General features: G+C 47.3%; 1 protein-coding gene across 1 annotated transcript; it reads right to left on the bottom strand.

Moving 5' to 3' along the window:
* Nucleotides 1-62,911: 62,911 nt before the first annotated feature.
* Nucleotides 62,912-203,725, bottom strand: fstl1b (follistatin-like 1b). The gene is made up of 11 exons (XM_038801905.1): nucleotides 203,437-203,725; nucleotides 203,281-203,337; nucleotides 129,609-129,710; nucleotides 107,576-107,705; nucleotides 107,112-107,147; nucleotides 100,939-101,069; nucleotides 89,586-89,704; nucleotides 83,072-83,184; nucleotides 71,409-71,519; nucleotides 69,290-69,393; nucleotides 62,912-66,164 (listed from the first exon to the last, which is right to left on the bottom strand). Exons 1-11 carry the CDS (start codon nucleotides 203,437-203,439, stop codon nucleotides 66,120-66,122), a joined length of 951 nt encoding a protein of 316 aa, XP_038657833.1. The 5' UTR covers nucleotides 203,440-203,725; the 3' UTR covers nucleotides 62,912-66,119.
* Nucleotides 203,726-238,261: the final 34,536 nt, after the last annotated feature.

Genomic DNA, 238,261 nt, shown 5'->3' with positions numbered 1-238,261 from the left:
TTGAATTCTTCCCAGTCTTTATGCACGTCAAAAGAGGTGACACCCCACAGGCTGAAGCTGATTCAGGCACAACTGCAGAGGCGAGATCCCAGGTTGTGAGGCTAGTGTGCATAATCTGCTACTTAGAGTTATAAGTGAGAGTTACAGGACACACGTTTACTCACCCGTCCACCACTTTAATGTGGGCTGCAGCTTAAAGGCATCAAGGATACTTGCCCTCGTATATATATCCATTATTCATCACCGACCTTCCACTAATTACTTCAAATCAATGCGTCACAGTTATTTCTATCTACCCTAGTTCATATTTTTATATCCCTGAAATCGCCCCTCATCCTCCTATTTACCAAAGAAAACAACCCCATCAGATCCAATCTTACTGAAATTCTCCATTCCTGGCAACATCCTCATAAACCCCATAACCTGGAGCTGGATGAACTTCGGATCATTCGGGAGGCGGAGGGGGTTATTGAGAGGAGTTATAGGGAGGTAGTCACACCTCAGGTAAAAGAAGAAGGTAGATGGGTTACCGTCAGGGGAGGGAGAGGGAACCGGCAGGCAGTGCAGGGATCCCCTGTGGTCGTTCCCCTCTATAACAAGTATACCGTTTTGGATACTGTTGCGGGGGACGACTTACCAGGGGTAAGCAATGGGGCACAGGTCTCTGGCACAGAGTCTGTCCCTGTTGCTCAGAAGGGAAGGGAGAAAAGGAACAGAGCACTTGTCATTGGGGACTCCATAGTTAGAGGAACAGACAGGAGGTTCTGTGGGAACGAAAGAGACTCACGGTTGGTGTGTTGCCTCCCAGGTGCCAGGGTTCGTGATGTCTCTGATCGTGTTTTTGGGATCGTTAAGGGGGAGGGGGAGCAGCCCCAAGTCGTGGTCCACATAGGTACCAATTACATAGGTAGGAAGAGAGATGGGGATTTGAGACGGAAATTCAGGGAGCTAGGGTGGAAGCTGAGAGCTAGAACAAACAGAATTGTTATCTCTGGGTTGTTACCCGTGCCATGTGCTAGCGAAGTGAGAAATAAAAAAGAGAGAGGAGTTGAGCACAGGGATGGTGCAGGAGGGAGGGTTTTGGTTCCCTGGATAATTGGGGCTCACTCTGGGGTAGGTGGGACCTCTACAAACAGGATGGTCTTCACCTGAACCAGAGGGGTACCAATATCCTGGGGGGGAGATTTGCTAGTGCTCTTCGGGGGGGTTTAAACTAATTCAGCAGGGGGATGGGAACCTAAATTGTAGTCACAGTGTACAGGATGTTGAGAGTAGTGAGGTCAGGGATAGGGTTAAAAGTTCGAAAGAGGGCACCGGCAAGCAAGACGCTGGTTTGAAGTGTGTCTACTTCAACGCCAGGAGCATCCGGAATAAAGTGGGTGAGCTTGCAGCATGGGTTGGTACCTGGGATCTCGATGTTGTGGTGATTTCGGAGACATGGGTAGAGCAGGCACAGGAATGGTTGTTGCAGGTTCCAGGATTTAGATGTTTCTGTAAGAACAGAGAAGATGGTAAAAGAGGGGGGGTTGTGGCATTGTTAATCAAGGAAAGTATTACGGCGGTAGAAAGGACGTTTGAGGACTCGTCTACTGAGGTAGTATGGGCCGAGGTTAGGAACAGGAGAGGAGAGGTCACCCTGTTGGGAGTTGTCTATAGACCTCCGAATAGTTCCAGAGATGTAGAGGAAAGGATTGCAAGGATGATTCTCGACAGGAGCGAGAGTAACAGGGTAGTTATTATGGGGGACTTTAACTTTCCAAATATTGACTGGAAATACTATAGTTCGAGTACTATAGATGGGTCAGTTTTTGTGCAGTGTGTGCAGGAGGGTTTTCTGACACAGTATGTAGACAGGCCAACAAGGGGCGAGGCCACATTGGATTTGGTACTGGGTAATGAACCCGGCCAGGTGTTAGAGTTAGGTGTAGGTGAGCACTTTGGTGATAGTGATCACAATTTGGTTATGTTTACTTTAGCAATGGGCAGGGATAGGTATATACTGCAAGGCAAGAATTATAGCTGGGGGAAAGGCAATTATGATGCTATTCGGCAAGATTTAGGATGTATAGGATTGGGAAGGAAACTGCAGGGGATGGGTACAATCGAAATGTGGAGCTTTTTCAAGGAACAGCTACTGCGTGTCCTTGATAAGTATGTACCTGTCAGGCAGGGAGGAAGTTGTCGAGCAAGGGAACCGTGGTTTACTAAGGAAGTTGAAGCACTTGTCAAGAGGAAGAAGAAGGCTTATGTTAGGATGAGACATGAAGGCTCAGTTAGGGCACTTGAGAGTTACACGTTAGCCAGGAAGGACCTAAAGGGAGAGTTAAGAAGAGCGAGGAGAGGACATGAAAAGTCATTGGCGGATAGGATCAAGGAAAACCCTAAGGCTTTCTATAGGTATATCGGGAACAAAAGAATGACTAGAGTAAGATTAGGGCCAATCAAGGATAGTAATGGAAAGTTGTGTGTGGAATCAGAGGAGATAGGGGAAGCGTTAAATGGATATTTTTCATCAGTGTTTATACTGGAGAAAGACAATGTTGTCGAGGAGAATACTCGGGTTCAGTCGACCAGGCTAGATGGAATTGCGGTTCACAAGGAGGATGTGTTAGCAATTTTGGAAAATGTAAAAATAGATAAGTCCCCTGGGCCAGATGGGATTTACCCTAGGATTCTCTGGGAAGCCAGGGAGGAGATTGCAGAGCTTTTGTCCTTGATCTTTATGTCGTCTTTGTCGACAGGAATAGTGCCGGAAGACTGGAAGATAGCAAATGTCCCCTTGTTCAAGAAGGGGAGTAGAGACAACCCTGGTAATTATAGACCTGTGAGCCTTCGGTTGTGGGTAAAATGTTGGAAAAGGTTATAAGAGATAGGGTTTATAATAATCTTGAAAAGAACAAATTGATTAGCGATAGTCAACACGGTTTTGTGAAGGGTCGGTCATGCCTCACAAACCTTATTGAGTTTTTTGAGAAGGTGACCAAACAGGTGGATGAGGGTAAAGCGGTTGATATCGTGTATATGGATTTCAGTAAGGCGTTTGATAAGGTTCCCCACGGTAGGTGATTGCAGAAAATAAGGAAGTATGGGCTTGAAGGTGATTTAGCGGTTTGGATCAGTAATTGGCTAGCTGAAAGAAGACAGAGGGTGGTGGTTGATGGCAAATGTTCATCCTGGAGTTCAGTTACTAGCGGTGTACCGCAAGGATCTGTTTTGGGGCCACTGCTGTTTGTCATTTTTATAAATGACCTGGAAGAGGGTGTAGAAGGATGGGTTAGTAAATTTGCAGATGACACGAAGGTCGGTAGAGTTGTGGATAGTGCTGAAGGATGTTATAGGATACAGAGGGACATAGATAAGCTGCAGAGCTGGGCTCAGAGGTGGCAGATGGAGTTTAATGCAGAAAAGTGTGAGGTGATTCACTTTGGAAGGAGTAACAGGAATGCAGAGTAATGGGCTAATGGCAAGATTCTTGGTAGTGTAGATGAACAGAGAGATCTCGGCATCCAGGTACATAAATCCCTGAAAGTTGCCACCCAGGTTAATAGGGCTGTTAAGACGGCATATGGTGTGCTAGCCTTTATCAGTAGGGGGATTGAGTTTCGGAGCCACAAGGTCATGCTGCAGCTGTACATAACTCTGGTGCGGCCGCTCCTGGAGTACTGCGTGCAGTTCTGGTTACCACATTATAGGAAGGATGTGGAAGCTTTGGAAAGGGTTCAGAGGAGATTTACTAGGATATTGCCTGGTATGGAGGGACGGTCTTACGAGGAAAGGCTCAGGGACTTGAGGTTGTTTTCGTTAGAGAGGAGAAGGCTGAGAGGTGACTTAATAGAGACATATAAGATAGTCAGAGGGTTAGATAGGGTGGACAGTGAGAGTCTCTTTCCTCGGATGGTGATGACCAACACGAGGGGACATAGCTTTAAATTGAGGGGTGGTAGATATAGGACAGATGTCAGAGGCAGTTTCTTTACTCGGAGAGTAGTAGGGGTGTGGAACGCCCTGCCTGCAACAGTAGTAGACTCGCCAACTTTAAGGGCATTTAAATGGTCACTGGATAGACATATCGATGAAAATGGAATAGTGTAGGTCAGATAGGCTTCAGATGGTTTCACAGGTCGGCGCAACATCAGGGGCCGAAGGGCCCGTACTGTGCTGTAATGTTCTATGTTCTAAATCTCTCGACTGCAATTACATGATTCCTGTAATACAGTGACTCAGAGCTATATATGCAAAACTCCAGCTGTGGCCTAACTCGTGTTGAATAGCGTACGAGCATAACCTCTCTGATATGCCTCCAAAAAAGGAAATATTCTATCTGCCTGTCCTATCTTCACAGATCTGTGGACACTCACCCCAAAGTTTTCCCACACGTCTCAAAATCCTACCATTTATTATGCAGTCCCGTTGCTTATTTTCCTTTACACATGGGGCTTAGATGGCTAGAGTGTGGTGCAGAATGATGGCAAAGGCACATGTTTATGCTCATAACTGCTGTGGTAGTTCATGGAGAGCTGCCTCCTTGCCTTTTACCCAAGGCTTGATGCAGAGTCACTCGCTTCCTCCCGAATCTTTATGCCTCCTTTCTTAGAGAAAGATGCATATGGTCCCTTGTCGACTGACCATAACTAATTACCATTACCTCCACAACTGCAGCTCATAATGGTACAATTGATATCAGCACAATGGTCAAAATCAATTATTGCACTTCTTACTGGCTGGTATCCTATCTCTATAAACTCAATATCTTTTGAAAGACTTGAGTACCCAGTTTCTATGTGAACGGTTTTAACCTGACATGTAATCTTACAAATGGAGGAAATCAGTTCGCAGCCACTATGACATCACAACTTTATTGCAAATATATTTTAAAATAGCAGAGACCTGCATAAATATTGAAGTCAAATTAATATCTTTATTGCAATAATACAACAACCTAGACATTGAAAAACCTGCCTTATTGCTGAAAACGCATACATTAAAGTGACAGGAGAATCCATCATTGCAACAATACTCCTTTTCTTGAATTGTGTTTAATTCCCTTTTCTTCCATGTACTGAATGATCTGTTGAGCTGCTTGCAGAAAAATACTTTTCACTGTACCTCGGTACACGTGACAATAATCAAATCCAATCCAATCCAATTTCAGGTTATTCTTTCATTAACGCCTTTTGACAATTATTCCCTCATTCCTGAAAAAGCTATTGATTTGTTTTATTATTGTCACATGTATTAGTATACAGTGAAAAGTATTGTTTCTTGCATGCTGTACAAACAATGCATACCGTACATAGGGAAGGAAGGAGAGACTGCAGAATATAATGTTACAGTTATAGCAAGGTGCAGAGAAAAGATCAACTTAATACGAGGTAGGTCCATTCAAAAGGCTGATGGCAGTGGGGAAGAAGCTGTTCTGAGTCGGTTGGTACTTGACCTCAAACTTTGGTATCTTTTTCCTGATGGAAGAAGGTGGAAGAGAGTATGTCCGGGGTGGGTGGGGTCCTTAATTATGCTGACTGCTTTTCCGAGGCAGTGGGAATTGTAGACAGTCGATGGATGGGAGGCTGGTTTGTGTGATGGATTGGGCTACATTCATGACCTTTTGTAATTTCCTGCGGTCTTGGGCGGAGTAGGATCCATACCAAGCTGTGATACAACCAGAAAGAATGCTTTCTATGATGCATCTGTAAAAGTTGGTGAGAGCCGTAGGTGACATGCCAAATTTTCTTAGTCTTCTGAGAAAGTAGAGTTGTTGGTGGGCTTTCTTAACTATAGTGTCGGCATGGGGGGACCAGGACAGGTTGTTGGTGATCTGGACACCTAAGAACTTGAAGCTCTCGACCCTTTCTACTTCATTCCCATTGATGTAGACAGGGGCATGTTCTCCATTACGCTTTCTGAAGTCGATGACGACCTCCTTCATTTTGTTGACATTGAGGGAGTGATTATTGTCGTTGCAGCAGTTCACCAGATTCTCTATCTCATTCCTGTACTCTGTCTCGTCATTGTTTGAAATCCAACCCACTGCGGTGGTGTCATCAGCAAATTTGACAATCGAGTTGGAGGGGAATTTGGCCACACAGTCATAGGTGTATAAGGAGTATAGTAGGGGGCTGAGGACACAGCCTTGCGGGGCACTGGTGTTGAGGATGAGTGTGAAGGAGGTGTTGTTGCTTATCCTTACTGATTGTGGCCTGTGGGTTAGAAAGGAATTGATTTGTGCCATGACTAACCTTTCGAAGCACTTCATGATGATGGATGTCAGAGCCACTGGACGATAGTCATTAAGGCACGCAGCTTGGCTTTGTTTTGGTACAGGGATGATGGTCGTCTTCTTGAAGCAGATAGGGACCTCAGATTGTTGTAAAGAGAGGTTGAAGATGTCTGCGAATGCCCTCGCCAGCTGATCCATGCAAGACCTGAGTGCCAGTCCAGGTACCCTATCCGGACCAGTAGCTTTCCGAGGGTTGACCTTCGGGAAGGCTGCATATATAAACATACATATTAAAAGCAGGAGTAGGTCAGTCAGACCCTTGAGCCTGCTCCGCCATTCAATAAGATCATGGCTGATCTGATTGTAACTTCAACCCCACATTCCTGCCTACCCCAATAACCTTTTAGGATGTCCAATTCACCTAACAAGCACGTCTTTCGGGAGTTATGGGAGGAAACCAGAGCACCCGGAGGAAACCCACGCAGCCAGGGCGAGAACGTGCAGATTCCGCACAGACAGTGACCCAAGCCGGGAGTCGAACCCGGGTCCCTGGAGCTGTGAAGCAACAGTGCTCGCATGCCGCCACCAAGAAGAGTTTCAGAGTCTCACAACCCTCTAAGAGAAACTGCTTCTTCTCATCTCTGGCTTAAATGAGTGACCCCTTATTGTTAAAGTGACCCCTAGTTCTAAATTCTCCGACAAGAAGAAACATCCTTTCCACATCCACCCTGTAAATACCCCTCAGGATCTTAAAGGATTCGACCAAGTTGCCTTTCGCTCGTCTGGACTCCAGTGGATACAAACCTAATCTCTCCAACCTTTCCTCAGAAGACAACCCACTTATTCCTGGTATTAGTCCAGTGAACCTTTGAACTGCTTTCCTTAAATAAAGAAACCCAATACCGTACACAGTACGCTAGATAAAGTGGTGCGTGTCTAAAAACAGGCCAACAAATATAAATAAAATTTTTGTCAAGAGGCTGGTGTTGTGAAGTATTTATAGTCATAGAATCACTACAGTGCAGAAGGAAGCCATTCGGCCCATCGAGTCTGCACTGACCCTGTGAAAGGGTAACCTACCTAGGGTCAGGGCCCCACCCTATCCCCTTAACCCAGATAATCTAACATCTAACCTTTTTACACTAAGGGGCAATTGATCATGGCCAATCCACCTAACCAGCACATCTTTGGACTGTGGGAGGAAGGACCTGGAGGAAACCCATGCAGACACAGGGAGAAAATGCAAACTCCACAGACAGTTACCTGAGGCCGGAATTGGACCCGGGGCCCTGGCGCTGTCAGACAGCAGTGTTAACCACTGTGACATCATGCTGCTCAAATAGAATAGAATATGAATATCTAATTAAGGACTGTTTTCTCCTAAGTTGAAAAAGCAAGTTTACATCTGATGGACTCAATATTATTTGAGGAATAAAGATCAGGGCCTGGACTTTCTGGATAGTGGGGGATCTGGAACACATCCCCACTGATTCCAGCAGGCCCGATGCAATTTCACACTCTTAATAAGTCTTAATTGGCAGAAGACGGGATTTTCACCCATCATGGGGAGGAAGTCCCACCTTGGAGGGCAGCTCTCCAGTCATTTGAGGAACAGCGCTGTAGTGGCCAGAAGAAGCACTACACATAGCTGCCTGGAGCTAAGTGCTGGAAACTGAAGGAAAGGTAAGTGGCAAGGGGAATTAGGGCGAGGGAAGACCTGAGAGAGTTATAAAGGAAGATATTGGTGTCTCGGGAAATGTTGTGGGCGGAGGGAAGTGCAGAAGTCATCGGGCTCTAACTGGAGTGCATCGTCTGTCAGAAAGGGGCAGACACTTCACCCACCCCCCCCAACCCAAGATTGAACTTTGTTCTATTTACACTTCCTCCTTTTATCTGTCATCAACACACCAGCCTAAAAATTGAGGTTGGGTGGGAAAAGGGCCTTAATTGGAGCTAGGGTAGGCTTCCAGTCCAAGGCCCTACCTGCTCCAGCCTAAAATTGCAACCAGGCCAGGGTGGGCAGGATCCCGGAGGGAATCTCATCCATGCAATCTCTAGTTTGCCCTCCTAGCCTCAGAACCCGTCTTGGGAGGGTGGGGGTGTAATATTCTGGCCCGGATCTGCTGGATCCCAGTGATGGGAGGCGGATAGTTTGGTTCGGAGTGGGTTATTGGATCGGAGGGGATGATACCTGGGTCTGGGGAACGATAGGATTGTGATGTACTCAAGTGGGTGGTGGAAATATGTGTGGGAGGGTGGGCCCTGCTATTAATCACTGACGTACTCCAGAAATTAACAGCGGGACAATACTAGGGTAAGTCTTGTGCAACAGGTCAAAGTCTCCAAAACTGATGTCAGCGTCTGGGGCTGTCTTGTAGTGTCCCATGCACTGCAAATATGCCAATCCGAAGTTTAAACATTTCAGGCAATTACCACACCTGTGTGTGAGTCAGGATTTCCAAAAGGTCCTGATGTGTAACAGGGCCAAATGTCTTACAATTCACTGCTATTAACATTGGAAGATTCAGGCCTCATCTTTGAAATTGGATTGGATTTGTTTATTGTCACGTGTACCGAGGTACCGTGAAAAGTATTTTTCTGCAAGCAGCTCAACAGATCATTCAGTACATGGGAAGAAAAGGGAATTAAACAGAATTCAAGAAAATACATGAGAAATCTGCCAGTTGTGAAAAAATGCTTACAGACAACCTATTTTGTTCCATGATAAAGTCCTTGTTTAGGATTCAAGTTTGGTAGCAACATTATAATGGTGCATTCCTTGAGTCTAAGTGGTTTGGAGTTAGACTGTGTAGAACAGGAGGACAGTGACTGTTATCATCTTTGTCTGCAGAATCAATGTCAATATATTCTTTGCCTCCATGCGTGCCAAGCACTGCCCGCTGGAAAAATTCGCTAACAGACGCAACCCTTAATCTGACCAAAACAGTTGGGACAGACAAAAACTGAATATTATTACAGATAGCAACGGCTTTGAGATGCAAGGGAGCTGTCACCAGAATTGTGCATGAAGCACAGATGGCAGAGAACTGATGTAAGTAGGTCACTACACAACTATCCTTTGCTTTACATCTTGAAAGCAGGCACACAGGAGCACAAGGCAGAGGAAAATTAACCCCAAAGCGTCAGCAGAAATCAGTTTGTAATATTCTTGCTTCTGCATCAAGATATGGGTTCAATGTCCATGCTTGAGCATATTACCTAAGCTGACACTCATGGTGCTGTGGGACTGCTGCATTGTTGGGTCATTATTTGACACAATATTAAGTCATCACAGTATTCAGATGGACGTTGAAAGTTCTGTGGCACTATTTGAAGATGAGCAGGAGTTTTCCCTGATGTATTGCTCTCTTGACCAATACTAGCAATGGCAAATTAAGTGATCCCATTATTTCCAGGACTTGCATTTTTGTTAATACTGTAATATCAGTAACTGCATCTCAAATTAATTCATTGCATATGAATGTTTTTGGGTGTTTCAGAGAAATATATTACAGCGCTATATAAAAAAGGAAACAAAAGCGTAAAATCTTATAAATGCCAGCAAACAGTGATGTGGCGTGCAACTGACTTGGTGTTGGGACAAGGCCATTGAATCTCGCGAGAGGCCTCTTGCGACCATTCCCTTGGGTGTAATGGCAGCAGGTTTTGAACCTTTGCACAAGGTGAACACATGCCTGCCTTCTTGATTTTGCTATCGAGCCCTGGCCACCAAAAATAGCTTCTGGCTATCGCCTTCATCCTTACTATCCTACAATGACCTTCAAGAAGTTGGTTCAGGGCACACTCCCTTAACAATGATGGCATGACCCTCATTCCCCAGAGGAGAAAGTCCGCCTGTGCGGATAGTTCAAGTCTTTGGGTAACATGGCTTCAACTCCAGGTTTGCTCCTGCGGTCTTGCCATGAAGAACCATGTCCATAACTTCTGACAGTAGTGGATTATATCTGGTATACTTTTTAACTTGCCCTGCGGTTATAGAAGGGTCATCAAATTCTTCACAATTGCTCAGGCTACAAGTTAAATATGGGTAAGAGCGAGGTGTTCGCGATCCAGGCACGGGTGCAGGAGAGGAGACTTGAGACTGAGCGAGTTACCATTCAAAGTGGTGGGTAGGAGTTTTAGGTACCTGGGGATTCAGGTGGCTAGGGACTGGGGTCAGCTCCATGAGCTAAATCTGGGCAGGGCGGTTGAGCATATGAAAAGAGACTTCCACAGGTGGGACATGCTCCCGCTGTCATTGGCAGGGAAGGTGCAGACTGTGAAGATGACAGTCCTCCTGAGGTTGCTGTTTGTTTTTCAATGTCTTCCAATTTTTATCCCCAAGGTTTTTTTCAGGAAGGTAAATGCGGCGATTGCGGGTTTTGTATGGGGTGGTAAACCCGAGGGTGAAGAAGGTACTTTTGGAACAGGGGTGCGGGGAGGGGGGCTTAGCCCTTCTGAATTTTATGAACTATTACTGGGTGGCCAACATATCGATGGTTAGGAAGTGGGTAATGGGGATGGGGTCGGTGGGAACGGGTAGAGGTGCCATCGTGTAAGGGTACGAGTTTGGAGGCTTTGGTAACGCCCCCCCGCCGTTCTCGCCGGCTTGGTACTCCACAAGCCCAGTGGTAGTGGCAGCCCTGAGGGTGTGGGGACAATGGAGACAGCACATGGGATTGGAGGGAGCGTCAGTGTGGTCACCGATCTGTGATAATCCCTGGTTTGTTCCGTGGGGGGCTGGACGGGGGCTTTAGGAGGTGGCAGTGGGCAGGGATTGAGAGATTTGGGGATCTCTTCATTGAAGAGTGCTTCCCGAGCCTGGAGGCATTAGAGGAGGAGTTTGAGTTGCCGGGTGAGAACGGGTTTCGGTACCTACAGGTACGGGACTTTGTCCGGAGGCAGGTTCCAAGCTTTCCTCGCCTCCCCCTGAGGGGACTACAGGATAAGGTAATGTCAAAAACGGAGGTTGGGGAGGGGAGGGTCTTGGAGATATACAAGGAATTGATGGAGTGGGAAGAGATCCCAATCGGGGAGGTGAAGTGGAAGTGGGAGGAAGAATTGGGAGCGGAGCGGGCGGAAGTCGGACTATGGGAAAAGGCCTTGAAGAGAGTCAGATCATCCTCGTCGTGTGCCAGGCTTCGCCTGATCCAGTTCAAGGTGGTTCTCAGGGCCCACATGACAGTGGCCCGGATGAGTAGGTTTTTCGAGGAAGTAGAGGATAGGTGCTGATAGGGGGAAACCCGGCGAATCATGTGCATATGTTCTGGGCGTGTCCGAAGTTGAGATTCTGGCAGGGGTTTGCGGATGTCATATCAGAGGCCCTGGAAGGGAGGGTGCCTCAGAGTCCAGAACTGGTAATATTTGGGGTATCGGAAGAACGGGGGGGGGGGGGGTGGATGGGAAGGGAGGCCGATGTTCTGACCTTCTCCTCCCTGTGGCCCGGAGACGGATTTTTCTGGGATGGAGGGACTCAGAGCCTCCAAAGTCAGGAGTGTGGATTAGTGACATGGCAGGGTTTCTCAGCCTGGACAAGATTAAGTTTGCCTTGAGAGGTTCAACTCAGGGGTTTGCTCGGAGGTGACAGCCGTTCATCGACTTCTTGAAGGAAAATTGATTGTCAGCAGAAAGGGTGGGGGGGGGGAAAGGGCGGGGAGAAAATGAGAGGCATGGCAGTGTAAAATAAGGACATGGAATCTAATGTACGGGCAGTTAGGAGCTAGGGTGGGAGGGTAGTTAGGTATTTTGTGATGTGGTTGTGTGCGTTGGGCCGCTAGGTTGTTAAGAATGTTAGTTTGTTAAATTTGCTAAACTGAAAATTACAAATGCTTCAAAAAAATATTTTCTAAAAAAAAAATCTTCAAAATTGAAAATATTACCACTCAAACTATTCATTGATGTCTCATTAGTTAAAGGTAATCTAGAGAGTCGATCAGCATTCCCCTTCGAGTTTTGATTGACAATATTTTATCATGCATGTATGTGCTGACAACAGCAATGCCCATTTCTGCATCCGGCTCGCTGCTAGAGACAGAATACCCGTGTGCGACCCATGTATCATTGTCAGTGGTTCATGATCCATTAGTAAAGTAAATTCCTTTCCATATAGGTATCAGTCTAATGCTTGATTCTAAAAATGATGCCGAGATCTTCCTTCTCTATCTGTGCATAGTTCATTCCTGCTTTGTTCAAGGATTTGATGCAAATGCTTCACTTCACCATTGGGCATTATGTGAAAAACCCACTGCTCCCACCCCATAAGGTGATGCATCACAAGCTAGTTACAAGGGTAACTTCCGATCAAAGTGTGCCAGGTCTTCTGACTTTAGTAGTGTCTCTTTAGCTTTGGTGACGCATAAGCTGTGAGTAAATCAGGTCAGAGAGTGAAGTGAACTACGTGGTTGGTTCGTGCAATTGAAGCAAAATCAGAGTGAAACCAAAATGGAATGGAATGTGAAACAACTGGCAATTGCCAATGCGGGCTGTAAGCTTACTTGCGAGGAATGGCTGAACAATAACTTCACAAAACTGTCCCGCATGTGCAGGAACAGTCTGGATGAGAAACTGGAGAAGGAATTGCTCCACTAGAAGGCCATTCCGCCCATTGTGTCCGTGCCAGCCGAAAAAACCCTCATTCCACTCATTCTTAAGATTTAACCCAAGATAACGGCAGAGTGTGACGACTCTCTGTGAGTTTTCTCCCACATATCCTCTTCCTACATCTCGAACCATAATAACCTTTTAAAACTTAATTCTAACACTTTCTGTAATTCCTTTGTATCTATGACATGGTCCAGGTATTCAATGATGTGGAGATGCCGGCGTTGGACTGGGGTGAGCACAGTAAGAAGTCTTACAACACCAGGTTAAAGTCCAACATGTTTGTTTCAAACACTAGCTTTCGGAGCACTGCTCCTTCCTCAGGTGTGAATCACCTGAGGAAGGAGCAGTGCTCCGAAAGCTAGTGCTTGAAACAAACATGTTGGACTTTAACCTGGTGTTGTAAGACTTCTTACAGGTATTCAATAAAAGATTTAAATAATTCATATTTATCCTTCCATACTCCTAGTTCGTAATCTTCTAGTCTCTGGAGTGTAGCACCTACACAGGTGTGGGCGTGGTGCCAAATGGATGTCTTTTATATCTGAATAGCCCTTTGTGTTTCACGATTGTCAAATATTGTTGTGAATCTGGGTCCACATTTATCTGGATATATGCCCCTCGCCAACCCTGCAAATAAATCATCCATTAAAGGCAGAGGGTACTACTCTGCACACTATACCGGATTGATAGTGACTTTCAAATCACCATTTTTCTTCATTATGGGTACTATCGGCATGACCCAATCACATATATTAACGGGTTTGAGGACCCCTGTCTTGACCAGCCTATGAGAAGAGGATACCCCGCTCCAAGAGTGATTTCATGAAAATTAGGGATAAGATATGTTAAAACAAATTTTAATACTAACACCATATTAAGATATCCTTAACATCATACCAGAAAATAGCTTACAATTACCACTTAAACGATGTTAATTAATACAGTGATTACAGTAACTCTTAACTTTGATCTTTATTCCCACTCAAACAACAAATAAAACATCTCAGCACTCAATCAACAGTTAAATACAGTTAGCTCTCAAAGAACATCTCTGTAAAGTAGGTTATCCTTGAGAAAGAGATATTATGACACGGGAAAGGTCTCAGCGGCGACCCTGTGGGAGGCGCTAAAGGCAGTAGTGCGGGGGGAGCTGATTTCAATTGGGGCCCACAGAGCCAAGGCAGAACGGGCAGAGATGGATAGATTGGTCATGGAAATGGGTCGGATAGATGAAGAGCACGCGGAGTCCCCGGGGGAGGTTTTACTCAGGGAGAGGCAGAGACTACAGGCGGAACTGGGGGCATTATCCACGAGCAGGGCCGTGGAACAGCTTAGGAAGGTGAGGGGAGTGGTGTACGAGCATGGGGAAAAGGCTAGCAGACTGTTAGCGCAGCAACTCAGGAGGAGGGAGGCGGCCAGGGAAATAGGTGGAGTGAGGGACGAGGGGGGGCGCAAAGTGGAGGACCCGGCAGAATTGAATAGGGTATTCCGGGACTTCTATCGTAAGCTGTATACTTCGGAGCCGCCGGAAGAACCGGAGGGGATGAAAAGGTTTCTGGACGGATTAACATTCTCAACAGTTGGTGGGGGGCGAGTGGAAGAGCTGGGGGCCCCGATTAGAGTAGAGGGGTATTGGGGGCCCTTAAGGCTATGCAGTCGGGGAAGTCCCTGGGGCCGGATGGATACCCAGTAGAGTTTTATAGGAAGTTCTCTGAGCTGGTGGGCCCGGTCTTGGCGAGGGTTTTCAATGAGGCAAGGGACAGAGGGACCCTGCCGCCGACAATGTCACAAGCCACCATATGTCTGATATTGAAGCGGGGTAAAGACCCGGAGGCGTGCGGGTCCTACAGGCCAATCTCCCTGATTAATGTAGACGCCAAGCTCCTGGCAAAGGTACTGGTGGGTAGAATGGAGGACTGTGTACCGGAGGTGATTGGGGAGGATCAAACGGGGTTCGTGAACCGCTGGTCCTCGTTAACGTGTACGCTCCCAACTGGGATGACACGAATTTCATTAAAAAGACCATGGCGGAAATCTCCGACATAGCGAAGCACTGACTGATCATGGAGGGGCGCTTTAACTGTGTACAGATTCCACGGACAAACAGATCAAATTCCAAAACAAGGAAGACTTCGAACATGGCGAAGGAACTTGGTCAGTTTATGGAGCAGATCAAGGTGGTGGACATTTGGAGGTTCACCCACCCTCCTCCCCAGTGCACAATGTATACTTGAGGATCGACTTCTTTGTGGTGGGGAAATCGGTGCTTCCAGGGCTGGTCAAAGCGGAATACTCCGCAATTGTAATCTCCGACCACACTCCACATAATACGGTTGTGAGATTGGAGATGGGCAGTACCCAACACCCCACATGGAGGTTGGACACTGCCCCACTGGGCGACACGGCTTTCAGCGAGAGGGTATCACAGGCCATAGCGGAGCACACGGAGAACAACCAAAACGGGGAGGTCTCACCCTCCACATTCTGGGAGGCGCTAAAGGTCGTGATTAAAGGGGAAGTTACCATCTTCAAAGCGCAAAGAGACAGGGAGGAAAGGATGGCTAAGCAGCAGTTGGTCGACTCCATACTGGAGGTAGACCATAAATACTCCGAGGCCCTGACTGTAGAGCTCCTAGCGGAGAGGAAAAAGCTACAAACGGAATTTGACCTGCTCTCCACGAGGAAATCGATGCACCAACTCCGCCAGGCACGGGGGACCCGAGACGAACATGGAGCCAAAACCGGTTGCCTGCTGGCACACCAGCTGAGAAAGCAGGCAGCCACCAGAGAGATTGCGCAAATTAGAGACGACAGAGGCACATTGGAAACAGACCCAGAAAAGGTGAATAAAACCTTTGTGGCCTTTTACCGGGGGCTCTACACCTCAGAGCCTCCAGCAGGGGACTCTGGGGTGAAACAGTTCCTCGACGGACTGGACATGCCAGTTGTAGGGGAGGACAGAAAACAGGGCTTGGAAGCACTGCTAGAACGGGGCGAGATCATGGAGAGTATTAGCTCCAAGCAGGCGGGGAAGGCGCCGGGAGCAGATGGTTTCCCGGCGGACTTCTACAAAATATTTGCACAGCACTGGCCCCGCATCAGCGTGAGGTGTTCACTGACTTGCTGGCGAGGGGCACACTGCCACCCACACTAGCACAGACCTCAATCTCGCTAATACCCAAGAAAGACAAAGACCCAGTGGAATGCGGGTCGTACAGAACCATCTCACTACTAAATGTAGACGTTAAAATACTGGCCAAGATCCTAGCCGAAAGGCTGGAGAACTGCGTTCCAGAGATGGTCGCAGAGGATCCAAACGGGCTTTGTCAAAGGTAGACAGCTAACCTCAAACATCAGGCACCTGCTGAACGTGATCATGACCCCCCTCCGGGGAGAAAACACCTGAAGTGATCGTCATCCTGGACGCAGAAAAGGCCTTCGACAGAGTCGAGTGGAAATACCTCATAGAGGTACTGGAGCAGTTTGAGCTTGGAACAGTGCTTACCTCCTGGGTGAAGCTCCTAAGCTCCTATACAACGCTCCCATGGTGAGCGTATGGGCAAATAACACCAGGTCCCAGTACTTCCAGCTACACAGGGGCACCAGGCAGGGATGCCCGCTGTCCCCGCTGCTGTTCGCCCTAACGATCGAACCACTAGCGATCGCTCTCAGAACAGCAAAAAACTAGAGAGGGATCCAAAGGGGCGGCAGAGAGAGCAGAGCTTGCTCTTTGCGGATCATGACTGGAGGGGGTTCACAAGTGGAACTGACCAGTCTTGACAGAGGAAGTCAAAACGGACCTGCAGAGATGGAACACACTCCCATTCTCCCTCGCGGGAAGAGTACAGACGATCAAAATGACGTTCTGCCCAGGTACCTCTTCCTACTCGGATCCATCCCGATCTATATCCCCAAGGCCTTTTTCAACTCACTGGACACGTTAATCATGTCGTTTGTATGGGGGAGGGGAAGAATGCTAGGATCATAAGAAGGTCTTACAGAAAACAAAGTCCAGGGGAGGGATAGCCATTCCAAACCTACAGTACTATCATTGGGCTGCAACAGCAGAAAGAGTAATGGGATGGATTAAAGAGGCACTCCCATCCCCACTTCAGCGTCCCAATTGTGGTAGCTACCCTCCAGACCTGGAACCAGTTACAGCAGCAATTCAGCCTTACCGAAATGGCCAGCAAAGCCCCCATCTGCAACAACCGTAAGTTCGTGCCAGCACTCATTGACGCCACCTTTAAAAGGTCGAGACAGGATGGGGGACACTGACAGTCAGGGACCTATACACCGATGGCAGGATCACAACACTGGATGAACTGACGGAGAGATTCCAGCTATCAAAGGGCAATGAGCTCAGATACCTGCAGCTTAAAAACTTCCTATGGAAAGAGACCAGGATGTACCCGCGACCACCACGACAGACGCTACTAGAAGAACTACTGGACGCAAACATTCGAGGTAGAGGAAACTGGAGCGACATGTACGAACAACTGATACAGAGGGCTGACAGTGTACTGGACGTGATGCGGAGGAAATGGGAGGAAGACTTAGGGCTCGAAATAGGGTGGGCACTCTGGAGTGAAGCACTACATCAGGTAAACTCTGCCTCCTCGTGCGCAAGACTCAACCTAACGCAACTAAAGGTGGTACATAAAGCCCACTTAAGAACCTGAATGAGTAGGTTTGTCCTGGAGGTGCAAGACAGATGTGAACGGTGCCAAGGAGGCCCAGCCAACCACGCCCACATGTTCTGGTCTTGCCCAGGCTTGCAAGAGGGAGTAGCCAACACAGCTGAAAAGAAAGGGGAGCAGCAGAGAGGGAGGGAAGGGGGGCTACAGGGAAGGAGGGAGGACGAGGGGAGGGGAACAGCAGAGGGGAGTCAGAGGGGAGGAAAGAGGAGGGAACACAAACTGGAGGGAGAGCACAGGAAACGGCAACGACCTCAACAAGCACAGCTGGGCAAAAGAGAGTAAGAAAGTACAGGAAGATGGAACGACAGACAACCGAAGCTGAGGCAAATGGACAAAAACAAAAAAGAAAACCGACCAAGAGATGCAAATGACATCAGTCGCATCACCCAGGTGCCCCTCCCACCCGGTTTTGTTTTGCTTGTTTTGTATTGAATAAAAAAACAGAAAAGGGCTTTCTCTCCCCCCCCCCCCCCCCCCCCCCACCAATGGCAAGTGTAATGGAATTTTCTCTTCTTTGCTTCTCTGTATGTATGCTTCCCCTGTCTTTATTTTCCCACCCCTTGGTTTTTTAGTTTTGTAGTGTTTTTGTTATTTCCTTTTGGTTTCTCTGTGTGTACATCTGTAAATATACCATATATAAAACATGTGTTGTGTAGTGACATCAGAAGAGTGTTTGGGTTGGATTTGATTGGATTTGTTTATTGTCCTATGTACCGAGGTACAGTGAAAAGTATTTTTCTGCGAGCAGCTCAAACAGATCATTAAGTACATGAAAAGAAAACAAAATGAAAATACATAATAGGGCCACACAAGGTACACAATGTAAAAACATAGACACTGGCACGGGTGAAGCATACAGGAGTGTAGTATCAATCAGGTCAGTCCTTTAGAGGGTCGTTAGGAATTTGGTAACAGTGGGGAAGAAGCTGTTTTTGAATCTGTTTCTGCATGTGCTTCTGTATCTCCTGCCCATTGGAAGAAGTTGGAAGAGTGAGTAAGCCGGGTGGGAGGGGTCTTTGTATATGCTGCCTGCTTTCCCCAGGCAGCGGGAATTGTAGATGGAGTCAATGGATGGGATACAAGTTTGTGTGATGCACTGGGCAGTGTTCACGACTCTCTGAAGTTTCTTGCGGTCCTGGGCTGAGCAGTTGCCATACCAGGCTGTGATGCAGGCAGATAGGATGGTTTCTATGATGCATCTGTAAAAGTTGGTAAGAGTTAATGTGGACATGCCGAATTTCCTTAGTTTCCTGAGGAAGTATAAATGCTGTTGTGCTTTCTGGATTGGATTGGATTTGTTTATTGTCATGTGTACCGAGGTACAGTGAAAAGTATTTTTCTGCGAGCAGCTCAACAGATCATTAAGTACATGGCAAGAAAAAGGAATAAAAGAAAATACATAATAGGGCAACACAAGGTATACAAGGCATCGGATGAAGCATACAGGGGTGTAGTGATGATGAGGTCAGTCCATAAGAGTGTCATTTAGAAGTCTGGTAACAGCGGGGAAGAAGCTGGTTTTGAGTCTGTGCATGTTCTCAGACTTTTGTATCTCCTGCCCGATGGAAGAAGTTGGAAGAGTGAGTAAGCTGGGTGGGAGGGGTCTTTGATTATGCTGCCCGCTTTCTCCAGGCAGCGGGAGGTGTAGATGGAGTCAATGGATGAGAGGCAGGTTCGTGTGATGGACTGGGCTGTGTTCACGACTCTGAAGTTTCTTGCGGTCCTGGGCCGAGCAGTTGCCATACCAGGCTGTGATCCAGATAAGATGCTTTCTATGGTGCATCTGTAAAAGTTGGTAAGAGTTAATGTGGACATGCCGAATTTCCTTAGTTTCCTGAGGAAGTATAAGCGTTGTTGTGCTTTCTTGGTGGTAGTGTTGATGTGGGTGGACCAGGACAGATTTTTGGAGATGTGCACCCCTAGGAATTTGAAACTGCTAACCATCTCCACCTCGGCCCCATTGATGCTGACAGGGGTGTGTACAGTACTTTGCTTCCTGAAGTCAATGACCAGCTCTTTAGTTTTGCTGGCATTGAGGGAGAGATTGTTGTCGCTACACCACTCCACTAAGTTCTCTATCTCCCTCCTGTGTTCTGACTCATCGTTATTCGAGATCTGGCCCACAATGGTCATGTCGTCAGCTAACTTGTAGATGGAGTTGGAACCAAATTTTGCCACACAAGTCGTGTGTGTACAGGGTGTATAGTTGGGTACACAGTCTTGTGGGGCACTGGTATTGAGGACTGTTGTGGAGAAGGTGTTGTTTATTCTTACTGATTGTGGTCTGTGGGTTAGAAAGTCGAGGATCCAGTTGCAGTGTGAGGAGCCAAGTCCTAGGTTTTGGAGCTTTGCTGTGAGCTTGGCTGGGATTATGGTGTTAAAGACGGAGCTGTAGTCAATAAATAAGAGTCTAATCCAGGAGTCCTAATTGTCGAGATGCTCTAGGATGAGTGTAGGGCCAGAGAGATGGTGTCTGCTGTGGACCGGTTGTGGCGGTATGCCAATTGCAGTGCATCAAGGCGTTCTGGGAATATGGAGTTGATGCGTTGCATGACCAAACTCTCGAAGCACTTCATTACGCCTGATGTCAGGGCCACCGGACGGTAGCCATTGAGGCACGTTGCCTGGTACTTCTTTGGCACCGGTATGATGGTGGTCGCCTTGAAGCAGGTGGGGACCTCTGAGCGTAGCAGGGAGAGGTTAAAGATGTCCGCGAGCACATCTGCCAGCTGGTCTGCGCAGGCTCTGAGTGCACGACCAGGGACCCTGTCTGGACCCGTCACCTTCCGAGGGTTCACTTTCAGGTAGGCCAATCTGACTTTGGAAGCTGTGACGGTGGGTATGGGTGCGTCCGGGGCTGCTGGGGCACTCGACAGCAGATTAATGGTTTCCTGCTCGAACTGAGCATAGAATGCATGGAGTTCATCAGGGAGGGGTGTGCTGCTGCTGGAAATACAGCTCGGCTTCACTTTGTAGCCCGTTATGTTGTTTAGGCCTTGCCACAACCGCCGAGAGTCTGTAACGCTAGTCTTTGACTCTAGCTTGTTCTGATATTCTCTCTTGGCATCCCGGATAGCTTTGCGGAGGTCGTACCTGGATTTCTTGTATAGGTCAGGGTCGCCTGACTTGAACGCCTCAGACCTGTCCTTAAGTAGGGAGTCAATCTCGTGATTGAGCCATGGTTTCTGGTTGGGGAACATACATACTACTTTCTTTTGCACGCAGTTGTCCACACATTTGCTGTTGAAGTCTGTGACGGTGGTGGCATACTCATTTAAGTTGGTCACTGAGTTCTTAAATATGGACCTGGCTGCTGTTTCCAAGCAGTCACGTAGGAGTTCTTTGGACCAGCACTGCACGACCTTCTCAGCTGGATTCTCCCGCTTGAGTTTCTGCTTGTATGCTGGGAGAATGAGCACCGGCTTTGCGGAGTTCTCCATCTTAGATTGTATGGGTGTGGTGAATTATACTGTATGGTAATTCACACTGTATTGCACTGCATTATATTATGTCCTTGTGGGCTCTGTATGTGAGCCGTTGTGTGGCTCTGCCCATAGGGGGAGATGAGGAGCTTGTACAGGGCACCACCCTTGGCTCCACCCATGGCCCCTCCCACTACTGGAAGTATAAAGTGTTGCAGCTGTAAGCCTGCTCTCAGTTCCTCTGGTCGCAGGCTGGCACAGTCGTAAGACTATTAAAACCACAGTTTACTTCCAATCGTGTCTCTAGTGAATTGATGGCCACATCAATGGGCAACACCTTTTAATAAACCCCTCATCGTGTTTTGAAAGAATCCAGAGTGTAGGCACCACCAGACCTGTTCACTTTGTGGCAACAAAGAAATATGACACTCTACTTCTATAACTTCCTCCAGTCCAAAAACCTTGTTCCAGTCTATTCATTTCTCTGATGGTGGCCTCTTGCACATCTCCCTCCATCACTTTGCCCACAGCATCAGGCCTGTGATTTCAAAGCTACCAAGATCCAAGCCCCGGAACTCCCTCCCTCGATCCTTTGTTTCACTGTCTCCCTCTCTTCCTTTTGGGATGTTTGTTAAAACTCACTTCTTTTAGCTAGATTTTTATCACTGCTTTTGATAGCTTCTTTTATTTAGCATTCATCTTTTCTCACCCTTTGTGAATCACCTTGGGATATTTTCAATGTAAAGGCACATATAAGTACAAATTATTGTTGTTGATGAATGATGTTTATTATTAATAAAAATACTGCAGTTTATTATTCACTATCTCTTGCCAATGAAAGCTGGTTGCCAATACCCACCTGTGCATGCACATGTGCAAAAATCCAATTGCATCACTCCGCTGCACCCAGCCTGCAAGTACCCTCTCTGCATGTGTCAATGATGCCACTGCGCGCTTACACCATCTGCCTGTGTCTGCACTGCTTCTGGGAAAATGGGTTACCGCAATGAAATGGTGTACTTAATATTCTTGCACAAAAGATGTTTTGTTTGTCTCTCTTGTAATTACCTCCAGGTATTGTATAAATTGAAGTATTTTTAGTGAATTCACAGGTCACTAGTTTGCCGTTAGTACGACGTCAGAACCACTTTGCACCAAAACTAAATTTGGAAGTATTTGTCAAGTATGATGGTGAGCAAGACACCCACGTCCTCGTCATTCTGCTGTCAGGTTAGGTTTGGGTGCAAGATTCAAGCTTCATTTACATGAACTGCAGCAGTGAGAAATAGAACACACTCAACACTAATGCTGCAGCTATAGTGCTTAAGAGCAATACGTTACACAAAATCCCCAGCATATTCAGACTGCATTAAAATAAAAAAAACATCCAAGTATCAAGATTAGCACAGAAAGAGAAATATTAGCAAAATGTGCAGAGTATGCTGTTCTGTTCATTATAAGCAAGCATTAACTTGGATCAGAACTCATCCTTTGCTGTGATGATCAGTCACCAGATGCTGAATGATCTACTGTATATTTCCATTTTATGTCTGCAATGCAAAATCAGTGACCAATGTTTTCATGTGAGAAGGCTATGATGCATATAATCAGGCCCAAAACAAATGTGCACCAGTGCACACAGCTTTTAAAACTGTTAATTTTAATACTAGATGGGTCCATTACTGCTACATTTGTGTAGACGCCTAATTTGACAAATGAGTTCAACTAGGCAGTCCAGAAAACCAACTCCCTCTCTGTGAGTGACAGGTGATCCGACCAATCCACTTGAAATTGAAGGGCACCGCCTAAAACATATCCATTTTGATATGAGAAGCACCGTCTTTGCTCTTGGAAATTGCCTACTTTGTCGCTCACAATAAAGTAATGGAGTAAAACACTAGAACACATATGTAGAGCATTGGCAGCAAACACATTCTTTATTTTTATTGAGTTTCCATCTTTTATATTTTGGTAGTGGAAGTATCAATAGGCATCAGTAAATGGACAGACTTATACCTCTTGACTAGACGTAACATTGGGATTTATTTTCTTGGCTGACATAGGGACATAGATAATAAAGAAGAATGAAAGCAGAAATGGTTGTTCCTTAAATTTACAAATGCGATATATCCCAGGTTGATCCCATCAATGACCTGAGAAAAGTTTCTAGAGTGTCAGCCTCAGCTCAGTGGTGGTCTTGCCTTTGAGTCCAAAGCTTGTGAGCTCAGGTCCTACACCAGAGGTTCAGCACAAAGTCCAGCCTGACACGAGTGCAATCCTGAGGAGTTCTGCATTGTCAACAGTGCTGTTCTTTGGTTGAGATGATCAACCAGGTGGATTCATTGGCACTATTTGAAGAGCAGGAGAATTCCTAAATTAATCTGCTAGTCCTTAAAATTAAAAATTTCAATTTAAAAACAAAATGTCATCACTGATATTTCTATACCTTGTAAAAATGAAGTGGCACACTGTACAATTTAACAACCAGTTCCACAAATGTCCAGGTGGCACCCTAATGTAAAACTTGTGAGGGGTACATTTTCAGAGTAATGTATGAACCTTCTAATCTACACTGCGGTACTGTTTATTTTACTTTTGAATCATAACAACTTACGGAACAGAATTAGACCATTTGGGGATTTGAAAGAGCATACGTCTGCTTACTGTATGTTCTCTGAGTTTCTCCTCCTCGAGTAGCTGTCCAATACCCTTTTAAAGTTATTTATGGAATCTTCTTCCACCACCTTTTCAAGTCGAGCATTCCAGATCCTGACAATTTATGAGTGGGAAAAAAAAATCTCTTCATCTCCGCAAAAGATCTTTTTTCAATCATCTTAAATAACCTCTGCTTATTGGCCCACCTGTCAGGAGGTCCAGCTTTTCCTCTGTTCACTCTATTAATATCACTCATCATTGTGAAAACCTGTAGTAGGTCACCTCTTAACCTTCTCTGTTCCAAGGAGAACAGTTCTAACCTCTCCTCACAAGTGAGGCCCCTGGGTGGCACGGTGGCACAGTGGTTAGCACGGCTATCTCTCGGCGTCAAAGACTCGGGTTCGATCCCGGCCCCGGGTCACTGTCCGTGTGGAGTTTGCACATTCTCCCCGTTTCTGTGTGGAATGCTGATGGAGCATTGTTTCCATGAGACAAATGCACTACGAATAAAACCTGTCCATGCTGAGTAGAAAAACCAGAAACCAAGGAGAACAGCTTAATCATGAGATCCAGACAGATCAGCTCCAATTAACAAGAGAGATTGGAAAGGCAACAATTGGGAAATAAAGCTGAGTTGGAACAAATTTGGAAACTGGTTAAACACTGGTCGCTGCAGAGAACTCTTTAATACTGAGGGGCCACTTAAAGTTGTCAGTTCATCCAAGGGTACTTCAGAAGGTTATCAAGCGAAAGGAAAAGCGTTGTTAAGATAGGGAAACTGACTGCGGGAGATGGAGCTGGAACAGGCTCAGACCAAAGTGCAACTGGTGGCGCCAGAGTGAGAAAAACATTGGGGTGGAGGAGGAAGCATTGAAAGATTGTGATCAAGGTTTCTGCCATTTCTACCTTTCTTTTTTCGGCAACCTAGGATGTATCGGGTGACTCACCAACTTTCAGTAATATTAATATGTGTTATACCGTCAATTCACTGTGAAACCGTGAGAATGAGTAAACATTAGGCTTTATTATCCATGAACTAGCCTGCCAGAGTCGGCTGTACAAATGAGTGCCACCCACAGGTGGCCGGACTATATATGGCCCCGGTGAGGGCGGAGCCAGAGTCAGAGCCCATCGGGGTTCCAGTACAGTACCTGGAAATAGCCCGTATCATCACTTCTAGGTCATGGGTCACATCATTATACAGACAGCTCATGCATTAGGTGAAATACATTCACCACATTCACCCCCTGTTAAAAAAATCAAGTCCAGCGGGTGTGACGTGGGGTCATTGGAGATTCAGTCTGGAGGCCGGATCGTTCTTTTAGACCTCCTCAGCTCTGGCGATACGGCGGGCACGGTCGTTGCCGATGGTGACTCCGGGGGCGTCATGTCTGGAGCTTGAGCCTCAGTCTGGCGTGTCGGAGACAGTGGGGGTAGGCAAGGGAGTGGCAGGTGGCAGCAGTGCTTGCACGGGCCAAGACAGGAGACCCAGGGGTGCGTAAGGGGCGCAGGGGGTGGCTGTAGGCAGCGGGGAGGGGGGGGCGCGTTGGCAGGGGAACCAGCTGGCGCCAGATCTCGTAGGGAGACCGCATCGTGCCGTCAGTCCTGGTGCGCGATGTAGGCGTACTGGGGGTTGGCGTGCAGCAGCTGAACCCTCTCGACCAGGGGGTCGGTCTTATGGCTCATCATGTGCCTCCGAAGAAGGACAGGTCCCGGAGTTGTCAGCCAAGATGGAAGTGAGACCCCGGAGATGGACTTCCTAGGGAACAGAAACAAGCGGTCATGAGAGGTCTCGTTCGTGGCTGTGCAGAGGAGCGATCTAATGGAGTGGAGGGCGTCGAGGAGGACCTCCTGCCAGCGGGGGGGGGGGGTCGGGAGACTTCTAGACTGGAGGGCCAGAAGGTCGGCCTTCTATATCGTCGCGTTCTCCCTCTCCAGCTGCCTGTTTCCCTGCGGGTTATAGCTCGTAGTCCTGCTCGAGGCGATGCCTTTGCTGAGCAGGTACTGACGCAGCTCATCGCTCATGAACGATGTGCCCCGGTTGCTGTGGACGTAAGCAGGGAAACCGAACAGTGTGAAGATGCTGTGCAGTGCCTTTATTACGGTGGCCAAGGTCATGTCGAGACAGGGGACTGCGAAGGGGAAGCGGGAGTACACATCGACGACGGTGAGAAAGTATATATTCCAGTTGGTGGAGGGGAAGGACCCTTTGAAGTCCATACTTAGGCGCTCAAAGGCCTTGTCTGGCCAGTAGAAGTTCGGTTTGCACTCCGCACAGACCTGGCAGTCGCTGGTCATGGCCTTGACCTCCTCGGTGGAGAAGGGCAGATTGAGGACCTTAATAAAATGGGTAAGCCGGGTGACCCTGGATGACAGAGGTCATTGTGGATAGACCGAAGTCGGTCATCTTGCGTGGTGGCGCATGTGCCATGGGACAGAGCATCTGGGGGCTCGTTGAGTTTCCCAGAACGATACTTGATCTCGTAATTATAGGTGGAGAGTTTGATCCTCCACCTCAGAATTTTGTCATTTTTTATTTTGCCCCCTTGTGCGTTGTCAAACATGAAGGTGACCGACCGCTGGTCGGTGACGAGGGTGAACCTACCGGCTAGGTAGTGCCTCCAGTGCCGCACAGCTTCCACTATGGCTTGTGCTTCCTTCTCGACCGAGGAGTGTCGGATTCCGGAAGCGTGGAGGGTTCTAGAGAAGAATGCTACTGGCCTGCCCGCCTGGTTGAGTGTGGCGGCCAGTGCGACGGCTGACACATCGCTCTCTATCTGAAAGGGGACGGACTCGTCCACCACGTGCATAGCAGCCTTGGTGATGTCGGCTTTGATGCGGTTGAAGGCCGAGCGGGCCTCAGCCGTCAGGGGAAAAGTGGTGGTTTGAATAAGTGGGCGGGCTTTGTCCGCATAATTGGGGACCCACTGGGCGTAGTAGGAGAACAGCCCCAGGCATCGTTTGAGGGTCTTAAGGCCGTGGGGAGGGGGGAGTTCCGTGAGGGGGCGCATACAGTCGGGGTTGGGCCCTAGGACTCCGTTCTCCACGACGTAGCCCGAAGATGGCCAGTCTTGTAGTGCGGAAAACGCAATTCTCTGTTGTATGTGAGGTTGAGGGATTAGGCGACCTGGAGGAACCTCTGAAGGTTGGCGTCATGGTCCTGCTGATCATGGCCGCAGATGGTGACATTGTCCAAGTTCCGGTATGTAGCCCGCAAACCGTACTGGTACACCATTCGGTCCATCGTTCTCTGAAAGACTGAGACTCCGTTAGTGACGCCGAAGGGGACCCTGAGGAAGTGGAAGAGTTGGCCGGCTGCTTCAAAAGCAGTGTAGTGGTGCTCTTCCGGGAAGATTGGGAGCAGGTGGTAGGCCGACTTCAGATCGACCATTGAGAACACACAGTACTGTGCGATCTGATTGACCATCTCCGCTATGCGGGGGTGCCATATCTTGGGAACTGTACCACCTGCTCCTAGTGGCGATGGGCTTACAGTTGGGAATGAGGTTCGCAAAGAGCAAACGGGGGGAAGTCCTTGAGGGTCGCGAGGTTGCATACCGTGAGGGGGGGTAAGGGTCTGCTGAACTGTTGGGTCAGGCTTCGATGACTGCATTGGAAGTCTAATCCAAGCAGTAGGTGGCTCAGAGGTGAGGGAGGACGTACAACTTAAAATGGGCATACTTGGCGCCCTGCATCGCGAGGTTATAGATACAGTACCCCTGGACCTGGACCGATTGGGATCCGGAGGCAAGGGAGATGGTTTGGGATGCGGGGTATATGGAAAGGGAGCAGTGCCTTACCGTGTCAGGGTGAACAAAGCTCTCCGTGCTTCCGGCGTCGAAAAGCTAGGGGGTCTCGTGCCCGTTGACCCGGACGACCATCATTGAGTCTTTCAAGTGCTTCGGCTGCGACTGGTCGAGGGTGACTGCGCCTAGCTGCGGGTAGCCAGCGTGGTCGGCGGTGTCGTGGTCACAAAATGGCGGCCCCCATGAGTCTCGCGTGTTGGGCTGGGTCGAAGATGGTGACCAAGATGGCGGCCACCACGGGTCGCACGTGTCGGGCTGGGTCGAAGATGGCGACCAAGATGGCCGCCCCCATCAGTCACACGTGTTGGGTGTTGTTGGAGTCGGCGGGCAAGATGGTGGCCCCCACGAGTCGCACAAAGCTGATGACGTGTCTGAATGGGGCGTTTCGGGCAGGTACGCAGCCACGTTGCGGGGTCTGCGGGCCTGTGAGTCCACGGGTCGGGCCTGGTGAGTGTTCAGTTTCTGGGCTTTAGGTCGGCCCAGACAGACTCTGGCGAAATGTCCCTTTTTCCCACAGTCGCTGCACGTCGCTGTGCGGGCCGGGCATTGCTGCCGGGGGTGTTGACCCTGACCGCAGAAGTAGCACTGCGGTTCCCCGGGCTGGACTGGCCACCGCGCGGCATAGACCCGCACTGAGGTTCTGGTAGGGCATCTCTAATGAGGTTGCTAGCTTTAGCATGTCCCGCAGATCCGTTTTCCAGAAAGCGCTGCCTGATGTAGTTCGATCGGACCTCAGCCACATAGGTGTCCCGGATCTAAAGGTTCATGTGTTCCTCCGCGTCACATCCCGGTAGCTGCAGTTCCTCGCGAATAGGGTCAGTTTTTCCAGGTACTCATCTAGCGATTCCCCAGCGCGTTGACGGCGAGTCGTGAGGAGATGCCAGACGGACACCTCGTTTACAGGCCTCACGAAATGTGCCTTGAAGGTTGCCACCGCCGCCTCGTAGGTGGCCGCTTTCTCGATCATCATGGAGATTCGATGGCTCACCCGAGCGTGGAGGAGTCGCAGCTTGAGGGTTTCAGTGGGAGGTTTGTGGAGGAGTCGAAGTAGGCCTCGAAGCAGCGAAGCCAATGTTCGAAGATCTCCTTGGCTTCCGACGCACACGCGTCGAGTTCGAGCTTATCTGGCTTTAGAGCGGCTTCCATGGTGCTGTAGATGGATATTAAATTGTTATACCGTCACTTCACTGTGAGACCATGAGAACGAGTGAACATTAGGCTTTAATATCCATGAACTCGCCTGCCAGAGTCGGCTGTACAAATGAGTTCCACCCACAGGAGGCCGAACTATATATGGCCCCGGTGAGGGCGGAGCCAGAGGCAGAGCCCACCAGGGTTCCAGTACAGTACCTGGAAGTAGCCTGTATCATCACTTCCAGTTCATGGGTCACATCATTATACAGACAGTACAGACAGCTCATGTATTAGGTGAAATACATTCACCACAATATGTCTTCTCTTTCTATCCTGCCCATTTACTACTTCTCCATTTTTCTGTAACCTTCACATCATTCACTTTTATTGTGAAGAAGGATATAACAAACTCATTCAGTACTTTAGCCGTGTCTAGTGCCTCTACCTTCAGATTTCCCTTTGGGTCATTATCAGCCCAACTATTTTCTTAGTTAATTTTCCTGATTGAGATGCCCTCAATTATAATTCGGGAGAGATGATTGGTAATACAAAGGCTTTAATTAGCAGAGAGCCAGACAGCTACTGAGAAGTGTGCTCATGGCACACTGAACATTACCTTATATATGGCTCCCTGGGGGGGGGGGGGGAGGCGGAGTCCCCCAGGGTTCCAAACCCTGTCTTAAAGGGATCATTACATGAAAGGTGCAGTAATCATTCATCACATTGGTTATTAACTGAACATTGCTCCTGACATATGTCATAAGCCTCCCTTTTGTAATTCATTTTAATTTTTATTTCCTATGTCATTCAGGGCACATTAGATCTTTGCCCTTAAAGGTATCTGCTTTGTACCTGAACTATCTATTCTTTGAATCCTTCCATTACTTGTTTATCCTGAAATCACCTTTTCCAATCTACCTGTTCTAGCCCCTTCTTAAATCACTGAAATTAGTTCTTCCCCGGTTGACCATCTACACATTGATTTTTTCTGGTCTCTTACCATAATTACACTAAACCAAGTTATATGTGGTCACTATTAGGTAGATTATCCCCAAGTATTTAGCCCAACTTCACTTGCTTGAAACAGATCCAACACTACTTACTTCATTTTGGACTGGAGACAAATTATTTGGGAAATGTCTCCTGTACACATGTGAGAAATCCCTCTTTTTCCCTCCCTATGTGTAAACACCAATCTATATTAGGGTAACTTCCTTCTCCTCATATTACTACACCCCCTTTGTTACATGCTTATGAAACTTTCCAACAAACGTACAAACATATGCAGTGGAATTCTCTGTTGCTGGGTGTGGTGAATGTGATTCACACCGGATTGTAATCTATACATACATGTCTGTATTGTAAGTGCAGTTACACTACCTGTCCTCCAGGGGGAGTAGCTCTGGGAATGCTCGAGTTCTATGGGGGCTTATCCCTTGGCTCTGCCCAGGACTCCTCCCCCGCAAGCTGCTATAAAAGCAATGCCACATGGTCAGCCGGCCAGTTCACTGTAAGTTCAATGGCTAACCGGCTGCGTCTGTTGTGAGTATATTAAAACCGCTATTCTAATCCTACAAACACGTGTCCGTAGAATTGTTGGTTCCAACACTGGGATCCTCTGCTTCGCTGGCAGCCCCTCCCCCCCCCCCCCATGCCCGTGGGTTTCCCAGAGGCATAGGGTGGCCACAGTGGGGAACCCTATTGGCTGGCTGCGGGAACGGAGAATCCCGCTGCCGGGGGGGGGGCGGGGGGCGTGCTGGAAAACGTGACTGACGGACTTAAGAATCCCCTCCATAAATTATGAGGAGGTGGTAGGGCACTCGGCCCTTCGATTCTACTCCACTATTCAATAAGATCACAGATGACCTGATAGTCACCTCAACTCCATATTCCCACCTACTCCCGATAACCTTGCACCTTTTTGATCATCAATACAAGTATTCCAGATGTGGTCTCACCAATGCCTTGTAAAATATACTTTTGTATTCAATTCCCCTCACAATAAATGACAGCATTCTGTTTTAGCTTTCCTAATTACTTGCTGTTGCTGCATACCAATCTTCTGTGATTCATACATTAAGATTTCCAGAACGCTCGGCATCTGAGAGCTCTGCAATCTCTTACCATTTTAATAACATGGTGCTTTTTTACTTTTCCTGCCAATATTTCACATTTTTCCACATTATACTCCATTTGCCAGATTTTTGACCACTCACCTAACCAATAACTTACTTTCCTACCTATCTTGGCATGCTCCTAGCATGCCGTTCTGCACTCTTCCTTGAACCAGAGTTTATCCTCTGGCTTGGTAGTAATGGTAGAGTAGGGGACATGCGAGGCCATGAGATTACAGATTGCAGTTGAAGACAGTTCTGCTGTTGCTGATGGCCTAGAGTACCTCTTGGATGCCCAGTTTGGAGTTGCTTGATCTGTTTGGAATCTATCCCATTTAACACAATGGAGGATAACCTTGATGTGAAGATGGGACTTTTGTCTCCACAAGTATGCTTTTTCCTCTTGTTGGTTCCCTCACCAATTGCCACTGAACTAGTGGCTGTGTTCTTTAAGACTCGGCCAGCTCGACTTCCGGTGGCGGCAATGAGGAGCTAAGCCGCACATTCGGCAGCTCCCGCTGAGAACGGACTTTGGGGCTCTTTTCAGGGCCCCCAACGGAGCTGTGGCGGCAAACCACGACGTGGGAAGAGGTCAGGAGTCGACCCCAATGGTCCTATGGTCCGGACCAGGAGTGGGGCAAGGAGAAAACCGCAGAAAGGACCCCCGAAAAAGCTGGGGAAGGAAGACAAAATGGCGGCCGGCGGAGGCCTTGAGGAGCTGAGGCAGTGGGCTCAGGAGCAGCAGGCGACTCTGCTGCGCTGCTTCCAGGAGCTTAAGTTGGAGCTGCTGGAGTCACTGAAGGTAACCACCAGGGAGCTGATGGAGACCCAGACAGCCCAGGGGGCTGCGATCCGGGAGCTGCAGAAGCAGGCCTCCGAAAGGGAGGATGAGGTCGTGGCCATGGCGGGGAAGGTGGAGATGCACGAGGCGCTCCATAAAAGATGGCAAGAGCGGTTCGAGGAGCTGGACAACCGGTCGAGGAGGAAGAATTTGCAGATCCTGGGCCTCACGGAGGGGTCGGACCTAGCGGCCTATGTGGTGACTATGTTAAACTCGCTGATGGGGGCTGGGTCCTTCCAGGGGCCCCTGGAGTTAGAGGGGGCCCACAGAATTCTGGCTAGGAGGCCCAAGTCGAACGAGCCACCGCGGGCGGTGTTGGTGCGGTTTCATCGGTTTGTGGACCATGAGTACGTGCTCCGGTGGGCCAAGAAGGAGCGGAGCAGCAAATGGGAGAGCACGGATGCGGATCTTCCAGGACTGGAGTGCGGAGGTGGCGAGGCGGAGGGCCGGGTTTAACCGGACGGAGGCGGTGCTCCATAGACGGAGTGTGAAGTTCGGCATGTTGCAGCCGGCGCGTCTGTGGGTTACCTATAAGGGTCTGCACCATTATTTTGAGTCCCCGGAGGAGGCATGGGCCTTTGTGCAGGCCGAGAAATTGGACTCAAACTGAGGGTCTAAGATGGGGGATGCTGTATAATACTGTATTTGTATTTGCTTGGTTTAATGTAAGATGTGGGTTGGCCTTAGGGTGGGTGGGGTGATGTTGATTTGTCTTTTCTATATGGGTTTTTCTGCAGGGGTCGGGTGGACGGGTTCGAGCAGAGGGGTAAACGGGGAGTTCGGGGAGCTGGTGGGGGGGACTGACAATGGGAGTAGCCCTGGAGGAGGCGGGGCCGGGCAGGGCGAAAGCGCGGGCTTTCTACGCTGGGAGATGGTGGGGGCGGGGTCGGGGCTGAGAAGCGCGGGTCGTTGCTGGCTTTTTTCTTTTCCCACGCAAGAGCAGGGGGGGGGGGAGAGGACCCGGTGACGGGCACGACGGAGGAGGGGTAGTCCCACGTGGGGAGGAGTCGGAGGTAGGGCGGGAGTCGCCGGGTTCAGCCGTAGTTAGCTGGCTCACGGGAGTGCTATGGAGGGAGGGGCGTGGCTAGGAGGGGTCCTAGCCTTGGGGGGGGGGGGGGGGTACCGGGTTGCTGCTGAAACGGTCAGGAAGGAGCTGGAGGACGCAGGGGGTGCTGGAGGGGGGGGGGAGTTGCCGCCATGGGAAACTGGCAGAGCGGGGGTCGCTGGCCGGGGGTGGGCAAGGGATGGGGTATGGCTAATCGGCCGGGGAGGGGGGGCAGGGAGCCCTCTGATCCGGCTGATAACCTGGAATGTGAGGGGGCTGAATGGGCCGGTCAAATGGGCCAGGGTATTTGCGCACCTGAAGGGGCTGAAGGCGGATGTGGCCATGCTCCAGGAGACAGACCGGAGAGTGGTGGACCAGGTTCGGCTGAGGAAGGGATGGATGGGCCAAGTATTTCACTCAGGGCTGGATGAGAAGAGTAGGGGGGTGGCGATCCTGGTGGGGAAGAAGGTGTCGTTTGAGGAGTTAAATGTGGTGGCTGACAGTGGCGGGAGATATGTGATGGTGAGTGGCAAGCTGCAGGGGGAGCGGGGTGGTGTTGGTGAATGTTTACGCCCCAAATTGGGACGATGCGGGGTTTATGCGGCGTATGTTGGGCCGCATTCCGGACCTGGAGGTGGGGGGCCTGATCATGGGGGGGGACTTCAACATGGTACTGGATCCCCCATTGGATCGATCCAAGTCCCGGACGGGTAGGAGGCCGGCGGCGGCTAAGGTGCTGAGGGGATTTATGGACCAGATTGGGGGGGTGGACCCCTGGAGGTTTGCGAGGCCAAGGGTCAGGGAAAACTCATTTTTCTCCCATGTACATAAGGCCTACTCGAGGATTGATTTTTTTGTCCTGAGCAGGGGGTTGGTGGCGAGGGTGGAAGAAGTGGAATACTCCGCCATTGCCATTTCAGATCATGCCCCGTACTGGGTGGACCTCGGGCTGGGGGAAGAGAGGGACCAACGTCCGCTCTGGCGCTTGGAGGTGGGGCTGCTGGCAGATGAGGAGGTGGCCAAGAGGGTTCGGGGGTGTATCGAGAGGTACCTTGAGGCCAATGACAACGGGGAGGTCCAAGTGGGGACGGTCTGGGAGGCATTGAAGGCGGTGATGAGGGGGGAATTGATCTCCATCCGAACCCATAGGGAGAGGGGGGAGCAGAGGGAGAGACTGATAGGGGAGATGGTGCGGGTGGATAGGAGATATGCGGAGGCTCCAGAGGATGGATTGCTGGGGGAGAGGCGCAGCCTTCAGGCCAGATTCGACCTATTGACTACCAGAAAGGCGGAAGCTCAGTGGAGGAAAGCACAGGGGGCGGTGTATGAATACGGGGAGAAGGCGAGCAGGATGCTGGCACACCAGCTCCGAAAGTGGGATGCGCCCAGGGAGATTGGGGGAATGACGAATAAGGCTGGGAAGGTGGAGCGGAGGGGAGTAGATGTTAATGGGGTCTTCAGAGACTACTATGCGGAACTGTACCGGTCGGAGCCCCCAGTGGAGAGGGGTGGAATGGGGCTCTTCTTGGACAAGCTGCGATTCCCGAGGGTGGAGGAGGAGTAGGTGGAGGGACTGGGGGCGCCGATCGAGCTGGAGGAGGTGGTCAAAGGGATAGGGAGCATGCAGTCGGGGAAGGCGCCGGGGCCGGATGGGTTTCCGGCGGAATTTTATAAAAGGTATTTGGACCTGTTGGGCCCCCTGTTGGTCCGGACCTTTAACGAGGCAAGGGAAGGGGGAGCTTTGCCCCCAACTATGTCACAGGTGCTGATTTCCTTGATCCTGAAGCGGGACAAGGACCCTCTGCAGTGCAGGTCATATAGGCTGATTTTGCTGCTAAACGCTGACGCTAAGCTGCTGGCAAAGATCCTGGCCACTAGAATAGAGGATTGCGTGCTCGGGGTCATTCATGAAGGGAAGGCAGTTGAATGCGAACGTGCGAAGGCTCCTCAACGCCATTATGATGCCGGCCATGGAAGGGGAGGAGGAGATAGTGGTGGCATTGGATGCGGAGAAGGCCTTTGATAGGGTTGAGTGGGAGTATTTGTGGGATGTGTTGGAGAGGTTTGGGTTTGGGGAGGGGTTTATCCGGTGGGTGAGGCTGCTCTACGAGGCCCCGATGGCGAGTGTAGCCACAAATAGGAGGGGGTCGGAGTATGTACCGGGGGACGAGACAGCGGTGCCCCCTGTCCCCCTTGCTCTTCGCGTTGGCGATTGAGCCCCTGGCCATGGCATTGAGGGAGTCAGGGAACTGGAGGGGCCTGGTGCGGGGTGGGGAGGAGCATCGAGTGTCGCTGTATGCGGACGACCTGTTGCTGCATGTGGCGGACCCGGTGGGAGAGATGCTGGAGGTGATGAGGATTCTTTGTGAATTTGGGGGTTTCTCGGGGTATAAGTTGAACCTGGGCAAGAAATTAAAAAAATGAAAATCGCTTATTGTCACGAGTAGGCTTCAATGAAGTTACTGTGAAAAGCCCCTAGTCGCCACATTCCGGCGCCTGTCCGGGGAGGCTGGTACGGGAATCGAACCGTGCTGCTGGCCTGCTTGGTCTGCTTTATAAGCCAGCGATTTAGCCTTGTGAGCTAAACCAGCCCCTGGGCCGAGTGAGTTGTTTGTGGTGCATCCGGGGGATCAAGAGGAGGGGATTGGTAGGCTCCCATTGAAGCAGGCAGGGAAGAACTTTGGTCCAGGTGGCTGGGAGCTGGGGGGCCCTGCACAAGCTCAACCTCACAAGGTTGGTGGAGCAGATGGAGGAGGAGTTTAAGAGGTGGGATATGTTACCGCGGTCACTGGCGGGGAGGGTGCAGTCCGTTAAGATGACGGTGCTCCCGAGGTTTTTGTTCCTGTTCCAGTGCCTCCCCATCCTTATCCCGAAGGCCTTTTTTAGGAGGGTCAACAGGAGTATCACGGGATTTTTTGTGGGCACATGGGACTCCGAGGGTGAGAAGAATGTTCCTGGAACAGGGCAGGGATAGGGGGGGCTGGCGTTGCCCAACCTCTGTGGGTACTATTGGGCTGCCAATGCAGCGATGGTGCGTAAGTGGGTAATGGACGAGGAAGGGGCAGCATGGAAGAGGATGGAGGCGGCGTCATGTGTGGGCACGAGCCTGGAGGCACTGGTAACGGCGCCGTTGCCGCTCCCTCCAACGAGGTATACCACGAGCCCGGTGGTGGCGGCTACCCTCAAAATTTGGGGGCAATGGAGACGGCATAGGGGAGAGGTGGGGGGGCTCGATGGAGGCCCCAATACAGGGGAACCATCGGTTTGTCCCAGGGAGCATTGATGGTGGATTCCTGGGCTGGCACAGGGCAGGGGTTAGGAGGCTGAGGGACCTGTTTGTGGAGGGGAGGTTCGCGAGCTTGGGGGAGTTAGAGGGGAAGTTTGGGCTCCCCCCGGGGAACATGTTTAGGTACATGCAGGTGAGGGCGTTTGCCAGGCAGCAGGTGGAGGGGTTCCCCTTGCTGCCCCCACGAGGGGTGCGGGATCGGTTGCTCTCGGGGGTGTGGGTTGGAGGAGGAAGGATTTCGGACATATACCGGGTAATGCAGGAGGCAGACGAGGCCTCGGTGGAGGAACTGAAGGGTAAATGGGAAGAGGAGCTGGGTGAGGAGATTGAAGAGAGGCCTTTCCTGGACTTCCTGGCGGAACGGTAGGGAAATAGGCCGGCAGCAGCAGCAACCCGGGGGGGGGGGGGGGGGGGGGAGAGAGAGGGGGGGGGGAGAGAGAGGGGGGGGGAGAGAGAGGGGGAGAGAGAGAGGGAGGGAGGGGGTGTTTGGATCGGGGGGAGAGGGAGGGAGGGGGGGTTTTGGGTTTTGGATCGGGGGAGGGAGAACTGTGTACATGGGTCTGTGGGATGTGGCGGGTGTTATCTCTTTCCCTTTTGTCGTTGGGTGTTCTTTTGTTTTTTTTTCTTTTGTTTGTAGTTGCTTTTGAAGTTGGGTGGGAATTGTTCTTGGGGTGTTACCGCGGTTGTTTTGTTGATAGAGTTGAGCTGTTTATATTTTGTAAAAATTTCAATAAAAATTATTTTTAAAAAAGACTCGGCCAGCTCGGCCAGTGGTGGTGCTACTGAGCCCTTCCTGGTGATGGGCATTGAAATCCCCCACCCAAAGTACATTCTGTGCCCTTGCCACCCTCAGTGCTTCCTCCAATTGGTGTTAAAAATGGAGGAGGGCGGGTGCTGGTTGTTAATCTCAAACATTTTGCACACATTACAAAATAAACATTAAACCATGTAAATTCAAAATAAAAAGTTTATTTATCTCACAGGCTATAGGTAATGCCCACATGTCCATCATGCAACCCATTCTGCATTACTAAATTGAAGAGCTTCAAGGTTGTGTTTGTAGAATTTCCTGTTTGAACCCACTTTAAGATATCAAGGCGATAAAGATTTCATACTGTAACTTGCAGCTTGAATGAATGCCCTGCATTCATTGATTGTACACTCATTGATAGTAAACATTCACAGGGCTGTAATCTTGTCTGAATGCTTTATACTGACAGCAGTAAAGGGGGGAGGGCAGGAAAGACTTTTTGGAATAAGTATTTGATCTGGTTATTTGGTCCAGGAAACGGTTGGCTACATGAACAAGGGCCCATTCCTGAAGTTTTATTTCTTATTTATATGTCTTGTGTGTGTTGCACATGACAATCACCATGTCCAATATATGCTGTGAGGTATTTTGGACAACTTCTTTTTGAAAAGGAGTGTGCCTGAGAATGTTAAACAGACAATTTTCTTAGATGCACAGACACTTGTCTATTCCAGGGAAAACCAACCCATCCTATCCAGTCTCTCTAATTGTTCCCGGGTAACTATTCTGCTAAGATAGTCTTTTGATTTGTTTTATTATTATCACATGTATTAGTATACAGTGAAAAGTATTGTTTTTTGCATGCTGTACAAACAATGCATACCGTACATAGGGAAGGAAGAACATAAGAACTAGGAGCAGGGGTAGGCCATCTGGCCCCTCGAGCCTGCTCCGCCATTCAATTAGATCATGGCTGATCCTTTGTGGACTCAGCTCCACTTTCCGGCCCGAACACCATAACCCTTAATCCCTTTATTCTTCAAAAAACTATCTATCTTTACCTTAAAAACATGTAATGAAGGAGCCTCAACTGCTTCACTGGGCAAGGAATTCCATAGATTCACAACCCTTTGGGTGAAGAAGTTCCTCCTAAACTCAGTCCTAAATCTACTTCCCCTTATTTTGAGGCTATGCCCCCTAGTTCTGCTGTCACCCGCCAGTGGAAACAACCTGCCCGCATCTATCCTATCTATTCCCTTCATAATTTTAAATGTTTCTATAAGATCCCCCCTCATCCTTCTAAATTCCAACGAGTACAGTCCCAGTCTACTCAACCTCTCCTCATAATCCAACCCCTTCAGCTCTGGGATTAACCTAGTGAATCTCCTCTGCACACCCTCCAGTGCCAGTACGTCCTTTCTCAAGTAAGGAGACCAAAACTGAACACAATACTCCAGGTGTGGCCGTACTAACACCTTATACAATTGCAACATAACCTCCCTAGTCTTAAACTCCATCCCTCTAGCAATGAAGGACAAAATTCCATTTGCCTTCTTAATCACCTGTTGCACTTGTAAACCAACCTTCTGTGACTCATGCACTAGCACACCCAAGTCTCTCTGAACAGCGGCATGCTTTAATATTTTATCGTTTAAATAATAACCCCGCTTGCTGTTATTCCTACCAAAATGGATAACCTCACATTTGTCAACATTGTATTCCATTGGCCAGACCCGAGCCCATTCACTTAACCTATCCAAATCCCTCTGCAGACTTCCAGTATCCTCTGCACTTTTTGCTTTACCACTCATCTTAGTGTCATCTGCAAACTTGGACACATTGCCCTTGGTCCCCAACTCCAAATCATCAATATAAATTGTGAACAATTGTGGGCCCAACACGGATCCCTGAGGGACACCACTAGCTACTGATTGCCAACCAGAGAAACACCCATTTATCCCAACTCTTTGCTTTCTATTAATTAACCAATCCTCTATCCATGCTACTACTTTACCCTTAATGCCATGCATCTTTATCTTATGCAGCAACCTTTTGTGTGGCACCTTGTCAAAGGCTTTCTGGAAATCCAGATATACCACATCCATCGGCTCCCCGTTATCTACTGCACTGGTAATGTCCTCAAAAAATTCCACTAAATTAGTTAGGCATGACCTGCCTTTAACGAACCCATGCTGCGTCTGTCCAATGGGACAGTTTCTATCCAGATGCCTCGCAATTTCTTCCTTGATGATAGATTCCAGCATCTTCCCTATTACCGAAGTTAAACTCACTGGCCTATAATTTCCTGCTTTCTGCCTACCTCCTTTTTTAAACAGTGGCGTCACGTTTGCTAATTTCCAATCCACCGGGACCACCCCAGAGTCTAGTGAATTTCGGTAAATTATCACTAGTGCATCTGCAATTTCCCTAGCCATCTCTTTTAGCACTCTGGGATGCATTCCATCAGGGCCAGGAGACTTGTCTACCTTTAGCCCCATTAGCTTGCCCATCACTCCCTCCTTAGTGATAACAATCCTCTCAAGGTCCTCACCTGTCATAGCCTCATTTCTATCAGTCGCTGGCATGTTATTTGTGTCTTCCACTGTGAAGACCGACCCAAAAAACCTGTTCAGTTCCTCAGCCATTTCCTCATTTCCCATTATTAAAGGAAGGAGAGACTGCAGAATATAATGTTACAGTTATAGCAAGGTGTAGAAAAAAGATCAACTTAATACTAGGTAGGTCCATTCAAAAGTCTGATGGCAGTAGGGAAGAAGCTGTTCTTGAGTCGGTTGGTACGTGACCTCAAACTTTGGTATCTTTTTCCTGATGGAAGAAGGTGGAAGAGAGTATGTCCGGTGTGCATGGGGTCCTTAATTATGCTGGCTGCCTTTCCGAGGCAGCGGGAATTGTAGACAGAGTCGATGGATGGAAGGCTGGTTTGCGTGATGGATTGGGCTACATTCACGACCTTTTGTAATTTCCTGCGGTCTTGGGCAGAGCAGGATCCATACCAAGCTGTGATACAACCAGAAAGAATGCTTTCTATGATGCATCTGTAGAAGTTGGTGAGAGTCGTAGGTGAGATGCCAAATTTCCTTAGTCTTCTGAGAAAGTAGAGTCTTAACCAGTGTCAGCATGGGGGGACCAGGACAGGATGTTGGTGATCTGGACGCGTAAGAATTTGAAGCTCTCGACCCTTTCTACTTCATTCCCATTGATGTAGACAGGGTCATGTTCTCCACTACACTTCCTGAAGTTAATGACTATCTCTTTGGTTTTGCTGACATTGAAGGCGAGATTATTGGCGTCGCACTAGTTCACCAGATTCTCTATTTCATTCCTGTACTCTGTCTCGTCATTGTTTGAAATCCAACCACTACTGTGGTGTCATCAGCAAATTTAAAAATCGAGTTGGAGGGGAATTTGGCCACACGGTTATAGATGTATAAGGAGTGTAGTAGGGGCTGAGGACACAGCCTTGTGGGGCACCGGTGTTGAGGATAATCGTGGAGGAAGTGTTGTTGCCTATCCTTACTGATTGTGGCCTGTGGTTAGAAAGTTCAGGATCCAGTCGCAGAGGGAGGAGCCGAGGTCAAGGCCACGGAGTTTGGAGATGAGTTTCATAGGAATTGAAGTGTTGAAGGCTGAGCTGTAGTCGATAAATAGGAGTCTGCCATAGGTGTCTTTGTTACCTAGGTGTTCCAGGGTAGAGTGCAAGGCCATGTAGATGGTGTCTGCTGTCGACCTGTTGCAGCGGTAGGTGAACAGTAGTGGATCAAGGCAATCCGCGATCCTGGAGTTGATTCGTGCCATGACTAACCTTTCGAAGCACTTCATGACGATGGATGTCAGAGCTACTGGACGATAGTCAATAAGGCAGGCTGCTTGGCTTTTCTTTGGTACAGGGAAGATGGTCGATTTCGTGAAGCAGATAGGGACCTCAGATTGTTGTAAAGAGAGGTTGAAGATGTCTGCGATTATCCCCGCCAGCTGATCCGCGCAAGACCTGAGTGCCCGCCTGGGTACCCCATCCGGGCCAGTGGCTTTCCTCGGGTTGACCTTCGAGAAGGCAGCTCTGACGTCTGTAGTGGTGACCTCAGATACAAGTTCATCCAAGGCTTCTGGGGTGGAGGGTTTGCTCTCGCTGACCTCTTGTTCAAAGCGTGCATAGAATGCGTTGAGCTCATCAGGGAGGGAGGGATGCATTGGAGCCGGTGATTCTACATGCCTTCATCTTGTAGCCCGTTATGTCTTGCAGACCTTGCCACAGTTGGCAGGGGACCGTGGGATTCAAGCTTGGTCCGGTACTGTCTGAACCATTCAAAGTTTCTGATTTATGTTAGAGTTTCAGATGGTTCCAAGTGAAGGGTAATTAACCAATGGAAGATTGAACTTCCCAGGAAATGTACATGCAGTCCATGTGTGGGGCTATCTGGGGGCCAGCGCACCTTCTAGGCTATCTCCGGAGTATGATCTTTTAGGAACAAATGATCTGGGCCATCATAACCACTTAAAAGATGTCAATTAAGTGCATCCAATCCACTTCACTTGTTAGAACAGAGTGGCTGTTGAGCTAATGCTTTTATTGGTCTAGTCTCTCAGACAAGCATGCATCCAAAATGAGGGCAGGTGGAAAGCCAGATGGCCAGGCCCAATCCGAGAAGAATCAGTTGAATCATTGCAAGAGATCGGGGTATGATTCTCCCACCTCCCAGTCCCAGCATGTGCTTCTTGGCAAGTGGAGGCAGCGCGCTATTTGCTGGTGGCTGAATTCTCTGTTCCCGCCACTGTCAAAAGGAAATTCCCATTGAAGCCATCCCACATTGCCGGAAAACCTGCGGGGGTACACTGCCGGCGAGAGCAGAGAACCCCACCACCAGAAAGCGGCTGGAGAATTCCAGCGCAGGGAATTTGAAACAAAAGTAAGTTCCACCTGGTGTTTTCTGTGATCATTTACATTGGGTCAAGATTCAATTTGCCCCGTTTAGGACCTGCCTACCAAACTGACCATGCCCCCAGATCAAAATGTTGGGATTCTGCTGATTGTGCTGGGCCGAGAAGGCTCTTTACATTTTGACCATTTTCTTAGATGCACAGACACTAGGAAGCATGTTTTAAAAGCTATTTCGTATTCAAAAAAGTATTTATTTATTTAAAAATACTGACAAGCGTACCTCAATGAAACTGTTAAATAGCTCAATATAGTTTTTGTATGTAATTTCCAGTGATTTCAGATCAGGTGACTCACAGGTGGAGACGATGACTGGACACTCATTAAAGATGCTTATTTTGGAGATAAAGCAATTTTCAGCTGTTTCAGAAAATGGCACCAGGTTAATTACCAGTCTTAAGTAGATAGGGAATTTTTTTAATGGATAGAAAACAGACTAGTATGCTGGAGGCTGCAAGCTCAAGGGACCATCCGGCCTACTCCTGCAGGCTGAAGGAGCCATATGACCTACTCCTGCATCTCAAGGGACCATCCAGCCTACTCCTGTCGGCTCGAGGGGCCATATGACCTACTCCTGCATCTCAAGGGACCATCCGGCCTACTCCTGCAGGCTGAAGGAGCCATATGACCTACTCCTGCATCTCAAGGGACCATCCGGCCTACTCCTGTAGGCTCGAGGGGCCATATGGCCTACTCTTGCTCCTATTTCTTATGCTTTCATTTAACATTATTGCGCTGCCTGATTGCTCTAGTTCATGGAAGACATTACGTTAATTATTATGCAAATTAATTTCAGTGAAACATTACCTATAACAAAACTTGTGCAGTTTCAAACATATTGTGTTTGAGATCCGTCCCCCCTTTTATGCTTTTAGGCAGTTTTCTTCTGCAAGAAGACCTCTTAATATAGAATTAGTAGAATTTTAAACAAATGGTTTGTCACCAATGGCATCCAGAGATCCTATTCGATCAAAGTCCGAGGGTTATGAACATAGAACATAGGACATAGAACACTACAGCGCAGTACGGGCCCTTCGGCCCTCGATGTTGCGCCGACCTGTGAAACCATCTGAAGCCTATCTGACCTACACTATTCCATTTTCATCCATATGTCTATCCAGTGACCACTTAAATGCCCTTAAAGTTGGCGAGTCTACTACTGTTGCAGGCAGGGCGTTCCACACCCCTACTAATCTCCGAGTAAAGAAACTGCCTCTGATATCTGTCCTATATCTATCACCCCTCAATTTAAAGCTATGTCCCCTCGTGTTGGTCATCACCATCCAAGGAAAAAGACTCTCACTGTCCACCCTATCTAACCCTCTGACTATCTTATATGTCTCTATTAAGTCACCTCTCAGCCTTCTCCTCTCTAACGAAAACAACCTCAATTCCCTGAGCCTTTCCTCGTAAGACCTTCCCTCCATACCAGGCAACATCCTAGTAAATCTCCTCTGAACCCTTTCCAAAGCTTCCACATCCTTCCTATAATGTGGTGACCAGAACTGCACGCAGTACTCCAGGTGCGGCCGCACCAGAGTTATGTACAGCTGCAGCATGACCTTGTGGTTCCGAAACTCAATCCCCCTGCTTATAAAGGCTAGCACACCATATGCCTTCTTAACCTATTAACCTGGGTGGCAACTTTCAGGGATTTATGTAGCTGGATGCCGAGATCTCTCTGTTCATCTACACTACCAAGAATCTTGCCATTAGCCCAGTACTCTGCATTCCTGTTACTCCTTCCAAAGTGAACCACCTCACACTTTTCCGCATTAAACTCCATCTGCCACCTCTCAGCCCAGCTCTGCAGCTTATCTATGTCCCTCTGTATCCTACAACATCCTTCAGCACTATCCACAACTCCACCGACCTTCGTGTCATCTGCAAATTTACTAACCCATCCTTCTACACCCTCTTCCAGGTCATTTATAAAAATGACAAACAGCAGTGTACCGAAAACAGATCCTTGCGGTACACCGCTAGTAACTGAACTCCAGGATGAACATTTGCCATCAACCACCACCCTCTGTCTTCTTTCAGCTAGCCAATTACTGATCCAAACCGCTAAATCACCTTCAATTCCATACTTCCTTATTTTCTGCAATAGCCTACCGTGGGGAACCTTATCAAACGCCTTACTGAAATCCATATACACCACATCAACTCATTATGGCTCAGATTATGATGTAAACACAGCTATCAAAAAAAATAAAGTCACTCAAAGTAATTGAAGCATTCCTTCTCCCACTCCCACCCCACCGTGGAGATCAGTAAAGTGGTGTTTCACTGCTAATGTCTACTTGTTCACCATTTAAAAGATTCAGCTTGCCGAGACGTTTTCAGCAAGGTGGAATTACACAATTAAAGGGACACAAGCAAACGGGGATTGCTTATGATGACCTTTGCCCATAACTTGAGGCTCACTGCAGGTTATGGAATTTTATTTTTTACTGTTACATGCTGGATGCCTTCCTCTATACTTTTTTTTTAACTTTAGAGTGTCCAATTCATTTTTTCCAATTAAGGGGCAATTTAGCATGGCCAATCCACCTAGCCTGCACATCTTTGGGTTGTGGGGGCGAAACCCACGCAAACACGGGGAGAATGTGTAAACTCCACACGGACAGTGACCCAGAGCCGGGATCGAACCTTCCTCTATACTTGGCAATTACTGAGAGCTGCATAATGGGCTTTCAATCCTTTGAAATGTTGCTATAAATTGGATCTTTTTCTATCTCAAAGTATCAGGAGCAACTCTGGCTTCTTTAAGCAAACATTTCCATTTATTAGACTATTCATTAACCAGCCTGTACTGTGTCAAAGTTTATAACTCAATATAAACCACTAAAACTTGGGTGTAAATCTTATAATGTAGAAAATATGCTTATCTCCCAATGAACCCAAATAAACCAGGGAAAGAAGGAACTAATGTTTATCCCATGGTCGGTGTTTTCCAATTCCTCCGCGGCCCACTTTCTGGCAACAGAGACTGCTTTCCATTGGTTGGTGGCAGGATCCTCTGATCCAGCCAAAGTCTATGGCATGTTTTGTGGCTCGTTTGTCCCTCTACCAAGGAACCTGGGGCCGGGGGAGAGGGGGGGTGGTGGGAGCGCAGAGTCACCTTCAGCGGGATCCTGCCAGCAAGAAGGCCTTGAAAGGCCTGCCAACTTGCTTAATGTTCAATAATATCCCAAAGGCAAATGGATAATCCATGATATTGGGCTGTATTTGAGCCGCCCTCCCCCACTGGACATGTTTGTCGTGGGGGGGGGGGGCAAGGGGCATGTAAAAGATGACAGTTGGCTAGCCCACTGCCTTCCTGCTCACCCTCGACCCATTTCCCTATAAAATGGTAGTTGGGCAGGGGCTGAAATCGCAGCCCACCTGCCATTTGGAAAAAAATAATCAATGGGTAATTCAGCTTGTCAAAAACCCAATTGACGTGACTATTACCCAGCGCACACCAAAATATCGTTGGCGTGAGTAGGCAGGTGAAAGTGAGAAGGGTATTTTTTAAAACAATTTAGAGTACCCAATTCATTTTTTCAATTGAGGGGCAATTTAGTGTGGCCAATCCACCTACCCTGCACATCTTTGGGTTGTGGGGGTGCAACCCACGCAAACACGGGGAGAATGTGCAAACTCCACACGGACAGTGACCCAGATCCGGGATCGAACCTGGGACCTTGGCTCCATGAGGCTGCAGGGCTAACCCACTACGCCACCGTGCTGCCCTAGGAGGCTGTTTTTTTTTTACCGCTGCTGCTTAAAAGGAGAGTGTGAAGGGTGGTCTGTCCTTCAGGAGTGCATTAGAGGAACCCCCAACAAAATGTGACTATCCCTTTGTCACTTCTTGCTGACCATCAAAATCCGCCTCTTCCCCCGCCCATTTTCCACCTTCCCTAGGGTCCCCAATCCCTCCTCAGGAAGCTACGTCCTCTTCATCCCAGGGCTTATGTGCAGTCCCAGAATGCCCACTACTGAATTCTGATGTTGCTAGGATTGTGAGCGCTGCCAGCAGCTCTTGAGTGTGGGACTTAGCTCTACTGAGGAGCAGAAGTCTCACGCTCACACCCTTAAAGCCACCTGGATCTTGTGGCTGCCTTGGAGTGGTCTTGTTTAATGTTGCTCAGTTCAGGAGCAACGGGCTGGATTCTCCCAAAATGAGACTATGTCCCCACGCAGGTGTAAAAACGGTGGAGTTTTACTCCAGAAATTCATCCAGAAGGTTGAACAAATTCAATGCCCTGCAGGGGGCGAGCAGGGACCCGGATTGAATCTCGCAGATTTTGCTGCGAATATGGACCCCCACACTTCCGGTTCGGAGTCCGCTCATGGCGGCGGCCTCCAGCGGCCGCGCGAGCTCCATGGCGGACTCGGACCGCGGAGTCACACAAAGAAAAGTGATACCCCCGATCGGCCGCGCTCCCGAGCCTAAAACTGTGCAGATTTAATCCCCGGCCGCCTATAAGGCCCCCTCTGGCCTCCAGACCCCCCGCTCCCAACCAGGGCGGCCAGCATCCCGACTGGCAATAGGTGGTTAGTTCCATGCCGTTGGGAACTCGGCCGATTGGGAATGGAGGATTGCTGGGTGGGCCTCCGGCCATGGCCCCCCGGCGGCGCGGTGTACTTCGCGGCTTTTCGGTTGCCAGAGAATTGCTGGATCGCCACCGGGCCCGATTACAGCGTGAAAGTAGATTCTCTGCCCTTGCGCCAGCCACGATTTTGGCGCGGGGTGCGGAGAATCCAGCCCAACATATTTTTCCGGCAAAGGACAGGGTGAGCAGTAGCCTCCCCTGTAAAATTCTGCCCATTATCACTGATAAAAGGTAATTGCTGTTAGGCCACACCACATATTCTATGCCAGTCGGGATGCTGGCGTGGCGGCTGCGGACTCAGTCTGCAGCCACCCTGGTCGGGGGCGGAGGGTTGTCTGGAGGCCAGAGGGGGCCTTATAGTTGGCCGGGGATTAAATCTGTGCGGTTTAGGCTCGGGCGCGCGGCTGATCGGGGGTATCGCTTTTCTATGTGTGACTCCGCGGTCCGAGTCCGTCATGGAGCTCGGCGCGGCCACTGGAGGCCGCCACCATGCGCGGACTCCAAACCGGAAGTGCCATTTTGAGACTACGTGCGGTGGCGGGCAGCTCCAGTGTTGTCTGTCCCGCCAACCAGAATAGTTCCTGCCCCAGATTTTGCTCTTGGAAGCTTATTAATTAAGCACAAGCAAGTTCCTCTCGGACTCTCCTGGTGGGCTGATTTGTTCACCTGCCCTCAGCTGATGGATTACAAGGTCCCAGCGCCAGATTTAAATACCAGTCCAGCACACTCGTATCACTCTCTCCAGCTGTCTTCACCAGACCGTGCATGATGTCAGCAACTCAGAGGGAAAAGGGCAGCAGCCTCAATATGAAGTCTGTTCCTCGATTCATGCATCCCCCTCCCAAGCCGATCACTTGCAAGTCACCCATATCCCACTTGGACCTCTACCCATTGCATCTGGAGTCTTCATTCATCCCCATGTGATATCCCATTGACCGCTTGTTTGTGAGATTTTCATGCAGCTTTGTCAGGAGTTTCCATCCCTCAGTCTTACCTTTGTCTTCCATTGTTCATCTTCTTCATCCGCCTCCTTCCTCTGTGTGCCATCGCGAGCCATCGCCTTCCCCCGTCCCCTCTGCTCCTTGTGCAGCCGTCTTTCCACATTGCTCCCCTTGTCCTGGTTAGGCCACACCCACCTCATTCCTTGGCCACAACTCACCTCGCACTCCGCTCCCCACTCCCCCCACCCCCAGTCAAACTTCGGACCTTAGTTCCAGTGGCTGCATGCATCTCACACTGGTGTCCAGGTAGTCACTGGTGTGTGGCACCAGGGGGGATGGAGACGCCTGCACTCAGTTCTGATCTGACTGGGTGACATAGGAGGGTTCCTGGGTCAAGCAGAACGGTGCTGTCCATGAAGACCAGCTGAACATGGAAATGGGGGCAGGAACCTGTCTGTCTCGGCAGAGTAGTGAACAGTGCATCAGGAGTAGCATAGCACTCTGCCAGAAAGTTGTTTCACTCACCCTGAAGTCTCTGGCAAACTGAGGACCATCTTGTGCACACCACTCATTAACAATCGGGTTTGATGCTGGCATGATTTTCCGCTGGTGTGTCGCAAGATTGGAAAGCCTGCCAGTGGGCAGCTGTTTTAATGAGCATTCATGAGATGCAAATGAGTGGCAATAGTGTTTGCGCCACCTGCCAGCGGGAAGAGCGACCCACCATTGATCCACCGCTATTGGGAGAATTGCAACGGGATTTTATGCCGACAGGTAAAATTAAAAAATTTTGTTTTTAAAAAGCTCTATTCGGATGTCTATCCTTAATCACAGTGAAGACTGAACTAACGCCTCCAACCCCAACCAACCATCCTTCACCTCCACTCACCCTCCCTATAAACATGATGGGGGGTGATTAAAAACAAAACACTCCCCTACACAAGGATTATAAGACATAATAACAAAATAAGGAGTAAAATTGTGTACTGATCACTCATCGCATGATCATCAGGATTTTGCTGGTATAGGATGCTCTCTTTATTTTAGAACAGGTTAATCCACAACACCCACCCTTACACTGACATGTTTCATAGAGAAGAACATAGGGAAATACAGCACAGAACAGGCCCTTCGGCCCACGCTGTTTTGTCCTAGGTTAATCATAGATTATCATAGAATTTTGGATACTAAGGGCAATTTAGCGTGGCCATTCCACCCAACCTGCACATCTTTGGACTGTGGGAGGAAACCGGAGCACCCGGAGCAAACCCACGCACATACGGGGAGTTTCATTCCCTTGCAGGAGAAAGCATTAAATATTAAATAATGAACCACATAATCACAAGTGATTCATGTCCAGGATTGTAGATTGTGGGTTAAATGGAGCACCTAATGGAGCCACATCCCTGTTAGGAGTAATATATTCCTTGCTGAAAACTTGTTTCATATTATAAACCTAAAATGAGATTTGGCATGATGCATTATTACTGTCGAATGCTAGAGGGAAATCTTGCAGAAGTGAAGATGATATAATTAGAGATAATTTTGAGTATTTAACCCATTCACAGTTGTATTTCATTCACAGGCAGCAGGGTGGCACAGTGACTAGCACTGCTGTCTCACAGTGCCAGAGTCCTGCGTTCAATTCCGGCCTTGGCTGACTGTGTGGAGTTTGCACGCTCTCTCCGTGTCTGCATGGGTTAACTCCGGGTGCTCCGGTTTCTTCCCACAGTCCAAAGATGTGCAGGTTAGGTGGATTGGCCATGCTAAATTGCCCCTTTGTGTCCAAAGAGATGCAGGTTAGGTGGGATTAGGGGGGGTAGGGTGGGGGTGTGGGCCTAGGTAGGGTGATCTTTCAGAGGGTCAGTGCAGGTGTGATGGGCTAAATGGCTTCCATCTGCACTATAGGGATTCTATGTTTCTAAGAGGGGGCCTAAGGGGGCCTCACGGTAGCATGGTGGTTAGCATCAATGCTTCACAGCTCCAGGGTCCCAGGTTCGATTCCCGGCTGGGTCACTGTCTGTGTGGAGTCTGCACGTCCTCCCCGTGTGTGCGTGGGTTTCCTCCGGGTGCTCCGGTTTCCTCCCACAGTCCAAAGATGTGCGGGTTAGGTGGATTGGCCATGCTAAATTGCCCGTAGTGTAAGGTTAATGGGGGGATTGTTGGGTTACGGGTTACGTGGGTTTAAGTAGGGTGATCATTGCTCGGCACAACATCGAGGGCTGAAGGGCCTGTTCTGTGCTGTACTGTTCTAAAAAAAAAAGAATTGCCGGGTAAATGACAGGATAAGGACACCATCCACATTACACAAGAAGATAAATGATAAGACAGGATCAGGGATCACTTTTCAGGATCTCTCGAGGATTCCAACGATAGATATATCATCACTTCCACCATACCGTCTCTCCCACATGTGGCCAATCCACAGCCTTATCCCCAGTTTGGGGGGGGGGGGGGGGACAACTCGACGTGCTCATGCACCTCCAAACCCTCACGACTAGCATTGAGAATAGGACAACATAGGATCAGCGATCGCTGAGCCCAAACAACCGCTGGCCTTGAAGATTAGATTTGTTGTGCTCCATTGAATCTGATACACCCAGCCTCAAAAACAAGATTAGCAAACCATGGCAGCCAATTTTTGAACACAATTGAGAACTCGCCTCCCACCTCTCTACCTCCTGAACCCGTCAGGATAAATGACACGCTATGCAGCAGGATCTCAATGATACAAAGGCGGGCCCTCACCAGGGAATGTGCTCTTCTGAGTGCAAGAACTCTATCATGCACATCCACTGCTCTCCCAAAGGTTTCCTGCAATTCTTCAAAGTGAGCTCTTGACAACGTACACTGCAGAGCCAAGGTCTTTGACCAAGACAACATTATCAATGGCGGCCATCTTCTGGTGCACACAGCATCACCGAAGCGAGAGGTTGCTCAGCAGCAACAACACCACTGCAAGGTGGGCCCCAACCCAACCAACTCCGACCACCACGACCAAACGAGGATCTTTACAATTTATCTCGGCTCTTCACAATTCACCAATCATGAACCTCCAGGGACATGGCGCAAGTCATGCATCCCAACAGAAAGCAAATGTGAAATGTGCACCTGAATAAAATAAAGAATGAAAAAATGAGCAGTGCCAGAGCTCGTGGCAACGCAACTGCTCCCGCGCTCACAACGCATGACTCCCGTACACAACATCTTAACTGAGGTCTTAATAAACTGTTATGTAGCAGATCATTACCTCTCAGCTTTTGTCTTTTCTACCTCGAGATAAAAACTAGAATTCCATTAACGTTTTGTTTAAACAATCTTATCGTGCCGTGTTGCTTCTTTAATGTCTTGTGAATCCATAGAACAAAGAACAATACTGCACAGGAACAGACTCTTCGGCCCTCCAAGCCTGTACTGGTCATATTACCAACCTTGGCCAAAACCCTTAGCACTTCCTAGTGCCGTATCCCCACATACCCATCATATCCATGTATTTGTCGAGATGCCTTTTGAACGCTGTTAATGTATCTGCTTCCACAACCTCCCCTGGCAGCCCATGCCAGGCACTCACCACCCTCTGCGTAAAAAACCTGCCTCGTACATCTCCTCGAAACTTTGCCCCACTGACCGTAAACCTATGCCTCCTGGTGATTGATCCCTCCACCCGAGGAAAGAGTGCCTGCTCATCCACTCTATCCATGGCCCTCATAATCTTGTAGACCTCTCTCAGATCGTCCCTCAATCTCCGTCGTTCAAATGAAAATAGTCCGAGTCTATTCAGCCTCTCCGCATAGCTAACACCTCCTGACCAGGCAACATCCTGGTAAACCTCCTCTGCACCCTCCCCAAAGCCTCCATATCCTTCTGGTAGTGTGGCAACCAGAATTGTGTGCATTATTCCAAGTGCGGACTTACAACTATACAACTGTAGCATGACGTGCCAGTTTTTATACTCGATGCCCCATGCAACGAAGGCAAGCATTCCATATACTTTGTCGACTTGTGTGTTGGAACCAACAATTCTACGGACATGTGCTTGTAGGATTAGAATAGCGGTTTTAATATACTTACAACAGAGCCAGCCTGTTAGTTGTTGAACTTACGGTGAACTGGCTGGCTGACCCTGTGGCACTGATCTTTATACAGCAGCTCCCGGGTGAGGAGTCCTGGGCGGAGCCAAGGGAGAAGCCCAGTACAACTCTCGAGTATTCCCAGAGCTACTCCCCCTGATGGTCAGGTAGTGCAAATGTACTTACAATATAGACACATATATATACAGATTATAATCCCGTGTGAATCACATTCACCACATTCACCCCCTGTGAAAAAAATCGAGTCCAGCGGGGGTGGTGGCTCACAGAGTTGGTCTGTCCGGTGGACGAATTGTTCTTTTCGATCTGCGGAGCACCGGGGTTGCAGCCTCTTGCGGTGGCTGGGTGGGTGTTGAGAGCTGGGGTACGATGGCAGACTCCGGGGCGGGTCTCATCCGAACTTTATACACCTCTGGCTCCACCGGAGATTGGGGGCGCTGGGGGCGGGCTGGTTCTGGCGCATGGAACCGGTGGGGTGAGCTTACGGAATCGAGGGCGCGAGGGGCCGGCAGCATAGGGAACGGGGTAAGGGGTTCCTCAGTGGGGGTGGGGGGGGCTGGATCCAGCAGGTGCCAGGTCCCGAAGGGATACTGTGTCCTGGCGACCGTCCGGGAACTCCACAAATGCGTACTGGGGAATGGAATGGAGGAGGCGCATCTTTTCAACAAGGGGATCAGTTTTGTGCCCTCTGACGTGCTTCCTCAGGAGGACCGGGCCTGGTGTCCTCAGCCTCGCCGGTAGTGAGACTCCCGTGGTAGTGCCCCTAGAAAAAATGAAGAGTCGCTCGTGAGGGGTTTGATTTGTAGCTGTACAGAGGAGGGATCTGATTGCGTGGAGCGCGTCTGGGAGGACTTCTTGCCATTGGGAGACTTGGAGTTTTCTAGAACGGAGGGTCAGTAGGACGGTCTTCCAGACCGTCGCGTTCCCCCTCTCCACCTGCCCGTTCCCCCTGGGGTTTTAGCTGGTAGGCCTGCTCGAGGCGATGCCCTTGTCGAGCAGGTACTGACGCAGCTCGTCGCTCATAAAGGACGAACCCCGGTCGCTGTGCACGTAGCTGGGGAACCGAATAGGGTGAAGACACTATGCAGGGCCCTAATGACTGTGTGGGAGGTCATATCAGGGCATGGAATGGCAAAAGGGAATCGGGAGAACTCGTCGATGATGTTGAGGAAATAAATGTTCTTGTTAGTGGAGGGGGGTGGCCCTTTGAAATCGATTGCAAGGCGTTCAAATGGCCTAGAAGCCTTGACCAGGTGGGCCCTGTCTGGTCTACAGAAGTGCGTTTGCACTCTGCACAGATCGGGCAGTCCCTGGTGACCGCTTTTACCTCCTCGTTGGAGAAAGGCAGGTTTCAGGCTCTGATGTAGTGGGCAAGCCGGGTGACCCCTGGATGGCAGAGGTCCACGTGGATGGCTTTCAGACGGCTGATCTGCGCGCTGGCGCATGTCCCGCGGGATACGGCATCCGAGGGCTCGTTGAGCTTCCCCGGTCGATATTTAATATCGTAACTATAGGTGGAGAGTTCGATCCTCCACCAAAGGATTTTATCATTTTTTATTTTGCCCCTTTGCGAGTTGTCAAACATAAAGGCAACCGATCGTTGGTCGGTGATGAGGGTGAACCTCCTACCTGCGAGGTAGTGCCTCCAGTGACGAACAGCCTCCACGATGGGTTGTGCTTCCTTCTCGACTGAGGAGTGTCGGAGTTCTGAAGCGGATAGGATACGGGAGAAAAATGCAAAGGGCCTCCCTGCCTTATTTAAAGTGGCTGCTAGAGCTACCTCTGAGGCGTCGCTCTCAACCTGAAAGGGAGTGGATTCATCCACCGCCCACATGGCAGCTTTGGCGATGTCCTCCTTGATGCAGCTGAAGGCCTGGCGCGCCTCAGCAGACAGGGGAAATCGTGTGGCCTTAAATAGTGGGCGGGCTTTGTCCGCATATTGAGGGACCCACTGGGCGTATTATGAAAAGAACCCCAAGCACCGTTTGAGGGCCTTGGGGCAATGAGGGTCCGGGTCTGGGCCCAGGACTCTGTTCTCCACGACGTAGCCGAGGATGGCCAGTCTGTTTGTGCGGAAAACGCATTTCTCCTTGTTATAAGTGAGATTTAATTTCTGTGCCGTTTGGAGAAAACGGTGGAGGTTGGCATTGTGGTCCTGCTGGTCATAGCCGCAGATGGTAACATTGTCCAGATACGGAAACGTGGCCCGCAGCCCATACTGGTCTACCATTCGGTCCATTGCTCATTGGAACACCGAAACCCCATTAGTGACGCTAAAGGGAACCCGGAGGAAATGGAAGAGGCGGCCATCGGCCTCGAATGCCGTGTAGTGGCGGTCCTCCGGGCGGATTGGGAGCTGGTGGTATGCAGACTTCAGATCCACCGTGGAAAATAGCCGATATTGGGTGATCTGATTAACCATGTCTGCAATTCTGGGGAGGGGATACGTGTCTAGGAGCGTAAAGCGATTTACGGTCTGACTATAGTCGACGACCATGCAAAATGTTTCCCCGGTCTTGACGACCACCACTTGAGCTCTCCAGGGACTATTACTGGTCTCCATGATCCCCTCACTGAGCAGCCGTTGGACCTCCGATCGGATAAAGACCCTATCCTCTAGGCTGTACCGCCTGCTGCGAGTAGCTACTGGCTTGCAATCTGGAGTGAGATTGGCGAAGAGAGGAGGGGGGGAGATGCGCAGCGTGGCTAGGCTGCAGATAGTGAGTGGGGGCAGGGGCCCGCCGAAGCTGAGGGTGAGGCTCTTGAGGTTGCACTGGAAATCCAGGCCCAATAAGAGTGGCGCGCAGAGGTCAGGCAGGACATAAAGTTTAAATTTAGAATAACTAGCGCCTCGAATTGTGAGCGTAGCGACGGTGCGTCCTTGGATTTGGACTGAGTAGGAGCCCGAAGCGAGGGCGATAGTTTGGCTCACAGGAAAAATAGAAAGCGAACAGCGTCTTACCAGCTCTGGATGTATAAAGCTCTCGGTGCTTCCGGAGTCAAAGAGGCATGGCGTGCTGTACCCGTTGATCTGCACCTTCGCCATCGAACTTCGTAGGTGCTTGGGGCGGGATTGATCTAGGGTGACCGCATTGAGTTGCGGGCCGTGTGGTGAGTGCCCGGGGAAGTCGTATTCTTCAGATGAGCTTTCTGAGCATGGAGATGCAGATGGGGCCCGTGGATCGCACGTGGTGAGCGGCGAGGAAGATGGCGGCCCCCATGAGTCGTACGTGGCCGGCCGCATGGTGGGGGTTTGCCAAGTTGGCGGCCCCCATGGATCGCACGTGGCGGGAGGGGGCGGAGTCGGGGCATAGGCCGCAGCGTTTCGGGCCCCGCGGGCCCGCTAGTGTTGGGAGCGATTTGTTCTCTCTGCAGGGGAGTTAAAAACTGGGGCCCTTTTCGCGAGGCACACTCTGGCATAGTGGCCTTTTTTCCCGCAGCTGCTGCAGGTCGCGGATCGGGCTGGGCAGTGCTGCCGCGGGTGCTGGCTTTGGCCACAGAAATGGCAGGTTGGGGCAGCTGAGTAGCTGGCTGGAGCAGCTGAGTAGCTGGCTGGGGCAGCAAAGTAACTGGCTTTGGCAGCTCGGTAGCTGGGGGGCCGTGCGGCACAGGCCTGGGGGGATTGTTGGTCGGGGGCCCACGCACGTCCTCCCCGTGTGTGCGTGGGTTTCCTCCGGGTGCTCCGGTTTCCTCCCACGGTCCAAAGATGTGCGGGTTAGGTGGATTGGCTATGCTAAATTGCCCGTAGTGTCCTAAAAAGTAAGGTTAAGGGGGGGTTGTTGGGTTACGGGTATAGGGTGGATACGTGGGTTTGAGTAGGGTGATCCTTGCTCGGCACAACATCGAGGGCCGAAGGGCCTGTTCTGTGCTGTACTGTTCTATGTTCTATGTTCTATGAGGTTGCGGGGTCCGCGGGAAACGACGTGAGGCTGCGGAAGGAGACTTCCATAGTGGTAGCAGCCTCCACAGTAGTGTCTAAGTCCTGGGCCCCCTTTTCTTTTTTTTTTTTTTTTTTTCTTTTTTTTTTAAAATTTAGATTATCCAATTATTTTTTCCAATTAAGGGGCAATTTAGTGTGGCCAATCCACCTACTCTGCACATTTTTGGGTTGTGGGGGTGAAACCCACGCAAACACGGGGAGAATGTGCAAACTCCACACAGACAGTGACCCAGAGCCGGGATCGAACCTGGGACCTCAGCGCCGTGAGGCAGCTGTGCTAACCACTAGGCCACCGTGCTGCCCGGGCCCCCTTTTCTAGCAGTCTTTGGCGCACATAGTTAGATCTAAGGCCCGCTACGAAAACGTCCCGCACAGCAAGTTCCCTATGTTCAGCCGCGGTAACGGCTTGATAATTAAAGTCATTGTAAAGATTGTTCAGTTCCCGTACAACTCAGCAAGCGTTTCTGTAGGCCGCTGACGGCGAGTCGTAAACACGTGGCGTGCATAAACCTCGTTAATGGGCCTAACATACATTTTGTCCAATATCGCCAGCGCTGCGGTGTAAGAACCGGCCGGATTTAGCTGTGTGGAGATTCTGTGGCTCACTCTCATGTGCAATATGCTGAGCTTTTGTTCCTCCGTTGTTCCGGCGGTGCTGGCTTCTGCCAGGCAGGCTTTAAAACATCTCAGCCAGTGGTAAAAAATGTCCTTAGCCTCTGCATCCTGTGCGTCGAGTTCTAGGCGTCCGGGCTTGAGGGCTGCTTCCATGATTTTCTTCGACTGTTTCCTAAGTATATTAAATTGTTGGAACCAACAATTCTACGGACACGTGCTTGTAGGATTAGAATAGTGGTTTTAATATACTTACAACAGAGCCAGCCTGTTAGCCTTTGAACTTTCGGTGAACTGGCCGGCTGACCCTGTGGCACTGATCTTTATACAGCAGCTCCCGGGGGAGGAGTCCTGGGCGGAGCTAAGGGAGAAGCCCAGTACAACTCTCGAGTGTTCCCAGAGCTACTCCCCCTGGTGGTCAGGTAGTGCAACTGCACTTACAATATAGACACATATATATACAGATTATAATCCCGTGTGAATCACATTCACCACATTGTGTTACCATTTTCAAAGATGAAATGAAATGAAAATCGCTTATTGTCACAAGTAGGCTTCAAATGAAGTTACTGTGAAAAGCCCCTAGTCGCCACATTCTGGCACCTGTTGGGGGAGGCTGGTATGCGAATTAAACCATGCTGCTGGCCTGCCTTAAACTGCTTTAAAGTCAGCTCTTTTGCCCTGTGCTAAACCAGCCCCAGGCAGATCTGTGGACCTATACACCCAGATCTCTCCTACTTTCTGTATACCTAAGAGTTTTGCCACTTATGGTATATTTCCCCTCCATGTTAGGCCTACCAAAATGCATGACCTCATGGGCGCGATTCTCCAAGCCCCGTGCCGGGCCGGAGAATCGCCGTAACCGCGCCCCGCCGCCGGCACGCGATTCTCCGAGGTGCAGAGAATCGGCGCCATTTGCGCCGGCGCATTTGGCGCGCCGCTGGTAGCGGGCCGCTGATTCTCCAACCCGGATGTGCCGATCGGCTGCGAGAACACAGCAGAGTCCCGCCGGCGCCATTCGCCCATGCTCGCTGCCGGTGGGAACTCTGCGTGAAGGGTCGGGGCGGCCTGTGGGGTGGGGAAAAGTGCTCCTTCTCCGGGAGGGGGGGGGGGGTGTGCCTCCGATGGGGTCTGGTACGCGATGAGGGCTGGCCTCTCCCCCCCCGGGCCTACTTTGTTGCGCGGCCGGCCCCTGAACCCCCACGCCATGTTGGGTTGGGGCTGGCGCACTGAAGAAGTCCCCCGCGCATGCGCGGATTTAGTGGCCCAACTGCGCATGCGCAGGTTGGCGCGGCGCCCATTTGGCGCTGGGAAGGAAAACCGGAGAGGCGTGAACCGCTCCAGCACCGTGCTGGCCCCCATCGGTATTCCCCGCACCCATTTCGCGCCCTCGTGAAACGCGACGTCATTGACACTTAGTCCCGCGATCAGAGCATCGCGCCCCACATTTGCCCGGATTAAACTCCATTTGCCATTTCTCTGCCCAAGTCTCCAACCTAGTTATGTCCTGTTGTATCTTCTGATAATCCTCAACACTATCTGCCACTCCATCAGCCTTGGTGTCATCCGCAAACTTACTAGTTAGACTAGCTACATTTTCCTCCAAATTGTTTATGTACACTACAAACAGAGGCTCCAGCACAGATCCTTGTGGAACCCACAAGTCACAACCTTCCATTCAGAAAAACACCCTTCTACTGCTATTCTCTGCCTTCTGTGACCAAGCCATTTCTGTATCCATCTTGCCACCTCACCTCTGATCCCGTGTGACTTCACCTTTTGTTCCAGTTTGCCATGAGGTAACTGCACCTCTGCTGTTCCTGCGGCACGGTACTCCACCAGCCCCGTGGTGGTGGTGGCCCGGAGAGTCTGGGGGCAATGGAGGAGACGTGGGAGCAGAGGGAGCATCGGTCTGGTACCCAATCTGTAATAACCACCGGTTTGCCCCAGGAAGTATGGATGGGGGGTTCCGGATGTGGCGGAGAGCAGGGATTGAGAAGATGGGGGATATGTATATACAGGGGAACTTTCCTAGTACGAGGGCGCTGGAGAAGTTTGGGTTGGCGAGGGAAACAAATTCAGGTATCTGCAGGTGCGGGACTTCCTACATTAACAGGTGTCAACCTTCCCGCTCCTACTGCTAAGGGGGATTCAGGACAGGGTAGTTTCCAGATTGTCGGAGAAGGAAGTGTCATGTGAGAGTACCTTTAAGAAATGGGTGTTTATAAATGGGTATGTATACAGTATCTGTAGTGAGATTATCTTTAAGAAATGGGTGTTTATCGGTGACGTCAGAGAATGGGTGGAGCTGGGCTGTCTGTCAGCTTTTTACTTTAGTTTTAGGCTGTTTGCTGCAGACTGTGTTTTAGTTTCGTTTTCAGAGCTGGATACCTTCAGTCACAGCCAGAAGGTGTATTAAGAGTCTCTCTCTGTAATCTAAAGAATTTGGTGATTTAAAACTGAGACTGCTCTCAGTCGTGACTTTAACCTGATGTGCTTCTGTTGAAAGGTTTTGTGTTAAGTCTTATGGATGTTAAAAGGAGAGCAAGAATTACTTAGTGTTGTATACTGTGGGGTTGTTTTTGAATTGATGGTTGCTAAGATGTTCACTGTATGTTTTAAAAAGTTTAGCTTGAGTTCATAGAATAAACATTGTTTTGCTTTAAAAAATACTTTTCCATTTCTGCTGTACCACACCTGTACAGTGGGCCTGTGCTCCCCATACCACAATCTATTAAAAGTTGTGGGTCAGGTGAACTCCATGATACACTTTGGGGTTCACTAAACCCTGTCCCTTAACAGGAGTGTCTCGGACATTTACAAGGAACTGATGGGGTTGGAGGAGACGCAGACCGAGGAGCTGAAGCGCAAGTGGAAGGAGGAACTGGGAGGAGATATAGAGGATGGTCTATGGGCAGACGGGTTGAGTAGAGTCAACATGTCCGCAACATGTGGCAGGCTCATCCTGGTACAATTCAAGGTCGTTCACCGGGCTCACATGACAGTGGCCCAGATGAGCAGATTCTTTGGGGTGGAGACAGATGTGCAAAATGTGCAGGAGGACCAGCGAACCATGTCCACATGTTCTGGGCATGTCCGAAGCTGAAGAGATTTTGGCTGGGGTTTGCAGACGTCATGTCCATGGTGTTGAAAACAAAGGTGGCGCTGAGTCCAGAGGTGGCGGTTTTCGGGGTGTTGGAAGACCCGGGAATCCAGGAGGAGAAAGAGGCAGACATTCCAGCCTTTGCTTCCCTGGTAGCCCAGAGACAGATATTATTAGCTTGGAGGGACTCAAAGCCCCCGAAGTCCAGGAGCCACTGCAGTCAGTGAAGACAAGAATGACACCAGAAGACAGGCGAAGGGCAGCACGGTAGCACAGTGGTTAGCACAGCTCCAGGGTCCCAGGTTCGATTCCCGGCTTGGGTCACTGTCTGCACGGAGTCTGCATGTTCTCTCCCGGTCTGCGTGGGTTTCCTCCGGGTGCTCCGGTTTCCTCCCACAGTCCAAGTATGTGCAGGTTAAGTGGATTGGTCATGAGACATTGCCCTTAGTGTCCAAAAAAGGTGAAGTGGGGTTGCGGGGATAGGGGAGAGTTGTGGCCTTGAGTAGAGTGCTCTTTCCAAGGGCCGGTCAGACTCGATGGACCAAATGGCCTCATTCTGCACTGTAAATTCAGTAAAGACAGTGGTCAGTGAGTACAGGAGTGACACCAGGAGAGTGTAGTCAGTGAGTACTACAGTGACACCAGGAGACAGCGTAGTCAATGAGTACAGGAGTGACACCAGGAGACAGCGTAGTCAGTGAGTACAGGAGTGACACCAGGAGACAGTGCAGTCAGCGAGTACAGGAATGACACCAGGAGAGTGTAGTCAGAGAGTACTGCAGGGACACCAGGAGACAGCGTAGTCAATGAGTACAGGAGTGACACCAGGAGACAGCGTAGTCAGTGAGTACAGGAGTGACACCAGGAGACAGTGTAGTCAGTGAGCACAGGAGTAACACCAGGAGACAGTGTAGTCAGTGAGTACAGGAGTGACACCAGGAGACAGTGTAGTCAGTGAGCACAGGAGTGACACCAGGAGACAGTGTAGTCAATGAGTGCAGGAGTGACACCAGGAGACAGTGTAGTCAGTGAGTACAGGAGTGACACCAGGAGACAGTGTAGTCAGTGAGTACAGGAGTGACACCAGGAGACAGTGTAGTCAGTGAATGCAGGAGTGACACCAGGAGACAATTTAGTCACTGAGCACAGGAGTGACACCAGGAGACAATTTAGTCACTGAGTACAGGAGTGACACCAGGAGACAGCTTAGTCAGTGAGTACAGGAGTGATACCAGGGGACAGTGTAGTCAGTGAGTACAGGAGTGACACCAGGAGACAATTTAGTCACTGAGCACAGGAGTGACACCAGGAGACAATGTAGTCAGTGAGTACAGGAGTGACACTAGGAGACAGTGTAGTCAGTGAGTACAGGAGTGACACCAGGAGACAGTGTAGTCAGTGAGTACAGGAGTGACACCAGGAGACAGTGTAGTCAGTGAGTACAGGAGTGACACCAGGAGACAGTGTAGTCAGTGAGTGCAGGAGTGACACCAGGAGACAATGTAGTCAGTAAATAGAGCAATGAACCTGTGAAATTACCCTGGTTTTATCTGGTAGAAATTTTAAATCCTGTTAGGGCAGGGCTTTTCAAATTGTAGGTTGCGGCCGGTAGGGCTGCGGAGTTGGTGTGTCCTGTCTCAGCACCAGGTTTCCGAGATAGGATCACACTGCTCTCCTACTCGGGCCTCAAGGGAGAATTTAAGGTAAAGTTTTAGTTGCACTGATTTGTTTTGAGCACTGACTGATATTGACCCAGGAAAGGCAGTTTGGATAAGATATTTTAATTATTCTCAGCACTTACTGGGAGTGGAGTTGTATGTTGGACCTTTAGTTGGAGGACCAGAGATCATCAGTGAGAATAATCGTCACAACAAAAAAGGATGACACCTTTTTTCTGTTCCCTCAAGATCCAGGACGTGATTTAAGTGGAAAAAAAACTATGTCCGGTTTTGGGCATGTTTGCTGGGAATCACCCCACTATTCAACGGCACTTGCGGGCAGCACGGTGGCCTAGTGGTTAGCACAGCTGCCTCACGGCGCTGAGGTCCCAGGTTCGATCCCGGCTCTGGGTCACTGTCCGTGTGGAGTTTGCACATTCTCCCCGTGTCTGCGTGGGTTTCACCCCCACAACCCAAAGATGTGCAGAGTAGGTGGATTGGCCACGCTAAATTGCCCCTTAATTGGAAAAAATAATTGGGTAATCTAAATTTAAAAAAAAAAAAAAAAAATTCAACGGCACTTGCCAATTCTTTTTGGGCTTGGGGTAATTTCTCTCTGCCGAGGACGCACTTAAGTCACAGATTGGGGTGCCATTTGTTTTGGCTGCCCTAATCTCTCCCCCCCCACCAACCTCGGGGAACACCCCCTCAACCCCAGTCCGGTCTCCCCCCACCAACCTCGGGGAACACCCCCTCAACCCCAGTCCGGTCTCCCCCCACCAACCTCGGGGAACACCCCCTCAACCCCAGTCCGGTCTCCCCCCACCAACCTCGGGGAACACCCCTCAACCCCAGTCCGGTAAACACTCCCTGGGCCCGATCACTTGCAATGCCAACCAGGCAGTTCTCCTTACATCCTACAGTGCCACCCAGGAACTTGTTGGCATTCAGGGTGCCAGCCTGGCAGTCCCAAGGTGCCAGAGGGCATGCAAGGGTGACACCCTGCCCGACTACCCGGGGTCACTAATGGCCTGGCATACCCCCCCCCCAGGTACCATTACAACTGGCCCACATTTGTGGCCAGTACTAAATGGTGCCCTGGTGAAGTCTCCCAGGCACGGCTGTTAGGTCCCGGGCGCTGTGCGAGATCCAGATCACAACGTCTCGCGAGACGCAGTTAAATCCCACAAGGCGATTCGAGCATCACAAATCCCGCGAGGCTTCTCGCAAGATTCAACAGCCTTTCCCAACACGAGCGATGGGGTAATTACATTACACCCTTAATTTTTATTTATGAAGAGGGGGTGGAAGAATTAACTTCAACAGGCAAATGTACAGATTCTGAGAATTTGAAAACCTATTTAGTCCAGAATTAGGAAGATTGGCATGTAGGTATCAGAAATAAACTATTCTTCCTCATGTCTGCTTTGTTATTTAATGAGGTCATGACAGGTCTGTATTTTAACTCCACTCACCGTTGTTTTATAATCCTTAAAACACTTACTAAACAAAAGCTACCAGTTTCAGTTTGAAGATTTCCTGCTAACCCCCAACTTTAACAGTTGTTTATGGCAGGGAGTTCAATATTTCCACCATCCCACTAGAATGGCAGAGGATTGAGAACCTAAGCAGAGTGACAAGGGAAAGAGAAACAAGAACAATAATAAAAGAATAAAATGCAAAAATTGTAGATGGGGTAATCAAGGGCGAGAGGCCCATAGGGCCACAGTACAAAGAAAAGTTAGGAGGATTAGAAATGGCTAAGGGGCAAGCTCAAAGGCATTGTATCTTAATGTACAAAGCATTTGGAAGAAGGGGAGTCCCGAAGAATGGCCGGCGTGGTTCCCAAATGTCCGCCAGTTGGCAAAAGTGGGTCTCAGTGGGAGCGGAAAAAAAAAAGTTTGGAAAAACACTGCTTTAGGGCACTCCGTTCTCAAAATTGACTTTCGTTACTTCGAACCTTAGTTTTCTCTCCCTTTCGTTTCCTCAACAGACGATTATTTATGCATCAGTTGGGCAGCACGGTGGCCTAGTGGTTAGCACAACCGCCTCACGGCGCTGAGGTCCCAGGTTCGATCCCGGCTCTGGGTCACTGTCCGTGTGGAGTTTGCACATTCTCCCCGTGTCTGCGTGGGTTTCGCCCCCACAACCCAAAAATGTGCAGAGTAGGTGGATTGGCCACGCTAAATTGCCCCTTAATTGGAAAAAATAATTGGGTAATCTAAATTTATAAAAAAAAAAAAAAATTTATGCATCAGTTTATTGCTGTGCATGTTACTGATTAGTTTAGTATCCCTGTGTAGCCATTGATCAGATTTAATTATTTCCAAGACTTACGCGCTGCGTGGGATCTTTGGTGACGGACAGAGAAAGGAGTCTGGATTAACTGCCACAGGCAATAGTCGAAGATATAAAGCTAATAAAAAAGACAAACTTGTCCGGGACACAAAAACCAAGATTTTACTCTCTTCAATATATGATACAGAGCTTAGACGAGTAACAGACACAGAATGCACACATTCAAGTTTTACCAATGTAGCGATGCTGGTGCTGACTGTTTCATACTCAGAAGATGAAGCAGAGACGAAGGGGTAGAAATTTGTTCGGTGGTGATGCAAAATGGGCAGCATCAGTTTGGCCATCTTTATACTCAGCGTCTGCTATTTATTCCATTGACTGCAATGCAACTGAATATTACCTATTACCCATACTGATCACTGCCCAAGACAAATTTCTACCCTAAATATATTGTATATGAATAATAAATTCAAAGCACAAGAGGCATTTTGCTTTTCAATAACAGAAATCATGATTTTAAAAAAATTTTGTAAGAAAATTTATTGACATTAAGCCCCAAAATGCCAGTAAGTACAAAAGGAAACTACAATACATGAAATCCTCTTACCATAGTTTTGTCACAGAGTATACAAGATTCATCTTATAGTTTAATAAGGTCGTAGTTCAAAACAAGGTCACAGAAACAGTTTTAGAACCAGTAACCATCAATGACATTGAAATAAAGAGCTACTTGGTGCAAACAATGTGCAAGTTGACACTTTGTGAATTTCTGACACAGATGCTGGGATGCAGAAACTGATTAAATACCTATCTTTCAGGGTTGGTCTTTATCTGCTTGGGGGTTGGGGGTAGGTTTGTCTTGTTCATATTCATTCAGATTCATTAACCACATTGTCAGCAAACCAGTTTCAAGAGAATAAGGTGAAAAGCAAACTGCAGTACAATGAACACTGTTTTTCCCAAGCAATCAAATCAATTGTTATTAGGGTAATGCCTGGATACTATGGCTGATGTTACCTTCAGAAAAATAGCCTAAAAGGCATTTAAAATATTTATTTCCATCTTAATTTTGGCTTGTGACCCCATCACTGAAATTATGATATTCTCACTTTAAGCATCCTTCTGATTACAAGATCATAAGGCATAGGAGCAGAATTAGGCCATTCGGCCCATCGAGTCTGTTCCACCATTCAATCGTGGCTGATTATCACCTCTTTGGGGTCACCCCAACAGTTGCATGAAACTCCTTCTACCTGTAGTGGGTGATTCTGATCTCTATACGCCTCCCATTAGCTTGAGATGGAGCGCAAGCATTGCAAATTATATCAAGGTTTTCAACTGTTGCAATAAGCAGTTTGCAGTTTCATTCTACAGGGCTGAATGCTCTCTTCCAAACGCAAAGGAAACAACAGCACCTTCCGGCATACAGCTTACCTTTTACCCGTTAATCAGAAGTATTTCAAGTGGACCTCAGCAGTTCCAAAGAATACTTGTAAAAGGCAGCTTCTCCCTTTTGTCTACACCATAGCAATTTGGCATCCTGACATTCCCAATTATAGTCTGTCACCCCCAACTTCTACAGGATTTCCAATCTACACTTCGGCACTCAAGCTTTTATTTTCAACATTGTGGGTGCTTGTTATAACATACGAGGGTTATAACGTAAGAGTTTAAATAAAATTTTGGACACTCCACAGAGATTATTTTAAAAATGTAAATAACATAAAAATTATATATATATATAAAAATGAAGGAATGTAGTAGCACCTTTGTGAAATGTCAATAGAGTGCTTGTAAACCTTTTGGGAAGATAGCTATAGTTAAATTTTCCATAATCCTCTGCATGACAACAGACCGTTACGCGTGTCGGTGGGGAGGGGGTGGGCTCCGAGATTTGGCAGGAATGGAAAAGTCAGCAGGGAGTGTTTGGTCTCTGCCCATTTCTACCCTTGCAGTGATCCTCTGGTGTTACTCCTGCAGGATACGAAAGTCCAGAAACAATACGGGTGGTGAACCAGAAAAAATAAAGGTAGGAGTGAAAATGTGATATCACATGTTCCATTTTCTATCATTATTAACATGGCAATACGAACGGTTTAGTAATGGCTGGATGTTCCAGCTTTTCTCAGGAGTTCTTTAAAACTAAAAGATCCCCCCCCCCCCTCATGGATAAGGGTGATTGGTTGGCACTTGTATATGAACTAACAGAAGACAATTGTTTTTCTCAGGCATTAGGGAGCATGGCATCATTAAGCTGCTGTAGGTTCCAGGAACTTGTAGCGTACCAGGTTTTTCTTCACCACACTTTCTGTGCGTTCTGTGCCAGGCTGAAACCCTCCAAAAGTAAGTCAGGCCTGAAGTATTTATTTGGGATACCAGTGTAATGGTCAGGCAGGTGGAACTCCCATCTCACTATGTTTATAAGCATCAACAAACAAAACATGGGCTGGAATTTCCAGGCTCCCCACATCCACGGGGGAGAACCCCTGCCAGTGAGTCATTGAAATCTGCTTTCACTTGGGTGGGACTGGAAGATCCCATTGGCGTGAAGGGGCTGGAAAATTCCAGTCAAATTCTAGCATCTAAACTGAAGGGATCCAAAGTCAGCCAAACAGGCCTCGCAAGTTTTTTGAATTGCTTTATAAATATGTATCAAGGACATTATAATGGGGAGGCAAATTTTAGATATACAAAAAATTATTTGAATTACATCATTTTTCTCGTTAACTTGCTTCCATCAAAGGTCTTTTGGTGTCAGAATTCTGGGTTAATTGAAGGATTTGGTTATCAAAGAGCATCAGGAAATGACATCACAACTTGGCCCCATGTCGATGAACGCTGCCATCTGATAGTCTCTCTATATCCACAATTCTTTGTGATCGAATAACAAATCTATCCATCACTAAGTTGCACTGTAAATTTTAGGACTCACTGGAAACTTTAATCTAGAACCTAGAACTCTGGTCCAGGAGTTCAAGGAAGCTACACTTCTGGTTGTGTGTATAATGCAGAGGAATGTGGGTAATGAAAAAAGACAAGGGATATGTTTTTCACCATCTTCCATCACAGGACTATGTAGCTGTTGCAATTCAAACCAACAGTTTACCATTCATGGCTAGCTCTTACACTAAACTCTTCTTTAACATTACAGTACATCACAAGAAGTCTGTTCGAATAAAACCAAGGACTCCCTTCATCCCCAACACAAAGCCCAAAAATACTGTTTATAATGTGTATATATATTTAGTAGTGATTGTTGAAGTTCCAATTGTTTACTGATCGGCTGAATGGAGAGAAACAGGTTCAAAAAAATAATCAACTTTGTTTCTCTTCCAAACCCTATATTTTTAGATGTCCTTTACGTTCACTTTCTTAGCCTTCTCAGCAGTCTCCTAAATAAAATAGAAAAATAAGCCCATTAGTGCTTTCCTGAGCAGACAGTCTGGCAACATCAAGAGATAAATTTACAATATTCTAAAGCCTTAAATTATCCAATTTGCATGATATCTTTGATGTGATAGGCCATTTTCGATATGAAAAATATAAGTAGACAGTTACATCTAAAATGCTATAATCTGATGTAATTTTCAAACTAAACTTTCAACAATAGTTGCCATAGGCAATGACATCCCTTTTCAAGTTAGAACCACCATTTGCATTTTGAAATATCATCTACTTATCACAATGGAAATCACTTCAAAAGGATTTGGACTCACTGCTGCAACCATACAATCCATCAATCAATCTCCAATGGGATGATACAAAGAACATAAGAACTCAAATTCACAAGATATAGGATCAGTAGGCTATTTGGCACCTAGAGCCTGCTCCACTATTCAATAAGATCATTGCTGATTTGACTGTGACTTTAATTCCACATTCCTGCCTGCCCCAACCATGGCTAATCAGGAAACCCACTGGATGCTGGCATGAAACTGATCTTCATCCCATTAGTGGGATGCAGATGAAGGCCCAAGCAGAATCACCCGCTCCTAATTCATCATGACACCAACAGGAAAATACGCTGGTCCAGAATCTTGAACAACATGTCGTTCAGAAGCTAGGACTTTCCTGACCAATACCTGGGGCTGCCTCAAAAGCTCTGGTTGGAGGTTGCCATCGACCCTGAAACACCACAACAGTGGGTGGGTGGGGTGGAAGGGGGACATCTACAGGTGCATCTTCCAGCTTCAGTGTCATTGAGGAGGTCCATTCTCCAACCTCAAATGGTTCCTGCAGATCCATCTTTTTTCTTCAGGAGGTCCCCATTCTTCCTTCAACAGTGGGTCTAATGTTGGGTGCCTTTTAAATATGGCAACCGGATATGATGGTGGAACGCATTTCATGATGCCCGCCCCCTCCATTGCATATAGCACTAAACCCCCAGTGCTTAATTAATTGGGGCCAGAAGATATGTCATGTTCTCCCTCTGGCCTCTGCAGCAGGAAACAATCTCCATCAAGATGGGCAAATTCTGCCCATCCTCTCCAACATCGACCCTGTCTATCCCATGCAGAGTCTTGTATGTTTGAATAAAATCACCTTATTCTTCTAAAATCCAACGAGTATAGGCCCAACCTAGTGAATATTTGCTCATAAGACAACTACTTCATCCCAGGAATCAATCTATTTCAAATACAAGTATATCCTCTCTCCTGAAGGAGAACAATACTGTACATAGTACTCTAGGTGTGGTCATCCAGCTGTACTTACTTTATACTTCATCTCTTTTGCAATGGAGGCTAACATTGCATTTGCCTTCCAAATTACTTGATGTACCTTCATGTTGATTTTTGTGATTCATGCACAATGACACCCAGATCCCTCAATACAGCAACATTCTGCAATCTCTCTCCATTTAAATAATATCTGCTTTTCTCTTCTCCACCTCCTCAAAGTGGATAACTTCACATGTTCCCATATTGCATTCCATCTGCCAAATGTTTTTCCCTCTGGCTATATCCATTTGCAGACTCTGTGACCTCTTCACAACTTGCTTTCCTTCTGAACTTTGTATCGTCAGCAAATTTGATTAGATTACATTCAGTCCTTTTACCCATGACATCAATATAGATTGTATATAGTTGAGCCCCCCCCCCCCCCGCCGTTTTCAAGCTGAAAAGAACCATTGATTCCAACTCTGTTTCCTGTTAGTTAACCAATTCTCTATCCATGTATATGAACACAATGAGCTAATGGTGATAAGCATCTTTCACCAAGTGCTATTCACAGAAGGTTTCGATTGATGCTTACGTTACATCAAGATCATTTTGACCTGTTCAGGGAGTCCGTCGAACCATGTCCATATGTTCTGGGCATGCCCGGCTCTTAAAGAATTCTGGCAGGCCTTTACGAGGGCTATGTCCAGGATTTTGGACACGCGGGTGAAGCAGACTCCAGTAATAGCGATCTTTGGGGCGTCAGAGGATCCGGGAGTGCAGGAAGCGAAAGAGGCTGAGATTTTGGCCTTAGCCTCCCTGGTAGCCCAGAGGCGAATCCTGTTAATGTGGAGAGACTTGAAACCCCCGAGTGTGGAGACCTGGGTTAATGACATGGCTGGGTTCCTCAGCATGGAGCGAATAAAGTTTGCCTTGACAAGGTCCTTGCTGGGGTTCTCTCAGCAGTTGCAACCTTTCCTTGACTTTCTAGGGGAGCGATAAAATGTCAGCAGCAGCAGCAACTGGGGGGGGGGGGGGGGGGGGGGGGGGGGCTCAGGTGGGGGAAACTGTTTATTTAAATGTATAGATTTTTTTTGTATAATGATAACAGCCACCTAGATTTGTTAAATATTTTTCGTTTATTTTTCTGTTATTAGTTTTGTAAAAATTCTGTTTGAAAAAAGCTTTAATAAAAAAAAGATCATTTTCACCAATGGGTGCTCATAGAAAAGGACTTCCCTGCATTCTCCATTTGTACAGGTAATGAAAGTAACAGCTATCTTGTTTTATGAGCCACCGACTTGCATTGCCTTTCACTATTAGATATCATCAGTGTATACTTTGAAGGCGAAAGCTGTTACTACAGAATATTTGACATAATTGGCACACGGATAAAAACAAATTTTGATCTATACAAATTAGAATCTCCATATTTAATATTAATTTCTCACATTTATTAGAATGTTTATTAGTATTAATTGGAAGTTTATTAGTATTAATTGGAAGTTGTCACTCATTGGGACAGTTTATAGACATACCTGGAAAAGCCTGGCAGGGATATAACTCAGGCATGCATTTAGTGGGTATAGGATTTAAGGTACATAGAGAGGAGACCAATCTTTCCTGAATGGGTCAGAGGTGAAGATCCGCCCTTAAGCCTCCTTCACTGTCGTTGGGTCCAGCCTGGAACTCCTTCCCGAACAGCACTATAGGTGTACATACTTGCACTACGGGACTGCAGTGGTTCAATAAGGCAGCCCACCACCACCTTCGAGGACAATGAAGGTTGGACAATAAATGCTGGCCTAACCATCTCATAAATGAATTAAAAATAAGTCTCAGACAGCTGTTATACTAACCTGATGCTTGTTAAGTTCTTGAACGTATTTTGTCCAATCCTCCTCAGTCATCTCGTCATCTGCAGTAGTTTGTGGCTGCTGCTCAGGGAGGTCCTTATTTTTATCTTCATTGAAAAAGCCAAAGAAGAGAGCAGTGGTCAGCTGAGAAAGAGGCAATACAAGACAGAAAGAAACTGATATAGAAAAGAACAATGGGGTGAATCTTGTATAGGAAAGATAATTAAAGGAAAAAAATGCTAGTAATAAAGAAATGGTTTTGCAGAGATAAATTGTGCATAGGGACCCACAGGGGCCCCTCCCTAGTACTGGACTATCTGCATCTCTGCACCAGCGGCCATCCTTGCTTGGACTCGGCTAGCAAATGGTGCACCTGACTGAGGGGCCGAGGAATCAGGGAATGGGGAGATTTCCTCAGAATTCATGGACCCCTCACCCTCCTGTTCTTATTGTTTAGCACTTGCTGTGCTGTCTGAATGGCTGGATGAGGTTTAAAGTTGCAATATCCACTACCTCTTGGTTACGCAACAGCAAACCTGTGTCACAGCTACTTGGTAACAGCTGCCAAATTAGTCAGGTGTCAGTTTGGGTCATTTCATCATGTTAAGTAGGTGGGTAGCGAGAGAGGAAGGAGAGAAAGAAAGTTGTGGCCTTTTACAGTTAATGAAATCCTTTGAAGCGCAGTCTGTTGTACTGTGGGAAATACGGCAGCTTTTCCAGACAATGTAAGGCTTTTCCAATAACACGTGGAATGAACAACAGAGATCCCATTGTTAAAAGCATTCTAAAAGGCAGGTTATCTTTTTAAAATTCTTGAACATAAAACAAAGTTTTCCAAACTGGAGGTCGGGGAGTGGGCATGATGAGGCTCTCTCACTGACAGGCAAGGCCTGCGATATTTAATTTTCTCTATTGGTGGTGCTGTAAAGTTCCCCTCAACTCCCTCTGGTTGATTCTCTCCCTCTCCAAAATGCAGTTCCCGATGACAGATATTTTCAATGCTCCCCCTGTTTAAATGTGTTTCTTAAAATTCATTTTAAGGGATGGGCATCGCTGGGTGCCTTCTGGTGTGTCTCTGTGCAGCATGAATTTGTTCTTGGAAATGCTCAGGCACCCTGTGTTTCCCAATGCCAAGAGAAATAATTAAACCACAGCTCCTCCTATCCTATTTCACCCCCACCCACCTCCACTTCCAAAACTGTTCAAATGTTCTTTCTCCCGAACTGTCAGCTCTGTGGAATGTCATTTCTTTTTGTCTCTATACGAAATTCCCCATGAACCAGTGCATAGGTCCGTGTAATATTTAGAGGGAATAAATAAATAGCACTCTCGCTCAAAAGGTCATCTGAACCTTAAACATGACTGTGGGAAGTATATTTTGTCATTGGATCAACTTAAATTGACTAGAAGTTTATGGGAATACCCAATACCTGCCTGCAGTAGCGATTCCTCCTCATTCCCCCCCCCCCCCCCCCCAACTCTTCCAAGACACACACTGTTCAATTTGGAAACATTTGCTGTTCCTTCATAATTGATAGATCAAGATACTGGACCTCCCTATCTAAGAACATGGAGCATGATTTTGCAGCCCTCCCCCGTAGTGGGATCTTCTACTCCCTTCAAAGATGACCTCCCCCCCCCCCCCCCCCCCCCAGAGCGGGCAAGCCTTACAAAATCCTGTAGACCTTGGCGGGACCGAAGATTCCCCCTGTTGGCCAATGGCGAGCCGCCTTCGCTGCCGGAAAACATGGCGGGGTGGGGGGTCCTTGCCCATGGGTATACATATGGTTCACCACTACCTTCCAAAGGGTAGTTAGGGTTGGAAAATAATTGCTGGCCTCACCAATGACACCCACATTCCATAAGTGAATAAAAACATTTGTAACACACCCGCACTCACTAGTCCTCAATATTTGCACAGAACAACTTATTTTTTTAACCTCATCCAAAGCAATTCATTGTTCCCTACTCCACCTGAAGCTATCTAACCACAGACACATTTTGGTTCTGTATACAGATGTACACAGGAGGAAGGAGGAAAATTGACACCGCTTCTCCCTTACCTGAGAATTCTGGAAGAGAACAATATCAATATTATTTCTGGGTTAATATTTCAACTCACCATCACAGGTCATAGCAGTACACACCCAGTTGCCGCAGGCACAGACACATCGGTTACACTCCACTGTAGTCTCAGCTCCATCCTCATAGGTTTCATCTTCCAAGGCACATTCTATGACACAGTAAAGACAGGTCACTTTTATTTCAATATCCAGACAACTCGTGTAAAGCAAGAGATTGGTAATAAGGAATCATTGGCTGGTCTGATTTGCCCATGAATGGCTGTAGAAATCCATTGGGTAGGAGCTACTATTGGAGTGTAAAATTAAACTACTTACTCTGGGACAAGAAAGGAAATCTATGAACATACTTCAGCGTTCTGCACTGAGAAGTGTGGTCATCTCTCTGTGGTGGTCTTGCTGAAGATAGGAGACTAAGAATTTCTGGATTTTCCTCTCGGGCTCGCAAAATGGGAGTCGGGCATTTTGGTGGTTTCCAGAATGCGCACCCAACTCATGACTGACTTTGCCTGGGATTTTCATGTTTCCAAGCATGTGCAGTTTGCAACTTACCATTGGGTGTGGCATCACAACTGGGCAGGAAGAGCTTTTGTGGGGGGGGGGGGGGCATGTAGTTCCTGTCCTCTGTCCAATAAAAGAACGGTAAAATACATCAATAGCAAATATCTGTCCATAGCAGCCCTGCCTTGCCACTGGAGCAGTCTTCTGAGCCTATACTATAAGTACGGTGCTGTTTAATGTTGGCCTATTGATTGCACACCTTCAGTTGTGCATCCTCAGTGAAATCAACATATGCTCACTATTTTAAGCTAATGTTGCCACTCTAGCCTACCCTTTGAGAATCCCTCTGCACCCGTCTTTTGTTGCTCATCTGAAAGCCTCTGTCCTTTATCGAAAAGTCATGCAACAGCTGATATATCTCTGGAAGTTGCTACAACAGCAAAGCTCATCTGCTGTACATCTCACTTCAATTCTGACCCCCTCACACCTATAACACCCAACTTTATACATTCCTCTTAGAGGACACAACACACTGTCACGCACAATGCAGTGCGTCGGCCACCTAGGCTACACCTCCTCATTAAATCCCATGAAGTTCAGGTCAGGCAATCACCATGGAAATCACACCTCTTCCCTTATTCTGCGATGGATCATACCCAGAGTAGCCAAGAGCCCTGTAAGGGAGCTGCACCCAGGTTCTCTGAACACAACCTGGACAGACTGCTGCAAGCGGGACATCCTGTTCCCCCTAGGGCACCAGCTACCCCCAGTACCATCAAAGCACACTAGCTTAAGCTTGGTGAGGTGGTCAACACCTCAGGTCACCATTAACTACGCTGGATCCAATGCCAGAAACATCTCAGAGGCCTTCTGCACTATGATGACACAAGGTGTTTCTATTATATGTGCAGCCTGACCTCGCTGTATCCAGCTTGGCTGGTCTCAGGTGGGCAGCAAGACAGATGGTGCTCAGCAGTATAATAGCATGCGTCAATGGCCAAGGTGAAGCAAATAACATACATATGAATGGATGATATTGTGGAAAAGTCATTCAAGACATCCTGGTAGTATTCCAAGTCCATGCCTTGCCTTGATGAGCCTAAATGTCACTCTTCCCATTCCCTGAAGAGACACCACAATATCAAAGCTAGGCTGTGGGACCTCAAATCTCAGAGATCATTGCTGTGGATCAGAGGACAATGGCTGTGGCACAGATTCCAGCACCCCCACATCCCCACCGAGTGATCAAAGCACCTGAACCACATCATTACTGGCACAATGGTTAGCACTGCTACCTCAGCGCCAGGGACCCGGATTCAATTCTGGCCTTGGGTGACTGTCTGTATGGAGTTTGTACTTCCTCCCCATGTGGGTTTTCTTTGGGTGCTCCAGTTTCCTCCCTTAGTCCAAAGATATGCAAATGGGTTAGCCACGCTAAATTGTCATTTAGTGCCCAAAGATGTGCAGATTAGGTGGGCTATGTAGGGTGCTCTTTCAAAGAGTCGGTGCACACTCGATGTGCTGGATGGCCTCCTTCTGCACTGTAGGAATTCTGTGGTTCTATAGATTAGAAGGCCACAGGTTTGTTCATTAGCATCCTTGTGTGAAAGTGGCCCTCATTGGACCTTCTCTGTGGTTGGCGGAGGGACATGGGAAGACATGTTTTCAGAATATAATCCTTATCCCAGCGTATCCATCCACGCACATGACAGGATTTGTTTGAACATTCGGGTCAGCCTAGACACCTTGAAGATTAATAAATCTTGGCAATTGCCATTTAGAGGAGAACCCGTATCCAAAGTATCTATCCATGCACATGACAGGATTAGTTTGAACATGACAGGATTAGTTTGAACATGACAGGATTAGTTTGAACATTCAGGTCAACCTAGACTCCTTCAGGATTAATAAATCATGGCAATTGCCAAGTTAACGGGCGCCCACATGTAGAAACTTCTTGCTGTGGGAGTTGGGCATTTAAAAAGTGCTACCCCTTTCGGTTAATGTACCTTTCCCAAGTCTGCATGGGTGTCCTTATCTCAATGTGCATGCAGTTCACTACACTCAGCACCTGGGAGAAGCCTACAACTGAGCCAAATCCTGTCACTCTGTTTGCAATGCAGCATCTGTATCAAATGAGAGAAACTGCCCTACGCTGGCAAACGGGCATTGGTGACTCTGTAGATGCACCTATATGCTGCTGACTGAAAATCCACAGAGGTTGACTGCAGAGCCTTGGAACAACCTGCTCGCTAGAACATTGAGAGTCATGGTCGCTTTCAAGGCCGCAAGAAAGCATGCCTTTGGTGTTGGCTACAGGTCTTGTTGCAAAAGGATGCAAAACCCAGCCACCACCTCTCAGGACAGGTGCAGCCCCCTCCGACATTGAACAGGACCCTCCCAGTCCTGTTCAGTTACATTACCCAGTTTCTATATAACCTTTCAGCAACATTCAACACCACCTTCCTTCAGGCACAGGGGGCTGGATTCTCCACTGGCGAGATTCTCCATTGTGCCGGCAGCGCACCCACGCCCGGGGATTTCCTGACTGCGTGGGGCTGGCCACAATGGACAGCTCGCAGGATGGAGAATCCCACTGCCGGTGTGGGATGGAGCATCCTGCCAAGGATAACTTGGTTCTGCCTACTCTTGGACCCATGCATGTGGAGAAACAGACATTTCAGACTGTGCTTGGATGTACTGAATGCGGTCTGGATTTGCAGTCATGGTGAATTGCAGATTTGCAAAGGGGGTACCTGACGGCTGAGGAGGGTGCAATGGAGATCTGTTGATAGCAGATCTGCAGCTGTGCTTAGGTAGCTTGCAGAGACCCCTTGCACTCCCTCACTCCAATGCTGCACTCTCCCTGACCTGGCAGAAGTGGCCACGCCTCCAAGGAGACGTACCTTATAAAGAAACATAGGACGGGATTCTCCAGTGCCCCAGCCTCATGATTCTCGTCAGTGCACGGTTCACTGGTGGTGGAATGCTCTCCCCACTGCTCGTCAATATGATTTCTCATTGAAGCCACCCCATACTGCTGGGCAGGAGTGCACTGTCAGCGGGAAAAGAGAATCCCGACAGCCGGAGAATTGTGTGGTCGGGATCCAGGCGGGGGCTTTGGGGATTGACTATTCTCCCAATGTATGTTGCTCAAGACTATAGTTTTCTGAAAACCAATCTCCCTGATTTCAGTCCCATCTCTTTTTGAGGGCAAGGATATTCTGTACTCTCCCTTCCATTGGTTTGAGTGATCTTATCCTGGGTGGCGGTAGAACATCAGGATCCGAGTGTTTCTATTGTTTCTCTCCAAGGAAATCAAGGCACTATGGTCTCTTATAATACCTTGGGGTCTGTCTCAATCCTGTAGGATCTTGTTTGTGAGTTTTTTTCAATGATTGTGCCTTTCTGCCATTAATCTCGGACCCATACTCTCTCCTTGGGCTTCAGCATAGTAACTCACATGCTTTATGCCTGTAATTAAAGTTCTGAGCCTGGCTGGTTTTATAATCTGCCTTGCACTGATCTACCCTTTCCCGGTCGGTCGTGGTTATGGTGATGTGCATCACTGTAAATACACAAGGGGTTAATGTAAATACATGTAGACTAGCTAGACACTAGAGGGAGCACCAGAAACATGACACAGACACTCAACCAATAAATCAGTTAGATAGGATACGACCAATGGGCATTCACGATACACAGAGGTGACACGACCACAGGAGGGCATTACACCAACCCATATATAAAGCACACCACACACATGATCTGCCTCTTTCCAGTGGAGATAATCAGTGAGTACAGACACAGGATTGATTCAATATCACTCCCACCACGTGGATTGTAGCAGACTGGTTCGTCAGTCTGGGTAGCTATAGGAGGATTAACAGTAGTGTTGAACCCAAGTAATAGAAATGTAAATAGTTTAATAAACATGTTGAAGTTATCTCCACGTCTGAACCTTCCTTTGTCAAGTGCACCACAAGGAAGCCGCTTTTGCTACACCTAGAGCATAACAAGACAGTGGTGATGTTGGAACAAAGAACAAAGAAAGGTACAGCACACGAACAGGCCTTTCGGCCCTCCAAGCCTGTGCCGACCATGCTGCCCGCCTAAACCAAAATGCTCTACACTTCTGGGGTCCCTATCCCTTTATTCTCATCTTTTTCATGTATTTGTCAAGCCGCCCCTTAAACATCACTATCGTCCCTGCTTCCACCACCCCCTCCGGCAGCGCGTTCCAGCACCCACTACCCTCTGTGTAAAAAAAACTTGCCTTGTACATCTCCTCTAAACCTTGCCCCTCACACCTTAAACCTATGGCCCATAGTAATCGACTCCTCTACCCTGGGAAAAAGCCTGGCTATCCACTCTGTCTGTGCCCCTCATTTGTAGACCTCTATCAAATCGGCCCTCAACCTCCGACGTTCCAGTGAGAACAAATTGATTTTATTCAACCTCTCCTCATAGCTAATGCCATACCAGGCAAAAAGCTGGTAAATCTCTTCTGCACCCTCTCCAAAGCCTCCACATCCTTCTGGTAGTGTGGTGACCAAAATTGAACACTGTACTCCAACAGTGTGGTTCTATACAGCTGCAACATGACATCATGACATGCCAATTTGTATACTCAATGCCCCGGCCAATGAAGGCAAGCATGCCGTATGCCTTCTTGACCAACTTCTCTACCTGTGAACATGTACCCCTAGATCTCTCTGACTGTCATTACTCGAGGGTTCCACCATTCACTGGATATTCCCTACCTGTATTAGACCTTCCAAAATGCATTACCTAACATTTGTCCAGATTAAACTCCATCTCTCCGCCCAAGTCTCCAAACAATTTAAATCCTGCTGTATCCTCTGACATTCCTCATTGCTATCCGCAATTCCACCAACCTTTGTGTCGTGTACATTTTCCTCCAAATCATTTATATATACTACAAACAGCAAAGGTCCCAGCACTGATCCCTGCGGAACACCACTAATCACAGCCCTCCAATTAGAAAAGCACCCTCCATTGCTGCTACTCTGCCCTCTATGACCTAGCCAGTTCAGTATCCATCTTGCCAGCTCATCTCTGATTCTGTGTGACTTCACCTTTTGTATCAGTCTGCCATGAGGGACTTTGTCAAAGGCCTTACCGAAGTCCATATAGACAACATTCACTGCCCTACCTGCATCAACCATCTTTGTGACCTCCTCAAAAAACTCTATCAAGTTAGTGAGACACGGCCTCCCCTTCACAAAACCATGCTGCCTCTCGCTAATACGTCCACTTGCTTCCAAATGGGAGTAGATCCTGTCTTGAAGAATTCTCTCAGTAGTTGCCCTACCACTGACGCAAGGCTCACCAGCCTGTAGTTCTCTGGATTATCCTTGCTACCCTTATTGAACAAGGGAACAACACTGGCTATTCTCCAGTCCTCCGGGACATCACCTGAAGACAGTGAGGATCCAAAGATTTCTGTCAAGGCCTCAGCAATTTCCTCTCTTGCCTCCTTCAGTATTCTGGGATAGATCCCATCAGGCCCTGGGGACGTATACACCTTAATATTTTTCAAGACACCCAACACCTTGTCTTTTTGGATCTCAATGTGACCCAGGCTATCTGCACACCCTTCTACAGACTCAACATCCACTAATTCCTTCTCTTTGGTGAATACTGATGCAAGTGCTCATTTAGTACCTTGCCCATTTCCTCTGGCTCCACACAGATTCCCTCCCCCGTTCTTCAGTGGGCCAACCCTTTCCCTGGCTACCCTCTTGCTTTTTATATACACACGTGTAAAAAGCCTTGTGATTTTCCGTAACCCTATTTGCCAATTACTTTTCGTGACCCCTTTCAGCCCTCCTGACTCCTTGCTCAAGTTCCTTCCTACTTTCCTTATATTCCACACAGGCTTAGTCTGTTCCCAGCCTTCTAGCCCTGACAAATGCCTCCTTGTCCTTTTTGGTGAGGCCTACAATATCTCTCATTATCCAAGGTTCCCAAAATTTGCCATATTTATCCTTCTTCCTCACAGGAACATTCCGGGTCTGTATTCCTTTCAACTGACATTTGAAAACCTCCCACTTGTCAGATGTTGATTTACCCTCGAACATTCACCCCACAACAGTTCCCGCTTAATATTGTTTATAATTAGCCTTCCCCCAATTTAGCACATTCACCCCAGGACCACTCTTATCCTTGTCCACCAGCACTTTAAAACTTACTAAATTGTGGTCACTGATCCCTAAATGCTCACCTACTGAAACTTCTACCACCTGGCCGGGCTCATTCCCCAATTCCAGGTCCAGTACAGCCCTATCTACATTTTGTTTAAGAAGCAATCCTGGATGCTCCTTACAAACTCTGACCCACCCAAGCCCCTAGCACTCAAGTGAGTCCCAGTCAATATTGGGGAAGTTAAAGTCTCCCACCACAACAACCCGGTTGCTTTTACTCCTTTCCAAAATCTGTCTATCGATCTGCTCCTCAATCTCCCGTTGGCTGTTGGGAAGACTGTAGTAAACCCCCAACATTGTGACTGCACCCTTCTTATTCTGGATCTCTATCCATATAGCCTCGCTGCCCTCTGAGGTGTCCTCCCGCAGTACAGCTGTGATATTCGCCCTAACCAGTAGTGCAACTCCTCCATCCCTTTTACATCCTCTGCCGTCCCACCTGAAACATCTAAATCCTGGAACGTTTAGCTGCCAATCCGGTCCTTCCCCCAACCAGGTCTCGGTAATGGCTTTGAGTTTAGGTTTGAGTTTTTCTTTGCTAGAGATGGAAGCTGTGCTCTCAATTTCTTACCCATTCATAACTCTGATGGTGAGAAAGCATTCTGTAGTGGTGAGGTTCAGTAACTCAGAAGAGCTAGATTAAGGTTTTGTTTTTCCTGCCTGGACTGTTCATACCTCTCTCGGCTTCTTCATTCACTTCAGGCTAGCGAAATGAACTGGTTACATGAACAAAGCAATATTTTTTTGTGAAATTGTAGAGTAGCTCATTAGCAAATTGCATCCCATTGTTGAGACACTACAATGTATTGCATAAATTCTCATGAAGGATTGGATGACTGTTTCTGCCCATATTCTATACAATCTGTTTACTTCAATTCAAAACAATGGCCTGCGTGAGGTTTTTCCACCAAATTCAAATAAGCTAATTTAACACAAGAACAGGAATAGGGAGCAGGAGTAGGCCATCTAGCCCCTCGAGCCTGCTCCGCCATTCAAGAAGATCATGGCTGATCTTTTTGTGGACTCAGCTCCACTTACCCGCCCACCCACCATAACCATTAATTCCTTTACTGTTTAAAAATCGAAGTATCTTTGCCATAAAAACATTCAAAGAGGTAGCCTCAACTACTTCACTGGGTAGGGAATTCTACACATTCACAACCCTTTGGGTGAAGAAATTCCTCCTCAACTCAGTCCAAAATCTGCTCCCTCTTATTATGAGGCTACGCCTCTAGTTCTAGTTTCACCCTCCAGTGGAATCAACCCCCTGCTTCTACCCCATCTATTACCTTCATAATTGTATATGTTTCTATAAGATTCCCCCCTAATTCTTCAATATTCCAATGAGTATAGTACCAGTCTACTCAGTCTCTCCTCATAAGCCAATCCTCTCCGCTGCTTAATCAACCTAGTGAATCTCCTCTGCACCCCCTCCAGTGAAAGTACATCCTTTCTCAAGTAAGGAGACCAAAATAAATGTACACATACTCCAGGTGCGGCCTCATCACCTTATACAGCTGCAACATAACCTCCCTGATTTTAAATTAAACTCCATCCCTTCCATTTGCCGCCTTAATTACCTGCTGCACCTGCAAACCAACTTTTTGCGATTCATGGACAAGGACACCCAGGTCCCTCTGCACAGCAGCATGCCGCAATTTTTTACCATTTAATTAATAGTAATTAATTTGCAGGCACACCCATGGTCTTTATGGAAAAGTAGAAGGTAAAAGTGGTTCTCTTGTTTAGTTCCTTCTGATGGTATTATGACTGTGTCTGCCATTGTTTGATACTTTCCTTGCACATACTCTGTAACGGTGTCATATCTCATCTGAATTGATGGATTCTGGAAGGTATCTTTGCAATTTTGGTCATGTTCAGAAAGGTGACTAGTGGCTTATGGCCAGTATTTACTTTGAATCACAATCCCATAACATAGCCTGAAATGTCCTCGCATGCCCATATTGCTGTCAATGCTTCTTTTTTGATCATCGTGTATTGTGTTCTGTTGATGTTCGTGATGTAGAGGCATAGTAGACTAGTCTGCGCTTGGTTGGGGGGGGGGGGGGTGCAGGGAGAAACAGGTACACACAAGGCCTTTCTGAACTGTGAAAAGGGCGCACAAAAATATTGTGGGATGGGGAAAACACAGGAAAATTGATCAGCCTGCACAAAAAAAAAAAAAATCTTACGTTCTGTGCCTCCATGAGAAGATGAAAATCCGGCCCAGGGAATTGTGCAGAATGACAGCAGAAACTTTCTTTTGCTCATTCATTACTGAATAATATTAAAAATGGTAGCACCATGAATCCAGAAAAACCAACTGATGCCTGCAGCCTGGTCAATAATGTAGCAATACTAAACACGGCATTTTCCTATCAAACCTCTCCTTTCAGGCCAGCGCCAACATGTTTAAAGCTTTACCAATAAACTGAACACTAGAATTCATATATTCTTATGTAGCACCATCTAGAGGTCGTGATGTATGTAGCTTTGGAAAAACAGGAGCCAGCTGCTGCATGCACTTAAAATCTCTGCCAAAAAGAAATTCTACCGATGCGTTGTTTTCTTTTCCCGCCTTCCTCCAGTATCTCGATTCTCGCCCCCCCCCCCCCCCCCTCCCTATTTTTTTTTCTCCTCATTCTATCTATCTCTCAGCCAGGAAAGCTCTTCAGCCTGCAGTACTGTAGCCATGATGCCATATTACTGCATTGGGACAAAGTGGATTGTACAAAGACTGACTCGAAACATAAAACGTAACATTTTAGATCTATAATTATCCAGCTGCTTGATTGCTGTGAAAGATTTGAGACAAACCAATTCTAATGACAGGCCATGCCACGCTATAAACCATGGTGCGCAGGAAATGGCATTGAATTTTAAAGTATAATCAGCTAGCTTGAACGATGTTTTCCGCAAAAGCTTCCATTTAAAGCTTGTAATTTAGAAGTATAATGTTGCGAGTGTTAGATTATGTTGCAGAGTAGAGAGTCCCAATTTCAAGTGTTTACACCCTCCATTTTTGAAACTTTGTTCATGGGACGTGGGCATCGCTGGCTGGGCCAGCATTTATTGCTCATACCGCAAGGCATTTGAGTCAACCACATAGTTGTCGATCTGGAATCACCTGTAGGCCAAACCAGGTAAGGACAACAGATTTCCTTTTCTAAAGGGCATTAGTGAACCAGACGGGTTTTTATGACAATCAGCAATGGGGCTTCATGGTGATCATTTAGATTTTTAATCTCATATTTTTCTTGAATTCAAATTTCATCGAGTGATGGGATTAAAGTCTGGGTTGACAGAGGACTACCCTGGGTCTCTCTATTACTAGTCCAGTAACAATACCACTGAGCCACTGCCTCCCCAAGAATTAAACATTCATAATGTTAGATGCACTGTGCAGAGTTGATAGGGGCTTAATATCTCCTCACAGGAAAGGGGGAAAAGGGCTCTATTCAGTTTTTGGCAACAATCCATCCAATTTATTTTATGACATGTATGCACTGTGGAGTGAAGGATGTACGAGGTGGAAATGAGTAAATAGTATGCATGCCCCTCATGGCATGGTAAAACATTAAAGTATAAACTTTTGTAATGTTTCCAGAGACTTAATGTTTAATTCTTAGACTTTTGACACCTCAACGAAAGAAATGGGATATTGTTCCTTCCATTTTGCAACTGAACGTTTCTTTCCCAGAATAGGCCTAGAAATGATTGGTGTAGCTCTCCTGGGCCAGGTTTTATGGCCCACCGTTGGGCATGTTATGGCGGGGCAGGGGGCATGGATAATATGATGGGTGACTCATCCACCCCTTTCTCTCCCACCCCTAACCCACTCACCATAAAACACTAAGGTGGACTGTGGCCAATGTCAGAAGCCTGCTTGGCATTGAGGAAAAAAAAAATCATCAACAGACAATTGAGCTTGCTAACAAGCCAACTAACCCAAGTATTATGTTGTCTATGCCATAATACGGCTGGTGTGGACAAGCTGGCAAGATGGAGTTTGCTTTTTCACCTCAGATGGGGGTGTGCATTTTCAGAGATGCCTTGTGCGTATGAGGGACAACCCTTTGCCCATCCCCATGCTTTATGCACCCGCCTCCTGGCCTCTAAAATCTGTTGCCCCCGGGCTTCTCTCCCTAGGGTGCCTGATCCCACCCCGTCCGAAAAACGTGGGCTTTACCAAAGCCGACAATCCATTGCCCTTGTCCCAGGGCCTCCTTGCAGTCCCAGTAACACCCACTACTGAGTTCTGGTGCTGCTAAAGTTACCAGCCACATTCAGATTGACTGGCCGCTAAAAGATGCGAGTTTCTCCTCCCGAGGGCAGAAGTCCCACTCGCTGCTCATTTATGTTGGCAGCACGTTACCACTGTGGGTGGCCTCTTTTTAAGTCCATTGGTAGGGAAGCTTTGTGGTGCAGCGGAAGTGCCTCGTCCTCTGCAATAGAAGCTCCGAGTTAGAGTCCACCGGCAGGACTTGTTGGCCGCAGAAGGAATGTTCAACGGGCTGATAATCAGCTCCGGAATCCTTTCACCACAACCCCTCCATTATTCCTCAAATGGTGAAAGAACAGTCGGGTGTGAAGATAACGGTTGATTTGAAAACACCCTTCGTAATGGAATGTGTGTTTGTGGGTAGGGGGGTGGGGGGTTGCTAACCAATCCCCCTGCAACCCATAAAATTCAGTTTAATTCTTACTCCGTGTTCAATTTGGTAACAATGTGGGGGGTGGGAAACTGCATCCAACTGGACTCAAAGCTCAGATTAGCAATGGACAAAATTAGTCAGCGTTGCTGCTCCTCACACCTACACTGTGTCCCTAGTTAGATATCAGATGAGCACAAGATCAGGGTTGGTTATGAAAAGAACAAACTCAACTTACATGAGGCATTACGCAATACAGGGGGGAAAAAAAGAGTGGAAGACAAAAATTACCAAAAGATAATGTACATTAGAGTTTGTACTCACTTTTCTCAGGAGGGACAAAACCAGGATTCAGGCAGTTCAAGAACTCATTGAAGCTGAGTTTCCAGTCAGCATTCTCATCGGAGAGCTCAATCAGCGCATCCACACAGAGACCCCTACAAAAATGGCGCATTGGTCAATCAATCTCAGAATATGAGCAACAATGCTGATTTTGCATAATAATCAATTTAGAAACTCACCCACAATGTCAAATCTTAAATCTCCCAAATAAAGAATGTATGCAATGGAACCAAACATCCAGTGAATCTTTAATGCCAACAGAAGTTGCAGGATCCCGGGTTGCTGCTGAAAAGACCAGAAACGGGAAGTGGAGGACTGGAGAGGTGGGGGGAGGGGGACATCGCCATGGGGAGCGGGTCAGAAGGGGAGGGTCGACCCGGGGCGAGCAGGGAACAGGACATGGCTAATCGGCAGGGGAAGGGGGCGGGTCGTCCCGCGACCCGGCTGATCACTTGGAACGTGAGGGGGCTGAATGGGCCGGTCAAGAGATCAAGGGTATTCTCACACCTGAAGGGACTGAAGGCTGATGTAGCAATGTTACAGGAGACCCATTTGAAGGTAGTGGACCAGGTTCGCCTGAGAAGGGGGTGGGTGGGACAGGTGTTCCACTCTGGATTGGACGCAAAGAACCGGGGGGTGGCGATTCTGGTGGGAAAGAGGGTGTCGTTCGTGGCGGAGGAGGTGGTGGCGGATAAGGAGGATAGGTATGTGATGGTGAAGGGTAAGCTGCAGGGGGAGAAAGTGGTGATGGTCAACGTATATGCCCCGAACTGGGATGACGCGGGTTTTATGAGGCGCCTATTGGGCCTCATTCCGGGACTGGAGGCAGGGGGCTTGATCATGGGGGGGGACTTTAACACAGTGCTGGACCCCGGGCTAGACAGATCGAGCTCAAGGACCAATAGGAGGCCGGCAGCGGCAGAAGTGCTGAGGGGGTACATGGAGCAGATGGGAGGAGTCGACCCATGGAGGTTTGGTAGGCCGAGGGCGAGGGAGTATTCCTTTTTCTCCCACGTCCATAGAGTGTACTCCAGAATCGATTTCTTCGTGTTGAGCAGGGGGCTGATCCCGAGGGTACGGGAAGCTGAGTACTCGGCCATTGCTATCTCTGATCATGCACCACATTGGGTGGATGTGGAAATGGGGGAGGCGCGGGACCAGCGCCCGCTGTGGCGGCTGGATGTGGGGCTGTTAGCGGACGACGAGGTGTGTAAAAGGGTCCGGAAGAGCATTGAGAGCTATCTGGACTTGAATGACACGGGTGAGGTGCAGGTGGGGATGGTCTGGGAGGCCCTGAAGGCAGTGATCAGGGGAGAGCTGATCTCCATAAGGGCGCACAGAGAAAGAAAGGAGAGGCAGGAGAGGGAGAGGCTGGTGGGGGAGCTATTGGAAGTGGATAGGAGATATGCGGAGGCACCAGAGGAGGGGCTGCTGGGAGAACGGCGCAGCCTGCAGGTCAAGTTCGACCTGCTGACCACCAGGAAGGCAGAGACGCAGTGGAGAAGGGCACAGGGCGCGGTCTATGAGTATGGGGAAAAGGCGAGCAGGATGCTGGCACACCAGCTTCGCAAACGAGATGCGGCTAGGGAGATTGGGGGAGTGAAGGAGAGGGGCGGGAAGGTAGTGCAGAAGGGGCAAGAAGTGAATGGGGTCTTCAGGGATTTTTACAAGGAGTTGTATCGGTCTGAGCCGCCGACGAGGAGAGGGGGAATGGAGGACTTCCTAAACAAATTGAGGTTCCCAAGGGTCCAGGAGGGGCTGGTAGAAGGGTTGGGGGCGCCAATAGGGCTAGAGGAGCTAGTCAAGGGAATAGGTCAGATGCAAGCGGGGAAGGCGCCGGGGCCAGATGGGTTCCCGGTGGAATTCTACAAGACAAATGTGGACTTGGTGGGACCGGTACTGGTACGAGCCTTTAATGAGGCGCGAGAGGGGGGGGTTCTGCCCCCGACAATGTCGCAGGCTCTGATCTCCCTGATATTGAAGCGGGATAAAGACCCCGTGCAGTGCGGGTCCTACAGGCCTATCTCGCTTCTGAACGTGGATGCCAAGTTGCTGGCAAAGATCCTGGCAGCTAGAATAGAGGATTGTGTGCCAGGGGTAATCCATGAGGACCAGACAGGGTTCGTGAAGGGGCGGCAGCTCAACACGAACGTGCGGAGATTGCTGAATGTAATTATGATGCCGGCAGTGGAGGGGGAGGCTGAGATAGTGGTAGCGCTGGACGCGGAGAAGGCATTCGATAGGGTGGAGTGGGAGTACCTGTGGGAGACGTTGGAACGGTTTGGGTTTGGGGAAGGGTTTATTAAGTGGGTGAAGTTGCTCTACTCGGCCCCGACGGCGAGTGTAGTGACAAACGGGAGGAGGTCGGAGTATTTCGGGCTCCACCGAGGGACCAGGCAGGGATGTCCCCTATCCCCCCTACTTTTCGCACTGGCGATTGAACCGTTGGCGATGGCACTGAGGGGTTCAGGGGGGTGGAGAGGACTGACTAGGGGAGGGGAGGAACATCGAGTATCGCTGTATGCGGATGATCTACTGCTGTACGTGGCAGACCCAGAAGGGGGAATGCCGGAGATAATGGAACTATTAGCAGAGTTTGGGGACTTTTCGGGGTACAAACTAAATTTGGGCAAAAGCGAGGTTTTTGTGATACACCCGGGGGATCAGGGAGAGGGTATTGGGAGACTCCCCTTCAAGCGAGCAGGAAAGAGCTTTAGGTACTTAGGGGTGCAGGTGGCAAGGAACTGGGGGACCCTCCACAAGTTGAACTTTTCCAGGCTGGTGGAACAGATGGAGGAGGAATTTAAGAGGTGGGACATGGTACCGTTGTCGCTGGCGGGGAGGGTGCAGTCAATCAAAATGACGGTCCTCCCAAGATTCTTGTTTTTATTTCAGTGCTTGCCCATCTTCCTCCCTAGGGCCTTCTTCAAAAAGGTGACGAGTAGCATCATGAGCTCCGTGTGGGCGCATGGCACCCCAAGGGTGAGAAGGGTCTTTTTGGAGCGGAGTAGGGACAGTGGAGGGCTGGCACTACCCAATCTCTCGGGGTATTACTGGGCGGCAAATGTGTCAATGGTGCGCAAGTGGATGATGGAAGGGGAGGGGGCAGCTTGGAAACGAATGGAGAGGGCGTCCTGTGGCAACACAAGCCTGGGGGCCCTAGTAACGGCACCATGGCCGCTCCCCCCCACGAGGTACACCACGAGCCCGGTGGTGGCGGCCACCCTCAAGATATGGGGGCAGTGGAGGCGACACAGGGGGGAAATGGGAGGTCTGTTGGCGGCGCCAATAAGAGGGAACCATAGATTCATCCTGGGGAACATCGACGGGGGATTTCAGAGCTGGTACAGGGTGGGCATACGGCAGCTGAAGGACCTGTTTATAGAGGGGAGGTTTGCGAGCCTGGGAGGGCTGGAGGAGAAGTTTGAGCTCCCCCCGGGAAACATGTTCAGATATTTACAAGTGAAGGCATTTGCTAGGCGGCAGGTGGAGGGGTTCCCCCTGCTCCCCAGTAAGGGGGCGAGTGATAGGGTGCTCTCGGGGGTCTGGGTCGGAGGGGGGAAGATATCAGACATCTACAAGATAATGCAGGAGGCGGAAGAAGCATCAGGGGAGGAGCTGAAAGCCAAGTGGGAAGTGGAGCTGGGAGAGCAGATAGAAGACGGGACGTGGGCGGATGCACTGGAGAAGGTCAATTCTTCCTCCTCGTGTGCGAGGCTGAGCCTCATTCAATTTAAGGTGCTGCATAGAGCTCACATGACGGGGACAAGGATGAGCCGGTTCTTTGGGGGTGAGGACAGGTGTGTCAGATGTCTGGGAAGCCCAGCGAACCATGTGCATATGTTCTGGGCATGTCCGGTGCTGGAAGGGTTCTGGAAGGGGGTGGCAAGGACGGTGTCGAAGGTGGTGGGGTCCAGGGTCAAACCAGGATGGGGGCTTGCGATCTTTGGGGTCGGGGTAGAACCGGGGGTACAGGAGGCCAGGGAGGCCGGAATACTGGCCTTTGCGTCCCTAGTGGCTCGACGAAGGATATTAATTCAATGGAAGGACGCGAGGCCTCCAAGCGTTGAAACTTGGATTAACGATATGGCTAGCTATATTCAGCTAGAAAGGATCAAATTTGCCCTGAGAGGGTCGGTACAGGGCTTCTCCAGGCGGTGGCAACCTTTCCTTGACTTTTTAGATCAGAGATAGGCGTACGGGGTCGTGGCAGCAGCAACCCGGGGGGGGGGGGGGGGGGGGGGGGGGGGGGAGGGGAGGGGAAGGGGGGGGGGCAGCAATGGTCGTGGGGGGACATGCACGACTGTAACGCGGGCAAGTCTGCTCGCTGCTCATGTCTGAAACTGTAGGCTGCCTTGTGTGTTAAGTTGTTGCTTGGGGGGGGGGGGGGGGGGGAGGACTGGTGCGCGCGAGAGGGCGGGCGAGGGAGGGATATTTGCCTAGAGGGATTGTGTTGTAAATAATTTAAAAATTAGTAGGGGTAAATGTCTGTATGGAAAAACTCTTTCAATAAAAATTATTTAAAAAAAAAAAAGAAGTTGCAGGATCAGCTTACTGAGATTTGTTGCTCCCCACGACAGCCGGAATTCTCTAGTCATTCACTCCGGCAGGATTCTCTGGTCCCACCGGCAGTGCACCCCCTCCCGCGGGCATCCCGGCAGAATGAGGTGGCTTCAATGCGAATTCCCATTGACAGCGGCAGGAGCAGAGAATCCTGCCGCCAGTGATGGGAGCATTGCCTCCCACCGCCGAGAAACACGGCATGGAGGCCGGAGAATCCCAATCCATGTCAGTGTCTGGATTAAGGAGGTGGTTCCTCTTTCTTTTATAGCTGTGCCACATTAGTTATTTTTTCTTGACAGCTGCTGGCTGGATGGGGTGGTGGGAGCGGGAAGGGTGGGGAGAAAGAGAGGAGAGCTGGAACTAAGGAACGATATTGCAGCAAAGGCCTGCCATTAAAATAGACTTCAGTGGACAAACGCCTTAGAAGAGGGTTGAGGGCAGCACGATAGTGCAGTGGTTAGCATTGCTGCCTCACGGCACCGAGGTCCCAGGTTCAATCCCGGTCCTGGGTCACTGTTTGGAGTTTGCACATTCTCCCCGTGTCTGCGTGGGTCTCACCCTCACAACCCAAAAAACTGGGCAGGTTAGGTGGATTAGCCACGCCCAATTGCCCCTTAATTGGAAAAAATGAATTGGTACGCTAAATTTATAAAAAAAAGAAAGTGTTTCTTAACTAAGCCTGCCTTTTCTCTCTAGATCCAAGTGCATGTGGGCCCCAATTCCAATGGGTAGTACTCCTTGCCTAGGGGCCATCCATGGCTCAAAGGTTGAGGCTACTCTCCACCTGGTGGTTCTCTCCCCCAGCTATATCCTTTCAGACATCGGGGGCTATGGGCACGATCTATCAGCCGCGTTACGCCCGGCGCGGATCCGTGCAAGCCGGTTAGACCGCAGCAGAGGCTAAAATCAGAATCCTCACTGGGCACGGAGCAGTTTCCGATCCAACTGGTCCGCTCCCATTGGCAGGTTCCGGATCCCGCCCAGATGTGGCGAGAAACCAACTGGCACCAATCTCCATATCATTAATGGGACAGAAACCCTATCTAATGGTCTCCTGTGATCTAACCAGCTCCCCAGCAAGCGGTCACATAGATGTTGACTAGTACTGGTCCACACAAACGTGGACGAGGCGTCACAACATCTGGTGTTCTCCCAGGCCATTGGAGACCCCTGGGTGGTCAGCAACAGGGCAGGGTGGAACCCTGGCTCTCCCCTTGGCACTTCAGCACTTCCAGGGTGCCAGTGCCAGGGTGCCCAGGTGACATTGCCACGGGTCAAGGCAAAGAAGTGGAGGTATGAAGGGGCCCCCAGAAGGTTGGGGTGGGAGGGGGGTCCTGGAAGGGGGGTTGCAGGAAGGCCTGATAAGGCGGTGCCCTCACTAACCCCATAGCAGGGTGACCTCACTGGGGGTGGGGGGGCAAATGCCCGTGCCCGAGGAATGACATTGCTCATGGGTGGGGGACCTTGGGCCCACTTCAGGGCACCCTTTCAAAATGGTGACCCGATCGCAGAGGAGTCGGTCTGGCCCGCGAATTCATCTGCCAGTGATGAAATTCCCAGTAAATCCCACCACAAATGACAAACTTTTCTGTTAGATCGCGCCCTATGTCTTGGGAAGGTACGTGCTCGGTCTCAAATAAGTCCCAGTGCAGGTTTGGATCCTCTGCTTCCAGAAATAAAAAACAAAATAGATAGTGGCTGATGCATGCTCTGCACCCAGGGAATCAGTCTGTCTGCATAGCACCACTTCAAATGACACTACGTAAGCAAATTCACCCTGCATTATTTTCTTTCCTGGTGTCACCTCCTGCTACATGACTTAATGCCTTCAAATCTTTTCAGTTGTCAGACTCTCCAATAACACCAGTCAAATCATTTCCAACCGTAACCATGTCAGATGGTCCAGCAACGTTCTCCTTTTTTCATGCCTCACCGAAGAAGTTTGGTGTCATCCTGCTCAGTATACGAGGTAACGTTGACAACGGTCTCGTTGTGCTCTACGAATTTCAGGAACTCATTCGAATCCAGGTAGGAGTCACCATCATCATAATTCTGGAAGAAAGAAAATTCCTGACGTCATTTTTCAAGTGTCAAGATTATTAGGCACAAATCCTTGGAACTTCAATATGTGCCAAGGCAGAGTTCCCCCAACCATCGCCCGTAACTCTGGAAGAGATCATAGAATCATAGAATTTACAGTGCAGAAGGAGGCCATTCAGCCCATCGAGTCTGCACCAGCTCTTGGAAAGAGCACCCTACCCAAGGTCAACAACTCCACCCTATCCCCATAACCCAGTAACCCCACCCAACACTAAGGGCAATTTATCATGGCCAATCCACCTAACCTGCACATCTTTGGACTGTGGGAGGAAACTGGAGCACCCGGAGGAAACCCACGCACACACGGGGAGGATGTGCAGACTCCGCACAGTCAGTGACCCAAGCCGGGAATCAAACCTGGGACCCTGGAGCTGTGAAGCGATTGTGCTAGCCACAATGCTACCGTGCTGCCACCCGTGGGTCTGCTGAAGTTAAAGTGGAGAATCAAGGGAACCCTATGGAAATGAACGGACTTGGAATGTGGTTTCAAAACATTTAGAGGCATATCCACAAACGATGTACCATAATTTGCTCAGGCAGCACTTTGAGCCAGGAAGCATGTGGTTAAAATTGTCATGATTTTGTCGGCTCCATTGCACAGAACTTTGGCTGAACTTAGAGATAATGTTCAACACGATCAACATTTAAACTGCACAAATTGTATGTTAGGGCAGCTAGGGTTTTCCGGCACAATATTTCTGCCCAACTGAGTTAGCCTCCACCACCCACCCTGATCAAGTTTCCTTTGATACAAAAATGCCTGTGGCAGCTTAAACGAGCTTGACAATTTAACTAGTCTGCTGGCTTAGAGAAACTGCTAAAATCTACCAATGTGGATCAACGCCCTCTCCATTGACCCTACTCTGTGCATTTGAAGTACTTGACGTGTTGAGTCTGGCCCAGCAACACTGGTTTTCTGTGATGGTCTGATGCTCCAAGTGTCCAGCACTGTATGTGGAAAATGAGAGACAGGGATGTGGAGGACTGAGAGGTGAATGAGGTGGAGGGGCAGTGAAGGAAATAGTGGTTGGAAAATTCCCTACTTTGGTGCTGCAGCAGCAGAACATAAAATTTTCTTCTGCATAATTGAGGGGCTATGTCAGCAGTGGAGTAAACAGTAAAAGATCTGCAGAAACCCGGAGAAGTGCCAAATTTCAGAAGGTAATTAAGAGAGCCTCTGTGGAAATTCAACCTCAAACTCTCTTACCTCAGTAAAACCTCCAGTTCACCCCCCCCCCCACTATATTTGTATCATTTGCTTCAATAATTTACCCATCTTCAAAAATGTCCCTCTTGTGAAAAACTCCCCACTTTCCTTTCTTTTAAATTAATACTGCCCAATCTTTGAACCCTTCCAAATATGTGGGCTCAGAATGGCTGTGTTACTTCCTCACCCAGGTAAGCTTGCTGGTGCCTTTTTCCTCGGATGGTGATGGCTAGCACGAGGGGACATAGCTTTAAATTGAGGGGAGATAGATATAGGACAGATGTCAGAGGTAGGTTCTTTACTCAGAGAGTAGTAGGGGTGTAGAATGCCCTGCCCTGCAACAGTAGTGTGCTTGCCAACATTAAGGGCATTTAAATGGTCATTGGATAAACATATGGATGATAAGGGAATCGTGTAGATGGGCTTTAGAGTGGTTTCACAGGTCGGCGTAACATCGAGGGCCGAAGGGCCTGTACTGCGCTGTAATGTTCTATGACCGTCAGCACACAACTGAAAACATTTCCCTTCCACAATTCCCACTACGGCAACAAAACTGGAAAATGATTTAAATCTCAGGACCTGATCCTGCGAATCAATGATCATACATAAATTAAAGCTGTGTTTTTTTTAAACTATTCATTCATGGGTTGTGGGCCAGAATTTATTGCCCATCCCTAACTGCCCTTGAACTGACTCAACCACATTGCTGTGGGTCTCGAATCACATGGGAGGTCAGACCAAGTCAGGGTAACAGAGTTCCTTCCCTGAAGGACATTAGTGAATCAGGTTGGGTTTTGGGGACAATTGTTTTATGGTCATCGTTAAGACTTTTAATTCCAGTTTTTTAGCTGACGTGGTGGGATTTGAACCCGGTTCAGAATTACTATTCCAGTGACTATACCACTATACCACCACTTCCCCTATTCCTGCAGTATAATCCTGTTTCGTGCAGGATTAAAGAGGCCACGGCTTGTTCACATGCATCTACTGTTTTGTCACTTTCTTTAAGTATGTTTTTTTAAATATGTTGTTCCTCTGTTGAAACTTTAAAACAAAGCTTAGAAATAAACTGAACTCTCAACCTGCTTAACTAGCTATTTCCTGTCTGTCAGCCTGCTGAGTGACATGATTACCAACACCCTGATTCTTCAGGAACACAAGGAGGTTAAATGCAGCTCTGTGTATATGGGTTCAACAACAACCTGAATTACTGCCAACAATGTGAGGCCAACTAAAGAATAAGCTACTGTCAGAGCATATTGCACAACCTGCCCTAATATTCCCTGGCACCGACTTCCTAATGTTAATGATTTAATATGAAAGATTTCTTCACACCAAAGTTCATCTATCTCATTAACCATTTCAGAATGCCAAATCCTATTTACTGGATACCTGAAATTCTAAGACTGTTGACAAAGACATAAAAAGTAAGGACCAAGGACAAAGTCCAACGCAAAGCTGATGAAAACAAAGCAGCAAACAATACTCTATACATGATCTGCAGAATCTTAGACCAAATGGAGTAGAAGACAATGAAATGAAAATGAAAATCGCTTATTGTCACGAGTAGGCTTCAATGAAGTTACTGTGAAAAGCCCCTAGTCGCCACATTCCGGCGCCTGTCCGGGGAGGCTAGTACGGGAATCGAACGGTGCTGCTGGCCTGCTTGGTCTGCTTTAAAAGCCAGCGATTTAGCCCAGTAAACCAGTGCTCAAAAGACATCTGAAAGAAAACAGGGCCCAATAATCCTCTATCTTGTTGACCGCCCAATGTTACTGCCACATTGTTGACTATCCCCACCATACACCTCAGCCATTTTAGCTCCCATACGAATATGGAGGCTCATGCTTTGTATCTCATACATACTTGTGCTCCAGGATTTCTCCTTCAAGATGCAATATTAAAAAAAAGAGACTTTGGCACATTCATATCGTTCAATGTCCCAGTGACATAAAAAAAAATTGGAATGACCTATTTGCTTCCTTTTACCTCAGCCAAGGATGCCTCTTCTCCAGGGTTGGCACTGCCTTTGACTGACTCCATTGCATTTCCCACATTTCTGCTCTCACTCTTTGCCCACCCTTCCGGAAGGACAGTAGAATTCCCTTGTCCTCATCCTTCACCTAGTCAGCTTTCACATTCGGCAGAAAATCCTTTGCCAATTCCCTACAGCGTGTTGCCACCAAACAGTTAGCTCGCTCCTCCCCTTTCAGAATTTTGAAGGGACCATTCTCTCAATGACGCCCTGGTTTGCACCTCAAATCATCCCCAACACATCTACCTTCCCATGACACAGCTCCTGCATTTGCACCACAGGGTAATACCCATACTTTAACCTTCCCCCTCTCTTTCCATTCCCTAGGGCCGCAAACATTCATTTTATGTGAAACAGTGATTTAGGTAGATTGCTGTCAGTTTTGTATACTGTACTTGCTGCTCAAACCGTGCTCACCTGTACAATGGGGAGACCAAAGGCAGATTTGGCCGACTAATTTGTGGAACAGCTTTTTTGAGACTGCAAGTGTGACCTCAAGTTTCTGATTGCTTGTCATTTTAGTTGTTATCATTCTCACTCCTGCCCTGTCTTCAGCTTCTAATACTGTTCGAATTAAGTTTCAACTTCAATTCAAATTCTTTTGATTAAGCATTTTACAGCCTTCTGGTCTCACCGAGTTCAACAATTTCACATCCTGACAACTGCCACCCCCCCGCATCTTTTTGGACCAGCAGCTTTTGGTAACGGTTGTGCTATTGACACTTCCACTAAATCCATCGTTTGTCTTTACTGGCCCCATTACAGTTTCCTTTTGCTTTGCACAATCATCCCCTCAAGTCATTTCATTTCTCCTGTCTTCCATCTGATCACAGACGTTCCCTTTTATTCCTCATCTCCTCCCTGCTTCCCATGGGCGGGATTCTCCCCTACCCGGCGTGACGGGGGGTCCCGGCGTAGGGGAGTGGCGCCAACCACTCCGGGGTCGGGCCTCCCCCTTTGGGGGCTAGCCCCGCGCCGGAGCGGTTGGCACCAGAAGACTGTCGCAAAAAACCGGCGCCCCCGGCAGCGGGGATGGCCGAAAGGCTTTCGCCGGTCGGCGCATGCGCCGGCGGTGACGTCAGCGGCCAGCTACCAACTGAAAACACTGAGGGTAGAGCTTGGGTGGTGGAGATTTTTGGGCACTTTCTTGGCCCATGGGGTGGTGGGGAGAAAGCAAATGCTGAAAAAGGCCCCAAGCTGATCTAACACTCAGCCACCAGCTTAGATACTGGCACCCATGTACCTCAAATGTCAGTAAACAGTGTCCAAAATTCTCCGGCTGTTGCAATTCACTTTTCCTGTCGGCAGCACACCCCCGCCCGCTGGTTTCCCGGCAGCATGGGGTGGTTTCAATGGGAATCCCATTGACAAGCGGCGGGAAGATTGTGCTGCAGCCAGGTCAAAATTATGCACTCGTAGGAAGAATAAAGGAGCTGAATATTACTTAAATGGAGAAAGGCTGCAGAAAACTGCAACACACAGGGATTTGGGGATCCTTGTGCATAAATCACAAAAGGCTAGCATGCAAGTTCAGCAGGCAATTGGGAAGGCAAATGGAATGTTGGCCTTTATTTCAAAGGGAATGGAATATAAAAGTAAGAGAATCCTGCTTAAACTAAACAAGGCACTAGTTAGACCACACCTGGAATACTATGAACGCCTTTGGTCCCTTATCCAAGGAAAGATATACTGGAATTGTAGGTGGTCAGAGAAGGTTCACCAGGTTAATCCTGGGTATGGAGGGATTTTCTTATGAGGAGAGGTTGGGTCTGAACTCATTGGTGTTTAGAAAAATGAGAGGTGTCCGTATTGAGACAGATAGGATTGTCAGGGGGCTTGACAGGGTAGCTGCTGAGAGGTTGTTCCCCCTTGTGAGAGAGTCTAGGAGGCAAGGGCATAATCTCAGAGTAAGGGGTCGCCCTTTGAAGACAGATGAGGAGGAATTTCTTCTCTCAGAGAGTAGTGAATCTATGGAATTATTGCAGAGAGCTGTAGAGGGTGGATTGTTAAATATGTTTTAAGGTCGAGACAGACAGATTTTTAAATCAGAATCGAGGGTTAATGGGAACAAAACAGGAAAGGAAAATGGAGCTAAGGATTATAATCAGGGCCGGAATTCTCTTGCAGTGGGATTCGCTGGTCCTGCCAGCAGCACATCCACGCTGCGGGTTTCCCAGCGGTGTGGGGTGGCTGCAACAGGAATTCCCATTGACACTGGCAGGAACAGAGTATCCTGCTGCCAGCGAACGGCACACCTCCTCCTGCCACCGAGAAACAAGTGAGTGGGAGGCAGAAGAATCCCATCCCAGATCAGCCATATCTAACGGAATGGTGGAGCAGATGCGATGGGCCGAATGGCCTACTTCTGCTCCCATGGTCTTTTGGATGGCTGGTGTACCAGCTCACTGGAAGGCAAGGTGTATTCTGCTAGCAGGAACTCAAGACAAGGACCTTAAATGGGGCTGTATGCAGAGGAGTGCATACACACCAAGATTCTGAGCACATTGGCCGACCATGCCTGCTGTCACTGTGGAGGAACATGGAAGAGTCCAGCTCCACGTCGGCAGAGGGCATGTGCAGCACTTGCCCTCTTTGCAACCTCTGCCCTCTTTGCAGCCTCTGCCCCATCGCCCTGTCATGCTGCTGAACAGATGTCATTGCAGCCATCACACCTGTTGTTGTTTTTATGTGGACAGGTCACTAGATCCTCTCTCATCCCTGGAGGAACATGGCAACACTCACTGCCAAATCCAGGAACTCAGCACATGCTTATAAAAACACTCCATCTTACTTCCAGACACTTTACAACTGCAGGAGTTTTCAAAATTGTTTTACGTGCAAGTTTGATGTCTGTGATTTTTAAAATAATACGGACATTTTAAAAGCTGGGCCCCTCTTGCAGCTGAATGCTTGATCTTTATGAATGAATTGTTTGAATGGACCTGAATGGTCCAAAAATTGGAAAATGGCTATCAAATCAACTGGTTGGGCTGTGTTACCGACATATTTGTTCAGTTGCTTCTGGCATTCACAGGGCAGCCCGCAGGAGCACTCTTCTCAACATTAGTGCAGCCAGATGCTGGCAGCAAGCATGCCCAGGAGAGCATTGGGCTTCTGTTCTGTAGCACCATTTCAGCAATACCAAAGATCCAATTTTCCTGGGAATATATTGGAGTGCAATCTTCATCTGAAAGCAAAGCCGTAGCTCAGGGAAAAAAATCCAACCATTTTTTCTCTTTTGGACCTCGACTGATCTATTGGCCAGGATTTTGCATTGGTGTTCACTGCAGGCGCAAACAGCAATGTTGGCGCAAAATCCTGCAGGTCAGAAAACGAGAACCCCCCCCCCCCCCCCCCCACCCGGACATAACGAGGTTCCCGCCCAGAAAGACCTGGAACCTCATTAAATAAATTATGTCATTCAAGGGCTTCCCCATTGTATCTGCCCCCCCCCTCCAAAATGGGATCTCGCTGGAGGTCTACAACAGGTTTTAAAAAACAGCCCCCGGGGATAGAGGGACATGCCCAAGTAGTACCCTGGCATTCCAGGGGGAAAGTGCCAAGAGGGACCCTTGGGGGGTGGGATCTATGTGTGCATGAGGTGGGGGTTCCTGTTTTTAAATCAGAGATCAGGGCGCCAATTTCCCCAGACCCCCCCCCCCCACCAGTGTAACGGTGTGGCCATGCCTCCATTTTCTTTGTAAGAAGTCTTACAACACCAGGTTAAAGTCCAACAGGTTTGTTTCAAACACGAGCTTTCGGAGCACGGCTCCTTCTTCAGGTGAATGGAAAGGCTTGTTCCAGAAATGTTTATATAGACACAGTCAGAGATGCCCCGGAATGCGAGCACCTGCAGGCAATCAAATCATCAAAGATGCAGAGAGAGAGGTAACTCCAGGTTAAAGAGGTGTGAATTGTCCCAAGCCAGTTCAGTCGGTAGGCCTCTGCAAGTCCAGGCTTGTTGGTGGGGGCCGAATGTAATGCGACATGAATCCCAGATCCCGGTTGAGTCCGCATTCATGCGTGCGGAACTTAGCTATAAGTTTTGCTCAGCAATTTTGCGTTGTCGCGTCTCCTGAAGGCCTCCTTGTAGAATGCTGACCCGGAGATCAGAGGCTGAATGTCCTTGACTGCTGAAGTGTTCCCCAACTGGAAGGGAACAGTCCTGCCTGTTGATAGTCGCACGATGCCCGTTTATTCGTTGTCGCAGTGTCTGCATGGTCTCGCCAATGTACCACGCTTCGGGACATCCTTTCCTGCAGCGTATGAGGTAGACTACATTGGTCGAGTCGCACGAGTATGCGCCGCGTACCTGGTGGGTGGTGTTTCCACGTGTAATGGTGGTGTCCATGTCGATGATCTGGCATGTCTTGCAGAGATTACCCTGGCAGGTGTCTGCTTTTTTGCATCTTTGTAGAAACTGAATGTCAGTGTCTATATGCGCGATCTTCCTGGAGATCCTCTCCACTTTGAGCCGGCAGTTTGCGGTGTCAATGGTAGCCATGATGTGGAGATGCCGGCGTTGGACTGGGGTGAGCACAGTAAGAAGTCTTACAACACCTGGTGTTGTAAGACTTCTTACTGTGCTCACCCCAGTCCAACGCCGGCATCTCCACATCATGGCTACCATTGACACCGCAAACTGCCGGCTCAAAGTGGAGAGGATCTCCAGGAAGATCGCGCATATAGACACTGACATTCAGTTTCTACAAAGATGCAAAAAAGCAGACACCTGCCAGGGTAATCTCTGCAAGACATGCCAGATCATCGACATGGACACCACCATTACACGTGGAAACACCACCCACCAGGTACGCGGCGCATACTCGTGCGACTCGACCAATGTAGTCTACCTCATACGCTGCAGGAAAGGATGTCCCGAAGCGTGGTACATTGGCGAGACCATGCAGACACTGCGACAACGAATAAACGGGCATCGTGCGACTATCAACAGGCAGGACTGTTCCCTTCCAGTTGGGGAACACTTCAGCAGTCAAGGACATTCAGCCTCTGATCTCCGGGTCAGCATTCTACAAGGAGGCCTTCAGGAGACGCGACAACGCAAAATTGCTGAGCAAAAACTTATAGCTAAGTTCCGCACGCATGAATGCGGACTCAACCGGGATCTGGGATTCATGTCGCATTACATTCGGCCCCCACCAACAAGCCTGGACTTGCAGAGGCCTACCGACTGAACTGGCTTGGGACAATTCACACCTCTTTAACCTGGAGTTACCTCTCTCTCTGCATCTTTGATGATTTGATTGCCTGCAGGTGCTCGCATTCCGGGGCATCTCTGACTGTGTCTATATAAACATTTCTGGAACAAGCCTTTCCATTCACCTGAAGAAGGAGCCGTGCTCCGAAAGCTCGTGTTTGAAACAAACCTGTTGGACTTTAACCTGGTGTTGTAAGACTTCTTACTGTGCTCACCCCAGTCCAACGCCGGCATCTCCACATCATGGCTTCCATTTTCTTTTGCACAGAGTGTTGCACAATATGACAGGAAAGGCAGACTGTGCAGTTGATAACCTACACACCAGTTTCTTTGTCTTAGCCAACATGCTGTGTAAAAAAGGGAAAATTCTTCATATGTTCATAAGATATAGGAGCAGAATTAAAGCCATTCGGCCCATCAATTCTGCTCTGCCATTCAATGATGGCTATTCGGCCCATTTGTTTCCAAACTACCAACATTCACAGTATATATACACCTATGTAAACAAACTCCTGAACTCACACTGTTAAAAGTTACTATGACCCTACATTATTAGTGGGAGATCACATTTATCAGGTCTCAAGCACAAAACTAACTGATGTGATATCAGTTTCAAGCCTTTGCTTGCAGGGGGCCCTTCACTGCAAGTCACTGTATAATTAAGTGTAATAGCAGGTATCTGTGCACTGTGATAATGATCAATATTACTTTTTGGATGACAATATCACATCATAGGTTTTACGAAACCCAATTCCTGCATCATAGCTCAATCAAATAAAACAAATCTCTGACACTGCTATTCCATTGTGCATGTGTGCAAGCTTTAAAAAAAAAATACAAAGGATGGAAAAATGCCAAGCAGGGAGACTAGGATGAGAACAGGGCCAACCTGCACCATGCTGCACGGAAAAGGTTTGAGAAAGGTGTGTATTTTCAGGAAACCACAAATGGGAATGTGGGATTTAGTATTTCCAAAAGGACCCTCCACAACGTAAAAACATGTCTTGGCTGACCTACATGTCTTGGCTCCACAGAAGCAAAGCGTAGAGGTAGATTTGACAAATTAGCATTCCAAATGCAGAGCTTGGCATGAAGTGAATGCATTCTGGGGACTGGGACATTGAACATTAGTGTGCTTCATCCGATTTAATGGATGGAATTTATGGCTAGAAAAATCAAGCATGGCACACCAGATTTCAGGCTGCAATAATCAATACACACTCCCAGTACAATTTGTGCCTCGAACACTAATTCAAAGGAGGGAATTTTAACCTCCAAGGATGGTTGGTGGAAAGTAAAAATGTTTAAAATCTCAAACCGGATCAGTCTTTGGTTTCAACAAAAGTGGGTTGGAGGCCAATTTGCTCTCGGCAGGTGGGCTGATCATAAAAGCTTTTTAAAAGGAGGATTGTGTTTATCCAGTTTAAACAGGCTTTTCAAATTTTAGTCCATGGTTGTTATTCCACCTGGTTGCCTAGTGGAAAACTTGAAAAAGGTTGAAAAGCTGCCCGGTGTTTAATTTCAGCTGGATCGGTGGGTAAAGGTCTACTTCCAGACTTCCCACCGGAAAATCCTTCACCCTGTTCACTTCACAGCCCAGATAAAGATTAGGGCCACAGATTCTACTCTCTGTAATAACTGTTGCTTAGACACACGAGCTTCACACAGAGCTGTCAGAGAATGAATTGCTATATCGTAAGTGGCCATTAAGACACAAATTTAAATGGAGCCGAACAAATATTTGACGGGGAAAGAACATAAAAAGATGCAAGGGGAAAGCACCGCAGTTGTTTACTGCAGTTGAGGAGGCAGCACTGCCAAAGGCATGATGGTTCGATCAACCTCCTTGCGCAGTCTAATTTCTATGGTTCTCAAAATGCTGCATCACATGGCCTCACGGTAGCATGGTGGTTAGCATCAATGCTTCACAGCTCCAGGGTCCCAGGTTCGATTCCTGGCTGGGTCACTGTCTGTGTGGAGTCTGCACATCCTCCCTGTGTGTGCGTGGGTTTTCTCCGGGTGCTCCGGTTTCCTCCCACAGTCCAAAGATGTGCGGGTTAGGTGGATTGGCCATACTAAATTGCCCGTAGTGTAAGGTTAATAGGGGGATTGTTGGGTTACGGGTATACGGGTTACGTGGGTTTAAGTAGGGTGACCATTGCTCGGCACAACATCGAGGGCCGAAGGGTCTGTTCTGTGCTGTACTGTTCTATGTTCTATGATGCGAGATACTGGATAATGGAAATAAAGACATTACGAAAGTAATTACGAACTATAACATATGCAATACAAGCAATTTACTGCGGATGTTGGATGTAATCTGAAGCAAAAACAGAAAATGGTGGACAATCTTACAGCACCGGTGGAGAGCACACGGAGCCAACGAAGAGAGTCTGGATGACTCCACAGGTGCTGTCAGAGCTGCTGAGATTGTCCAGCATATTCTGTTTTTGTAACGTACACAATAGTTTGATACTTCAATCTTGCTGTAACCCTGTAACAGATTACTACTCATGAACCATTGTTATTTTGTAGTGTGCAGCTGATTTGTTTAAGGTGCGTGGGTCCTTAAAAAGTATTTTGTGCAGCCGTGCACACATGGTAACTTGAAGGGGCTGACTTCTGCGAAGGTGTCTTGGTAACTCTTGATAGGCTGCGTGGCCGCACTTGGAGGGAACATTGCTACCCACTTTTTCGTACTTTACTAAGGCCAAACCCTTGCCTACCTTGAAGTATTTGTTGAGAATGTTTGTATAATTGATGCCCTTGGAGAACCACCCATCAGGAATGATTTCAGTCTCCAGCCACTCCATGACACGGCGCCGAAGCTCATCACGATCTGACTGGTAGCAGACAACTAAATGGAGAAAAGGTTTGGTGTTAATCAACAGCTGTGTTCAGTCACGGGCAAGAAGAATGATGACCCCATTGGAATAATACTATACTAGGATAATAGTTTCAGATGTAGGTTCTTCATATACAGGGATTGAATTACAGCCCAATGTGTAACAGTAATAAAGCAAATTAAACGGGTCTTTACATTACATTTAGACTTAAAACTAAAAGACAAACGGGAAAACAATAATTTTACCGAAACGCATCCCAGACATCTTCATGCCAGTCTTCAGCTAACTTGATTCACTCCGTTTGTTATCAAGAAACAGCTGAAGGTACGGGATACTGCGACAGCTATTGGCCCAGTCAACATTCCAGCAATAGCACTGAAGATTTATGCTTCCGAACTTTTCACAACACCCCTAGCCAAGCCGTCCCATTACATCAACAACACCGATATCTAACCAGCTATGTAGATAATTATCCAGGTATGTCCTGTACCTAAAAAGCAGGGCAAATTACCACTCCATCAGCCTATTCTCAAACATCAGTAAAGTGATAGAAGAGGTCATCAACAGTGCTATTAATCAGCACTTGCTTAACAATAACCTGCTCACTGACACTCAGCTTGGGTTCCCACAGGATCACTCAGCTCCTGACTTCACTACAGCCTTGGTTCCAACATGGACAAAAAATCCAAACAAGAGAGTTGAAAGTGACCGCCCTTGACATCAAGGCAGCATTTGAGAGTATGGCATCAAAGAGCCCTTGGCAAAACTGGTGTCACTGGGAATCAGGGGGTAAACCCTCTGCTGGTTGGAGTCATACCTAGCACAAAGGAAGATGGTTTTAGTTGGTGAGAGGTCAATCATCTTAGGTCCAGGACACCATTGCAGGAGTTCCTCAGGGTTGTGTCCTAAGCCTAACTATCTTCAGCTGCTTCATTAATAACCTTCCTTCCAACACAAGGTCAGAAGTGGGGATGTTCGCTGATGATTGCACAATACTCAGTACATTCATGACTCTTCAAGTTACTGAAGTAAGGGCAGCACGGTGGCCTAGTGGTTAGCACAACCGCCTCACGGCGCTGAGGTCCCAGGTTCGATCCCGGCTCTGGGTCACTGTCCGTGTGGAGTTTGCACATTCTCCCCGTGTCTGCGTGGGTTTCGCCCCCACAACCCAAAAATGTGCAGAGTAGATGGATTGGCCACGCTAAATTGCCCCTTAATTGGAAAAAATAATTGGGTAATCTAAATTTTTTTTAAAAAGTTACTGAAGTAGTCCATGCCCAAATTTAGCAAGACCTGGGCGATATCCTGGCTCGAGCCAGCATGTGGCATGTGCCACAAAAGTGCCAGAAAGAGAGAATCTAACCATTGCCTTATGACATTAGAATCTAACCATTGCCCCATAACATTGAATTGCATTACCATCACCGAATCCCCCACTATCAACATCCCGGGGGGTTACCGTTGACCAAAAATTGAAACTAGACTAGCCATTGAAATATTGCAGTACAAGAACATGTCACTCGGTATCCTGCGATGAGTAACTCACTTCCTAACTCCCCAGAGCCTGTCCACCATCTACAGGGCACAAGTCAGGTATGTTATGGAATACTCTCCACTTTTCTGGATGCATGCAGCTCCGACAACACCAGTTCCAACAACACTTAAGAAACTCAACACCATCAAGGGCAAAGCAGCCTGTTTGCTGGCTTAGCCACCAATGCCCACATCCCATGATTGAATTCAAAAAATTGATCTTATAAACCTACTACCAGCAGAGTGCTTTACTCATTCTTGCATCACTGACGTCTGGAGTAGGGGCGCAGTGAGGGCAATATTGATAATCTTTGGAAAATAATAAGCAATGTAGGGCTAAAAGCATGAACAAAAATTGAACTTCTCCTATTGTTCTCAAATGACATTTTTCACTAAATATCACTTGTTCCAAACTAGTCAGCTTTTTAATTCAGCATCCGTTCAATTAGATGCAACCAAATAATAACTGTAGTAATAGCAATAACCATTATAAATACATGCTATAGTCCTTTAAATCTATTCTTGCAATAAAAACAATGTTGAAGATCAGAACAAAGAAACTCTCATGTTTTCTTTATCTTTCTTGCAAAACAAAGCAACATGCTGAAGTCCATCGCTACTTGAGTGACAGTGATAATTTTAACTTTATAAACTTTGTATCCACAACAAACTTTTTCAAGCTCCTTTGAGGCCAAAAGGTTGTCATGTGCCCATGGGTAAGTTTGCAAGTATAAGCTGTAATTATTATTATAATAACAAGCTTTCCATACAGGTCATCTTAGGAAGGCATTTCATCAATACCTAAAGATTTAGCTATCATTTCCATAGAAACAGCTGACAGTCACACAACTCTCATTAATTAAGATTATTGGTAATCTGAGCTGCTCTTACCCACGACAACTGGTGCAGTTCACTGCAGGTTCAATCAAGCATTAGAAATCCCATTCTAAGTGACACTACTATAATCCGTAACTACTCCCAATATTGAATCAACGCCAAGGACAAAAGCAGCAGCATCTTTTTTGTGTGGTACTTCTCTGCTATGTAACTGCTGCAGTGCAGTGTGGCACCTAGAACAAAGTTACTACTCAAAATGAGAGTGCTCTGGAACCGGGTAACATATTGTGGATGCATTAACAAAACCATGACACTATCTGCAAGAAATTGACAGTGTACTGTCGGTGTAAATTTGAATGTCAGAATAGATCACCTTTCGCTATATAATAAAAATAATAATAATAATAATAATAAAGTATCAGAAGTAGGCTTACATTAACACTGCAATGAAGTTACTGTGAAAAGCACCTAGCTGCCACACTCCGGCACCTGTTCGCGTACACAGAGGGAGAATTTAGAATATACAATTCACCTAACAGCACGTCTTTCGGGACTTGTGGGAGGAAACCGGAGCGCCCAGAGGAAACCCACACAGACACGGGAAGAACGTGCAGACTCCACACCGCACAGTGACCCAAACTGGGAATCGAACTCGGGTCCCTGGCGTGGTGAAGCAACAGTGCTAACCACTGTGCTGCCATATCTGAGATACCGCGCTGAGAAGAACTGTTAAGGTACTTAGAGCAGAACGGTCAAGCTAATTGGCACTACTCTGAAAGTTCAATTTCACTGATGCAGAACTGCAATTAACATAGCATTCAAATGTGTTACTTTTGTCCAGACTGCATGTGCATATTGGTTGTGTGTGCATGTTGGGTGGGGGTCGCAGTGGCGGGACGACAGCTGATGGTGAACAATCAGCTGAACAAATGTACCCCAGATGTAGGTCTGAAGAAAATGTTGTCCAACATTCTGAATTACAGAGGTGCACTCTACACTTTGAGTACTGGTATGTAAACAGCATTGCCAGTCTTGTATACACTACTGGATCTCGCTAGGTAGAGGATTAGAGGAGATGTAATGGTGCCATCATAACTTCTGAAGTCTACTGCAGTGTACAGATAAAGAACTGGTTACAAACACACCATTGTTTCACCACCAAAATTCTCTTATTTATTTGTTAATTTGAATCCAAGAAACGGAAGTGTGAGCAAACCAGTTGGCATCGTACTAGCTGGAACGTCTATATAAAAAAGGGAAGATTTACAAAAGCAACAATGCATTCCTAATACTTAAATGGGGCCTATTAGATAGCAAATGTAATTCAATTGCTCTTTTATTGACACAGTAAAGACATTATCTCTAACAGATGACAAGAGTGGAAAGATGTAACTAATGAAATTCCGCAGGGAGGAGTTCTTGGCCCGCAATTGTTTACTATTTACATCAATGACCTGGAAGGAAGAACAGAATGTACGGTTTCCAAATTTGCCGATGATACCAAAAATAGGTGGAAGGGCATGTTGTGACAAGGATATTGGGATTGGGATTCTGAAATGGGACATAGGTAGATTGGTTAACTGACTGGCCGAAAACCTAGCAAATGGAGTTTATGTGGGGAAGTGTGAGGTCATGTGCTTCAGTAGGAGGAATCAAAAGACCAATTATCTAAATGGAGAGAGATTCCAGGTGAGTGAGATACAGAGGGATCTAGGTTTTCCAGTGTATGAATCACAAAAAGCTTGCAGGCAGGTCCAAAAAGTAGTTAAGAAGGCAAATGGCATTTTGGCCTTTATTACAAAGTGTCATGTGAGAGTACCTTTAAGAAATTGATGATTAAGCAATGTACCTTTAAGAAATTAAGCAGCTCATATTACTGAAGTGATGTCGGGGGGGGGGGGGGGGGGCGCTGAGCTGAGCTCACTTCTGTTTTTGGTTTCAGTTTTGAGGAAGAGCTTGGGTGTGTCTGTGTTTGCAGTAAGCTGGATCTGCGGTGATCTCTGCAATGAAAGACTATTTCTGAATCATTTGGGTGATTTAAACTCATAATAGTAATGTCTTTAACCCGATGTTTTTCTGTTTAACGGTGTTAAGTCTCTTGGATGTTTAAAGGAACAACTGAAGGATTAAAAGCAAATTACTGCAGATGCTGGAATTTGAAACGAAAGGGAAAATGCTGGAAAATCTCAGCAAGTCTGGCAGCATCCGTAGGGAGAGAAAGGAGCTAACGTTTCAAGTCTGATGACTCTTTGTCATTATTTAGTGTTGTATTATTTTCAGGGTTACCTTTGAAGTAAGGGGTGTTAAGTGATCCAATGTTTATTTAAAAGGTTAAGTTGGGTTCATGGAATAAACATTGTTTTGTGTTTAAAAGCCCACGTGTCCATAATTGTAATACCACACCTGGAGAACACACCGTGTGCTTCAAAAGCAACAATACATTAAAGGGGGAGGTTGGTTGAACTCCATGATACATTTTGGAGTTCTGAAAACGCCTCTCCCATAACAAAAGAGATTGAGTTTTAAAAATAGGGAGGTTTTGTTGCAATTGTACAGGGTGTTGGTGAGGCCTTACCTAGAATACAGTGTACAGTTTTTGTCCCCTTGCCTGGATACAGGAACATTGGAGGCAGTCCAAAGGGGATTCACCAGGCCAATTCCTGGAATGAGGGTTGTCCCATCAAGTGAGACTAAATAGTCTGGGTCTGTACTGCTTGGCACTTAGAAGAGCGAGGGGTGACCTTATTCAAACATACAAGATCCTGAGGGGGCTTGACAGGGTAGATGGGGAGATGTTTTCACCATCCACTAGATGGTGGAATCTCGAACAAGGAGACATAGCTGCAACATAAAGGACCGTCATTTAAAACAGATGCGTAGAAATTTCTTCTTGCAAGAGGGTGGTGAACCTCTGGAATTGTCTGCCCTGGAGGATGGTGGAAGCTGTATCATTCAAAGTATTTCAGTGGAGGTGAATAAATATTTGGTACCCAAGGAGTTAGAGCTGGCATAGATCAGCCATAATCATATTGAATGGCAGTAGTGGCCTATTCCTGCTTCTATTTCTTGTATTCTTGTGACACTGGAAATCTAAATCTCATTCCAGATAGTTTGTAAATGCTGTTGACACTTTTAAATCTTTGGAGAGCTTAAGTATAACTGGCGTGAAGATGAAGATAGATTTTGCATAATTATCAGTTGCTGCTAGCATTAGACTAATTCTGAGCTTAATGGCTCTCTTAATAGCTATCTGCTGTTCCTGATGGATTTTTGATTTTATTTCTTGAGCAGTTACAGGACACATGACTCTCAAATGTACTCTGCTTCTAAATGAGCACTTACTTAACCTTTTTCCCTTGACGCCGTTTCAACTGGAGCACACATACAACCAACAGCCAAATAAACTAGTGCAACCAAATATTCCCAGTCTCACTGAACCAACTTTCCCATCAAACAACATAAATTGCAGAGCATGTTGTTGCTGTACTGTAATAGCAGTGGATAGGAATATGGAGCTGTCATTGTTGGCATAATAGCCCCATGGTAGGTCTTTGATAGCACATATCCTCAACCTCAGGACGATGCCATAATGTGGCTGAAATCAAAGTTAAACCCACAGACATGGATAGTCATACAGACATTAAAAGCCCCACAGTAATAGAACATATTCAGCTATCCTGTACCTGGGCTACTGGCTGCTATTTTTTCATTCTTCTTTTCTGTAAAAGAAACAAAGCAATTTATGAATAAGTTGTATATCTTGGGGTGTGACAGGATATATCATTGAATGAAGATGCTGAGAGGCTCTTTCTCCTTGTGGGAAAGTCTCGGACCAGAGGACATAATCTCAGAGTAAGGGGTCACCAATTTAAAACAGAAACGAGGAGGAATTTCTTCTCCTGAAGGTAGTGAATCTGGAGAAATCTACTGCAGAGGGCTGTTGTTAAGTATGTTCAAGGCTGAAATACACAGATTTTTAATCAGTAAGGGAATCAACGGGAGGGGTAGGGGTGGCGGCTAAACCTATGTTAAGGAAAGACTGGCTGCAGATTTCTCCTTTACTCAGTGAATGGGCAATGAATTACAACACATGCTGCTGTCCCATGTGCAATGCCGAACTCAAAAAATTATTTATTTCCTTGTTTACCTTCACAATGCCCATCATGAGACACCTGAACCTTCATGCCAGTTAGACATGCGTCACGGTGAAGCTCGCAGTGGTTGCGGTATGTCTTCCCGTTGCTTCCACAGACCACCCTCTTGTGATGTTTGCATTCCTAAAAAGAGAAAACACACATAGCTGCATTAGAAAACAGCAAGAGCGCTTTCTGCTGTAAAATCGGGGTCCGTGCACTCTGGCTCACCAAGCTCAGTCTCAGTCATTACAATGGAGATACTGGAGATTAACAACGAGAACTGTTTCCCATTAATTAAACCAGGGATGGGCAATAATCGCAGGCCTCGCCAGTGACAGCGAACGAATAAAAATTACAATGCACCATGAATTTTGCACATTCCATAACGGGCTGATCTTGTCTTTTACATTATTTTTCCATTGGCCAGAATTTCATCCCCATGCCCTATTAGTGGGTTAGGAGGTGGTACTGGGTGCATAAAATCAGGTGGGATGCTGTGGTGGGGTCATCATGTTGTCACCTACCTGCCTCCATTAGCATTTGACCAGCGGTGTGGGAATCAGTGGGCGGCCCCCGACTTAGGCCAATTGTGCCCTGTAGTGAACAATGGCCAATTAAGGGGCTCTTCCTACTGCTGTTGGGATTTTGCCAGTGGTGGATGGGCACTTCATTACCAGTGGGACTGCCCAGTAAAATTTGGTTGTCTCCCAGAAAGCCTGGGGAGGGAGGGGGCACTTCTGACTGGGCACCCTGTGGCCCACAGAGCCCACCCCTCCCCATTAGAGTGGCACAGGTAGCCTCCGAGAAGAAATCCTGTTCCCACCCACTCATCACCGCGGCCGGCCAAATTGGCTCCGGTTATCCCCAACTCCACTTACCTGAACCCTGGGTCTGTTCCAGGGTCACTGGTATAGGGAGTGTGGCTGCAATCCCAGCAGAGGCCACCACTTCACGTGACTGCTGAGACTGGAAGAACTGCCAGTTCTACAATTGGCCAGCAGGTCTTGAAAGTTGGACATCCTGCCTGAGCCATGTACAGTACCGTTGCAGATTCCAAGTCAAGTGGAGATGGCCTCACCTCAAACTTTGCAGCTGGGTGGCAGGGCCATTGCCTCCACATGAAATCCAGATCCTAGTAAGTAGCTGAGGCATGTAGAAGAAGAAGGTGGTTCTAGCTGTGATCCTTAGTTAGTGCTGTGTTAGCTAAATTTAGCCAGGCTAATGATAGGACTGGTACAATTTACCCTGTGTCACTGCAGTCATCAGGACAGATGCAAGAATGCTAAAAACTTTACAGAGAACAACCAATTTTTAATGCATGAGAAAAGGATGCTTATTAATTGGCAAGTTGACTCTGCTTGGTCAAGACATTCCCATGGGAAAGAACCAGGGAGCTTGTCCCCCATGCTTTAGTTTATTCAAAAAGATGCAATGTCTGGACATGTCCATTTTGCCTGCAGAGGACAAGTTCTTGCGTACATAAAGCTTGTGAGCTAGATGGTGAACCCAAATAATATAAAATTGCTCGTTAGTGCAATTCTCAGCACACTTGCAGATTGCTCAGCAAGTGCGGCCAAATAACAAAATCACATCTAACGTGCAACGTTATGTTCGGAGTTTTGAAAGCATGGGTTGGTCAAATATGGTCTAACTTTAGATGTGATTCCATGATTGTGCTGCACTGCTCTCCGAAGCCATGTAGTTCAAGGGCAATTAGGGATGGACAACAAAAGCTGGCCTTGCCAGTAACACCTACATCCCATGAAATAAATTTTAAAGTTGTTTTGTGAAGGAGATTACCTAAAATAGGTTTGTTAGCTGACATCTTGGAACCTATGTCAGTACACTCAAGAGAGCTGACATTTCTGACCAACTGTGGAGTTGGTCTGAAGCCAAAGGCATATACAGTAACATCACATCACTAGTCGCCCACGATACGACAGTGGTTCTACAGTACCCATGATCCAACAAAACAAATACATATTTCAAAAGCGCCTTGCAGAAAATTTAAGTTTAAAGTTACTGTTGATGAGGACTTCCGGTAGCGGCAATGACCAGATAGGTCGCACACTCGGCAGCTCTCGCCGGGACCGGGATTTTGGGCCGTTTAATGGAGTGGCGGCGGCACTTGTAGGGTGGGTACCGGCGTGGGAACGGACGCTGGAGAGGTTCCCCCTGGTGCTGTATGGAGGGAACAAGGAGCGGGGCCGTAAAACGTGCAATTGCGGGGAGGAAGACAGGGCGGGCCCAGGAGCACAAAATGGGGGCCGGCGCAAAATGGGAAGCATGGGCCCAGTGGGCCAGAGAGCTGCACAACTACTTGAGGAGCTGTTTTGCGGAGCTAAAATTGGAGATGCTGGTCCCTATGAAGGTCCAGAAGGCACAGGAGAAGGCGATCAAGGAGGTGGAGAGGAAGGTGTTTGAGAACGAGGATGAGATCCTGTGTCTGGCAGTCGGGGTGGAGGCGCACGAGGCCCTACACAAGAGATGGCAGGAGATGCTGGATGGCCTTGAATACAGGTCTCGGAGTCACAATCTGTGGATCCTTGGCCTCCCTGAAGGTGCAGAGGGGGCGGACGCGAGCACGTATGTGACCACGATGCTGGGGACGCTGATGGGTGCCGGGGCCTTCCCTTGGAGCTGGATGGGGAGCATAGGGTCCTCGCCGGGAAGCCGAGGGCGAACGAACCACCGAGGGCGATGGTGATAAGGTTCCACCGCTTCACAGACAGGGAACGGGTCCTGCGGTGGGCAAAGGAACGGAGCAGCAAGTGGGAGAACGGCGAGATTCACATTTACCAGGACTTGGGAGCTGAGCTGGCGAGGAGGCGTGCGGGTTTCAACCGGGCCAAGGCGGTACTCCACAGCAAAGGGGTGAAGTTTGGGCTCCTGCACCCGGCGAGACTTTGGGTAACGTACCAGGACAGGCACCATTATTTTGATACGCCGGAGAAGGTGTGGACATTCATCAGGTAGGAAAAGCTGGACTTGAACTAGGGGGCAGCTGCACGTGGGTGAAACGCGTTGGCAGGGATGTGTAATTGGGGGTTGGCCTGGTGGAAGACTATTCGTAGAATTTAAGTTTGTTTGCTTCTCTGTTACTGTTTTTTGTTTCAGGGGGTGGGGTGACGCCCGGGCTGTGTTGTCCGGCGCTCGGGAAGGATCCAGATGGCACTTTCCCTCTTACCCTTCGGGGGAGGGGGGAGCCTGGAAGAGGAGACAATACAGTAGTCCCCCGTTATACCGCGCTCCGCAATACCGTGGTTCGCGATATACCGCGGGGGGGGGGGGGGGGCTGATGGACCCCAACTGTCAGTTGTGTCAATTTCAGCGGCCGGCTCCGGAGAAGGAAGCTGCTCTCACTGAAATAATCAGCCCGCCGCTGAAATTGACACTGCCCGCTGCTCTCTCCCTCCAATCCAACTTTTAAGTTTTAATGTTTCTGATTGGAGGGAGAGAGCAGCCGGCAGTGTCAATTTCAGCGGCCAGCTGATTGTTTCAGTGAGAGAGCAGTTTCCCTCTCCGGATCAAAGTGAGCCGTCCGCTGAAATTGACACTGCCCGCTGCTCTCCCCTCCAATCAGAAACATTAAAACTTAAAAGTTGGATTGGAGGGAGAGAGCAGCGGGCAGTGTCAATTTCAGCGGCCGGCTCACTTTGATCCAGAGAGGGAAGCTGCTCTCACTGAAACAATCAGCTGGCCGCTGAAATTGACACTGCCGAGGGGGGGGCGGGTGTTGGGGGGGGGAGAAGGGAGGGGGCGGGTGTTGGGGGGGGGGGACAAGAGGGGGGGGCGGGTGTTGGGGGGGGGAAGAGGGGGGGGAGAAGAGGGGGGGGGGAGAAAGAGAGAGGGGGGGGAGAAGAGGGGGGGGAGAAGAGAGGGGGGAGAAGAGAGGGGGGAGAGAAGAGGGGGGGGGGAGAAGAGGGGGGGGGGAGAAGAGGGGGGGGGAGAAGAGGGGGGGGGGAGAAGAGGGGGGGGGAGAGAAGAGGGGGGGGGAGAAGAGGGGGGGGAGAAGAGGGGGGGGAGAGAAGAGGGGGGGAGAAGAGGGGGGGAGAAGAGGGGGGGGAGAAGAGGGGGGGAGAAGAGGGGGGGGTGTTGAGAGGGGGGTGTTGAGAGGGGGTGTTGAGGGGGAGAAGAGGGGTGGCGGGTGTTGGGGGGGAGAGGAGGGGGGGCGGGTGTTGGGGGGGAGAGGAGGGGGGGCGGGTGTTGGGGGGGGAGAGGAGGGGAGGCGGGTGTTGGGGGGAGAGGAGGGCGGCGGGTGTTGGGGGTAGAGGAGGGGGGGCGGGTGTTGGGGGGGGGAGAGGAGGGGGGCGGGGGTTGGGGGGGAGAGGAGGGGGGCCCCCCCTGCGGGTGTGGGGGGACCCCCCTGCGGGTGTGGGGGAGACCCCCTGCGGGTGTGGGGGAAACCCCCCTGCGGGGGCGAGCCGGAGGGTGTGGGGGGAGAGGGGTCTAGTTGGAGGATGTGGGGGGAAAGGGGGCAAGCGGAGGAAAAAAAAGAAATTGACACTGCCGGCTGCTCTCTCCCTCCAATCAGAAACATTAAAACTTAAAAGTTGGATTGGAGGGAGAGAGCAGCGGGCAGTGTCAATTTCAGCGGCCGGCTGATTATTTCACTGAGAGCAGCTTCCCTCTCCGGATCAAAGTGAGCCGGCCGCTGAAATTTTAATTGGATCCACGATGGGGGTTTTAAATTTATTTAAAAATCTATGTTAGCGCTTCCCATTGTGAGTCTACGGGGGTCTGACCTCTTCCCCCCCCCCCCCCCCCCCCCCTAGACTCACAATGGGAAGCGCTAGCATAGATTTTTAAATAAATTTAAAACCCCCATCATGGATATCCGCGGCTCGGTTACAACGCGGGTGGGGGTCTTGGACCCCAACACCCGCGTTATAAAGGGGGACTACTGTAGTAAGTTTGGAGATAGAGGCGGGAGCAGCCGGGGTCAGCTGACTTACGGAAACGCAATGGGGAGGAAATCAGTGCTGAGCGGATGCTGGGTGTGGGGGAGGGGTTTGCTGGGGTGTGTGCTGCTTTGCTGACTGAAGGGGAGCCAGTTGTTGGGGATGGATGGAGAGTTGGGCTGGAGTGAGCGGGTGGGGGGGGGGGGGGCACGTGGCTGGCCGAAAAAGGGAGATGACTAGTCAGCGGGGGGGGGGGGGGGGGGGGGGGGGGGTTCAATCCCCCATCCAGGCTCATCACCTGGAATGTGAGGGGCTGAACGAGCCGGTCAAGAGGTCCCGCGTGTTCTCGCATCTAAAAAGGGATTGAAGGTGGACGTGGCCATGTTGCAGGAGATGCACTTAAAACTCGCTGACCAGACAAGGTTAAGGAGAGGATGGGTGAGCCAGGTGTTTCACTCGGGGTTAGACTCAAGGACCAGAGGGGTGGCAATTTTGGTGAGTAAACGGGTGGTGTTTGAAGCAGGGGCATCGTGGCGGACGGGGGGGGGTCGGTACATAATGGTGAGTGGCAGGTTATAGGGGGCCCGGGTAGTGTTGGTGAACGTGTATGCCCTGAACTGGGATGATGCGGAGTTCATTAGGCGCATGCTGGGTAAGATCCCGGACCTGGAGTCAAGTAACTTGATTATGGGGGGGGGGGGGGGGAGAACTTTAATACTGTCTTGGACCCGGTGTTAGACTGATCTAAGTCCAGGTCGAGAAAGAGGCCGGCGGCAGCCAGGGCCCTGTGGGAGTTCATGGACCAGATGGGGGGAGTGGACCAGTGGAGATTTGGGCGGCTTAGGGCGAAGGAGTTCTCCTTTTTCTCCCACGTCCATAAAGTCTACTCGCAGATTGACTTATTTGTGCTGAGCAGGGCATTAATCCAGAAGGTGGAGGGGGCTGAGTATTTGGCCATTGCAGTCTCGGACCATGCCCCACATTGGGTGGACCTGCGACTGGGGGCGGAGCGGGGGGCAGCGCCCTCTTTGGAGACCGGATGTGGGGCTTCTGGCGGATGAAGAGGTGTGTGGGTGGATAAGGAGGAGCATTCAGGACTATGTGATAACGAATGTCACGGGGGAGGTAACAGTGGCAGCGGTTTGGGAGGCTATGAAGGCAGTCATCAGGGGGGAGTTAATCTCGATTAGGTCCCACAGAGAGAAGAGGGAGAGGGCAGAGAGGGAGAGGCTGGTGGGAGAAATACTTAGGGTGGACAGGAGGTATGCAGAGGCCCCCCGAGGGGGGGGGGGCTACTAAAGGAGCGCCGGAAATTACAGGCAGAGTTCGATTTGCTGACCACGGGGAAGGCGGAGGCACAGTTGAGGAAAGTGAAAGGGGCAGTCTATGAGTATGGGGAGAAGGCAGGTCGGATGCTGGCGCACCAACTGCGCAGGAGGGAGGCGGCCAGGGAGATCGGGGGAGTGCGGGATAAGGAAGGTAACACGGTGTTGAGCCCAGAGGATCAATGAAGTCTTCAAGGAGTTCTACAGGAAGCTATCTGAGTCGGAACCCCCGAGGGGAGGGGAAGGGATGAAGCAATTTATGGATCAGCTGAGGTTCCCAAGGGTGGATGAGGAGCGGGTGGAGGGACTGGGGGCCCTGATTGAGTTGGAGGTGGTAGTTAAGGGCCTAGTAAGTATGCAATCGGGCAAGGCCCCGGATCCGGATGGCTTCTCTGTAGAATTTTATAAGAAGTTCTCAGAGCTACTGAGCCCACTCCTGCTCAGAACCTTTAACGAGGCAAAGGAGAGAGGAACCCTTCCCCCGACGATGTCGCAGGCATTGATCTCGCTCATTTTGAAGTAGAAGAGACGTAGTGGCTACAATGGATGCGGAGAAGGCCTTTGACAGGGTGGAGTGGAAGTACCTGTGGGAGGTGTTAGGTAGGTTTGGATTCGGGGAGGGATTCATAGGGTGGGTCAAGCTACTGTATCAGCCCCCCGTAGCGAGCGTATCCACGAACTGGCTGAGGTCGGAATATTTCAGGTTGCACCGAGGGATGAGGCAGGGGTGCCCCCTGTCCCCGTTGCTATCTGCCCTGGCAATTGAGCCGTTGGCCATAGCGCTTAGGACATTTAGGAACTGGAGGGGGCTGGTCCGGGGGGGAGCGGGGAAGAGGAGGAACACCGGGTTTCCCTATACCCGAACACCTGCTGTTTTATATTTCGGACCCGCTAGAGGGGATGGGGGAGGTCATGCGGATACTGGGGGACTTTGGGAGCTTCTCGGAGTACAAGCTGAACGTTGGGAAAAGTGAGCGGTTTGTAATCCACGCCGGGGGAGAGACTGGGGGCTCTCCCGCTCAAGATGGTGGAGAGGAGTTTCGTTATTTAGGTATACAGGTGGCTAGGAACTGGGATGCCCTACAGGCTCAACTTGTCTCGGCTGGTAGAGCAGATGGAGGGAGACTTCAAAAAGTGGGACATGCTCCCGCTTTCCCTGGCAGGAAAAGTGCAGACTGTGAAGATGACGGTTCTTCCCAGATTAGTGTTCATTTTTCAGTGCCTCCCCATTTTCATCCCCAAATCCTTTTTCAAGCGGGTAAACAGGATTATCACGGGATTCGCAGGCTGGTACAGGGCAGGTATTAGAAGGATAGGGGACCTGTTTATAGATAGGACCTACCCCAGTGTGCAGGCGCTGGAGGAGAAGTTCGGCCTCTCCCTGGGAAATGCTTTCAGGTATCTCCAGGTTTGGGACTTTCTCAAGAAACAGGTGGGGACATTTCCGCTGTTACCCCCGCGAAGGATACAGGACAGGGTGGTGCCTGGCATCTGGGTAGGAGAGGGCAAGGTGTCGGACATATATCAGGAGCTACAGGAGGCGGAGGAACTAAAGGGAAAGTGGGAGGAGGAGCTGGGCGAGGGCCTATGGGCTGATGCCTTGGGCAGGGTGAATTCGTCCGCATCGTGCGTCAGGTTCAGTTTGATTCAATTTAAGGTGGTGCAACGGGCTTACATGACGACGGCAAGAATGGGCAAGTTTTTTGCGGTAGAGGACAGGTGCGGGAGATGTGCAGGGAGTCCAACGAACCATGTCCATATGTTCTGGGCATGCCCGGCGCTTTAAGAATTCTGGCAGGGCTTTGCGAGGGCTATGTCCAGGATTTTGGACACGCCAAGTCGAGTCCAACAATAGCGATATTTGGGGTGTCGGAGGATCCGGGAGTGCAGGAAGCGAAAGAGGCCGAGGTTTTGGCCTTTGCCTCCCTGGTAGCCCGGATACGGATCTTGTTAATGTGGAGAGACTCGAAACCCCCGAGTGTGGAGACCTGGGTTAGTGATATGGCTGGGTTCCTCAGCCTGGAGTGAATAAAGTTTGCCTTGAGAGGGTCCTTGATGGGGTTCTCCCGGCGGTGGCAACGTTTCCTTGACTTTCTAGGGGAGCAATAAAGTGTTAGCAGTAGCAGCAACTGGGGATGGGGACTTGTTGATATAACGTGTATTTTCGTTTTGTATAATGATAACACCCACCTCGTTTTGTTAAATATGTGTTTATTGTTTTTCTTTTTATGTAAAAATCCTGGTTGGAAAAAGCTTTAATAAAAATAATTTTTAAAAAGTTACTGTTGACTATAGCAGATGAACATTTGACTTTCCACATGACCATTTCTTTGACTTTTCACATGACCATTTCTTTTTCCACCACTATTTTAATCAAGCTGTTAATCTGTTTAGTTTAAATACAGAGAGGATCGTCATGCAAACACAGTAAGCATTTATCGATGTTATAAGACTGAAAAGTTTGCAACCAGAACAGCAGAGTAGATGATCTATCTCTGCCTCCTCCTTAGGCCCCCAGCATTACTGATGCCAGTAATCAGCCAATTTGATTCGCTCCACATGATATCAAGAAATGGCAGAAGGCCCTGGATATTGCAATGGCTATGGACCTTGACAACATTCTGGCAATAGTACTAAAGAGCAGTCAAGCTGTTGCAATTCAGCTGGAATACTATCCAAGCAGAAATGTGGAAAATTGCCCAGGTTTGTCCTGTGCACAAAAAGGCAGACATATCCAAGGCAGACATATCCAACCTGGCCAATCACCGCCCCAACAGTCTCAATAATCAGCAAAGTAATGGAATGTGTACTTGGCAGTGCTTTCACGTGGCACCTACACAGCAATAACCTGCTTATTGATGATCAGTTTGGGTTCTGCCAGGGTCACTCAGCCCCTGACCCCATTACAGCCCATGACCCCATTACAGCCCCTGACCCCATTACAGCCTTAGTGCAAATGTAGATGAAAGGAAGTGAACTCCGGAGACAGGGTAAGTGACTGCACTTAATATCAAGGCAGCATGTGACCAAGTGTGGTATCAAGGAGCCCGAGCAAAATTGAAGTCGGGGAAGAGGAGGAGAAATCTCCACTGGTCGGAGCCCTATCTAGAACAAATGAGGATGGTTATGGTTGCGAGAAATCAACCATCTCTGTCCTAGGCCTAACCAGCTACAGCAGCTTCATCAATGATCTTGCCTCCATCATTAGGTCAAAAGTGAGGATGTTCACTAATGATTGCACAATATTGAGCACCATTCACTGCTCCTCAAGACACTAAAGCAGACCATTTCCATATGCAGCAAACCTAGACAATATTCAGGCTTGGGCTGATAACTGGCAATTGACATTTGCACAAATGCCAGGCAATTACCATCTTCAATAAAAGAGAATCTAACAGTCACGCCTTGACATTCAATGGCATTACCATCACTGAATCCCATACCATCAATATCCTGCGGGGATTGATCAGAAACTGAACTGGATGAGCCAAATAAGTACTTGGTTGCAAGAGCAGGTCAGAGACTGGGAATGTGTGTTGAGTAACGCACCTCCTCACTCCCCAATGTCGGCCCAACATCTAAAAGGCACAAGGTGAGTCAGGAGTGTGATGGAATACCCTGCACTTGGTTCGATGAGAGCAGCTCCAATTAAGAACAAAGCAGCCGCTTCAATGGCAGCCCATACACACCTTAAACACTAATCTTCTCCACCATTTACTCAGGAGTAACTGTGATGTGTACCATCTACAAGATGCACTGCAGCAACTCACTAAGGCACCATCCAAACATATGACCTCTGCCAACTAGAAGGACAAGGACAGCAGATGCATTGGAACACTGTAAATCAATCATCCTGATTTGGAAATATATCACCATTCCTTCACGGTCGCTGGGTCAAAATCCTGAAACTTTTGTCCCTAACAGCACATGTTTCTACACCACCACATGGACTGACTGCAGCAGTTCAAAAAGTCAGCTTACCATCCCTTTGAGGGCAATTAGGGATGGTCAATAAATGCTGGCATAGCCAATGATACCCACATCCCTTAAAAGAATATTGGCATAGTAATTTCTGCCACGTCTGTTGCAGCTCAACCTTTCCTCAGGTGGATTTTCAGCACAAGATTTGAGCATGACCAATCCGTCATTTTGGAAACTGAAGCTGAAATTGACCTTTTACAAGGACCGGCAACCATTAGGCGCCCTGCCCTCTTGAGTAGAATAGACCCTTTTGTTTCTTTCTGATACCTAATCCTATGATTACTTCTTCAATCCTTTGAAGCTCTGAGAAATAACACTTTAATAAACCCACTCCATGGGACATCCTGATGTTCAAAGGGGCGACTCACTTGCACTATTCCTCAGGAGTTCAGTGAGAGCTGTCAGGCACAACATTCATCAACTCATTTCAATCACACTTTCTAAAGGGAGCTGTCAAATGTTTTGAATTTTCAAACCTTCAGCAAAAAATATGGCTCTTTCATTTTTCCCTTTGTGTTCAGCCGTGACACCTTATGGTTACCATTTGGAGAAATCAGAACACTTATTTTATATGTTACCTCTTCTTGTTCCACTTCACAAACTGAACCAGTTACTCTGCAACTTTTGCACAAACAAAAATGCACAGTCCTGTTCCAGCACAACTCTGTACATGAGTCAAAGTTTAATCAGAGCTTTTTTTTTAAAGTTCTCAATGTCAATATTTATTTTGTTGGATTTGTAGCAGCGATGCTATGTTAAGCTGTTTTGCTTTGGGTTTTTAACCCCATGTACTTTTGCTTGGATTTTGCATCTCAAATTAATCCCATGAATCAGCGTGTGAACTGGGTGTGCTTCAATCTGTAATTGCAGCAAGTCCAGAAATCAAACCTAAAACTCTTGCATAGAACATAGAACAGTACAGCACAGAACAGGCCCTTCGGCCCTCAATGTTGTGCCGAGCCATGATCACCCTACTCAAACCCACGTATCCACCCTATACCCGTAACCCAACAACCCCCCCCATTAACCTTACTTTTTTTAGGACACTACTGGCAATTTAGCATGGCCAATCCACCTAACCCGCACATCTTTGGACTGTGGGAGGAAACCGGAGCACCCGGAGGAAACCCACGCACACAGGGGGAGGACGTGCAGACTCCACACAGACAGTGACCCAGCCGGGAATCGAACCTGGGACCCTGGAGCTGTGAAGCATTTATGCTAACCACCATGCTACCCTGCTGCCCCATAGAAGCATGTATGACAAGGAGGTGCTTTACTCGCTTTAGAAGCATGTATGCTTCTATGACATCAGCTTCCTTGAGTTTTTAATTGACTGATTATATCACATGACTTTGAAAGGCAGTAGAATAAACACTTACTTAGGCTATAAATTGTTCATTAAGTGGTAAATGGAAAAACAAATAGCAGCAATAACACACTGCAGAATTACAGTGGTTACTGACTCAACCATCCCTGCAGGTGGTGGTATTCCCATTAGTATGTTGCTCTTATCTTTCCAAGTGGTAGAGGTTGAAGGTTTGGAAGGTGCTATCTATGAAGCCTAGATGAATTGCTGCAGTGCACCTTGTAGTTGGTGCATACTGCTGTCTCCACTGACCAGGTGGTGGAGGGGGTGAATCTTTAACATGGTGCACTGAGCGCTTTGGCCTGGATGATGTTGAGCTTCTAGAGTGTTATTGAATCTATGCTCATCCAGACAAGTGGAGAGTATTCCATCATACAATTCACTAGAGCCACAATTCACAAGCCATGTGGATGGGGAAATTTGGGAAATTTAAGGAGGTGCTTTACTCGCCTTAGAATTTCCAACCTCTTAACCTGCACTTTTATCCACTGTATTTATGTGGCTGGTCCTTTTGGTCAATGGTAACCCCAGAATGTGCATGGTGGTGAATTTGGCAATAGTATTGTTATTAAATGTGAAGGCGGCAGTGGAAAGCTATTTCTTGTTGGAGATGGTCATTGCCCGGTACTTGCATGACACAAGCGTTACTCGCCACTTACCAACCCACGCGTGGATATTATCCAGATCTTGCTGCATGCAGGCATTGACTGTTTCATTGTCTGAGGTTGTTAGGAATAGAACTGAGCACTGCAATGATCAGTGAACATGCCCCACCTTTGACCTTCATGATGGAGGAAAGGTCACTGATGAAGCAGCTCAAGATGTTTGGGCCTGGAGCACTGAGGAAATGCTACAGCAATGTCTTATATATCAACATACAAATTAGGAAGAGTAGGCCATTTGGCCCCTCAAGTCTGCTCTGTCACTCAATAAGATCATGGCTGATCTGATTGTGGCCTCAATTTCCACTTTCCTGCCTACCCCCAGTAACCTTCGACTCCCTTGCTAGTTGAGAATGTATCTACACTCGGGGCTAGATGCGAAGAATCGAGGATTGGCGATTTTAGTTGGCAAGAGCTTGTCATTTGTGGTGTCGAGTGCGGTGGCGGACAGCGCAGATAGATACATAATGGTGAGTGGTAGGCTTCAAGGGGAACGAGTGGTTCTGGTTAATGTGTACTCCCCCAACTGGGACGATGCGGGCTTCATGCGGCGAATGTTGAGCAGGATCCCGGACCTGGAGATGGGGGGGCTTGATCTTGGGAGGGGATTTTAACATTGTGTTGGACCCAGCCCTGGATCGTTCGAAGTCAAGGACAGGTAAGAGGCCGGCGACGGCCTCAGTGCCAAGGGGGCTCATGGATCAGATGGGAGGGGTAGACCCTTGGAGGTTTTTGAGGCCGGGGGGTAGGGAGTTTTCCTTTTTCTCCCATGTCCACAAGGCCTATTCCCGGATTGACTTTTTTGGCCTCAGCAGGGCGCTAATCTCGAGAGTGGTGGGGGCGGAGTATTCGGCGATAGCTATATCTGACCATGCCCCGCACTCGGTGGACCTGGAGCTGGGGGAGGGGAAGGATCAGCGCCCGCTGTGGAGGTTAGATGTGGGGCTGCTGGCAGAGGAGGAAGTATGTGGGCGGGTCCGTAGGAGCACAGAGGGGTATTTGGAAGCCAATGACAACGGGGAGGTGCAAGTTGGGGTGGTCTGGGAAACGCTGAAGGCGGTGGTTAGAGGGGAGCTGATATCTATTCGGGCGCACAGGGAGAGGGTGGAGAGGGTTGAGAGGGAGAGATTAGTGGAAGAAATGGTAAGGGTGGACAGGAGGTATGCGGATGTCCCGGAAGAGGGGCTTTTGAGGAAGCGTCGCAGTCTCCAAGCGGAGTTCGATATACTGACCACCCGGAAGGCGGAGGCGCAGTGGACGGTATATGAGTACGGGGAGAAGGCAAGCCGGATGCTGGCCCACCAGCTCCGGAATCGGGAGGCAGCGAGAGAGATAGGGGGAGCCACAGATGCAGGAGGGAACCTGGTGCAGAGTGGTAGGGACATTAATGGGGTGTTCAGATCCTTTTATGAGGGGCTGTACCGGTCGGTGCCCTCTAGGGAGGTGGGCGGGATGGACCGCTTTCTGGATAAGCTGGAGTTCCCAAGAGTGGAGGATGAGCGGGTGGAGGGTCTGGGGGCCCCAATCGAGTTGGAGGAGCTGATAGAGGCGCTGGGGAGCATGCAGACTGGAAAAGCACCGAGGCCTGATGGGTTCCCGGTGGAGTCTTACAAGAAATTCTCAGATCTGCTGGGCCCGCTGCTTGTGAGGACCCTGAATGAGGCGAGGGCGAGGGAGGCTTTGCCACCGACGATGTCTAGAGCAATAATCTCACTAATCCTGAAGCGGGATAAGGACTCCCTCCAATGTGGGTTATTATAGGCCGATCTCGCCCCTCAACGTGGATGCAAAGTTGTTGGCCAAGATACTGTCCAGGAGGGTGGAAGATGTGGTCCCGATGGTTATACACGAGGACCAAACGGGGTTTGTGAAGGGGAGGCAGCTGAATGTTAATGTGCGGCGGCTGCTCAATGTTATGATGATGGCGTCGGCGGATGGGGGAGGCGGAAATAGTAGCATCGATGGATGCGGAGAAAGCTTTCGATAGAATGGAGTGGAGCTACCTGTGGGACGTGTTGAGGAGATTTGGGTTTGGTGAGGGATTCATTAGCTGGGTGAGGCTGCTGTATAGTGCCCCGGTAGCGAGTGTGGTGACGAATGGGAGGAGGTTGGAGGACTTTCGGTTGTCCCGGGAGACAACCTTGTCTCCCTTGCTCTTCGCGTTAGCGATTGAGCACTTGGTCATGGCGCTGAGGGATTCGAAGGACTGGAGGGGGATTGTACGGGATGGGGAGGAGCACCGATTGTCGCTGTACGTAGATGATTTACTGTTGTACATTGCGGATCCGGCGGGGGGGATGCCAGAGCTGCTGAAGATACTTGGCGAGTTTGGGGATTTTTCGGGCTATAAGCTCAATGTGGGGAAGAGTGAGCTGTTGGTGCTGCACCCGGGGGACCAGGAGAGGGAGATAAGAGAACTCCCGTTGAAGAGGGCAGTGAGGAGCTTTAGATATCTTGGGGTCCAAATAGCTAGGATCTGGGGGGCCCTGCATAGGCTAAATTTTTCGAGGTTGGTGGAACAGATGGAGGAGGAGTTTAAGAGGTGGGACACGTTGCCACTCTCTTTGGTGGGTAGGGTCCAGTCAGTTAAGATGACGGTGCTCCCGAGGTTCTTGTTTCTCTTCCAGTGCCTCCCCATATTGAACCCAAAGGCTTTTTTTAGGAGGGTTAACAGGAGTATTCTGGGGTTCGTGTGGGCGCGCAAGACCCAGAGGGCAAGGAGGGTATTCCTGGAACGAGGCAGGGAGGTAGATGGGTTGGCGTTGCCCAACTTGTGTGGATATTACTGGGCTGCAAATGTGGCAATGATCCGTAGGTGGGTGATTGAGGGGGAGGGTGACGCATGACTTTGGAGGAGCTGGTGGCGGCCCCGCTCCCACCGGCAAGGTATTCTACGAGTCCAGTAGTGGTGGCTTCCCTCAAAACCTGGGGACAGTGGAGGCGGCATGGAGGGGGGGGGGGGGGGGGGGGTGAAGGCCTCAGTGTGGGCCCCGATACGGGGCAATCACCGGTTTGTACCGTCCTCTTCTTGCGCACGACTCAGCTTGATTCAGCTGAAAGTGCTGCATAGGGCGCACATGACTGGGGCCAGGATGAGCCAGTTCTTTGGGGCAGAGGACAGATGTAGGAGGTGCTCGGGGGGGGGGGGGGGGGGGGGGGGGGCGGCGGCGAACCATACCCACATGTTCTGGGCGTGTCCAGCGCTGGATGTGTTCTGGAAGGGGGTGGCGGGGACCTTGTCCAAGGTGGTCGGCTCCAGGGTGGAACCGGGCTGGGAGCTCGCGATCTTTGGGGGTAGCATCGGAGCCGGGACTGCAGGAGGCGAGAGAGGCCGGCATTCTGGCCTTTGCGTCTCTAGTAGCCCGGCGTAGGATTCTTTTGCAGTGGAGGGACGCGAAGCCCCCGAGCCCAGAGGCTTGGGTTAACGACATGGTCGGGTTGATCAGGTTGGAGGAGGTCAAGTTTGCCCTGAGAGGGTCGGTACAAGGGTTCTTCCGGCGGTGGCAGCCCTTTCTCGATTTTCTGGCGGAGGGTTAGAGGGTGGTCAACCTCAGCAGCAACCGGGGGGGGTTAGGGATCTGTTAAGGGGGTTTGTTTTTGCGACTGTTGTTTGCTACATTTGTTTTTTTTGTATTGTTATTAATTTATTGCTTTGTATGGGGGGGGGGGGGGGGGGGGGTGTTCTTTCTGTTTATTTTTATACTGTTTATTTTATTGTTGGGAGAAAATTTGAAGTTGAAAAATTTGAATAAAAATTATTTTTTAAAAAGGAGAATGTATCTACATCTGCCTTAGAAACATTCAATGACCCTGCCTCTGCCACTCTCTGGGGAAGAGAGGTCCAAAGATTCACGACCCTCGAGGAAGATAATTTTCTTCTCGTTTCCATCTTAAGTGACCCTTTATTTTGTCCCAGAGTTCTCCCATGTGGGAAAAGCCCTTTCAGTGTCCAGCCTGTCAAGTCCCCTTGTTTCAATAGGATCAGCTCTCATTCTTTTTAAACACCAATTGATACAGGCTCGGTTTGTCCAACTTTTCCTCACATGATTTCATAACAATTCATAGAATTCAGTGCAGGAGGTCATTCGGTCCATCAAGTCTGTCCTTGGAAAGAGCATCCCACTTCAGCCCATGCCTCCAGCCCAACCCCGTACCCCACTATGGACAAATTTAGCATGGCCAATCACCCTAACCTGCACATCTTTGGACTGTGGGGGGAAACCGGAACCTGGAGGAAATCCACGCAGACACAGGGAGAAATTGCAAACTCCACACAGTCACCCGAGTCTGGAATTGAATCTGAGAGTCTGGAGCTGTTATGCAGCAGTGCCAACCACTGTGCCGTGCCGCATCCCCCACCCGGGTATCAGTCAAGTGAACATTCTCTGACCTGCTTCAAACGCATTATAAACTTTCTTAAATAAGCAGACTCAAACTGTACACAGTATTACAGATGTGATCTCATCAAGGCCCTGTACAACTGTGGCAAAATATCCCTACTCTTCTATTCGATTTCCCTGGTGATAAATGACAACATGCCACTTGCAGTACACGCGTACTAACTTTTCCAGGTTATGCAGGTCCCTTGGAAGTGTAAAGCAGGACTAGCTTCAGTGAATTGAGAGCAGGTAATACACGCTGGAGCTTGTATGTGCAAGTTATTAGGCTTCTGGACAGGGAGAGGATTCAGAAGGTAAGAGTGGAAATCAGCATTGTACTGAAGTCGAATTAAACTGTTGTGAACGACCAGAATGTCTTCTGCTGCTCAATTCATAAATGTTTTTTCACCTATTTAACACTGTAACCTCTCACCATTTAAATAATATGCTGCTTTTCTATTCTTCCTGTCAAAGTGGAAACGTTCTTATATTCCCACATTATACTACATCTGCCAACTTTTGTGCACACTCACTTAACTTATCTATATCCCTTTGCCGTCTCTTTATGTCCCCTTCATAGCTTACACTGGTCAAGAGGAAGAAGGAGGCTTATGTAAAGATGAGACGTGAAGGTTCAGTTAGGACGCTCGAGAGTTACAAGTTAGCTAGGAAGGATCTAAAGAGAGAGCATAGAAGAGCCAGGGGGGTACATGAGAAGTCTTTGCAGGTAGGATCAAGGATAACCCTAAAGCTTTCTATAGATATGTCAGGAATAAAAGAATGACTAAGGTAAGAGTAGGGCCAGTCAAGGACAGTAGTGGGAAGTTGTGCATGGAGTCCGAGGAGATAGGAGAGGTGCTAAATGAATATTTTTCGTCAGTATTCACACAGGAAAAAGACAATGTTGTTGAGGAGAATACCAAGATACAGGCTACTAGACTAGAAGGGCTTGAGGTTCATAAGGAGGAGGTGTTAGCGATTCTGGAAAGTGTTAAAATAAATAAGTCCCCTGGGCTGGATGGGATTTATCCTAGGATTCTCTGGGAAGCTAGGGAGGAGATTGCTGAGCCTTTGGCTTTGATCTTCAAGTCATCTTTGTCTACAGGAATAGTGCCAGAAGACTGGAGGATAGCAAATGTTGTCCCCTTGTTCAAGAAGGGGAGTAGAGACAACCCCAGTGAGCCTCACTTCTGTTGTGGGCAAAGTATTGGAAAGGTTTATAAGAGATAGGATGTATAATCATCTGGAAAGGAATAATTTGATTAGAGATAGTCAACATGGTTTTGTGAAGGGTAGGTCGTGCCTCACAAACCTTATTGAATTCTTTGAGAAGGTGACCAAACAGGTGGATGAGGGTAAAGCAGTTGATGTGGTGTATATGGATTTCAGTAAAGCGTTTGATAAGGTTCCCCACGGTAGGCTATTGCAGAAAATACGGAGGCATGGGATTCAGGGTGATTTAGCAGTTTGGATCAGAAATTGGCTAGCTGATAGAAGACAAAGGGTGGTAGTTGATGGGAAATGTTCAGACTGGAGTCCAGTTACTAGTGGTGTACCACAAGGATCTGTTTTGGGGCCACTGCTGTTTGTCATTTTTATAAATGTCCTGGAGGAGGGCGTAGAAGGATGGGTGAGTAAATTTGCAGATGACACTAAAGTCGGTGGAATTGTGGACAGTGCAGAAGGATGTTACAAGTTACAGAGGGACATAGATAAGCTGCAGAGCTGGGCTGACTGGTGGCAAATGGAGTTTAGTGCAGAAAACTGAGGGGTGATTCATTCTGGAAGGAATAACAGGAAGACAGAGTACTGGGTTAATGGTAAGATTCTTGGTAGTGTAGATGAGCAGAGAGATCTCGGTGTCCATGTACATAGATCCCTGAAAGTTGCCACCCAGGTTGAGAGGGTTGTTAAGAAGGCGTACGGTATGTTAGCTTTATTGGTAGAGGAATTGAGTTTCGGAGCCATGAGGTCATGTTGTAGTTGTACAAAACTCTGGTGCGGCCGCATTTGGAGTATTGCGTGCAGTTCTGGTCGCCGCATTATAGGAAGGATGTGGAAACATTGGAAAGGGTGCAGAGATTTACCAGGATGTTGCCTGGTATGGAGGGAAGATCTTACGAGGAAAGGCTGAGGGACTTACGGCTGTTTTCGTTCGAGAGAAGAAGGTTAAGAGGTGACTAAATTGAGGCATACAAGATGATCAAAGGAATAGATAGGGTGGACAGTGAGAGCTTTTTTCCTCGGATGGTGATGTCTAGCACGAGGGGACATAGCTTTAAATTGAGGGGAGATAGATATAGGACAGATGTCAGAGGTAGGTTCTTTACTCAGAGAGTAGTAAGGGCGTGGAATGCCCTGCCTGCAACAGTAGTGGACTCGCCAACACTAAGGGCATTCAAATGGTCATTGGATAGACATATGGACGATCAGGGAATAGTGTAGATGGGCTTTAGAGGAGTTTCACAGGTCGGCGCAACATCGAGGACCGAAGGGCCTGTACTGCGCTGTAATGTTCTATGTACATTCTTACCTCTTTGTGTCACCAACAGATTTAGCTACCATACATAAGCCATTGATAGAAATTGTAAATAGTTGACTCCCCAATACTGATGCCTGTGGCACTTCATTTGCCACATCTTGACAACCCAAAAATGACCCATTTATGCCTTTGGTGTCCTGTTAACTAACCAGTCCTCTATCCATTTTAATATGCCACCCCCTCTACCATGGGCTCTTAGTTTGCATAGTAGCCTTTGATGTGGCACCTTGTCAAATGCCTTTTCGAAATCTAAGTACAGCACATTCACAGGTTCTCCTTTATCCATGATGCCTGTTGCTTCCTTAAAGAACTCAAATAAAATTGTCAAACTTGATTTTCATTTCATAAAACTATGCTAACTTTGCTTGATGCTCCCAGGTGCCCTGATGTATCCTCCTTAAAAACTAGATCCTAGCATTTTCCCCTTGAGGGATGTTAAGCTAATTGGTCTGTAGTTTTCTGCTTTCCGTCTTCTCTTTTCTTGAATGGGGGAGTCACATTTGCTGTTTTCCAATCTGATGGAACCTTTTCAAAATCAAGGGAATTTTGGAAAATTAAAATCAATGCATCTACTATTTCAGCAGCCACATCTTCCAGCGCCTGGCGATTTCATACAGTACAGAAGAGGCTATTTGCCCCATCAAGACTGCATTGACAAAACTACACCAAATCTACACTAATCCCACTTTCCAGTACTTGGTCCATAACTTTGAATGTTATGACATTTCAAGTGCTCCTCCATGTACTTTTTGAAAGGTTGAGAGGTTTCCAACCTCTACTTCCCTCCCAGGCAGTGCATTCCAGACTCCACCACCCTCTAGGTGAAAGAATGTTTCCTCAAATCCCCTCTAAACCTCCTGCCCCATACCTTACAATTATGCCCCCTGGTTATTGACCCTTCAACTAAGGAGAACAGCTGCTTCCTATCCACACCACCATCTTATACACCTCAATCAGGTCCCCCTCAGCCTTCTCTGCTCTAAAGAACACCAGAGCCTTTCCAGCCTCTCTTCATAGCTCAAATGCTCCATCCCAGGCAACATCCTGGTGAATTTCCCCTGCACCCTCTCCTGTGCAATCACATCCTTCCTAAACTGAGGTGCCCAGAACTGCACACAGTACTCCAGTGTGGCCTAACCAAAGTTTTGTACAGCTCCAAAATAACCTCCCTGCTCTTATAATCTATGCCACGATTGATAAAAGACGAGTATCCCATATGCCTTCTTTAACCACGGGATTCCTACAATGCAAAAGGAGACCATTCAGCCCATCGAGTCTGCACCGTCTCCCCGAAAGAGCACCCTACCTAGGCCCACTGTCCCGCCCTCTCCCCATAACCTAACCTTGTGCATCCCTGGACACTAAGGGGCAATTTAGACTGACCAATCCACCTGTGCATAATAATAAATAATAACCTTTATTATTGTCACAAGTAGGCTTCCATTAACACTGCAAACACCGATCCCTGGCCTCCAGTCACACGAACAATCTTCTACCATCACCCCTGTGTCCAAGCCAGTTATGGATCTTCTGCACTGTATGTCCTATGTTCTATGCCAAGTTATCCTGGAACACATGTGCTTTTACGTTCTTGATCAGTGTCCTATTTGTTTTGTTTTTTGTAAATTTTAGAATGCCCAATTGATTTTTTTTCCAATTAAGGGGCAATTTAGCGTGGCCAATCTACCTAACCTGCACATCTTTTGGGTTGTGGGGGCGAAACCCACACAAACACGGGGAGAATGTGCAAACTCCACACGGACAGTGACCCAGAGTCGGGAATGAACCTGGGATCTCAGCGCCGTGAGGCCACAGTGCTAACCCACTGCGCCACCATGCTGCCTGTGTCCTATTTGTTAAAGGCTTGCTGAAATCTATCAGCTCCACCTGTGTCGTAGGTATCTATGTGGACCACAGCCACTAGATCCTCTACCTCCTACTGTAAGTTCCTCTCCAGCCCACAGCAAATGTCCCAAAACTTGGCAAGAGACAAAAGGTCTTCGGACTGATTGGTCGGCAAGAATCACAAACATTTTCCTCTGCTCTTGATATGACTCCAATCAGTGGGGTGAATTTTCCCAATTCCAATTGACTTCTATTTTACAAGGGTTCCTTGATCTCACACTCGATCGAATGTTGCCTTGATGTCCATGGTATTGACACTCAGAATTCAGCTCTTTTGTCCATGTTTGGACCAAGGCGGTGACAATGTCTGAATCGGACTGTCCCTGATGGAACACAAACTTGAGCTTCAGTTATTAGTAACTACGTGTGGTGTATTAGCATTGTTGATGTCATCTTCCATCAATTTGCTGATGTTTGAGCAAATGCTGGGAGTGGTAATTGGCTTTATTCTGTTTTAATGGGCATACCTGGGCAATTTTTCACTTTGCCAGGTAGATGTCAGTGCTCTAGCTGTATTGGAACAGTTTGGCTAATGGTATTGTCACTAGGCTAGCAATCCAGAGACCCACGGCAAGATCCGAGGACGTGGGTTCAAATCCCAATTAAATTTGAATTAAATTAAATATTTCAGTGGCCATGAAACGATTGTCGTAAAACGCACCTGGTTCACCAACGGCCTCTAGGGAAGGAAATCTGCCATCCTTACCCGGTCTGGCCTACATGTGACTCCAGATCCACATCATTGAGGTGGACTCTTAAAAGACCTTTGAAATTGAGGGCAGTTAAGGATGAGCAATAAGTTCTGGCCCAGCCAGCGATGCTCATGTCCCATAAATTAATTGTAAGAGAACCAAGTGAATACATTTCAGAAAATCCATGATGTGGGTGAAAAATCCGTGCTCGCACTGGCCGCCTGACAATTGAGACTTCATTTTATGGCTTCCTCTGGGAACTGGAAAACACAAAGTGAGCAAACTTACTGCAATGCACAGGCATGTGGGTTCACCCTTCTCCGTCACGGCACACTCCCTTCCAGCACCGCAGAACACGTTGGCACAAATCTTGGACTTGCTATTCACTTCCTGTGGTTAAAAAATAATCAACCATTCAGTGAGTCACGATAATTTTGCAAAAAGGCAAGTGTCCATTGCATTTCTATTTTGTTTCCATAAATTTCCATTAGTTTAATTTAAAAAACATACCATATTAACATTTTCATACTAATTTCCTTAAAAGAGGGGTTTTGGAGTGGATGAAGGTGGGAGATTCTTCACTGGCCTAGAAATTCCACAGAGTGGTTGTGCCTCTTGTTTTTGCCAATAGAAAATAACTTGTCAAAACCCATGTTCCATGCAAGTTATTTAATTAAGTTATTAACTCACTTAAAATAAACAGGTTAAATATTGCAAGCAGAAGCATTGTGGCATTGAACCGCGCAAATCAGGAAGCTCCCAGGTTTGGTTCCTGCTCTGGGCCTCAACTCCTCTCTTCCTGACCGTTTGCTTTTGCTGGATACAAGAAGACTTGAGCCACAAACAACCACTAAAACTGGCCACTTGTATTATTTGTGAGTCCTCTCCCACACAAGGATGGCCATAAATAGCACCATAATGTTACTTGTGTTGCCAGCGAAGAGCTTTCAGCCGTCACCGTTTTCGCTTCTAGTTATCACACATATGAATCCCACTGTGCTTCCCCCTGGCCAGTGAACTGGAAAGATATTTACCCCACAGTCAGCTCATTTTCTTTTCCATTTGGGCTGCGATCAGAATAAGATTCATGTGACAAACAAAAGAACAAAAGGAAGTATACCAAGAAATAAGCCAGAGTTGAATTGGCAGGCTCCATCTATGCAAAACACAAAACCACACTTTGCTGCAACTCCCATTTCAACTTGACGGGGGGGGGGGGGGGAGCAAAGCAACATTTCTTTAGTGAGGTTATTATTCGTGAGAGCAAGGGGAGGTTTTAAAAAAAATCATTTTCAAGATTGAATTTTGCTTTTACGCAATATTAGGTGTTCAACACTAGATGGCAGTAAAAGACTTTACAGGAACAAAAATAAAATCTGTAAAAATAAAACGCAGAAAATGCTGCAGGAATTGCACTTTTCAAAACATATCCTTGATTAAGTTCCGAACAAATTGGAAAATAATGAATGCAAACTTGTCTATTCTGGAAAGATGGGGGACAGCAAACAGGAGTATATGGACCAGTTAGCCCAACACCTAACACAGGGAAAATACTAGAAACCATTATTAAAGGATGTTATAAAGCAGGACACTGAGAAAATTAGTCAACATGGTTTTGAGATAGGGAAATCATGCTTTGACTAATTTATTACAGTTCTTTGATGAAGTAACAAACAACTTGGGGGAAAAAAGGAACCTATAAGATGTTGTGGAATTGGATTTCCAAACGGGTTTGGAAAATTAGCATGGATTGATTAGTAAGCAGAAGCAGAGAGAGTAGGGGTAAATGGGTCATTTTCAGGTTGGCAAGAGGAGATGAGTGAAGTGGTACAGGGGTCAGTGCTGGGGCCTCAGCTATGTACAATTTATATCAATGTCTTGGTAGGCAAATAGAATGTTCACATTTAATGCAGGTGGGGCGGGGGGAGGAGAGAGAATGGAATACAAGAGTAGGGAAGTCTTCCTGCAGCTGTAGAGGGCCTTGGTGCGACGATATTAGGAGTACTGTGTACAGTTTTAGCTTCCTTACTTAAGAAAGGAATCAACTGAATTAGAAACAGTTTGGAGAAGGTTCACTCGACTGATTCCTGGGACAAAGGGTTATCTTATGAGGAAAAGGTTGGAAGTTCATTGGAATTCGGTAAAGTGAGATGATCTTATAAGATCCTGAGGCGACTTGACAAGGTGGATGTTTCCCCTTGTGGGAGAGACTAGAACAATGGGGATAAAGCAAATTACTGTGGATGCTGGAATCTGAAACAAAAACAGAAAATACTGGACAATCACAGCAGGTCTGACAGCCTCTGTGGAGAGAGATGGGAGACACCGTTTTGAATCTGGATGACTCTTTATCAAAAGCACAAAGAACCAGGGCGGACACCATTTTGAAATCATTCCCCCATTTAAGATGGACGTTAGAAGAAATTTCTTCTGAGGGTCATTATTGTACAAAATTCTCTTCCCCAGAGAGCGGAGGTGGCAGTCATTGAATATTTGTACGGTTACGGTTGAGTTAGATAAGATTTTTGATTAACAAGGGAGTCAAAAACACCTGCTCCCACGTCATGTGCACACACACACACACACACACACACACACACAAATTCTGATAATGGCGGAGTTCATTTCTGTATTCTCTGCATGGCTGGTGAATTATTTACACATTATGGGACCCGTTTGATTTCATTCCACTGATGTTATTTTTCCCCCAACTTTAAATGAGCACAGATTAATACATTTTTATTCTGAGCTACATTTTTATTCTGAGCTGTATTTTCTATCAGCCAGAGAGAGATGAGAAAGCATGCAGCAATTCTACTGCCATTGCATATCCCAAAAAGGTCAAATTGTTCATCGTTCGTCCTGTGGCATCCTACTGTAAGAACACTGGGATGAGTACCCCGACATGAATATTGATCATCAGACAAATCCTTAAACCTTTCACCTTCAATCCCCACTGAAGAACCATCCTGGAACCGATTGGGTTATCACGGCATTTAGTCTACCAACTTTCAGTCATAGCCTATACAGCTACTAGCAAGATGAATTAATTCTTTCATGTGAACTGTCAATGAAGTCAGACATGGCCATGAACTGATATTTGTTCTTTTATCATCACAAGGGTTAAATAACTAAGTATGGATCTAACAACTGACAGAAAAAACGGTGACTAAAAGTTCAGCAATATTATAACAATTTTAACTTCTGGTGATTTTACATTTAGAGTTGATTATTAATCTCTGGTTCATTGGTGAGAGCAAACTTTGAATTAAACTCATTAGATAGGTGACATGTAAAAAATCTTTTAGGATCTCCACCCAAGGTGGGAATGAATGGAGGAATGCAGGTCTGGAATTTCCTGGTGACTGGTTTGCTTTCATTTTCCTACCTCCAGGGCATTTTTAAAGAGGAAGGTACCTCATTGACATTGCTGAAAGCCCTATTAAAGCCAACAATCAAAGGCTGATTGGAATTTTACAGAGCCAGTGTCCAGTGTCTGACGGATGCCTGGAGGTTGCCTCCCGGCAGAAGACCCTGGAGGAGGGGCAGCGATCCAGGATCAATTGGAGACCTTCCCCCCCCCAACCTACCTGATAGAAGTTGGGGCCACAGGCCACCCTACTGAGAAGCTCCCCCTCCAATGAATCTGCTATTGTTCCCATTCCCCCCCCCCCAAATTGTTGGGAAGGGCCGTCATTTGAAGTGCTTTCTATCTGCCTTAGTAGCACCTTCTCAGAGGTTTTACAACCTTTTCCTTATGAGCTGCCTTGCTTCTCGTGGGGGGTTGGTGATAAATGCCGGTCTTCAGGATGCCGTCAGATTCAGTACTCTTGGGTCAAACTAACTTTCCGCACTGGTACCCAAACCTGGACCAGCTGAATTAAATCTCACCCTGCTAGATGTCACATCCAAGTGATCCACATCCATCTGTCCATCTGGCAGGTAAAGCCACACAATCTTAACTTCCATCACCGTTCTATCTTCTGAAGATGTGTTTCCCGATTTTACATAGACACCCTTCAGATTAGACAAAGAATCCCTACATTTTATGCCATAAAGACTAATACCAGAACTACTAAAAGGATGAAAACTAAAATCCAAGAACAGAGTTATTAAACTTTTAATGGAATTCAAATTTCACCATCTGTCATGGTGGGATTCGAACCATTGCCTGTGAAATTTTAATTTCAGAACTGAGCAGGTGTAAGGAGTATTAAGAGAAAAACCCCATTATAACAGTATGGTTCAGAAGTGGAAGGACTGGTGTTAACTCACTGAGCAATAAAAGGCTGCTAACTAAATGCTTGCATCAACAACCGGAGTATTCTGCTTAAAGTAGGATTATAGTAAGAAATGGTAATTCTTCACTGAATAGCAAAATATTGGCTTAAAGCGTGTTTTTCAAACTTTTTGCCAGGGACCTATTGTTACCAACCAGCCGACCTTCCAGACGCATGCCAGCCAACCTTGGTGACCCACGAATGCCAACCCACTCCGGCCGGCATTCGCGACCCATCATTTTTCGCCCATCTTTAAAGCGGCAGGTACAATCTGCTTGGTTATTCAAGGTTACATTTCTGCTAAGGACTTCAGCTGATGATTTACGTTCTCACTGCATCCGCTGAAAAAAAGAATCAAGAGGTTTGTCCTCCAACCATGCTTGGTCTTCAAATGCCTTTGAAGTTTTGAGGGTTTTAATCTTTCATTTGTCTGTACTTGCCTGCATATAATACTTTGCATTGGCACAATTAACAAACCCATACCTCAAGAAATCAACTTTATACTGCTTTGTTCCCGATTTCAGCTTCTTAAATGGGTTGTTTACCGGAGGCCCTGGAGCTCACATCAACTCTGCTGACAGCTACAAAATGGAGGAATCTCTTGGGCCCAGAGCATGTGACGCCAGTGTATAGAGAGCATGACCTGCTCTCTGCCCCCCGCTTATGGAGAGAAGGTCTATCGATTTTTTAAAAATCAGGAGGAGGCAGTCTGCCACACTGGGCTCGGGGCCTGTCTGCTGCTGAGGGTCATGCCTGCACGGTACTGCCGGCATTTCTTAAAAGCCAGTTACAGCCCCACGACTCTCCCGACACCCGCCTGCGATCTACCCATGGGTCACGACCGAGTTTGAAAATAACCTGGCTTAAAATGTATGGGCGAGGAAGCAAATTTCATTAAAAATAAACTGTGCCTGACAGTAGGTGCTATAAATCACTTGTTCCTATGGCATTTGATACTTAACCCAATATTGATGAATCTTGTTTTTGAGATATGCAATAAAAAAGGCAGTTACATTGGTAGCCAGTTAGATAGTCGGTAGTTTCCATTCCCTCATGTTGATAATGGTGCAGGGCTGAGCAGGGCTCAGAGAACCAGGAATATCCACATGTTTAGAAAATCTCTAAGTATGAGAGTTGTGTGTTCTGACAAGGGCAAAGACAGAAAGACAAATGCAGCAGTGTTTTCATGTTACAGTCTCTTACATTGTAATTAAGGCCCAAGAATGAGAGTTCGAGACAGTACTACGTCTGTAATAAGCATCTGCTAAATACAGGGAGACTGGAACTTAAGAGGCCCTATAATTAAAGAAAGAGTCAATGGATAATATACATTCTGTGGTTGCTAGGTATAATCCTGCTCCATTTCTGGGCTGTCTAGTACTCAAATAGATCATCCATGCTTGTAGTGAACGTGATCTATTTTCTGCTGAGTCAGAAAACTGGACCATTTGGAACAGGAGAATTACTAGGCTTCCTTTTGTTCTCCGTTTTGCTGTTATCTGCCCTCTTTCCATCGACCGGGCTCGATCTTCTCACATTATTACCCAGCTGAAGACGCAGGTTTTTTGTAGTTTTGCTCTTCAGCCAGTTATTCAATGGCTGCTATCAGGAATCCTACATGGAGGTGTCCAGCTTCAGCTGTGCAGACCTTTCACCTACTTTGTGTAAAGCCCTGTCACATTGTCATGGGAAAGAAATACAAATTTCTCTAGTGTGAATGCATGAATACCCACCCCGCCAATCGCCTGTGGATTTAAACAATGCATCTCCATGAAGTGTTGCGGCAATCCAGATATTGGGGAGTGGTGACAACAGCAAAGTCTGTATCCGCTAGAATTTACCCTGGAATATTTATCCCCTGCATGTATCAGTGGCCTGAGCTCCCTGCTGTGGTTTCAGTAAATAGGAACTGCTGTACCACCCGAGGTGATATATCTACACCACTGGAGATGTATCAAGTACAAGTGAAACCAGCAAAGCGTTATCACATTTTGTACAATGTAGCTTTGTTTCGAAGTCTGCAATTACGTTGTTCTGAGTTAGGAAAGCCTCAAAGATTGGCGGAGAGGAGAAAAGAGATTAAATAAGTAATTTTTCTAGTAGAAAAGCAGTACACACACACACACACACATATTGGGTTTTTATGATCATTTTTGACAACCTAACCAAACTGTCAAAGCCTGGACTCTTCATCTGATTTGACAAAGATTTGTTTTGCTAACTTGGAGTATTTGAAGGCTTTCTACCCTCCCCAGTGTGAATTTACTGAAATCTTTTCAATGTTAATTTTGTTTGCTGGGAATTTCAGTTCGATGCTGGCATTAATTCATTTATCTTTTAGTATTTTGGAACAGAGTGTCAAGCCTGCTGGATAGAGGATGATGGATAGATGGCGCTGTTATACTTCAGGTACAGATTGGAGACTATTGCCTGCTTAAAGTGGCAGCTAGGTGGCAGTGTTCACTTATCTCCACATCACTCATTCTACAGAGCATGGGTATTCAAATTCACTCATACGGGCTAAATCTTTAATGTTAGCTGAGCTCTCTGGAGTTTTAAAGTTGACATATTCCTGCTATGCCGCTGTTTGTACAGAATCTAAATGACTTGGATGTTAGTCTCATCACTTCTCAGGCTGGCCATTCAGCCCTTCCCTTACAGCGGGTTTTCCCCTGGCGGATGTGATGAGCATTTGGTCGCAGTAGGATCTTCTGATCAGAGTTGCGGGCTTTTTGTACGGCTCGCCCGTCCCGCCACGGGAGGAGGCCACTTCAGTGGGTTCGGTAGGTCCCATCCACAGCAAAAGGCCGGAAAATCCTATCCCCAAAATCAGTCTTAGTCACTTTATTCCTCATGTTGTACAGCATTTTGCATTGATGCTAAAACCATTCTCACCAACCCCAAGAGTGTATTGTAACTTGTCCAACAGGGAGTCAAGCAGCAATAAAAAGCTGGGAAATTAACAGTAAGGAAATTAAAGGGTTTGTCTGGAACAGAGTAAGTGTCCCTTTGTTGTCGTTATGCCTAGTTAGATTCTTCTTCTCTCCCTTCAGGTCCAACTGATTCACAATGAGCTGGTTTGGCCACTCCCGCTGCAAGATCGCCACGGACGGGACGCGAGCCATGTAAAGGACCACTGACATCGGGCGGGAATTTTCGTTCTCTGGGCGGGCGCGGCCAGAGAATCCCGCCCAATGTGTTATCTTAAAATCCTGAATAATTTACAGTTAAAGAATGACAGCAAAGATAAAGTGGATCCAGTTGGTCGAAATATCTGAAGCTAATGGCAAAATAGCACCTGTCATTTTAGGAAGTTAGGGTGAATTATTTATTATTGTTGCAAGTAGGCTTACATGAACACTGTAATTAAGTTATTGTGAAAATCCCCTAGTCGCCTGTTTGGGTACACCAAGGGAGAATTCGGAATGTCCAATTCACCTAACAGCCGTCTTTCGGGACTTGTGGGAGGAAACCGGAGCACCTGGAGGAAACCCACGCAGACATGGGGAGAACGAGCAGACTCCACACAGGCAGTGACCCAAGCTGGGAATCAAACCTGGGAGCCTGGCGCTGTGAAGCAACAGTGCTAATTAATCACTGTGCTACCGTGCCATCCAGCGCACCGTCTAATATTAAGATGACCTCTAAGTGACTGTACCTCACAATCAATCTTAGAGGCACACCTAGCCCAACCCCATTTCCAGGATTTTCTACTGGAAATCACACCTGTTGTGTCATACCAACGAACAAATAATACAAACAGTTTTTTTAAAATATTCATTCTTGGGGTGTAGGTATTGCTGGTTGGACCAGCATTTGTTGCCCATTCCTAATTGCCCTTGAACCGAGTGGCTTGCCAGGCCATTTCAGAGGGGGACAGTTAAGAGTCAACCACATCACTGCTCGAGTCTGGAGTCACATGTAGACAGGGTACAGATGGCAGATTTCATTCCCTGAAAGACATTAGTGCACCTGATCCCTGAAACTTTTAACGACAATCAGAAATGGTTTAATCGTCATAATGAATTTTTTTTAATATATGAATGGAATTGAGATTTTGCACCATCTCCCATGATGGGATTCGTATCCGGGAGCCCAGAGCACAGGTCACAAAGTTCCGTGTGTAGGAGTTCTATAAGGGAGCAAATACTAAGTGCACTGGAAAATGCATTGTGCCTTGTAAATCAGTAGATTGATTCAAGGGTGTGATGCAACGAATTGGGATCAAAGTCCCATAGTGAGCGCTGCGTGTTTCCCGCTCGCAGGAACGCCTCAGTGTAGAGAGATCCCCTGAAGCAAACCCAGATGCCCCACCAGCCCGAATGCACTATGGGAGGATCCCTGCTCCCCCTGCCCCGCACTCCCCCAACACCCACGCAGGGCACCCCCGGCCCACTCACGCACGCATAAGAAATGCCAGCTTGGCACCCTGGCAATGCCTGTGCCAGGCTGGTACCAAGGTGGCCCTTCCAGGGTGCCCAGATGCCACCAGCAGTCTCAGGGCACCACCCTGCTCAGACGGCATGCAGCTGGGGGCCTCCGATCCTCTGGAAGACCCCCACATGTGCCATTCTGTCTGGACCCTGTTTGTGGAGACCAGTACCAAACAGCGCTCATCCGAGGTCTCCGAGGCAAAGGGAATAAATCCCAAAGCCCAAGGAGTGAGACGAGTCCTCGCTCTAATGTGCAGATTTGCTTAAAAAGTGATCCCGCCCACAAGGGCTGGGATTTACATTGCAAAGTCTCGCGAGATCATGTTGGATCTCGCAAAGTGTTGCAAGCCGGGTAGATCCCGGGAGCAGGGTCTCCCGGCTTTTATTGACCGTGGTGAGCCACAACAAGCTGTTTTTCTGGCACAGCGTGGTCATTGGATTGCGCCCATAGATTGAACTAATTGAATTACAAGCAGGAATTCTGGCTTTTAAGTCTGAGATCTGTGGAAGTTCTCTTCCTTTCCTCAAAACATTGACTCATGCTAGGATAGACAGACATTCGCCATGCTTGGATCTAGACAGTGAATGTTAACAGGTTTTCAGTTATGGATGAATTGCAACCAACTCTATATCTGTCCTTCCCTGATGTCCACCCATGAATGTTTCCAGCAGTTTTTACTGAACAGTAAATCATAAGCAGGAATGCTTGCCAAGGTTGAGAATACTGAGCTCAAATAATATTTTCCAACTGAGATTGGCTAGCTCTCAGAGATCAGTTAATGAGGGCAGCACGGTACATAGTAGTTAGCACAATTGCTTCACAGCTCCAGGATCCCAGGTTCGATTCCTGGCTTGGGTCACTGTCTGTGCAGAGTTTGCACGTTCTCCCCGTGTGTGCGTGGGTTTCCTCCGGGTGCTCCAGTTTCCTCCCACAGCCCAAAGATGTGCAGGTTAGGTGGATTGGCCATGCTAATGTGCCCTTAGTATCCAAAATTGCCCTTAGTGTTCGGTGGGGTTACTGGGTTATGGGGATAGGGTGGAGGTGTGGGCTTGGGTAGGGTGCTCTTTCCAAGAGCCAGTGCAGACTCAATGGGCCGAATGGCCTCCTTCTGCACTGTAATTCTATGAATCTATGAAATCTATGATTTCAGGACCATCCAGACACATTTCCATGATGGGTAGTGCATTTATATAGGGTCCCACGAATGTCCATTTAATTAAATTTGGTCAAGTGTTACATATTTGGTTGGAGAGGAGAGGTTAGCGTCGGATTTTCATTCCACGGCTACATCGAATGGTGAACAATGGTTATCTCTGTGGAAAAGCGAGATTGTTCTAACCTAGATACAATAGTGTGGATTGTCAGCTTTGACAGGATGTGAATGGTTCTTTAAATTTAGCACATTAACATCTGACACAATAAATGTAAATGTCACCACAGTCCCAGAGATAATAATAATCTTAATAGTCAGGCTTACATTAACACTGCAATTAAGTTACTGTGAAAATCCCTTGGTCGCCACACTACGGTGCCTGTTCAGGTACACGGAGGAAGAATTCAGAATGTCCAATTCACCTAACAGCAGATCTTTTAAGACTCGAGAGGAAACCTGAGCACCCGGAGGAAACCCACAGACATGAGGAGAATGTGCAGACTCCACACAGTGACCCAAGCCAGGAATTGAACCTGGGACCCTGCCGCTGTGAAGCAACAGTGCTAAGCATCGTGCTACCATGCCGTACCGAGAGGGAACGAGGGATCAAGAGAACGTGCACACGAGAGAGAGAGCGCGAGAGAACTGAACACAGAAAAATACAGCACAGAACAGGCCCTTCGGCCCACGATGTTGTGCCGAACTTTTGTCATAGATTAAGAAAAAATTAATCTGCACCCCATCATTCTACTGTAATCCATGTACCTATCCAATAGCCGCTTGAAGGTCCCTAATGTTTCCGACTCAACTACTTCCACAGGCAGTGCATTCCATGCCCCCAGTACTCTCTGGGTAAAGAACCTACCTCTGACATCCCCCTATATCTTCCACCATTCACCTTAAATTTATGTCCCCTTGTAATGGTTTGTTCCACCCGAGGAAAAAGTCTCTGACTGTCTACTCTATCTATTCCCCTGATCATCTTATAAACCTCTATCAAGTTGCCCCTCATCTTTCTCCGTTATAATGAGAAATGGCCTAGACCGGTGGCGATTTAACCTGAAAGTCACCACATCTCAGGAGAGGGACATGGTTGAGAAGGCAGGGCCTTCATGAATAACCTCAGCTGGTACAGGAATTGAACCCACACTGTTGGCGTGGCCCCACATCACGAACTAGCCAACCAAATGAGCCAATTAATTCCTCATGGCAGTGCCTTGACAAATCAGTCAACCTGTCTGGTTGGAATTCCAACAATTGCTTGGTAGTTACTGTTCCCTGCTGCATTCTCCATGGCAACACCTCTACCAGAGTCAACTTGCCAACCAATCAGCACGCTCTTTTGCTGTGCAAGTTGTTTTCCTTTTACTGTTGGTGATCTTGCAATCTGTCCTGATGAGTGCCAAGACAAAACGTTTTAACGGCATGGCTTTTTTCAGCAATACTCAATTTTGGATACAGCTCTAGCAATATTAAAGGGACATGTGGATAATGCAGGAAGGTGGAGATTAAGGTAGAAGATCAGTCACAATCATATTTAGAACATAGAACATAACAGCGCAGTACAAGCCCTTCGGCCCTCGATGTTGCGCCGACCTGTGAAACCACTCTAAAGCCCATCTACACTATTCCCTTATCATCCATATATCTATCCAATGACCATTTAACAATGGAGTATGCTCCAAGAGCCAAATGACCTACTCCTCCTCTTAGCCCCCAACTCCAGACAGTGCATCGATCATTATAGATGTTTAATTCTTGGGGAGACGTTGTAGTGGTATTTTCACTAGACTAGTAACCCAGAGATAATGCTGGATAATGGTTTGGGGTCATATGCAGGGGCCTGTCCTCTGCAGGCCAAAGGAATATGTCCAGACCTTGCATCTTTTTTGAATGCTCCCTGGTTCATTCGCCATGGCAACATCTTGACCAATCAGAGCTGACTTGCCAACCAATCAGCACCATTTTATAATGCAATATAAATTGTTGTTCCCCATTGAAATTTGACATTGTGCCTGTCCTGATGAATGCAAGATAACAAGCTTCCATAGCCCGTCTCTTTTTTTCAGCAAAGTTATGTATTACCAAGCAACTAAAAATATGAATGGTTACAGAAAATATATTAGTAAAAGACTCAAATTTCCTTTTTCAATATAGCCCAGAAATTACAATAGTATATTGTTTTTACCAGTAAAACAGGAGACACATTTTAACTTGTGTGCAGCAGTATAATTGGGGGCCCACAACCCATGCAATATTAAAAATGTTTGAAAGGTATTTAACATTTTAAATCTTTTCTGACATCCGTTCTGCTGCAAAACCTCATTTGTAACAGTTCCTACTGCCAGACTTGGTCTGTACTGGAGTCAAGGGGGCACAGTCTGTAACATTGGCAATTATTTTAGCTATGGATGGAAAAGCATCAAAAGCCATGTTTCCCTCAAAGTGGCATCATTATTGATCACTAATTTGACCCAATTTGGTGAACCAAGTTTTGGAACAAACCTATAAATGTCTCTAGTGCCTTTTTATAGGAGATTATTAAACGGATGTTAACTTCCCAATTTGTAATCCACATGAGATGCAGAGAATGGAATATCAAAGTGCGTCAGGAGACCACATTTATCATTAGGACCAACAACCTTTTGCAGAGCAAAATGTTTATTTTTTTAAAAATACAGCATTTCGGTTGTCTGAAGATTTGAGAAACAAATTCGTACAAGTCTGCACGGAATCCAGATTCATTGCTTTACTATTCTGGGTTGAAGCGTCTGTTCTGTGCCGTGGATTCTGTATTACGAGAGTAAACAATTCATTTTACAGACCAGTGCTGTTCCTGTGCTACCTACCGCAGCGCCTGCTCCACACAGAATAACCAAGTGCACTTTCCCTGGTCTCCTGTCACTCAGGATAACTAGGTACATTTTCTCCCCATCAGGAACTGTAGCTAGCAGGGTCATATCCAATCAACAGGAAATCATATTTTATTCAACTGCACCTGGGAGATAAATAGACACTAAAATACAAATTGCTGAAAAATGATACTTGGTCTAATTTTGTAAAACAATGGGGGTTTTCTTTTGAACTCCAAGGCTCATTTACCATTTTTATGTTTTGCTATTTCAGATGACTGTTCTCGGTTCACCTATCTGCTATTCTGCAGCATGTCCAGACACTGGCAAGGTAATGAGGTGTCAGCTGCAGGCGTACAGCCAAGGGCCCGGGGCTACACTTCCATTATTGCTGACACAAATATCCTACCCTGAAAATATTGCAGATTAGCCCCGACTCCCACAGGCCTGCAGAAGCCCAGGATTCCCTTTGTGAGCTGGAATGGAGGGTAACTGACAAGTTGTCTTTTACTTTTACCGCCCCGAGTACAGCCTTGAAAAATCATTAATGACCCATAAAATGCTACGTGAAGTCAGGAGCTGGAGTGCCCATCATCTTTCCGCCACCATCTCCCCCCCCCCCCCCACCCCCGGTTCGCTCCGGGGGGGCTGGACGGGGACTTTAGGAGTGCAGCAAGCAGGACACGGCTGGTAGATCACGTCCTTGGTCATCGGAAGCAATATCTCCTAATGTTTTGAGGTGACACTGTTTTATAGCGTTCCTGTGAAGTGTCTTGCGACATTTTATCATATCAAAGGCACTTCATAAACATCAAGTTGTTAGTTTCGGTCACAAACCTCAGCGATCAGTTGCCACAATATGTGCTGGCTAAGATCTGTAGGTGGCGCAATATTAAGTTAAAGCAGATGCCTTTGTGTGCACGGGTTTAATTGAGCAAGATGTAGTGTGGGGTGGTATATAATGGCATCAAAATGATGGATATATATTTATACAGTTCTAATTATTTTCAGATCACAGTTGTAAATGGATTATTGACTTCTTTTGCTTGGAGTTCTGGACTGAATCTTATGTGTTTGAAATGGATCCAGATTTTCATTCCTAATCACTGCTCTGCATCCAGACTTGGAGGAGACAGCTGCTTCTAAGTGTGAAGCTGTTCAGGAAAGTACAGCTTCCAAAGCATTACTCAGTAGTTTGTCATTTACATCAGGCTTTAATCCAACAGTCTCAGACTGGGTGTCCTTACCCCATTGCTGTGATACGCCCATCGATCTTTACATGCAAGAATCTGAAGCTTGCAAGCTAATAATTACTAATTTCCCTTTATGTTACTGATGCTTAATATTTTAGATAAATATCCTAGAATAGGAAATCGGGAAAAAAAACCTCAACTGAATAAAATGTGAATACTACCAGTTCAGTTGCTATGGATCCCAGCTGACTTTCTAGAGTTTGTTCACTCTTATTCCCTTGGAATTAGTCAATACTTTTAGTTCCTGCTATCCCAGTTTGGCAGCACCATCCCACCTCCAGACCATTTTCCCAGAGATAGAATCAGAATCCTATACTGCCACTTACAACATGTGCCCAATTAAAAGGGAATTAAAGGCTTAATATGGCCTATTGACATGTCCGACCTCGAGCAGGTTTGTGACCCCCCCCCCCAGGTGTCGGGATTAGAACAGCTGTCTGGAAGTGTCTCTCAGCAGGCCATGAGGGCTCAGCACTCCCAAGTAGGCTTTGAAGCCCTCTCCACATGCTGGGTCCCAGCTGTGTCACTGTCTGTCCTGCAGCAGTCTGACTAATGTTCCATTTTTCTATTTAAAAGTAAATAAAATTGGAGAGAGGGTGCCCAAGATGGAAGCCTCTCCTGTGCTCTCTTATCCAAAAAGGCAGCCAGCTGCTCCTCCACCCCCCCCCCCCCCCCCAACCACCCCCCTCCCCCCAGAGCTGTCGGGCCTCCTGTTGGCTCTCCAGCTTTGACAGCCTGACTGCTGCCCTAAGTTAAATGGAAAGTCCACCCTCTGCTCTCTAATTGGCCTTTGTGTGTGTGCGCGCGTGGGGGGGGGGGGGGAGGAGAGGGGGGGGGGAGGAGAGGAAGAGAAGAGAGAGAATTAATCACTGCTGGGCAATTTGTTTCTCCACATAGTGTGATACGGTGACCCAATTTGGTCCTGACCCACACCCGGTCCATGGCTTAAGAAACAGATAGGATGAAAGCCTATTCTGTGGTATGATGGGTCAAAATAACATTCTTTCACTTACAATCCAGAATAAATACTGCCTAGTCAAAGGAGCTAAAGGCTTTGTCTGTTAAAAGTAAGTGACATGAATTTTGTCTGCTAGACCAATCCCAGTGGAGGAGATAAAAATACTTTCATATTCAGTTCTAATTACACTGTTTTACTTAACAAAGCAGACTGAGGATACACAATGTGCAAGCCACATCATTACAGCACAGTATTCTGTGGATAGACTGTTCAGAAATCTAACATGTCTAACTGAAAACAAAAGGAAATGGATGACTTAAGAAAAAGACTTGCATTTATACTGTGGTTTTCACAACCTCCGATCAGCCAATAATGCACTTTTGAAATGCAATTACTGTTGTAATGTAAAGGAAACTTGGCAGCCCAAGTGTTATGTTCTTCTTTGTTGTAAATGTAGCAATCATACCCAAGGATTGGTGAAACAATAATGTAGGTTATTTATTTGAAGATAAGAATATATACAGATAATGTGCATCACGATGTCTAACCTCACCCACCGCTGCTTGCAGAATGTCACCAATCATGGGACCAATACATCAAATTCTGTCACGGTGGTAATGATTGACAATTGTTTAAGATACGTTGTCCTTAAAAGGTTTACGCATTTACAGAAAAGTAAAATACAGTGAGCAGAATTGTCCCATTTTGAGCCCCAAGTGGGGGCAGGAACATCGGAGTGTTTCCTGCTTCAAAGACTAGCAGGAAAACACACCAAACATTCTGCATCCAATTTCATGAATTATGCCCCGGATGTTTTCCGATGTACTCAGCGAGGGGGCAGGCCTGGATGGTGCAATGTCCGCCATCGTGTCCGGATGGCATATTGAAAAGATGTCCAAAATCACTGACCACTAGTGAAGAAAGAAGGTGGACCTCTTGAAATGAGAATGGATCTCTAGGGGCGATCGGAGGCCAGAAGATGGACCTCCTGAGATAAAAGATGGATCTGCAGGAACATTCCCAGGCTGGAAGATGGACCCCCTACAGTACACCAAATATGGAAAGTCCACTTGTAGATGCTCCTCCGACACACTGTTGTGTTGTTCTGTGGTCTGGAATGGTGGGTGGCCTCCATCTTGAACTTGGGAGGCAGCCCCAGGCATTGTTCACATCAGTCCCAACATCTGCATCTGGTGTTGTTCCAGATGTATTTCACACCAGCACTTTTGCCTGCATAAATGGAATGTAAATGAGGTTCACACTGGCCTCTAGTAGGCTCTCCGACCCACCATGACAGTCACCAAAAGATCCCTGCTGTAAATTCACGTCAGTGTGAAACCGATCTCTGGGCCTCCCGCCATTTTCACTCACCATTGCCACCATCAAACATGCTTGGGAGAATTCTGTCCATAAGACAAAATGTTTCTGCAGTAAATGAGATGCTGCAGCCGTCTGAGAGACCATCATGCTAGTGGGACAGGGCCCGATCTGCAGTAAAACAAAAGCTCCCACCCACCCAAGCCTCTGGGAATAAACCCCCCCCCCCGGCCCCCATACCAAACAGGCACCAGGGCAACCCCCTACCCTCCGCACAGGCACAAGCATGAGGGCAAGGCCCCCACAAAGCGAAGCTCACCCCCAAAGGATTCCCTATGGCGGTGTCAGGAGGCAGTGTTACGGGCATGTCTCTCTCCCTCCCGGGGGTTATTGCGCCCCAGTGGGTTCCTCTCGACTGTTTTACGTTTTTAAGGACCAGTTGTAATGAGGAATTCTAAATGTTGGGGCGACATATGGTGGGGAAGCCTAATAAATTATATTGGCCAGAATTCTCCAGCCTTTTGCTGGCAGTGAGATTCCTTTCTCCAGCTGGCAGCATGCCCACGCCCCAGCGGGTTTTCTGGCATCATGGGTTAGCTTCAATGGGAATTCTCATTGACAGCAGCGGAACAGAGAATCCAGCCACCAGCAAATGGCATGTTGCCCCCCCGCTACCGAGAAACAGGTGGCTGGGAGGCCAGAGAATCCCTCTCCACAATCTAAATTAAATGGGTTCCCACTTCTGGCTGGGAGCCTTGTGACAACACCAGGAAAGGGTGGGGAAAATCGAAAAATTAGATCTAGGGAGTGATTCAATAATAGAAAATCTCTGCCTGGTTTTGAGGAGTGTTCCTCTACAGCGCTGAGAAACACCCCACTGTTCAACAGCACTTTACTGTTTTCAGGGAGGTTCTCACTGCAGAGGCCTGGCGAGCCCAGCGGAAAGGATCCTCACAGATTGGGCCACCATTTTGTCTGGCTGTTCCGATCTGTCGTCCACCCACCTTCAAGACCTCCCCCCCCAACCTAGGCAAGACCCCCAAAGCACCTTTCCCCCTCCCGGTCCCTGGCAGTTCCACCTGGCACCCTGTGTGCCTCTGCCAGGGTGCCATCCTGCCCCTGACCAGAGGTCTAATGCCACCCTCCACAACTGATATTAAGATTGGTCCAGGTTTGTGGAAACCAGTCCCCAAACGGCGCCCTGCTGAGGTTATCCAGGTGCGGCCTTTTGGTCCTGGGCACTGGGAGAATCCTACTGACATATTTAAATGAGCACATATGCAGATCCATCATGCCCTGGGTGAGATCCAGATCACGACATTTTGCAACATTCCAATAAATCTCATGAGGCATTGCTAGTATCACAAATCTCACAAGCAGCCTCGCCAAACATTGAATGTCCTCTTCGCGTGGCGAGTTGTGGTGATCTTTGCTTGAGGAGGTTTTCAGAATGCTGGTTAGGACTCGTACCATGTTCTATGCGTAATAGGATTATCCTGTGCTTCTGGTTATGAAATTGATTGGACCTCTGTCACCATGTCATTTGGTGTTTGTTGGATCCCAGGTGCCCATTGAGTGGATGTTGTACTCTTCTGCCCAATGTTCAGGTTGAGTATTTTGTTACCCATGTCCCTGTCATTTTTTCCTCCCTTTAATTTGAGCAATGCTTCACATATTCCAGGGAGTATCGATGAGTGATGCCCAGAGAGGTCTGTCCTCACTTGCCTGCCGAATATTAATTCCACACTGGTTGTTCTGCAGGATATCTTTGGAATGGGTATACACATTCAATTCATCAAAGTGGTGTGTAGCCTGATTACCTTTTCCGAATATACGAGTCATCTAGTTTATGTATCAATGGTCGTGTCATCCTCATCATCTGACCCAGTTCCCTGGCGCTGTGAGACAGCACTGCTAACCACTGTGCCACCACAGAAGCCAGTGCTAAAGCTGTACTGGAACAGCCTGGTTAGTTCTGTAGCACAAGACTGCAGTACTATTGCCGGAATATTGTCAGGGCACTATAGCCTCTGCACAATCCAATGCCTTCAGCCATTCCTTGACATCAATTGGCTGAAGACAGACATCTTTGATGCTGGAGACCTCTGGAGGAGGCCGAGATAGATCAACCACTTAGCACTTCTGGCTGAAGATTGTTGCGAATGCTTTAACCCTACGTTTTGCACAGATGTGCTGGGCCCTCCCAGCATTGAGGATAGGAATATTTGTGGAGCCTCTTCCTCCAGTGAGTTGTTTAATTATCCATCACCACTGATGACTGGGTGCAGCAGGACTGCAGAGTTTAGATCAGATATGTTGGTAGTGCGATAATTTAGCTGTGGCCACTACTTGCTACTTTCACTGTTTGGTATACAAGTAATCCGGTGTTGTAGCTTCACTGATTGATATCACGTTTTTAGCTATGCCTGGTACTGCTTCTGGTGTGCACTCCTGCAATCTTCATTGAACCAGGGTGGATTCCTGGCTTGATGACAATGGTAAAGTGGCTGCGAGGTTATTAGTGAGGACATGAATGAACTAGATGGGGTTTTATGACAAATCAGCAATAGCTCCCTGGTCAGCATTATCAAGACAATTACAGGTAGGTGAATGTGATTGAATGCAAGTTAGCTATGGACTGCAGAATTTTGGATGAACTTTATTTTATGGAGGGTAGAAGATGGGAGGTCAGCTGAGAGAATCCTAGAATAGACGAGACTAAAATAGGACTCAATGCCACAACCTTCTGACCCAGGAGGGAGAATCATTGTACATGCAGTGGCAGCCATGTCTTACTGGATTAAAGCCCTGCTTGATGGGTAACATAGGTAACTATACCTCTATCAAAACATTGTTATAGACATGCATATTAACGTGTTGCAATTTGGATTTTGTTAGGTATATTGGTCATCCATGACATTGCATATTGTTGGTGAAAACTATATATTTTTTTTAAAACTTGGGAAATGGCAAGTTGTTGACCACATTGGATCCCCCTGTCAGAAACCTTGTTCATTGATATGGGGCGGGGAAAATCACAGATTTTACTCAGCCAGTGGAGGGGTTCATAATTGAAATCCTGCACAACAGGGGATGGGTAATGTTCAGGTGCCAGGATCTTCATTGCTTTTCAGTTAAGGTAGAATAGTCAAGACATCGGTTAAAGTTTAAATGTTGAAACCATGATATAAATGGCAAAGCTTCAATGGCTTTGGTCCTTTTTTAACCTAACACTGCACTCTTGGATTTCATTAAAACACTAAGATTCAACAGACAGTAATAGTAATTTCCTGAACATTATATCAGAGGGAGGTGAACAAAGTATCCATACATTACAATCCTGAGCACTTGCCTCCTTCAACACTAGAATATAATAAATGCCCATTTAGATCAAGTACTGGTATGCTACAAATTGATAGGATACAAAGTGATGCCTGCAGTCCCTAAACGTCACGTTGCAGATCTCATGGAGATGAGGAACTTGCTTTCAGGCAAGAGAAATTAATTCAAAAAGCAAGACACCTGCATTGCTGATGTGCTCCTGATTTCACAACAGGGTTGCAGGCGTCTTGAGAACTGGCCACCTGTCATGTCAGTGTGAGACACACATCCCCGACAGACTGATGATAGGTCTGCTGAGGGGAGGGAACACAAGTGAAAAAAAAAAATAAAGAGCTGAAATTTTATCTGAAAATTCTGATTCTCAAAACCCAAGGCTGAATTTTGAATGCCTCAGTATGGAATTCAAATTATTTCCTTGGGGTGTTTCTGATGGATACTATCTTGGTTCTACTTGCCACTGTTTTCAATGGTATACTTTGTTGATCCATCACCCTTATTCAGTCACCCAGCAATGGGGTCAGCACATGACAAGTCAATCCTACCCTATTGACTGCCATTGATTGGATGCAGCGCTATCCAATCAGGCTCTTTTAGACTGGTAAGGTTTATTCAGAGGTTCCAGCACCAGTCCATATAGCAAGCTCCTTCCTGTACTATCAGTGACTTCAGAGACACATGACAGAAGGTCTCGTGTGCTTTTCTTCTGCAAGGACTAAGGAGTGCCAAAAATAAAGAAAAAATATTTTTCTTAAATTCAACAACTGACCGAGTTTAGATGGCCACAACTGGAGGCAGAATCCTTTTTCTCAAACAGAAGGCAGCTTTACGATTTAATATTTTAGTTAGACCATGGTGCCAAATAAGCCTACAAACTGGAAGACACCTAATATTTGTGACAGTTTCATCTGATCTACAATGTAATTAAGTTGTCGTGACACAAATCTCCAGGTGATGCTCCCAACGTCTCGTGAGATCTGAAACTTTGAAAACCATGCCACAATGATCTCCCTTCATTGTCCCATAAAATTACCAACACCACAACCCCATGCCCCTCCTACAAACCACTGACATACACGTTGAGTTGGAACATGATGACCATTAACATGGAAGCAAGGCGTGTTCAAGAGATTTGAGGTTGGGACCTGGGCTGTGAGCAGAATGGGGCTCAAGGCAATGAGAGAGAAACTATGGATTGGTTATGAGTGAGGAGAGAGTTGAATATCTGGGTGTGGAGTCCAATATTTTTCACAGAGCCAAAGGGAACAACAGCAAGGTGATGAGTGGGAACAGTGCCAAGGGGTGGAGAGCTGTCTGCTATCCCAATTTCACCCAGAGTGATGAAAGAAGCGGAACTAAGTGTAGGACCCAATCTTTGAACACTTGAATTGATCCATTGCTGATTTCAGGCAACCACCAAGCCCATCTAAAACAATAAGGACCAATATGGCAGTGCTCATTTTCTGGCACAGATCATGTGCAGGATCGTGCAGCCAGAAATTGGTAAGCATTGCTACTTTTGCTATGGGAAAACTACAAACAATTGGACCCCAGATGTACTCACGTAAATTTTCCTGAATACGGCCCATGCACGAATGTCAGATCAGGCCTACAGCATAATTAGAAACTGAAAATTAAGGTTAGGGCAGCATGGTAGCATTGTGGATAGCACAACTGCTTCACAGCTTCAGGGTCCCAGGTTCGATTCCGGCTTGGGTCACTGTCTGTGCGGAGTCTGCACATCCTCCCCGTGTGTGCATGGGTTTCCTCCGGGTGCTCCGGTTTCCTCCCACAGTCCAAAGATGTACAGGTTAGGGATTGGCCATGATAAATTGCCCTTAGTGTCCAAAATTGCCCTTAGTATTGGGTGGGCTTACTGGATTATGGCGAAAGGGTGGAGGTGTTGACCTTGGGAAGGGTGCTCTTTCCAAGAGCCGGTGCAGACTCGATGGGCCGAATGGCCTCCTTCTGCACTGTAAATTCTATGATAAAAAGCCTGAATTAGATCCAAGCCAATTTGGGTCACTTCAGGTACAAAATTCAGACAATATCTCCCTTCAAGCTAACAGGTAAAGACAGATAATAGTGCATGCATAATATTGAGTGAGAAGATTAGGTTTGGCAGTCTTTCAGACACAGTTTAGAATTTACAGGCCATTCAGCCCATCGAGTCTGCATCAGCCCCTGGAAACAGCACTCCACTTAAACCCATGCCTCCACCTATCCCCATAACCCAGTAACCCCACCTAATCTTTTGGACACTAAGGGGCAATTTAGCATGACCAATCCACATAACCTGCACATCTTTAGTCTGTGGGAAGAAACCAGAGCAAAACCCACACAGACACATGGGAGGGGAAAAAAAGGGAGGCAAGGCTTCGTGCGAACCAGCTGAGCTATCGAAGGATACAGTTGCTTCAATTGAAATTGTCAATGGAAGCAGTAGCTAGTTGACAATGTGTCTTTTGTCTGGTTTGGAAGGGTGCTGCATCTTTGTGGAAAGAGGGATGAATAAAACTTTTGGGGAGGGGCTGGAGGAAAACCATCCAAGTGACGCAAAAATAGGATTTGACAGAATTAAAGTAATCACAAATCTTCGTAAACAATAAATGGTTTTACCAAAACATTTTTACGAACAATGGACTTTAATAGGATAATTGTTCGAGTTATGTAGGTGATTGCATCTGGTCATAAAAATTGTAATAATAAAAAAATACATATCCACAAATAACATGAACCATGCTTCTTTAATAAATAATACTTATTGTTGTGAACAATGCTTCTTTAATAAGTAATGCCTATTGGTGGGAAAATCCTGCACAATATTGAAATATTTAGAGTACCATTACAAGCTTACTGGAGTCCCTGCCAAGCTTCTCACTTTAACGGTTACTACATGTGCCCTCCCTTCCAAAGGCCTGGCCCAAGAGACAAAAAAGCAACAGAAGTAACAAAGAGACTATGGAAAATGTTACTTAATGCTAAGGATCATGTAGATAGAACATGCCGCTATGGGGTTGAGGCTAGAAAAATGTTGCTTGCAATCAAGGCAGCTTTTTAGTTGAAAATTCCCCATATGGTCTAACCCATTGACACACAGGGGCCCAACGGTTACATGTGTAATTCATTTCCAGTTCCTATTACAGCAAGCCAGTTGCTATAACAACCGAAAGAAAAATCTCGTGAACATAATTTTCCTAGGAAATGCCAGGGATTGTTTATTAAGGACAGACTCGGAGCTGGGTCTCGTATTTTGCAGACAACTTCAATCTATCACAATCTAACTGCCCCTTTGTGGTACCTCTTTGACCTACCGTTGGTTTCCATGACGACAACATTCAAGGTGCCCTTCACATAATGAGGCCTGATAACCAGACAGCATCGCCTACAGCCACAGGATTCTTTTTTTTTTAAACAAAAGGTTATTCGAACCTGCAACCATTTTGTTCGCAAACTCATGATTCAAACTTTTTAACCCTCTCCTGCTGAGAATAGCTGAAAACAGCAATCCTAAATTCAACACTGGGGACAATTGAATCTTGCCTGCCTGGCAAAACAAGCAGTTAAAAATCCATCGAGTTACTTAACCCCCACCCCCTTCCCATCCCACCACTTCCAAAGCTGTCACCAGGCATTGTTTCCTGACCTCATCAGTAGCTGACCGCCATCTGTATTAGGCAGCCCAAACAAGATGCCGCTGTGGGTTGACCTCCAACCCAATGCCAAAGAAGACTGGGACCATTATACGCTCAATTGTTCTTCCTTCCATTTGGACCAGGGAGTGCAAGTCTGTTCCTTCAGGCCCCACAGAGAGGCTTAGGCCTCCCCTACCTTGAACTGGTCCTCCCTCTTGACTTTGGAACAATGGACAGTCAGGCAGTTGATTCCGCAACTTACTTTTGATGGGGAGCCTCTGGGCTGCCGGCCATTCCCCACCCCCTCCCCCAGAAAAATCAGCCAGGTCTCAATCTGCCAACAGCAGGAGTTGAACTCACCCGTTCTATTTCCCACCTGCCGACAGTTAAAGATTCATCCATTATAATTTCTAGAATCCAATTTCAGGGATCATGCCATCTATTCTCACCGAATTAAATTGCAGCATTTATGGATCCTAACAACATTGGATATACAGAATTTATCACATTGAGAGAGTGAGGACAGCTGTACTGAAAGCCATTGGGTAAGACAGACAAAAGGAAGACAAAAAACTTGTTCAGTTCATTTAAAGCCAGTTTAGAAAATTCAGATTCACATAAACTGCAACTTTTGTGCACATATTCTAGACCATCAGTAAATGGGTCACAACAGAAGGATTTTTATAAGTTAGTTGAGTAATTGCAGATTTTGGGCCTGTTGTGTCTCCATGTTATGGTTAACTAGAGAACTGCACTGCATCCCTGACAGTAATGATTATGGTCTGAGTATTTGAGGGAATCTGCACAATGGTCCAAATGGCGCAATCAACTAACATGGCTTATCCTCTGATCGGGAATGAAAAAGTTCAAGAGAACAAAAATTTAAGTACAAAAGGAAACATGAACACCACAACTGTTCAGAAGAAATGGATTTTGATTTAAACCTATACATTTTCCCATAGAATTGAGAATATGGCTCGTTTAGGAGTCCCAATACGGTCAGTATTCCATGCAGGAACAAAGGTGCTACAAACCACAGTAACAAATTTCACTACATCAAAACTAGTACTAATACTATCATTAAGAACAAGTTATTTGATAAGGGCAATTAGTCATTAACTTCATTGTAAATTGTTCCCCAAAACTAGATTTTTTTTTTCGCCTCTACTGCCCGTGGTTTAAATGATTAAGAAACTACCCGATTGTACACATAGAACCTGTACAGTACAGATTAACCTCACCGAGCTGCTTAATGCAAATCTGCCATTCTCAAATGTGATGTTTTACCAGTTGCACGTTCTGCCTGTTATCTTTTCGTCTCCTTATCAGTTTTTTTTAAATATAAAACTGAGGACCAATATACATGGAGATACAACAATCCCTAATATTTATATCATGTCAATAACAACACAACCCAACACCAATCTGAGGGTATGAATGGCAAGGGATCTGGGGGGGTTCTGCAAAGGAGGGTATGGTGGATCCATGGCACTTTCAGAACCCAGGGGGAAGGGAGTATTCCTTCTTTTCACACGTCTATAAGGTATATTCAAGGATTGATTACTTTGTAGTGAGTCGGGAGATTTTGGTTGGGGTGGAGGGGGCAGAGTATGCAGTGGTAGTTATCTCGGACCATGCACCCCACTGGCTGGATATTTGGTTCAGTACAGGACAAGAGCAGAGGCCGGGTTGGAGGTTTGACTCGAGGTTGTTGGTGGATGGAGGTTTTTGTTATAAGGTGCGGTTGGGGATTAGGGATTATGTGGAGTTCCATCAGAATGGGCAGGTGTCAGCGGGCATTTTTTGGGAAGCACTGAAGGCAGTGGTCCAGGGAGAAATTCTCATTTACAGTTCGTGCGAATAAGGAGAGGTCGGAACATGACCGTCTTAGTGAGTGAGATAGTGGAGGTGGACAGGGAATATTCGAGGGTGCCCACTGAGGAGGAAAAGGTTGCAGGGCCAATTTGACAAGCTGATAACGGGGAGGGCAGTAGGGCAATGCATAGGGCAAGAGAGGTGCAATATGAGTATGGGGAGAAGGCGAGCCACATGCTGGCGCACCAGCTGCAGAGGCAGGCTGCGTCATGGGAAACACTGAAGATCCGGACTGGGGGTGTGGTTTCAAAGCCAGGGAAGATATGAGGCATTTAGAGTGTATTACCAGGGACTTTTGAAGCAGACCCAGGAGGAGGGGGGAGGGGGGGGGGGGGGGGGGGGCGGCATGGGGTGGTTTCTGGACGAGCTGGAATTCCCCCAGGGAAGGAAGCAAATGGCAGGTGTTGGAGGAGCCCCTGGGGCTGAGGGAAGTGCTGGATAGTATCAGGGGTATGAAGTCGGGGAAGGCCCCTGGGCCAGATGGGTACCTCAGGGTACCCGGCAGAATTTTATAAGGAATTTGCAGCGGACCTGGCCCACATCTGTTGGGGGTGCTTAATGAAGCACTGGAGAAGGGGGAGTTGAAGGGGGAGTTGCTGGAGACGATGAAGTAGTCAGTAATCACACTAATCCCAAAAAAGGGAAGGATCCGGTGGAACGTGGGTCGTATAGGCACATATCACTATTGAACACAGATGTGAAAGTATTGGCTAAGTTGTTGGCGGGGAGGATGGAGGACTGTGTCCCGGGGGTGGTTGCAGAAGATCAAACAGGCTTCGTGAAGGGCAGGCAGCTAGCTAGCAAGTAATACAAGAGGGCTGTTGAATGTGGTGATGAATCCATCGAGAGCTCTGGTCCTGGAGGTGATGGTGTCCATGGACACAGAGAAAGCATTTGATCGGGTAGAGTGGCGGTACTTGTTCGAAGTTTTGGGCCGAGAATTGTGGCATGGGCGGGGTTGCTGTATGTGGCGCCAAGAGCGAGGGTGAGGACAAATGATATGAGCTCGCAAAGCTTTGGCTTACACAGGGGTACGAGGTAGGGGTGCCCGCCATCGCCACTGCTGTTTGCGCTGGCCATAGAGCCATTGGCGATGACTCTCAGGGGGTCAGCAGTGTGGCAGGGGATAATGAGGGGACAGAGGGAGCATCGGGTGTCGCTGTATGCCAATGACCTCTTGCTGTATGTTTCGGATCCGTTGGAGAGTATAGGAAGGATTATGGTCCTGCTAGGGAGGTTTGGAGGGCTCTCAGGGTACAAGCTGAATGTAGGGAAAAGCGAGGTATACTGGTGAATGAGCTGGCACAAATGGGCTAATTAGGGGGGGTTGCCATTTACGGTAGCGAGGGATAGGCTTAGGTACTTGGGAATTCAGGTAGCGAGGGAATGGACGGGGCTCCATAAGTGGAACTTAATGAAGCTGGTGGAGGAGGCCAGGGCAGATCTTAAGAGGTGGGATACACTGCAGTTAACGTTGGCGGGGAGGGTCCAAGTGGTGAAAATGAATATTCTGCTGAGGTTCTTGTTTTTCTTTCAGGCTCTCCCGATCTTTATACCAAAGACCTTTTTTCAGAAAGTCATCTCTGATTTTGTATGGGCTGGCAAGGTGCAGAGAGGAGGACCCTTCTACAGAGGCAGAGGCAGCAGGGGGGGGTTGGCATTGCCAAACTTGCTTCATTATTATTGGGCAGTGAATGTGGGCAAGGTGCGGCGGTGGTTGGAAGGAGATGGGGTAGAGTGGGTTAGGATGGAGGAGGAATCTTGTAAGGGGTCTAGTTTGAGGGCTATGGTGACGGCAGAATTGCTAATGGCTTCGAGTAGGTATTCAGGGAACCCAGTGGTGCAGTCCACGGTGAAGATATGGAATCAGCTGAGCAGGCATTTTAGGGTGGAAGGGATGTCGGTGCTAACGCCGCTGTGCGAGAATCATGGGTTTGAGCCGGAGGGGATGGATAGTGTATACAGGAGGGAGGAATGTGGGGCTGGTCAAGGTGAGGGATTTATATTTGGAGGAAGGGTTCGCCAGTCTGGAGGAGCTAAAGGAGAGGATAGAGCTGCCGAGGGGTAGTGAGTTCAGGTATCTACAGGTTAGGGACTTTGCACGAAAGGTCTGGAAGGGGTTCCCTAGATTGCCGGAGACACCGTGCTGGAGCGACTGCTGCTTCCGGATGTGGCAGGGGAAGGAAGAATTGGGGATATATACAAGTGGCTGGAGAAGCAGGGAGGTGAGCGGGTGGTGAAGATCAAGGAGAAATGGGAAGTGGAGTTGGGTATGGAGATCAATTGGGGAGTATGGAGTGAGGCACTGCGAATGGTAAATGGGACCTCCTCTTGAGCAAGGATGAGCCTGATGCAGTTTAAGGTGGTGCACAGGGTGCATGAGACTTGGGCAAGAATGAGTGGGTTCTTTCAGGGGGTAGCAGATGATTAAGAGGTGTGGGCGAGGGCCAGCGAATCATGCGCACATTTTTGGGGTTGTGAAAAATTGGGAAGATTCTGGTCAGGAGTGTTTGCGGTCTTAGCCAGGATAGTGGAGGAGGGAGTGGACCCGGATCTTTTGGTGGCGATATTTGGGATTTCAGAAAAGCCGGAGCTCATGGAGAGGAGGCAGGCCGATGTCTTGGCCTTCGCCGCTCTGATTGCACGGCGATGAATTTTGCTGGAGTGGTGGTCGGCATCGCCACCGGGGGTAGCAGCATGGTTGGGTGACCTGTATGACTTCCTGCGGTTAGAGAAGATAAAGTATGAGTTAAGGGGCGTTTGAAAAAAGGTGGGGATGTTTGTGACTGCGTTGAGGAGCTGTTCACTGCAGGGGGTGAAAAAGGAGAAAAATCTGTACAAACGGTATAATTGCTTGTTAGGAAGAATGTTTCCCAGGGTGTTTGCTTGCTGTAACCTACTTTGATACAAGTTTGAATAAAATGCTTTAAGAAAAAAAAAACACCAATCTGTCCAAAAGCATGAGAAACGAGCATGACGGGGTGCAGACGTCATTACAGAGTGCATGTCAGGCATTAGACAAATTAAGGCCATTTGCCATAAAGCTAATACCAACAAAAACAGGAGCTCAAGCTTCTAAGAGGAGAATAAAATATATCACTTCTCTCCCCATTGATTCCATTGATAAAAATGGAATCTTGCTATCAAACATTTTCGTCTTACGCTCATCAGAACAGCTATGCAAGAAAAATAACAAATGAAAGGGAACAACAATTTACACCACCATGAGAAGAGAGAGAGTGCTGATTGTTTGACAAGTGATGTTGCCATGAAGAATGCTGCAGAGGATAGTTAACTGCCAAGCTTTTGTTTCAAATGAGGCAGTTTGACTCTGATTGGTCAAAGCATGGCCATGTGGAATGAACCAGGAAATGACTGTACCCAAGCCTTTGCTCAGTTGGAATGGAATACATTCTTTTAGAGCAGATCCAAAATCTCATTACACCCAATGACGAGTGCCGCCATTGGCATTCTTTACCCAGTATCCTAGATTCATCTCAAAAGAATGCCACAGAAAAACTTGGGTTGTCATACCATTCCTGCAGCCACTACTTGAAGAAAGGAATTCAAGCTTTGATTCAGCATGGACTATGCATTATCCTATTGGAGTGAACCATTTTCCAATGTATCTGGTTCTAGACAAACCTTCGGAATGCACTGCATAGGAAGTTACAGAATACAGTACGAGGAGGTTGAAAAGTCAATCCATTCGTTGGTCTGTTGGGATCTCCACCAACCAAAGACAAAGATAATGAAAAAATGCAAGGACAATTGTAGTTAGTGATCGACCACCTCTGCAGTTCCAAGAATAGCAACTTCTTATAATTATTGACTCCAATCACTTGTCACGATCTTCATACCGCACTATTTTCTGACTGATAACTGGAAGACTTTAGGAATATTGGATTCTAAGTATTGGGCACCTTAAGGGTCAAAAGCCTGGGGTTGAGTGTGTTTGACTGCAGTGATCATGTTTCTTTGAAAATAATTCCTTTTTGCTGGGGCTGGGTGCTTTTAGCTGTCAGAGGTGAAATTGACACAGGAAATGGTGTTTTTCAGGCTGGACTAATGGACTGTGGTTTGACTGGGAAAATCCCTGGGGGGGGGTTAATGTGCTTTGCAGCCTGCAGAGATCATTTGTTTTTCGGCTTGGCGAGATGAGGGGGAGTGAAGGAATGCAGAGAGGCATCTTGTAAATCTTCAGAGAGGCAGATTTTGGAGAAAGCTTTGGAGAGCTGAATTCTAATCTGCCTGATGCCAAGTCCACAATTCTCCCACAGTAAGATAGATTGAGAGCTGTTTGATTTTGTTTATGGGAGTAGTGTTCGAGAGGTAATTGCAAGCTGTTCTTTTCGGGTGTGAAGTTAAAAAGTTTAATATTGCATTCATAATAAAGTTTTAAAAATCACCACGCCCTCTTTCTTTATGCAATGACTCCTGGAACAAATCATTCTTTCCGCATAGTCTTACAAAAAACTAAAATATTGGGGTTTCGATCCGGTACCCAAGCCACTGTTGGGGTCTGGTCAGGATCGCAACACTGACACAAAATTAGCAATGTTTTCATATCAATCAAGACACAAGAGGTGGTAACTTGTATTTCTGTTTCTGTAATTTTTAACAACAGTATTGCAGCAATCCCTTATTACAGAACGTCTCCTCTTTAAAACATACCAAAGAAAATTACCACTTTGATGTTGGAACCACTTTGTAGTTAGATATTTAATATATTTTGTATTGAAACCTGAAGTTACAATGAAATTATCTATTGTGTTTGGGCTGACATTGAAGTCGAACACATCTTAACAAGATTGTACCTCTTTGTAAAACTTTTTTTTTGAAACTGAATGACCTGCACTAGTCTTTTCAGAATGCATTTAATCCAGTTGTGAGATAGGTTATCCTTCTCATCACAGATATACATTGACAGCATTCAGATACCAAGTTAAGAACAAAGGAGGGGGAAAAGTGGACAGCATTTGTGCTTCCTGAACTTTTCTGATTCTCTCTTCACCCCCCCCCCCCCCCCCCCCCCCACACCCCACCCACCCACCACACCGCATAGTCATGTTTTTGAGACCGAGAGCTTTCAGCTTACAAGAATGTAATGCAGCAGCAGTTTCAACATTTGGAGACTAAATAATCCAGACTGTTAAGCCAACTAACCGGAAAAGAAAATAGCATCAGCCAATGAGATGCTGCCAGATATATTTTGTGAAAGAGGCCCTGGCACCTAGGTCTGAAAGGTTTATATCACAGTGCAGGAAAGTCCTGAGGAAATGTCTGACAACCCAGCTTTCTTTTTCTGTATTTTAATCAGCGTGGATAAACCCTTCACTACAAAAGAAACCTCTGTTAGCAAGAATTTTAAACTGTCATAATTTGTTCATTCAGAAACATTTTAAAATAAAGTAAAAGTATCAGTAGCCCACATGCTAATATGCAAATAATGGGCAAGGACAACTGAACAATTTTATATTCGTACAAAGTGCATGAGATAAGAGGCACCGAACCACAATGGGAAAAGCCAGGAGGGGCCCCGTGAGATGAGTTTGGAGAAGGAAGCAGAAAGAACGAGGTAGGCAATTGCAGAGCAGCCAATGATGGGATGAAGAATGAAGAAAAGGCAAATAGTCCAAAGTATGGACTACTGGTGGAATAGAATATCGGACTGGAGGAGATTGCATTAACTGTGGTGCAAGAACGTTGAAGGATTTATGAAGAGAAAATCAAAGCAATTAAATTTAACCGTGTTGAGGATTGTGAAGAAGAGTAGTCACTCGCTGTAGTAATATCAATAAAATCAGAGATTAGAAAGACCGTGGCACTATCAGAAATTACAGGTTGGATTTTACAGGGCCCGCGATCCCACCCCCTGGCAAAAACATCAGCAGAGGTGGTGGCCGCCGCCTATGATCTCGACGGCTGTCCCACATAAAAAATAAAAATAAAAAATAGTTTGAGTACCCAATTCATTTTTTCCAATTATTGGGGCAATTTAATGTGACCAATCCACCTACCCTACACATCTTTGGGTTGTGGGGGCAAAGCCCACGCAAACATGGGGAGAATGTGCAAACTCCACACGGACAGTGACCCAGAGCCGGGATCGAACCTGGGACCTCGGCGCCATGAGGCAGCAATGCTGACCACTGCGTCACCGTGCTGCCCCTTCCCACAACAACTTAATACTGGGAGAAACATAAATTACTTTAAGGTAAAACTTCCACCATTTTCACGGGCCAACTCAATTGGCTAGCAGCCCCAATCAGGAGTGGTGGTCACTGCTCGAACTACAGACAATTTCACCACACAGAGGGCCCAGGATAGTACACGATCAGGGGTCTCAGCGAGGGAGTGAAGGGGATGGGGGGCCGGGTTTAAGAGGCCAAAGGTTGAAGAGGGAAATGGCCTTGGAAGGATGTTTCCAATTGTCCCATTGTGCCTGAAAATTAGGTGCTCCATCCAGCCCTGGGCCTCCCCGGACTGTGGAGAGAATACTGGTGGGGACGTGAAGAGGCCATTAATTAGCTCAATAAGCCTTGAGGCAGGTGGGCTTCCTGACTCCTCCACCTAATTTTCCATCTTCAAAACTGCCACCAGGAGAGTGTAAAATCCAACCTGGTATGTTAAGCATTTTCATTTTTTTTAAAAAAGTGATAAATATTTCCATCTGCGATGACATGAATCTAAGATGAGATCACAAGACCCACAGCAATGTGGTAGACTCTTGACAGCCACCTGAAATGGCCGAGCAAGATACTCCGTTCAAGGAGAATATTAAGGATTGACAACATGTTCAGGAGGCATGCCTGAAGCAGCCTCAGACATAGCTACAAAATGAGGTGTCATCCTGGTGAAACTACAAAACAGGACCACATGCAGGCCAAACAGCATACCATAGACTGAAATTACACCCCCAAAACAAATCAGATCAAAGCTCTGCACATCTCCAGTGTCCAACGAATCCAGTCATGAACAATATTGGGACACTGGACGAGGAGGCCCCATGAAATCTCCATCCTCGGTGATGGGGAGCCCAGCATGTGCTGTGCAAGATGAGGTTAGCCTTGATCTTACTGAATGACAGAGCAGACTTGAGGAACTGAGTGACCTACTCCTGCTCTTAATTCCTATGTTCATCTATAATAGAAAGCTGAAACTTATGCAACAAAGAGTTCGGGTTGCCAACAGTCCAGGAGGGGCTGGGAGTCTACTGGAATCAGCATCATAGAATTTACAGTGCAGAAGGAGATCGTTTGGCCCATCAAGTCTGCACCAGCCCTTACAAAGAGCACCCTACTCAAGCCCACTTATCTAACCTATCCCCGTAACCCAGTAACCCCCACTTAACCCTTTTTTGGACACCAAGGGCAATTTAGCACGGCCAATCCACCTAACCCGTACATCTTTGGACTGTGGGAGGAAACCGGAGCACCAGAGGAAACCCATCAATCAGCCGGTGCCTTTTAAAATCAAACAATCTGAGATTTAAAAGGCAAAAAATGTTCACTTTTACCCCTCCTTGTATCTGTCAGGATTGCTTCCCTACATAATCTCGGGAAAAATACACATTTCTGAACAATATAACTGATCAATAACGTGACCAAGATTAGAGGTTGCGAGTGGACTCACCAACAGGGACAGGCCCAGGTCGAGCTGCCAGGGCGGAACCATAGTCCCGAGCTGCTGTTACACTGTTGTGTGTTGAACACATCTAGGTGGAATGGGGGGCTCAGCTCTAGTTGTTCTGTGCCTTATTAAGGGCACGAGATTAAAATAGTTAAATATTGACATTTCATTTCAGTTTGAGTAGATCTCTTGGGGGCGAGATAGACAGATCGGTCTATTATATAAAGGTGCTGGTTTAATTATTAATATCACTAAATTGGGAGGCATATAAAGTTTTGCATCACATCGGTTACAGTTGTTGCCAAATTGCAATGTCAACTCAAGTCAGCACAGTGTTAGGTCATTTGTTTTCTTCTAATCTCAGGACATTGAACACTGTGGTAGTATGGCTAGAGAGATCATATTACCGGAGAACCAGGCTGCCATTGGTACAGCAGCCTTGCTGCTCATTGGCCCAGGCAAGTCATGTGCCTCTGCCAATTGGTTGTGGCTGGTCATGTGACTCCCCGCCGATTGGCTGAGAGGTTAGTAGCTCCGCTTACAAGGCGGGGTATAGGAGCTTGTGTTGGCTGGCAGCTGGCCTTTCTCTGTACGACCACTGCCTGGCTCACATCTAGCGTATTAAAGCCTGTTGTTTGGAACTTCACTACGACTCAAGTCCAATTGATGGTGCATCAAACACAAATAGTGCTGGAAGCCAGAATTAAACATTTAAAAGATCCCGAGGTGGTTGTTGCTGGGGAGGGAAAAAAAAAAGAGAGAAACCAAAGAGATAAATGTTAACAAGCTGCATCTGGGAGAGTGACAAAGGGAAGTGGGGTGGATGAGGAATTGGGCCTGTGAAGAAATTCATCCGCTCCTCCACGCCACTGGCTTTGTGCGGTCACTTCTGGAATATGTCCAGCCAGAGTTGGAAAACCCTCAACCAGGTTGAAGCTTTTCTTCAGTCAGAGGTGCCAAGTGGATGATCCATCTCTGCCTCCTCCTGAAGTCCTCAGCATCACAGATGCCAATCTTCAGCAACCAATGCAGCATCAAGAAATGGCTGTACTGGAGCTGGTAAAGGCTATGAACTGTGGCAACATCCCAGCTGTGACACTAAAGACATGTCCATGCCCCTAGCTAAGCTGTTTCAAGACAGCTGTAACACTGACATCTACCCAGCATTGTGGAAAATTGTCCAGGTATGTTCTGTCTGCAAAAACCAGGATAAACCCAAGCTCACTAGATACCAGCCCATTAATACATCAAACCATTAGCAAAGTGATAGAAAAAATAAAAAAAAGTGTTGTTGACGGGGTTATGATAGGGCATTTACTCAGCAATAATCTTCTCATCTGTGTAGCACTAGGGATATTGGACCAAGGCGATGACAGGAGCCCAAACATAGATAAAGAGGTGATAACTCATGCACAAGGTGAAAGTGATCATCAGTAGATACCGAGAGAGGCCACTTCCGGGATTTCTGATGCCGTTACGCCCCATGAGATTTAATGAGATCTCGTGAGATGATCCAGACTTGCATAGCTAAATTAGCTTAACTGCCCACTTAACTACGCTCATGCCAGACCTAACCAGCCCCCAAGGATGTACCAGCAGTACCAGGGTGCCCAGGTGGCACTGCCAAGGGCACTGCCAAGATGCCAGTGCCAAGGTACCCAGGTGGCATTTTGCCCATGCCAGGATCGGGCCCAGGGTGCTCTGACCATATGAGATGGGATGGAGGGGACTCAAGGGCCCCGCACGAGATGGGCTTGGGGTTTGGGAGGGGTCCGGCGGTTGCAAGATCGGGGGGCCATCCAATCCCTTCCTGCACCAACAAGCAGGGATTCTCAGTGCAGGAAATACAAAGGAGTGAGGCTTCGGCAGGGCATTCCCCGCTGAGGCCCCCCCAAAATTAGCTGTGTCATTCAACAGTGGGGTCGTTCCCAGTGCTCAGTACTTATTTATTTATTTTTAAAAGATCACGCCCTAGATCTTCAAAAGTAGAGTTAAAATATCTTGCGGGAAATAGCTTTAACAACATATTGTGACTCACCCTGGTCACTGACATCTGGGTGGGTTATTGAGAAACCATGAGATGTGCCTTGCCATTAACTGTGTAGTGTGGTGTGTTCGACCACAGTCTGCCTGTTCATCCACACTTACCTCATGTTATTCCGAATGTTGGGAGTACAAGATAGACACTGTAGATTTTTTTACTTTTCTGATTCTGTATAGTAACGTCTATTTAGTTTGTTTAAAACAGTGGACTCTTGTAGCTTTATTCTCCTGGTGGGCAACTGGGATTTCAAATGTTAACAAATGTTACTGGGCCCTAATCAAATCGTAACAACTGTTTGTTGTAGGATTTTGGCAAGTTTGTCAAACTTCAGTGATTTCTCAGTGCCTTTCCCAAGTACAGTCCATGAAGTAATTTTTAATACATGATATTAAGATTAAGTGGCCAGGATATGGGTGGAGTGAGCTTGCTGACTGCCCAACAAAGTCAAATTGGTGGCAACCTGGTAGTCAGCGGGAATGAAGGAGGAAGTGATGCTTTGCCATTTTCCCAATGGTACCCATTCCCACCCGTTCAAGGGGCAGGGGTGAAAATCTGCCTTTGTACATCTTCATGCTGTGCAACAGTCACATGTATTTGGATCAAACTCCATGAAAGTTTTCTAATTGCTGGTACGGTTAAGAGAAGCACTCATCACAAAATGAGTTATAGTCCACCTGCGGCTGTCAATGTAAGTGAGCATCTCTTTTCCCAATCTCTCACACAAAATCGATCTTCCAATCATAATAAAAATATTATGGCTTTTAAGGTACACCAAAGTGAAGACAAAGTGGACGAGAGTTCTTTGAATTCCATTCACCTGGGGTTGAGGAAAGGGGAGGAAACCTTCACATAAAATGTTTGTATTAGCAATAAAGAAAATAATCTACCCAATCTATTGAAGGCCTTGTGCTGACATATGTTTACAGAATACTTTATTATTTGTATAATTTTGGTTTATGTATTGAGAAACGAGCTTTTAATGTCTTTTTACAAGAATTTTAATGTCTTCAAGTTCTTGAAGGGGAATCCAGAGCAGGGGAAGCTTCCCTTGTTGGTCGCAGAGACTCGCTGCCACAGTTATCTCCTCTGGGTCCTGATTACATCATCATTCCCAACATCTATATGTAAAGGAACCTGCCTGCTTTGAGTGGGTTTCATAGAACATAGAACATAGAACATAGAACAGTACAGCACAGAACAGGCCCTTCGGCCCTCGATGTTGTGCCGAGCAATGATCACCCTACCTAAACCCACGTAACCCGTAACCCAACAATCCCCCCATTAACCTTACACTACGGGCAATTTAGCATGGCCAATCCACCTAACCCGCACGTCTTTGGACTGTGGGAGGAAACCGGAGCACCCGGAGGAAACCCACGCACACACGGGGAGGACGTGCAGACTCCACACAGACAGTGACCCAGCCGGGAATCGAACCTGGGACCCTGGAGCTGTGAAGCATTGATGCTAACCACCATGCTACCGTGAGGCCCAAAGGGAGGTTTCCTTACTGCCTGCCTCAGGAGAGCACGTTAAAATAGTGAATAATGGGCTCTTGATGGTTAGAAGTCAAGTAATTGCAGCATATTAAATGCATGCCCTCCTAGCTTAAACCAGCAGCCTCCACTACCCCACACCACCCATTTATTTTCCTCTTACGCTACACTATGCCTCACAGAATACTCAAGCCCCGATTCTTTAGGGACTGTAGCTCAACATGCATTACCCCACCAGACTGATGTGAAACAGACGGAGAGCTTAACAGCACATTCCAATATAATGACAATGAGCTCAGATTACATACATTGGAAACAGACTTGCTCCTAACCCTTCACAGGACAAACCGTTTAATGTGGAGTAAAAAGTCTGCTGTCGATGGAATGACTGAATGTGCTCGTGACGTGTGCAAGGGAGTTTGAAAAATAAACATCTGCAACACAGCGAACAAAATAAAGCTTGTTCAGAATAATGGTGTAATTTATATGAAAGTACACTTGGAACAGCATTCAGCTTCAGGCTCGCCCAACAGCTGCTCTCACCTCACTGTGATCCTCATCAACACGGCTACTAAACCTAGTGTCTGGATTTGTCAAAGTAAGTATTGTAATTTGGAGGTTAAAGCATTTCCCTGACACTACCCTTTGCTCCATCATGCAGCGTCAAAGCCTCTTTGTTCTTAAATTTTCATTACCTCTTTTCTCCCGAAGCGGATGAATAGAGTTGCAGTATGTTTCCATATATAGCTCGTCTTGTAGCCCAGTCATTAAAGTGGGAGTCAGTTTTGGCATGGCTGCTGGACTGAGGTTAAAACACAGCCAAAACTACATTAGCAAACACAGAAGAAATCTGGAGCAGCAACTTGACAGATTCTCCCCTCTTTAGCCCAACCCAGAATTAAAGTTGGGACTTTCTTGATCTGTACAGCTAAATTCCACATCCAAATGGTGCAAACCAATGAGCCCGCTTTTGAACAGGAGACCCAGAGTCCCCATAATTTTCCATTCATTTTGTGCATCTTCTACAAGGTGTTAAGAGTCAATCACATCGCCACAGGCCAACCTGCAGATCTGAAATGCTGTCATGCCACTCAATCTAGTGCAATTGGAGAAAACCCAGAATAGACTCCAGCTTCGAGGCAAACAGTTACATTTCCTTCTATTCCCACAGGATTTTGATTTGTGCTTATGCATCACATACAAAAATTGAAAACAAATGGCTAATGTATTGATAATTGCCAACATCCACTCCTTCAGTGAACAATTTCATACCGCTACAATTCTCACCACAGCCTGTTTGGAGGGTTATTTAAATTTTCAGCAGACTCATTCACTTTCCTGTTACTTGTAGACCACCTTAGTTTCTGACCAAGTTTCTGACTGGACTACACTCACTTCAACTAATGGGCTGACCTTTGTCACGATATGCAGACACACACACACACAACTAATGGATGGACACAGAACAGGACATAGCCAATAAGCAGGCAGGACACTCGGGTGGGATCGGACTATAAAAGACACGGGACACACACATTCTGCCTCTTTCCACTGATGAACATCTAGAGAGTCAGTCAAGGGTGTTGTTACAATCTCACACCTCCACCACGTGGCTAAGACCTAGCCTGGTTCAGTCAGATAGAGTAACCACACTTAAGTTAGCAAAGTGTCGAAATCACAGAGAACTGTGCTAACCGAGATATTCGTTCAATAAACCTAATTGAACTAACGTCCCAGGTCTGGAGTATTTTTCTAATCTTAACTGCATCCAGTTGTACCCAGTGTTAGACCAGTGTACCCAACACGACATGATACCAGACGACTACTAACTTAGCTTACCTCAGTCCATTCCATGACGACCAGCAAATGTATCCCAGCACCATGGAGAAGATTCAGGCTCCTCACCAGCTCAAGACCTCAGACAATCTCAGTGCCAACTGGCGGATATTCAAGCAAAAGTTTCTGCTGTACATCAAAGCACCAGACCTCAAGGGTGCGTCTGATGCAAGAAAGATCGCGCTTCTCCTCTTAACAGCGGGTGATCAAGCCATCGAACTCTTCAACACGTTTAACTTCACCGAAGGCCAGGACAAGACAAAGTTTCAGACCATCCTGGACAAGTTCGATAGTCACTGAAGTGGACACCAATGTAATCTTCGAGCGCTACATATTCAAACAACGTCTTCAAGGTAAACATGAATCTTTCAATGCCTTCTTAACTAGCTTCCGCCTGCTAGCGCTGTCCTGCAACTTTGGTGATATTGCTGACTCCATGATCAGAGACCAAATCGTGTTTGGAGTTCACTCTGACCCACTGAGAGAGTAGCTCTTAAAAATCAAGCATATGATCCTGCCAGTCGCGATTGAAACATGTTAAATGAAAAAAAAAGAGAATCGGTATGCCCAATACAAAATCGGCTGAAAATGAGAAACTTGCCTCCAACGAGGCAGCATCTCCCGGATGCAGCGCCTCAACATTGAAGACTGGTCATTTTGCGCACTTTTCCCAGGGCCCCACACATGCGCGATGCGAATGGGATAACGAAGCGGCCGACACCCACACTGTGCGGGTGCAGACGTCTGCTGACCGCACTGCGCATGTGCGACAGCGTACACCGCGTCACGATGTCGACGTCATGACGTGCCAGAACTGTGGCAACGCCCACTTAAAGGGTCACTGCCCTGCAAGAGGCAGGCGATGTTTAAACTGCAGGAAGCCTGGACACCAAGCAGCCTTGTGCAGGTCTGCACCACCAGTCAGAGGACAGCGATCCCAATTCAGACGACGCCGCGTTCAGATTGCGCAATGACGATTACAGGATTCTGTTCCTGGCAGTACAACGGATCCAGAGGACGAGTGCCTGGAGTCCGCCTACCGAGTGGGCATTATTACCAAACGTGAACATGCCACACCTAACTCATCTCGCATTCAGTCCATCCTTGCTGTGGATTCGGAGGACGAATGGCGTGCGGTGATGCAGGTCGACCGCTGCTCCATCCAGTTCAAGCTGGATTTAGGTGCTTCTGCCAACCTCCTCTCACAGGCAGACTTCAAACGCATCAAGAAGCCCCCCTCCCCCACCCCACCTCAAGGTCCTTCCAGCAGCCTGCCAGCTCCTGGGCTATAACGGTGATGCCATCACGGCACTGGGCTCCTGCCATCTACTTGTCTCGAACCGGATCACCCTTGCAAGGCTACGGTTTGAAATGGTCAAGCCAGACAGGGCATCACTACTGGGCGCGCGCATGCCTGCAAAAAGCCAAACCTAGTGCAGCGGATTTATTCAATGACATCCTCCAACGTGGATCTCTGGAGACCTGCGTATCTGCATTGATCCCAAGGCTCTCAACCAGAATATAATGAGTGAACACTACCCCATCCCGAAGCAGGAGGAACTCACCAGTGCGATGGCACATGCAAGGTTTTTCACGAAGATAGATGGATTCTGGCAGTTCCAGCTGGATGAGTTTGCTACAAACCGTGTGCCATTCGGCATCGTCTCAGCATCAGAGATATTTCATTACATCATGGAACAGATGATGGAGGGCATCGAAGGGGTTAGTGTGTACTTGGACGACGTCATCATATGGTCCAAGACCCCCCTGAGGAGCATGTTTCCCGTCTCCAGCAGGTATTCCGCCATGTCCACGCCAATGGCCTGAAGCTGAACAGGGCCAAATGCTGCTTTGGCATGTTGACACAAGTTCCTAGGAGACTAGATCTCTCAGCAGGACGTGTGCCCCGACACAGACAAGGTCAAGGCCATCGCAGCCATGAAGGTCCCGGAAAACAAGGCGGTATTGCGCTTCCTGGACATGGTCAATTTTCTGGACAAGTTCATCCCAAACATGGCCTCACACACCACAGCCCTACGAAACCTAGTGAAGAAGAAGTCCACACTGCCTTTGAGTGAAAGGAGGCCGACCAGCAGAGTGGTTGGAGCTGAAAGCCAAGCTCACCACTGCACCCGTATTAGTATTTTTGACAGACAGGGAAACGAAAATCTCGACTGATGTGAGCCAGGATGGCGTTGGTGCGGCCCTGTTGCAACGCGATGACACCTCATCCTGGGCACCGGTTGCCTATGAATCAAGGGCAGTGATTCCCACCGAACAAAGGTATGCACAAATTGAGAAGGAATGCCTGGGTCTTCTCACTGGCATTCTCAAGTTTCCCGACTATGTCTACGGCCTGCCGACATTCAGTCGAGACGGATCACAGACCCCTGGTCCACATTATCCACAAGGACCGTAATGACATGTGACCTCGAATGCAGTGCATCCTCAACTCAGAAGGTATGACTTTGATCTGGTCCACACGCCTGGCAAGGAGTTCATCATTGCAGATACACTGTCCCGTTCCATCACCGTGCCTAGTGAACCATCGAATGGCAAACTGAGTCACAGGTTGAGGCACAGGTGCAGCTGTGTGCTAGCACCCTCCCGGCATCTGATGAGACGGTGATTTGTATCAGTGAGGAGACAGCCAAAGGCCCCCTCTTGCAGAGTGTAATGCAACACCTAGCCAATGGCTGGCAAAAACGGCAGTGCCCTCAATTTTTCAATGTAAAGGACGACCTGATGGAATCCTCCTCAAACTGGACCAGATTGAAATTCCATAATCTCCAGAACTTGGTGCTCCGTCAAATCCATGCAGGATGTCTGGGTGTGGAAAAGTGCAGATGCAGAACTGGGCAGGCTGTCTACTGGCCCAGGATAAGCCAGGACATTGCGAACATAGTCCTTAACTGTGCAACCTGTCAACGCTGCAGCATAAAAAGCGAAACCTCTCCGTGGTCAAAGGTTGGCATCGACGTCTTTCATGCAAATGGTCATGATTACGTGTTAATCATTGGATTACTTTTCCAATTACCCTGAAGTCGTGAAGCTCTCAGACCTCACATCTCGGACCGTCATCAGGCCTGTAAGGAGACGTTCTCCAGGCATGGTCTCCCACTCACTGTCATGAGTGACAATGGCCCGTGCTTCAGCAGCCATGAATGGTCTCTGTTTGCCCAGTCGTATCAATTCAAAGACGGAACTTCCAGCCCACACTATCCACAGTCAAACGGAAAAGTTGAGAAAGGGGTACACACAGTGAAGCAGCTCATCTGCAAGGCCACAGATTCTGTGTCTGACATTCACCTTGCGCTGCTTGCGTACAGGGCGACCCCACTGTCCACTGACATGTCACCGGCTCAACTCCTGATGAACAGGGACCTGCAAACGACACTTCCAGCCATACACATGCCTGACCTGGATCACCTCCCAGTGCTGCAGAAGGTGCAGCAACTCTGAGACCGGCAAAAACAGGGCTGTGATGCTCATGCCACCGATTTGCCCGTGTTATCCCCATCAAGACATTGTTCGGGTCAAGATCCCTGATGGAGGCTGGTCAGCTCTAGTTGTCATTGTTCGACAGGCTGCCCCCCACTCGTACATTGTGCGTCTAACTGATGGTTCTGTTGTGCGACGAAACAGACGGGCACTGCGCAAAGTTGCCTGCCCCCAAACACATTTCCTTGTCTTGTTTGTCACCTCCTGATACCTCGACACACGAGACCACCAGTCAGGCTTCAATCCCGCCCATCAAGGCGCTGTGTTCCCCACCACCACCTCTCCGGCGGTTGACCAGGATCAGTCGCAAGCCACAGAGAATGGACTTATGAACATTTGTTCAGTTTGCTATGTTCTGTATTCTCGCATTAGACAGCTGTTCACACCCACTGCATGTGTATATATGTTAACATTGGCCTATTCTTGTCCACTGCATGTATATATATGTTAACATTGGCCTATTCTTGTAAATATGTCATCCAAACATTAAAAAAAAGAGATATCATGATATGAAGGCACACATAATGATATACAGACAAGCAGCTAATGGACACAGAACAGGACATGACCAATATGCAAGCAGAACAGTCAGGGGTGGGATCTCACTATAAAAGACACGAGGCACTCACACTCCGCCTCTTTCCACTGATGAACATCTAGGAGGGTCCAAGGTCTGGAGTATCTTTCTGATCTAAACTGCATCCAGTTGCAGCCAGTGTACCTAAACGACAACCTTCACAGGGGCCCATTGCTCTCGCGCCCCACCCCCCCACCCCGTATAAAAAGGTGGTCTCAAATCGACCAACAAAAAAAAAGACTGCTCCTTTTAATTGGGACTTCTGCCTCTTGGAAACTGCCAGTCAACCTAACAGCCCCAGATCTCAGTAGTGGCACTGCAAGCAAGCCTCTGAAAGATGAACAATGGATCCCAGACTGAGGCAATTGCTGGGTTTTTAGGATGAAAAGGGATTGGGCACCCCAGGGAGGGTGTTGTTCAGAGAGGGTCAGGGGATTGGTTTTAGAGGTCAAGCAGTGTGTATCTGGTGGGGGGGGGGGGGGGGGGGGGGGGTTCCCCCCGATGTGCACAGGGTGCCCCCTGAAGAACCTGTCCTCCCTCCCTTCCCACCTTTTAACCATAACCAGTCGAGTGAAAAAAATCCAGCCCACCCCTGCCAACCATTATGGGCAGTGATATTTGGACTTAAGAATGGTGGTGGATGGGCTGCCAATGTTGGTACCCGTCTGTGTACCACTTTATGGGGAGCGGGTTGGGGGTGGGCCTGTCAACTGTCATATTTTACATGCCTCGCTACCAGAAATAGGCCCGGTGGGGGGGGGTGGGAGACAGTAAAATCCAGCAACATGTGTGACAGCAACGGATGTGTCTTGAATAAAAAAATGGTCCATGTGTGTGAAGTCTGTGCAGAGTCTGCGTGGGTTTCCTCCAGGTGCTCCAGTTTCCTCCCACAAGTCCCTAAAGGTGTGTTGTTAGGTAATTTGGACATTCTGAATTCTCGGTGTACCCGAACAAGTGCCGGAATGTGGTGATTAGGGGCTTTTCACAGTAACTTCATTGCAGTGTTAATATAAGCCTACTTGTAACAATAGATATTATTATTATTATTATTATTATAATAAGCAGACACTTGGGTTTATGGCTTGCTCTGTAGACTGAAATATCATTTGCATCATGCTACATAAAATTATGCCCCTTTGAGACAGGGGATCTGGTGCAGTGTAGTCCTGAAATCAGGTGGCATGGAGTTAAGGAAAGCAGAAGGAAAAGACAGCAACACTATGAGAAAATTCCAAGGGTGGCCTTTAACCCTATTTACTCAGCAGGAACCAGGTAAATAAACAATGGAAGAACCCAAATGTTCAGCCTGGATCCTATTATTTATGACGTTTAAAGCCATTTTCCCACAGCCAGCAGGATCCTTCTTGAAATATGTACTTTGGGGGTCCAATGATATGGGCTCTGGCTGCAATTTTAACGCAGTTCTGAGTTGGTAAATAGCCCTGGCTTTCTTGCTCGGCTGGCCAGTAAGAGGAGTATTAGGAGGGGAGGGGAGCTTGGAAACTTTCCTTTGTGGGATCAGGAAGGGCAAGGGTGCTCCCCTTGGACTTCACAAGAAATGTTTCACCTGCAGCATTGTTTTGCATTTATTAAGTGCTCTTAAATGTCATAAGGCACTTCACAAGGTGAGCAGCCAGACAAAATGGACACAGCGAAACGAGTGACTGGTGAAGTTTAAAAGACGGTGGTGGAAAATGGAGGTTTACAGAGGGAATTAGACAGCCGACAGTCCGACCACCAATGATGGCATGAAGGATGTCGGGGATGCACACGAGACGGGAATTGGAAAAATGCAAAGTCCTTGAAGGATTGTAAGGCAGGAAGTTAGAGCTAGGGAACAGTTAAGATAATGGAGAGATTTGAACAAGAGGATAGGAATTTAAAAGTCAGGGAATGTTGGTGGGTCAGGAGCCAATGTCGGTCAGCATTCTGCTCTGTCACTGTGTCTGAATCGGTTTCATCCTCTATGTAAGAGCAAAGCTATAGGGCAGTGAATAAAAGGTGCTCTTTAGAAAGCTTGTGACCTGTACTGTACCTCGACTCATGTGGAGCCACTGACATTTTAACAACCCATCTCTGCTCTTGCTCTTATTTTTCGGTTTGGTTTAATGCCAGGAGAGCACTAAAAGCAAGATCCATTTTAATGAACTTTCCTTCAGCAGAAATTCTGTGAAAAACAATTTCCTCTAGAATCCCAATGAGAACATGTGTCAGCCACAATGTCCGGAATGTACGTGTTGTTAGGAGTGCACTCTGATATCTGAAGTGTAGTCTAGTTCAATGAGTAATTATGCTTTCAACACATTCTGTAACAAGGCAGTACAAAAAAAAACTCCATTTGCTGTGAGGCATTTTAGGGTGTCTGCAGACATTTGAAACAAATTGAGCACGGTGGGCACGATTTAATGGCCACGCTGTGCCCTGATAGCAGCTCACCACGGCGCAGTGTGGCCGGTAAGCCGGGAGACCCCACTCTCGGGTTCTATCCGGCTCGCGAGATCTCGCAGAGTTGTTGCGATATCACTTTTTAGCAAATCTGCATATTAAAGAAAAACATCTAGTCTCACTTTAATATGCAGATTCCGTAGTTACCCGAGGCGTGGGATAATAATAATATTATCACAAGTATGAAGTTACCGTGAAAAGACGCTAATCGCCACATTCCGGCGCTTGTTCGGGTAAGCTGGTCCGGGAATTGAACCCACGCTGCTGACCTTGTTCTGCCAAGGTAGCCAAATGTTTGCCAGGCTGCCAAGCTAGCATTTTTGGGATCGGGCCATGGGTGCCCTGCATGGGTGTTGGGGGGCCGGGGACCTCAAGAGATCAGGACGCTATTTAAAAATGGAATCCTGATCTCCCGCTACAATGGGGAGTTCTGGTGAGCAGAGATTCTCAAGTGTACAAAACGGGGCTATGTGCGGCCTCGGCCAAGCGTTCCTGTTGAGGCCCCTTATCAAGCACGAGTTGCGTTTTATAGCCTTGTGTTTCTTGGCACTGCGAGCCCTGCGAACAATCGGCTAAACCTGCTCGCTATGGGACTTTGTTCCCATTTATTTAAATTGTACGCCATATATTAAAATACAAATTATTTCTTTTTAATGCATGCCTTAAGAACAGTAGCACAGCCACATTGAATACTGCCTACCTTAGTGTAACCTGCAACGCCTAGCAATCATTACACCCTCCCCAAACACAAAAAACGCATCTGCAGGCACTGAAAATGGAAGTTCAAGTAAGAGACATACTTCTGCAACTGTCTCATATTGCTATGAAAAAGTGCATTTTACTGTTACCACCATTTTGAAACTCCACCGACTTGGGTCTACAATAATTGTAGGCATGTCAGTTTTCATTGGACAAATTCCGGATTACAAAAAGCATCGAGTACTTTGTGATGTTAAAACAGCAGGTGTTAGTTTTTCCATTTGTTCATTTTCATAAATATGCTACAATATTCAGTATTAAAGTTAAACAAAAGTCAGTTCTGCAAATGTATGAAAATAATGTCTTCTGAAAAGGCCCTTTGTTACTCAATGAGAAGGAACGGTGATGTGGTTCCTTCATTTAATGCAAGTGTCTAACAAGCAGTTGCAGCATCAAGGTAACTGACCGAGGGAGAAACTAAACTGATGACAGATAATGATATACTTCCAATTGTGTTTCACATCAATTTATGTGCGTCAATTCAATGGCTAGCAGCACTGAAGAGCAGAACAAAAGTGAAAGACACGAGCACAAAGAGGCAGGATTTATTTGCAATTCAGTTCAAAGTACTCTCCATAAATTCAAGCATCTGGCTGCCAGCTCCACTGAGTTACAAGTATCACAGACAGATTGCCGGAAAGGCGAAACCTTAGAATTATCAAAGCTGCACAAAAGAGGCCTACTCACTACATTACACAGTTCAACAGGAAAACAAGAAAGCATCAGGTGGTCGCCAGTTGAGAGGACAGTGGCCGTCTCAACATTAGCGTAGGATGATCTTGGTTGATTTTCTATTAATATGCGATAGAAATTCTTTCTATTCAAATAAGATGCTCAGTCCCCGTTCCATTTACACCAAAATGGAGCCCCTCTTTTGTATTCACACAAGGGGCAATTTAATTATCTGTTCACCAACAGAGTGGACTCAGTCGCTTTCTCATTTACACAGCACTGCTTCAATTGCACAAGAGATGGGGAAAAAACATTTGTCCCAATTTAGGTCAGTCATTCTGAAGGAGCTGATGGTCTCCCAGTTTCATTTGTTTCTCAAATGATTCTAGAGTTTTAATATCCACTGTCCCACATAAGTTAATTATTCATCATACAAAAAAAGAATTCCAACATCAGCCTTACACTCACCTGAACTTTGCTTCTTGTGCTGTGGATTAATCAAGTAGAATTCTTGAAAATAAAATCATGTGTGGGTGTACAACAGGCTGCGGATTCATTGCTTCCTTCCCAAAGGAAGATACGGGAGCCAATCTTTACTCAGTTTAATTTATTTACAAAGTGAAACATTACAAGCATATACACCCCCCCCCCCCCCCCCCCCCACTAACTCAATTACCAGCCCCGTTTCAGAAATTGGCTCTTTATATCTGCTCAAATTAAACCTCAATTAAGACTTTCCACTATATTTAATTAAACACATCTCATGCTGCTACTGAAGTCCATTTCATGCAATAACTAAAGTCAAATTTCACTCTTAAAAAGGGAGTTTATTTTATGCCAATGTCAGACTCTGCTGCTTATAGTAGACTTCTTACTAGTTCGCTAATGTAGATTATTCACACTGCTAGTGTTAAGTAGTTCTGAAATGGTCAATCCTATTTCACTAAAAAAGGAATGAACAAGATTGATAAGTAATTGGTTTTCATAAGTTTCCGTTCAATTTATAAAAGGAAATATGCAAGATAACGAATTGGACAAACGACAATTTTTGAACCATGATCTGAAAAGCTGCAAGTCAAACAATTAGGTTCCTTCCTGAAAGAATGCAAAGCTATGCAGCGCTGTCTAGACATTTAACATTTCCCCAAGGCTATGTAATGACACAGAAAGCATTCCCAGTCTTTTTTCAGTAACACAAATAAGAGATGCATTTTTTTCCAACTAATTCTTAAAAAATATGGGACCAGGCCAATCCTGTGAGATTGAACTTGGCTCAGGAGCTCATACTTGATAGGGGCAGGAAAGTGTTCCCACTAAGGCTTGGAGCTGTGGAAAAGATGCAGCTGCTTTATAACTGAAGGCTCTTCCCTTGCTCAATATGACCCCGATTATATTGTAACTGTAAATTGTGTTCTCGAGCAAAATGTTCTGTAATAAGGAATTAAAATGTTGTATACACATTTCAGCTTCTGCCTTGGGTATGCGCTGTGTTGCTGATATCAGGTTGGCTGATGCTAGGTAGGGATACAATTGGACTCAGCAACGAGCAAAATGTTCTGTAATAAGGAATTAAAATGTTGTATACACATTTCAGCTTCAGCCTTGGGTATGCGCTGATGTAGCTGATATCAGGTTGGCTGATGCTAGGTAGGGATACAATTGGACTCAGCAACCCTGGCCAAAGATGATATCAATCAGCCAGGACTCTTACTCCTGCTCATTATCCAGTGATCACTGCTGAAAGTGTAGGAGCCGGAATTTACAACCTCACCAATGCTCCTGCCGGCCATAGCCCTGGGAGTGACTGGCGTGAGGAGAGAGCATAAAATTAGGTGGAATGTAGGGTACGCCATGTCCCTCACATTCCTGCCTCGGCTGGTATTTTACCAGTGCAGGTTAGCTGGCAAGTCATGCCATCGAGTCCTTCAAGGATCTTTCCGCCACCATTGGTATTTCTCCTCCCCGCACCCCCCCCCCCCCCAGATCACTTTCTGCCACCATTGGTATTTCCCTCCCCCCCACCCCCATTCTTCCCCACCCCCAATCTTCCAGCCTCCATGGCTTGGATTGGAGAATGACTGCAGCTCCAGCAGTGGCCATTGCTCCCTGGGACTGAAGAGATGCCGGCCCTCTGAGTGACCCGAGTTCTTGGGAGATGGAACATCCTGCCTCAGGAGGCAGAAGGCACGAATTCACAAAATAGCGCTGTCATTTCTGTGAGCTTGTGAAGGCGAACGCATCATCAACTTTCCAGCTAGCACCACTTCCACATTCAAATTGTGACCAGGACTATGATTACGTGCAGCATTCTCCTCAGTTGCAATCTTGCAATCATCAAATATCAGGCGAACCTCTTATGTAGCTTCAGACAAGGAGAATGGTTACATAGCAAGGTACTGACGGGAAGCTGGTTCCGAAACCCTACTCCACTGCACCTTGCGGGATTTGGGGGGCGGAGGGGGGTGTGAAAAATCAGGAGATCGGGGCTGCATTTAAAAGTGGCGCCCTAACCTCTTCCTGCAGTGACAAAGTTGAACTCATCAGTGCAGGAAAACATTGAATTTACAATGCAGGAGGCGGCCATTCGAGTCGGCACTGGCCCTCAGAAAGAGCACCAATCAATGCAAACACAGGCTCAGCGGGGCTTTCATCACCGAGGCCCCCATTAAATTCCCGTTTAATAGCGAGGTCATTCTCTGCACTGGCAGGGGCGAAGAAACATCTTGCTAAACGTTCCCAAAACAGGACTCTCTTCCCCCCCCCCCCCCCCCACCCTCTCTCCTCCCCCTCCCCCCCCCATTAAATTGTGCCTGGAAAGTAGAGTTACAAAATTCTGCCCTTTTGCTTCAACTGCTTCTTTTTTGCCTTATTATAAACAACTCAACCTACGCTCATGCTCTTGGCTCGCTTCTCTTGATTTTTGCTTTGCTTCTGCAAGTCTAGTCAGCAAATACTGAATGGCGAAATTACAGTGATAGCTGTTTGGATCGAAATAAGTTCTGTAAATTACCAGTGCTTGAAAATGAACACGCAAATATAAAGCAATATTAATGCATTTGCTCTTAAACTGGGGTAATTTTTAGACCTTTGAATGACACATTTTTCTCAAATGAAAGTGATTCAGGATCAAGAAAAAAACTACGTTATTTTAAACCATGTGTGCTATTGGTGCACTGGATACTTCTCTCTAGACACCACTCTAATGCAAGAGATACAAAACGAGGTCAGGATTTGACTTTGGGCATTTTGTTGGGGAGCCTGAAATTTATAAACCTCACCATGTAATGGGATTCCCAGAAGCTGTACCTCAATGGTGGCTTTAAAATGACAGATCACACTTGTTAAATATACAACTCTATTCAAGACTCCAAACAACCTTGGAGTAATGCAAGAATGACCTGCCAGTACCTGGATATCATAAAACCTGGTGCACACTCGGACGATAGTGAATGTCACCGTCTGTGAACACACGGACATGAGTAACATGAGAATGTGTTCTGACATTCCAGTGACATTAAGGGTCACAAGTGTAGAAGTTGAAAAGTCAGGTCCTCGGCTTCTAACTTGCATATCTGCCAGGGCCTCGTGCCAGATTCAGGAATGGGTAGAGGGCACGATTTGTGTGCTCTTATGGTACACCTGTGGCTAGGAACGTATGGACATTTCCAGCCCGACATATTAGGGTCTCAGCGCCTGTCGACCAACAAGGTCTTCCAAAGTTAGTTGCCTTGTGTTTAATTAAGAGTCACAATAGTTCTCAGTGCCATAAGTTAGGGAGGGATAAAACGATCAAGGTTCCCACTCCTAGGGCAGAAATTATTGATCTCCTGAGAGACATGTTTGGAGATGAAAGGGGCATTTAAACATTGGGTGGAAGGGTGCCTGCTGGGATGCCGGCCACCTTCCTGCCTCTGCCCCAATTAAGGCTGGGGTGGGAAGGCTCATGGAAGGGCTCTCTGCCCCACCGCCAATGGGCATCTTTAAGTGGGCAGTTAACACGGATCCAAGTGTCTCATCTCACTGCTGCTGGTGTTCAACCAGTGGCGGGCAGGGCAGTCACCAGGCAGGAAACCCAGAAGCAAACCCTGTCACGGTTACCGGCGGGGATTCAGAGGGACCCTTGTTCAAAGGCCTAATCGCGGGCCGAGCATCGAGAAGGGGGGGGGGGGGGGCTCGCTGAAAGGCACTCCACACCCTTGGTGCCTAATCCCACCATTCCCCTCTCCAGCAACTCCATTCTGCTACTAAGTGATGGCATAGAGGGGCGAGTGACATCAGTTTGGGGGGGGCGGGGGGTTCAGTAGTATAGTTACCCAGGAGTATAGTTACCCAGGAGTTAGAACCGGTGTTAATCCTTCAAGTTAATACTTGAATAATTAAGTCAGAGTCACCCGGAGTCTCAAACTCTAATTGGAGCATTCCAGAAGCAGGGCAAATGCCCAAAGGAAGTTGAAATTCCGCAGAATCCTTGCGTTGGGATTCCCGAGGGGTCTTGCAGTGCATTTTCTGAGATACCTCCGAGGGTACCACCGTCAATGACCGAAAAGATCTGGCCTATTTAATTTTGAAACTGATATATAATCATAATTGAATTTGGAAGCCAAATCATCTCTAGCTGTATTGCCTAGAGACAGTCAATTCTAATCTCATATTGCTGTGAGGAAAGTGCTAGAGCAGAGGGTGCAGGAGAAGGGAGAATGGAAGGCTTATGATAGTTCAAAGGGAAATAGATAGTAGAGGTACAGAATGAGTGGGTTATAAGAAAGTCCATGAAGGAAGCACAAGCCATTGAGGATGGAAACAAAGCTTCTTGGGGTCACATTTCACCAACAAGTAGCCTGCAGCCACTGGCTATTGCTTTCCCTTTTATATCTCACCAAACCATCCACTGTAATAAACATTACATGTTTATATATTGCTGTTCTCAAGTGAAATACATGGGACATCAAACCATATAGATGGTTTGGTTGGTCTTCCCCATTATTGAAATGACTAAGCTATCTGCTGTTCCCCCAGAACATAACCATTTTGTTGTTATTGCTTGATGACTATGTGGAATGACATGAAATTTAAGAACCACAACAGAAGCTCTTGATTTAGCCTGAACCCATATCTCCTTCAATTTAATCATGTGACCTGGGATCACGTACTGACAGCACATTTTACCTGGAGCAAACTCCTGAACCAAGCTGCTTGCAACTTGGTCTTGTTTATTCTTAACCCTTTCAGTACTAAAAACATCCTTTCCGGGTGGAATCGGTCAGTGGCGCAAAAGGTGCCGATCATGAGTCAGAAAACTCTCATACCACAGACAATTTTCCTTTCTACTGCTCGATGGGTTCGGAAATGCTTCCCAATTCATTGTCAGCCTGCTTAGCACCACTGGTATTGAGCAATTTGCCCCTTCACGCCCTTGGGAGTAACGCTGCTGCAGATTCTATAAACTGCTAGAAGTCGGATTCCAGACCTGGACCCCAAACTAATCTACACCGGAAATCAGAGATCAGACTCAGCTTGTGTTAAATTCAGGCCTGTGATGCTCATGTAAAACGTGCTAAATTGTGCTCTTCATTAACTACCTGCAAGGACTGGTTCAGATGGGATGTGGTTCAGAGAGTTGATTGGTCCTCCTACTTTGCAGATAGCAGCTGGAGGAATCTGGCCTCTTCGGTCTGCATCAGCCTTCAGTAAGGTCATCACATGGATATCAATCAGCATGGTATTCTGACCTCAGTTCTGTACAGTTCTGCTATCTATGGACATGCCTGGTCTTTGTTTGTGGAGACCAGTACAAATCTGTGTCCAAGCGAGGCCTTGCTGGTACAGCTGGTGACTCCTGGAAGCCAGGAGAATGTGTTTTCAAACAGGCTGTTCCTACTTATACATGTAAACTAGTTTAGCGGGGGATGGGAACCAGAGCTATGGATCAGAGGACAGAGCAGCTGTTGAATAGGTAGAAATAGTATGCAGCGAGTCTGTGAGGAAGGATAGGCAGTTGATAGGGCAAGTTGCACTCAGTGGAATGGGTTAAAGTGTGTCTGTTTCAATGCAAGGAGTGTCAGGAATAAGGTTCTACACTTATGTGAGAAATAAGAGGATGATCAAAGTAGGGGATCAGGGATAGTGGAGGGAAATTGTGCCTAGAGTCTGAGGACATGGAGGCCCTAAATGAATATCTTGCTTCAGTGTTCACGAGAGAGAGGGACCTTGTTGCTCATGAGAACAGTGTGAACCAGGTTAATAGATTCGAACAGGTTGATATTAAGGAGGGGGATGTGCTGGAAATTTTGAAAAGCATCAGGATAGATAAGTCCCCTTGGCCTGACGGGATATACCCAAGGTTACTACGAGAAGCGAGGGAGCAGATTGCTGGCAATGGAGTAGTACCGGATGATTGGAGGGAGGTGAATGTTGTTCCTCTGTTCAAGAGAAGGAATAGGGAAATCCCTGGGAATTACAGAGTACAAGTATTCCACTTCGAGGTCAGTGACCAGTGGTGTCCCGCAGGGATCTGTTCTGGGATCTCTGCTCTTTTGTGGTTTTTATAAATGACTTGGATGAGGAAGTGGAAGGGTGGGTTAGTAATTTTGCTGATGACATGAAGGTAGGGGGAGTTGTAGATAGTGTTGAGGGTTATTGTAGGTTACAACAGGACATTGAAAGGATGCAGAGTTGAGCTGAGAATGGCAGATGGAGTTCAACCTCGATAAATGTGAAGTGATTCATTTTGGAAGGTTGAATTTGAATGCTGAATACAGGGCTAAAGGCAGGATTCTTGGAAGTGTGGAGGAACAGAGAGATCTTGGGGTCCATGTACATGGATCCCTCAAAGATGCCACCCAGGTTAATAGCGTTGTTAAGGTGTATGGTGGCTTTCATTAACAGGGGGATTGAGTTTAAGAGCCGCGAGGTTTTGCTGCACCTTTATAAAACCCTAGTTAGGCCACGCTTGGAATATTGTGTCCGGTTCTGGTAGCCTTATTATAGGATGTGGATGCTTTGGATCGGGTACAGAGGAGATTTATCAGGATGCTGCAGGAATGGAGGGCATGTCTTATAAGAAAGAAAGATTGAGGGCCGCTATGTAAGGACCGTAACAATCCAGCTGCTCCTCTAATCTCATTCTCTCCCCCCCCCCCCTCCCCCACCAACCCCCCGCCGAGTGGCAGAATCGCTGGGGCGCCACGAGAATCGCACCACACCGCCCTGGAACCCGCACATGATTCTCTCTTTCCCCCCCCCCCCCCCCTGAAACGAGAATTGCGCCGGGACGCTCAGAGAATTGCCACAAACGGCGAATGCCAATTCTCCGGCCCGGATGGGACGAGCAGCCGCGCGTGAACGGGCGAGTCCCGCCGGCGCTGTTGTCACCTGGTCGCTGCCGGCGGGTACTCGTCACGAAGTCTTGGGGGAGGGGGGGGGCGGCCTCCGATGGCGTCTGGCCCATGATCGGGGCTCACCAATCGCCGGGCCAGCCTCTCCCCCCGCCCCGGGCCCACTTCCTTCCGCGGCCGGCCCCAGAACCCGGCGCCATATTGGTATGGGGCCAGAGCGCTCCATGAGGTAACCGCACATGCGCTAGTTGGCAGCGGCCCAACTGAGCATGCGCAGGACCCAAGGCGCCGCGTAAAAGCCATGCCAAGGCCCCGCCCCGTAAACCGCATGACTCCCCTACTAGCCCCACGGAGGGGGGAGAATAGGGGTCTGGGAACGGGCGCCGACGCCGGAGTAAAACACGCCGGTTTTTACCCTGGTGTCGGCAACTTAGGGCGTGATTCTCCGAACCCGGGAGAAATCGTGAGGCTGGCGTCAAAAACGGGCGGGTTTGACGCCAGCCTCCGCCCCCCCGACCGGGAACCAATTCTGGTCCCCAGTCGGGGCTAGCATGCCGCGGCCGTGAACTCTGACATCGCGGGCTTAACGAATTTCGTTCAGCCCGCTTGCCAGAGTTTGCGACGGCTGACGCGTCACATGATGTCAGCCGCGCATGCGCGGATTGGAAGACTCCAATCCTTGCATGCGCGGATGACGTCATCACGCATTTGCGTGAAACCCGCGCATGCCCCTCAGCCGCCCCACGAATGGATACAGCGGAGCGGCGGAAGGATAAAGAGTGCGCAGGGTAAGTACCCGCTGCCCGCGATCGGCCGTGGTACTGCCGTGCCAATCGGTGCCATGGTTCCCCAAATCGCGACTTTACGGCCGTTTTTACGAACGGTCAGACCAGGTGTGTTTGACGTTCCTAAAAACGGTCGTAAAGGCCTTGGAATTCGGCCCATTGGCCAGCTGAGAATCGCTGCTCGCCGTAAAAAAACGGCGGGCAGCGATTCGTGTCGGGAGGCGGGCGTGGGGGGGGGGGGGGCGTCAGACCAGCGTGGCCGTAAGAATTTACGACCCCCGCTATTCTCCGCACCGGCGTGAGTGCGGAGAATCGCCCCCTTAGACTCCCGTTGGAAGAATCCTGCCCCGAGGGAGCTAGGGCTTTTCTCACTGGAGCGAAGAAGGAAGAGGAGAGGTGACTTGATAGAGGTGTACAAGGTGATGAGGAGGCATGGATAGAATGGATAGCCAGAGATGTTTTCCCAGAGTGGAAGTGGCTGTCACGAGGGAACATAGTTAAGGTGATTGGAGGAAGGTATAGGGGACATGTCAGAGGCCGGTTCTTTACACAGCGAGTGGTGGGTGTGTGGAATGCACTGCCAGCAGAGGTGGTGGAGTCAGAGTCATTAGGGACATTTAAGCGACTCTTGGACAGGCACATGGGCAGCAGTAAATTGAAGGGGTGTAGGTTAGGTTGACCTTAGATTAGGATAAGTGGTAGGCACAACACCGTCGGCCGAAGGGCCTGTGTACTGTGCTATGTTCTATGTTCTATGTAGAGGAGCCCTAAGGGCTCATTTAAATATAGATTATCTGGATCGCAGCCTCGCTCGTGACTCGAAATTGGCTCAGTGTCTGGTGCAAAACCCTTTTTGGGCCTGTCCTGTGATGCACTTTGTGATGGGTGCAACGTGGTGAGAAAATCGCACCCACAAACTTGGCATTTTTTAAATCTCCGAAAACAATTCACGACCTGAAATCATTGAGACTGGGCACATTATTATTTACTGAAAAAAAAAAGAGGTTGATTGACAGTCATTAACAATAATCACATTGTGAATTAAGGCAGTCACGCTAATGACTGGGCAGCATGGTGGCACAGTGGCTATCACTGCAGCCTCACAGCGCCAGGGTTCAATTCCAGCCTTGGGTATGGAGTTTGTACATTCTCCTTGTGTCTGCGTGGGTTTTCTCCAGGTGTCCGGTTTCCTCCCACTGACCAAAGATGTGCAGGTTAGGTGGAGTGGTCATGTTAAATCGCCCCTTAGTGTCCAAGGATGTGCAGGTTACGTTACGGGGAAACAGGAGTGGACCTGGGTAGCATGCTCTTTCGGAAGACTCCACAGGCTGAATGGACTGCTTCTGCACGGTAGGGTTTCTGTATAGGAAATACCCGTTTCCCTGTGTACAGCAGCCACACGGAGAACAGCAATATGGGGCGGGATTCTCCCAACGGGAGTCTAAGTGCCGACGCAGGAGTAAAAACCGGCATGTTTTACTCCGGCGTCGGCGCCCGTACCCAGACCCCTATTCTCCCCCCTCCGTGGGGCTAGTAGGGGCGCTGTGCGGTTTACAGGGGCGGAGGGTCAGAGACCTGGCGGCGCGTAAAAGCCGCGGCACCTTGGGTCCCGCGCATGTGCAGTTGGGCCGGCACCAACTAGCGCATGCACGGTTACCTTGCGGAGCGCTCCGGCCCCACACCAACATGGCGCCGGGTCCTGGGGCCGGCCGAGGAAGGAAGTCGGCCCGCCGATCAGTGAGCCCCGATCACGGGTCAGACCCCATGGAACAAAATCACCTTATCGGACAAACTGCAGATTGTAACGACCACACCCTGGGTGTGATTCTCTGGCCTTGCTGCACTTGAGTGAGAGCACAACGCGGCCAGGAGGGGTCTCCTGGCTCCGCGCCTTGTGGGATACACCCGAGTAGTCCCATGAGGCGTCGGAATCGGAACTCTGCCCAAAAGGTTGGGACCAAACAGCACTCACTAAAGTAGGTTATAATACCACTCAAGGCCTACCTACCCGGGATCTACCGGCCTCCCTCGATTCACCAGCCTCCTCAGGGAGACTGCAGCCAGGCGCCGATCAGTACTGGCCCACAAAAATGTTTCCCAGACCATCTGAGACCCTGGGTGGGCAGATTTAGTGCTGGGTGACCCCCCCTGGAATGCACTGCCCAGCTGGTACTGCCAAGGTACCCAGGTGGCACTGCCAGGCTGGCACACTGCCTGGGTGTCAGTGCCAAGGGTCAGGGCACAAGGGGGGACATGCCCATGAAAGGAGGGTAGCTTGAAGGGTGGGGGGTGTGCAGGATCCCCATAGCAGGGTATCCTCACTTAGGGGGGTGTCATTTCCCATGGATGGGGGATGCAGGGGGTCGTCGTCAAGCTCACTTAAGAGTTCGGGGCACCCTTCCAAAATGGGGACCCAATCTTCAGCTCCCCACTGGTAATTCTAAGTGTGGGCTATACCGCTGAGAAACTCCCCAGGGCCCAAAGTGACTCGAGTGTCACTGGATATTGGTGGGGAACTCAAAACCCACCCCCGAAAAACCGCCACCACAAATGAAAGATTTTTCATTCCACCCCTCATCTTTTCAAATGCAAATGTCTCTTAATACAGTAGTACCATTTACTGACATGTTATATTGACTATGAAAGCTAACCAGTGAGTGAAGGATCATTTTCACTACTTATTTTACAGCTTCTCTACTTTAATACTGGATTGAAAACTGGAGGTAGCTGAAATTCCGTTAGATAGCATGATTTTATCAAAACTAATGCTACACCCTTTCAAGCAATGAAACTGACAAAGATAAAAGCAATGAGATGAAAGTAGTTGCCTTTTTGAAACTTTACATTTTGAAGGCCTTTTGCTGGCAGAGGTTGTGGTATCAGACTGCTTCAATTTTCTTACATCAGCAACAAGGGAACAGATTTGCATTGTGGGCTAATTTATTACACTGTCGTACCCTACGTTCTCGGATAGCTACAATTTTTAGAAATGTGACATGCCACCAAATGTGTAGGTTCTGAGCAGTTAAAATACCCAGAGGCAAAACCAAGCAAGGTTAAATTTCAAATCACTCTGTCATCAAGACCCTTTCCTCTTTCCTCTTCCCACAAGAGAGAATCGTTCGAAAACATTCACACTCCTCCAATAAGTGTGACTGAAGGGCAGAGGGACATCAGGTTAATTACACACTAATCCAACATCCAGTCCTACCAACAGATTTTCCTATGGCTACACTTGTGAAATCATCATCTGTCTGCTGGCTAGTGCTCCCTGCGGGCCTGAAATGTCTTACTATGGTTACATATGTGTATGCTTGCTTTACTTTAGTCTCGCATATACAAATGTAAACCATCTTTTTTGTAGCATTATGTAGCTTTACAATGTGAAGGAATTTTTTTTTATTAAGCGTGTGCAGTAATCATCACGACAGGTAATGACTTCTGCAGTGCAGTTTTCTTGAGCCTTCCGCTGAGGGGGACAGTCTTCAATGATACGAGTCATGGGGTACACCACAGCTGCAGCCTGGGTCCCCTTGTGCCAATTTGCTACGCAAAGGCCATGGCCAGTGCGCTAACGGCTTAGTGCCCAATGTTGGCATGACTGGTTGAAGCCAGGTGGGTTGTGGGGTCTATGAGGAAGTGATTTTTAATGGTGGCATGTTGGTTCCATTCCTGCTGCCACAGGACCTCCGCTGTTACTTTTTGCTACAGTGTGTGGTCTTATCCATGCAGGCTGACGTGATGGGATTAGAGGAGCAGCTGGATTGTTACGGTCCTTACATAGCGGCAGACTTGGGTTGATGTAAACTTTCTCCAGAAGCTCTCTTGATACAGTTGCCCTCCTTATGTGAGGGTGTGGGGTGTTGCTCAGGACTGGGAGCCAGGGGAGTTGAGCTGATCAGAGGGAACCCGAGATGAAACGCATTGTTGCGTTGAGAAGCAATTAATTATGGCCGCAATATACTGAAGCTAGTCTTTGATTAGTGTTATGGGGGAGGTGTTTTCAGAACCCCAAAATGTATCATGGAGTTCAACCAACCCCCACCTTTAATAGATTGCTGCTTTTGAAGCACACGGCTTGTTCCCCAGGTGTAGTATTACAATTATGGACACGTGGTTTTTAAAACAAAACAATGTTTATTCCATGAACTCAAATTAATCTTTTAAATAAACATTGGATCTCTTAACACCCCTTACTTCAAACGTAACACCAAAAATAATACATTACCCTATCCTGCAAACTGCTCCTTTACACACCAAAAGACATTTTTAAAAAAATAATTTTTATTAAGGTTTTCACAAAATATAAACAACAAAACAATATTAACAGAATAACCATTGTAAAAACCCAAGAACAACACCCACCCCCCTACAAAAGCAACTACTAAATCGAAAACAATAAAAAAGGTAAACAACAGAAAGGAAAGAGATAACACCCGCCACATCCCACAAACCCATGTACACACTTCTCTCTCCCTCCCTCCAAACCCCCCCCCCCCCCCCCCCAGGTTGCTGCTGCTGCCGGCCTATTTCCCTACCGTTCCGCCAGGAAGTGCAGGAAAGGCTGCCACTGCCTAAAGAACCCCTGTACCGATCCCCTCAGGGCAAATTTCACCTTCTCCAATTTAATGAACCCCGCCATATCATTGATCCAGGCCTCCACACTTGGGGACCTCGCATCCTTCCATTGAAGCAAGATCCTCCGCCGGGCTACTAGGGACGCAAAGGCCAAGACACCAGCCTCTTTCGCCTCCTGCACTCCCGGCTCCACTGCAACCCGAAAAATTGCGAGTCCCCAGCCTGGCTTGACCCTGGATCCCACCACCCTCGACACCGTCCTTGCTACCCCCTTCCAAAATTCCCCCAGCGCTGGGCATGCCCAAAACATATGGGCGTGATTCACTGGGCTCCCCGAGCACCTAGCACACCTGTCTTCGCCCCCGAAAAACCTACTCATCCTCGTCCCAGTCATGTGGGCCCTCTGCAGCACCTTGAACTGTAGGAGGCTAAGCCTCGCACAGGAAGAGGAGGAATTCACCCTTTCCAGTGCATCCGCCCATGTCCCCTCCTCAATCTCCTCACCCAGCTCCTCTTCCCATTTACCCTTCAGCTCCTCCACCGAGGCATCATCTACCTCCTGCATTACTCGGTATATGTCAGAGATCCGCCCTCCTCCAACCCACAACACATCCAAAAGACTTAACAAATCCTTCAAACAGAAGCACATTAGCTGTATATTCAATACCGAGACCTTTTTACAATTCTGATTTCACCAAAGGATTAAGAGATAGTCCTTCATGGCAGAGCTCACCAGCAATGCAGCTCACAGCCACACCCAAGCTTTCTTCAAACTGAAACCAAAACTGAGAACTAACCTCAAAATGGCCGAAGTGAGCTCAGCTCCATCCACTCTGACATCACTATTTTCTTAAAGGTACATTGCTTAAACATCCATTTCTTAAAAGGTACTCTCACATGACATTAGTAATAAAGTGAAGTATAGGTTTCAGCCATAGTGCCTTGCTTACACAGTCTGGGTGAAAACAAATTCTGCCTAGGAAAGCTAGGCATGACACAAGAGGCTGTGTCCGTCCAGAGAATCCCGCCCGAGACAATGGAGCTCTCCATTGTCCACCTCTTGCCTGCCTGGCCGATGGGACGGAGGAATCCAGCCCAGAGTTTCTTTCCCAATAATTGGGTGTTCAATGGTTGGCCAGTCCAAACGGTAGGACGGTTAAATTATTTTATGCTCAAAGTGACTACGATATTCAAGAGGTACTGTGGACATTTCTTTACACCTGGTTTAATACCACGCTTGCTTTGCACGCCATGTGGTGTCAAACAGAAGTGAGCTTGAGAGGGAGTCTCATACTGCTTCTCTGCAGTAACATCAGGAACCAATTCTGAATTCACGGTTTTAGCACAGATTTGAGGCAGACATACTCTGACACCCTTGGTTTAGAAAATTAGTTAGTTTTCCAATTAAGCATACGTGCAGCAAGCCATAACAATGGAAGAGAGAGTTGTAGAAGAAAGAATGCAATGAGTAAAGCTTCCCAGTTACTTTTGAACATGGACGTTCTGGGAGGTACAGTTACACCAGTTATTTCCTCTCACAGACATGTCGATCAAGTAGCAGCTTCCTTATTGTTGTTTTGATCAATTTTCTGTTTAGGTACACATCTCTAATGCTGCACAAATGGAAGTTGGCCAATTTTATGTCATCCACTGGTCTATGGCTTTGAAATATGCAGGAAAGACCACAAGACTTAGGAGCAGAAGTAGGCCATTTGGCCATCAGGGACAGGGACAGAAGCAAAAGGAAGTAAGGGGAAAAGTGCAAGGCAGAGAAGACATAGTCAAAAATCAAAATGGGCGACAGTACAAGGTACAGTGACTGAGGGGAGCTCAGTGAATAGGCCCAGTAATACTAAAAGGAATAAAACTGGAGATGTTAAGATTCAAAACAGAGGTAAAAACACCAACATAAGTGTACTTTACCTGAATGCTCGTAGTATTCGGAATAAAGTAAATGAGTTGATGGCACAAATCATCGTGAATGACTATGATTTAGTGGCCATTACTGAAACATGGTTAAAAGATGGTCACGACTGGGAGTTAAATATCCAAGGGTATCAAACTATTCGGAAGGACAGAGTGGATGGTAAGGGAGGTGGTGTTGCTCTGTTATTTAAGGATGACATCCGGGCAATAGTAAGGGATGACATCGGTGCTATGGAGGATAAGGTTGAATCCATTTGGGTGGAAATCAGGAATAGTAAGGCGAAAAAGTCACTGATAGGTGTAGTCTATCGGCCACCAAATAGTAACGTTATGGTGGGGCAGGCAATAAACAAAGAAATAACTGATGCATGTAGAAATGGTACAGCAGTTATCATGGGGGATTTTAATCTACATGTCGATTGGTTTAACCAGGTCGGTCAAGGCAACCTTGGAGGAGGAGTTTATAGAATGTATCCACGATAGTTTCCTAGAACAGTATGTAATGGAACCTACAAAGGAACAAGCGGTCCTAGATCTTGTCCTGTGTAATGAGACAGGATTGATTCATGATCTCATAGTTAGGGATCCTCTCAGAAGGAGCGATCACAATATGGTGGAATTTAAAATACAGATGGAGGGTGAGAAAGTAAAATCAAATACTAGTGTTTTGTGTTTAAACAAAGGAGATTACAATGGGATGAGAGAAGAACTAGCTAAGGTAGACTGGGAGCAAAGACTTTATGGTGGAACAGTTGAGGAACAGTGGAGAACCTTCCAAGCGATTTTTCACAGTGCTCAGCAAAGGTTTATACCAACAAAAAGGAAGGACGGTAGAAAGAGGGATAATCGACCGTGGATATCTAAGGAAATAAGGGAGAGTATCAAATTGAAGGAAAAAGCATATAAAGTGGTAAAGATTGGTGGGAGACTAGAGGACTGGGAAATCTATTGGGGGCAACAGAAAGCTACTAAAAAAGCTATAAAGAAGAGTAAGAGAGAGTATGAGAGTAAACTTGCTCAGAATATAAAAACAGACAGTAAAAGTTTTTACAAATATATAAAACAAAAAAGAGTGACTAAGGTAAATATTGGTCCTTTAGAGGATGAGAAGGGAGTTTTAATAATGGGAGATGAGGAAATGGCTGAGGAACTGAACAGGTTTTTTGGGTCGGTCTTCACAGTGGAAGACACAAATAAAATGCCAGCGACTGATAGAAATGAGGCTATGGCAGGTGAGGACCTTGAGAGGATTGTTATCACTAAGGAGATAGTGATGGGAAAGCTAATGGGGCTAAAGATAGACAAGTCTCCTGGCCCTGATGGAATGCATCCCAGAGTGCTAAAAGAAATGGCTAGGGAAATTGCAGATGCACTAATGATGATTTACCAAAATTCACTAGACTCTGGGGTGGTCCCGGTGGATTGGAAATTAGCAAACGTGACACCACTGTTTAAAAAAGGAGGTAGGCAGAGAGCAGGAAATTATAGGCCAGCGAGCTTAAGTTCGGTAGTAGGGAAGATGCTGGAATCTATCATCAAGGAAGAAATAGCGAGGTATCTGGATAGAAATTGTCCCATTGGGCAGACGCAGCATGGGTTCATAAAGGGCAGGTCATGCCTAACTAATTTAGTGGAATTTTTTGAGGACATTACCAGTGCAGTAGATAACGGGGAGCCAATGGATGTGGTATATCTGGATTTCCAGAAAGTCTTTGACAAGGTGCCACACAAAAGGTTGCTGCATAAGATAAAGATGCATGGCATTAAGGGTAAAGTAGCATGGATAGAGGATTGGTTAATTAATAGAAAGCAAAGAGTGGGGATTAATGGGTGTTTCTCTGGTTGGCAATCAAGCTAGTGGTATCCCTCAGGGATCAATGTTGGGCCCACAATTGTTCACAATTTACATAGATGATTTGGAGTTGGGGACCAAGGGCAATGTGTCCAAGTTTGCACATGACACTAAGATGAGTGGTAAAGCGAAAAGTGCAGAGGATACTGGAAGTCTGCAGAGGGATTTGGATAGGTTAAGCGAATGGGCGAGGGTCTGGCAGATGGAATACAATGTTGACAAATGTGAGGTTATCCATTTTGGTAGGAATAACAGCAAACGGGATTATTATTTAAACGATAAAATATTAAAGCATGCCACTGTGCAGAGAGACCTGGGTGTGCTAGTGCATGAGTCACAGAAAGTTGGTTTACAGGTGATTAAGAACGCAAATGGAATTTTGTCCTTCATTGCTAGAGGGATGGAGTTTAAGACTAGGGAGGTTATGTTGCAATTGTGTAAGGTGCTAGTGAGGCCACAGCTGGAGTATTGTGTTCAATTTTGGTCTCCTTACTTGAGAAAGGACATACTGGCACTGGAGGGTGTGCAGAGGAGATTCACTAGGTTAATCCCAGAGCTGAAGGGGTTGGATTATGAGGAGAGGTTGAGTAGACTGGGACTGTACTCGTTGGAATTTAGAAGGATGAGGGGGGATCTTATAGAAACATTTAAAATTATGAAGGGAATAGATAGGATAGATGCGGGCAGGTTGTTTCCACTGGCGGGTGAAAGCAGAACTAGGGGACATAGCCTCAAAATAAGGGGAAGTAGATTTAGGACTGAGTTTAGGAGGAACTTCTTCACCCAAAGGGTTGTGAATCTATGGAATTCCTTGACCAGTGAAGCAGTTGAGGCTCCTTCATTACATGTTTTTAAGGTAAAGATAGATAGTTTTTTGAAGAATAAAGGGATTAAGGGTTATGGTGTTCGGGCCGGAAAGTGGAGCTGAGTCCACAAAAGATCAGCCATGATCTCATTGAATGGCGGAGCAGGCTCGAGGGGCCAGATGGCCTACTCCTGCTCCTAGTTCTTATGTTCTTATGTATGCTCCACCACTCAATGATCCTTGATTCCCTTACTGATCTATCTAACACAGCCTTGAACATACTTATGACCCAGCCTCTACAGTAAAGAATTCTAAAGGCTAGATATCCTGTAAGTGAAGGACAGAAGAAAGCCCATTGAACCTGCCCTATATTGTTAAGTGTAACATCCGCACACCATGCTACCATCTGCTCCAGCCAGGCCAACAGAATCCCTTTCTTTTGTAGTGCGTGTAGTTTAGGTGAACTGGCCCCTTGACTGAAGAAGAAACTATGGGAATCCTTGATGACCAGTGATTGCCTCTCATTCTTGGCATCCGGTGGGAGTGGTGTCCAGCACTCTCGGGCCCGGCATGCCCTCCCTGGATAATGTATAACCACAATGGGGCAGCTCCAGTTGCTGCCGGTCTGTCAGGGCCCCGTCCGCAGTAATATGGCGAAGGTCACTTTAACTCCCACTCACTATGGCAGCCACTTGCTATTGCGAATGGGGAATTGGCATTTCTAGTAATGTGGGCATTTCAGAGTCCCCAAAAGGATGCATGTTCCATGACACAGGTAGTTGTTACTGCCTAGCACACCATTCAGGTTGAGGGGCCCAGACACTTTGCCTGAACTCCGGACGCATCAACACCACAGAGGCAGCAGCCAACATTCTAACATCCAAGCACTGGAAACATCCCTGTGACATGAGTGGGTGTGTGGATTGGGGAGGGAACCAGCACCTGGCCTAGTGGTTGTTTGGGGTCCAGAGGCCCCTGATGTGTGGTCGGAGGTGCATGTGCAGGGCATGTTGGATCGCATCATGAAGCAGAGTTTTTCCAATGTCAGTCGCAATGCAGTGGGTCATGGGAAGGTGTCAGGAGGGTTGCAGAGTGATCGTTCACAGCATTCCTGATAGTGGGAAGAAGGTTGCAATGACCAAGACACTACTTTTAAGAATGACAGCCATGGGGTAATCCCCGATTGGTTGTGGCACGCTTGTGGCATTTTAAGTGACATGGTGGTGTGAGGCAGAGAGGGGGGGGGTGGCCAGGTGGGCACACGATGCCAACAGTGGTGGCCCCAACTTAGAGCTCCGCTCTGGCACTCACCCTCTGCTCGGCTTGTCCCCCGCCACTGATCAGCAACACATGACCTACATATCCATGATCAAGCCGCTCAAGGGCCGGCACGTGTCTGTTTGCATGATGTGAGGGACGGCTCAGGAAGTGGTCAGCAGTCTCTGACTGGGGTGGATCCATCTGACGGCAGTAACAGCTTCCGGGCAGTGAGACGAAAGCCAGGCTAAGGTTGTCAGAGAGGAATACCAATCAATACGACTGACACATCAATACTGGAAGAAACCTACACAGCATCACTTTTTGTCACCACTCTGGAAACCAGTAAGAAGTCTTACAACACCAGGTTAAAGTCCAACAGGTTTGTTTCAAACACGAGCTTTCGGAGCACGGCTCCTTCTTCAGGTGAATGGCTCTTCCTGGAGATCCTCTCCACTTTGAGCCGGCAGTTTGCGGTGTCAATGGTAGCCATGATGTGGAGATGCCGGCGTTGGACTGGGGTGAGCACAGTAAGAAGTCTTACAACACCAGGTTAAAGTCCAACAGGTTTGTTTCAAACACGAGCTTTCGGAGCACGGCTCCTTCTTCAGGTGAATGGGAACTGGAACTCGTACTGGAAACCAGGACATTGGTGAGAACAAAGGATGGCTTGAATGTTTGGATAGTGCAATGTAGTGGAACCTGTTGTGTTAAGCTGCGTCATGTAGCATAAGCTGCTTCCTTGGTGTATACTCTGACAAAGGAAGGTTCAGACTTAGAGATAGATTTAACACATTTATTGAACAGTTAACAATTCACCTACTGGAGTTCGACTCTCCTGCTGATCTTACTATAGTAACGCAATCTAACTAACCAGTCTGCTCTAATCCATGCGGTGGGTGTGATGCTTCCCGATCTGCTCCTGTCTCTCTTGAGTGTCGCTTGTGGAAAAGAGAAAGAATATGTGTGCCCTGCCCTTTTATATGGGTAGCCCCCTTGTGGTAGTGTCACGTCTGGGTGTGTCTTGACTGCCTATTGGTAGTGTCCAATCTTACGGTGCAATGTCTGTGTGTCATGATATCTCTGATGGTCCCTCTAATGTTTAGTGTTTATTTAGTCTTAGTGTATTTGTATTGTATTAACCCCTTGTGTATTTACAGTGATGCATATCACCACAGAACCGAGAAACATTGTGACAGTGCATGTGCTTGAACAAGTTACGAATGTCCTGTTTGCCTGGGTAATGACCTGGATCAAGTCCAACAAGATGCCCGGGCAGCAGGATTCTCGGCCAGGATACCCCAGGTCCAGGGGGTGACAGGCATGTCGCATTGAGCGCACTGGGTGATCCGGGAGTGTCCTTCATTAACAAGGTGTTCCACTCCCTGAACATTCAACTTGCATGGTCACACGCGTGTGCGCATTTCCCAGGAATGTGCACGACAGCTACAACCTGGGGCAGTTGGAAATCCCCTGCATCTTCAAGCGACACCCCGGGACAACAGGTTGGCCCTCTTAGGGCCTGGCTAAATACTCCAGTACGGAGGCCAAATACCAGATATAACAAGGCCCATATGGCCACCTAGGCTGTCATTAAGTGGCGTGTCGGACTCCTCAAAATGTGGTTCTGATGCCTTGACCGTTCCAGTGGTGAGGTATACCTCCCCTGGAGGGTCACCTGCAGGTGGTGTGCTGTGCCCTCCACAACCTGGCACAGCAGTGCAGCGACATACAAGAGGTGGAGGAGGAACATGCAACCATCGGAGGAGGAGGACGATGACAACGACGACAAGGAGAAGCCAGACCTTCAAGGACTGGAGGAGAGCCAGGGGTGGGCCCCCAGGGCCAGCCAGAGGGTGGAGGACAGGAAGGCCCTCACCTCTTCTCATAGGACATGGCTTTCTTCGTCAGTGCAATCCTCTCATTCTCTCCCCCCCCCTCCATCTGATTCACCATCCCCACACAACTGTGCCTCTCCTCCCCCCCACTTTCATCACCCTGTTTTACCCTCCCAGGGTTGGTGTTACATCACTTCAGGAGAATAGGCCTGTGTCAGCACCATCAGCGGGTCAATATACACAAGGCACAAGGGTGATGATAACCCACTGTGAGCCGAGGTCTGGTGCTCCTCAATCTATGTCCCTGTCTGTCTGCTGAGTGCGTGCTCAGAGTGCGTATTATCCTATGGAGTGAATCAAATTGGCCAAAGACTGGCATCTAATGATGCTGTGGACCTCAAGAGGAGGTCGAGATGGGTCATCCACTCAGCACATCTGGCTGAAGACATGTGCAGATTTCAGCCTTGTCTTTTGCTTCAACAAGCTGAGCTCCCATAATTGAGGTTGGGATATTTGTGAAGCCACCTCCTATAGTTAGTTGTTACATTTTCTACCACCAGTCACAATGGAATGTAACAAAACTGCAGAGCTTACATCAGACTGGGTTTTGAATTGCTCAACTTTGTTTACAGTGGTCCTGTGTTGTAGAATCATCCAGGTTGGCCTTTCACTTTTAGGTTTGCCCAATACTGCTCCTGGCATGTTTCCCTACATTCCTTATTGGTCCTCCGGTTTGATGGTCATGGTAGAGTGAGGGTTATACTGGGCTATGAGATTATAGATTGTGGTCGAATACAATCCTGGTTTCTGCTGAAGGCCCATTAGAACCTCAAGTTACATCTGCGACAAGTAGACTGGCAAGGATGAAGTCAGTACTTTATCTCTCCTGTTGATTGTGCCCAGTCGGGCATTAAAATTATCTACCCAGAGTGCATGCCGTGCCCTTGTTACCCTCAGTGCTGCTTCTAAATGGTGCTCAGCATGGAGGAGAACTGATTCATCAACTGAGGGAGGGCAATAGATCGCAATCAGCAGGAGGCTTCCTTGTCCATGTCTGACCTGATGCCAGGAGGCTTTATGGAGACTGCAGTCAATGTTGAAGATTCCTAGCGTCACTCTCTCCTGACCCTCTACCTTCGTGTTTACACCTCTGGTGGATCTGTCTTCACACAGTGGATCAGGATAAACTCAAGGGATAGTCTTCAGCCATTCCAGGAGTTGGCTGGAACATCAACTATCAGACATGGTTCACTGGGACTGTGTTAAACTTGTCAGTGGTACAACTCTTCCAATTTGGACACATGTCGCCCATGTGTCGAGAGGTGGACTTTGCAGGGTCGACTGACCTTTTGTCATTTCTAATGCCTAGGTTGGACACTGGGTGGTCAGTCCAGGTAAGGACAACAAGATTCCATCTCTAGAAGAACATTAATAAACCAGTTAGGTTTTTTGTAGAAACAGACTAGCTTTTATTCCAGATTTATTAATTAATTAAATTTAAAATCCCTCAATCGTTGTGGTGGGATTTGAACTCATACCTTTGGAGCACAAGTCTAAGCTCTGGATAGATTATCCTTCCCTCTTCCCTTTGTTTGCCGAGGCATAGACCACAAGAGCCAGAGGATTATGCTAAAATGGTGTAAAACACTAGGACGGCCACAACAATGTGCACAGTGCACATTTCTAGTTGCCACATTATAGGAAGGATGTGATCATATCCAATGTTATTTGTAAGGAACTTGGCAGGAAAGGAGTATTTTAGTTTTGAGAAAAGACTGAAATAGCTGCAATTGGTTTTTTGGAACAGAGGAGGCTGTTATGAGGTACCTGGAGTGGATAGGAAGAAAATTACCTTAGCAAGAGGCCAATAACCCCACGGGCATAGAATTAAAGTAAGTGGTAGGATTAGAGGGAGTTGTGGAGAAACCTTTTCACCCAGAGGGTGGAGTTCTAGAACGCACTGCCTGAAGGGGTGTTAGAGGCAGAAACCCTCATCACATTTAAAATGTATGCAAATATGCACTTGGAAGCGCTGTAATCTGCAAGGCTACAGAACAAGAGCTTGAAAGTGGGGTTAGCACGGTAGTACAGTGGTTCGCACAATTGCTGCACAGCTCCAGGATCGATTCCCAGCTTGGGTCACTGTCTGTGTGGAGTCTGCACGTTCTCCCCGTGTCTGCGTGGGTTTTCTCCGGGTGCTCCGGTTTCTCCCACAGTCCAAAGACGTGCAGGTTAGGTGGACTGGCCATGCTAAATTGCCCTTAGTGTCCAAAATTGCCCTTAGTGCTGGGTGGGGTTACTGGGTTATCGGGGTAGGGTGGAGGTGTGGGCTTGGGAAGGGGGCTCTTTACAAGAGCTGGTGCAGACTCGATGGGCCGAATGGCCTCCTTCTGCACTGTAAATTTTACGATTAAATTGGATAGCTTTTTCTTGGCCAGCACCTATTAGAACATAGAACATAGAACAGTACAGCACAGAACAGGCCCTTCGGCCCTCGATGTTGTGCCGAGCAATGATCACCCTATTCAAACCCACATATCCACCCTATACCCGTTACCCAACAACCCCCCCCCCCCCAACCTTACTTTTAGGACACTACGGGCAATTTAGCTTTGCCAATCCACCTAACCCGCACATCTTTGGACTGTGGGAGGAAACCGGAGCACCCGGAGGAAACCCACGCACACACGGGGAGGACGTGCAGACTCCGCACAGACAGTGATCCAGCCGGGAACCGAACCTGGGACCCTGGAGCTGTGAAGCATTTATGCTAACCACCATGCTACCGATTGTGATGGCTGAATGGCCTGCTTTAGTGCTGTAAATTTCTATGATTTTTTAATCCCAACCTACCTTTTACATGTGGTCAATTTGGTCGTGAGCAACCTTCAAGCTCCTGTCCGAATGTTTACAGAAACTCCAGTTTAAAGTTCAACAACTCCCTGTAAAGTAAACTGCTTTCCGAATCTAACCCAGTCATTCTAAATGAAGATTAGTAGGGGGGAATCACACAGCAACCCCCCCCCCCCCCCCCCCCCATTCCCCCTTGAATTTCCTCAAGTAAATGCCATCAGGTTGCCTGATCCATTTTGACATCTTTAATAATCTAGCCAGGATTATATAGCAGGAATAAAAGAGTAGGTAGACTCAGAAGCCTGTTCCATCATTCATTTGGATCAGGGCTGAGCAGTGACCCAACTCGATACACCTGCCTTTGCATTATCAAGCTGAGGTCTTAAATTAAGAATTGATCCAACATCAGTTGCCATTTGCAAAAGAGATTTTCAAACTTCTGCACACCCTTTGGCTAGTATTTATGGAGGTTGGCTGGAGAGCTATGTCACCTCTTTTCAGGAAGGCCTAGCGCAATAATGCCAATCAAGCAGTTAATTGGACAGTGGCAAGCCTTCACTGGGAGTGGAAGTCCCACCTGCTGAGGGCTGGTGGCAGAGGTCTGCAACTCTCTATTGCTCAGCAATGCCACCAGAGAGGTGGTGAAAGTTGCTGGACTACTCCCCCAAGGCCTGGTGTTAAACCCTACAGGAGGCCCAGGGATCTGCAATATCAAAGTCCCTGTGGCCTCATCCGAATGCGGACTACCCAGATGAGGGGGCCGGGCTAACCCCACTGTTCCTTGGGACTGCTAGGATATAAATACCCTGGCCCAGGTGGCGGGAGAGTTACTTGCCGTAGGATTCCTAGTCTTTGACCTGCCTTGGTAGCCACAGTATTAATATGGCTAGTCCAGTTCAGTTTCTGATCAATGGTAACCCCCAGGATGTTGATTGTGGAGGGAATGCAGCAATGGCAATACCATTGAATGTTAAGGTGTGATGGTTAGCCCAAGTCTGGATATTGTCCGGGTCTTGTTACATTTGGACATGGACTGCTTCATCATCTAAGGAGTCACAAATGGCGCTGAACATTTTTCAGTCATCCGCAAACATCCCCACTTCTGTCCTTATGATGGAAGGTCATTGATGAAGCAGCTGAAGATATTTGGGCCGAGGACACTACTCTGAGGAACTCCTCCAGTGATATCCTGGAGCGGAGATGATCGACCTCCAACCACAACCATTTCCCTTTGTGCCAGGTATGACTAAACAGCAGAGAGTCCCCCCCCCTCCCCCCCTCTGATTCCCACTGACTTCTGTTTAGCTAGGGCTCCTGGATGCCATACTCGGTCAAATGCTGCCTTGATGTCAGGGGCAGTCACTCTCACCTCCCCTCTGGCATTCAGCTCTTTTGTCCATGTTTGAACCAAGGCTTTCATGAGGTCAGGAGCTGAGTGACCCTTGCGGAACCCAAACCAAGTGTCCTTCCACCCCTTGTGTGCAGAAATTATTCCTAATTTCACACCCAAGATGTCTGGCTCTAATTTTTGGACTGTGTTCACTCATTAGGGACTCCCCCAATCAATAGAACTAGTTTCTCCCCGTTTCCCTTAAATATCCTGAAAACTTCAAAAATTATGCTCTAACCTTCTAAATTTCAAAGAATACAACCAGTTTGTGGAATCTTTGTTATTCAACCCTTGGGAGTCCAGACAGCATTCTGGTAACTCTGTTACACTCCCTCCAAGACCAACCCTCGATGTCCAGAACTGCTCACAGGCTCCACATGTGGTCTAACCAGGGATCTGAAGCACGACTCTTTGTGTTTTACTCCATTGCATTCTCGGACCAACATTCCATTAGCCTTTTTGATTACAGTATTATGTGTCTGCTCCTGGCATTTTGATGTCCATTATCTCTAGACCTCGACTGTTTTTAGCTTTTCACCATTTAAGAAAAAAAAGGTGCAAAGTAGATGATAAATGTTTGCTTACATTGAAATCCATTTACCACAATTTTGCCCATTCACTTGATCCTTCAACATGTTTCTGCCCATCTGTATGTTGCTTGCAATTTCTCCTATTTTCTGTCATTGGCAAACTTGGATACGTTGTATTTTATCCCATCAGCCAAGTCGTTAATAAAGTGACTAGCTGAGACACCAATGTAGATCTTTCAGAACACCACAAACCACATCCTATCAATTAGAGTACCTGCCCATTATCCCTATTCTCTCTCTTGCCACTCAGCCAACTTCCTAAACAGGATAATAATTTACCACATCCATTTTGTAGAGTTGATTCGAAAGATTAAAGTGGTAAAAACTCAGCATCGATTTCTAATGCAAAGTGGCAATTAAAAACATCTGACATAAGTAACTGAGTCTTCCCATAGATATGCTTTTCTCATGATTCATTCATGTGATACGGGCATCACTGGCTAAGCCAGTGATTTATTGTCCTTCTCCAATTGCCCTCGAAAAGCCGATTGTGAGCTGCCTGGCTGAACAACTGAAGTCCATGTAATAGAAGGTTGAGAGGTAACAGCAAGGCCTAGTTCAGTTATGTGATCTTAGAATATGGCTACCAATATCAGTCTTGAATATTTGAATTAACTCAAGTCGCCATACCTTTGGAGGAGACGAGTTCAAATATCTACTAGCTTTTCTTGTTAAACATTTCTTCTTGTTTTGGCTCGTAAATGCTGGCTCTAATTTCAAACTCATGCTTTCTTGATCAGGATTTATTCACCAGTGAAGTAATTTCTCTGCATCTAACTTAAGCAAATCACCTCTAAACACACCTCAATTAGATCATCCCTCAATCTTCTAAATAGAATAGAAGACAACCCAAGCCTATGAAACAGGTCGTCATAATTTAACCCATTAAGGCTTTTATTATTCTGGTGAATCATCGAATTTACAGTGCAGGTGGTCTGCATTGGGCTGATCCCAAGGGCAATAAATATTTCCTGAAATGCAGTGCTCAAAACAGAACTTTGGTCGAACTAACACTCTGTACAACTGAATCACTTCCTTGAGATTCTACACCAACCTTCAGCGATTAGTGTACATAGAGCCTTAAATCCCTTTGTTCCCCCATGGCATCTGGTCATTCACCGCAAGAAAATATATGTCTTTCTCAAATCCAGAGTAGATGACCTACACTGCTCCACACTGAATCCATCTGCTAATAACCTGGAGTCATCATTTATGTCCCTTTGTAACTTCCAAAAAACTTACTGTGCCTTCCAAAAGTCATCTGCAATGGATATACAAATCTGTATTCCTTTATCCAAGTCAACATATTATGAGAAGCTGAGGCCCCAGTACAGATCCCTGGGGAACACCACATGCCAGATCCCACTAATTAAAAGAACAAATCCTTTGTGCATGATCTCGATTTCCTATCTCCCAACTAATTACCAATCTGTCATCGGGCACTAAAAAATGTGAAAAAAGTTATAACATAACATAATGGCAAGGATTAATAATTTAATCAGGTTCAATTGACATGGGAAATTTAAACTTTATAATAGCTAGGAAAACTATTCTGTCCTTATTCAACTAGGGTATAGCCAACATAGTAATAGAAATAACAATAATAATGAGCTTTATTTTACAGTGAATCAACATACTTTCCCTTAAAAACCCACAAAACTGAAGGATTGGTTTAACAGGACTGGCCTATCTTTTGAGAAAAAACACATACCTAACTTTTACATCTAGGCCAGTCCGCTAAACTTTTTTTTTCTGCCTTTTGTTGAGTAGACAGGAACTTCTTTAAATCGATTTGACAAAATGACCAGCTGAAGTGGAGCCACTTAAAAACGATGCTTTGGAGCTGCAGTGATCATTTGAAATGCTGCTCATTGCAAAATTGAGACACGGTCAGCATTCTTCTTTTCCCCTGGCGATACAAGTACCACATCAACGTTACACGGACAGAACCGGGTGGTGACTGGTTTAAACCGTAGAGCTCGGGCAAGGAAGGACATTGTCGTTTTGGGGGGGGGGGGGGGAAGAGAATCGCTTTAAGAACGAGACCCTCCTCACTTATAGAGTGGGGTCTGTTTGACTTTATTTTCCAGATGAAATTTTTTTGAATTGTCTAGGAACTAGAGATTTTCTTACAAATTTTCAATCTATTTTTCTTATAAGCTTCCTAAAATTTATATCGTCGTTGTTGCAGGATTTCCATTCCACCCCCCAAACTATTGACATGAGGACAACTTGTCACACTCACTACTTGACTCCCGTTTAATAGTTTGCAGCCAAAACCTCTCAGCGGCTGGGTCCTGGACTATTCCCCCCACCCCCACATCATTAAACCTCCTCTTTCAGCTCCTCTCTCAACATGTCTTCGCGCGCAACCTCCTCTCAAACAAAAATCAAGCAACGAGAGCAAATGAAGATGCTAAGCTCGCCAGCCAGAGAGAGAAACAAAAGATTTAGCCACGTCCAGCCATTTGCCGCGCACAGACCAAAGGCGAACAAAAAAAAAGACTCTCTGAAATCTAACTGTTCTACAAAGTCCCGCTCGATCTGCACGTAAAAGAATCAAAATCGATTGATGCTGAAAACGCCCAAAGCCCGCAAAACAAAACAAATATATAAAAAAAATAAAAACCAGAAGAAGCAGAGATGGTGCGAAAACGGGAGTCTGGGGGGAGGCAAATAAGAGATCAAACTTACTTCAGCGTTTACCAAGGCGATGGTCAGAAGGACAAAAAACGGAACACTTTTGAATACCTGTTCAAAAATATGAAACAAAAAACATACATTGTATTTAAAACATTCTTATTCTGGGGATGGGGGGGGGGGGGGGGGGGAGAGGAATGACTTTCTTACCATCTTGGAGCGAGCCGAGTTGAAGGCGCTGTGAGAGGGGGGGGAAGAGAGGAATTCGGTCCACACAGAGAGGAGGGAGGGGGGAATGGCAGGAAATTTGATCAGGACTCCGGGATTTAAAGCAGCTTCACTCCCCTGTGACGTGGCTGGGAAGGGACACTGAAATATCAGATTGACACGAAGGCCCCTCGGGGAGCTTTCAGCCGGTTAAGCGTCTTGCTCTCGGATATCGGGAATTTTAGGCGCTCCTGGCCTTTTTTGTTCCCTGGGAGTAAATCAGGAGAGGGAGGGAGAGATTAAAGGAATAGCTGCAGGAATTTGCAGTGTTTATTGGAGGAATCGAGGTCACATGATCGTTCAAAGTTGAGAACATTGAAACAAGAACAAGCTGATTATTATTATTATTCACAGCCACAAATCAATGGGAGGCCAGGCAGGCAGATAACGGGAAAAGGGGTTCGGGCCTATGGGAGCTTTTGAAATCTCACAATTTTCTCAGTATGGATTGAAGAATTAGCAAGATGCCCCCCACACACCCCGGTTATTCTACTTTGCAAATAAATGGCTTTTCTCCTTCAGGATTTCGCTACATTTCTGGGATTCTGTCTCTGCCAGTCCAAATTAAAAGTTCGACTTCGCTCTCCCCAAGGCTGGATCTGAGCCAGGCGCTCTGCTTCAAATGCAACATTTTACAATTGAAATCAATGACACTTCACACACTGATTTTCCTTGATTCCCTCTTATTGGAATTAAATCAAAGCTGCAAAACCATAATCCGCCTTCTGGCAAGGTTCAGCGTGGGTGATAAAATGTTTGATCTAAGTCGATAAAAGTCAACAGCTAGAAAGACTATTTAGTGTGCCCATCAGTAAATTGCAGAAAAGCTTACACGCCACCTCAAATGTAGTTTTAAAAAGTATTGCGGAAGTGTTATCTGAGGACTGAGTTGATTCTTGTTCTTTCCCTGTCTCGTGCAGACATTTTCTGCTGCATGTAATCCATTAAACTGTTTCAATGTTGATTTATGTTTGAGGCGCGACTTTTATCACTTTGCTCACAAAGTATCCTGTTTCCTGTAATTGTTTCCATTCCTGTTTAATATTTCAATGGTCTTCGAGGCACTGTTCTACAAACTTCGTGATTCCCATGTGTAAAGTTGGAAGCAGCTTTTTCTGAAACTAGCTAGTGTAAGGCATGGTTAAGAAAAGCTAGCTGGTTAGGCATGTTGGTTTATTTTTACATATCTGCCCCCACAGTTTGCACAACACGGTGACAGTGGTTAGCACTGTTCCGGTTTCCTTCCACAGTCCAAAGAGGTGCAGGTTAGGTGGATTGGCCATGATAAATGCCCCTTCGTGCCCAGGGGTGCACTGAAGAGAGGAAAAATGTGTTGGATATTAAATGGCAGCTGGGAGAGATTGCAACAAGTTGTAGTAACCTGAAGAACAAGAGACATGTAGCGGGTGGTTGGGGGGGGGGGGTGTGTATATTGCATTGAGACAATAAATGTGTGGGATGTAAAAAAAAGTTTCAAGATGGAGGAGAAAGGTCTAAGTTGAACTGAACATGGAGTCCTAGGGCCGAAATGTGCCTCATCGGAAACTGAGATGCTGCTTCCGGCACATTGGAGGATGGCAAATGTAATCCCGCTATTTAAAAAAGGAGGGAGGAAGAAAAACTGGGAATCACAAGCCGGTTAGCCTACCATTGGTGGTAGGTAAAATAGAAAATATCAATGGGATTAGACAAAGTCAACATGGATTCATGAAAGGGAAATCATGTTTGACGAATCTATTGGAGTTTTTTTGAGGATGTAACTAATAGAATACGTTTGGGTGAAACAGTGGATGTGGTGTATTTGGATTTTTTGGAAAACTTTTGACAAAGCCCACACAAGAGGTTAGTGTACACAATGATAACACATGGGATTGGGGGTAATACGGTGGCATGGATTTAGAATTGGTTAGCAGATAGGAAACTGAGAGTAGGAAGAAATGGGTCTTTTTTTTAACAAACAATTTTATTGAGGTAGTTTTTGGCTTTGTAAACAGTTACAGACATCAACAGAAAGAAAGCAAAAAAGGCAAAAATGTGCAAACATTCATGTACTTTCAATACTTCAATCGTAACATACTGCACAAGCCCGCTCCTCTCCCACCGGTAAGAAATGGGTCTTTATAATAATAATATAATAATGGCTTACTGTCACAAGTAGGCCTCAATGAAATTGCTGTGAAAAGCCCCTAGTCGCCACATTTCGGCATCTGTTCGGGGAGGCCGGTACGGGAATTGAACCCGCGCTGCTGGCATTGTTTTGCATTACAAGCCAGCTGTTTAGCCCACTGTGCTAAACCTTTATTGAAGTGCCAGGCAGTGACTAGTGGGGGTCCCAGTGTTAGGGCCCCAGCTATTCACAGCTATTTGAATAAGGGAACCAAAAGTAATACTTCCAAGCTTGCTGTGACACAAAACATGGTGGGAAGGTGAGTAGTAAGGAGAATACTAAGAGGCTTCAAGGTGATTTAGACAAGTTGAGTGAATCATAGAATATACAGTGCAGAAGGAGACCATTCAGCCCATCGAGTCTGCACTGGCCTTAGGAATAAGCACCCTACTTAAGCCCCACACCTCCACCCTATCCCCCTTTATCCCCATAACCCAATAACCCCACCTAACCGTTTTGGACACTAAGGGCAATTTAGAATAGCCAATCCATCTAACCTGCACATCTTTGGACTGTGGGAGGAAACCGGAGCACCTGGATGAAACCCACGCAGACAGGGGGAGAACGTGCAGACTCCACAAAGACAATGACCCTGGAGCTGTAAGCAACTGTGCTAACCACTATGCTACCGTGCTGCCCCTAAAACATCATCAAAGGGCTCGTCCGGGATTTGAACCCAGGACGTTTCGAGACCAAAACACCTAAAGCGAGAATCATACCCCTAAACCAATGAGTGAGTGGGCAAGTACATGGCAGATGCATGTATCCATGCATAAATGTGAGGTCATCCACTTCGGAAGGAGAAACAGAATGGCACAGTATTATTTAAATGGTGATTGATTGGGAAATGTTAATGTAAAAGGATACCTGGCTGCCTTTATACACCAGTCACAGTAAGCAAGCGTGCAAGTACAGCAAGTAGTTAGGAAGGCAAATTGTTTGTCAGCCTTCATTGCAAGATGACTTGAGTACAGGAGCAAGGATATCTTACTGCAGCTGTACAGGGCCTCAGTGAGACCACACCTGGAGTATTGTGTGCAGTTTTGATCTCGTTATCGAAGAAAAAATATCCTTACCATAGAGAGAGTGCAGAAAATGTTCACCAGACTGATTCCTGAGATGGCAGGATAGTTGTCCGAGGAAAGGTTCATCGACTGGACCTTTAATCACTAGTATTTAGAAGAATGAGAAGGGATCTAATTGAAGCATATATAATTCTGACCGAGCTGGGCAGACTGGATGCAGGAATGTTGTTTCCTTTGGTTGGAGGGTCTAGAACAAGGGGCCACAGCCTCAAGATATGAGGAAGGCCATTTAGTACATTATGAGGAGAAATCACTTCACTCAGTATGGTGAACCTGTGGAATTCTCTACCACAGAAAGTTGTGGGGCCAAATCACTGGATATATTTAAGAAGGAAATAGATCAATTGCTAGACTTTGAAGGTGTCAAGAGGTTTGGGGAGAATGCTGGAGTGTGGCATAAAGATAGATGATTAACCATGATCATGTTGAATGGTAGAGCAGGCTTGAATGGCGGAATAGTCTACACCTATTTTTTATGCTCCTATGTTTCTCCCAGCTCATGTTGGACTTTACTGGAGCATTTCAGCAGGCTAAGGACAGACATGTGGGCATGAGGTCAAGGTGCTGAGTTGAAATGGCATGCAACAGGAAGATTAGGTTGCGCTTGCAGGCTGAGCAAGGGTATTCTGCAAAGTGGTCACCCAGTCTGCGTTTAGCCTCCCCAATATAGAGGAAATCTCATTGGGAACAGTGAATACAGTAGACAGGATTGTTCATGTTGTCAGAGCTAATATTCTTTGAATGAGATGTTAAACAAAGAAGCCCTGTTTACCTTGTTCTGGATGTTTAAAAAAATGACTATTCAATGAAGAGTCGGGAGAAATGTGGGAAATGAAATTCTATCCAGAAAAGCATGAGGGGAGGGCAAACAAGGCAAGGCAATAAATGGTGGGAAGGGCAGCATGTGGCGCAGTGGATAGCACTGGGACTGTGGCACTGAGGACCCGGGTTCGAATCCCGGCCCTGGGTCACTGTCCATGTGGAGTTTGCACATTCTCCCCATGTCTGTGTGGATTTCACCCCACAACCCAAAGATGTGCAGGTTAGGTGGATTGGCCCTAATTGAAAAAAAAATAATTGGGTACTCTTCATTTATATTTTTAAAAAATGGTGGGATACTGATAAGTGTAGAGGGACAGAAGGACCCTGGATTGTCAGTCTGCAAATCCTAAAAGTAGCAGGACAGAAGGATGAAGTGATCAAGGCAGAATACATGATACTTACCTGTATTTTCCAAGGTATACAATATAAGAGGGGGGCATAGGGGTGGTGGTGGTTATGTTAGAACTGTAAAAAACACTCATTAAGCAACAATGTGCACTGGTCACCACATGAGACGATGTGATTGCACACCAGAACGATTTTATGAGAGAGTTGGCATAAATGGATAATTTTAGCTATGAGCAAAGAATGGATGAACTGGAGTTATGTCTTTGGGACAGATGACACTGAGGGCAGGCTTAGCTGAGATTATAAAATTTATGATGGAGCTACAATGGATAGCAAGGATCCATTTCTCTCAGCAGAGATATTAATAACCAGGCAGAGGGGGCCACAGACTTAAGGTAATTGGCAGAAGAATTAGAGGAAAGTTAAAAGAGAAATGTTTACACCCAGAGTGTGGTGGGGGTCCGAAACGTGATGACTGGAGGGATAATAAAGGCAGATACACTCAGCACTTTTAAAAAGCACTTGAAGTGTTGTAACCTCCTAGACTTTAGATTTCGAGCTGGAAAGTAGAATTTGACTGGAAGCTCTTTTTCAACTAGCACAGACATAGAACATAGAACATACAGTGCAGAAGGAGGCCATTCGGCCCATCAAGCCCGCACCGACCCACCCAAGCCCTCACCTCCACCCTAACTCCATAACCCAATAACCCCTTCTAACCTTTTTGGACACTAAGGGCAATTTAGCACGGCCAATCCACCTAACCTGCACGTCTTTTAGACTGTGGGAGGAAACCCACGCAAACACGGGGAGAACATGCAGACTCCGCTCAGACAGTGACCCACCGGGGAATCGAACCTGGGACACTGGCGCTGTGAAGCCACAGTGCTATCCACTTGTGCTACCATGCTGCCCCAAATGATAGGCAGAAGGTCTCCTGCTCTGCCATACATTTTCTATGTTTTCCTGACGTCTAAGACAACATTCCTCCATAATCAAGATGATTCAAAAGAGATTAATTGGATATGCTATTTGTTGGATTTTGCTGTGCATAGTTGGATATAATGTTAACTATGTACATAGATGCATAGAAAATAGGAACAGGAGGTCGCCTTTTGGCCCTCTGAGCCTGCTCCGCCATTCATCAAGATCATGTAGCAAGAGAAACCAAATTTTGAAAGTCATGCATTTGTTATAAATACTGTGGGGTGTCTGGAAAACACAATTGGCTGAATCCTCCTCAGGAGTGTCAGGTTGTAACTTCCCACTGCTGTGACCCAGTCAGGACACTGCTCAATTTTAATAGGTTCCTGGGGATCATAAGGAATACAGGCAGGTCCTAAAGTAGCTACGCGACAATTATGTCCTGCCAATAAAGCAGATACACTGGACACCATGGCCGGGATTCTCCGACCCGCCGATGGGTTGGAGGATCTCTGGTGAGGCGCGAGATTCGCGCCTCGACGCAGGCCTCCCTATTCTCCGGCGACATTTATCGGCCGCCGGCAGGATCGTTGACCCCGTTGACAGCGCCCCCCCCCCCCAGCGATTCTCCGGGCTCCGATGGGCCGAGTGGCCAACGTGTTTGGCCCAGTCCACCTCACACATGGCGGGACCTGGAAGGTAAGTGTGCGAGGTCTGTCCTGGGGGGGGGTCCCGACCCCGGAGTTGGGGGGAACCCCACGGTGGCCTGGCCCGCGATCGGGGCCTACTGATTGATGGGCGGGCTGGTTCCGTGGGGGCCAACTTTACTCCGCGCCAGGCCCCTGTAGGGCTCCGCCATAATTCCTGGGGGCCGGCGCAGAGAAGGGAACCCCACGCATGCGCGGAAATATGCCGGCCATTCCGTGCATGCGCGAGATCACGCCGGCCGTTCCGCACATGTGCGGACTCGCACTGGCCGTTGCCCGCCAGCTGGAGCTGCGTGGATGACTCCAGCGGCAACCTAGCCCCCCCCAGAACGGTGAGAATTCCTCACTTTCGGGGACTATTGACGCCGGAGTCATTGGCGCCGGTTTTCCCGCCGGCGTGGGGTCGAGGCCCCATTTTTAGAGAATCCCGCCCCATATCTTCAAAAGGAAAGCAACATGGAATATTGTACCCTCATCAAATGTGTTTGTGAAAGTTTAATGACCTCTGTTTGTGGTTTCTGAACGGACAGAGACAAAATGTCTGGAAAGTTACTGAAAAATGCAAATAGATTTCCCGGCTACAAATTGACTAGAAACTTCCAACCTCCATTTGTCTTGAAAGAATCCCCCAATCCTGCAATGCTTTCAATGTCCATCTTAAAGACTGGTTAAACATTGTTAAGCAATGTTAAGCAAGTGCATGTTACATCTCCAGAAAACATCATTTATTGTGTATGTTTGTTTGGAGAGTGGGTGTTCGTTGCACATATATTCTGGATGTTGCGAAAACAAATGCATATCCTTTCCTTTGATTTAAACTTCTGAGAAAGTTTGTTTGTGCCTGTTCTGTATGGTCAGAGCAACAACATGGTTAAACACACCCTTGGTCAGCCAAGAGGTGGGACGAGGACGTGAATTACCTCACTCTCTCTCCCCATGTCAGTAAAAGATCCCTGACAGCAAGAGGAAGTTCACTCCCAGTCAGTAATAACTGCTTAATGTTGTCATGGAGCAGGAGTTATTTCATCTGAAGAGAAGGAGATGGCATAATGGAGCAAAAGTGACCCCAAAGACCATGGTAGAATTCCCCTTTGAATTGAGACGAGGCCTTCATTCATTGAGTCATTACAAACTAAGGATATGGAATGGTGTCCTCTTTCAGCATACGCCTCATAAGTAGGACATCAGGATTATTTCCACCCATGGCCCATGGACAACTGCCATCTTTCTCCTAATGTTCCTGAAGTCAGTGGGATGAAGACATGAAAGACATAGATTAGAGATTGCTTGCTGGTCCCTGCCTTCCCATGTGCATGGATCAGGCAGAGAAGGAGCATCCAGTAGTCTTCCCAAAGGGAGAGTGGCGGAAACATGCTGGTAGATCACACTTCCTAATTTTCCCAGGCGCGACTTAACTTTTCTTTATTTATATCTGTTTTTGATAGAGTTTCAACAGAATCACGAATAATAGAAAAATTTGCCTTTGTCTTATTATTATGAATATAATGTGGCTGTTTTTCAGTAGTACTCATGAATTGTGCCAGTCAGGAGAGTTAACCAATAGGTAAGATATGCATGCGAACAATGCAAAAAGATAAATGGAATGTTGGGATTTATTGCAAGGGGGATGGAGTATAAAAGCAGCTGTACAGGACCTTGGTGAGACTACATCTGGAGTCATATTTGAAAAAAGATATAAATAGTTGCTTGGTAGTAGAGAACTTTAGTATTGCTGAAAAAAGAAACTTGCTGTCGAAGCTTCTCATGCGTTCTCAGAACAGACACAAGAGTAGAGAATCTCAAAGGGGAACAATAATTTATACTGCATGAGGAGAGTGCTGGCTGGTTGGCAAGTGGGCTCTGATTGTTGGGAGGTTCCATGGTGAATGCATCCAGGAACAGTTAACCACCAAATTTTTGTTTAAATTCAAAGCAGCCAGGTCTACTCTGATTGGTCAAGGCATTGCCATGGGGAATGAACTAGGCATGGCTGTCATCAAGCTTTTGTTAAGTTGAAAAATGCACAATGAGTGAAAACGTTCCTTTTCTTTGCAAAGGACAGGGCCCCACGCCTGAACATATGTAACTTCTTGCACGTGTAAATGAGCCACACTGCAAGCCTGACTGATAGTCTTAAATCAGTTATTAGTGTAACTCTTAGCACAATCAGGATGTTTTAGTAAATGTTTTCCAATTATGGAATCACCACTAATGTTGGACACTGTCATGAAGCTCACTGATGCTATCCCAACCTGGAACAGTGGTTCGTGGGAGTATATAGTTGGTGTGAGGCCACAAGTGAAGCCACAGTGAGAATAAAGCCTAATTGTTGTTTTGTCCACGCAGTCTCATGAGTTCCATCCGGATCGAGCACCATGACGATGGGGGAGCTCCAATCACTAGAACTCAATTGAGTAAGGTCACTCTTGAACATGTTCCTTCTATATCTGCGATAACTTAGCTGAATTTAACCCATCTGCATGTTGCTTGATTGGAACGGTGCCCCCCATGCGGCATGCGTTACTAAACCGGTTCTACCTAGTTTATTCCTGCAAATACAATTGTAGGAAAACAATCACTGACAGTTCACTCTGGTTCTTATCTGGGAAATGACTTAACCACTGGTTTAAATCTTCCAGTACTTTCTCAGTGTCCAAATGAATTATGGGGAAGTCACTGTCAGAATTTGCCCCTTCATCTTCCCCTTGCTCCATTACTAACAAGACCTCCTGCTTGTTCTCATCTCCTCTAACCCAAATTTTAAAAACATTTTCACGAACACTCTGTGTGATTTGCATCTATCTGAGGTACATACCAGATAGTTTTCCTCGCTCAATTTCCTTTCAATGTAATATGGCCCACTGAATCTGGCTTTCAGGGGTTTGCCTGACAGTTAACAATACGCGCACCCTCTCTCCGGGTATTAAACTCTTGAATCTTGACCTTCGTGTCAGCCCTGGTTTTTAGCTCCTATAGATAAGGCCACTTCCAATTTTATCCACCAGTTGCCTCAATTTGGTTTTAGGCACATTTTTCAAACTTGCTACATTGCATTGTCTGTGTCCAGATAGGATTAAGCTAGATCAAGAGCCATTTTCTGCACCCTTCTTACTTAATATGAAACATTCTTAATTGGTTCCATTTGTTTCTCACTCAGGTGATGTTCAAAAGTCAAAATTCCCTACAACCAAGGAATTACGCTTTTTCAACTCCGGACTAGAGCCCCCAATTTTCTGTCACAAAACTTGCGAATGCTATCTGCGAGGGTATCTGAACTCGGAACACCAGTTTGTTAGGGAGTATAGTTTTGTTTTGTTTTGGCGTGAGGAGACAAGTGAAACCCTAGTGAGAATAAACAACTCAGTCATCATAACAATTATGAATGACTATTTATTAAAGTGAAGAAAAGACTAATACACATGAACAGGACTACTCTACTCTCAAGCAATTAAGATGTATGAATTACTAAACACACACACAGTTTATATATAATGTACCCCTTGTTCTGAAATATATCCACGGTACCTGAATTCTGTAAGACTTCTCTGTTTCCCCAAACATCAAAATTAAAAATAACAAGCTAATAGGTACTACACAATATAGGGATGAGACTCAAGTCTGAGAAATGTCTTTCCCTGGTCCAGTGAAGATATTTAAAAACTGCCATGATGAAGGTTTTCTGCACTGCCTTGGCTCTAAGACTTAGATGCTTGTTTTATATAAACTTGACCTCGAGGCTGATAGCTGGAAAATTGGATTTTAGGCTTGGTGACTGGAAACTGGTCTGTCTGCTTTCTGAGACTGCCAGATGTTAACTGGTTTCCTGACATCTCAGGTCTGGTCAATTAAATCTTTGTTCCTCTTTGATTATGCCTTCTATGTATTTGGCCATCTGTCCCTATCAACATCCTTGACTACCGATTAAAATATGTATACCTCATGGATGTTCCTAATCATCTATAAACTGTTTCTCCTTGTAAACTATTCACACCTAATTATTATCTAAATAGCCTTCTAATCCCATTATTGGGAGAAACACATATCAGTGGGGCCTTTTGAATGCTGTGTACTACTGTCTCTAGGCAGATTTGTACCTGTTGCTGGGCATCTTGCATCCTATTATGTGTTGTTAAATTTGTTTACTGCAGTTGCTAAGCAGCGTCATAACAGCACTATGGTCTGAGTGTTGAAAGCACAGGCTGACTGAGTACAGTCAGTACCTTGTCTGTGAACAGCTGATGGGGTATGCTGTTTGATAAAATGACCTAGTCATTGAGATATAAGGCCTGCACACCTGACATCACAGTGGCACAGAAATTCATATATCACATTATGAATTACCGATTGCAGCATCCTTTTTAGTGAAGAATACCACTCATGTTGCATAGTAGCAGTGTGAAATGGCTAGCTTCACCTGTTCCTCAGATTTGTGAGACATCTTACATTCAAAAAGAATATTATTGCATTAGAAGCAATTCAGAAAAGGTTCACATGACTCATTCCTGGCATGAAGGGATTATTTTATAAAGAAGGGTTGAACAGGTTGGGCCTATACCCATTGGAGTTTAGAAGAATGAGAGGCGACCTTATTGAAACATATGAGATCCTAGTTTAATAATAATAATCTTTATTGTCACAAGTAGGCTTACATTAACACTGCAGTGAAGTTACTGTGAAAAGTCTCTAGTCACCACATTCCAGCACCTGTTCGGGTACACAGAGGGAGAATTCAGAATGGCCAAATTACCTAACAGCACATCTTTCGGGACTTGTGGGAGGAAACTAGAGCACCCGGAGGAAACCCACACAGACACGGGGAGAACATGCAGACTCCGTACAGTCAGTGACCCAAGCCAGGAATCGAACCTCGGACCCTGGCGCTATGAAGCCATAGTGCTAACCACAATGCTACCGTGCTGCCTTACTAAGATTAAGAGATGAGGAGAAATGTTTTAACTGAGGGGGTGGTTAGTCTGTGGAATTCTCTTCCCCAAAAAACAGTGGAGACTGTGTCCTTGCATTTATTCAAGGCTGAGTTAGATAGATTTTTGAAAGACCAGGGAGTTGCGTTAGGGGAGACATATGGGTAAATGGAGTTGAGATCACAATCAAATCAGCTGTGATCTGATTGAATGGCGGAGTAAGCATGAAGGCCAAATGTTCCATGTTCCTGTAACAAAAGACAAACCTAATCAGCAACATACTTCTTCCTCTTTCTAATTCAGTTTGGTACTCTTCTCCCTTCCAAATTAATTGAAGCTCAGTTTTCTTCCATGACCGACATTCAAGCGGTTACCTTATTGCCACACATCACCCCTCCCACCCCCTCCCCCCAGATCAATGCTTGCCTCCTTTTCCCCCTCGGTTCCCATTGGCATTCTTTCTCCCGCTGCCTCAGTTCATCACATGACACTCATCCTCCCTCACCTCTTTCCAGTCTAGCACCTTCACTCCTCTCTCTCTCTCTCTCTCAGTTAATGCTTGCTCCCTCTTTCCTCACAACCCCAATTTGTTCAGTCTTTCACCAAGCAGATCATTATTACTATCATCTGCCCCCATTCCTCTCCCTTTATTTCCATCATTCCTCCCCATTTCCCTCCACTTGCCTGTCCTTTTAATGACACCCAACCTGAATGCTGAGCTGCTGGTGGAAGGGATCTTAGCCACTACTTACAGTTTCTGCCAAGAATTCCCATCGGCATAGGAATCAGCTGAGGCGCCTCTCATTAGCTGCCAAGGTCAGGAAGGAGAGACAAGAAAGATGTGCATGGCCCAAGCTGATTGTAGTCAGCAAAAACTAACATGATAAGCTTGCACCAAAATAATAATAATAATAATATACTTGCACCAAAATGCTCCTAGTTGGCAGATTTCCATTTAAGGAGAGCTGGAGATAGAAAGGGGCATTTAAAAGAAAAGGGAAAAGGACCCCCTTATGTGAACACATAAAACATGGAACCCATCACATCAATCAGTGATAAGAGATTTGTCATTATTATTCATATTTTAAAAAGGAGAGAGCTATAATTGTAACAACTACAGGCTAGTCTGAGCAATGCCAGTAACGGGGAAACTTTTACAGACAATAATCTGGGTCAAAATTAATTGATACTTGGAAAATTCTCTCAGCTTTGTGTGACTTCACGATTTATAAGCCTATCCTCAGCAATGATTCACGATTTGTGGGAGCAGATTTGAAGGCAGCAATGAGGTTTGTAAAATTTGAAATAACACTGGGGGAAATTCTCCGGCCACACTGCACCCGGCACAAATCCGACGATGTTGGGAGAATTCCGGGAGAGGCCTGAAACAGAATTCCGCCTGGTGCCAAACAGCTTCCGATGTGCCTGGCCCACTTCAGCTGGCGTAATAAATCCTCATCTAAATATGCAGGATCTGTTTTATGCCGGATTATTCCAACTCCTGCAAATCTCCAGCCCCCCCACCCCCGCGCAGTACAAAGCCAGTGCAAATTGATACTGATCTCCACAAAGTAACACCAGACGTGATGACCATGCCGGGGACTCAGAGGCCATTGTAGCCCCTGGGTGGTTGTGGACTGGCAGGGTGCCCTATTGGCACTGTCAAGGGGTGGGGCCTGAAGAGGTGGAGTCTGAAGGGAGCAGGATCTGAAGGTGGGCATGAAGGGGTGGCATAAAGGGGGGCATGTGGTGCCCGCATATTGCAGCATCACTTACTTGATTGTGGGGAGAGCTGGTACTGGCAATGGGGGAGGGGAAGGTTGTGTTTCCTGATGCTGGTGATTGGGGGTGGCCTTTCCCGGCAAGAAGTGAGGGGAACAAAGCGTAAGTCTGTGATCGGGCACGCATTAATAATAGCGTCCCGATTTGTGAGGAGCTGACCTGTTGGCGTCTTCAGGTCCCACACACCTCATTCACGTGCAGTTCACCCCAATACCCAAATAAATGTCTAAATGTGGGTGGATTGTGATCTGGATCACGACGAACCACTCGACGGGAATCGCACCTCGTTTCCCGCTGGAGACCACACTAAAGTGGGTGCAACCCTCCCAAAGAATTTCTATTAGATACAACAACTATAGTAGCCAAACATCATCTTGTGTAGACGAAGCAAAATTATTTTCCAACTGAACTTAGATCTTTGCCACTGGAGCGCCTGCTCCAGTGTTCTTACATGTTGATGTGGACTCCATGAGAAACTGCAGGACAGGCTCTACCTGTATAACTGGTAGATTCTCTAAAATCATAGCCAGGGCCAGAATTCTCCTGCCATTGGGATTCCCGCCGGCAGCCCATTCCTGCCTGTGGGTTTCCCGGCAGGTGGGGTGGCTTCATTGTGAAATCCCATTGACAAGCGGTGGGAAGAGGGAATCCCCCCACTAGCGAATGACGCGCTGCCAAGAAACTCGAGGCTGGGGAACCGGAGAATCCCTCTTCTGATCTTGCAAGTTATTTTGGACAGATTTGAGTTATTCTTGAAATTAATTTTGTTCAGTTAAGATTCTTCCTTTATATTCAAGCTCATTAAGATCAAAATCTCTTGATTTTGGATCGAAGAGAGTCAAGGGTTATGGGGAGCAGGCAGGAGAGTGGAATCAAGGCCACAGTCAGATCAGTCATGACCTCATCGAATGGTAGAACAGGCTTGAGGGGCTGAACAGCCTCATTCTGAATGAAGGGACAGAATTAGCTTTTGGATTTCTTCCCGTTCTCAGCCACCACCAGTTATTTTTCTTCACCATTGGACTGTAATTCATCAAGTGCGATCTCCTCAAACATTGATCTGCTTCCTACTAAGATATGCAAAATTATATTGCTGTTTGCAACACTTGGTGAGAATAACCCAAGGTGCAATGAGTCTCTTGGTCTAGAGGAACGGAAGTGTATATACCAACGATCAAATTTTCTGACATGTGTTAGTCTGGAACAGACCCTCGTGCACTAATGCCACTTACAAACACTAATGTATTGAAAAAAGTGTTTCCCTCCTCTCCATGCCACTGATAACATTCCGACAAGGAATGATGCAAGTCATATTTGGGGTTTTATTTGAGCCTATTGACATGGAAAGGTTTTTGGACTGAGTAATATTGACGTGATTGTGTTGAAATTAAAATGTCAACAGAATCACTTCAATATAACTCATGCCAAAATCCAAAATCCAAATTTCAGCAGAAGGATTAAACCCAGCATGTAGCTAGACTAAAAGGAAATGTGCATGGTCAAATCGGATGACCGACAGCATTAAAACTGAATTCCGTATAAAATGGGACAATAGGAAGATGGGGGTTGTCACCGCAAAATAGAATTCCATTTTCGACGTGGATATGCAAAGTCGGGAAATTTCTTGGAAAAAGTGCCCGTTCTTACTTCTGGTGGTGGTGGGGGGGGGGGGGGGGGGGGGGGTGGGGGGGGGGGGGGGGGGGGGTCTTGGTGAGTACAGGATAGAGTTGGGCCAGACACCAGCAGAAGAATATCTGATGTGACCACAGGGACTGCTCTCCTACTAAGTTGGGCTGATTAAAAATCTCACTGTGGTTCTCTGGGACTTTGGCCCAGTTACGATGTTAAATATTAGGCCCCCTAGTACTCACCCCTCAACTCCTATCCACTCCACAAGCCCAAACTGTGCCAACCCATGTCCCTCCACCAATCCCTAATGACAATTCATAATCACCATGTCACTCCATGCTCCCAAGCTTCCTTATAGATATTATGCCAACAGTGCCAACTCATGACCACCACTCAACCCATGACCCCTTATAGTCCTTCTGCCAACTTAGTACCAATTTATGCCAATCCATGCTCCCAACCACCACCCTTTGTGTTTATGCCCTCCATGCAAACTCACCCAGTATCCATCATGTACAGACCTCAGAAGCCATGCTGAGATGAATAAAGTGAGGTTCTAAATATCTATTACAAACATCACAATATAAAAACACATTTGCATTCATAAAGGCTTATTCAGTACATTTAAATCCCGTCAAGTACTTAACCTCTTTAAAAACAATCATTTGTATTCAAAATCTCACAACGAAGATGGCCTATCCTTCATTAACCTCTTGGAGCTGTCATTCAAGCTATTAATTTACACCCCCCCCCCCCCTCGGCACTATGATAATGGCTGGCTGTGGAAGTAGTCAAGCAGTAATAATACTGTAATGAGGGTGTTGTACCTAAATGTGCGCAGTATACGGAACAAGGTAAATGAGCTTGTTGCGCGCATTGAAATTGGCCGGTACAATGTTGTGGGCATCACAGAGACGTGACTGCAAGGGGATCAGGGTTGGGATCTAAATATACAAGGATATGGGTCCCATCAAAGGACAGGCGGATTGGTATAGGGGGCAGGTTGCATTATTAGTAAGGAATGAAGTTAAATTGACAGCAAGGAGCGATATAGGATCAGAAGGCATAGAATCTCTGTGGGGAGAGTTGAGGAATCGCAAAGTTAAAAATACCCTGATGGGAGATATGTACAGCCCCCTAGCAGTAGTCAGGATGTGGGGCAGAAAATAAATCAGGAGATATAAAAGGCATGTAAAAAAAGCAATATTACAAGAATCATGGGGACTTCAATACGCAGGTGGACTGGGAAAATGAGGTTGGTAGTGGATCATAAGAAAAGGAATTTGTGGAATGTCAAAGATTTTTTTTTAGCAGCTTGTGACAGAGCCTACTAGGGAACAGGCATTTCTGGATTTGGTGATGTGTAATGAGGCAGACTTGATTAGGGAACTTAAGGTGAAGGAACCCTCAGGGAGAAGTGACCACAGAATGATAGAATTTATCCTGCAGTTTGAGAGGGAGAAGCTGGAATTAAATGTAATGATATTACAATTAAATAAGGGTAACGACAAAGACATGAGGGAGGAGCTGGCTGGAGTTGATTGAAAAAGGAGCCCAGCAGGGAAGACAGTGGACAGCAATGGCAGGAGTTTTGGGGGGTTATTTGGGAGGCACAACAGAAATTCATCCCAAGGAGGAGGAAACATGCTAAGGGGAGGACAAGGCAGCATAAAAGCTAAAGAAAAAGCACACAGAGTGGCAAGGATTAGTGGGAAGCCAGAGGATTGGGAAGCCTTTAAAAGCGAGTAGAAGACAACTAAAAAAGCAGTAAGGGGGAGAAGATGAAGTATTTGGGCAAGCTAGCTAGTAATATAAAAGATAGGAAGAGTTTTTTTCAACATATAAAACATAAGAGAGAGGCAAAAGTAGACATTGGACCACTGGAAAATATGGCTGGAGAAGTAATAATAGGAAACAAAGAAATGGCAGAGGAACTGAATAGTTACTTTGCATTAGTCTTCACAGTGGAAGACACCAGTGGGATGCCAGAGCTCCAGGAGAATCAGGGGGCAGAGGTGAGTGTAGTGACCATTACTAAGGAGAAAGTTCTGGGGAAACTGAAAGATCTGAAAGTGGAAAAATCACCTGGACTGGATGGACTACACCCCAGGGTTCTAAAAGAGATAGCTGAGGAGATTATGGAGGCATTGGTGGCGATCTTTCAGGAATCACTGGAGGCAGGGAGGGTCCCAGAGGACTGGAAAGTGGCTAATGTAACACTGCTATTTAAGAAGGGAGGGAGGCAGAAAGTGGGAAATTATAGACCAGTTAGCCTGACTTCGGTCATTGGTAAGATTTTAGAGTCCATTATTAAAGATGAGATTGCGGAGTACTTGGAAGTGCATGATAAAATAGGACTGAGTCAACACAGCTTCGTCAAGGGGAGGTCATGTCTGACAAATATGTTTTTTGAGGGGGTAACACTGAAGTTAGACAAAGGAGAACCAGTGGATGTGATTTATTTAGATTTCCAGAAAGCCTTTGACAAGGTGCCGCATAGGAGACTGTGAAATAAGTTAAGAGCCCATGGTGGTAAGGGTAAGATCCTGGCATGGATAGAGGATTGGCTGACTGGCAGAAGGCAGAGAATGGGGATAAAGGGGTCTTTTTCAGGATGACAGCCAGTGGTGTCCGCCGGGGTCTGTGCTGGGACCACAACTTTTCACAATATACATTAATGATCTGGAAGAAGGAACTGAAGGCACTGTTGCTAAGTTTGCAGATGATACAAAGATCTGTAGAGGGACAAGTAGTATTGAGGAAGCAGGGGGGCTGCAGAAGGACTTGGACAGGCTAGGAAAGTGGGCAAAGAAGTGGCACATAAGAATATAAGAACTAGGAGCAAGAATAGGCCATCTGGCCCTTCAAGCCTGCTCTGCCATTCAATGAGATCATGGCTGATCTTTTGTGGACTCAGCTCCACTTTCCCGCCCAAACACCATAACCCTTTATTCTTTTATTCTTCAAAAAACTATCTATTTTTATCTTGGAAACATTTCATGAAGGAGCCTCAACTGCTTAATTGGGCAGGGAATTCCATAGATTCACAATCCTTTGGGTGAAGAAGTTCCTCCTAAACTCAGTCCCCTTATTTTGAGGCTATGCCCCCTAGTTCTGCTTTCACCTGCCAGTGGAAACAACCTCTCCGCATCTATCCTATCTATTCCCTTCATAATTTTATATGTTTCTATAAGATCCCCCCCCCCCCCCCCCGCATCCTTCTAAATTCCAACGAGTACAGTCCCAGTCTACTCAACCTCTCCTCGTAATCTAACCCCCTCAACTCTGGGATTAACCTAGTGTATCTCCTCTGCACACCCTCCAGCGCAAGTACGTCCTTTCTCAGATAAGGAGACCAAAACTGCACACAATACTCCAGGTGTGGCCTCACTAACACCTTATACAGTGATGTGGAGATACCGGTGTTGGACTGGGGTGAGCACAGTAAGAAGCCTTACAACACCAGGTTAAAGTTCAACAGGTTTGTTTTGAATCAGTAGCTTTCGGAGCACCAGCGAAGGGCTAGAATAAAAGACCGTGATGTACTTCTGAGGCTGTATAAGGCTCTGGTCTGACCCCATTTGGTGTATTGTGAGCAGTTTTGGGCCCCATATCTAAGGAAGGTTATCCTGGCCTTGGAAAGGGTCAAGAGGAGGTTGACAAGAATGATCCCTGGAATGAAGAGCCTGTCGTATGAGGAACGGTTGAGGACTCTGGGTCTGTACTCGTTGGAGTTTAGAAGGATGAGGGGAGATCTTATTGAAACCTACAGGATACTGCGAGGCCTGGATAGAGTGGATGTGGAGAGGATGTTTCTACTTGTAGGAAATAGTAGAAGCAGAGGACGCAATCTCAGACTAAAGGGACGATCCTTTAAAACAGAGATGAGGAGGAAGTTCTTGAGCCAGAGGGTAGTGAATCTGTGGAACGCTTTGCCGCAGAAGGCTGTGGAGGCCAAATCACTAAGTGTCTTTAAGACAGAAATAGGTAGGTTCTTGATTAATAAGGGGATCAGAGATTCTGGGGAGAAGGCAGGAGAATGGGGATGAGAAAAATATCAGCAATGATTGAATGGCGGAGCAGATTCAATGGGCCAAGTGGCCTAATCCTGCTCCTGTGTCTTATGGTCTTATGATAAGACGTAGGGTTATGTCAACAAACATCTATTGAAACTGAAAGAACAAATGTTTTTTAACTCACAGACAATGGGCGCAATTTATCGGCCACGTCCCACTGGAATTGGGATGGAATGCATAGAACATAGAACAGTACAGCACAGAAGAGGCCCTTCGGCTCTCGATGTTGTGCCGAGCAATGATCACCCTACTCAAACCCACGTATCCACCCTATACCCGTAACCCAACAACCCCCCCTTAACCTTACTTTTTAGGACACTACGGGCAATTTAGCATGGCCAATCCACCTAACCCGCACATCTTTGGATTGTGGGAGGAAACCGGAGAACCCGGAGGAAACCCACGCACACACGGGGAGGACGTGCAGACTCCGCACAGACAGTGACCCAGCCGGGAATCGAACCTGGGACCCTGGAGCTGTGAAGCATTTATGCTAACCACCATGCTACCGTGCTGCCGGTGAATCTCACGACAGTCCTCATCTGGGATTCCTGTAGTTGTTACGCCCATGAGATATAACGGGATCTCGCTAGACGTTGCTATCTGGATCCCGCCCACAATGGCAGGATCGAGTCATGCATAGTTAACACCAACACCAGATTTAACTGGCCCCCAGGATCTATCGGCACCACCGAGGAGCTCCCAGTTGGGCACGGATTAGCACTGGTCTCCACAAACGGAGACTAGGCGAAACTACACTTGGGGGAGGTCTCCCAGGTGTTTGGAGTCCCCTGGTGGTTGGCCTTTAGGTAGGGTGGCATTCTGGCACTGATGCTAACTGGGCACCTTGGCCTTGCCAGCCTGGCACCAGATGCCACTGGGGCATCCTAGCAGTGCCACCCAGGTAGCAGGCTAACTGTCATTTTGGGGGGGGCCTGGGGCTTGTGCCAGGGGGTTGAGCGAAATGGTGTCCCAATCTCTTCCTACACTGATGAACAGAGATCCTCTGTGCAGGAAATGCAAGTGGGTGCGGCCTCGGTGGGGCGTTCCCTGCTGAGGCTCGAAGGAAATAACAGAGTGGCGTTAGATAGCGGGGCCATTTCTAGCACTTGTAGCACCAGGAACGACCCCTCTAACGCCACCCAAAATGGGACTCTGTTGTTTTCTCGTTCGACTTTTGTTTTGCAAACAGGTAGGGTGCAGGAGAGGGGGGTGGATTTAAATACTTTGACAGTTTGACAGTTCCGCAGATCTTTTCCACCCTTTCTGAGCATTTATATCAACTCTAAAATTTGTAACACAAACGCTGTGGTATAAGGCCCTTGCTCCAACGGTGCACTGAGTTCAAATGAATGCTGAGTTCAGACATCTGCCGCGTGTGTGTGAGTCACATCCGGGTCCTGTTCCCCTTCAAGCCTTTCTCCCACCTACCAATCCTGACCCAATCAAATTTCTTGTGTAAACAGGTTGATCCAGATTGTTAAATGAAAACAGGGCACTTCCATGGTATGAACACCCAACTGCAGGCTAGTAAGCCTCATCTCACCTGGTGGACAGGCCACCCCCTATGTTGGGTCCCAACTGGGCCATGGAAGTGGGAACGTTTGGCATAGGGAATCTTGCCCTTGGAGCCACCCTTTGATCTAGTCCTTATGGGGCTTATGGAGGTTTATCTCTTCACAACATTGACTGGAAAACTCCAGTATCAAATGGACCTGACTCTGGGTGATAAATGTGAGCTATCTACTGTGTAGCTCATTCACCAGCATTATCATTGAATGGTGCCCTCTTGTTTAATGAGGAGAGCCGTCATATTTCTCACTACATCCAGCATAACCTCTCAGAACTTGGTGAGAAACGTTATGATGTCAGATCCCTTTACTTGCATTGTGTTGTCTGCTGGTGCCCTTTATATTACTGTCTGCTATGAGTATTATGAGAATTTTAAAAACATAATTCATAGGATTGGGCATCGTTGGCGAGGCTAGCATTTAATGCCCATCCCCATTGAAGATGGTAGTGAGCTGCCTTCTTGAACCACTGCAGCCCATATGGTGTAGGTACACCAATAGTGTTGTTAGGGAGGGAGTTCCAGATGTTTGGGGCAGCACGGCAGCATTGTGGATAGCACAATGGCTTCACAGCTCCAGGGTCCCAGGTTCGATTCCGGCTTGGGTCACTGTCTGTGCGGAGTCTGCACATCCCCCCCGTGTGTGCGTGGGTTTCCTCCCACAGTCCAAAGATGTGCAGGTTAGGTGGATTGGCCATGATAAATTGCCTTTAATGTCCAAAATTGCCCTTAGTGTTGGGTGGCGTTACTGGGTTATGGGGATAGGGTGGAGGTGTTGACCTGAGGTAGGGTGCTCTTTCCAAGAGCCGGTGCAGACTCGATGGGCCGAATGGCCTCCTTCTGCACTGTAAATTCTATGATCTATGTTGACCCAGTGACAGTGAAGGATTGGTGATATATTTCCAGGATGGTGAATGGCTTGGAGGGGAACGTCCACATGGTGGTAATCCCATGTGGCTGCTGCCCTTATCTGTCTAGATGGTAGTGGTCATTGGTTTGGAAGGTGCTGTCTAAGAAGCCTTTGTGCGTTCATTTAATGAATGCCTCTGATGCAACCACACTTTGGGTGGGAACGTTCACAGACTAACAACACCTACATTCTTGAGTCCACGTGATACAAAGCCATTGTCTGGGCAGGTGGGCAAGAAGTCAAGATGAAATGCAATCATATGTGACCTCCTTCAATTGTTCTAATAAGTCAATCAATGTAACCTTTATAAACAGACCCCAGCTGAGCAAAGCCATTACTGAAACTTGAAGCTCAGCCAAACACCGATAATGAGGCTATCTGGAGAAACAGGTATCTGGTCCACTTGCATTAACCTCCACCAGTACAATTTTCCACTGCCTCCTGAGCAGTCTGCAGGGCCTCCTGCTCCTTTGTTGATACAGAATGTCTCTCCGTCTTTCCATGCCTTGTATCTAGAGCTCCAGTGCATTGTTGCAAACCTTCATGCTCATGTTGTCACACATTCAGACGCTCACATATCACATCACAGTCCAGATTCATTTTTCAAAAAATTCTCACTGCTTCTTGCAGTGGCAATGCACCTTTAAGGGGTGTGGATGGCCCTTAAGTAGCATTATGACTTGCGAGATCAGTGGGTCCCCTGTTGATATATGCAGCAAATGAACAGTACAGGGGCGGAATTCTCCGTCCCCCTGCAGGGTCGGGGAATCGCCCGGGGCCTTCATAAATCCCGCCCCCGCCGTGGCCAGAATTCTCCGCCAACCAGGAATCGGTGGGGGCGGGAATCGCGCCCCGCCGGACGGCGGGCCCCCCGTGGCGATTCTCCGGCCCGCGATGGGCCGAAGTCCCGCCGCTGTCAGGCCTCTTCCACCGACGTGGTTTAAACCACCTCTGGTGCCGGCGGGAGCAGGCGGCGCGAGCAGGCCCCGGGGTCCTGGGGGGGCGCGCGGGGCGATCTGACCCCAGGGGGTGCCCCCACGGTGGTCTGGCCGCGATCGAGGCCCACCGATCGGCGGGCGGGCCTGTGCCCTGGGGGCACTCTTTTACTTCCGCCGTTGCCTTGGCCCCCACCATGGTGGAGGCGGAAGAGACCCCCTCCACCGCGTATGCGCCGGTGGTGACGTCAGCGACTGCTGACGCTCCGGCACATGCGCGGACTCACGCCGACCGGCGAAGGCATTTCGGCCAGCCCTGATGCCAGTCGGCGGAGTGGGAGCCACTCCGGCTCGTGCCTAGCCCCTAAAGGTGCGGAGAATTCCGCACCTTTGGGGAGGCCCGACGCCGGAGTGGTTCTCGCCACTCCGGTACGCCGGGACCCCCGCCCCGCCGGGTAGGGGAGAATCCCGGCCCTGGTCTTACTGGCTGCATGCAGCTATCATTTAAAGCAACAGGCAGCATCAATTTAATGTACTGCCTACGATGTGATAAACAGGTTCAGATTAAAATTCTGTCATCCTCATGTCCATTTACGGGCATTAACCAATTTCACCCTATAATCCTCTATCATTAAAAGCTGTAAAGTTGGAAATTCCTTATTGTATGCAAATTGGGGTAAATGTTATATAAAGTAGTCTGCTGGCTGCATTGGGAACAGCTGTTTAATCTTAATAAATAGGATTAGCTCAGAAATTCCTGGGGAGACCTTTTGGGGCAGGTCTGGGCTGAATCAGAACTTTCTGGCAAAGTGTTGAAAGGTGCAGAATTTAAACTTGTTTTTCCGATGGTGTTCAATCGATCTGCTGTTAGGGGTGCAACCTGATAAATTCTACTCTGCTGGATCCTTGTGAAGTAACTTTAACGTCTTGGTGATTGTTATTTCAACTCAAATTGCTATGTTCGAATTTTGTTGGAAGTAAGCAGAACAGGTCACACACAGCATACCCAAAAGCTTGACCTTTAAACATTGCTGTTTGCTCATGTGAGGCGTGAGTCTTACTTTCCGATGATTATTCGCCAGCAGCCACTACTTCAGATACTTCCCATCTAATTACCATGGCGACCCAGCTCCTTTATGCATCACTTAAGATAGTCATGCCTCGTGCAGTGGGTAGAGGCAGGCATTCAGTAATTGTTTGGACCATCTGGAAATGTTCTTACAAAGGACGTGTCGAAAGTGTTACAGCTGTTGCCTGACCATTAGCTTCATGCCCTGGAAAGCCTGCTTTGAAGAACCTTTTTAAATTTGGAAAGAAGGACATGATGCAACGGTATAAATCATATTGGAATGCTACATTACAGAGCTTTTCTGCTGCATGGTAGCTAAGTGCACTGGCTGGCCTTATCATTGTCGGATATGGTAGGAATTAAAGGAGATTTTGGTACACGTAGGAATTTGGTACACGTAGCAAGCCTCCCACATTCCACCCTCGTAAACCAGAAATCACCCAAAACCCTGCTGCCCCCATCCCAATTTCCACCAAGTCCCGTTTATCCAACTTCCCTGTGCTTGCTAACTCCTGATCAAGCAATATCTTGACTTCAATATTAATACTAAAAGAGCACACATGAGAAATTAGAAGCTTGATGGAGAACACAAGGGAAACCCTAAGTTAGATGTTGCTCTTTTTTAATTGATGACAAAAGGAAATTACTTGCATGAGAAACATTTCAAAGAAGGTTCATCTCTTATGAGACAAGGTTGAAGAGATTGGGGCAATGCTCATTGAAGTCAGAAGAATGAGAAGTGACCTTATTGAAACGTAAGATTCTGAGGGAACTTAAAAAGTAGGTGCTGAGAGGATGTTTTCCCTTATAGGGGGCATGTAGAGAAAGGACGCAGTTTACAAACAAGGGGCGGGATTCTCCCGCAATCGGCAGGGTGGGCCGTACCGGTGCCAAAGAGTGGCGTGAACCACTCTGGCGTCGGGCCGCCCGGAAGATGCGGCATCCCTTGCACTTCCGGGGGCTAAGCCGGCACTGGAGAGGTTGGCGCCGCGCCAACTGGCAGCGAAGGGCCTCCGCCGGCCGGTGCGAGTTGGTGCATGCGCTGGAGCGCCAGTATGTTTTGGTGAATACGCAGAACCGCTGGCGTGATTTCTTTGCATGTGCAGGGGGTTTCTTCTCCGTGCCAGCCATTGCAGAGCCTTACACAGGCCGGCGCGGAGGGAAAGAGTGCCCCCACGGCACAGGCCACCCACAGATCGGTGGGCCCTGATCGCGGGTCAGGCCACCGTCCCGTCCCCCGTCCCCCGGGGTCTGGATCTCCCTGCGCCCCGAGAGGACTCCGCAAACCGTCCTCAAAGCCAGCTCCCGCCGGTATGGACCTTGTCTAATCCACGCTGGCGGGACTGGCCAAAAATGGGCGGCCGCTTGGCCCATCGGGGCCCAGGGAATCACCGGGGGGGCACTGCCAATGGCCCCCGACCGGCGCAGCGCGATCCCTGGCCCCGCCCCCACCCAGCATCTGAGCGGCAGGGCAGGATTCATGCCGTCCTTCAGCGATTCTCCTACCCGGCCGCGGGGGGGGGGGGGGGGGGTGGAGCTGGAGAACCCCGACCAAGGGTCTCCCACTTAAGATGAGGTGGAATTTCCCTCAAAGGATTGGAAATTCTCTTCCGTAGATACTGGAGGACGCTGGGTCATTGAATATATTCAAGGCTGGGGCAGGTAAGTTTTTGATCTACTAGGGCGCCAAGGGTTATGGTGGGTGGGGGGAATTCAGAGAGCAAAGTGGAGGTAAGGTCACAATCAGATCAGCCATGATCTTATTCAATGGAAAAGTAAGCTAGATGGGTAGAAAGGCCTAGGTCCTATGATCTTTCTTATAATCTTTCATTCCAGTATGATTTCTGTTTGAGAAAGGTTGGAATTTAATACTGCTATTATATATTTGTGTAAATTCTGGGCATTTTTAATGTGACATAGTATGAGAAAGAGTGTAACTTCCTTTTGTCATCAATTAAAAAAGAGCAAGATCCAATTTAGGGTTTCCCTTGTGTTCTCCACCAAGCTTCTAATTTCTCATGTATGCTCCTTTGATATTAATATTAAAGTCAGTGGGGGTGAAGTTGGTCTTCAGCAGAATTGTGTTACACCCGGGTCAATTTTCTCATTGGCTTTGAATGGCAATCCAACACTGTCACCAGCTTGAGAGGCCTGCAGCAATAGTATTGATAAATGGCTGTGCGATCAATACCTTCAACTATAGGCTAGTTAGCTTAACTTCTGTAGAGGGGAAAATGCAAGAATCTATCATCAAGGAAGAAATAGTGAGACATCTGGATAGAAATTGTCCCATTGGGCAGATGCAGCATGGGTTCGTGAAAGGCAGGTCATGTTCAACTAATTAATTGGAATTTTTTAAGGACATTACGAGTGCAGTGGACAACGGGGAACCGGTGGATGTAGTGTATCTGGATTTTCAGAAAGCATTCAACAAGGTGCCGTATGAAAGGTTGTTGCATAAGGTAAGGGTGTACAGTGTTACAGGTAATTTATTAGCACGGATTGAGGATTGGTTAACTAACAGAAAACAAACAGTGGTGATAAATGGGTGTTTTTCTGGTTGGCAATCAGTGCCTAATGGTGTGCCTCAGGGAACAGTTTTGGAACCGCAGTTGTTTACAATTTCATAGATGATTTGGAGTTGGGGACCAAGTGTAATGTGTCAAAGTTCACTGATGACACTAAGATGAGTGGTAAAGTGTGTAAAGGACACTGAAAGTCTGCAGAGGGGTATATACAGTTTAAGTGAGTGGGCACGGGTCTGGCAGATGGAGTACAATGTTGGTAAATGTGAGGTCATCCATTTTGTTAGGAATAATAGCAAAATGGACTTTTACTTAAATGGTAAAAAAATTGCAGCATGCTGCTTTGTAGAGGGACCTGGTTGTCCTTGTGAATGAATCGCTAAAGGTTGGTTTGCAGGTGGAGCAGGTAATTAAAAAGGCAAATTAATTTTGCCCTTCATTGCTAGAGGGATGGAGTAAAAAAAGGGAGGTTATGTTGCAGCTGTATAGGGTGCTGATGAGGCTACACCTTGTGTCTGTGTAGCTTTGGTCTCCTTCCTTGAGAAAGGAAGTACTGGCACTGGAGGGGGTGCAGAGGAGGTTCACGAGGTTAATTCCAGTGTTGAGAGGATTGGCTTATGAGGAGAGACTTGAGTTGACTGGGACTCTACTCATTGGAATTTAGAAGAATGAGGGGGAATCTTATCAAACCATATAAAATTATGAAGGGAATAGATAGGATAGAAGCAGGGAGGTTGTTTCCACTGGCGGGTAAAACATAAGGGGGAGCAGATTTAGGACTGAGTTGAGGAGGAACTTCTTTACCCAAAGAGTTGTAAATCTGTGAAATTCCCTGCCCAGTGAAGCAGTTGAGGTTACCTCGTTGGATGTTTTTAAGACAAAGATAGATAGATTTTTGAATAGTAAAGGAATTAAGGTTATGGTGAGCGGCTGGGTAAGAGGAGCAGAGTACACAAAAAGATCAGCTATGATCTTATTGAATGGAGGTGCAGGCTAGAGGGGCCACATGGCCTACTCCTGCTCCTAGTTCTTCTGATCTTGGTTGCTGTTTATACACAGTAGCCAGTAAGCCCCCAGTCTAAAGGTCCATTAAAGGCCTTATATAGATTAAAATATTAAATCGCCATTAGAGACAATAACATTGAACATCAACAGTAAGTATTTAAAAAACACTGTGGACTTCACCAGTATGTAACACATTGCATCTGACTTTGAATGAATTGTAGGGCTTGACTGTCTTTCATATATATATTTTGGAACAAATGAATACTACGGAAGTTAACTCAGTAGGAGAATGTTCCTGTTGTGACAGAGTAATTTCTATTCCTGGGTACCACTGAATAAATGGTCTTTAATTTTCAATAGAGGGACTACAAAGCATGAAATGTATAATACCAAAATAAGGCTCGCATTTTAGACACACTGAAGAAAATTAAATCAACAGAAATACTAGACAAAAATTACATAGGTATTGAGATAAAGCAGGACTGTACCCATTTACAATACAGAAAGAGGCCATTTGGTCCATTCTATCTGCATTGCCCCTTTACAGAGCAATCTAAAACTAATCACACTGGCCTGTTCTCTTGCCATATCCTTGTATCTTCTTCTGCTTTGTGGTGAACCACTGTGCACCTATATTAGGGGATGTACGGTAGGACCTGCACTACAGGTTCGCCGGTAGCCCCTGCCGGCAAGCTCCGCCCACAAGGAGCCGTATAAATATGCGTGTCCTCCTCCTGATCAGCCATTTCGCCAGCTGCAGTAGGAGGCCACGCATCTGACTGTAATAAAGCCTCAGTTATACCAATCTGAGTCTTTCGTGCAATTGATTGTGCTTCATGCTTCAAATATGTTTTCCAATTTTTCTTTCGAAGGTACAATGGTCTCTATGTGATGACACCCTGCAGTGAAGCATTACAAGCTCCAACAATTCCACATAAAGACATTTCGCCTAATTTACTTCTGTAATAATTTTAAATTGAAGACCTACATAGCTTTCAAATGAGCTAATGTGTTTATTATGCGCTTACAGTTACTGGTTATTTGCTACAAATCAATATTTACATATCTGGTAATTATTTCAGTCAGTGACTCTGTTGGAGATTATTATGCTGTTTTGATTTAGCGCGTGATAAAAAGGGTAATAATTCTTGCTGACATTCACACACTGTGACCACATTATGTAGCAAACTAAAAGTTACAGGGACATCTGCCTCTTTCAAACATTGTTTGTGATAAATGTGCTCCTGTGTCTACCTCCCCTTCGCCACCCCTGCCATTATATCAAGTTGATCTTTTCCAGCATTGGTCAGGCAACCATTTGAACTATGATTATTGTTGGTTATCCCTCGCTGGAAAGAATGATTGTCTTCCATGAGCCAAATAATGCCTGAGGAGGCCAATTCAGGATGAGTAAAAAGCAGATATCAAAAAATGATAGAGAGGCAGTGATATGGAACTGATTGTGGAGACTGAGGCTTAAGGTACAACAACCAACGGTGGTGTGAATGGGGAGGGGAATCTCAAGAGGCTGGAGTCAAATAAACACCTTGATCGGAGGAGGGGGTCCTGGAACTGGAGGTGGTTACAGAAATAGGGAAGGGGTGAAGCTGTGTGGAGCAGGATTAACCAAATGTTAGTAGTCCATCAGTGCTAATCATATTCCAACAATATGGTCTGAATTTTGCATTTGTAGGCTTGTGCACATAGCAGGCCCAGAAGCAAATGCAGATGTGATTCCGGTCACGATTGGTCCTGGAATGTGATGACCAAATAAAGGTCACTGCCTTTATAAAATAAATGTATTTAAATAAAAAGGATGGGGGAAGGGAGTGTGTGGGGGTGGGGGCGGAAAAGGGTGGGCACCAAGAAAAGTGAGGGTGCAGACTGGCACTTCTAATGGGTTCCCTCAAGTTCAACAGCTGCTGTGGAACTGTGTCAGGGAGCTGCAGACCTCGACAAATTAAATGTGGTGAAAAAATGCAGCGGCGAAAAATGCAGCAAACTATGTGTAGGCAGCACATTCAAACCTGGCAGCATAACACAGAAAACCTCAGTCCCCAGACAACTTTTACAATGTTATTTGACTCCAAACATTTCATCCTGCCCTGCATCGAGGTTGTAGCGTAAACATGAAGGCCAATTGGCCAGCCGCCAACCGTAAAAGTGGATGGGACACATAAAATCTCATTTAATTCATTCCATAATGCGATTAATTGCAGTTTAATTGTCAGCAGACACGCCCCCAACCCCTGCAAATGCCCTCCAACTGAAATACTGCAAAAGGTGCGATGACGTGGGGTTGTGTGCCCGGCATCTCTCTCGCAATTTCATGTGCTTTCTGGGTTCAGTGTGCACCCACCCGAATAACACAAAATTCTGCCCTAACCTCTTACTAAAACAAATTAAGCTGGGATGCTAGCACAAGGGCAGCACGTTAGCACAGTGGTTAGCACTGTTGCTTCAAGCTCCAGGGTCCCAGATTCGATTCCCGGCTTGGGTCACTGTCTGTGCGGAGTCTGCACGTTCCCCCCGGGTCTGCGTGGGTTTCCTCCGGGTACTCCAGTCTCCTCCCACAAGTCCCGAAATACGTACTTTTAGGTGAATTGGACATTCTGAATTCTCCCTCTGTGTACCCGAACAGGCGCTGGGAGTGTGGCGGCTAGGGCATTTTCACAGTAACTTCATTGCAGTGATAATGTAAACCTACTTGTGACACTGATAATTATTATTACTAAAGATTGGTGAAAATAGTCGATTATAACTATGGGGATTTCTAACTCCCAAAAGTGATGGATTTGGGTTAAGTGGGAATTAAAAGTGTAAAACAGTCACAAACTTGGGGGGGGGGGGGTGCCCCTGAGGACCCTTAATCAGTGAATTGGGGCTTGGGAGCAGTTTGGGGGTCACGTCAAGGGGTTTGGAGATTGTGACACTATTTGAAAATGGCGTCCTGATCCCTCTATGCTCTGAGGAGCTCCACTCGCCTGAACTCCTCAGTGGAGAAAACGGGTCTAAGTGTGGCCTCGGCCGCGCCTTCCCCGCTGAGGCCCCCTAATCTAGCTGAATGGCTGTTCGCTAGTGTGGTGTTTCTCAGCGCACTGAACGCTGGGAAACACCCGGCTAACTGCACGCTGTGGGACTCTGATCCCATTCGGGTAGATTGCACCCAAAGAGAATAAAGAGATGACCTAAGGTGTGTGATTTAGCGACCCCATTGTGCCCAGCGTGGATTTGGGCGCGACCAGTGAATCGTGCACAAACCCAAAATCGGGATCCTCACAGGGCACGAAGCCTTGCGCAAGTCACCCGACTCACTCGCCCGATGTGATTTGGATCTCACCCTCATTGGGCGAGATCCAGATCTGAATATTTAAATGATCCTTAGGGCTCATTTAAAAGCATGGATGCTGAATTCACCCAGCACTTTGACCCACTGGCCGTGAGACCTTGGCAGGGCTGTTTAGTTGTGGTCCACACTTGTGGACCACTAGTATTGGCATCTGGGGGTTTCTCATGCCACTGGAGACCACTGGATGGTTGGGACCATGGATGGGTGGCACCCTTGCACCCGGGCACCTTGATACTGCCAGCCTGGCATCCTGGCAGTACCAGCCAGGCACCCTGATCAGAGTGACACTCCCAGGATGCCCAGGTGGCACTGCCAGGGTGCCCAGATACCAGGTGGCATTACCAGGGCTCGGCTCGGGGGGGGGGGGGGGGGGGCTTGCCAGGTAGAGGTGGGTGTCAGGGTTTCCCAGGGGCTACCCCAAGGTTGCGTTGGGGAAAGAGAGGGTGGAATAAGCAGAGGGGGGCCTGGAAGTCAGGGAGGGGTGGGGGAAGATTTGGCTGCCAGTCAAAGCAGCCCCGATCTGCTAGGATGTTTCTTGACAGCTGCAGTGGACTTTAACTTGAGTCTGCTGAATCGCATCCAACGAGTTGGCAAAAGGATATTGATAGATTAAGTGAATGGACAAAAGTTTGATGGATGGAATATTGGCAGGAAGAAGAGGAAAGCAGCGCATTATTGAAAGGGAGAGAGATGGCAGAACGCTGAGGTACAGAGGGATCTGGGAGTCCTGGTACATGAATCACAAAAGTTAGAATGCCGGTGCAGTAAGTGCCTAGGAAGGGTTTGCGACAGTTGTTGGTAAGACCATGTGCGGGATTCTCTCAGCCCGGGGCTGGGCCGGAGAATCCGCGCGACCGGGCCACGCCGCCCTGACGCCGGCACGCGATACACTGCAGAGCGGAGAGTTGGCGCCACTGGCGCCGGCATGTTTGGATTTTCGAATGTCAAGGAGCCAGAAGGTGAGAGGGAGTTGACAGGCGAGTAGTGGTGAAGCCACAATCCGATCAGCCATGATCTTATCAAATGGTGTAGTAGGCTCGACAGGCCAAATGGCCTATTCCTGCTCCTAATTCCTATACTTTTTATTGACCTGCCCGCCTTTGATGTTAATGGATCCTGGATGGAGAAGGGACAGGTGGGGGAAGAGTGGAGGGTGCTGGCAACCAACTACTCCAAGGACAGTTGCTCACTAAATATTTTAAAGAGGATATGTTTTCAATGTTACAGTTTCAACTCTGGTTGCAGGAAACGAGGTAGACGAAAGGAGGTGAAGGGCTGGATTTTACCCCTCCACCTGGAAAGAAAGCCACAAAGTGCTGCGGTGGGCTAAACTAAGTGAGGGGGTGGGGGGGGGGGGGGGGTGGGACATCTGCCATGCCCCCCCCAACCCCCCTCCTTTCCCATCTTTTTTCAACATGGCCCACAAAATCAATTGATCTTTAACTCTTTATTTACATATGGCGGACAGGCTGCTAATTTTGGCTCCTGCTCACCTAATGTATTATGGGGACAGCTCAGGGGTGGGTGGGAATGGTGGTCGGCTGGGCACTCCTCATAGTTTGCATGTCCCCTGACAGGCGAGCGTAAAATCCAGCCCAAAGACTTCTTCGTGCAACAACACTGCCTGTGGGCTAGGAGGAGCAGGAGTGCTCACCTCACAGCCCACCAAGAGTACCACCCCAACCACCAGACGCATCTCCAGGCAATGCAATGCCCTCCACATAGCACCCATGGTCTGCCTCCGATGTCCTCCATGGGTACCCCTGAACTTCTCCCTCCCTCCTGCTTGGCTGTGGCCCAGTGTCACAGTTTTACCCACCTGACAACCAGCCAGCCAACCTCTCAATCTGGGGAACAGTGACCAGAAATGGGAACCAGATCCTGCTGTAAATTTTGGAAGGGCCTGAGGGAAACCTCCGTTGTCCAATTACAAAACTGTCCCTCCATTCCCTCCTGGCCTGCCCCTCAATATTGGGGTCTATGATTCTGAAGTGAAGAATCCAGGAGGTAATTCAGAGGGAGACTGGGTTGCGCAGAATATTAGTTGCAGTTGTAAAACAAATCATTGGCATACACCGAGGGTTCAACAGTCACGGAGGACGGAATTATTAGTATTTCTCATCATTAGTTGTTCTTTGTATCATGTGTGAAATGGCATGATGATCACAATAAAGTGTAGGAGGTGTTGGAAGTGATGAGGCAAAATTTGAGCTGGTTCCTAAATGCAACCTGTGAAGCTAAATAGAAAGTGGTGCTACCTTTCTAAACTAGGTACCGTGCAGAATGCCTATGGAATGTGCAGGGGTTTGATTGGTATTTTGGAATTTAAGGAAGAGATGTTGTCACCATTATTTACATCGATCTCTTAAAAAAACAGAACCACAGTGATAATAGGGCTTCTCTGCAGAAATGCTGTGATTGCCATTCCATTACAATAGTTTTCGATTACTCTTGTTCAATAAAACAGCCATGTTAATGCCCATATTTTGACATTTTTAATAATAAAAAGGAACGGATAAGTAAACCAAATTTCTCATTAATTCCAATTTTGAGCAATCTAATTAGATTCTGCCTCTTTAAGAACTTTAAGAAGATAGGAGATAAAAAGAAACATTTTTAAGTGGTCAGATTAATACTACTTATACTTGCTGCTGTTTAATTTTTAAAATTTTGGGTTACAAATTCTTTGGCATCCTTGTGCCATGACATTGACCTGCCAGTGACCCTATTCCAAATCTCCGAAGTGAAACTTCAATGCACCTTCACCTATCTCTGTGCACTGGGGAGGCTGTGAGGTGTCGGATTCACAGAGTGTCACACCAAGGGAGGGCTATAGTGGGATAGGGAGGCAGAGGTCAGGTGAAATTTTAAAAACAAAATCTCTTGCCAGGATTGCTTACAAGCAGGGGCTTCACTCAAACTCGATTGGAACCTCAAGTTGCATTGGAGAAAGAGAGAGGAAAGAGGGATTCCACTCAGGTCTTCTCCCACCAGTGTCTCAGCTGATTGTCCTCTTACTACAGAATAAGCAGAAGTTTAAACACACAAAGGCTGGCCAGTCACAGGAGCGACACCCCAGGGATTCAAATATGGTCATTACTAGTACATTCCCCCTTGCAACCTTAATCAGTTCATGCCTGAACTCCCCACCGCATGCCAGAATTACCCCAACAATGTGCAGAAAGTGATCCACAATTCCTGCTTTGGAAACGAACAATATCGAAAATATATTCAAAACACTAGCAGATCACCAACCGTGCTACTAATGATGAGCTGGAGGTTATGCACTTTCAATGAAAGTGGGGCTTGCTGGCTGGGGGAGTTGTATAAGGTCTCATCGGAAATAAATTCCAGAAAAACAAAGTTAATTGTGTTTTCCTTATTTATGTCAAGTATATGGATACATATAAAGGTCACTGTTACATAAGTGCCACTGTTACATAAACGAGTAAACCTCTGTATATAATCTTTGTCTTTGTTATCCATCTATTTAGGGAAAGCCTTGAATGCTGAAGATCAAAAAGAAATTTCAACGGTAAAACTTCCTCCTTTGCTGAATATCTCTACAATAGGACATATTGTTACTATATATATATATATATGTATACACATGTTCAAATCCAAACTTTTGTTTCAAACTTTCTTTGAACTTGGTTGGACCTATTCTCACGCTGCCAATAGCCAGGAATGGTGTTTTTACACCTTCTACATTGATGCCTATGCAATCATGGTGGGCAGAAGCACCACTTCCAAAAGGCCAACTTGGAAGTCCACTTTAAGATTGTGTTGGGTGTATTGGAGTTTTGGTCAAATTTGGCACACTTGAATGGGAGGAGGAGCTAGGCGGGGAAATGGAGGACGGGCTGTGGGCAGAGGCCCTGAGTAGGATAAATTCAACCGGAACATGTGCCAGGCTCGGCCTGATTCAATTTAAGGTCGTTCACCAGACCCACATGACGGTGGCTCGGATGAGCAAATTCTTTGGGATAGAGGACAAATGCGCTAGGTGTGCAGGAGGACCAGCGAACCACGTTCACATGTTTTGGGCATGCCCTAAGCTTAGGGGGTACTGGGAGGGATTTGCGGGCGTCATGACCCAGGTGCTAAAAACAAGGGTGGCGATGGGTCCAGGGGTGGCAATTTTTGGGGTTTCGGAAGACCCGGGAGTCCAGGGGGAGAAAGAGGCCGATGTTTTGGCCTTTGCTTCCCTGATAGCCCGGCGACGAATACTATTGACATGGAGGGACTCAAAGCCCCCGAAGACTGAGTTGTGGCTTGCGGACATGTCGAGTTTCATGGGTATGGAAAAAATTAAGTTCCCCTTGAGGGGATCTGTACAGGGGTTCGTCCGAAGGTGGCAACCATTTATTGACTTCTTTGCGGGAGAGTGAGCGTCAGCAGGGGGAGGGGGAGGGGGTAGAGTAGAGTAGAGTAGGAGGGATAAATTGGCGGGTAGTACCGGTGGGAGAGGAGCGGGCTTGTGCAGTATATTACGAATGAAGTATTGAATGTACGTGGATGTTTGGACATTTTTGCCTTTTTTGCTTTCTTTATGTGGATGTCTGTAACTGTTTACAAAGCCAAAAACTACCTCATTAAAATTGTTTATTAATAAAAAAAATTTTAAAAACAATTTGGCACACTTGGTGGTGTGGTGATATGCCTCATGGGCCATATCACAATTGGATGGTGTGAGACCTCCAAACAACAGGTGGCAGTACAGACACACCATGTGGTCTCAAAACCAAGGTCATGTGACCTGGGGACTTGTATATAAAGAGAGGCTCATCCGACCATCTTGGAAGGAACCAGGTAGAGGATAATAATATGTACGTGTAACAGGTCAGCAGAAGTTGTCAGTTGCAGAGGTGTAGCAAGACTCCATGGTGACATGCTCTGTATCAGATTGCCATCCTACTGCATGAGACACAGTAAAAGGATCT

Source organism: Scyliorhinus canicula, chromosome 7, assembly GCF_902713615.1.
Source record: "Scyliorhinus canicula chromosome 7, sScyCan1.1, whole genome shotgun sequence".
NCBI classification, from domain to species: Eukaryota; Metazoa; Chordata; class Chondrichthyes; order Carcharhiniformes; family Scyliorhinidae; genus Scyliorhinus; species Scyliorhinus canicula.
The sequence above is the reverse complement of the archived record's forward strand: the minus strand, read 5'-3'. Positions and strand labels throughout refer to the sequence as shown.

Coding starts and splice junctions, on each gene's coding strand:
- fstl1b (XM_038801905.1), bottom strand. Junction 101,070..107,111: donor AATAGCAGCCAGTAGCCCAG/GTACAGGATAGC, acceptor TTCTCCATTTAG/TTGTCTGCTACCAGTCAGAT. Junction 66,165..69,289: donor AAGAACTTAACAAGCATCAG/GTTAGTATAACA, acceptor TATTTTATTTAG/GAGACTGCTGAGAAGGCTAA.